Source organism: Monodelphis domestica, chromosome 3 (genome assembly GCF_027887165.1).
Source record: "Monodelphis domestica isolate mMonDom1 chromosome 3, mMonDom1.pri, whole genome shotgun sequence".
Classification (NCBI taxonomy): domain Eukaryota; kingdom Metazoa; phylum Chordata; class Mammalia; order Didelphimorphia; family Didelphidae; genus Monodelphis; species Monodelphis domestica.
Window position 1 is genome coordinate 143024216 of NC_077229.1, and position 288358 is coordinate 143312573.

General features: G+C 37.8%; 1 protein-coding gene across 7 annotated transcripts; it reads left to right on the forward strand.

The window, feature by feature from the left end:
- Positions 1-29915: 29915 nt before the first annotated feature.
- On the forward strand, positions 29916-229993 carry ENPP2 (ectonucleotide pyrophosphatase/phosphodiesterase 2). 7 transcript variants are annotated; one of them, XM_056823158.1, is made up of 26 exons: positions 30040-30482; positions 95145-95247; positions 109810-109965; positions 117275-117400; positions 122362-122422; positions 127731-127828; positions 128136-128215; positions 129275-129394; positions 150429-150484; positions 158892-158957; positions 159613-159685; positions 167186-167294; positions 176843-176968; positions 180386-180417; positions 182096-182223; positions 186735-186822; positions 186996-187083; positions 188182-188354; positions 189388-189439; positions 207953-208027; positions 213357-213493; positions 215766-215901; positions 216369-216446; positions 221579-221711; positions 224044-224200; positions 229388-229993. In XM_056823158.1, exons 1-26 carry the CDS (start codon positions 30462-30464, stop codon positions 229556-229558), a joined length of 2643 nt encoding a protein of 880 aa, XP_056679136.1. In that variant the 5' UTR covers positions 30040-30461; the 3' UTR covers positions 229559-229993. The 7 variants fall into 7 exon arrangements, with proteins under 7 accessions (XP_056679139.1, XP_056679136.1, XP_056679134.1 ...); XM_056823156.1 differs by lacking the exon at positions 30040-30482 and adding an exon at positions 32021-32333; XM_056823157.1 differs by lacking the exon at positions 30040-30482 and adding an exon at positions 94663-94884.
- The last annotated feature ends 58365 nt before the right edge of the window (positions 229994-288358 follow it).

The following is a 288358-nucleotide window of genomic DNA, read 5'->3' on the forward strand; positions in this document are numbered from 1 at the left end:
TTTCCCACACTGTCCTCCAATTTTCCCAGCAATTTTATGAAATAGTGGATTTTTGTCCCAAAAGCTGGGATCTTTGGGTTTGTCATATACTGTCTTGCTGAGGTTGCTTGCCCCCAGTCTATTCCACTGATCCTCCTTTCTGTCTCTTAGCCAGTACCGAATTGTTTTGATAACCTCTGCTTTATAATATAGTCTGAGATCTGGGACTGCAAGCCCCCTTCCTTTGTATTTTTTTTCATTATTTCCCTGGATATCCTTGATCTTTTGATCTTCCAAATGAACTTTGTTATGGTTTTTTCTAAATCAGTAAAAAAATTTTTTGGAAGTTCCATGGGTATGGCACTAAATAGATAGATGAGTTTGGAAAAAAAGTATTCACTTAAAATTCCATCTGTGAGGGTCTGTATTGGCTCATCCTACCCATGAGCAGTTAATGTTCTTCCAATTGTTCAAGTCTAGTTTTAGTTGTGTGGAAAGTGCTTTGTAGTTGTGTTCATATAGATCCTGTGTTTGTCTCGGGAGATAGATTCCTAAGTATTTTATTTTGTCTTAGGTAATTTTGAATGGGATTTTTCTTTCTAGTTTTTGCTGCTGAGCTATGTTGGAATTATATAGAAATGCTGATGACTTATGTGGGTTTATTTTGTATCCTTCAACTTTGCTAAAGTTGTTGATTATTTCGATTAGCTTTTTGGTTGAATCTCTAGGATTCTTTAAGTAGACCAGATGACCATCATGTCATCTGTAAAGAGTGATAATTTGGTCTCCTCCTTGCCTATTTTAATGCCTTCAATTTCTTTTTCTTCTCTAATTGCTACTGCTAGTGTTTCTAATACAATGTCAAATAATAGAGGTGATAATGGGCATCCTTGTTTCACTCCTGATCTTAATGGGAATGGATTTAGTTTCTCCCCATTGCAGATGATATTAGTTGATGGTTTTAGATATATACTGTTTATTATATTTAGGAACAACCCTTCTATTTCTATGCTTTCTAGTGTTTTTAGTAGGAGTGGGTGTTGTATTTTACCAAGGCTTTTTCTGCATCTATTGAGATAATCATGTGGTTCTTGTTGGTTTGCTTGTTGATGTGGTTAATTATGTGGATAGTTTTCCTAATGTTGAACCAGCCCTGCATCCCTGGTATAAATCCTACTTGATCATGGTGGATGACCCTTCTGATCACTTGCTGGAGTCTTTTTGCTAGTATCCTATTTAAGATTTTTGCATCTATATTCATTAGGGAGATTGGTCTATAATTTTCTTTCTCTGTTTTTGGCCTGCCTAGCTTTGGAATTAGTACCATGTTTGTGTCATAAAAGGAGTTTGGTAGAACTCCCTCTTTGCTTATTATGTCAAATAGTTTGTATAGTATTGGAATTAGCTGTTCTTTGAATGTTTGATAGAATTCACCGGTGAATCCATCAGGCCCTGGGGATTTTTTCTTAGGAAGTTCTTTGATGGCCTGTTGGATTTCTTTTTCTGATATGGGATTATTTTAAGAATTCTATTTCTTCTTCTGTTAGTCTAGGCAATTTATATTTTTGTAAATATTCATCCATATCACCTAGGTTGGTATATTTATTGCCATATAGTTGGGCAAAGTAGTTTTTAATGATTGCCTTAATTTACTCTTCATTGGAGGTGAGATCCCCCTTTTCATCCTTGATGCTGTTAATTTGCCTTTCTTCTTTCCTTTTTTAAATTAGACCAGTACTTTGTCTATTTTGTCTGTTTTTTCAAAGTACCAGCTTCTAGTCTTGTTTATTAGCTCAATAGTTCTGTCACTTTCGATTTTATTAATTTCTCCCTTAATTTTTAGGATCCCTAATTTGGTTTTCTTCTAGGGGTTTTTAATTTGTTCGTTCTCAAGTTTTTTGATTTGCATTTCTAATTCCTTGATCTCTGTCCTCCCTAATTTGTTAATATATGCACTCAGGGATATGAATTTTCCTCTAAGCAATGCCTTGGCTGCATCCCATAAGATTTGAAAGGATGTCTCGCCGTTGTCATTTTCTTCATTTTCTTCAACGAAATTATTAATTATTTCTATGATTTCTTCTATAACTATCCAATTTTGGAGTATCATATTATTTAATTTCCAATTAATTTTTGATTTGGCTCTCCATGTACCCTGTGAGATTTAAAATGGTTGAGGCCTTAAACTGTAGTGAGTTAAAATGGTGGAAGATATAAATTGTGATAGATATGAGAGGGAGAGTAAATTTGACCGCAGAAAATATGTTTCACTACAGTGTCTTGGTTTTTAAATCAAATATAAGGTGGTCCCCATGGAAATATTCCCAATTATTCAAATACCCAAGTCAACTGGGTTTTATAGAGATTTTTGATTAATAATATAATGAGGAATTAGAGAAAGAGAGAAAGAGTAGGAAAGGAATAATTATGATGGGCCTCAAGCCAATATGGCCTAGACCTGAGTCTTAGAAGAGAGAATCAGTCAGTCAGTCTTTTAACACTCACCACAAGGTCTGCCTAAACAAGGATTCTAGTGACACCAGGCCAGCTCCATCTCAGCTGACTTCACCAGAGAGCCTTTCAGCCAGAGACTGTTCCAAAGGGCCTTTCTCCAGAGCCTCTCTCAAGAGATTCTTCCCAAGCAATCCTCATCAGAGATCCTCCAAAAGGAATTCCTCCAAAAGGATATCCCCTCAAGAGATTCTGCTTTTTCTTATATAGAGGTTTTTCTCCCATGTCACCTCCCCTAAGTCCCTACATCTACCAATCACTGTAGATGCTTTCCAAAGGACTGCCCATCTGAATTCCTGCTAAGTCAACAAATCTCCTCAGTAAGTCTGAACCAGTGAAAACACAGCTGAGTTAACTAATCTCATTAAGACTAAACTTGGCCGACCCTTTTAGGTACCTAGCATCTCATTGTATCAATTCTAAAAACAGGCCTGGCTCAAAGAACTCCTTGACCCACCATAAGCATGGATCCAAGTACTTTCTTTGTTTAGCAAGGAGTTTTCTGCCCTAAAGCAGTCTTAAGTAAGCGTGGAATAGAGGTCCTTCCATTTCTAATCCCGGCGAGTTCTCACATCAAAATGGGGAATGTTTCTCAGTAGGGAATTTGTTCCAATTAAGAATTCCCCGATGGGAAAATTTTTAACATTCACAAGTCTGAGAGATTTCAAGATTTACAACCCTTACTGATCAATATTTTTATCGCCTTGTGATCAGAAAAGGCTGCATTTATTATTTCTGCTTTTCTGCATTTGAGTGCCATGTTTCTGTGACCTAGTGTATGATCTATTTTTGTGAATGTGCCATGCTGAAAAGAAGGTGTATTCCTTTTTGTCCCTATTTATTTTTCTCCATATGTCTATTAACTCTAATTTTTCTAAGATTTCATTCACCTCTTTTACCTCTTTCTTGTTTATTTTTTGGTTTGATTTATCTAAATTTGATAGTGGTTGGTTCAAGTCTCCCACTAATACGGTTTTACTTTCTATTTCCTCCTTCAATTCTCCTAGTTTCTCTATTAAAAATTTGGATGCTATACCATTTGGTGCATACACGTTGATTAGTGATATTTCCTCATTGTCTATATTCCCTTTTAACAGAATATATTTACCTTCCCTATCCCTTTTGATCAGGTCTATTTGTGCTTTGGCTTTGTCAGATATCATGATTGCAACTCCTGCCTTCTTTCTATCAGTTGAGGCCCAAAAGGTCTTACTCCAACCTTTAATTCTAACCTTGTGTCAACCCGCCTCATATGTGTTTCTTGAAGACAACATATGGTAGGGTTTTGGGTTGTAATCCAATCTGCTATTTGTCTACGTTTTATGGGTGAGTTCATCCCATTCACGTTCAAAGTTATGATTGTCATTTGTGGATTCGCTGGCATTTTGATATCTTCCCCTAGTTCTGACCTTTCTTCTTTAGCTATCTCCTTTTGAACCAGTGATTTACTTTAGGTCAGTCCCCCTAGTTCCCTCCCTTGAGATGCTTCCCTTTCTAGCCCCTCCCTTTTTATGCTCCCTTCCCCTCCCCCCTCTCCTTCCCTCCCTTTTTGTACTCCCTCTCCCCTCCCCCTCCTTAATTTTCCTTTTTTCTTGCCCTAATGGATAAGATAGAATTCAGGATCCCAATGGATCTAGATGTTCTTCCCTCTCAGATTTGATTTCACTGAGAGTAAGGTTTAAGTAATTCCACTTCACGCTCTCTTTGTCTCCTTCTCATATGAGAGTTCTTCCCCTCCCCTTCCCATGTGTATCTTTATATGGGAAAGATTATTCTATTGAGTCCCCCCCTATTTCTTGAAGTTAATCTTAGTATTATTGACGGTTCCCCCCTCCCTTTTCCTTTCTTTGCCCCCAGTTTCCCCACATCTTCTTAATGCCCCAATCTTTCCCTATGCATGTTTCTTCTAACTACTCTTATGATGCTACAATTTATGAGAGTTACACAAAACATTTTCCCCACATATTAATATATATAATTTGATGTAAATGTAGTCCTTTTAGAAGAGAGTTTGACTTAAAGAAAAAGATAAGATTTATCTCCTTTTCCCTTTCTTTCATATTTCCCTTTTCATGTTTCTCTTGCTTTCTGTGCTTGGATATCAAATTTTCCACTAAGTTCTGGTCTTTTCTTAGCAAATGCTTGGAAATCTTCTATTTTGTTGAATGCCCATACTTTCCCCTGGAAGTATATAGTCAGTTTTGCTGGGTAGTTGATTCTTGGTTGGAGACCCAGCTCTCTTGCCTTTCTAAATATCGTGTTCCATGCTTTGCGGTCTCTTAGTGTGTTAGCCGCTAAGTCGTGTGTGATCCTTATGGGAGCCCCTTATATCTGAAGCTCCTCTTCTTGGCTTCTTGTAGGATTTTCTCCTTTTCTTGGAAGCTCTTGAATTTGGCAATTACATTCCTAGGTGTTGTCTTTTGGGGATTTAGTATAGAGGGTGTTCTATGAACTCTTTCTATTTCTATTTTGCCCCCCTTGCTCCAGAACGTGTGGGCAATTTTCTTTTATAATCTCCTGTAGAATAATATCGAGTTTATTGTTTACCTCTGGTTTTTCTGGGGACTGATAATTTGGAGGTTGTCTCTTCTCCCTCTGTTTTCCATACCTGTGACCTTTTCAGTGAGATATTTTATGTTTTCTTCTAATTCATTAATTTTTTGGGTTTGCTTTATTGATTCTTGCTGTTTTATGATCTCACTTTCTTCGAGTTGCTTAATTCTGGTCGTTAGGGACTGGTTTTGCTTTTCAGCTTTGTCTACCCTTCTATTGGATGCTTCGAGCGCTTTTTCCAATTGAGCAGTCTTATCTGTCAGACTGCTGATCTCTTTCTCCCATTTTTCTTTCTATGTTTCCATCTTTTGGATAAGTTCCAGTTTGAGATCTTCCAGAGCTTGTTGATAGTTTCCATTTTGGGAGGCATGTTCTGATTTTTTTTGGATTTCCTCCTCATTCTCCTCTTTTCCTTGGGTACTTCCACCATAAAAGTTTTCAATAGTCACCTTTTTCCCTTTCTTCCTGGAGGCTTGATTTTGGGCCATGTGAGCCATCCCTTTGGTGGTTTTATTCCCCTTTCCTTTTTGGTCTGGGGTCTGGGTGATATGGGCGGGTTTTCTGTGAATTTAGGTTGCCTCAGACTAGTTCTTCCCATCCTTTGAAGTTTCTTAGAGCGCTGGGCCCCTGATCACAGCCAAACTGCCCAGGTGTTCAGCTCTGCCCAGATAATCAGCGAGTGGTCCACTCCTGGTGTTTAGCTCCACCCAGATGCTCAGTGCAACTGCCCGGTATGGCTCCACGGACCCCTGTGCTCAGAGCCGGGTTCTCCCGTGAAACCGCCCTGAGACTTTTTTCCTGGCAGTCCCCAGATCCCAAGGGCCCTGTAGTGCCCCCCCCCCCAGACAGAGACATTCCCCACTCACTCGCTGTCCCAGTGAGCGCTCCGGTAGCTCACTCTCGTTTGGTGGGGGAGTTTGGGAGGGGGGAAGCGCAGCTCAGTTCACATTTCTGTGCAAGCTTTTCCTCCTTCTTATTATAGTGTGGAAATGTTTAAACCCCATGTACCTTCGCCTCTGTGGTGTACTGGGGAGTACTGGGAAGTACTTGGGAGTCCTTCTGTTCCTCCAAAGGTGATTTTTATGCTCCTTTGATATATTCTATTTTGTTTGGTGCTGGGGAGAGGAAGCATGTGGCGTCTAGATTGCAGCCATGATTACCCGGAAGTCTGCATGTTGTTTCTTGTCTCCATTAGAATATGAGCTCTTTGAGGGCAGGGGTGGTAGTTTTGCTTTGCTTTAAGCTCCCAGTGAATAACATAGTGCCTGACTTATAGTAAATGTTCAATAAATGCTTCTTGACAGATGGAGTGGTGGAATAAGGTTATTTTGGAGGAGTTAGCTAGGTGATACAGTAGATAGAGCCAGGAGAGCCTGAGTTCAAATTCTACTTCAAATACTAGCTATGTAACCCTGTGCCAGTCACTTAACCCTGTTTTCCCCATCTGTAAAATGAGCTGGTGAATGAAATGGAAACCATTCTAGTATCTTTGCCAAGAAAACTCTAATAAGGTATAGAACCAATATACTTTCTATGCTGCCTCTCAAAATTGGTTTCAAGTTCTGAGGCATAGAAGGGAAACATTCAAGTGTCTTCAAAATGAAGAAAGAACTAAACTGGGGATAGCTATTCTTTGATGTTTACTTATAGCAGCTCTGGTGGCTGATGCGACTGTCTGGATTGTGGGAAGAGAAGATATACTTTGACTTGCTTAGACCACCATGGAAGTGTTCAATTCTGGGTGCCACAATTTAGGCAAGACTGATAAACTAAAGATTAATCAAGAAAGGGTAACTGCTTTGGCTAAGGATCTTGAGTTTATACCACAGGAAAATCCATTGAAGACCTGGGACTTATTTAGTCTAAAAAAGAGAGGACTTGAGAAGAACATGTGAGTCTTTTCCAAATATCAATCAGTCATTCAATAACCATTTATCAGACACTTGGGATTACAAAGTGAGCCACTGCCTTCACATTGTAAGCAATCTATTAGTAGTAGTAGTCTCTCGGTAACCGAGGATGACGCTTGTCTTTGTGCGCTTTCATCTGTGATGTAGATGAGTGTGCACAAAAACACTTGTGCGTGAAGGAGATTTAAGTGGAAAAGTCGATGCACAGAGACAGTCCCACTCTCTCGGCGTTGGAAGCCTGGGTCCAGTGGTACGAAAAGTCGTTACACCTGGAGACTTCCTCAGCTGCATTGGATGGCCGTGTTGTCTTTTGTGCTCCAACACACTCTAAGTACTCCACAGTGCCTTGCTACATCACCATCTCAGCCATTGAACCTTCTTGTTGGTTTCTTCTGCCTGTTCCGCCGAAGCAGTCTTCACATGCTGGGTGAGCAAAGCCCTATTTCACCAGGAGTCCACGATGACCCGATGGCTACCCTCACAAGTAATCTATTAAGAAGTATTTAAATGCTAGTAGTTTTGTTCTGGGGTCAGAAGTAGGAGCAATGCATAGAAGTTTCAGAGACATAGTGAAGTTTAAAGTAAAGATAAACTTTGTATTATTTATACAAAAATGGAATGGTCTGGCTGGGGAGGTAATGGATTCCTACTCACTGGAATTCTTCCATTAGAGGATGAGCAATCAGTCCCTTGCCTGGGATTCTGTGGAGAAGGTCCCTGCTCAGGTATGGGCTGGACTAGAAGATGTCCTGTGTTCTCTTCTAATTCTAAGAACCTAATATTCTAAGCTCCACTTTGATTCCCAGGGGGAGCATCTCCTTCTTTTTGATATTTGTCACCCTTTTCTGCTAAATGGGAACTCTCCAGCTTGGTGGACATGCTTCTAACCCAGGGCAGCCTGGGTTATTGTGTTTCTTGAAATATCATAGGGCAGATTATGATTAATACTTGGCAAAAGCCAGCCTGGGAAATGTGAAACACGTGGCTGATTTGGGGCTCCATTCACATGTTTCTAATCAACCAACCAGATTTCACTTGAATCTTTTACGGCTTCTCTGAAAATTTGTAATGAAATTGGAAGCAAAACATAGCCCTGGACCAATTTGTGGTTGTTATAATAACTACCCCCTCCCCTTTCCTGGCCCCCTCTACCACTTAGGGAAAATTATTATAGCAGTGAAATTTCTTAGTCATACTTTCCAGGGGGGAAATCACGATTTTTTGAAAATGTCATATGGATAAACATTATGTTACTTTGGAGCAACATGGCTCCATGAGATTTGTATAGACCTTTACAAAACATACACTGCAAAGAATAAAAATGTTCAGTTGGGGATTTAATAGCTAAACTGCACTGCTCACAGCTCTCATGCTAAGCTTTTCAACCCTTAGATATTCCATATGACAACCATTTGTCCTGGACCGTTTTGGCATCTACCTGGTTGAATCATCATGCTCTGATTAGGAAGTATACTGGACAGGGAACTAGAAAGATCTAAGTATTGTTCCCACTCCTGTCATTACCTAGCCATGTGACTTTGGATAATCCCCTTGCTGGGCCTCAGTTTCCTTTTCTGGAAAATGAAGGAATTATACTGATTTTAATTTCTTGGTGTCCCTTTCATCAATGATACCTTATGGCTTTATTCTGTGCTGGACTGGCAGAGACTAGACAATTAGCATCTTCTTTGCTCCTGTAACAATGTTATGCTGGGCTGTCTTGGAACTGGCTTATAAGAGCCGATCATTAAATTTTCATTGCTAGCATTTACACCTTGGAAAATGACAAATGCTACAAACAAAGCCTTGGTTTATTATTTTGTCGATTGTCTAGATTTAAGAAAGTGACAGAGAAAATGTTAATAATGAAGATTAAACTTCACGTTGTAGCATTAATACATTTTATTTTTCTAGAGATCTGTTTGTTACACATTTACCAGCATACTCCTGACCTATACTCTAAGGACCATAGGACTGTCCCATTTGACTCGCAGCTGAAACTTTCATTTGTATTGCCTTCCCTAGTGGAATGTGAGCTCCTTGAGAACAAAGACTATTTTACTTTTCTATTTGTTATCTCTTGTGGTTAATATTGTGCTTTGCCTATTATAAGTACTTAATAAATGCTTTATTCATTATTCATTTTCCCATGACTTATTTTTTATTAGATTCAATTTTATAAATTCCAATTCTGGAAGGTTTGAAAGTCATTGAAATTAACACTGAAAACAAAGCAGAAAATGCTAGTTTTTCTTAGTTCAAATAGTAATAATTGATTTTGATAATGATGCTATAAAGTTTACAAAGTGAAATTTTTCTCATTTAATCTGGTTTAATTCTCATATCAACCTTATGAAGAAGGCATTAGAGTTACTAGTAGTATTTAATAATAATAATAGCTAGCACTTACATAGTACTTTGTGATTTGCAAAGCACTTTACAATTATCTATTTCATCTCTACAACTCTGAGGTAGATGATATTATTACATCTATTTTATATATGAGTAAACTGAGGCAGACAGAGGTACATAGAGCTAGTAAGTATCCATGGCAGGATTTGAAGTCAGGTCTTCCTGACTCCAGTTTCAGTGTTCTACCTTCTGAACCACCTAGCTGCTTCATATTTTAGAGGTGAAGAAAATGACGCTCAGGGATGTTAAGTGACTTGTCCATGGTCACCCAGCTAGCAATTATAGTGGTAGAATTTGAATTCAATGCCTCCTGAGTTTAAGTCTGATATGCTATTCACTAAGCACAAGTGACTCCACATGTAATGTTCAACATCATAGTGTCCCATCTGTTAGTCTGGGCATTTGATCTAAAGGAAAAAAAACCATACATAATGGAATTGAAAGAGATGTTGGGAAAAGTAACTATAAAATGATCGAGAAGATATAGAAAAGATTGCTATCTTTTGAGTCAGAAAGAGACAGACAGAGACAGAGAAGGAGAGAGGGAGAGAGAAAAAAAGAGAAAAAATTTTTTTTCCTCTTTTTGTATTCAAAGATATTTTATTTTCCCAATTACATGTAGTAACATGTAATTTTAACATATATTTTCTGACATTATAAGATCCTTTAATAAAATTTCTAGCTCTAAGCTTATTATCCTATGAATGTCTTGGTTCTGTTCCCATTTAGCTATGTGACAGACACTAAATTACTCTTCCAGACATGTTTTGCATGTGTGTGTGTGTGTGTGTGTGTGTGTGTGTGTGTGTGTGTGTGTGTGTGTGTGTTTCCTGGACCCTTTGGCAAACTGGTAAAACCTGTGGACATTTTCTTAGAAGAATGTTTTTAAGGAAAAATAAAATAAAATACATAGGTTTACAAAAGATATCAATTGTCTTGAAAACCCTTTATTAAAATATTTTAAAATACAAGTTCCCAGATTCCAAATAAAGAACCTCTGTATCTAAAGTGACCTCAGTTTCCTCACCTGTAAAGTAAGAGGAGACAAGTTAAAATAGGTCATCTCTAAAGTCCCCTTCAGCTGTAAATCCTGTGACCTTGTTATCACAATGGGTAAAAAAAACTCTGAGGATGATATACGGGAAGATCACCGAGCCTTCCTGCTGAGCATTCTTGGGTACCCTTGTCAGGGATAGACTACTGGGCTGATAGTGTAGTAATTTGAATTTTCTTGAATTGGATTTTGAAGTAGGATTCTTGAGGAGAGATATCACTAAATCCTCTCTGTGTTCAAGCTCGATGATTAAATATCAGCTTTAACTTAGTCATGTGATAAACAAAGAGAGAATCAACTTAGAAAGCATTGTGGGGCCCAAGAGACTGTGTTCCTTGCCTACTCCCTTCTCCATTACTTCTGCTCTGTATTCTTGGAGGTAGAGAAGGCTTAGCTTCCTTTTCTCACATTCTTTGACATATTGTGCTCCCATTTCTGCACCCCAAAGGTTTGCTTATTACAGGCATTAGATCATATCTAGGGTTTCTCCAAGGAGAGGAATAGAATACTCAATATATAGTATGAATGAGGTATGGTACAAGTATTATTTTTACACACAATAAAGATGCTAAACACAAAACACGAAAGTGCATTGACAGAAAGATTTAAACAGGTTATAGAAACTTAAATCTACTATTATGCTATCAGAACATAAGACTGTTTGCAGAACTCTGTTCTGTTTAAATGACTCCCACTCCATCTCTTTTGACAACAAAGGCAAGGGCTGCTTCTGATTGTCAGTTTATCCAATGAAAAAACTCCCTTTGAGGCTGAACTGCTCCATATATTGGATTTCACTCTTCTCCAACTCATAAGGTCACTTTCAAGCCCAGATATATTTACCTTAAAGTCAGTTAGCCAGTCAGTAAACAAACATTTGTTAAGTACCTACTATGTGCCAAAGAAAGGTAAAACACTGTCCTTGCTTTCAAGGAGTTCAAAGTCTAGTAAGAGAGACAACACGCAAATAATTATACACAATCTCTCTCTCTCTCTCTCTCTCTCTCTCTCTCTCTCTCTCTCTCTCTCTCTCTCTCTCTCTCTCTCTCTCTCTCTCTCTCTTCTCCTGTCTGTCTATCCGCCTATCTATCCATCTATCTGCCTGTGATTTGTTTCTCTATCTATATATCTATCTACACAAGATAAATGAGACATAATTAACAAAGGGAAGATACTAATATTAAGGGGCATCAGTTAAGTTTTCCTGTAGAATGTAGGATTTTTGAAAACCCTTACCTTCCATCTTAGAGTCAATACTGTGTATTGGTTCCAAGACAAAAGAGTAGTAAAGGCTAGGCAATGGGAGTTAAATGACTTGCCCAGGGTCACACAGCTAGGAAGTATCTGAGGCCAGATTTTAATCCAGGACCTCCTGTCTCTAGACCTGACTCTCAATCCACTGAGTCACCCAGCTCCCCCACCTCCCAAGAGCATACAATTTTAGCTAGGATTTGAATGAAGCCAGGGAAGCAGTTGGAGATGAGGGAAAAAAAGAATTACAGGTATGGGGACAGCCAGAGAAAATGCCTGGAGCTGGGAGATAGCATGTCTTATTTGAGAAACAGCAAGAAAGCCAGTGTCACTGGATCACAGAATACATGAGGATAGGGAAGATATAAGAAGATTGGAAAGGTAGGTTATTTAAAATTTTTTTATTTGAAAATATTTTTCCATGTTTACATGATTCATTTTCTTTCCCTCCCCTCTTCCCTTCCCACCAGAGTAGAGAAGCTATTTCATTGGGTTGTACAAATGTTATCTTTTGATACCTGTTTCCATATTGTTCATTTTTGCTATAGAGTGATATTTTAAAGCCTAAATCCCAAATCACATACCCATATTTTCCCATATACAACATCATTCTTCTCCTAGAGGAGTCACAATATGCTGTCCCCAAAATACTCTAAAACTCTCATTTCACAAATGAGGAAACTAAGACCTCCAGAAAGAGCAGCTGGATGGCACATTGGATAGAGCACTGGGTTTAGAATCAAAAGACTCATTTTCCTGGATTCAAATGAGCTGGAGGAGGAAATGGAAAGCCACTCCAGTATCTTTACCAAGAAAACCCCAAATAGAGTCAGGGAGAGTTAGACATGATGGAAAAATGGTTTAACAAGAAGACTCCAAGAGATTAGGTGAATTGTCAAAGATCACCCAGTTTTCAATGGCAGAATCAATAGAGCTCAATTCCAGGTTTACTGATATCCTTACATGCCTTAAATTCACTAGCCATTGTTTCCTTCCTTTCTCCTTTCCTTTTTTTCTTCTTCCCTTCCTTTTTTCTTCCTCCCTTCCTTTTTCCTTCCTTGCGCCCTCCCTTCCTTCTTTTTTCCTTCTCTCTTTCTTTCTTTCCTCTTTTCCCTTCCTTCCTTCCTTCCTTCCTTCCTTCCTTCCTTCCTTCCTTCCTTCCTTCCTTCCCTCAGGGAATATTTTCATCAATTTAGATAATTCTCAAAGTGGAAATTTCATCTACCATGGCAGGGCAGTAACTTGTTTATAACTTTAAAAAAAAATTTCAACTCATATGACTCAATTTGGTAGTTTGACCACAGGAGAGAGGTAGTCTATCCCTTGTTCCTACAGGGTTTGGGGGCAGAGAGAAAAGTCAGCCCTGGGAAAGAATTGTCATGGTGGTGGTAGCCAGGGAGTTGATAACTTTTGGGAAGTTATATAGTATAATACAAAACAGTAAGTAAAAATAATGTAAGATGAGGTTCAGGAAAAGCAGCACACTCTTGAAAGAGGATATCTATCCCTTGAATATCAGCACCCCAGCACTACATTTATTTAGTATTAGTTACAGTTCTATGTACAGGCTAAATAACTAAATCCATTTAAGATGAAGTTAGTTAAATTTGTGTATATGAGCTCCATGATATCCTTTTTTTAGAAAAAAAAAACTAGGGTTGTTCAAGAGATATCTTTTGAAATTTCAGTTATAGAGATCAGTCACCTTTCTCACAAAATTCACTTTGGTTCTCCCATTAGTCATGGAATATTGCCTGGTTTAGATCACGGAAATGATCTCATATAATTTTTTCCCCTCCTTTTCTTTTCTACCCACTCCCTCTAAATCTCTTTTTTCTTCTCCCTTTCCCCTTTTCTCTTGTTATACCTCAGCATCCATAAATATTACCTCCTCCTTCCACACTCATCATCATCATCATCTTCACCCTCCTCCTACACAAATATACTTAAACCATGTGTCTCAAAAGTCTTAATGTGGTTTTAAGCTATTAGAGCTTAATACAGCATTTCATCCATATGATTTCATTTGAGCCTAAAATTTTATGTTCAGGGAAACAATTGCTACTCTCTCTTATTTTATAGATCAGAAAATTGAGGCTCAGAAAGGCTAAACAACTTATTATAATCCAGTACTCTGATCTTTCTGTTGAATGGAACCTTAGCTCATCTTTGATCTAATGTAAACAGCACAGGTCCCTTTGTCTTTCCAAACCTGGTCTTAGGATTTTTGAAGAAAGAAGGCTAAACTAATAGAACTACTGTTTATTCTGAAAGAGTCTTTTCTGAAAGGCTTCCTATCTATTCCATACCCTTCCTTGGGATTCTGCAATTCAATGGAGATTCTCTCATGTATGAATATAAGTTAATCTTTTTTTCTGTTTCAAATTATGGATAACCGGCAATGGATCATCTTTCCAAAATTATAGGGCTATTCTTCAATGTGCCCAGAGGCTTGGGGATCCTATCCAGTGAATTTAATAAGTAAATAATTTGCTTTTTGAGGAAGAAAATACTTCTTCAGTGTGCTGTGATTCTGGTTTTAGCAAAGCTAGTAGTTCATCCTCTGTCAAACATTGACTAGTTCTATTAACATTAATCTACTGCTCATTTTCTCAAGGAATCTTTAAATTTCTTAAAACTTTTTTTTAACAGTATAAACTGTGGCTAAGGGATCCACACCATTACCCTAGGTTTGCATATTTTGGGTCAGTTTGTGGGTTCTAAACCCCTCCTCCCAAAAAGCTCATTTCCTCCACTTGGAGTTGCTCCAGAAAAGTGTCTTCTTTATTCAAGGTACACTCATGCCAAGTATAACTCATGTCTAATTTTTCCTATTACAGGTCATATAATTTCTTGCTCCTATACAAGTTCTCCAGGCACTAAATATATATCAAGTATAGGACAGTCTTTATTTTGCCCCACAGAAAATGAATATATACAAAGGACTCAAAAGAAACTATAAAATGATTGGAAACACATTAAGTACTTAACTCATCAATCTTCCACACTCTCCACCCTTCTATCTGGAAGGGAACTGAATTTGGGATTATAACCAAATAATCATTCATTCTTGTGAATTCTTCTTTTTCCACAGAGTTTCATACAATCCTCCATGGCAATTAAATAATAAAGTGAATAGACTCAGGTAGAGTGTTGGACCTGGAATCAGGAGACATAAATTCAATTTGACCTAAGATACTGACTAGCTGTGTGACTACCTAGGCAAGTCATGTTACCTGTTTGCCTCAGTTTCCTCAACTATAAGATGGGGAAAATAAAAGCACCTACCACCAAGGGTTATTGTGAGGATCTAAGAAGATAATCATTGTAAAGCAGTTAGCACAGTGTCTAGCACACAGTAAGCAGCATATAAATGTTAGTTCTATCCTATATTTTAAAAGGTAAGCACAAATAAATACTTATTTTTTCTAAAAAAAAAGAATAGACTTTAGAAAGCAGACATATAGCATATATGACATATACAGACATATAAAGCCAGTTTCCCCAACTTGTCCTCAATTTCCAATTTTTTCTTCCTAGAGACTGGGGAATTTCCCCTTGGGAAAGATTGAGCCCTCTCTCTCTTGGTTGAACTGAAATATATAATTTTCAGGGGGACAACTCATTCATTCTATATTTTAATCTATATAACTTCTCTGATATGTTTGTTATCTTCTTGGATAGATGGATTTACTCACTAAAAAAATAGAGAAGAAAAAGAAGGAAAGTATATTTCAAGGGTTGCTAAATAAGCATTCTCTTCCCATCAGATCTATACTATCAGAATAACTCCTTAGCTTTCTTTGCTCTCTAAATTGATGCCAGAGATCTAATTCTCCCTTAGAACCGATCACAAACTCAAATCTGGGCCAAGTTAGCCTGCATATCTACCTCTCCCCTTTGCTTTTGTAAAAACTCTCTCATTCTCTTGGTGATTGCCATATCTTGGGCAGAGAAAGTTTGCTCTCCATCAATCTCCATCCCTGATTTATGGTCTGAAAAAGCTGATAGAAAAAAAAGTATAATAGAAGGTAATCTCTCATTTGGGACATTTTAGCAAAGACCAGATCATTAATATTTTTAATTATAGTTCTAATAGTCTGTCAATAAAATACATTTATTAAGCCCCTGTCATGTATCAGGCACTGTGTTAAGTACTGGGAATACAATGAAGGCAAAAGATAGTTCCTGCCCTCAAGAAGTTCATAATCTAATGGGGAGTGGGGGGACAACATTCCAAAAACCATGCACAAACAAGATAGCATGCAGAATGAATTAGAGAGTCAATAGAGAGATGCTACTAAAACAAAAAAGGATTGCGATGTGAATGTAAAAATGTTTTGTTAAAAATCTAGGTAAATGAAATTTACAGCATTCCCATGACCTACTAGCTGCATGTATGTGTGTGTGTGTGTGTGTGTGTGTGTGTGTATTTTTAAAAGTTAATTAATGTTAGTTTGGCAGCTAGGTGGTGGACTGGATAGGATGCCAGGCCTGAAGTCAAGAAGATCTGCGTTCAAATCTAGTCTCAGACACTTACTAGCTGTGTGACCCTGGACAAGTCATTTAATCCTGTTTGTCTCAGTTTCCTCATCTGTAAAATGACCTGGAGAAGGAAATGGCAAACTACTCCCATATTTTTGAGACAAAATAAGACAAAAATGACTGAAAAACAACAACATGGTTAAGTATAATGAAAAGTAAAGTAAGATAGAGGTCAACATAGGAAAAATGTTCCTTCATTTCCCACCTGCCTGCTCTGCTGACTTCATTGCTGTCTCCAGAATCTCAACTGCCTGCAAGATGGAATCCTCTTGGAAGCCCTCAGGACCTGCAACCCCTGGGGCATCTATCTTCCTTCCTCCAGTTGGAAAGCAGGGAGGGTGAACATGACAGTTCTTCATTTATCCTCTATTTAAGGAGGGACTCTGGGGGCAACTACCTCATCATTGAGATCTGTTGTGGTGGGTCTGCATTGTGCCCATGTGTGGATTTTCATCTTCTTTTTCTTTGTTTATTTTTTCCCTTATTAGGTTGTGAGTTCCTTGAGGACATGGATTAACTTTTGCTTTCCCTTGTACTGGCAAAGTTTAGCAACAATGCCTGGCATGGAGTAGATGTTTATTGACTGGCTGACTCACTAAAATGAAATAGAATGATGGGGGTGGTGGAAGAGATGGGGGGGGGGGGGGAGACAGACAGACAGACAGACAGAGACAGAGACAGAGACTTGAAGTCAGGAAAATGGAAGACCTTCATCCAAATCTTCCTCTAACACAAATGGACTCAATTTCATCTTTGGTAAAACGGAGATAACACCAGCAGGGTCTACTTTGTAAGATTATTGGGAGAATCTAATGAGACACATAGGGGCTCCCAGAAATCTTCATGCATTTTTAAGCTTTCATAGCTTAAATTTAGGGCAGCTTAAGTTGGATTTACACTTTTGAGATACCCTGTGTCTATACAATTCTTTACAAACCTTAAAATATTATATGGATAGTATCTATTGTTAAGAGAAAGGAGGTGGGGGGGACTAAGAAAATCTAAGGAGAGGAGAACAAAAACAACTTTTGAGTGGGAAGCCTTAAAGGAAGGATTCACATCAGAAGTGACCCCTGAGCTGAACCTTGAAAGAAGATAAGGTTTTTGAAAGCTTCTTCCATGAAGAAGAAAAGAGGGTGAAATTCAGGCAAGAAGTACAGGTTATATAAATTCATGGAGCCAGGAGACAGCAAGAAATAACTAGAAGTACAATTTGGCTGGAAAATAAGAATTTACAAAGGTAAAAAAAAATATGAAATAAATAAAGCTGGGAAAATAGATGTGGAGCCAAATTGTGGAGGGTTTTAATGTCAGGCTCCAGAGCTTGTTTGTTTTAATATCTAAAGCCACTGAAGATATAGATAGACACATATATATTATTTTTAAATTAATTTGTTTGTTGGTTACCCAGGTATCTCCCTCCCTCCCTTTACTAGGGAAGGAAAGCATCATTTAAATATACATATGCATGTATATATATATATATATATATATACCATGTCTTTCATGTTTCTTTTTATCAGTTCTTTCTTTCAAGGCACACATTCACAAATTATCCTTCAAACACTAATTCTGTAACTGTATAATGTTCTGTTGGTTCTATTTGTTTCACTTTTCATATTTTTGTGTGCTGCTTTCAATTTTTTTGGTTTTGTTTTGAAATTAATCTGCTCATTATTTCTTACAGTGCAGTACTATCCCATCACAATCATAAGCCACAACTTATTCTGCCATTCCCCAGTTGATGGGCAATCCCTCAGTTTCCAGCTCTTCACCACCACAAAGAGAGCTGCTATAAATATTTTAGAACATATAGGCTCTTTTCCTTTTTCCCTGCTCACCTCGGAAAATAGACCTAGTTTTGGAATTGTTGGGTATAAGTATACACAGTTTTATGACTGTTTAGGATAATTCCAGATGGCCACTAAGGAGTTTTTGAGGAATGGAGTGATATGGTCAAATTCAGACATCATATTAACATAAAATCAATTATTCAATCAAAAACTATCCACAAGAAAGTTTATTGAATTCCAGGAATATGCAGGTAAATGTTTAACAACCAGATTTCTGCAAACACAGAACATACTTTTAAGTCTAATCTGCATTATTAACACATTCTTCATCACTTTCTAAGTCTAATAATCAACAAAACAATAAATGAAGCCCTAATGTGTAGCATTTGCTGCCTTCTGAGACATTAAATATTTAATAATCACTTTGGGGAAATTGTTCCCAACTCCTCCCTGTGAATGCAAATATTCAATTCTCGTTCTCTTCACATGTCCCGACACACAAACTCACTCTCACACAGACTATTAAGAACTCAGTGATGCTATAAAACATTGAAAAAGTGAGTTGCTTATTTGAAGATGAAATTTTTCAGTTGTTATACAAGGAAATGCTTCCAATGGGGAAAAATACAGAAAACTGTGAAGTGAAACCAGAAGTTAAACAGAGTATGTGCAAAGCTGCCCTGCCTGAGTCCAACCAACCTCATATACCAATACAGCAAACAGGCATTTTGAGGATGATAAAGCCAAGGTTATTGACTATGCTGAGACTCACCACAAGACTCTGAACAAGAAGAGTCAGGGAATTAGTAGACCTTTAAAATGAACAATCTTGAACTTTCTCCCTTTGACTATTATAGCAAATTTCACTTGGTGAGAAGATAGGGGAATTTGGGGGTGCTTTTTCCTCTAACCTGACATCCTAATGATTGTGACAAATGATATTGATTTTACTTTCATGTATATGCTGCCCCCTTTCTCTCCTCTGATACCGCCACCACAGTGGTGCAGGCCCTCATCACCTCATGCCTGGACTAAGGCACTTTTGGCTTCTCTTCCTACCTTTCCCCATTGCAGCCAATCTTCCCTTCAAATGTCAAAGTGATTATTCTAAAGTATGGTCTGATGAGGGTTTGGGGGGCAACTGGGTGGCTCAGTGGATTGAGAGCCAGACCCAGAGACTGGGTGTCCTAGGTCCAAATCTGGCCTCAGGTACTTCCTAGCTGTGTGACCCTGGGCAAGTCACTTAACCCCCATTGCCTAGCCCTTACCACTCCTTTGTCTTAGAGCCAATACATAGTATTAATTCTAAGGCCAAAGATAAAGATTGCCAAAAAAAAGAAAAAAAAGTACTGATCTGATAATGCCACCCTTCTATTTAGCAAACCCCAATAGCCTCTAGGATAAAATATGAGATCCTTTTTTTTGAGTTAAAAGGCTATTATAACCTAACCTTCCCCCACATTGGAAAAAAAAAAGGAAAATGAATGATTGTCCCTCGATTGGGGAATGGCTGAACAAATTGTGGTTTATAATGGGGATAGGATATTGTGCTGTAAGGAATCATGATCTGGAGGATTTCTATATGAAGTGGAAGAACCTCAATGAACTGATGCAAAGTGAAATGAGTAGAACCAGGAGAACATTGTACACAGAAAGTGAAACATGGTGGAACAATACAATGTAATGAACTTTGCTACTAGAAGCAATGCAACAAGCCAGGACACTCCTGAAGGATTTATGCTATCCATATTGAGAGAAAGAACTATGGGAGTAGAAATGCAAAAGCAAAACATATGGCATCACTTATCACAAGTGACAAACAAATGACGAGTCTGTCTGTATCTGTGTCCCTTTACTAGCTTTAAGGGTGATTAGTGCTCAGCCCTGACCTTTTCTCTTCTCTAAACCCCAGGTCCAAGCTCAGAGACCTATGGAGGCCAAGGTGGGGGGTAGATGAGAGGTGGCAGTGGTGGAGGGGGTGGAGACCTGCTTTCCTTTGAACCTATTTCAGCTTCACTTCTACCCATCCTTGAGGCTGTTGTGATAAACTAATTTTATTTTCTTCTTTCCCTTTCTAGGCCCTTCCCAGCCTTCAAGGTGACAATTAACTAATCTGATGACCTAATTATACTAATAATCCTAGTGTGAGAAGGCTGCAGGGGCTCCTGAGGGGTGGAGACTTTCTTCCAGTTTAATTCAGTTCAGTTCATTTAACTAATTCAACAAGCATTCATTAAGAACACACTTTGTGTTAAGCCCTTTGCTAAGGGTCTGGGGATACAAAGGCAAAAATGGGGCACAGTTCAAGACTTCAAGAACCTGCAGGGTTAAGGAGCAGGCCTAGGAATAGGCCAGACAATTACATAAATACAAAGGGCATCAAGATTTTGTTTTGTTTTTGTAATTTCAAGAAGGGAAAGCTAATAACTTAGGTGAGCCATAGCAGACCCAGCATTCTGTGAAGTGGCACTTGACCTGTGTTTTGAAAGGGACTTGGGTCTAAGGAGCATCTTCTGTATCCACTTAACTAATAAGTATTTCATCTTTCAATTGTATGACCCACAAATAAAATAAAATAAATTTATAAGCCAAAGTCAAGGTAATTAGTATATATCCTCTGAGGCATCAATTTTGGGGAAAAAAAGTAATGGAATGGAACTCTTTAAGATGATATTCTAAGATATGCATATATGTATAAAATATATATAGACATACATATATAGATCTATTATGCATATGTATGTGCATTTGTATATTCAAAGAAAGGCTTTTTACAGTCTACGTGATAGCTAAAATCTCTGTCAGATCTAACATTTTGGGTTTCTCTTTTGGAGTAATTTATTACATATATTCAAATAGATCATAATAATTAACATTTATACAGCACCTAGTATGTGCCAGGGACTGTGCAAAGCACTTCAGAACAGTTATCTCATTTGATCCTCACAACAACCCTGGGAGATAGATGCTGTTTTTATCTTTGTTTTACAATTGTGGAAACTGAGGCAAATAGAGATTAAATGACTTGCTGAGGGTCACATAGCTTCTGAATGTCTGAAGCCCCCTTTGAATTTGGACTTGGAAGTCTTTCCACTGTGACTAGCTGGCTAAAAATGAAGTAATTTTCCCATTACTTAAATTAATATGGGAAAATTAATGGGCAGAATGGTAGATTTGAGAGTTAGGAAACCTGGTTTCATATTCCACATCTGACTATTTGTGACTCCAGTAAATCACTTCATCTGTGGACTTTGGGTGTACTCTAGGGAAGTCATAGCTGGGGGGTTGATCTGCATTAGTGGAGGGAATTTGAACACAAGGAGTTCTCTATAATAATCCGTCTATCTATCTATCTATCTATCTATCTATCTATCTATCTATCTATCTATCTATCTATCCGTCTATGTATATATGTATGTATGTATGTATGTATGTATGTATCCATCCATCTGTCTATCTATCTATGTCTATCTCTGTGTGTATAGTAATCCTTGTGAACATATATATGTGATATATGTATGCCTACCTCTTGCGTATATTAGGTCAGCAATATATTATGATAATCTTGTATTAAGTGCCTACTATGTGCCAGGCACACAAATAAGGAAAAGAAAGATAGTTCCCTGCCCTCTTCAAGCTTACAATTTAATAGAGAAGACAACAATAAACAGGAAGCTGAAAAGGGGGTGGTGGGAGGGTACCAGGTCTAGGGGAATGACTATGGTGGAATCAAAACCAAGCAGAACAGTTGGTTGGAAATGAAAAGTTGGCAGAGCATCTGGGCCTTCTTTAAAAGTAGAGATGGGGCACTGGGGAGCTTTTTACTCTGCCCTCCAACCCTGCGACCAGAGGGGCAGAGGCAATAGATGAGGTGTGAGTGCCAAGGCTGAAACAATCTCTTTAGGAGTTTCTGACTGTGGGGATGAGGGTGATGGAATCTAACCAAACAGAGAGACTGGTGGGAAGAAGCCACTCTCTAAGCATTATTAAGTGCTTACTAAGTGGCAGGCATTGTGCTTAGTGGGGGTGAAGGGGGGGGTAGGCAAAAAGCAGTCCCAAGTCTTAAGGAGCTCACAATCTACCTGAGGAGACAATTAGCAAACAATTATGCACAAACAAGATAAATGGAGGATAAATTGGAGATAAATATAGCCGGAAGGTAAGTAGCATTTAGGGGGATCTGGAAAGGCTTTTTTTGTTTGTTTGTTTGTTTGTTTGTTTTGTAGAAGTTGAGATATGAAAGAAGCCAGGAAAGTCAAGAGATTAGGGCAGGAGCCTTCCAGGTATGGAGGAGAGCTAGCGAAAATGGTCAGAGTTGGGAGATGGAGCATATTCAAGAATTAGTAAGAAGACCTATGTAACTGGATTTGCAGAGGATAGAGAGGGGAGTAAGGAGCCTTGTTATGAAGGGCTTTAAAAACTAAACAGGACAGAGAAAGGGTGGCAAGGTGGTTCATCAGAGTGCTAGACCTGGAGTTGGGAGGACTTGGGTTCAAATGTGACCACATACTCTTCTTAGTTGTGTGACCCTGGGCAAGTCATTTAACCCCAATTTCCTAGCCCTTACTATTCTTCTGCCCTGGAATCAATACTTAATAATGATTCTAAGATAAAAGTAAGGTTTTAAAAAAATCATAGGGAACCATAGGAGTTTATTGAGTCTTGCATGTTTTTGTGTGTGTGTGAGAGAGACATGACCACATCTTTGCTTTAGGAAAATCACTTTGACAGCTGACTGGAGAATGGGAGAGAGAGAGAGACAGAAAGACAGACAGACAGACAGACAGAGACAGACAGACAGACAGAGACAGACAGAGACAGAGAGACAGAGACAGAGGGAAAAGAGAGAGACAGAGAAAGAAAGAGACAGAGAGACAGAGAGACTTGTGGTAGACAGATCAGACAGCAGACTATGTAACATTCCAAGTGTGAGGTGATATGGTCTCACATCTGGGTGCTGGCAATGTCAGAGGAGACAAAGGGAACATATAAGAAAAATATTATGAAGGTAGAATTGACAAGGCTTGTCAACAAGGGGTGGGTATGTGTGTGTGAGAGAGAAAGATGCGAGGATGATACCTGGTTTGTGGACCTGAATGCCTGGAAAGGAGAAAGTAGTCAGAAGAGGATTGATGGCTTGCAAAAGAACTGAGGACATCAGGCATTGGAGGTTTCAGTGAAGGTAGAGAATAGAGTTAAGGGTTCCTAACTCTACTCCTAAGGTAGAAGGAGGGGTGGAATTATTATACCTTATGATAATATAAAAGAATTTTAGAGCTCATGGAAATGGAACACTTGTTGGTGATGACAAGGTAATAGCTAATAATACCTAGCATTTATATAATGATTTATGGTTTGTAAAATACTTCAAAAATGTTTATTCATTTTATTCTTATAACCACAATGAAAGGCAGATGCTATCAAAATCCCCATTTTAAAAATGAGGAAACTTTGTCTGAGAATTGTTAAGTCACTTGTCCAGGGTCACACAACTGGTGACTTGAGATAGAATTTGAACTCAGGTCTTCTGGACTCCAGGTCCATTGTTCTATTTACTGTATCATCTAGTTGTAATCTCTGTGTATAGTTGAAGTGCTTGAGGGAGTATAGATATGTAGGTTAAAGTGCCCCTTCAGGAGTTGGGGAAGAGACAAAAACTGTGAGCCAGGCACTGAAGTTATTGAGATATAAAATAATATTTCTCATTGTTGGCTAAAACAGCTTCTTTATAACTTTAAATCATACCTTTTTGGCTCTCTTAGAAATAGTAAGCTGAGATTCAGTAAAAATTTAGTAAAAATGTTATCTGTTCCTTCTAAATGTTATGGTCAGGAAAGATACCTTTGGGGTTCTGGAAGGATACCTTTTGCAAGCAGGCAAGACTCCAAAACTTGGCTTAAAAACAAAAAAGAGATTTATTAATTTAGAAAGTAATGTTGAGAGTGGCCAGGAGGATAGCAAGGTAGAAAAGCAAGATGGGGGGCAGTTCCCTGGGAGGACAGCATGAAAGGAAAGGCTGTTCCCCCATGGGGACAGCATGGATAGAGAGGCTGTCCCCCAGACGACATCAGTTCTGGGGATTTTATACATTCTTCTGTAAAAAATAGACTCGAATACAGGACTACAATCCCCATGAGCCTTTGCTCCACTTCCCCAGAATGCCTTGTAATCTCACCTGGGCCGAGATCGAGAAGATATTTAAGCAAAGGCTTTTGAAGGGCTCGCCCTTTTTTGGACTTCCGTTTTTGGAGCAGAGAGGTCTCTTCCATGATGTGAGGTTATTTTGTCTAGGCCTCTGGCCTAGGCACATGTTTCATACTTGTATATTCTTAATCTTTAACCTTTAATAAACCTCTAAAAAATATATATTCCTTGCAGAGAGAAACTAATTTCTACCTGCCTCAGTTGCCTCAGTCTCCCCCTCTCCCCTAAATTTTATTCATTACAGTTTTGGCTAACCACTACGGGAAAAAGAACTTTCAGTCTTCTGATTTCTTTTCTGATCTTAAATTCAGTTTTAATAGCTAGTACCTAGAAATTTTTTTTGAGCCATATCTCTCTGGCCAAGGTTTTCTACCCTCGCAAAGCTGCTACAGGCTCCGGACCTGCCCCGCCGCTTCCTGCCTCCAGCCTGCAGCCCTGATCGTCCTCACCTGGTACCTGGTCCCGGCCTTGCCCACCCCCGCAGCGGCTCCAGCTCCCAGCCCGACCCAGCCGGCTCATCACCCAGATCCTTGGAGCAGATCGCTCAGGACTCATTGCGACCATCTGGTAACAGTATTGGCCACGTGGGCGGAGGGGAGAGACCAGAGGGAAAGGAGATTTTCCCTTAGGCTAAGCCTCCACGTGGCTGGGGGTATTGGCCACTGCGGGATCAGAGAGGGGAAAGACAGAAAAGACTAAAGAGAAGAAACAGATCTTTTCAAACAGAAACTTAATAGCAATGGGCTGTTTAAAAGGATTTTTGACTCTTCTGACAGTTTCATTGATTTTACCTGCCCGTCTGGGAGCAGACTCAGCCCAAAGATTCAACTTTAACTTTGGGGAGGAAAATGGGTGGCCCAGCGAACTGGAAGCCAGGCCCAGAGACCGGAGGTCTCTAGCTAAAATCTGGCCTCCGATGCTTCCCAGCCATGGGGCCCTGGACGGAGCCCTTGAACCCCATAGCCTAGCCTTTACTACTCTACCTTCGGACAATAGACATTTAAATGGATAAATAAAAACAAACAAACAAGAAAAAACAACCCAAGGAACTTTGAAGAGACTAAAGGCTATATTCTAAGGCATTTCAGACTCCAATGGTTTATTAAAAAACCTCTGTATTCTATTGCATTTTTTGTTTAAGGTTTAACTTTGTGATTTTAAGTTCATATATTACTGGATTGAATATTATTCTGTGAACTGAAGGTTGATTGAATGTATTTTGAATGTACTGAGTTTTGAAATTCTGTTGTTTTTCCCCTATAACTGTTGAACAAATATTGTTGTGAATAAGCCCATATATGAAAAAACAGCTTTTTTCTATTTTGCTGAGGATAGATGGACTTCAGAACTGGTTATAATTGTATTAACAACCTTTGGAATTTTAATGTGCTAAATATCTCAAATGATTTGATTTTAAGGGTTTTTTAAATATGATTTTGGAATTTTTTTTTAACAGTCTGGTTATTTTTGCCTGCCCCTACCACGAGGTAAGGCCCATTCTAGTAGCTGAAGTGAAATGTATTTTATAACCCCCAACCTTCCCACATGCGAATGGAAGTTGGGCAGTTAATTTCAGGGCATTTGTACCCTTAAAAAGCCTCCAAAAGGAGCACCTCTTTATTTATGCTCTTTAGCTCACTATTTTACTTCTACCAGAATGATATATAGATTTCTTGATTATGTTCTAAACCCAAGATGAGTTTTACTTTGTTTAAAAAAATATATGTTTATTACCAAGGTTAAAGGATTGCTCTGTTTGTAAAAATTGTGACAAATGTCCATCAATTCATAGGTTTTAAAAATGTCATACAGCAACTTATGTGAAATATGAAAGTGTGTTTGTTTGCTATTGTAATTAATTGGGCTATTGAGAATTTTGGGGATTTTGATATCTACATATTTGTACTACTGTATTTTTAAAGATGAAAAAATTGTTACCTTGTTCAATTAATTTGCCTTCTACTCACAGTGATCATGGCCAGATACAAAGAGGAAATGGATCTCATTTTTTGTGAGAAAGCCTTGTATTTTCTGATGTCTTTTTAATATCTCTTGCCAATTGATTCATATACCTCATACCTCAGCCATGCATCCCTAACTGATTCTGAATCTTTCAATCACCCACAACACGGGGGAATGTAAAAAATATCATTATTCAAATTGCAAAGTTTAAATTCCTTTTGAGAAGAATTTTAGGTAAAGAAGATGCTACTTCCCTGAATTCAGAAACTGAACTGTTGGAGAAGCCATCCAGACCACAAGTTGCACAAAATTGAACTTTGGGTGTGGTTGATTGAACATTTATTTGTATGTATACTTTTATGCCAAAGGGGACTGCCCCCTAATGTGTTCAGAAATTATTGGTTTTATTCTTTTTTCTCTTATCCTCACACTATTGTAATCTTTTAAGTTTATTATGTTTTTATGATCCTTTTGGGGAAAAATTAATTTTTCCACAAATGATCACACGGGGGGATGTAAAAAATAGACTCGAATACAGGACTACAATCCCCATGAGCCTTTGCTCCACTTCCCCAGAATGCCTTGTAATCTCACCTGGGCCGAGATCGAGAAGATATTTAAGCAAAGGCTTTTGAAGGGCTCGCCCTTTTTTGGACTTCCGTTTTTGGAGCAGAGAGGTCTCTTCCATGATGTGAGGTTATTTTGTCTAGGCCTCTGGCCTAGGCACATGTTTCATACTTGTATATTCTTAATCTTTAACCTTTAATAAACCTCTAAAAAATATATATTCCTTGCAGAGAGAAACTAATTTCTACCTGCCTCAGTTGCCTCAGTCTCCCCCTCTCCCCTAAATTTTATTCATTACACTTCACAACAGTTAGTCACTCAGGCATGAGGTGGGGTGATCATACTGGGGTCTGCCTAGTGACATAAAGATTCCTTAGTTTTAGGGGACAAGCAGATGTCCTATAGGATCCAGGTGTGGTCTGAAGGTGCATCTTTCTGACCATCTAGAGGACGATCAAAGGAAGATAGTTATCTCAGGAGCCTAGGTGGGGTCATTGGGTGTTTCTAGGTTAAGAGTCACAAGGATGCAAAGCAAAGGAGTTTCCCTGATAATAGTTGGCCTGGGTTTCTGGGGTATAGTGCCCATGTCATAAGGATTAAAAATCTTTGAGTCTATATCCCTGTTCACTATTTACTTATATATTACTATCCCACTCTTTTCTATCTGAAGAATATTTTAAAAACAAGTTCTCTTTTATAGGTAATTCTTCATCTTGATATCATTTTAGCCTCAATTACAATTCTGTTAAATGTGCAGAGGGCATAGCCTGGGTTTTGAGTCACAGCATCTAGGTTTGAATCTTGGCCCTGTCATCACTGCATGTATTACTTTAGGTGACTCAGTTACCTTCTTTGGGCTTGTTTACTCATAGATAAAATGTGATAGTGGGTCAGATGACTTTTCAGGTACCTTCCGGCTCTGGATCTATAAACCTAGGATAACCCAACATTTTTTCATCTTCTGTGTGGCAAATAGAACTGCAAAGTCAGGCTTAGATGGAGAATGGCTTTGTAGAGAGGCTTCCTATGGCTTCCAATACTATTCCTGAAGATATTCAGCACCTTGTAGATTTGGGGGGGATTTAGCAGCACCTTAAGCTAGAGATAATTGTATTTGTTCAGTTGTCTCCATTTTGTCTGACATTTTGTGGTCCCATTTTGAGTTTTCCTGGCAAAGATACTGGAATGGTTTGCCATTTCCTTCTACAGCTCATTTTACAGATAATTTTATAATGGTGCTAAATTCCTTACTCATCCTAAATAACAACCTAGATCCTAATATTGTATAAATATGAGTATACTACTTTATTGTATTTGTCCACAATTAATTTAAATTTGCCTTTTAAAATTTCCTTCTTTGTTTCTTTCCTTTCTTTCTTTAGTTCTTCCCTTCCCCCTTCTCTTAAATCAACAAGCATTTACTGTATTTAGGCATTGTGTTAAATTCTGGGAATACAGAGAAGTGGAAAGACAGTCCTTGAGGGTCCTCAAGGATCTTATATTCTATTGGGGGAAGTCGACAAATTAGATTGAGCTAATGTGGGCAGGGAGTGGGCACAGTGCCAGGAGAAGGTACCCTTTCTGGGGGAGTCGTAGAAAAAATCTAGAGTCAGGAGTGGAGCTAGGAGAGGAATATATAGGCACCACGGGTCTGAGCTCTTTTCTTAAAATGGAGGTTCTGGGAGGAACCAACTAATCAGAGGAAGGGGCTGTGGGACATGTACTTCCAATGGGAGAAGAAAGACAAAGCCAGTTTCTACCTTCAAGAACCAATTCTCTTTATGGCAAAGACTATGTGTGGTAAAAGATTGAGGGACACTAGCAATTGTGTCATGCTTTCTACTGTCCAGGATGCAGTCTAGGAAGCATCTAGGGTGCATTGTCCAGAGCCATAGGATGGAATCCCAGCCTTCTATTTGTCTGTATGATTTGAAGCAATTACTTCCCTTCTATTGGCCTCAATTTCCTTATCCTAGAAAGAAAGGGGTGGGAATGGATGATCTGTAAAGTCCATTTTCCATTTCAGCCCTTGGTTGGCAGGAGCTTAGAGGGAAAGGAATGATGCATTTGAAAGATTGCTGATGGAGGGTCAAGAGAATCTGAATTTAAATCTCAGGCTGGCCACATGCCATCTGTGTGGTTATTCAAAGATGTTATTTAACATCAGTTTCCTATACTAGCTCAGGGGCTCTTTACCTGGAGTCCATTAACCTGTTTTAAAAATCCATTTATAGTAGTATTTTAATATACTTGGCTTCCTTTGAGGCCCTATGTATTTTATTTTATGCATTTAAACACACTATTCTGAGAAGGGGTCTATGGACCTCATCAGGCTACCAAAGGAATCTACAATGCAAAAAAAAATGGCTATGGAGTTCAAATGTGGTCCCAGATACTTACTACTATGTAACCCTGAGCAAGCCATTCAACCTCTGCTTGATAGTAGCACCTACCTCCCAGGGTTGTTTTGAGGATCCAATGAGATATTTGTAAAAAGTGCTTTGCATAGTGCCTGGCACAAAGTAAGTATATACTATAAAAATGATTAGTTTTTCTCTCTCCACTAAGGTTCCTTCTCTAGAATTCATTTTTATTTGAATGGTAGCAAGGATGCAAGGAAGTAATATCTGAATAAATATTATTTCTTCCCAACACCCATTTAACTGAACATGATTTAAAAAAAATTAAAACCCTTAACTTCTGTCTTGGTATGGGTTCTAAGATAGAAGAGGGCAAGGACTGGGCAATCAGGATTAAGTGACTTGTCCAGGGTCATGCACCTAGGAGATTAGCTTCTTACCCACATCTTTCTGATTCCAGGGCTGGTGCTCTATCCACTGTGTAACCTAGTTGCCCCTTGAATTGTCTTTAGCTGCTACTTCTTTGCATTTGGGAATTATTATAATGTGTTTGTATTTTCAGTTCTTCAGTACTACATTCCAGAAGGTGACATTGGGCACCTATGTAAAACCTAGGCACACTGAACTCAACTTAATAAACATTGATTAGACTCTTAGGGTGAGCCAAGCACTGAGCAGACATGGGAATACCCACGCATTTAAGGAGTTTACATTCCACAAGGGAAACAATGGGTACACAGATTAGCAAATGCAAAATATATACAAAGTAGATATCTCTGGTGAACCTGTGGTTAGCATGAATATCAGCGGGTGGAAGGACTGAATTAACAACACACTCCATCTATCCTCCAAAAAATACTCTGAGACCCTGGAAAATAATCTGAAAGTCAGGGTGGGGTGGGGGGTGGGGGGAGGGAAGTAGGGGAAATGGCAGAGATCACAGAGATCTTCCTTAAGAGATTATGTGGTGAAAAATTAACTTGACCCTGCTGGGGGGATGCAGATGATTTAGACGACAGGGCCGTCTTCGGGGATCTGACACTTTCCTTCCATCCAGCCCTTGTAGTCAAAGGTCATGTGTATGCCTGTAAAATCCTATCTGGTAAAAGCAGCTCCTTTGTTCAAAGGCCATCTTCCAATTGAATCATTGTCCCCAAGGACAGCTGCCCCCTGACTTCATCTGCATTGGAGAAATCTCAAAAGCAAACGACATAGTGCAAACAAGACCAGCCGGCTCTCTTCGCACTTGGGGCACAACTCCATCAGCAATCCCGGGCCCTCGGGGACAAGATCTCTCTCAGCTGCCCCCACTGACCCTCCTAAACTCCCCGGAAAAAAGGCAGAAGGCATCGGTGGCAACATGAGCGCTCAAGACCAACGGGTACGGTAGGAGACTGCCTCTCGCTCCCCCTCCTTCTGTTGGGCGAGCAGCATCTGCGAACCGCTCTTAGGTCAGGAAAGAAAGTTGGAGGGGAAGCGAAGGAGCGATTGCCCCCAAGACCCCTCCCTCTTAAGATGAAGCGGCTTTGAAGACGCGAATCTGGGAAGAGCAGCTCCTTCCTTGCAAGTTGTATTTGCCAAACAACCTTTTGGTTTGGAAATTGAGTGTTTCATTTCTTGAAAAGGAGAAGATAATCTATCCCGCGATTGTGTAATGTGCAGCTGAGTGGAGTGTTCTACTTTGGAAAGCTGCTTGCCTTTGAGTTAGTAGGAAAAGGGGAGAGCAAGCTAGTTTCTAGGCATTCACATCCTGAATTTTGTTATTCTTTGTGTCATTCAAGGGACAGGCTTCATTTTACATTTATTAACTGTTGAATCTATCATTTTGTGCAGATGGTGGGCAGTCTTGGAGCAATCTATTTCAGGGATGAGTTCTTGGAACACAAGTGTGTTAATTTCCTGTGCATTTCAGACAATCCATCTCCCTTTCCTTGCTTGGAGAGGGAGAGCAGTGATTAGCATTTAGAGGAGAGGATCTTCATCTTTTTTTTGAGACGTGATTCCCTTTGGTAGTCTGGATCCCTTTTCAGAAGAATAATGTTTTTAAATGCATAAAATCCATAGGTTTCCAAAGGAAACCACTTCAATGAAAATAAAGATGAATTTCTTTTTTGTCATTCAAGCTAATGGATTTCCCTGAAATCTATCTATGAATATAGGCCCAGTTTAAGAATACCTGATCTATAGATAAGGAGGAGCAAATCTCTAATTCTTGTGTATTTTGTTTTTTGGTTATGTCCTCATTTCTGCAACCCTGCCCCCTTGACTTGTGCTTTGAATAGATCATTGTAATAGTCCTTGAAAGAAAGAATCTCATTTGCCTCACTTGGTCTCTAAACAGATTATCTGTCCTTTTGTTCTTTAATTGCCCATTATTAGTACAAACAGGCTTATTTGGAAATAGGCAAAGAAAGGTGGCATTACCTTTGGTTTGGAAGCCTCCTGGTGGGGTCTTGCTGTTTCCCTAATTACCTTGCTTGGACAAGATATTCCTTTAAAGCAGAAAGCAGAATAGTTTCTAGTTTAAATAGACCAGGAGAGGAGGGGGAAAGAAAAACCTATATATTTATAGATAGGCAGGCCAGAGACTGGAAGGGCTAATCTATTCTATTTGTGCTCAACATGGCAGATTTTTGGTAGGGTAAAGCATGAAAAAATTTGCATTAAAAACAAGTAGAACTACCAGGAAATAGTCTGCACATAGAGTTCACCCTATTTGGGCATTTGAGATGATTAGGAAAAGATCCTTTTCAAGCCTGTAGGTTTCTTTCCCAGCCCATGCACAGCTTTTGACTAGCCAATTTCAGTCTCTTCTTTTTTGGGCTTCTGTGAGTTGTGGCATTTCCTTGTAGTCTTTGGGAAAGAGGAGAGGTTGTGAATTCTTTTGCCCTTCAGACTTTGTACACACTCAATTCCCATCATCCATGTAAAGTAACTCACTGATTCTCTAGCTCCCTCTTGCTATGCAAGTCCATACAAGAGGCTTCCTTGAAATCTCTGATCTTCAATGGCGTGAGGATAGTGGAGAAAGGGATTCCTCTTGTCTACTCAGAGAGGAAGGATGAAGGATGAAGAAGACAAATGGCAAGAGGTAGAGAGGCAGGCAGTTTGCCATGGATAAATGAGTCAGTGAATTGGGGAAGATAAATAGAAAAAAAAAGGAGGAAGAACAATGAATCAAGAGATTTTCAGTTTATTTAGTCCCCTTTTGCTCTGTCTTTGGGGAATTGTGGTGAGTCAACATATTGTTTTCATTTTCTTTCTGAAAGTTGGTGGATGTCCAACATTTTAAAAGAGAATGACTGCCCAAAGCTTTTATAATGGTTTATAATAGGATTAAAAAAATTTTTTTTTGGCTATTTGTATTTAGAAGGTGACTTTCAGTGAGTTAAGACATGTCTGAAAAGACAAGTGTATCCAATGTTGTAGAAATATAGAATGTTTGAATCAGAAGGAAACTTAGAAATGGTTTACTCCAGTCTAGTTTTGTTTGGTTCTAGAGGGCAGGACTAGGAACAATGGTTGCCCACAGGCAAAGTTGGGTTCCACATAGGGGAAAACTAGACATAGGATTTTTATCAAATTCAAAAACTACTGATGAGAAAATTCCTCTATCATTGCAAATAGGCACTTTCTCTGCCACTTATGGTTTTAGAAAGTTGACAGAGGCATCTGATAGTTTGCTCAAGGTCACAGAGTCAGTATGGGGCTATTTTGTGACTTGAACTCTAGTCTTCCTAAGCAAGCTCTCTGTCTGCCAAAGTTAAATCTGACTGAGAATTGAAGGATCAGCTTTTGGAAGTCAAAATTTCTCTTTCATTGGAGATCTTTGAACAGAAGTCAGATAACCATTTATCCAAGATTCTGTAGAAGAGTGCAGTAAAGAGCTAAGCTAGACTAAATAACCCTTTAAGTCTTTCTTAGCTCTGAAATGATGTGAATCCCTTTATTTTATGGATAAACTAAAAGACAGAGTCCCAGGGACCTTAGTTGACTTGCTCAAAGTCCTACATAATTAGCAAGAAGCCAAAGCAGAACTAGAATTCAGGTCCAAAAATCCCAGATTACATCATACAACATCCATATGAAACTTCCTTTCCTTGTGTGTGGTCCTTTAAGCACTGGGAATATAAATATAACACTGAGATACTTCCCACCCTCAAGTGTTTACATGCTAAAAGGGAGGGATAACACATCTAGGAGAATGAGTGGTACACATGAAAAAGAATTAGAAGTTGTGATTTTGGGAGTCACAGGCATGGGGGTGGGGTTGAAAATTAATTGTAGGGCAGATGACAGAATGGCTCTGGAGAAGATAGCTAGATGGGATATGAAACATGACTTGATTTGGGGCTAGAGAGCTATAGTGGGTTAGTTTTGGGTTAGTTTTTACTTACTCACCAGTCAAGACAATCCAGCCTTAGGATGAGTTCTAAAAGCTGGGGAACTAGGGACATGGTTTCTGGAGGTCCAGCCTAGAGAACCCAACCTGTTCCATATATGGAGAAGGGCAATAGTACTGGAAATGGCAAAATGGCTTGGGTGGTTGGCTGAATTGGGTGGAAAGCATTTTTAGAAGCTTCTTCTTCTGCCTCTTCCCCAGGCAAAAGTAACATCTTCTTTCTGGGCTGGTCAAAGCTTGCTCTTTAGCTTGTCTATCTCATTACTTGTTGTGAGAATTTATTTCCCTAGTCCTTCATCTCAAAGACTGGTTCAACCATGGGTTACCAGCGCTAGTGGCCAGTCTTTTGGAGATGGACATCACAGGTAAAGGGGAAGGGGGAGAGCTGTATGAAAAATTATTTACTTTTCTGAATTTGATTTCATATTAAGTTCAACATATTTAGTTCTTCCAAATGGTTGTGGTATGTGGGTCTGGTGACCTCTGTCCAGGTACATTTGGGGAAAGAAGGATGTGTTTTCAAGAACACAACCATTGTTGACCTTGTAAAAAGGGTCACCACTGCCCAGCCTTTGGTATTTGCCATGCTTCAAGAATTCCATTGGCATGAAGTATAATACACTGAAAAATTCTCTACAGGGGCATACAAAACACTGGGCAACACAACCGTACTGGGAAATCTAGCTTACTCCCCCACATATTCTATGATTCCGCAACACCAGCATTCTTGCTATTCTGGGCACGTGATATTCTAGCTCTCTTCCTTTTCACTGGTTATTCCCCATGCTTGGCAATATTCTCTTTCTTCACCTCCACTGCCTGGTTTTGCTGGCATTCTTCCAGATTCCACTCAAATCCCATCTCTTCAAGGGGCCTTTCCCATCCCCCCTTGCACCTTCTTCCCACCTCAATCCTAGTACCTTCTCTCTAAGATTACCCTGTTTACCCTGTATATCTCTTGTATGTACACAGTTATTTGCATATGGTCTCCTCCATTAAACTGTGAGCTGCTTAAGGGCAGGGCTTGTGTGTTGACCTTTCTTTTGTATCCTCAGTACCTTAGCACAGTGTCTGTCACCTAGGAAAGGTTTAATAAATGCTTGTTGACTGATTGAAGTAACCAACCTTCTCCACAGGTGCTCTACTCTGCTGCTGTCTCTTTTATGTTCCTTCCTGTAGATTTAGTCAGGGGTCCTGTTGGCATGAGGGCTAATTTAGAAACACTGATCCCAAGAGATGTATTACCTCAGTTTTTATAGGCTGGTTGCTATACAAAGAGAGGGAGAAACGGGTATCCTTCTTAATGGTTATTGGCAAGAGCTATTGCCTTATTGTTTCCTGTTTGGAGGAATCTATGGCTAACATTTTCGAGAAGGGTACACATTTTGCATCTCATGTTGTGGTGGAGAGCTGCAAATGTAAGGAGTGAGAGAGTCCAGATGCTCTTGGCTATCTTCCATTCTTCTAAGGCTAAGGCTTTGGATTCAGAAATGATGGGGAGGGGGGGAGGGAGGAAGGTAAATCATAGGATGCCCATGTAGCAAAGGGAACAATGACATATTCTTTTTCCTTTTTTCAATTACTTCTTCCCATTACTTTGAATCTTCCCATTTTTACATGATAAACTCCGAGAAGGTAAGAGATACTTTTTTAAGGACCGTAGGGGAGTTTCAGTTAAAGTAAATAAACATTTATTGAGTGTCTACTAGGTGCAAGGTACTGGGACTATAAAGGATAGGAGATAGAGATGAGTTAGACACTCGATTTCACTAGTAAAGGGAACTCCCAGGTATAGAAACTCTCTCTCTCTCCAATGCAGGTTGGCACTGTCTGTAATTTATCATCTTAGGAAATTGCTTAGAACACTGTGAAGGTTAAGTGGCTTGCCCAGTCACATATCTAGCATAAGTTAGAGGAAGACCTTGAATGCTATGTTTTCCTGGGTTTTGAGAGCAGCTTTGTATCCATTACACCAAATTACCTCTTCAATGATTCTATCTGCCTTGAGATGAAACCAAAGATTGAGGCAAAAGACAACATATGTAAGATACTTTGCAAATCTTAAATCACTATATTACATCTCAGCTTAAAAATTTTTTGTTTCAAAACTTTATTTTTTCATTATTCACTATTCAAAACTTTTTCTTTCTTTCTTTCTTTCTTTCTTTCTTTCTTTCTTTCTTTCTTTCTTTCTTTCTTTCTTTCTTTCTTTCTTTCTTTCTTTCTTTCTTTCTTTCTTTCTTTCTTTCTTTCTTTCTTTCTTTCTTTCTTTCTTTCTTTCTTTCTTTCTTTCTTTCTTTCTTTCTTTCTTTCTTTCTTTCTTTCTTTCTTTCTTTCTTTCTTTCTTTCTCTCTCTCTCTCTTTCTCTCTTTCTTTCTCCCTCCCTCCCTCCCTCCCTCCCTCCCTCCCTTCCTCCCTCCCTCCCTTCCTTCCTTCCTTCCTTCCTTCCTTCCTTCCTTCCTTCCTTCCTTCCTTCCTTCCTTCCTTCCTTCCTTCCTTCCTTCCTTCTTTCTTTCATAATTTTTGAGCCGTGGAATGTAGTCATTGGGAATTATAATAATCAGGAATAATGGTAATAAAGGTTGCTTTGTCAAATAAGCATTGCCAGTGTGCTTCTGAGAAGCACTGGGTGAAAGATTTTACTATTTCATCACCATGAAGATTAACCTAGGCCTGCCAATGGGACTAAGAGGCATGTGGGCAAACAAAAGACAACTCTTCTAAAGAGGCAGGAAATACAGCATCTAGCTGCTTGGCCTTAGCCAAATCACTGGACCTTTACATACATACATGGATTTAATTGAGATTTAATTTTAACCAAACTTTTGATAAAGTATCTCATACTATTTTTGTTGAGTATAAGGAGGGATATGCATGAGATGATAATGTTATTGGATCAATTCATGATTGGCTAGATGAGTGACATCAAAGAGAAATTGTTAATAGTTCCATATCAACATGGCAGGAGTTCTCCCATGAGTACTCTAGGAAATCTTCACTGTTTAACATTTTTATCAATGACATGGATAAAATCATGGATGGTGTGCTTTATCGAATTTTTAGACAATCCCAAGATAGAACAGAAGGCCATCGATGGTATGCTTATCACATTTTTGGACAATACCAAGATGGAACCAAAGCTCATCTATGGTGTGCTTATCAAATTTTTGGACAATACTAGGATAGAATGGAAGGTCATCAATGGTGCTTATCACATTTACAGACAATACCAAGATAGAACAAAAGACTATAGATGGTAGTTTATCACTTTTGCAGATGAAACCAGGATGGAACAGCTTCTCTACTTCCTCAAGTCTGTCCCTACTTTTTCAAATTTATATATTCTTTTCTGCCAGAATGATTTCTCTTAAGGGCAGATTTGGTCATATTACTCCTCTGGCCAATGAACTCCCCTGGCTTCCTGTCGCCTCTAGAATCAACTATAAACTAATCTGTTTAGTCTTTAAAGCTCTTATTATGGTCCCAACCTTTCTAGCTTTTTGTACTCTGCAATGCAGTTGAGTTGGGCTTCTTTCTGTTTTGCACACCAGAACACTCTATGTTTCATCTTTATTCTTTTAGAAGGGCCATTCTACATGCCTGGAACACCCTCCCTCATCATCCTCACCTAATAGAATCCTTTTCTCTGTTCAAATAGCTTAAACAACACTCTCTGCTCTCTATGAAGCCTTTCCTGATTCTTTCCCAAATATGAGTGCTTTTTCTCCCAAACCTCCTTATCTATAACTACTTTGTATTTATTCTCTTTATACTGATTCTGTATGTGCATACATATAAACCTTTATAGACATGTAGATACATAATACATAAATACATATTCTTAGAATATAGTTATTACATTTATTATATTTATTCCAGTGCTGGACAACTGATAGATGCTTAATAAATGCTTGTTGAAGGGCAGCTAGGCAGCTCAGTGGATAGAGAGCTAGGTTTGGAGATGGGTTCAAATCCAACCTCAGATACTTCTTAACTGTATCATCCTGGGCAAGTCACTTAACCCCAATTACCTAGCCCTTATCACTCTTCTGTCTTGGAACCAATACTCAGTATCGATTTTAGGACAGAACATGAGGTTGTTTTTTTTTTTTAATGCTTGTTGATAGAATTAGAATCCAAAAAAAGAAGCTGAGAGACTAGAGCAATGAGCTAAATCAAATAAGATAAAATTCAGTAAAGACAAATGCAAAATTGGGTTTAGGTACCCCCAAAATCAACTTCATAAGCATAATAAGATGGGATGGAGATAGTTCTGAAAAAAAATTTGACTGTTATAAGAATATAAATATATATATATATATATACATATATATATACATATATATTATGGATCGCTAGACCAATATGAATCAATAGCATAATGTCAAGCCAAGAGGTATCTGAGTGGCATAGTGAATAGAACTCTGGACCTGGAATCAGGACAACCAGAGTTCAAATCTAGCTTCAAATACTTATTAGCTCTGAGATTCTGGAAAAGTTGCTTAACTGTGGTTTGCCTCAGTTTTTTTATTTATAAAATGGGAATAACAAAAGCACTTACCTCTCAAAGTTATGGGGAGGACAAAATGAGATAATATTTGTGAAGTCTTTTCAAACCTTAAAGTGTTCTATAAATAACAACTATTATTAGGGTCAGCTAGATGGTGGTGCAGTGGGTAGATAGAGTGCTAGACCTAGAGTCAAGTAAGACCTGTATTTAAATCCAGCCTCAGATATTTACCAGCTTTGTGAGCCTGGGGAAGTCACTTAAATTTTGTTTGCCTCAGTTTTCTCAGATGTAAAATGGGAATAACAATGCCAGGATTGTTAGAAGAATAAAACGTGATAAATTTTGCAAATCTTAAAGTATTACATAAATACTGGAATTTTTTTATTATTATAAATCAAAGGTTTCTTTGAGGAGCAGAACTTCCAGGAATGGGGACAGGGTGTGGTAGCCGTATTATACTCTCCTAGTCACACTTCACCTGGAGTATTTTGTTCAATTCTGGGTGCCACTGCTTAAGAAGGATGCTGACAAGCTGGAAAGTGTCCAGAGGAGAGCAAGTGGAATGATAAAAGACTTAGACATAGAATTATCAGTTGAAGGAACTAGGAATATTTAACTTGTAGAAGAGAATTTGAGAGCTGCCTTGTAGTCCTTTAAGAGCTATCATGTGGAAAAGGGATTTGTTTTGTTATGTTTGGTTCTAGAAGTCATAGGTAGAAGTTGCAAGAGGCAAATTTAGATTTGATATCAGAAAAAAAACCTTCCATAGAACTGTTCAGAAATAGAATCGAGAGATGGTGGGTTTCCTTTTTCTTAGAAGTCTTCAGGGAGAGGCTAGATAACCATGTGTTAGGTATGTGATAGTGGAGATCCCTTTCATATGAGTCCATAAAATAAAATTCAGTCAAGACAAATGTGGCTTGAATTAGTGACTGTCGAATTCACTTCCAACTCTTCGATTCTGTGATACTGTGAGACTCATTTTCCTCATCTGTTAAATGAGAGTGTGCTTGGGTCTAATATTCTAGAATTGTCTGAACAGAGGTCCTGCTGTCTGATTCTGCCAGGTTTTTTCCTTCTCTGATTAGTATGGTGTTACTGCTTTCTTATATCTGATGGTTTAGGGAATGCTTAATACTGAGCTTAACACCACACAAACAACATTTTGTCCTTTGAAGGAAAACAGGCATTCTTATGGAATTACCCCCTGGGTTCAAAACTAATAACTCCCCTGGGTGAAAGCTTTCATGACAGTGTGAGAAGTGCCAGAGCTACTGCATATGGTAGGTGCCAAAAAACAAGCTTAGGTCACCCATGGGGGGGAAAAATGTGAGATAATCTTGTATTTGTTCACTTTGAATAATTCGAGTGAGCAGGATGGAAAAAAGGTTAGCGCCCCGCAATCTTCTGTGTAGCTATGATGCATTAATGTCTGGGAAGTATTAATGATGGAAAAACTCGATTGTGTCCAACATATCCAAAGTTTTGTAGCTGGATTTGTCAACAAGCAGATTGTGTATTGAGAAAGCCCATTTGGTCAGTAAACAAAGTGTTTCAGTAGAGAAAATAGTCTGCATTTATAAACATAACTAGATCAAGGGTTCTCTATAAACATTTGATAGTGATGTGGCTGGGGTTGTTGTTTTCATGTACCACATATTTTCTGGGGGGCCCCTTCCTTTAAGCACTCCCACAAATCAGTTTCAGGGGAAGCAGGAGAAATAACAAATGGCTTAAGGAAGTTCTGCTCTGCCATGATTCAAGTCTTTTTGAGTCTGTAAGGTAGAGAAGATGTGTGATAACAATTTGTTTCTTGGTAGTCATTGTTCCTCAAAGTGAAATCACAGGAGAAAACTTCAAAGAACATCTAGTCAGGATCAAGAAGTAGAAACTGAGACCCTGAGAATTTGAGGGACTTGCCCCAGGGTCACAAAGTTGTTGCATATCAGAGCTAGTAATCAGTTATTGATATTTTGGGCATAGGGCCTGCTGTGTCTTTTTTTAGTATCATTAAAGAGGGGGAGAGTCTTTGCTCAAATGGGACAACAGGAGGGTCATTGACAAAATGCAAAGGGACAGACTATGTCACAGACTGAAGAAGATTCTTTCAGAAGAGAAGACGGAGGATAGATACAAAAATGAATTTACTACTGGCTTTGGAACCTTATTTTACCCCTTTGGAAAGCCATTGGTGAAGCCTATGGTTTCTTCTCAGAATGATATTTTTATTTTTTTAGTAGTAATATTTTATATTCCCCAATTACATGTAAAAGTTATTTTTACCATTCATTAAAATTTGCTCCTTTCTTCCCACCCTTCCCCCTTCTTGAGATGTAAGCAATCTGATATAGATTTTACTTATGCAATCACTTAAAACTTTTTCCCATATGTAGTCACTTTGTGGAAGAAATCTCAAACAAAAAAAAAAGGAAAAAAGAAGAAGGAAAATAAGATATATTATGTTTTTGTTTGTATTCATACTCCATCAGTATTCAGATTCCATCATTTCTTTCTCTACTTTGAAATACATAATGCACAAAATGTGTAATTTTAATTTAATAATTTAAATGTAGAAAATAAAATACAAAGAAAAACAGTTATATTTAAATACAATTTCAAAAAATATATTTAAAAAACCATTGATAATCTATATCAGATTACTTATTGTCTTAGGAAGAGGAGAGAGGAGGGAGGGAGAGAAAGAATTTGGAATACAAAAATGTCAGAAAAAAGGTTAAAAATTGTTTCTACATGTAATTGAGAAAAATTAAAATTGGAAATTGGAAAAAAAAACACCAAATTAAGGGAAGCCAGGTTCAGAACCATTGTTGTAGAGTAAATTAGGGGCTAACTATCTTAGGCAGCCTAAAGACTAAAATCAGGAAAAAGATGCAATGGAAAGAGCATTCATTGGCTATGGTCATAGGACCTAGGTACAAATCCTGCCTCTGCTGCATATTATACATATGACTGTAGGTAAGTCATTTAATCATCTTGGATTTCAATTGCACTGTCTTTAAAATAAAGGAGTTGAACTACTTGGCTAAAGCCTCCCGCCAGTGAGAAGCTTTATGGTAGGAAGATAGAAATAGGATAGAAGTTTTGGATCCCATGACGGGCGTGAAGGAGCTAAGCTTTGAGATGTCAATAATGAGTCAGTAATCAATTATTATTAATATTTGGGAGCCACAGCCACGCTCCGATCAATGGACATTACTGTAAGGCTATTTTCTGCCCAGAGATCCCGTTTATCACTACACTGGTCAGAGGATGATATAGCTCAGCTGGGAGAATAAATAGAGACTAAAGAATTAGAGAATGCTAGGTATTAGCATAGGAAAAGAAAGAGAGACCCCTGGCCGAAGGCCAAGCCTCAGATGAAGATAGAGAGAAGAGAGAAAGGTGGAGATAGCAAACAGGTAGCTCATCCAAGAAGGAGGAGCTGGCCACGGCTTCCCAATTTATTCTCTTTGATATGCAAATGAACTCAATACATATTGATAAGTTACATAATGCCTCAATACATATAGATGAGTTACATAGTGTATTGCCATTGGATAATTGCAAATTACGACAAGGTGAAGGTGGAGTCTTTATCCTAAGGTGAGTGAAACAAAGGGAGGCAAGGTTTTGCACCCTAAGTTCAGCCACGCTGGGAACAGAGTTCATTGCCATGCGCAGAATGGCCATGTGCCCATTCACAATCCTTGTCTCTCCATAATACCCATGGGCTGGACTGCTACATTGGCCTTCAAGGATCTTTCCATTTCCAGTTCCATGATGTTGTTGTTCAGTGTTGATGTTCAGTAATTTCAACTGTGTCCAACTTTTCATGACACTATTTGGGAATTTCTCAGCAAAGATATGGGAGAGGTTTGCCATTTCCTTTTCCAGCTTATTTTGCAGATGAGGAAACTGAGGCAAACAGGATCAAGTGACTTGCCTGGGGTTGTACAACCAGTGTTTGAGGTCATATTTGAACTCAGGAGGCTGAATCTTCCTGACTCTAGGCTCAGCACTCTTATCAATTGTACCACTTAGCTGACCTAGGTGCACCCAGGGGGTATATCATTACTAACTGACTCTCATAGAAACAGCTAAGTGGCATGGTGGTTAAAGTACTAGACCTGGAGTCTAGAAGATCTAGGTTCAAATAAGATTTCAGAGATTCCCTAGTTAAAGGATTCTAGTAAAGTCACATAATCATTGTCTGCTTCACTTTCTTCCTTTGTAAAATGAGGAAAATAGGAGCACCTACCTTTCAGGGTGGTTGTGATGATAAAAAAAATAGATAATATTTTTAATGTACTTTGCAAACCTTCAAGTGTTATTTCTTGCTAGCCATTATTATTATTGTCATTATGGAACTCTAGAGCTGGAAGAGAGTACTGATAGGGAATTAAGGTGCAAAAAAGTTGAGTGACTTTCCCAAGGTTACATGGCCAGTTAGTGGTGTAGCTGGGATTAGAACCCAAGTCCCCAGATTGAAGACCAGTATGCATGTGTGTGCATATGTGATTCATGTAAGTACATACATGCATACACACAAACACACATATACATAGACATTTCTATATATGTGTTCATATATACATGTAACAACACACACAGATACATGTATATTATACATCCGTCCATCTTTTTTACACTGTTTCCCTTTTAAATAAATTGCTAAAATTAACTTAAAAATAACAAAATTATTTCTTCTCTCATATTAGTTGGAATTTAATATTCTATTTTTCTCAAACTTCCTTCTAGATAAAACAAAAGTTAATAAATTTACTTAATGACAGAACAATAATTTTTTTCTGAGTTGGCAACTGATTGGATTTCTACTACAACATGTCGTCAGAATTGTGACTCCCTTGCTCCCAGAAAGCTCTTCCAGATTTGACATTCTGAGTTCGTATCCTCTTAAAAAAAAAAAAATCCTGGCTTGAGGGCCCCTCCTTAAGCATTTCTTTTATCAATCCTACCAGAGGACACATTCATTAAAAGAAAAAGACATTTAATCAAACCACATAGCAACATAAGTGAGAAGAAAGATTCTTCCCTATCCCCAACCTTCTCCACCAAACACTTCCATCCACACAGCTGGAGTGTATTTGCTTTTAGATAGGTTACTATACCACCAGTGGTGGGACACACTCATTCTCTGTGGAAGGGACGTAGCTAATGCAGATACCTAGAGAACACACGTAGAGAAATGAATCTAGGGCACAAGTGTGAATGTGTGCACATGGGGCTAGGGTAGGTGACACTTCTGAAGTTGCCATTGTCCTCTTGAAATCCAATGAGCTACTTTCTTCACCTAGCTGGAGACTTTGCTTTTTTCTTTGTTCCCAGATTGTAGCATTGTGGCATCTTCTTCTCTGAGGAGAGGTCTGTCCTCTCATTTGATCATTCTGGGACAATCTTTAGGAACCCTTCAAATCATCCCAAGTCATAAAGGAACTGTAAGGAATTATAAAGGAACTGGGAGGAGCTGAGATGAGAAGATTCTTTCCAATTCCTTTAGAGCCCTTGTTGTTTTTAGGTCTGTAGGATTCTGCAGGACACTGACATGTAAATCAGCCTGGGAGTGAGAAGGAATTCAAATGAAAACAAGCATGTAAGTGCCTACCATGTGCCTAGTACTGTGCTGGGTGCCATGAATACAAAGACAAAATAGTTCCTGGTCTTAAGGATAGTGGTCACAACTCTGTGCAACTTACAGTCCACCAGGAGAAATGATATGTAGAGATAAAAGAATATTTTCTATTTAAATAACTAAATATAATTATTATTCTATTTCATATATTTTGTTATATATACATATAAAATAAGTATATTTAAAAGAATATATATATATATTTAACACACACATTTATATATACACACACACACACATATACAAAGCAATAACAACACTAACCACAGTGCTGCCTAGCTCTCCAACTCCCCTCCGACTCCATCTCCTGTCTAATCAAGGGTTTGTTTGACCCTAGAGGACATAACCAGGAGCAGTTGGTAGAAGGTGCAGAGGTATTATTTGTAGAAAGAAAAAAAAAGACCATGCAAACAGTTAGAGCTGTTGGAAATGGCAATGGGCTCTTTTGGACCATATCTTCTTAGGTCATCAAATGGAGTCCAAATGGCCACATTAGGTATGTTATAGTCAGGATTCACTTTGCTTCTGGCCATTGAGATCCTTTCTAACATTCAGATTCTGATTCTGTCATTCTACGAGGCAATATTTGTGATGCATTTAGCATAAAACCTATCACATAGTAGGCATTCAAGAAATACTTCTTCCTTTCCTCTTCTCCTTTCATGAACCCTGTAATGATTCTACTCATTGTTAGTGCTTTGAATATACACGCCTCTGCTTAGGTAGGAGGTAGATTTTGAGGGGAACTAGGGAGACAGGGTGACAATTGGTAGAATGTTGGTCTTGGAGTCAGGAAGATCGGGGTTCAAATTTGGACTCTGACACGTCCTAGCTGTGTGATTCTGGGCAAGTCACAACTTCTGTCTCAGTTTCCTCACCTGGAAAATGTGGAATAAATATCTACCTCTCCTATGTCAGGCCTGTTGTGAAGATCAAATGAAATGAGAATTATAAAGTGCTGAGCACAATTGCTGGCGGATGGTAAGCTCTATAAATATTAATTATACTTATTTAGAAGCAGAGGTGAAGAGGAAGAACATTCTAGACATTGTGGATAGCCTATGCAAAGACACTGGAGTGAGAGATGAAAAGTCTTATGCAGAGAACAGAAGGTAGGGATGTTTAGTTGGAATTCAGAGTGCATGATAGCATATAAAATCAGTTGAGATAATCTGGAGCCATGTTGTAAAGGGCTTTAAATGCCAAACAGAGGAGTTTGCCTTTTGGGCTAAAGTATCCTTGAAGCTTCATCGACAGGGAGTGACAGTTTGACTTACCTTTTGTTGTTGTCGTCCAGTCATTTTCAGTCGGCTCCTTTTCTTCCTGACCCCATTTGGAATTTTCTTGACAGAGTTACTAGAATGGCTTGCTATTTCCTTTTCCAGGTCATTTTATAGATAAAGAAAACGAGTCAAATAGAGTTAAATGGCTTACCCAGAGTCACACAACTAGCAAGCATCTGAGGCTAGATTTGAATTTAGGAAGATGAGCCTCCCTGATTCCAGATCTGGTACTTTATATTTTAGGAATATCAGTTTAGCAGCTGTGTGAAGGACAGATTGGAGAGGGGAGTGACTAGAGGCAGAAAGAATGACTAAGGAGTAGGCAGGGCTGGTAGGGCTGGTTCCATTTGCCTATTTACCAGTAGAAGCCAAAATGATCATGTTCTCTCTCTTCTCAATCTCATAGCCCTTGGAGCTTTTGCTAAGCATCCTTCACAACAATCTTAGGAGGTTGGAGTGCAAGCAACAGTATCCTTGTTTTATAGATAAGGAAACTAAGATTCGGAGAAGTTAAAAAAAATCTACCCATGGATATTTGTTGTTATTCAGTCTTTTTGCTCTTCATGACCCTATTTGAGGTTTTTTTTGGCAAAGATATTAGAATGGATATTTAGGACCAAGTGACTTTCCTAGGGTCATACAACTAGTAGGTGTCTGAGTCACATTTGAACTTAGATCTTCCTGACTACAGACCTAGTGCTTTCTTCACTGTACCACCTCGCTGCCCATCCATGGCTTTATAGCTAGTAATTTTCTGAAGTGAGCCTTAAACTCAGATTTATCTATTGCTCTATTCACTGCTTCTCAGTACTGTCTCCCATAGTGCTGTGAGCTTAAAGGACCTATTTTGAGAAAACTATGAAATTAATTGCCTGATAAAAGCTGTTATTTAATTCAGTACAACACCTTTCTGGTAAAATGAGCCTTTTTGTGGTCAAGTAGCAAGCATCTACCTCAAAAGGCTGTGTGTGTGTATGTATGTGCCCAAGTGTGTATCAGCATGTATATTCCTGTCTCTGATAGAGATCAGAAATTCAGTTCTGAGATTTGTCAACCAGCCATCATTAGTCACTGGCTGTCCTGATGTTGTTCTGACGTATGAAGCCATATTGAATGTCCTGCACACAGAAGGCATTCAATAAACATTTGTTGAATGAAAAAAATGCAAGACCTCTTGCTCTTACCTCTGCTTAAGCTCCTAAACTTTGCAAAATTTCAGCACAGGTTCTGGGTTTCCTTTCTTCTCTTTTTGTTTAATATTCTGTTACTGTTATTTTCTTTACTGTCTTCTATTTGCTCTGATGCTAATTTTCATCTGTGTCATTACAGGTCCTAGTTCCTCAGCCCAGCCTGAAATGCCCTCTGTTGAAAAAGTACTCTCAGTCCCTTTCATTTATCCTAATCTTTTCCATTTTTAATGTCCAGTTCAGCTCTTACCTTATATCCTATTCTAATTAAATCTGCTCTTCATCACGTACAGAAACCATTCAATCTATGTAGTTTGGTGCTAATTGCATGCTGCCTTGCATTGGTTCTCTGGTTGTTTTAAGTATATGAAGTTTTATTTTCTCATTGATATGGTGAATTCTTTCAGTGCACCAATGAGGATATAGACAGAGAGCTCTCTCTCTTTCCCTTTTTTCTCCAATGCCACCGGCTAGGCAGGTAGTCACTTAAACTTTGTTTGCTGTATTCTCTCCAACTGATCTGTTGAGAATGAGTACCTCAACCAATCAATGACTAGAGGCATCAGGACTTTGGAGGATGATGAGATCCATTCATTGCTCCATTGATTGATTCAGCAAAAAAAAGAAGGTTTATAGCTGAGTGGGTGAACTGATGGCATGTGATCCAGAATATGCAGGAGGGGGCTGCTCCCCTCCTTCTTCACAGGCACCTGAGGGCATTTCTCTCATGACCCACCCCTCTGCTCAGCAACTCAGTGGAAGTACTTCCTCTCTCCTCTGTCTGGGGTACGGTGGGGAGCTTGCATGCATCCCAAGGGTTACAGTTTGGACATTCAGTCTCTAAAAGGTTCACCATCATGGTCTAGAGCAAATTGATAGTACAAAGTATTTTCTGCTTTTAAAAAAATGACAGATCCAAAGAGCATGCCACACGTGTTTAGACTTAACTCTCTTGGCCTTAGTACCTCACAATATCTCTAGGTTCTTATTCTCTCTCCATTCTAGTTATGACCTTAGTTTAGTCCCTCATCATCTCTCATTTAGATTACTGTAATAGTCTTCTAATCCATCTCTCTAGTTCCATTCGCTTACCCTTTTAATTCATTCTTTATTTTTATATTTTATATAGTTTATTATATATAATATAAAGATATTATATATTTTATATATTTATTCACAGATGACAAAGCAATTTTCTGTAAGCACAGTCTAGACACAAGACTCCCCTGTTTCATGACTCTAGTGATTTCCTTTTTCTTCTAAGATCAATTACAGACTCCTCTGATTAGCTGTTAAAGACTTTCATAATCTATACCCAACCTCTTTCTAGGTTCATTGAGCACTATTTCCCTTCTTGTTATTTATAATAGAAATTGTTCTTTTCTCTGTTCCTCCCATAAGATACTCCATTTCTAATTTCTGTGTCTTTGTATTGGCTGTCTCCCATTCTGGGCATGAACTCTTTCTTTACTTTTTTTTCTTATGGAGCCATTCCCTTAAGGTGTTGCTCAAGCATGAAATTTTTTTTCTGATCCCCCTTACCTGTTAGTTATTTCCTCCCAAACTAACATATATGTATGTGCATATACATATGTATTAAATATTATTTATTTATATTATCACCATATATAATATGTAATATAGCTTTCCTCTTTTCCACTAACATGAAGTCATATGAATGCCTTATACATATTACATATATAAAATATATTATATATGTTTATTATATATTTTCTATATCATATTATTTGGTATTTATTTTGCATTTATACTTATATATAGTTGTCTCCCTCATTAGAATATAAGCTCATTGAAAATAAATCTAGTTTTATTCCTTAAACTTATATTCCTAGTGCCAATCACAATGCCTGGCACAAAGTAGGAGCTTAATAAATGTTTGTTTGATTATTGAGAAATTGATTTGTAAAATGAGAAAATGAAAAGGTTGATTGATTAGAGTCCTTTCTAGCTCAAAATCTATGTTTAGCCTTTCAGTTAGAAACATTTTTAAAGCACCTACTATGTGTGTTCCAGTTACTGTACTAAGCACTGGGGGATACAGAGCCAAAAGATAGTCCTTGCCCTAGAAGAGCTCAAAATTTAATGAGAAACTGAGTTTCTAGTGTCTTCCTTTCCTTCACAATGACTTCTGGAGACAGTGGGTAAGAACTTTTCTCTGGGGTCTTGGTGTTCCCTAAAGCCCAAGGAATCTTAGAAATCTGAAGTGATCCAACAGCAAAGAGTTTTGGACCACTCTCTTCAAAAAATCTACACTGAGCATTATTGGAAAACACCAAAGTAGCCATCTTTACCCTCAAAACATTAATAATCCATTTTAGAAGCCATCTTCTGGAAACACTCTGAGGATAGAGACCAAGTAGAAAACCAGTGCCTAGGGAGGCCTAAATGTATACATTGGTTGAGTAAAAGCAGGATCCGACTAGAGGTGGGTTAGAGCAGAATGAGCTGCCTCCTCATCCCCTCCTCTAACCATGGTCACAATGGATCCTTTTCTCTGTGGGCTCAGCCTCTTCATTGAAATTCAGTGCATGGGAATTCCTTTTGTTTGTTCTTGCCCTGCCCAGGCAAATACTGACACTAATAAATAAGCAAACCTGTCTAGTGAGGTCATAAGTCCAGTTTGCTGCTGGTCCCTGCACTTCGGTGAGGTGAGATTAGTCCTAGCCAGAATCTATTTCATCAGAAATTCCAAAAATTATGTGGAAATCTCTGCTCAAGGATGAAATTCCAACTGTAAAGATGGTTGCTCATTTTAATGTTCTAACAAAAAAAAATGACTGGGATCTTGAAAAATGGAATTAATAGCCACTATCTGTTTGGTTGGAATATTTGCTTCTTTCTAACAGAGGCAAGGGAATTGGACCAATTGGTCTCTTAGTGAGGTAAAAATACAGTGCATAGAGACCTGGCCTTGGAGTCAGGAAGACATATTCCTAAATTCAAATTTGGTTTCAGATACTCTGGGCAAGTCACTTAATTCTATTGGCCTCAGTTTCCTCATCAATAAAATGAGCTGAAGAAGGATATGGCAAACTACTCCAGTGTCTTTGCCAATAAAACCTAAATGGAGTCACAAAGATAGGACATTACTGAAAACAACTGAATAATAACAATGAAAGTGAGGCATATGGGAAAGAACACTGGGAAAAAGAATCGCAGAATTTTAAAATTTCAAGGAGTTGCAGAGGCCAGTGAGTCTAACCTGGACCTGAATAGGAATCAGTCAGTAAGTCTAAGCATTTAGTAAGCATTAGGAATACAAAGTAAGAAAAAGACAGTCCTTGAGCTCAAGTTGATAGTCTAAGGGTGAGGCAACCCTATGACGTTATACAAACAAGATATCAATATCTGTCTGTCTTTCTATCTATTTATGATAAATTGGAGATAAGCAGCTGAGGGAAAGTAAGGAGGATTAAATTAAGAAATGAAGGAGGAACAGGAGAGGTTTCTTGGAGAAGGTGGATTTTAGTTAGCTAGGAGGACTTAAAGGAAGCCAGTGAAGCCAGGAGGCAAAGATGAAGAAGTAAAAGAATTCCAGGCATGAAGGACACCTAAACAAATTGCCTTCAGCCAGGTGGTCTTCTTGAGAGCCAGGTCTGAAATTGGGAAGTCCTGGATTAAAATCTAATTTGAGGTATTTCCTAGCTTTGTGACCCTAATTGTGTTAATCCCAACTACCTAGTCCTTACTGTTCTTCTGATTTGGAATTGATACTTCACATAATTCTAAGACAGAAGATTAGGATCAGGAAAGGAAAGGAAAGGAAAGGAAAGGAAAGGAAAGGAAAGGAAAGGAAAGGAAAGGAAAGGAAAGGAAAGGAAAGGAAAGAAGGAAAGGAAAGGAAATTCCTAGGTCTGGAGCTGGAGTGTCTCCTCTGCTTAAAGACCTGCAGTGAAGGTCACTGTTTTCCACTTTGGGACTATTGCCACTTTAGCCTGGAAAAGGGAAGATTTAGGGGACAATCTGCCTTCAAGCATTTGAAGGGTTGTCTTCTTTGAAGAGGGATTATACTTGTTCTCCTTGATCCAGATGGCCAAAATCAGATCAAGGAGTAAAAGTTACAAAGTGGGAAATTTAGGATTAGTGTCAAGAAAAACTTCCCAACAATTAGAAAGGTCTAAAAAGGGAATGAGCTGCCTTAGGAGGGACTAAGTTTCCCATCAAGAAAAGACTGGATGATAATTGCCAGGTATGTACCAATAAGTGTTATTTTTAGTTATGAGTTGAATGGATAGCTTCTGAAGACCCAATTTTGTGATTCTGTTTTATTATAAATCTACTCCTTATAGTAGAGTAGCTAGGTGGTACAGTAAATAGTGCCAGGCTTAAAGTCAGGAAGATTCCTCTTCCTGAGTTCAAATCTAGCCTCAGACATTTGCTAGCTATATGACCCTGGGCAAACCACTGGGCAAATCCTTGCCTCAATTTCCTCATCTATAAAATGAGTTGGATAAGGAAAGGGCAAAATACTCTAATATCTCTGCCAAGAAAAACCTAAATGGAATCACAAAGAGATGGATGAGACTGAAAAAACTAAATAACAAAGCTTAAATTCAGCCCAAATCTCCCTCTTTTGTAACCTTGCCCCTAATTCTATGGCCAAGCAAATGGAATATCTCTTCCATGTGACAGCTCTACAAATCCTCGAAACAGCAGCCTTTTCTTCTCCAAGCTAAGCATTCTCAGTTCCTTCAACAGATTCTCAGATGGTATGATTTCCACTACAGGCTTAGTCATTTATTGGTTGTGTAACTTTCGGAAAGTCACTTTAAGCCACAGTTTCCTCATCTTACAGATGAGGATATCATTATTTGTACTACTTGTATTTCAGAGTGGTGTAAAAACTTTAGGAAATTTTAGAGTACTATAAAAACACAAACGGACAGTGTATTTGAACAGTGTTGAGTTGTTATTACATATTATGTGATAACATTATTCAAATATTGCATGCATGTGTCCCATCTCTGACACATACTGGCTTGGTTACCAACGGCAGGACACCTGACCTACCATATATTCTAGGCCCTTTTCCAAGACTGTAAGTGGCAGAGAAATGCTGATTTGCTTTGGCAGAGGGAATTTGGAGTTCCCTATAACAATGAAATCACAGGATCAGCTCCAGTCAGTCAGCCAATAAACATTAAGCACATACCTCATACCAGGCACTGTGCTAACTAAGCCTTGGAGGTTCAAAGGAAGGAAAAAGATAATTTCTGGACACAAAGAGCTCCTTGAGGGGAGGGATTTTTTTTTTGTCTCATTTTTTATCCCCAGAATTTAGCATTGTGACTGGCACAGAGTAAACACTTAATCAATATTTATTGATTGAAAGAGTTTGCAGTATAATGGAAGAAATAACATGTAAATTATGATGTAAGAACTGGTTATATACAGAATAAATTGTAGATAATAGAAGGAAGGCCATAGAATTAAGAGGGATCAGGAAAGGTTTCTTATAGAAGATGGAATTTTAGTTTGGATTTGATGGAAGCCAAGAGGTAGAGGTGGGAAGAAAAGAAATTGCAGGATTTGTGGGGCTGCCAGTGAAAATGTCCAGACTTGTTAAATGGAGTATCCTATCCCTAAATTATGCAGTACATGTAATTATTGTATTATTCTACTCTTTTTAGTTCTATGATTCTGTGGTTTTATTCTTAGTATTTGTGTATTGTGAATGAGGGACACAGTCAATAATCTTATGAATGAGTGACGTAAGTGGGCCATTGATTCATGAGATTAATTCTATCAGGAACAGTTTCATATTTCCAAATGATCATAAATCTCAAAGATGAGCCACAGAACCATAGACAGTTGGAACTGAGGAGAAACAGTTGTGAAAATGGAAGGAGTTTGATTATTATGTAAGATCCTTGACTTGGCCTTCTGAACCAGTTGTCAATCAGATGAGGTTGTTGGAAGTTGGAATAATGGGAAAGTTGGAATAATGATTCTTTTTTTTTTAAACCCTTACCTTCTGTCTTGAAATCAATACTATATATTGGTTCCAAGGCAGAAGAGTGGTAAGGGCTAGGCAATGGGGGTCAAGTGACTTGTCCTGGATCACAGAGCTTGAAAGTGTGTGAGGTCAAATTTGAACCTAGGACCTCCCATCTCTAGGCCTGACTCTCAGTCCACTGAGCCACCCAACTACCTCCTGGAATAATGATTCTTTCTGAAGCAGTGAAATAAGAAATTGCCACAAAGCAGAATCTGCCTCTTTTTTTTTTTTTTGAGAAGCCATAGCTTTTCATGACAGTTGGAGAACTGTTCTCAGTGCCCCTTTAAGGTTGAGACAATTTTGATGAATAATAATTATGAGTTGTCATTACTTCCTTCTATGTCCTCAAAAGAACAACCAATGTCTAGGTAAATTATCAAAGTTTACATTACTTCACTGATTAAGTCTTTTAAGCAACCAGTCTAGTTCAGAATCCCATTCTATTTTGCTTGCTGAAACCAGTTCTTGAGTCTGCTAATATTTCTCTCCTTCAATAAATCCAACTGATTTATTTATTTATTTTTTAACATTTCAAACATTATTTTATTTGGTCATTTTCACACATTAATTGGAAACAAAGATAATTTTCTTTTCCTCACCCCTCCCACCACTCCTCCCATCAACCGATTTATTTTTTTTCCATAGTACTTGTTTGTAAATATATCTCATTCTCATTCCCCACAAAGTAAGTCATCCCTTGGAGAAAAGAGAGCAGAAAGTATTTTGGAAAAAGCAACCAACACTGGGTTTGACAGTTATATACAATATCCATCTCCAGAGAATAATCAACTCTGCAAGGAAGGAAGAGATAGTTGCATTGTTTCATCTCTTCTCTTGGTTGAAATTTGATCATTATAAATACCCAGCACTCAATTTTATTTGATTATTTCTTCCATTTACACTATTGTGTTCATGTCTATTGCTTTCCTGGTTCTGCATCAGTTGCTGTATTTCTTTCCATCCTTCTCTTAATTCTTCATATTTGTTATTTCTTAGAGCATAGTAAAATTCAGTCACATTTCTGTGCCATACTTTCTTTGGCCTCTACAAATGGACATCATCTATTTGACATTTTGATATATATGGATCCTTTATTTTCTGTTTTTCATCTCCATGGAGTGTATGCCCAGCATTTGAACCTCTGGGTCAATGTGAATGAGAATCATAGTCACTTGAAAAAAATTTAAAATCTGAATTAAAAATAAACAGGAGGAAACATATATAAAAATGAAAAAAGGATTATATCTAAAAGCATGAATTTCTATTTTTGTAGTTTGCTTTTTTAAAAAGTAAGTGATAAATTCAAGATGTTACTTTTAAAGCCATCCTGTTTGTGTTTCATTCAGAGCTTTTTTTTCCTGTTCTTTTCTGTGCATTTAAGAAAGTTTTATTGAATTATTTTGTTTTTATAGTGCAAACATTTACAGATTATCAAAATTTTGTGGAAGGTCTCTGGTAGCAAAATAATATAGATAAATAAATCTATTAATACAGGTACCTTGTCTAGAAGTGCATACAATATTCTACATGTGTAGGATCTACCTCTTTATTTAAAAAATACCCACAGAAATCTATTTTTTCTAATTTTCCCTTGCTACCCAGTTAAAATAAAGAATAACAAATTTCTTATAACAAATATAGATGGTAAAAACAAAATCTCTTGATGTCTACAAACACAAATATCATATGACTCATTCTGTCTCCTTAATCCATTACCTCTCTGTCATGGATAGCATGTTTTATCATCAGTCTTCTGGAATCATGGATGGCCATTGTATTTATCATAGTTCTTGGAGTTTGCTTATATTTTTGCAGTGTTATTATTATGTAAATTGTTCTGGTTCTGATTATTTCATACTTCATCAGTTTATAAAAGTCCTTGAAATGGTTCCTTTTTATAATATTGATGTTATAAAATAATATAACTTGTTATTCAGATTATATTCTTTTTATTTTGTATCCATTCATTTAAAATTTTCCATGTCTATTTGAAATAATCTATTTCCTTGTTTCTTACAGAACAATAGTATACCTTCATATTCATATACTGCAACTTACTCATCCTTTCCTTAAATAGTGGGCATCTCCTTAGATTCCAGTGTTTTTTTCTTTTTTTGCCATCACTGAAAGATCTGCTCTAAATATTTTTGCTTATAAAGGACTTTTCCCTCTTTCTTTGATCTCTTTTGATTATAGGCTGTAAGAAATGAGAAATAAAGCTCCTTATCTTGATGTTATTTGTTAGCTAGGCTTGATGATGTATGAGCTTCGCTGGATTGTCTTTCTCACTGACCAGAGGGTCATTTACATCCATTCTTCCAAGGCTTAGCTGCTTTAGTATAGCTAGGTCAAGAGGACATTTAAAAAAATGCTTCAATGACTCTTTTTTCCTTTAATTAAGTTAAATGTTCTCATATTACCTACTGAATAATCTTAGTGTCTGCCAAACTGTCCTGCTAGCCCTAATCTGAAGAAATTGTATGGATTCTGAAATGATTGAGACAGTGTAAACCTTAAAGTACAAAATAAATGCTAACCATTATTATTACTATTATTGCTATTTTCCTGTCTCTATTTTGCTCCCATAATTTGCTGTCCCTGGAAAGTCTTTCTCTCATTCTCTACTCACATCATCTGACTTAAAATTTTTCACTGATAGCCTAAGATCTAGCACAGGTAATAAGCATTCTCTCTTTGCCATATCCCACTGCATCATAGTGATCTTTTTTTATCCATCAGCACTAATAACTCATTATACTCCTCTTGAGTCCTTATCACATTATAATTTGATTATATATCTTATAATTCCTACTAGAATGTAGTCCATTAGACTCCCTGTCTTTTTTGGCGCTCTCCCTTATTCCTGGAATGCTCTCACTCCTAAACTCTGCCTTCTGGCTTCCCTGGTTTCCTTCTCCCCTCAGCTCAGATCCCACTTTCTATAAGAAACCTTCCCCAGGCCACCCACAACCATCCGGTGCTGAGCCTCTGAGATTATCTTTAATTTATTACAGGAACACACAAATAAATGAAGAATTTAATGTGGTTTGACTCTGGCCTTACTCTCTGAGGGCCAGGTCTGTTACATTTTAATTCTCTGCCTAGGGCTTTCAAATCCAAAAGCTGGTGGGAGAGTCTCCGTTATGGACTCAAGCCCCTACCCATTGTATTTGTTGCATTTTAGGGAGGTCTGTGACTCAACATCTTAGTTCTTTTTTTAAAAGCATTTAATATTGCATTAGCTTTTATAAAGGAATATTTACTTCAAAGATAGAGTGAGAACAAACTTTAAGTATTTCTTCCAACACCTTTGGGTCATAATTCTTCCTACCCCATCATTATTTAACTCAATTTCTATATAACATTAGTACCACAAAGTTCAAGTTATTGTCCTCTGATTCTTTTTTCTTCAAGGTTTCCATGCTGGCTTTCCACAAGATTCAGCCTAGATTCCTTGTTTCTTAGATCTCTGTAGATCAAGTTCTTCTGGGATAAAGATTCTACTCTTATATCTAGAATTGAAAAGGATAAAGGGAAAAAATGACCAAAATTTTGAGCCCATTTCGGGGGCTACATTCCTTTTACCACATGGAGTTATTTATTCGAATCATTCAGTGATCATTCAGACAGTGATTTTTAAGACACAGCTAATAGAAAAAGGTTGCTCAGGGTTGGCCAATGCAGAATGTCCACATATGCACCATTTCTCCTGTTTCCCAGAAACAGGTCAGTATGGGTAATACCATTTTGGGTGGTCTAGACACATGCCAAATTCCCATTACACATCTGCTGAGCCACCAAACTGAGAAGGTAGTCAATGAAGAGAAACAAAGATAACTAAGACAAAAACTCTGCTTTCATCACTTCTCACCAGCATCACCATAAAGCTTTATTAAGTACCTGCTATGTGCCAGGCACTGTGCTAAGTCCTGGGATACATAGAAAGACAAAAGACAATCCCTGCCCTTAAGGAGCCCACATTCTAATGGCAGACAGCAGGCAAATAGCTCTGTATTAACAAGTGCAATAGGAGTCCCAGTTCTTTTGACTCTTAGGCCAATGCTTTATCTATTGCTGCCACTCCTTATTTAACTGATTTATTTATAATATTATCATATTATATATATATATATTATTTAACTGATGAAAATTTTGGCCAGCACAGGATCTGATATAGATCTGATACAGAGCCTTACAGAATAACACCACTTGGGGGCAGCTGGGTAGCTCAGTGGATTGAGTGACAGTTCTAGAGACAGGAGGTCCTAGGTTCAAATCTGACCTCAGACAGTTTCTAGCTGTGTGGCTCTGGGCAAGTCAATTAATCTCCATTGCCTGGCCCTTATCACTTTTCTGCCTTGGAACATTGCAATACATGGTATTGATTCTAAGTTGGAAGGTAATGATTAAAAAAAAAGAATGACACCACTTGAAATCTAGTCATTAATTCAAACTATTTGGGTAGATTTTTCTCATTTATGAATAATTTTTATTACCATTTTCATTCTTACATTACTTAGAATTCCCTATATATTCTTCTTTTCCTCCCTAGGTAAATTATTTAACCATCTATGACTGCCCAAATGAATGATCATCTAGTTCTCAATTCTTTCTTTTCTTTTTTTTTAATGAAGATGTCAGCAGAGGATCTGGCAAATGCCCTATTGAATTTCAGATGTATTAAGCTTGTGGCATTCCCCTGATCTGAGGTCAGTGGCATGGGTTAGCTTGGCATGACATTTATAATAAACCTATGCAAGTTCCTAATAATAAACATTTTTTATTCTAAGTGCTCATCTATGATATTTCAAATAACCCATTCTAGATTCCTTCTGCAATGTTAAACTTAGTCAACTGTTTCTATAATTCATTTTTTTCTTAAACTTGGGAAATTTAAGGATACTTTCAGTTTTCTAAAACCTCTAGTTCACCATTATTTCTTTTCTTTTCTTTAAAAACCCTTACTGTCTGTCTTATTATCAGTTCCAAGACAGAAGAGTGGCAAGGGCTACGTAATTGGGCTTAAGTGACTTACCAGCTAGGAAGTGTCTGAGGTCACATTTGAACCCAAATCCTCCCTATGGCAACCTGTCCACTGAGCTACTAAGATGCTTCCTTTATTATTCTCAAAGATTACCAGTGATGCCTCTGCAATCTTATTTTTTTTTTAGAATTAACATTTTTTTTATTTTATTTTTTTTAATATATTTTATTTGATCATTTCCAAGCATTATTCGTTAAAGACATAGATCATTTTCTTTTCCTCCCCCCCCCACCCCCCATAGCCGACGCGTAAGTCCACTGGGCATTAGATGTTTTCTTGATTTGAACCCATTGCTTTGTTGATAGTATTTGCACTAGAGTGTTCATTTAGAGTCTATCCTCTGTCATGTCCCCTCAACCTCTGTATTCAGGCAGTTGCTTTTTCTCGGTGTTTCCACTCCCATAGTTTATCCTTTGCTTATGAATGGTGTTTTTTTCTCCTGGGTCCCTGCAAGTTGTTCAGGGACATTACACCACCACCAATGGAGAAGTCCATTACGTTCGATGATACCACAGTGTGTTTGTCTCTGTGTACAATGTTCTCCTGGTTCTGCTCCTCTCGCTCTGCATCACTTCCTGGAGGTTGTTCCAGTCTCCATGGAACTTCTCCACTTTATTATTCCTTTTGGCACAATAGTACTCCATCACCAACATATACCACAGTTTGTTCAGCCATTCCCCAATTGATGGGCATCCCCTCGTTTTCCAGTTTTGGAACACCACAAAGAGCGCAGCTATGAATATTTTTGTACAAGTCTTTGTGTCCATTATCTCTTTGGGGTACAGACCCAGCAGTGCTATGGCTGGGTCAAAGGGTAGATATTCTTTTAGCACCCTTTGGGCATAGTTCCAAATTGCCCTCCAGAATGGTTGGATCAGTTCACAGCTCCACCAGCAATGAATTAATGTCCCTATTTTGCCACATCCCCTCCAGCATTCATTACTTTCCTTTGCTGTTATGTTAGCCAATCTGCTAGGTGTGAGGTGATACCTCAGAGTTGTTTTGATTTGCATCTCTCTGATTATAAGAGATGTAGAACACTTCTTCATGTGCTTGTTAATAGTTTTGATTTCTTTATCTGAGAACTGCCTATCCATTTCCCTTGCCCATTTATCAATTGGAGAATGGCTTGATTTTGTGTACAATTGATTTAGCTCTTTATAAATATGAGTAATTAAACCTTTGTCAGAGGTTTCTATGAAGATTTTTTCCCAATTTGTTGTTTCCCTTCTGATTTTAGTTATATTGGTTTTGTTTGTACAAAAGCTTTTTAGTTTGATGTAGTCAAAATTATTTATTTTACATTTTGTGATTCTTTCTATATCTTGCTTGGTTTTAAAGCCTTTCCCCTCCCAAAGGTCTGACATGTATACTATTCTGTGTTTACCCAATTTACTTATGGTTTCCTTCTTTATGTTTAAGTCACTCACCCATTTTGAATTTATCTTGGTTTAGGGTGTGAGGTGTTGATCTATTCCTAGTCTCTCCCACACTGTCTTCCAATTTTCCCAGCAGTTTTTATCGAATAGTGGATTTTTGTCCCAAAAGCTGGGATCTTTGGGTTTATCGTATACTGTCTTGCTGAGGTCGCTTTCCCCCAGTCTATTCCACTGATCTTCCTTTCTGTTTCTTAGCCAGTACCAAATTGTTTTGATGACTGCTGCTTTGTAATATAGTTTTAGGTCAGGGACTGCAAGGTCCCCATCATATGTGTTTTTTTTCATTATTTCCCTGGATATCCTTGATCTTTTGTTCTTCCAAATGAACTTTGTTATGGTTTTTTCTAAATCAGTGAAGAAGTATTTTGGTAGTTCAATGGGTATGGCACTAAATAGATAAATAAGTTTGGGTAGGATGGTCATTTTTATTATATTGGCTCGTCCTATCCATGAGCAGTTAATGTTTTTCCATTTGTTCAAGTCTAGTTTTAGTTGTGTGGCGAGTGTTTTGTAGTTGTGTTCATATAGTTCCTGTGTTTGTCTTGGGAGGTAGATTCCTAGGTATTTTATTTTGTCTAAGGTGATTTTGAATGGGATTTCTCTTTCTAGTTCTTGCTGCTGAGCTGTGTTGGAGATATATAGAAAAGCTGATGATTTATGTGGGTTTATTTTGTATCCTGCAACTTTGCTAAAGTTGTTGATTATTTCAATTAGCTTTTTGGTTGAATCTCTAGGATTCTTTAAGTAGACCATCATGTCATCCGCAAAGAGTGATAACTTGGTCTCCTCCTTGCCTATTTTGATGCCTTCAATTCCTTTATCTTCTCTAATTGCTACTGCTAGTGTTTCTAGTACAATGTCAAATAGTAGAGGTGATAATGGGCATCCTTGTTTCACTCCTGATCTTATTGGGAATGCATCTAGTTTATCCCCATTGCAGATGATATTAGCTGTTGGTTTTAGATATATACTGTTTATTATTTTTAGGAATGACCCTTCTATTCCTATGCTTTCTAGTGTTTTTAATAGGAATGGGTGTTGTATTTTATCAAAGGCTTTTTCTGCATCTATTGAGATAATCATGTGGTTCTTGCTAGTTTGCTTGTTGATGTGGTCAATTATGTGGATGGTTTTCCTAATGTTGAACCAGCCCTGCATCCCTGGTATGAATCCTACTTGATCATGGTGAATGATCCTTCTGATCACTTGCTGGAGTCTTTTTGCTAGTATCCTATTTAAGATTTTTGCATCTATATTCATTAGGGAGATTGGCCTATAGTTTTTTTTTCTCTGTTTTTGACCTGCCTGGTTTTGGAATCAGTACCATGTTTGTGTCGTAAAAGGAGTTTGGTAGAACTCCCTCTTTGCTTATTATGTCAAATAGTTTGTATAGTATTGGGATTAACTGTTCTCTGAATGTTTGATAGAATTCACAGGTGAATCCATCAGGCCCTGGGGACTTTTTCTTAGGAAGTTCTTTGATGGCTTGTTGGATTTCAATTTCTGATATGGGATTATTTAGGAATTTTATTTCCTCTTCTGTTAGTCTAGGCAGTTTGTATTTTTGTATATATTCATCCATTTCTCCTAAATTGGTGTATTTATTGCCATATAATTGGGCAAAGTAATTTCTAATGATTGCCTTAATTTCCTCCTCATTGGAGGTGCTGTCCCCCTTTTCATCTTTAATGCTGTGAATTTGCTTTTCTTTCTTCCTTTTTTTAACTAGATTGACCAGTACCTTGTCTATTTTGTTTGTTTTTTCAAAGTACCAGCTTCTTGTCTCATTTATTAAATCAATAGTTCTATCACTTTCGCTTTTATTAATTTCTCCCTTAATTTTTAGGATTTCTAATTTGGTTTTCTGCTGGGGGTTTTTAATTTGATCGCTTTCCAGTTTTTTCATTTGCATTTCCAATTGATTGATCTCTGCTCTCCCTTGTTTGTTAATATAAGCATTCAGGGATATGAATTTACCTCTGATTACCGCTTTGGCTGCATCCCAAAAGGTTTGAAAGGATGTTTCGCCATTGTCATTTTCCTCGATGAAATTATTAATTGTTTCTATGATTTCTTCTTTAACTAAAAGGTTTTGGAGTATCATATTGTTTAATTTCCAATTGGTTTTAGATTTGGTTTTCCATGTACCATTACTAATCATTATTTTTATTGCCTTGTGATCTGAGAAGGCTGCATTCATTATTTCTGCTTTTCTGCATTTGTGTGCTATGTTTCTGTGACCTAATGTATGGTCAATTTTTGTGAATGTGCCATGTGGTGCTGAGAAGAAGGTGTATTCCTTTTTATACCTATTTATTTTTCTCCATATGTCTATTAATTCTAATTTTTCTAAGATTTCATTCACTTCTTTTACCTCTTTCTTATTTATTTTTTGATTTGATTTATCTAAATTTGATAATGGTTGGTTTAAGTCTCCCACTAGTATGGTTTTATTGTCTATTTCTTCCTTCAATTCTCCTAGTTTCTCCATTAGAAATTTGGGTGCTATATTATTTGGTGCATACATATTGATTAATGATATTTCCTCATTGTCTATAGTCCCTTTTAACAAAATATAATTACCTTCCCTATCCCTTTTGATCAGGTCTATTTTTGCATTGGCTTTATCAGATATCATGATTACCACTCCTGCCTTCTTTCTATCAGTTGAAGCCCAGAAGGTCTTACTCCATCCTTTAATTCTGACCTTGTGGGTGTCAACCCGCCTCATGTGTGTTTCTTGAAGACAACATATGGTAGGGTTTTGGATTCTAATCCATTCTGCTATTCGTCTACGTTTTATGGGTGAGTTCATCCCATTCACGTTCAAAGTTATGATTGTCATTTGTGGACTCCCTGGCATTTTGATTGCCTTCCCTAATTCTAACCTTTTCTTCTTCGGCTCTACCTTTTAGTCCAGTGATTTACTTTGAAACAGTCCCCCTTGTACCCTCCCTTGATGCTTCCCTTTTTAGTCCCTCCCTTTTTGTTCCCTCCCCCTCCCCCCTCTCTTTCCCTCCCTTTTTGTTCTCCCTCTCCCCCTCCCCCCCTTGGTTTTCCCTTCTCCTTACCCTTGTTGGGTAAGATAGAATTCAAGATCCCAATGGATCTGGATGTTTTTCCCTCTCAGAGCTGATTTCCCTGAGATTGAGGTTTAAGTAACCCCCTCCCCCCTCTCTTCCTCTCCTTCTTATAGGAGTTTTCTTCCCCTCCCCTTCCCATGTGAATCTTTGTGTGAGAATGATTATTCTATTTGGTCTTTCTTTACCCCCTATTTATACATTATATTTTCCCCACATGTTAGTATACATAGGTTGATATAAATGTAGTCCTTATAGAAGAGAGTTTGAGTAAAAGAAGAAGATAACATTTTCCCCTTTCCTTAATATTTACCTTTTCAGGTATTCCTTGCTCTTTGATTTTCGGTATCAAACTTTCCACAGAGCTCTGGTCTTTTCTTTGCAAAAAGTTGGAAGTCTTCTATTTTGTTGAATGCCCATACTTTCCCTTGGAAGTATATAGTCAGTTTTGCTGGGTAGCTGATTCTTGGTTGGAGACCCAGCTCTCTTGCCTTTCTGAAGATCATGTTCCATGCCTTACGATCATTCAGAGTAGAACTTGCAAGGTCTTGGGTGACCCTGATTGGCATTCCTTTATATCTAAATTGTCTTTTTCTGGCTTCCTGTAGGATTTTTTCTTTTGTTTGATAGCTTTGGAATTTGGCAATTACATTCCTGGGAGTTGTCTTTTGGGGGTTTAGTGTAGAAGGTGTTCTGTGAGCTCTGTCAGTGGCTGTATTGCCCCCTTGTTCTAGAATCTCTGGGCAATTTTCTTTGATTATATCTTGTATCACCATGTCCAGTTTGGTGTTTATTTCTGGCTTTTCTGGGAGTCCAATTATTCTTAAATTATCCCTTCTCCCCCTATTTTCCAGATCTATCACCTTGTCGGTGAGATATTTTATGTTCTCTTCTAATTTCTTGGTATTTTGGCTTTGCTTTATTGATTCTTGCTCTTTTACACGATCGTTGTCTTCCAGCTGCCTGATTCTGGCCTTTAAAGCCTGGTTTTCTTTTACAGTTTGGTCAAACTGGTTTTGTAGATGCGTGAATTTCTTTTGCATTATTTCCAACTTTTCCTCCCAGAAGGCTTCCATCTTTTTGGTCATTTCTGATTCAAATTCTTCATAGGTTTGTGGAGAGTTTCCATTTCCTTTGGAAGGTTTTGGAGCATTTTCTTTTATATTATCTTCTGTCTGCTCTGTATTTTGTATTTTGGCTCCATAGAATGTGTCCAAAGTCGCCCCTTTCTTCTTATTTTTCTTGGTATTTTGGGGCTTCTGTGGTTCTGTGGAGTTTGCCATTTCTGAATGTGGAGGATTAGTTTTTCTTGTCTCTGTCTGGTGTTCAGACGCTTTAGTCCTGGGCAGATAGTTCTATGAGCTTTCCCTGGGTTAAACTGAATATGCCTCACTGGAACTGGAATGGAAGGGTCGGACCACGAGGCCACACTCTCCCCCGGCTCGCTTTCCGGAAGTTGCCTTCAGAATCGCTGGCCGTGAGGCTGTTTCGTCGGCCTGCGGGGGGGGGGGGGGGGGGGGGGATGGGCTGCAGCTTTCCCAAGCTCCGAGAGCAAGGACTTTCACTGAGACTTGGATAGCAGGATCCAGCCCGTGAGGCTGTCTTGCCCGCCCTGAGGGTTGCTGTTGTTTCGACCAGCTCTCTGCAGCGGAAGCCCCAGGCAGTAACTTTCACCGGGACTGTAGAAGGCCCTGAGGGTTCTGCTCTCTGAGCCCGGCCGGGCTGCGGCTTCCGGGAGCCTTGGACTCTGCGCTCCTACCCCTGAGGTCCGAGGGATCTCGGGTTCTGGCTTTTAAGGGGAGCCGTACCTTTTGATCCGGGTCCAGGTCCAGGAGGAGGGTTCCCAGGGTCTGTGCTGTTGATCGTTTTGAATTTCGGCGCCTTAGGAGCTTATCGTTTGAGATCGGTCGGGAAGGATTTTCAGGAGATCTGAGCTTTAGCTTTCTCTAAGCTGCCATCTTAACCGGAAGTTCTGCAATCTTATTTACAAGATCTTGTATCCTAGTATGAAAAGCATCTCTGGCTATCTTCTTTGCACTGGCTGCGCATTCACTCACACTGGTCTTAAAGGGGAAATTGAATCCTCCTACGTCACAGGCTCATTTCTGGATGCAAGGTCTGACTGGGGCTGCCTGGATGCAGGCTTAGGTATGGGCTGCTTGAATCCTGGGTCAGGTACAGCTGCTTGAATGCCAGTCTGACCCAGGATTCCACCTTCGATGGTGCCCTGGATCACCTCAAACTATGGGGCACATGAGCCTGTTTTCTGTCTCAGAGGCTGCCCCTAAGTCATCCCCCACTGGGTCTGCTGCTATCCTATGCTGTGGGTTTAGATTGCCTTGTTTTGGGTGCTGGTCTGGTCCTCTCTTTTGCTATGTTTTAGGTTTCTAGGTTGCCCTGTCCTCGGTGCTAGTCTGGCCTTCACTCCTAAAGGGTATTTGTAAAGTCCTAGTGCAGTTTTAGCTTATAAAAGGCTAGAGAAGAAGCTAGGTTGCACTGGACCTGGAGTCCAGAAGATCTGGGTTAAAATCTAGCCTCAAAGACTTACTATGTGGCTCTGGGAAAAGTCTTTGCCTGCCTCAATGTCTTCATTGTAAAATGGGAATAATAAGAGGAACTACCTTTCCCAGTTGTTGAAGGAGAAAAAAAGTTTCCTTGTCTGTCAAATGAGCTGGAGGAGGGAATGGCAAAATACTTTGGTATCTGTTTAGAGACCTGGACATAACTAAAACACCTGAAAAATAAAATAACATATATATGTATATATATATGGAAGACCCAAATTCAAATCTGACCTTAGACACTAGCTGTGTGACCCTGGGCAAATTATTTAATCATGCTTGCCTCTGTTTCCTCATCTGTAAAATGAGCTGAAGAAGGAAATCTCAAACTGCTTCAGCAGTTTTGCCTAGAAAACTCCAAATGGAGTCATGAAGTGTCCTACATGACTGAAAAATGCCTGAATAAAGACGAAACCTTCAAATAGTGTTTTAAGTTTTGTAAAGCATGTTCCATTTGGTTCTTGTGAAGGAAGACACAAAGATTTGTGAAATAGCTTATATTTTTTCACCATTTTACTAATGAAAAAACTGGGCCTGAGAAAGCTTGGTTGGAACATGCCAGGGTCACACTGTTGTGTCTCAGGGAGTATTTGGACCCAGGTCCTTTTGATTCTAGGTCTGGTGTTCCATCCATCATTCCATGCTGTGTAATGTTTAATGTATGATACCCTATAAAATGAAACACAAGATAATATAAATCAGATTATTATTATTATATGAGATAAGATGAAAGTCCCAAGAGAAGCATAAATAACTATTCATATGCAAAACAATAAAAAGAAAATAATAATAAAAGATGTGCTTGACAGAGGCAAATACATGATTTTTAATATAGTTTAAAATAACATGTGACATGTAGTCAAGGACTGATTTCTAGTCTCAGATGCAAATCTAGAAGAAATAATGCATCAAACATTTATTGAACAACTACTTTGTACAACACATTTTGGTAGACACTGGGGAATACAAAATATAGATAAGATTTGGATCATGGAGCTTCCAGTCTAATGGGGAGAAGGGGTGAAAACAGATTTCAGTAATAAATAATATTATACATAATATTATATAAGTCCATTAGAGAGTAATAAAATAAGGTGCTATGTGTAGTTTGATGGGGTGAAGGAAATGAAAAGGAAAAAGCATTTATATAATATTTACTATAATTTATCAGGGTTTTTTTTAACAAATATTATCTTACTTGATCTTCACAATAAACTTGAGGTGAGTGCTATTATTTATTTATTTTTTAAAAAACATTATTTTATTTGGTCGTTTCCATACATTATTCACTGGAAACAAAGATCATTTTTTTCCTCCCCTCCCCCTCAACCTTTCCCTCTCCCATAGCCTACGCACGATTCCACTGGTTATCACATGTGTTCTTGACTCGAACCCATTTCCCTGTTGTTGGAATTTGCATTAGAGTGTTTATTCAGAGTCTCTCCTCAGTCTTATCCCCTCCAACCCTGTAGTCAAGCAGTTGCTTTTCATTGGTGTTTTTACTCCCACAGTTTATCCTCTGCTTGTGAGTAGTATTTTTTAGATCCCTGCAGATTGTTCAGTGAAATTGCATTGATACTAATGGAGAAGTCCATCACCTTCGATTGTACCACAATGTATCAGTCTCTGTGTATAATGTTTTCCTGGTTCTGCTCCTCTCACTCTGCATCACTTCCTGGAGGTTGTTCCAGTCTCCATGGAATTCCTCCACTTTATTATTCCTTTTAGCACAATAGTATTCCATCACCAACATATACCACAATTTGTTCAGCCATTCCCCAATTGACGGGCATCCCCTCATTTTCCAGTTTTTGGCCACCACAAAGAGCGCAGCTATGAATATTTTTGTACAAGTCTTTTTGTCCATTATCTCTTTGGGGTACAGACCCAGCAGTGCTATGGCTGGATCAAAGGGCAGACATTCTTTTATCACCCTTTGGGCATAGTTCCAAATTGCCCTCCAGAATGGTTGGATCAATTCACAATTCCACCAGCAATGAATTAATGTCCCCACTTTGCCACATCCCCTCCAGCATTCATTACTTTCCATAGCTTTCATGTTAGCCAATCTGCTAGGTGTGAGGTGATACCTCAGAGTTGTTTTGATTTGCATTTCTCTGATTATAAGAGATGTAGAGCACTTTTTCATGTGCTTATTAATAGTTTTGATTTCTTTGGCTGCAAACTGCCTGTTCATGTCCCTTGCCCATTTGTCAATTGGAGAATGGCTTGATTTTTTGTACAATTGATTTAGTTCTTTATAAATTTGAGTAATTAAACCTTTGTCAGAGGTTTTTATGAAGATTGTTTCCCAATTTGTTGCTACTCTTCTGATTTTGGTTACATTGGTTTTGTTTGTACAAAAGCTTTTTAATTTGATGTAATCCATATTATTTATTTTGCATTTTGTAACTCTTTCTAATTCTTGCTTGGTTTTGAAGTTTTTCCCTTCCCAAAGGTCTGACATATATACTATTCTGTTTTTGCCTAATTTTCTTATAGTTTCCTTCTTTATGTTCAAGTCATTCACCCATTTTGAATTTATCTTGGTGTAGTGTGTGAGGTGTTGATCTAAACCTAATCTTTCCCACACTGTCCTCCAATTTTCCCAGCAGTTTTTATGAAATAGTGGATTTTTGTCCCAAAAGCTGGGATCTTTGGGTTTGTCATATACTGTCTTGCTGAGGTTGCTTGCCCCCAGTCTATTCCACTGATCTTCCTTTCTGTCTCTTAGCCAGTACCGAATTGTTTTGATGACCGCTGCTTTATAATATAGTCTGAGATCTGGGACTGCAAGACCCCCTTCCTTTGTATTTTTTTTTCATTGTTTCCCTGGATATCCTTGATCTTTTGTTCTTCCAAATGAACTTTGTTATGGTTTTTTCTAAATCAGTAAAAAAATTTTTTGGAAGTTCCATGGGTATGGCACTAAATAGATAGATGAGTTTGGGTAGGATGGTCATTTTTATTATATTGGCTCGTCCTACCCATGAGCAGTTAATGTTCTTCCAATTGTTCAAGTCTAGTTTTAGTTGTGTGGAAAGTGCTTTGTAGTTGTGTTCATATAGATCCTGTGTTTGTCTCGGGAGATAGATTCCTAAGTATTTTATTTTGTCTAAGGTAATTTTGAATGGGATTTCTCTTTCTAGTTCTTGCTGCTGAGCTGTGTTGGAATTATATAGAAATGCTGATGACTTATGTGGGTTTATTTTGTATCCTGCAACTTTGCTAAAGTTGTTGATTATTTTGATTAGCTTTTTGGTTGAATCTCTAGGATTCTTTAAGTAGACTATCATGTCTTCGGCAAAGAGTGATAATTTGGTCTCCTCCTTGCCTATTTTAATGCCTTCAATTTCTTTTTCTTCTCTAATTGCTACTGCTAGTGTTTCTAATACAATGTCAAATAATAGAGGTGATAATGGGCATCCTTGTTTCATTCCTGATCTTAATGGGAATGGATTTAGTTTATCCCCATTGCAGATGATATTAGCTGATGGTTTTAGATATATACTGTTTATTATTTTTAGGAATGACCCTTCTATTCCTATGCATTCTAGTGTTTTTAGTAGGAATGGGTGTTGAATTTTATCAAAGGCTTTTTCTGCATCTATTGAGATAATCATGTGGTTCTTGTTGGTTTGCTTGTTGATGTGGTCCATTATGTGGATAGTTTTCCTAATGTTGAACCAGCCCTGCATCCCTGGTATGAATCCTACTTGATCATGGTGGATGACCCTTCTGATCACTTGCTGGAGTCTTTTTGCTAGTATCCTATTTAAGATTTTTGCATCTATATTTATTAGGGAGATTGGTCTATAATTTTCTTTCTCTGTTTTTGGCCTGCCTGGCTTTGGAATTAGTACCATGTTTGTGTCATAAAAGGAGTTTGGTAGAACTCCCTCTTTGCTTATTATGTCAAATAGTTTGTATAGGATTGGAATTAGCTGTTCTTTGAATGTTTGATAGAATTCACCGGTGAATCCATCAGGCCCTGGGGATTTTTTCTTAGGAAGTTCTTTGATGGCCTGTTGGATTTCTTTTTCTGATATGGGATTATTTAAGAAAACAATTTCTTCTTCTGTTAGTCTAGGCAATTTATATTTTTGTAAATATTCATCCATATCACCTAGGTTGGTATATTTATTGCCATATAGTTGGGCAAAGTAGTTTTTAATGATTGCCTTAATTTACTCTTCATTGGAGGTAAGATCCCCCTTTTCATCCTTGATGCTATTAATTTGCCTTTCTTCTTTCCTTTTTTTAATTAGATTAACCAGTACTTTGTCTATTTTATCTGTTTTTTTCAAAGTACCAGCTTCTAGTCTTGTTTATTAGCTCAATAGTTCTGTCACTTTCGATTTTATTAATTTCTCCCTTAATTTTTAGGATCTCTAGTATGGTTTTCTTCTGGGGGTTTTTAATTTGTTTGTTCTCAAGTTTTTTGATTTGCATTTCCAATTCCTTGATCTCTGTCCTCCCTAATTTGTTAATATATGCACTCAGGGATATGAATTTTCCTCTAAGTACTGCCTTGGCTGCATCCCATAAGGTTTGAAAGGATGTTTCGCCGTTGTCATTTTCTTCAACGAAATTGTTAATTGTTTCTATGATTTCTTCTCTAACTATCCGATTTTGGAGTATCATGTTATTTAATTTCCAATTAATTTTTGATTTGGCTCTCCATGTACCCTTGCTGATCAATATTTTTATTGCCTTGTGATCTGAAAAGGCTGCAGTTATTATTTCTGCTTTTCTGCATTTGAGTGCCATGTTTCTATGACCTAGTGTATGATCTATTTTTGTGAATGTGCCATGTGGTGCTGAAAAGAAAGTGTATTCTTTTTAGTCCCTATTTATTTTTCTCCATATGTCTATTAACTCTAATTTGTCTAAGATTTCATTCACCTCTTTTACCTCTTTCTTGTTTATTTTTTGGTTTGATTTATCTAAATTTGATAGTGGTTGGTTCAAGTCTCCCACTAATATGGTTTTACTGTCTATTTCCTCCTTCAATTCTCCTAGTTTCTCTATTAAAAATTTGGATGCTATACCATTTGGTGCATACATGTTGATTAGTGATATTTCCTCATTGTCTATACTCCCTTTCAGCAGAATATATTTACCTTCCCTATCCCTTTTGATCAGGTCTATTTGTGCTTTGGTTTTGTCAGATATCATGATTGCAACTCCTGCCTTCTTTCTATCAGTTGAGGCCCAAAAGGTCTTACTCCAACCTTTAATTCTAACCTTATGAGTGTCAACCCGTCTCATATGTGTTTCTTGAAGACAACATATGGTAGGGTTTGGGGTTCTAATCCAATCTGCTATTTGTCTACGTTTTATGGGTGAGTTCATCCCATTCACGTTCAAAGTTATGATTGTCATTTGTGGATTTGCTGGCATTTTGATATCTTCCCCTAGTTCTGACCTTTCTTCTTTAGCATTCTCCTTTTGAACCAGTGATTTACTTTAGGTCAGTCTCCCTAGTCCCCTCCCTTGAGATGCTTCCCTTTCTAGCCCCTCCCTTTTTATGTTCCCTTCCTCTCCCCCCTCTCCTTCCCTCCCTTTTTATACTCCCTCCCCCCTCCCCCTCCTTAATTTTCCTTTCTTTCTTGCCCTAATAGATAAGATAGAATTCAGGATCCCACTGATGTTCTTCCCTCTCAGATTTGATTTCACTGAGAGTAAGGTTTAAGTAATTCCACTTCACTCTCTCTTTGTATCCTTCTCATATGAGAGTTCTTCCCCTCCCCTTCCCATGTGTATCTTTATATGGGAAAGATTATTCTATTGAGTCCCCCCCATTTCTTGAAGTTAATCTTAGTATTATCGATGGTTCCCCCCCTCCCTTTTCCTTTCTTTGCCCCCACTTTCCCCACATCTTCTTAATGCCCCAATCTTTCCCTATGCATGTTTCTTCTAACTACTCTTATGATGCTACAATTTATGAGAGTTACACAAAACATTTTCCCCACATATTAATATATATAATTTGATGTAAATGTAGTCCTTATAGAAGAGAGTTTGACTTAAAGAAAAAGATAAGATTTATCTCCTTTTCCCTTTCTTTCATATTTACCTTTTCATGTTTCTCTTGCTTTCTGTGCTTGGATATCAAACTTTCCACAGAGCTCTGGTCTTTTCTTAGCAAATGCTTGGAAATCTTCTATTTTGTTGAATACCCGTATTTTCCCCTGGAAGTATATAGTCAGTTTTGCTGGGTAGTTGATTCTTGGTTGGAGACCCAGCTCTCTTGCCTTTCTAAATATCGTGTTCCATGCTTTGCGGTCTCTTAGTGTGTTAGCCGCTAAGTCGTGTGTGATCCTTATGGGAGCCCCCTTATATCTGAAGCTCCTCTTCTTGGCTTCTTGTAGGATTTTCCCCTTTTCTTGGAAGCTCTTGAATTTGGCAATTACATTCCTAGGGGTTGTCTTTTGGGGATTTAGTATAGAAGATGTTCTATGAATCCTTTCTATTTCTATTTTGCCCCCTTGCTCCAGAACATGTGGGCAATTTTCTTTTATAATCTCCTGTAGAATAATATTGAGTTTATTGTTTATCTCTGGTTTTTCTGGGAGACCGGTAATTCGGAGGTTTTCTCTTCTCCCTCTGTTTTCGAGATCGGTGACCTTCTCAGTGAGATATTTTATGTCTTCTTCTAATTCATTAATTTTTTGGGTTTGCTTTATTGATTCTTGCTGTTTTATCATCTTGTTTTCTTTGAGTTGCTTAATTCTGGTCGTTAGGGATTGGTTTTGCTTTTCAGCTTTGTCTGCCCTTCTATTGGATGCTTCCAGCTCTTTTTCCAATTGAGCAGTCTTATCTATCAGACTGCTGATCTCTTTCTCCCATTTTTCTTTCTATGTTTCCATCTTTTGGATAAGTTTCTAGTTTGAGATCTTCCAGAGCTTGTTGATAGTTTCCATTTTGGGAGGCATGTTCTGATTTTTTTTTTGGATTTCCTCCTCATTCTCCTCTTTTCCTTGGGTACTTCCACCATAAAAGTTTTTAATAGTCACTTTTTTCTCTTTCTTCCTGGAGGCTTGATTTTGGGCCATGTGAGCCATCCCTTTGGTGGTTTTATTCCCCTTTCCTTTTTGGTCTGGGGTCTGGGTTATATGGGCGGTTTTTCTGTGAATTTAGGTTGCTTCAGACTAGTTCTTTCCAGCCTCCGAGGTTTCTTAGAGCGCTGGGTCCCTGATCACAGCCACACGGCCCAGGTGTTCAGCTCCGCCCAGATAACAAGCGCGTGGTCCGCCCCTGGTGTTTAGCTCCAACGAAATGTTCAGCGCAGCTGCCCCAAGTACAGCTCCACTGACCCCCGTAATCAGCGCCGGATTCTCCAGTGAAACTGCCCTGAGACGTTTTTTTCCTGGTAGTTCCCAGATCCCAAGGACCCTGGAGTGCCCCCCCCCCCCCCAGACAGAGACGTTCCCCACTCACTCACTGTCCCAGTGAGTGCTCAGGTAGCTCACTCTGGTTTGGTGGGGGAGGTGAGGTGGGGGAAGGGCGGCTCAGTTCACTTTTCTGTGCAAGCTTTTCCTCCTTATTATAGTGTGGAAATGTTCAAGCCCCACGTACCTTCGCCTCTGTGGAGTACTGGGTGTACTGGGGTGTCCTTCTATTCCTCCAAAGGTGATTATTATGCTCCTTTGATGTAGTCTATTTCGTTTGGTGCCGGGGAGAGGAAGCGTGTGGCGTCTAGATTGCAGCCATGATTACCCAGAAGTCCTCGGTGAGTGCTATTATTATCATGCTCATTTTAAAGCTGAGGAAACTGAGGCAAATGACAAGTAACTTGCTCAGAATCACAGAGCTGATAAGCATCTGAGATTAGTTCTGAACTCAGGTTCCAACCACTACATCACTAGCTGTGTGGGATAAGGTCATTCATTACTAACAGAGATTGTCAGGGTAAGCATTGTGTAGTAAGTGGCCTTTGAAAAAAGGAAAGGAGAAACTTGGTGAAATTCTAGGCAGAATTTTTAAATGTCTTTGAGCATATTATCAACAAAAGGCTGCTGCAAATTTCAGTGCTTTAAAGTTCAGCATATTTATAGGGTGCTTCAGAGATTCAGAGACTGGGAAGCTTATTGTTGTGGGTGCATATATAATAAAGGCAGGAGCACAGGGTAGGAAGAAGATAAAGTCCTTGCCCTTTAGCTCAATTTTTGTGCTTGCTCATGCTCATTTGCATGAGAGACCCAAAGGATACTGGAGAGCTGGAAAAACAAAACAAAACAAAACAAAACAACCAGTTTCTCAGATCCAAATAGTAATTTGTTATTTACTGGAAGGAAATTGACAGAACTTAAAGGGCACCTTTCTTTCTTTCTTTCTTTCTTTCTTTCTTTCTTTCTTTCTTTCTTTCTTTCTTTCTTTCTTTCTTTCTTTCTTTCTTTCTTTCTTTCTTTCTTTCTTTCTTTCTTTCTTTCTTTCTTTCTTTCTTTCTTTCTTTCTTTCTTTCTTTCTTTCTTTCTTTCTTTCTTTCTTTCTTTCTTTCTTTCTTTCTTTCTTTCTTTCTTCTCTCTCTTTCTCTCTCTCTTTCTCTCTCTCTTTCTCTCTCTCTCTCTCTCTCTTTCTCTCTCTCTTTCTCTCTCTTTCTCTCTCTCTTTCTTTCTTTCTTTCTTTCTTTCTTTCTTTCTTTCTTTCTTTCTTTCTTTCTTTCTTTCTTTCTTTCTTTCTTTCTTTCTTTCTTTCTTTCTTTCTTTCTTTCTTTCTCTCTTTCTCTCTTTCTTTCTCTCTCTCTCTCTCTCTCTTTCTCTCTTTCTCTCTTTCTCTCTCTTTCTCTCTCTCTCTCTCTTTCTTTCTTTCTTTCTTTCTTTCTTTCTTTCTTTCTTTCTTTCTTTCTTTCTTTCTTTCTTTCTCTCTTTCTCTCTTTCTTTCTCCCTCCCTCCCTCCCTCCCTCCCTCCCTCCCTCCCTTCCTTCCTTCCTTCCTTCCTTCCTTCCTTCCTTCCTTCCTTCCTTCCTTCCTTCCTTCCTTCCTTCCTTCCTTCCTTCCTTCCTTCCTTCCTTCCTTCCTTCTTTTTCTTTCTATACCTAGCTGTCCTTTATCATCTTCATGTATGTATGTATCCATCTATCATCACTTTAGAAAATGCGCTTTTTTGATCTGGGGTATTGAACAGGCTAGAATACGAAGATAAAGAAGGAAATATTTGCTGTGGCAATTAAACCAACTATAATGGCAGTTTCATTGGCAAAAGAAAGAATGAAGGTATTTGAGAATAGGTTCGACAGCTTTCCAAATCCAAAAATGCATAGAGGAATAGGGGCTTGGAGAGTTTAATAAGCTCAGTATTTTAGGTATTGGCTTAGAGATTGATTCTTGTTTAAGAAAATATTATAACCCTACCTTTGTTTTAGAATTGATACTAAGTGTTGGTTCTAAGGCCGAAGGGCTATTAGGGTTAAGCAATTGGGGTTAAGTGACTTGTCTAACTTCACATATCTAAGAAGTATTTGAACTCAGATTTGAACCCAGGTCCTCCCAACTCCAGGGTTTGTGCTCTACCCAATGTGCTACCTAGGTGCCTTTAAAGGGCACTTTCTAACTACAACGGTTGGTTAGAACAGGTATGTTCTCATCCTACCATCTGAGGTCTACCTAACAGAAAGGTCTGCTACATTTGAACCTTCCCCCAGAGTTCTCCAGTACCTTTAAAGGGAGGAGGGGATGAATTTTGGCTCTACCTTCAATTTTGGGAATCCAGTGAATAGCACCTCTAGTGACCTTTAGTCACTTTACATTAGATCAGCTTTGACAAAGTTTTGCTGCAAAGATATAGTCAATATAGCTATGCGTTTTCCTCCTATACTATGGGAGCATAACCCCCCTTTTATCACTTCAGTCTCTAAAGGAGAAAGATTAGGTTTCCATTTTAACTCAGTCCTGATATGGCATTAATTCCCCCAAGGTTGAGTTCAGAGGGTTTCCCAACTCCCACTCCAGGGTCCAGGAACCCCGACTTTCTCGGAATTTCTTTCCTTCTGTGTTGTTTGTAATATTCAGCCTGAAATCCTGGACTCCAAGATCTTGTAGCTCAAGCACCCAAGTCAGGGATCCCACTCTCCATACCCAGAACCGATAAGGACAAAGGTAAAAAGACTAAAACTCCAGCTCTCTTTCTTAGGGCCAAATGATCCATGGCAAGAGAGATGTGGTCCTCAGATCTTTCCTTAATACTGTTCTTTTTTTTTTTAATTTTTTTTTTAAACCCTTACCTTCCGTCTTGGAGTCAATACTGTGTATTGGCTCCAAGGCAGAAGAGTGGTAAAGGCTAGGCAATGGGGGTCAAGTGACTTGCCCAGGGTCACACAGCTGGGAAGTGTCTGAGGCCAGATTTGAACCTAGGACCTCCCGTCTCTAGGGCTGGTTCTCAATCCACTGAGCTACCCAGCTGCCCCCCTTAATACTGTTCTTAAGCAGATTTAAAGACATACTGATCCCACCACACAGTCAATGGAAAGAGGATGCTTCCAACAACATGGGAGGTCAATGCAGAATGACTTTTCATGTACCACATCTTCTTTCTTCCAGAAGCTCCTATACAAGTGCCTCCATCTTAGGTGATCTGGGCATATATCAAACCTGTTTTATATAATCAAATATTAGATGATTTTGTTAATAGGATAGTAATAGTCAATTCTGTTAATAGGATGGTGGAATTAAAAGATAATGTATATGCTTTTAGACTTTTCAGCTAGAAGGCTGTATTCAGAAAGAACATCTCTCTTAATGGAAAAGAGGGAGCTAAGGTTTTCTTCTTTTCTGATGCCTCTTATATGAGATCCCCACCTTTCTAAAAGCACTGATGATTATGAGACTACCATTTAAGGCACAAGGAGGTGGAGGATTCTAGTCATTAAGCTCAAAGAGATATAGTTGCATATACTTCTTTTTTGAAGAAGAAGTAGCATCCCAATTTAGGACTTGAGCTCAAACAGGAGGAGGGAGAAAGGAATAAAGAGAGAGAAGGAATGGCAGAGATAATATACTTATTGGGGAGATGATACCCACTGGATGGCAGCAATTTATTTATTTATTTAAAACATCCAGTAAAATCTTTTTGAGTTCCAAATTCTCTCCCTCCCTCCCCTCCCCACCCATTGAGAAGGCAAGCAATATGATTTTAATTATACATGGAAAACACTTATTTATTTTTAACATTGTACTGAGTCATTATCAAAAGACACTGGTGGCCCTATTGCATTGGAGTTGTAATTGTCTCCCACACATTTGTCCTGATCACCCACATCTAACTCTCCACACATGTTCTCAATGTGTGTACTCCCATGCATGTTCCCTATATATGTTCAGTCTTTCCACTTGAAAGTGTACCCCATGTCTATGGAAAATGCTATATTTTAACTTTGCATATCATGTTATTTAATTTAACGCCTTTAATTTTAAGTAACCTTGTCATTTGGCTGAGCGGTAAGCGCAAACCGCATCAATGAGTTACAATTCTTTAGGCTGATCCATAGAGTATTCTGATCTTGGGGTAGCTTTTCTGCAGGTCCCACCCCAAAGTATCTATATACATGTGTGTGTGTGTGTGTGTGTGTGTGTGTGTGTGTGTGTGTGTGTGTGTGTGTGTGGTATACCAGGTGCTACTTACTATATGAAGATTGATATAGTCACACCAAATGTGAAGGCATAGATGAGTTGAGAACTTCGTTGCTGGAGGCAGTGTCCTCCTGGGTGAGATTAAGGATCATCTGACATGTCGCCATGGATATTTTTCACATGAAATGTCCTAACTTGATAATAAACCGTCCCTTAGCGATTGCATGGAGTAACTGACTGTGTGGCCTGTCTTCTGAAATCTTGGCAGCTTTTCAGACCAAGAGGAAAACTGTGGTGATAAAGGAAGCAGTATATCTTTAAGCCCCAGACATATGAGTCTTAAATTTCCTTTTTGTTGATTTCAGATCCTCTACGATCCCATTCTTCTCCTCCACATCCTTGACAGTCCTTCCATGGTTACAAGGGGGAATCACACACATGCTCCTTGTGGCTTCCTCCCTAGTGGGAGTCCCATTGTTCTGGCAATTGTGACATTCCCATGGTAAAGTATAATAAGCACTTTCAGGCTAAAGCTCTGATCACCTCCTTTAGTTGAATCCCAACTTCCTGAGCTTGATCCATAACAATGGAAAAGATTTTAATCAGTGAAGCTCAAATGCACAGACACCCCCTTCCCCTTTCCCCACAGGGAATGTTGTTTTGCTTTGCTGAATCACCCCAAGACAAGACCACTGCTACCCATTCATAAGCTTTTAGTTACAGCATTGAGCTCAGATAGAATGTGTAAGGGGTGCCTCCGAACTTTTCTTTTTGTTCCCTTTTTTTTAAACCCTTCATTCCTTCTTAGAATCAATATTGTGTATTAGTTCTAAGGCAGAAGATCAGTAAGGGCTAGGCAATGGGGGTTAAGTGACTTGCCCAGGGTCATACAACTAGGAAGATTAGAATCTAGGACCTCTGGTCCTCCAGGCCACAGAATCACATAATAGCCCCTTTCTCATGACATTTCTAACAATTATCTCTGTTTTATGGAGTTCAGAAAAGTAAAGGATACTTTCCTCCCCCCAGAATTCAATTGGAGGGATGTAGTAGTCTAGGAACTAACTGTCAAACTTAATTCTAACCATGGCTCTGTCACTAACTAGTTGTATGATTTTGGAAAGGCATCTTAACTTTGGCTTGGAGGTCATAAAAAAACTGAGAAGGGGTAGCTAGGTAGCACAGTGTCAGCCCTAGAAGTGAGAGAACTTTAGTTCAAGTCTGGACTCAGACACTTCCTAGCTGTGTGGCCCTGGGTCAGTCACTTAACCCTGATTGCTCTTCTATTTTAGAACTGATTCTGAGACAGAAGTAAAAAAAATGATGAGAAATTTCTCAAAAGATATTTTATCCTGTGCAATTTTCATGTTACCTTTCTAAGATATGTGGAATAATAGAATTGCTCTTGAGAAATTGTCTGAATTGTCATGGTAGACAAATATTTCAGCCACACATTTGACAGTCTTATGATATCCTTGTGGAATTGTATTGTTAGGTGGATTTACAGCACTGGATGAATGAACAGACACCATGTTAATAACAGCTGACATTTATATAGTTCTTTGGGGTTTAAAGAGCACTTCACCTATATGTTGCATTAGATGACTCCATAACATATATCTAACTCTAAATGTATAATTCTATGACTTATCCAGCTTCACAAAACTAATAAATATCAGTGGCAGGATTTTAACCTAGATCCTCCTATATTTATTCCTCTTGGAGGGAGGTCTCTAGTTCAGTGCCTTGGGCATCTGTCCTTGGTCCTCTTTTTGTCAGTGTCTTAGATAGAGGTATAGAGGGCATGCTTAACAAATTTATAAATGAAACAAAGCAGGAAAGAATCACTAACACATTAGATAAATAATCAGAATTCAAAAGAGTTCTTGAAGGGTCAGTGCATCTGTTCTCAAAGTATAGATCTAGGTCCTCTGGAGATCCCTTAGACCCTTTAAGGGTATTTTTGTAATAATTATATGACATTATTTGTCTATTAAAATATTCCTTTTTCAACTACATCTCCAAGTGAAAATGGATTTTCTTCACATATTTCAACCAAAACAACATATCACAAAAGACTGAATGTAGAAGATATGAGAATCCAGCTGCCTTCTGTTAAACCAGCCATTAAAGAGATGTGAAAAAATATATAACAATGCTATTTTTCTCACTGATTTTTATTAAATGTTATTTATGTTAACATGTAATGAATTTTATTATAATTTTAAATGGAAAAATGAATAAATCTTAATTTTAAATCAGATTTAATTTCTAATGTGTTAAATATGCACTGCTATAGCCCCTCACACAAAAACTCATTGGCATGTGTAATAGTTTTTAAAAGTGCAAAGGGGTCCTGAGATCAAAAGTTTGAGGACCACTGGGCTTGACGTCTGCTTGGGTACCTTTGATATTATTATGAATGTGAAAGCCCTCTGGAATAAGGGCAGAAGATGGGGAGGAGAATAAGATAGTGGGCCAGATGCTAAACTCCTTGAGAAAGTAGAAGAATGATCTGGGGACCAGCTGATTCATAATATATTCCAAGCTCTAAATGCAGTAGAAAATTTTAATGGATGGGTTTCAGAGGAAGAGAGTAATAGTGGCAAAGGAAGAGGCTAAAAATGACTGTGGGCAACAATGAATGTTTTGTCTTTCCCTCTAGGGTTGTGTGTTGGGCTATAAATGAAGGGGATGGCCAAGGATGCAATGTCATCAGGGAAGAGAGATGTATTAGGTATCAGAAAGGACTAGTAGATGGAAGGAATGTGAGAGAAAGAGGTCCAGAAATGAAAGAAAGTTTGTTCATTATGGGATGAGAAGGCACAGTGTAAGGAGTTGGGGTTGAGGAGGATGAGGCTCAGAGAATAAGAGAGGAGAGATTGGGATTGTTTGCTCTGAAGTAGAGATAAGGAGAGAAATTGGGAAATAGTAAGCTTTAAGGCTACTAGTGGGTGGCAGACAAATAATAATAGTCTTGAAGGGATATTGTTGTCAGATAAGTGCCAGGGACCTTTCTGCTTGCCTAAGTCTGAGTCACAGACCAGGAAAGGAGGATAAAAAGGGCAGGTTGGTAAGAGGGTGATGGGTAGAGGCTGGATTACCTCTGGCCTGCTCCTTTTTTGCTTATTTTACAAATGAGGAAACTGAGACTATTTGGAGTTAAGGGATTTGCTCATGATCATAAAGCTAAGTATCAGAGGGAAAGTATGAATTAAATCTCCTGATAACAAGTACAGCAGTCTATTCATTATGCCTCACTGCCTCTTAGAAATCTGTCTGCTAAATTAAAAACTTTTATTTTATGCTGAATGTTGTCATTATTATCATCTTTACCTTTAGCTGTCATCTGTATAGCACTTTAAAGTTTGTAAAACACTTCAGACATGATTTCATTTGATCCTTATTGCACCCTTGTGAGGTAGGTGCTATGTCACTTCCATTTTCCAGTTAAGAACACTAAGATGAGGGGGCAGCTGGGTGGTTCAGTGGATGGAGCACCAGGCCCAGAGATGGGAGGTCCTGGGTTCAAATTTGACCCCAGTCACTTCCTAACCGTGTGACTTTGGGCAAATCAATTAACACCCCTTGCCTAGCCCTTACCACTCTTCTAGAAAAGTTAGAAGTTAAGGGCTTAAAAAATAAAACAAAACACAGACCAGCTGTGTTAGCTGATTTGCCCAAGTCATCTGATCAAATATCTAGTAAGTAAATAAATATTGGCAGTAAAAATGTTGGTTTGTAGGTAAATGATGGATGGATATTTGGATGGATGAATAGATAGATAGGACAGACATATAAATAAATAGATGATAGTTTAAATAATATACACATAGATGATAGATAAATAAAGCATTTATTAATTTTAAATTTAAATTATTTTAATTACTAAAAACTTAAAAAAACAAACCCCACAAATTTTAATTGATTAATTAAACTTAATTAAGTTACTATGTGCTAGGCCTTGGGGGTGTAAACATAATCAAGCAGGATGATTCCTGCTTTCAAGGAGCTGATAGTCTAACGGGCAAAGGCAACACATACCAGAGAAGAGGAAAGGTGGGTAGGTGGAAGTAGAGGTAGTAAGCGCCCAGGTGTGATGCAGAGATGCCCAGACCCAGATTTTTTCATTTGTAAAATGAGGAAATTGCACTAGAAGGCTTCTGATATCCCTTCCAGTTTCTAAACAATGGTCACATGATCCTGTAATTTTATGAATTCAGAGAATGGAGAGATCCTTGTCAGCTGGAGTCATTCCTGAAGACTCTATGGGGGAGGCAGAGCTTGGCACTGTGCCATGAAAAATGAGCAGGATTGTATAAGTAGGAGAAAGAAGAGAGCAGGAAGGTCCGGTTTGGGTCAAGAAAAAAAAGTGAAAGACCTCTTAGAGCCAGGCAAGCTAGAAGTGGAATCCAAATTTATGACAGGAAGGAGTTAGTATGATGGTTAGAACATAGTGAAGAGATGACTATGAAGCAATCATCAAATCCCAATGGTTTCCTGAGAATGATTTTCAAAACCTCAATTATGAACACATTTATTTTCAATATCCCAAAGCCTGTGCACTGTGGCATTATTTTAAATCAATGATTGACTTTTCAAAATTTTGACATTTTGACTTACCATTTGTTGTTGAGTCTTTTCAGTTGTGTCCAACTCTTTGTGCCCTCATTTGGAATTTTCTTGGCAAAGATATTGCAGTGGTTTGCCATTTCCTTCTCTAGCACATTTTATAGCTAAGGAACCCGAGGCAAATAAGGTAAAGTGACTTGTTCAGGGTCACACAGTATCAGAGGTCAGATTCGAACTTAGGTCCTCCTGATTCCAGATCTGGCACTGCATCTACTATGCCACCTAGCTGTCTATTTACATGTAGGTTAAAGCTGTTTATCTTCCATCATGTAGTTTTTGCTTTTTACTGAGGCAGTGAATTTACCAAAATCATAATTAACGTCATCAAATATTTATGAAATTCCCATAGCCTGCAGAATGGTGTCGTGGTCTGCTGCTCCTTTCCATTCTTCAGGGGGATGAGGAGGCTTGGCAGGAAGTGATCACAGGACTTCTGCCACTAAAAGGCATCATAGTGTCAATTTCCATCTTCACTGATGTAATAATAAACATTACAGAGGATGTTTGCATTTGGATTGGCTCATGCTATTCTTCACTTGGAGAACCTCCTGACACAGAGATTATTCATGTAAATTTGCTCCAGTAGTTTGGAATCTTGAGTACCTTGGTCTCCAAACCCACAGCTGCAAGCCTGAATTGCAGGAGCCACGGAGTTACATTTAGACAGTTCCTTTGGATGGTGTTCCTGGTGCCAGCTTCTAGTTTGAGCAATCACAATTTTCAGCTCCATTCAGATTGTAAAACCTTTTTTGCAGAGAATATGTCTTCCACTTTTTACACTACACTGAATTCACTGTGAGCTCTTCACCAAGACCAACCTAAAAATAAATGCCAATAAAAAGAGGCTTTAAAAAGGACTACGGAGAATATACACCAGCACTCTGTTCTATTTCAATGAGCATGAAATGGAACAGTCTCTAAATAGCCATTTATAGGAATGTTTAATTGTCACACTGTCAAGTCGTAGGACTATCTATCCTGTGAAAGATGCTAACAAGTAGAATCACGTTGATTTGCAAACTGAGAAATTAAGAAAGGGCAAGCAAAATAAAGTTCTTACTTGTATTCTAGGATTGACTTGCAACTATTTTTCATTTTAATGTCACTCTTAGGCCCTGTTCCTTCTTTTCTTAAAAAGAATTTAGGAATAGGACTTTGGAGAGTCTTTTCAGAAGGTGTGTGTGTGTGTGTGTGTGTGTGTGTGTGTGTGTGTTATATTTGTGGATATTATATATGTATATAATATATACCCACATATACATAATTGTGTGTATATATATATATATTCTTGCTGAGGTATAAATGCATCTATTGCTATCTAAGAATTCTCAGGGTTTTGTAGGAGAGAAAAAAGAAACAATTAAAAGAAACACTGAGAACATATAAGGAAGGACAAAACTTTTGGGGAACTTCTATAAGTGCAATTAGTAGAAAGAACTCTACCTCTGTAGTGAAATCCTGTTTGTTCTTGGATAAATCACTTTTAAAAAATTTCTGGGTTCTACATGTATCATCATGCAAAATATATTTCCATATTGTTCATTTTTATACATGAATAATCATATAAAACCCAAACCCCAAAAGATAAACTGAGATGTACAAGTGAAAAATGATATGCTTTGATCTATATTCTGACTCCAACAATTCTTTCTCTGGAGGTGGAGAACATTCTTTGTTCCACAGAACTGTCCTAGATCATTGTATTGATGAGAGTAGCTAAGCCTATCACAGCTGGTCATTTGGACAAGTCACTTAACCTCTCCAAGCCTCAGTTTCCTCATTTGTAAAATGACAGTGTTGGACTACATGGCATCTGACATTCCCTTCTAATTCTAGATCTATGATCCTGTGATTCTACAAATTCAGAGAATGGCGAAATCATGTTCATCTAGACATTCATAAAGTGCTTTTACTGAGGCAGTTTAGATGACATTCGTCCTCAAAAGATGAGTAGGATTTGTATAAGCAGATGGAAACAGAGAATATATTCCTGGCAAGAATCAGTCAGTCAACAAACCTTTATTAAGTATCTACTATGCCGATACAAAAGTCAATAAACATTTATTAAGTGCCTACTATGTTAGTACAAAAGGCAATCATTTTATTAAGTAAGTACTATGGATCAGGCACTGTGTTAAGTGCTAGAGATAAAATGAAAGGCAAAATACAGTCTCTGCTCTTGAGGAGTTTACAATCTAATGGGAGAGACAACATGCAAACAACTATGTATTGAGATGAGCTACAAATAGGCTAAATTGGGAAAAAAAAACCCAACAGAGGGAAAGCAGACAATGGCTCACCATAGGAGGAACACTAGATAGTCAGGATACCTGAATTTTACTCCTAATTCTACCACACCCTCACTGTATGACCTCAAGTTTCTCTGAGGCTCAAGTTTCCTCAACCGTAAAATAAGCAGACTGGACTAGATGACTTACAAGGTTCTATCCAACACAAACGTCCTAAGAACTAATCTATGGAACAAAGTGAATGAATTTCCTTTATTGGTGTGGATGTTGAGGAGAAGGAGAATTTTAGTTAGCTGGGTGACACATGGCAAAATCTGATTGTCTAAAGTTTTGATATCCAGGTGAAGAGTTTGGACTTGGTGTTGTTGGCAAGAAGAAGTCTGGAATTTTTCATTTCAGGGAGATGGATGATAAAATTCATATAATTGGAATGGGTGGAAGGAGAATGGACTACCTCAAAAGCTTTCTTTCTAGGATGTCTTCAAGTAAAGTAGTGTTCCCCTTGGGATGGCTGAATTGATAAACCACTCTGGAAATTCATTTCCTGCAACCTTCTCTTCCATGTTTCTGTTTACTGATTCAGCCACAGATGACCTTATATTGATGACCTCAAACACTACTGCAGATGACCTTTGTTCAATTTGTTTGAATTTGCTCTAGAGTATTTCGAAACATATCCCAGCTCATTTAGTTAGGTTTCCAGATCTCCTTTAATGATACTTTCTTTTCAAATAAAGTAAGAGTGCTGGTATTTATATTTCCATTAGCTTGCTGGTTTGTTTTCCCTACTTAAAATGACTAGATGGGATTGCATTTTGGCTTTCGCCTGGAAAAATTGGGGAGAGCTTTTTTGGCAATCTCCTGGTAAATAATTAATTCCATAAAAGATTTTGAGCATTTATTTACTAGATGCAAGGCACTATTGGGAAATGCAAAGATGAACCACATGGTTCCTACCTTCATGATGCTATTGGTCTAAGAGAGAAGGGGAATTTTATAAAAATAATTCAGAATTACAGAATCATAACATATAGATCTGGAAGAAATCGTCTACCCCAAAAGAATAGGTGCAAACCATATCTGAAGCAGTGATTTCCAAGATAACACCCTATACCAATGGTTATTCTCTCTGTCTCTCTCTGTCTCTCTGTCTCTGTCTCTCTTGCTCTTGCTCTCTTTCTCACCTATGTCTTCTGTCTCAGAATTGATATTAAGTATCTGTTCCAAGGCAGAAGAGTGGACTAGGCCATTAGGGTTAAGTGACTTGCACAGGTTCACATGGGTAGGAAGTATCTATGGCCAGATCTAAACCTAGGATCTCCCATTTCCAGACTTGTCTCTCTATTTATTGAGTCACATATTTGTCTTTATTAATTTTCTCTTCCAAGACCTCAACTGACAAAATATGTAATATCTTCTTTTAGAAAAAATATTTTTATTTAGTTAAATATTTCCCAATTACATGTGAAATTTTTTTCACATTCAGTTTTTAACATTTTGAATTCCCAAATCTCTCCCTCCTTGTCTCTCCCTCCCCTTGAGAAGGTAAGCAATTTGATATCAATTATACATTTGATATCATGTAAAACATATTTCCATATTAGCATTGTTGCAAAATAGAGCAGATAAAACAAAAGAAAAATGGAGAAAGTAAAAAAGTATGCTTCTATCTGCATGCAGAGTTCATCAGTTCTCTCTCTGTAGGTGGATAGGAATTGCCTTGGATGGATCATTGTCTTGATTAGAACACCTAAGTCATTTATTTACAGGTGATCAACTTTATAGTATTCTTGTTACAGTGTACAATGTTCTCCTAGTTCTGTTCACATTACTTTACATGAGATCATATGTCTTCCCAGATTCTTCTGCAACCATACTGCTTGTTATTTCTTCTAGCATAAGAGTATTCCATTACAACCATATACCACAATTTCCTCAGCCATTCCCCAGTTGATAGCTCTCTTCAATTTCCAATTCTTTGCCACCACAAAAAGAACTACAATAAATATTTTTGTACAAATAGGTCCTTTTCCATTTTCTTTGATATTTTTGCAATACAGACCTAGTAATGGTATTCCTGGATCAAAGGATTTGCATAGTTTTATAGCCCTTTGGACACAGTTCCAAGCTGTTCTCCAGAGCAGATGAATTATTTCACAACTCCATCAATAATACATTAGTGTCCCAGTTTTCCCACATCTACTCCAGCATTTGCCATGTTCCTTTTCTGTCAGGTTAGCTAATCTGTTAGGTATGAAGTGGTACCTCAGAATTTTACATTTGCATTTCTTTAAACAGTAGTGATTTAAAACCTTTTATATGACTATTGATAGCTTTGATTTCTTCTTCTGAAAACTTCCTTTCCATATCCTTTGACCATTTCTCAAAGAGGGAATGGCTCTTTTTATAATATTTGAGAAATAGACCTTCATCAGAGAAACTTGCTGCTAATATTTTCCCCCACTTTCCTGTTTTCCTTCTAATTTTGGCTGTTTTAGTTTTGTTTGTGCAAAAGTTTTTTTTTTTTTTAATTCATGTAATCAATTTATCCATTTTACTTCCTGTGATTCTCTCTGTTTCTTGGTTTGTCATAAACACTTCCCTTATCCATAGATATGACAGGTACATTTCCCCATGCTCTCCTAATTTACTGATGATACTGCCCTTTATGTCTAAATCATTGACCCATTTTGACCTTCTCTTGGGATATGGGGGTGACAATGTCTATTCCTAGTTTCTTCCAAACCTCTTTTCAATTTTCCAAGCAATTTTTGTCATATAATGAATTCTTACCCCCAAAGTTTGGATCTTTGGCTTTGTCAAACACTAGATTACTATGGGCATTTATTACCATGTATTATGTATCTAATCAACTGACCTACCAACTCTACTTTTTATCCAATACCAGATTGATTTCATGCTTACTGCTTTGAAAAAGAGTTTGAAATCTGGTACTAGTACGAACTATCTTCTGAGGCAGCCCATTCCACTTTGGAATAGTTCTAATTAATGGAGTGTTTTTCCTTATAATTAGCTCAAATCTGCTTTCCTCTTGGCTTTGGACATTGTTGTCTTTTGTATGAGAAGTGAACTGAAATGATTTTATTGGTGATGTCTTTTGACAAGAACATAAATTAGGTTTAAGTGAGGCAGAGTTGCACAAAAGTCAAAAGTCTCACTTTCTCTTCCAGAGTCATAGAAATCCAGTGGCAAGACAAAAGTCAGAACAACTGGTATGGTTTGGGATAAAGTAAATGACCTTGGCTTTTTCTCTATATGACCAAGTTCTTTAGTCTTCATGGCTGCTGGAACAAACTGTTGTCATCTATCCCTTCCACTGGGGGAAATCTTCACGTATTTGGGGTATACTCCCTCCTCCACTCACCTTTGGGTTTGAGACCCATTGGTTACCCATTGGCCCACCTACCAAAACAGTTAGTTTACTGGGTTGTGCCTGTGTACATGCTACAGCTTCTTGGTGCCACAGGTGTGTGCTAGGAGGCAAGTAGGCTTCAAAGGAGGAAAGCAGCCCTGAAAAAGGCTTGGAAAGTCCTCATACTAGGGGAGGGTGTATAGGGTATTCTTTTGGTCAATGTGAAGAAGGAGGAAGACTTCATGGAGAATGATAGGAAGACTTGGGAGTATGTTCCAGAAGAAGAAAAAGTGAGAAAACATCAGAAGGAGAATTTGAGTTTGTAAGCACACTGACTTGTTGAATGTAAACTCAATAAATACATTCTCTTTGAGGGTAGAGTCTATTTCATTTTTGTCTTTTCACTGCCAGTGATTGGTTCACGGCTTGGAACAGCTTAATAAATGATTATTTATTGATTGGGTTGAAAGGAAATATTAAAGACTCAAAAATGTTGAGAAACAAGCATTTTTGATAGTCTCTGAGTTACCTGGGAGCTTTCCTTTGTAATATCTTATAGGAAAGGTCTGCTTAGTTTTTGTATTAGGTGTGCAAATTAATTACATATGTACAATGAAATAATAGAAGGTAAGGATGAAAAGGTAGAAGGTAAGGTAAGGAACAGCCTTAGATCATGGAACACACAAAGATCTAGAGCTGAAAGTGGACTTTATTTCTTATGTGATCTAACTCCCTCATTTTATCTATAAGGAAAATCCAAGCCTTTATTTTTTCATTAAAAACTCCAACTTTATTAAACACCAGCTAGAATAAACACATATATACATATACAAACACACCTATAAATATTAGAACTGTAAATCTGTATATAGTTTGCTTTTCAAGTTTATAATAATAAATTAAACATGTTACTCAAAGCTACCTGCTTGGCTGGGCTTCCTTTTTTCTTCTGTATATTTAAAAAACATATTTCAATGACCCTCTTTTCTATCTTCCTTCCTTCCTTCCTTCCTTCCTTCCTTCCTTCCTTCCTTCCTTCCTTCCTTCCTTCCTTCCTTCCTTCCTTCCTTCCTTCCTTCCTTCCTTCCTTCCTTCCTTCCTCCCCCCAAAAAAAAACAAAAAAAAAAGAACAACAAATATTCAAGGCCAAGCAAAACAAATTCTCATATTGGCTGTGTCAGAAAATGTGTATCTCATTCTTCATCATGAGCCCATTACTTCTGTGAGGAGTTGCCAACCCTTTTAAAGATAAAGAGACCAAAGCCCAGAAAGACAAGGTGATTTTCCCTTGTCAAGAAGAAAAATAAACCATTAGATTTGGAGGCAGAGACTGTGAGCCAATCTGGCTTCTGTTGCTCACTACCTCTGGGACCTTGGGCAAGTCATTCAGCCTAGTGCCTGGCACAAAGTTAGTGTATAATAAATGCTTGTTGCCAGACTTCACTGTTAACTGACAGTTTTTCAGTTAGACTTCAAATTGACTTCAAGTCCATGGACAGATTTCTGGGGCTTGGTTTATTCATTTGTAAAATGAGGAGGCTGAATTCTGTGTCCTGTAAGGGCCTTTCCATCTCTAAATTTAGGATCACTAAGGTTGAAGTGGCAAAAACAAGATCAGAACCATGCGGTCTTACACCTACAACCCCCACCCCCCCATACACATATCCCATGGTTCCCCAGACACCAGGGTTCTATTAATTTTTAACAAGGTCCTTTGAGATTCCTTAAGTTAGGTGTATCTATAAGATTAAACTTCAACTAATATAAAAGATGAGAAATTGTAAAGGGAAGAGGAGTTCAGCTTCAGGTGGGGTTGGACTAGGTGACCTCAAGCTTCCTTTCAGCTCTGAGATCCTAAGGTCAACACTCTAATGTGTTCTTGTGTAATGGGGGTCTGGTGTGTGCACTGACCCCATCAACTTGCTTGATTGATGCAACCTTTCTACATAGAGGATGCTAAGGAGAATGGTAATTGTGTAGCTAGGTGGCACAGTGGAAAGAAAGCTTGGAGTCAGGAAGTCTTGAGTTCAACTAAGCCTCAGAAACTGCCTAGCTGCATTAACCTCAATTGTTACTTAATTTGTTTGTCTCAGTTTCTTGATCTGTAAAATGGGGATAATAATGGCACCAACTTCCCAGGATTGTTATGATGATAAAATAATAAATATAATAAAATAAAAATAAATAATAAAGTAAATAAATAAAACAAAAATAAATGAAATAAATAAAAATAAATAATAATAATTATAGTAAAATAATAAAATCCTTAGTACAGTGCCTGGCACATAGTAAGCTATATACATGTGATGATTGATTAAGATAATGATGATATGTAAGAAAGATGTTCTGGAGAGATTATGGGTCATGTGTAGATATTCTACATCTGGTAGAATATGGTCCACTAACTATGTGGTAAAGGGTAAGTACTTTGATTGGCTGCAAAGGCATTCCAAAATGCCTGTCAGCTTTAATCACCTCCAATTTTACCTCCATTATTCTAGTGGAATTTAGTGATGACTTCCTTGCTTCTCTGTACATCAGTGCTGCATTGGGATGCTGGAGGATACTCCTGTTGGCCTCCTAAACTCATTAGGTTGTGAAGGTCTATTTTCTTCACCAAGAAGACAAATGAACAAATGAAAAGGCCAAAGATTGAGAACTGTTTTTGGGGAAATGGGGAAGGGAGGCTGATATGGTCCAAAGTGGGAAGCGACCCTAAGGTCTTTCTCTTTATAGCATGATCTTTTGGTAGACACTGAGGGTGGAGGGACCACATGGTGAATTGACCAGAACCACTTGTAGAATATCTATACCTTCTACACAGCCTCTTTGAGGTACTGCTCTTTTCTGTCATGGAGATTGTCCTAGGAGTTCCCAAGAATCCCTCACCTTCTTGTGTGGGGAGGTTACATCAACCAAACAAGTTGATGGAGTCTGGGCATGCACTAGACTTCCAATGCATGGAAATTCTTTGTGATTATTGAGGACATGCAGAGCAATGGAGCACACATGGAGACAGATGATGTATGCTATCTATTGTTATTTTTATTGGTTTGTCTTGGTAGTCTCATCAGATCCAATGGTATTAATACTGATTTTGATATAGGTGATGCCAAGATCCACATAGCTCATAATAGCTCAGAGAGCCTCTTTCCCTTCTCCTTCAGTCTTGTCTGTTGAATGTTTTAAACATGATATCCAGGAGATATTTTAAACTCAAAATGCTATCTGAAATGGAATATTTCCCCTGAAAGCTTCTATTCTTCCAAACTCCCTGTTTCTGTTGAAGTCACTTTTATCATTCTAATATTTGTTTCAGAATCTTGGCTTTATCTTGGCTTCTCTTTAGTCATACCAAATGTCCCAACCAGTAGTCAAATCATTTTGTTTCTACCTTCATAACATCTCATATCTGATCCCTTCTTTCTACTTATATAACTTCTACTTTAGTTCAGACATTGATCTTCTTTCATTCAGATTATCGCAGTGTTCTCCTCACTGGCTTCCAGGCATCGTCTGACCCCACTCTAATCCATCCTATACAATGTTACCAAAGTAATTTTTCCAAAGTGTAGGTCTGATCATCTGAACCAATCTAGTGATGTCCTCTTGCCTCTAGGGTAAAGTACAGATTCTACTATATAGTTGTTAAAGCCCTACAAAACCTGACCTTGAACCATCTTTCCATCTCTCATCTCCATACCTTCACAGGGGCTATTCCCCATTCCTGGAATGTATTCCTTTCTTATCTCTGCTTCATAGAGATGTATCTGATATTAAGATGCAGCTCAGGCACCAGCTTCCTTTTTTAATAAATGGAAAATTATCTTTTATTTATGCAGATGTTAATATTAAAAAAAACTTTTAAAAAGCACTGGCACATTTAACATAAAATCATACTGAATAATATCCGTGTATGGAATGGGCTTGTTTTTGGTGTGAAGTGCCTAGTATTCATAATTCTTTTTTAGCTACTTATCTTTTTTTTGGTTTTCTTTCATAACAGATCTCTCCCAATGGCCTCCCTCTCCCATACTGAACAAATTAAAATAAAAAATTGAACCCTCTCTGTCTCTCTGTGTACACACACACACACACACACACACACACACACACACACACACACAGTCTGGCAAAATAAATTCCCACATTGGTCAGTCGATCATTGTGGAAATCATGTCTGTTTCTGCATAATTACTTCTCTTGCAGGAATTCAATGGTGTATTTCATCTTCATTCTTTTGGAATTGTGTTGGTCAATTTTGAAGTCATCCAAAGATGATTTCCACTATATTTTTTTTATCATTATGTAGATTGTTCTAGTTTTGTGTGTTTCATTCCATATCAATTCATGGTAGTCTCTCCAGTTTTCTTTATCATTCTTATGGTGCAAGAATATTCCATTATTTATATCTCCCAATGTTTTTTAGCTATTTCTTCATAAAGGACACTGCTTTAGTTTTAAATTTCTGGCTACCACAAAAAGAGTAGCTATGAATTTATTTTGTATATATTAAATTTGCTTTGTATATATGAATTTATTTTGTATATATATAATATGTATATAAAAGTTCTTTCCTTCTTCTTAGATTTCTTTGGGGGCATAGATCATGTATTTCCTTCTTTTTTTATAAAAAACAACAACAAAAAAAAAACCTTCTGTCTTATAATCAATACTGAGTATCAGTTCCAAGGCTGAAGAGTGTCAGGGGGTAGGCAACTGGGTTAAGGTGACTCACCCAAGGTCATACAGCTTGGAAGTGTCTGAGATCATATTTGAATCCATGACTTCTAATCTCTAGACCTGGATCTCTATCTATCTAGAGCGAATGTCTTCTTTCCTAAGATGCCTTGTATTTAACTACTTTGTATGTATTTGCATTCATTGACATTATATTAATGCTTTATGTATTTTACATATACTTGTTCTCTCTGCTATTAGAGAATAAGCTTTATGTGAGTCAGGATTATTTAATGATTTATCCTTATATTCTCAGCTCCTAGCACAGTCTGGCATAGTTGTTGTTCAGTATTGTTCAGCCATGCCCCGCTCTTCCTGACCCCTTTGTGGAGTTTTCTTGGCAAAAAAAATACTCATGTAGCTTGCCATTTTCCTTCTCCGGTCAATTAGGGCAAATAGAGATTAAGCTACTTGCCCAAGGTCACACAGTTAGTGAGCATCTGAGGCTGGATTTGAACTCAGGGCTCTCCAGGTTGGTCCTCTCTCCAATTAACTGTATAGCTGCCACTTGGCACAAAGGAGGTTCTTCATAAATATTTGTTGATTGATTGATTACAAAGAAGAGCTTATAGACCTGATATCTTTATGAGTTTATAAAACTCAAGGGTATATTAGTGAATTTGAGTTATCCTCTGTTGTTTCCAGTTATTGTTGACTGTGATGATAAATGATTAGATACCCCCTTATCTTGTGGATCATTAGTGACCTTGAAAAGTAAGAAGTCCTGGTAAATCACATAGGCTCTCAGTGCTGTAGGGATCAGACACCACAGCCCATACTTCAAGGGCCTGAAACACTCTTGAGTGCAAACCAGATCAAAACATAAGTAGGGAATATTTAGTAAAATAAAATAAAATAAAAATACAAGAAAACATAGAGATTACATTTTAAAACAAAGTCAATATGTAGCTCTCAGGGATCCTTCTGCCCAGATTTGCTGTTCAGTCATTTTTTGTTTGTTTGTTTGTTTATTTATTTATTTTTGGTTTTGATCTAATTTGGGGTTTCTTTGCAGAGATATTGGACTGGTTTGCTATTCCCTTCTCCAGCTAATTTTACAGATGAGAAAACTGAGGCAACTAGACTTAACTGACTTGCCCAGGGTCACACAGCTAGTAAGTGTCTGAGGCCAGATTTGAACTCTAGAGAATGAGTCTTTCTGAATCCAGTCTTAGCACTAGGTCCACTTCTCCACCCAGCTGTCGTACTTATGGATTAGTGGCCTGGGTTTTGGATGCCATTGTTCTAGGGAACTCTCCAAGACTATGGCTTACAGAGACAGTGCTGATTTCCATTAGAAAACAGTGCATTTTTACCAATGGAATCAAAGGTCCAGTTCTCTAGCTTATAGTGATACCCTAAGATTTTAAGTGCAGATAGAAGAAAAAGCTACATATTTCATAAGCTTTTCTAAACCTTAAGCATATTGCCTCATTTCAAAAAAGGCATACAATGAAGTCTTACTAGTTGTGTGACCTCAGGCAAGTCCCTTAACCCTTCTGAACCTCAGTTTTCTCAATTGTGAAATGAAAATGTTACTAGATAGAGTACCATCCTCATAGGATTGTTATGGAGATCAGTTGAAACCACTTCCTTAAAAGTCTATAAATTATTAACTATTATTCTTTCTTCTATCATTGCCTGTTTTAAATGAACTTGTAACCTACTACCTCTTTGTAATAATGTGAGTCAGGAAATGATTGGCAATGTATTTTCTTTTCCAATGAGCTATTACTTGATTCTCAAATACATAATGAAACTGTGGTTATTCAGATGGTTATCTCTCATCAACAGAATGGTGGTACCTTTGGGCTGTCCTATTCTATTTGAATATAACCTGAGTTTAGTGAGTCATTTGTTGTATGGCAGGCCTGAGATTTGTTTACACATAAAGGCATGCATTTTGTGCTGGAGTAATGATACTTTGGAAGATGCAATAAAAACAAACAACAAAAATCTCACAACAAAAAATCCTCACCCTCTCTGAACTTTTAAGGTAAGAGAATCGTTAGAGTTGAAAGAGATCTTAGACCCATTTTTGTGAACCTATGGCACCTGGGGGGGGCCTACTCCCTTCCTCCTCTCTACTATGCCTGACAACATTTTTAACATCATCCTATCCTTTGCCCAGCATCCCAATGCGAGTGCTTCTTCCCTTCCTTGTTGGGATAAGGGGTTGGCTCACATGTAATATGAGGGCACAGTTGGGGCATTTGGTCTCTAAAAGGTTCACCATCACTGCCTTAGGCATAAAGGTTTTAAAGTTGATAGGGACCTTAGAGGCCAACTTCCTCATTCTATAACTAGGGTAACTAATGTTCATAGAAATGAAACCAGGTCTACTCACTCCTCCATCCAGGAATTTTTCTATAATACTATGCCACATTATCTCTCTAGCTTCAATTTTGTTGTTGTGGTGGCTGTTGTTTAATCATTTCTGTTATGTCCAACTCTTAATGATTCCATTTGGGGTTTTCTTGGCAAAGATACAGGAGTAGTTTGCTGTTTCATTCTCCAGTTCATTTTATAGATGAGGAAACTGTGGCAAACAGGATTAAGTGACTTGCCCAGGATCACAAAACTAGTAAGTGTCTGAGGCCAAATTTGGACAGAGGTCTTCCTGACTCCAGATTTGGTCCTCTATCCACTGTGCCACCTAGCTCTTCTTTTACCTCAGTTCCTTCATCCACAAAATGTTGAGATTGGACTCCATGACAATTTAGATTCTCTAGAGCTCTGAGTCTTTGAATTTTAATATTTGAATACAACCTCCTCAAGGATAGGGAACATTTGATTTGTCTTTATAGCTACAGTTCCTAGATCTTCCCCTATCACTTAGTTCCAGGGCTTAATCAAAGCCTAATGACAACTGCTATGATTCTGTAATACCTTTCATCTGAGGCTCTGGATAAGCATTTGGGAAAATTTTAAGACTAAGCCCAAACACTGTTCCTTTAAGTCTACTTGTTGGTAAAGAGCTTAGTGAAAGAAACTTCTCTCTCCCTGAAGGGCTGGGTTGCTTTGCCTTGAATGATAATTTACCCCCACGAATAACTGGCAAACCAATACTTTGAATCATAATTCTATCCATCTCTAGTTTCCTTCCTAAATGAAACTGCTTATGAAGCTGTTTTTTTTTCCCCCAAGCTGGTAGTTTCTTCTAAAAAAAAAAAAGGAGCCAGAAACTGCCTGTCTTTATGTCCTTTCTGATAGGCAAGGAGGACTTGGTATTGCTTGGCTGGCATTCTTGGTAATTTGATAAAGCTCCTCCTTTGAACCATAACAACAAGATGAGAAAAAATAATGCTATCTCTGGGGTTGGTTACAGTCGCAGGAGATTTCATAGTGAGAAATTGTTGGAAAATCATGAGGAACAGAAAAAGAGATAACAGCTAGGACTTAGACATGAAAATTGAGCCCCGCTAATCAAATAAATGGTAAAAGCAGCAAGTTATTAGTTTCATAAATTAGAAAAACTTCCTTTAAAAAATAAAGTTGTAAGATTAATGGCATTGAATAAGTACATTGTAAATCTCCAAAGCCTGAAACTGGTACCAAACCTCTCTGCTTTCTCCAGCCCTGTTTCACTTTTATCGGATAAAATACATTTGGTTTCTTTTTTACCCGTGTTTTTGTGAGGAAAGTAAGATGAACATGAAATGTTATTGGCCACAGCAACATTAGAAAACCTCGTGTTGCCAGAGGAAACCACATAAAAGCGTGTGTGTCTGTGTGTGTGTGTCTGTGTGTGTGTGTATGTGTATGGGGGGGAAGGGCTAGGGGGAGGGGAAAAGAAGGATGATGCTGGGAGCCTCTTGTACTCAGAGCTGGGATTTGTGAGTGAACCATGATGAAATCAGGCCCTTGGCAAATCAAATGAGCCTGTCAACCTCCCCAGGTGGGATTAGTTGTAGCTAATAGACTGGACTCAGAGAGCAAAGAGCCCGGCATTCAGTGTAGAGAAAATAGAGAACAACACACAGCAAAAAGGCTTTCCAAGAATTCTCTACCATGGCAAAGAGAAACGCTTTCCAGTCACACCAGGTAGGGGGCAAGAGAATGAATTTCTGTGGGAAGGAGACCCTTCCACTGCCTCCTCAAGGACATGCTATCAACTGAAAGGCTTTTTGCTCAGTTGGCTTAATTAAACAATCCTTGCAGAGTTCTGAATGGATGAAACAGAATGGCATTTGAATGATGTGTTGTAGGACTGAGTTGTGACGGTGTGATCCTTTAATGGCACACGATCTCGACTTTTAACCAACTCTAAATGTGCTTGACAGTCTGGTCTTTTACTTCCCTAGGTATTCTCCCTGTTCATTTTTGCCATCGGAGTATATGCCTGTGTAGGATTTGCCACAAACCGAATTAAGAGAGCTGAAGAATGGGAGGAGGGCCCTCTCTCAGGTAAATGACCTATAATAGCATCTCTTCGAAATTCTCCATCTCTTTTGTGAGCGCTTTTGTTGGGGTGAAGCGATCCCTTTGGAAAGAAAATCTCCGGCTGTAAAATGTTCAGCTTTGACCTAGATTTCAGCATAGGATGAGATGGGGAAAGTAACAGGTTTACAGGTATTTAGTTATTGCTCGGTAACAGAATAACTAGAAAGAATAAATGAAATTTTGTCTGTAAAATTCCTGGGGATGGGAAATTTATAGCTAGAATGTTTTCCAATGTTATGGATGAATCAAAAGACAGCTGGCTGTCTTTTGCTACAAACTACCCACTGCCAGTGTAAAAATGGTGAGAGCAGGTGGTCCTTTTGGACTGGCGGTACCTGGTGCCCATAGGCTGTTAGGTAGCTGCCTGCCGGCTGACTCCCTCAGCCCCTTCCACTCTTTTCTTTAAGAGTTTGCTGATGTGGGGAGAAGAGAAAATCAATGATGAGTATTCAGGTGATCTCTCTTTACCAAACTTGAGGAATATAGTATTTTGTGAAATCAAGATTTGTTTAGGAGAGAAAAAGAACGTGAAACCCAGAAGGGATTTGAGCGAGGTTCTGGGGATAAACTTGTCTCCATTTTCTTTCTTTCCTGTGGCATAAGGAAGGTAGGCTATAAATGTGTCCCTTGGCTTAATTACTAGAACTGAAGAGAGAGGGGGAAAGTTTCCTTTTACAATATGCTAGTCCACAGACAGTTTGAGAACTCTGATAAAGGAGCTCCTTGTGCATGGCGAGGGGCTTAGCTGACCAGGTCTTAAGTAATGAGTTGGTTAATTTCCTGGAAATTGGAGCTGCTGATGGTTTTATAAATAAAAATTACATTTTAAGTAATGGGTACCCTAGGGGGCAATATTTTCTGGACTTAACCTGACTTTTCAGCATGTTTTTCTCTTTTTCTGGTAGCTCTGTGCATAACATACCCACGTTTCTTGACAGTTCTGACCTCCAAGACCACCACCTGTCTTGATTTGGCTGGCCCTAACTTTGATTATTAATCTGTTCATGGTGAATAGGATAAAGGAATACACAGCCTTCTTTTACATCAACGAAGTTTCTTCTGAGTCATGCCAGAGGGTTGAAAGAATAATATTAGGTTGGGAGTGGGGGGTGGAGAGGGTTAGGTAGGAAAGCTGAGATCATAAAAATTGTGTGGCCAGTGAGGCGAATGGACAAAATGAATTGTCTACTGTTAGAGAAAGCAGGGGAGGGCAGAGGAGCAGAAGGTACAATGTTGGGGTAGGGGACCTTGTTTTTATTGGTAACAAATGTTCCTTTTAAACATGTATGACTCCCATTAGCACTCACAGTAGGTATGGAGAAAAGGGAATCTTACCTCTCTAGAAGGCTGAAGGGTTCCACAGAAGCTGTTACATCTTCTTGAGAACTATTCTAGGGTGGGTTGGCTTGTTTTTGTTTGTTTGTTTGTTGTTATTTTTTGCTTTGATTATCTTTAGAGTATTCTATATATGCAAGTGGTGAGGTGAATATTAAAGGAAATCAATACAGTGCTTTCTTAACTAATGTGAAAAACCAATTTGTTTTGCTCATTTCAACATGACTGATCTTTGAGAAAGTACCATGAGAACTTGATGTAATGGAAGGCAAATTGGACTGGGGATCTTAGGCTCATAAATTTGGAGGATCTGAGAAGTCATCAAGTTCAGCTTCTATCATTTTACAAATGAGGAAACTGAGGCCCAGGGAGGTTATGTGACTTGACTAGCTGGTATTTGAAGTAGGATTCAAACCCAAATCTTGACTCAAAGATCAAAGTTCTGTGCACATGAGAAGGATTGAGACCCAGTCCCTCTTCTATGATTGTAGTCAAGTCACTGAACCCCTTCTGGCCCTTAGATCTCTCATGGGAGGGGGCTGATCTAAGTGAGATTTAAGGTCCTTCCTTGGTCTAAAGGTTATAAATTCTTATTTATGCTGTTCTATCCTGAATTGCTATGCACCATGCTATAGACTTTCTTGCCCTAGATTAATCTCAAAGACTTTTGTTATAAATTAATTGCGGACCATGGGCATGTCATTTAACTTCCTGTGGTCTCTGTTTTCTCACATGTGAAAAAAGGGTTAACTGGACTAAATGTCCCCATCTCTTGCATTTCTAAATCTATGACCTTATGAACAGCAATGAGCATTGTACTTTTTTTTTTTAAACCCTTACCTTCCGTCTTGGAGTCAATACTGTGTATTGGCTCCAAGGCAGAAGAGTGGTAAGGGCTAGGGTCACACAACTGGGAAGTGTCTGAGGCGAGATTTGAACCTAGGACCTCCCATCTCTAGGCCTGGCTCTCAATCTACTGAGCTACCCAGCTGCCCCTAGTATTGTACTTTTAAGGAACATCACTGAGGCTAGAGAACTGTTTTGTTTTTAGGTTTAATTTTCATTGCTTAAAAATACCACAGGGGCAGTTAGGTGGCACAGTGAATAGAGAGCCAGGTCTAGACTCTGGAGGATCTGAGTTCAAATTTGGCCTCAGATACTTTATAGCTGTGTTACCCTGGACAAGTCACTTAACCCTAATTGCCTACCCTTGCCACTCTTCTATCTTAGAATTAATACTAAGACAGAAAGTAAGGGTTAGAAAAAATGTATACCACAGAGTTTAGAAAAGATTCTCTTTTCTTTAAAATATAGACCAGCAGTAAGAATAAATATTTAGTTTTCAAGCAACTGTTTTTCTGTGTTACAAAGAAGCAGTTAATAGAATTAAGGAATTGATATTAATATTGGCAGTGCCATTTTTGGGAAAATCAACATCTGATGATGTGTTGTTATGGCAACCTTCAAGGAGGGGCTGAAACTTAGCCAGGAAAGCAGAGAAACCAAGATTTAAAAATTTTATTTAACAATTAAAAAAATTACTGATTCTCCTAGAGCAAGGGTTCTGATTTTTATTTATTGCATGGACCCTTTTGGCAATCTGGTAAAGCTTATGAATACTTTCTTGAAGTTATGTTATTAAATGCATAACATAAAATATATAGGACTACAAAGAAAAGCAATCATTTTGAATGTCATCCACATTTTTTTTTAAAGGAGCTCACACACCCCAGGTTAAGAATTCTCCTGGGGGCAGCTGGGTGGCTCAATGGATTGAGAGCCAGGTCTAGAGATGGGAGGTCCTAGGTTCAAATCTGGTCTCAGACACTTCCTACCTGGGTGACCCTGGACAAGTCACTTAGCCCCCATTGCCTAGCCCTTACCACTCTTCTGCCTTGGAACCAGTACCCAGTATTGATTCTAAGATTGAAGGTAAGGGTTAAAAACAAAAAAAGAATTCTCCTTTAACTTGTGTTCTTTACACCTAAGGAGTTTTTAAAAATTGCTTAACTACACAGAAGCAGAAAAATTGGACTTGATGATCCCTGAAAGATAACTTATTTTTGATTTCCATTTTTCAGACTTATCCACCTTTTTGCTCTCTGGAAGTGGCTTTTTTTTTCCTGTTTAAAAACCAGAGTTTATTACTCCACATTTTTCATCACTTTGGTAATTTAGTACAAGGATGGGATACTTAGAGCTTTGGGAGGCATGGAGACTTTTAGTGCCACAAGGTCTGGGAAGAGCCTTCTGTAAATAACCTCTCTAAATAAGAATATCTGAACCACTAGCAAAGGCTTTGCATCAGAAAACATGACTGTCTGAATAGTCCCAATAGATGTAGATCACTTGGGCAGAGAAGTCAATGTCCTTGCTTCCCTTTGCCATTTTCCACACAGATCAGTCTTGGAAGCCAAGAGCTTCTGAGACATCACAGTGAATATGAGAATGGAGGACGTTGGCCCCTTGTCAACTACAGACTGACTTAGTCAGGATGCTGTATTCAAAATTGTCCTGCCTGTCCATTAGCAAATAGGGGCAGATCCTTGCAAAAAACCTTTGCCAGTTGCTGAGAAGGTTTGGCACGTGTCAATACTCTTCGTGCTGTACTCTGAACCAGAGTATTAATTTCAAGGCTGAGGCAATGCAAACAAGCTCTGTTTATAATTAATTAACTAGCATATCTGTAGGCTAGATTTATTGTTACTACCCTGTGAGCTATTAGAAGTGGCCATAGAATGCGACTTTTGAAAGTGGTAGCGAGCAAAGAAGATGATGAAAAGTTTAGAAGAGTCACTCGAGTGAGCATAGATGGCTTGTCTTAATGTGACCGAGTCATTTCAGTTCATCTGAGGAGTGGGGAGACACGGAACAGAAGGCCTGTACAGAGGGTATCTCCTAGGGGAACTAGGACAGAGCCTCATCTGTATTAGGTGCTTAGTTTGTTGAATTGGCTCACATGGAGAATACAAATCACTTTTGTATCTTGGTTTATGACTCTTTTGACACTGATGGCAGCAAGACAGCATTTAAGCAGTGGGATTTCTGTCCCCGTCCACCCCCCCCCCCCGAAGTATGTGATTTGGTTCTTTTGCTCTTCAGGTTCAAGTTGGATATGTTGTTTAATAGATGGATTGTTAATTTTGAGGGCAAATAGTAATTTATGATCTGGTGGGTTAGGTGTTTAATAGAATTTTGAAAGTTTAGGATGACCCATTCATTATTTTTTTTAAACCCTTACTTTCTGTCTTGGAATCAATATGAAGATTCTTTTTAAGGCAGAAGAGTGGTAACAGCTAGGCAATTGGGGTTAAGTGACTTGTCCAGGGTCACAACTAAGAAGTGGCTGAGGTTAGATTTGAACCCAGGACATTAGTCTCCAGACCTGGCATTCTGTCCACTATTCATTATCTTTAATGATCTTGCAGAAGTATAGGTAGGTGGCACAGTAGATAGAGTGCCAAGCCTGGAGTTGGGAGGACTTGGATTCAAATTCATTCCCAGATACTTTCTAGCTGTGTGACCCTGGGCAAGTCACTTAACCTTATTTGTCTCAGTTTCCTGATCTGTAAAATGAGCTGGAGAAGGGAATGGCAAACCACCCCAACATTTTTGCCAAGAAAAACCCCAAAAGAGTTCATGGAGAGCCAGAAATGACTGATATAACTGTACCAAGAAAGTGTAAATGTGTCTATAAACGAAATTTGGGGGTATAATTAAAAACCATGTGTTGCAAACAACTTTATCAATGAAAAGGTGGATTGCATCTGGATTCAGAGAAAAAGGACATCGATCCAAATCCCAGATCAATGACTTTCCAATTAAAAAAGTTATATTAGATGACTCTTGAGGTGACCATCCAGTTAGAGCTAAGACCTTAGAGGCCATCTAGTCTGACTATTTCTTTGAATAGAAGAGGAAACTGAGGCCTTAGGAGGTTAAACAACTTATCTGGGGCCATAGATATGAAGCCACAGAGCTGGGATTCAAATTCAGGTCCCCTAACCACAAATCGATTCTGAGAATTTTTCTTTAAGGAATACAGGAAAGTGTGAGTGAAGAATGATCATATTCATTTTAATTTGGTGTCTTTTGAGGTAAAATTATTTAATGGAAAAACCAATATTTTCCCAAAAAGACAGTGGTGGGAAGGAGAGGCTAGCACTTAGATGACTGAAGAAGAGATTGTGTCTTGGTCATTATGGCATTGTTTCTAGTGTCTAGGAAAGTGCTCTAGACATACATAAAAGGCACTCAAAAATACTTATTGAGGGTCAGCTACATAGCACAGTGGATAGAATGCCAGGTGTTGGAGTTCCTGGGTTCAAATCAGGCCACAGATACTTTCTATCTCTGTGACTCTGGGCAAGTCACAACCTCAATCACCTAGCCCTTACCACTTTTTTGTCTTGGGATTTATACTAAGATGGAAAGGGTTCAAACAAAATTACTTATTGAATTTAATGGTGGAAATCCACCAGCTTTTCTAGGTACTCACTGAAGTTTTATATTAAATTGAGTGTGGAAGTTAAGAAAGAATTTAGATCAGGAGAATATGATCTTCCAAATTAAAATTCTCTTAGGATACTAAAGCAAATGGAAGGTAGGTGGTAAAATGGATAGAGGGCAAGATCTGAAGTCAGAAAGACCTAGGTTCAAATCCAGACTCAGAGATTATTAGCTATGGCCCTCTGGGAAAGTTACTATATCCTGTCTACCTCAGTTTCTTCATCTAACAGAATGAGCCTGAGAAGGAAATGGCAAACCTCTCCCATATTTCTGGACAGCACTGAACAACACTAGACCTAAAGTCTTTAAGAGATATAGTAATTACAAGTGTGTTGATTTTCATGATTTCAGTAAATAAGGATTTATTAAGTGCCTACTTTGTGTCAGGCACTGTGCTAAGAACCAGAAATAAAAAGAAAAGCAAGATAGTTTCTTCTCTCAAGTTGTTTATTGTCTAATGGGGGAGCTAACATATAAACAACTATGTACAAGCAAGTTAAATGCAGGATAGATTGGAAATACTCAACAGAGGGAAAGCATGAGAATTAAGAGAGATCTTGGAAGGTTTCCTGTAGAAGAAAGGATTTTAACTGGGTCTTGAAGGAATTCAGGGATGATCTAACCCTCCTGTATTGCTTTTCACATCTTCAGTGATGAATCTTTAGAACACTATTGGTATAGATCTGGATTTCAATCAACTGGGAAACATTTATTAAATAACTGGTTTGATATATATTCTAGGTGTGGAGATACTGAGGCAAATAGAATCAGTCCCCTTCTCCTCAAGGAGCTTACATCCTATGAGGGGAAACAATATGAACATATATAATTATCTGCAGAAAAATATAAATTATGAAAGGTAGTTTAGGGAGGGAGGGCAATGAAAGCTGGGGTCAGGGAAATGAAGGTGGCATTTGAACTAAAGCTTGAGAATTAGAGGCAAAAGTGAGGAGAAAGTGGGTTCTAGGTATGGGAAATAGGCAGAACAGAGACACAAGATGACAGATGACATGCTGTGTAGGAGGAATACTAAGAACAGTTTGGCTAGACTGTAGAGTGTTAGAAAGGGGAGTAATATATATTGAGGCTAGAAGAGGAGGTGGGGGTCAAGTTATGAAGACCTTTAAAAGCTAAAGTGAGAGGTTTAGATTTTTTAAAGCTAGAATTTTAGAAAATCAGCCAAAGGAATTCATTGATTTCAGGAGTAACGTAGTCAGAATTATATTTAAGGAAAATCTGTTTTGGCATCTGTGCGGAAAAAGGTCTGCAATGGGGAGAGCAATTGGTCATTGAAGTCTTTCAAATAGGAAGTGTGATAAGGACTTGAATGAAGGCAAAGTTGATGAAAAAATAAATGTCTATCCCAACCATAAAATTCCTTAAGGTGACATTCTTGGAAACGCAGTATGGTAGTAGAAAATCTTAGCCTGAGAATCAGATGACTGAATTATAGTGAAGGCTCTTCTATTTGACATGGGTCAAGCAACTTTTTTTCCTTATCTGTAAATTGATGTGCTTGGATGGAAAGTTCTTGGAAAAAAATGTGTGTTATTCAAAGTGTGATTCAAGGGAAAGAATACTGGATGGGTTCAACTCCCAGCTCTACTCTTTGTTTTGTATAATTATCCTCTGAGTCTCACTTTCCTCCTCTATAAAATGAGGGACATGAATTCGGCATCCTCTCAGGGCCTTTTCAGCTCTAAATCTGTAACACTGGGGAACAGGTAACTAGGTGCTATTGAGAATAGAGTGCCAGACTTGAAGTTTAGAAGACTTGAGTCCATATCTGTCCCCAGACACTTACTATTTGTGTGACCCTGGACAAATTACTTAACCCTATTTGCCTCAGTTTCTTCATCTATAAAATGAACTAGGGAAGTAAATGGCAAACTACACCAATATCTTTGTCAAGATGACTCCAAATGAGGTCATGAAGAGCTGGACAAGACTGACAACAACAACAATATGAAGAACACTTTTATTATTGATAATTAAGTCTTTGATCTTCCTTGAAAAGAGATTATCTGGCATCAGTAAAAAAAGAGGACTGGATCTGGGTTTGAATCCTTCTTTGTTTTCTTATTAGCAAAATGAATACTATAATATCAGTGGCATTAATTTTGTAAGTTTATTGTGAAAATTAAACCATGTATATAAAGCATTTGTAAATCATAATTGTTCATAAATTTATGTGATTATTTGCATAATTTCTAAAGTCCTATGAGATAACACCAAAACTTCAACTTGAAAACCACAAATAGATAATTTATAAGTGATTCAGTCCAACTTACCATCCTGCCATCTGGATGACTTGGAAGTAGAGTTTAAGAAATAATTTTAGGACTCCTATTTACATTTTCTAAATTATAGCTTTATAGTTTATGAGGGCAGTTAAGTGGCACAGTAGATTGAGTGCCAGGCCTGGAGTCAGGAAGATGAGTTTTTCTGAGTTCAAATCTGGCCTCAGAACTTACTAGCTCTGTAACACATGCAAGTCACTTAACTCTTTTTGCCTCAATTTCTTCATCTGTAAAATGAACTGGAGAAAGAAATAGAGAACCACATCAGTATCTTTGCCAAGAAAACCCCAAATGGAGTCATAAAGAGTTGGACACGTCTGAAGTGACTGAAAATGGAAAAACAAACAATTAAAGTTTATAAGGTCTTTTCTACAATGACTTTACTCATAGATTAATAGAAGATGCATATGACATCTTTCTGAGAAGCCCCTTTGTTTAATGACTTATTATTGTGGAGACAACAGAGTCTCCAAAATCTTGAATCAAAAAAATTTGGCATGGACTTACTCCAACTGCTGGTGGAGGGCAAAATGATGTGGTTCAAGTCTCTAAAGTTTAGAGAAGATAAAAAAATGTGTTCCAAAAGATGAATGGAGACTTGATAGACAACTCAAAACCTGAGCTGCATATAATATAATTTTGCTAAATGGAAGCTTGGAAGTAACAAGAGGAGAGGAGACTCCTTATCTTATTATAAGAAGGTATGCCTGGAATGAGACACTCATTAGAATCCCTTATTCTTATGGTTGGAGAGGATGTTGAAAGATTATCTACACCTTTTCCTTGTCTTTTTTCCAGATCACACTAAAACTAGCCCAAAATATGGTAATCTATCCTGTTTTTAAATTTCTCTAGAAAAAGATACCATACAACTTTAATCTATAACCCCATTGCAATCCTTACTTCTTATGGTCAGGAAATCCTTGGGCTGAGTACCAAGAAGAATGGGAGGAACAGGTTGGGAGTACTATCCCAAACACTGGAAATGGGACCTCCTAACAAAACTGGAAAGAAAGAACATTCCTGCATTAGGTTGGGCTGGATGGCATGCTGGGTGTTTTTAAGCTTCCCAGATCTACCATTGATCAAATCTGGAATTTTACTTCTTACAAGGATGACTTTGTTATGTAAGGGCAAAAATGATTGAGTATTCTAGTTGAAATATTGTTTAGATCATTCTCTTCCTCTTGCTTTAAGTCTCCCTAAAACTTCCTTTCTGTGACTAAAATGAATGACATTCAATTCCTATAAACTTTAGAGGGTCTGAATATAGATTTTGATCTGGGTATACAATCCAAGGGGTAGCTAGGTGGTGCAGTGGTGTGCCAATGCAGAGTGCCAGACCTGGAGTCAGAAGGATCTGTCTTCCTGAGTTCAAATCTGGCTGCAGACACTTAACTAGTTGTGTAGCACAGGGCAAGACACTTGTTGACCATTTAAAAAAATGGTCAACCCTTTAAAATTAATGGATATTGTACTTCCAAATTATACTGTACAACATAAGATGCCATGTAGTAATATACTGGTTTTGGCAAATTAACTTGAGATTGTGGTTTGCCTTAGTTTCCTCATCTGTAAAATGAACTGGAGAAGGAACTGGCAAACTGCTCCAATATCTTCACAAAGAAAACCCCAAATGGGGTCAGGATGAGTTGGAGAGACTGAAAATGATTGAAGAACAATAAAATCTATGGGAAAAGCTTGACCTGGTGGAAAGAGATCTACCTTGGATTCTAGGGAGACTTGGTAGGATTTGAAATCCTACCTCTGATGGGTACTATATGAATGACTCTGGGCAAGTCAATTAACTTCTCAGTGGCAACCCTCTAAGATTATAAATTGTAGAGAAAGGAATGAATGGAACTGTTGAGGAAGTTTTCACACCCGGGAGTTCCATGTGTCAAAGAAATCACAGAACTATACCTTGTTCCTTAAATTATCTTTAGTAAAACAAACAAGGACTATGGCAATAGGAATTACTTTAGAATTTTTTTAACCCTTACCTTCTGTAACAGAATCAATACTGAGTAATAGTTCCAAGGCAGAAGAGTAGTAAGGGCTAGGGGCAATCAGGTTAAGTGGCCTGCCTAGGGTTATACACTGAGGAAATGTCTGAGGCTAGGTTTGTGCCCAGGACCTCAGATCTCTAGGCTTGGCTCTCAATCCACTGGGTGACCTAGCTGCCCCCTAGAATTCTTAAAAAAAAATCAAATCACTTGTGATTGTGATTTCTCTGGTGTAGGACAGAGGCCAAACATGAAGTTCCTTTGCAGCTACCACACTCCCCAGTGCTTTCCGACAGGACACAGATTAAAATGTCTATGGAAACTGTTTAACAAAATAAATAAAAGTGTAATAGAACAGAGATAATGTTATTTTGTGATTTTCTAGGTCAATATGTGCCAGCAGAGATTTTTATTTGTTTATGGGCCCCTTTTCTATTTGAGTTTGACACCATTGACCTAGGGTACCCCTAATGAAGAAATTTCTTTACTAACGCTGATCCATAATTGCTTTACAACTTACAGTCTGAGAGAGACAACTGAGCCACTGAAAGTTTAAAGTCCTACCATTCCATATTGGAGGCAGGACTCTACCTCAGGCCTTTCTGACTTTTAAACCAACCCTTTATGGAGAATCCCCTTGCTGTCTCTCATTTGTGGAATAAAGCTCAATTTAGTCATTTTGGAGAGTATCTTTAATATAAATTACCTTTCCTAGTCAGAGACTGAGACCAAAACTAAGTCTTATAAGTTTTATCCAGGCATAATTTTTGTAACCAGCTAAATTATGACTCCATGGAAAAAACAGATCGTTGTAGAAACTGGAAAAGTTGTTTTTTTTATTGTTTTCTCAGACCTGTGTCAGAATGAGAATTGTAACATTTATTTTCGAGAACTCTCAAAATGACTTTTCTCTTGGTTGTTACATAGCTTGCCACTTAAAAAAAATACATGAAATCATTAAAATTTAAATGAGTGTATTTAATGAGAAGCCTTTTGATAGGTCCTCACGAACTATTCTATTATCCTAACACTCATTCTGACCTGTTTTCTTAACATTGTCTTTTGCCATATAATATTAGTCTAATGAGGAGTGTGAAAGGTGGCATAGGGGATAGAGTGCCAGGTCTGGAGTCAGGAAGATGTGTCTTCCCGAGTTCAAATTTGACCTCAGACATTCACTAGCTGCATGATCCTGGGCAAGTCACTTAACCCTATTTGTCCTAGTTTCTTCATCTGTAGAATGAACTGGAGAGAGAAATGGCAAACCACTCAAGTACTTTGCCAAGAAAACCGCAAATGGGGTCATGACATGACAGAAAAATGATTGAATAAAATGACGAAAGTCTTAGGAAGTGTCATAGTGGTTAAATAATGGAATTGATATGGTCCATCAATAGACAAAATAAAAATTATGAGTCTTCTATTCCTAAACATCTAGCACATCTTATTAGTTTATGGAACTTAAAGTCTGTGTGGGGAATGGATCTTTAAAGGATATAGGATCCAAGATGAAGATAGGCTTCCTGATTTCCCATAAAGAAAGGGGAATGGGATGAAAACTGGACCCCCATGCACTAGTTCCAGTCTGAGAGTAACTGCACCATACTAGAAGTAGGGTAGCCAAGATATTGTTAAAGATGCCCTAACTTAATGGGGATAAGCTACAGACTTTCCCAATAAGATCATGGGTGAAGTAAGGATTCTCATTATGAGCACTATTATTCAATATTGTTCTAGAAATGCTAGCTATAGCAATAAAAGAAGAAAAAAATTGAAATAATTGGAATGGGCAATGGAGAAACTTAACTATCAGAGAATCAATTAAAAATTAGTTAAAATAGTTAACAACTTTAGCAAAGTTGCAGTATATAAAGTAAACCTACTCAAATCTTTAGCATTTCTACATATTACCAACAAAGTGCAAGAGATAGAAAATGCCCTGACTTATTCCCATAGGTGAGGAGCAGGGCAAGAACTGGCCATTGGGAAGTGAGAAAGAGTATGAATGGAGCTCCTTTCTGCTATCACTTCGGTTATGCTTGAATAGGTAACTGCTCAGCTACTGAAGACTGGTAGAGATAGGAGGAAATAGTAGGAGGACTTGGAAAGAAGGCTACAAAGATGCTGGGCAGCCAGATTCATTTCTCTTCTCTTTTACTCTTCACCTAGCCAGGCATACGATAAGTTTCAGAGTAGCTTCATACAGAAGGAGACTTTGGAGCCTTACCAAGCCTCATCCTAATTTAATGATGTAGTTTATTTTTGTGAAATTTAGAATTCTTTTTTGAAGTTAAGTTGTACTGGTCATGCAATTTGGAGTAGAGGGAAATAGTTGAGGAAATAGTCAGTTATTTGAAAGTTCCAAAGTTGTTCTGAAGAATATGGTAAGGAAATACTGTCAAAAGAGAATGATAGGGCAGCCAGGTGGCTCAGTGGATTGAGACCCTGCTCTAGAGATGGGAACTCCTAGGTTCAAATCTGTCCTCAGAAACTTCTTAGCTGTGTGTCAAGGGTAAGTCACCAACCTCAGATACCTAGTCCTTACTGCTCTTCTACCTTCAAACCAATACACAGTATTGGTTCTAAAATGCAAGGAAAGGGTTTTAAAAAAAGAGAGAATCCTGGGATTTTTGGACATAGTGGTGCTGGAGAAGACCTTTGAGAGTCCTTTGGACAACAAGGAAATCACATTAGTAAATATTTACATTAATTCAGACTATTCACTGGAAGGTCAAATACTGAAGCTGAAGCTTAAATACTTGGGCTATATAATGAGAAGACAGGACTCATTGGAAAAGACCCTGATTTTAGGAAAGATTGAAGGTAAAAGGAGAAGCTGGGTACAAGAGGGTGAGATGGATAGATAGTATGTTAGAAACAATGAATATAAACTTGGACAGTCTTTGAGAAAGTGAAGGACAAAAGCAACTGGAATGTTACATATGTTACATGTAATATTATATTGTGTTTTTATATATGTTATACATCATTTTTGCTATATTGTTATTTATTATATTATGTTATATATACAAATAAATAGTAACTCAAAAGCAAAAACAAAACAAAAAACCCCAATCAAGGCTATGTAGGTCAGATATATTTTTGACACTGGAGATTTGACACTTTCCTGCTTAAATAATTGAGATTATGAACAGTTTAGCACTTCATGGCAAGTTATGCATGTCTTTTTGCCACCTTATCATTCAGTGAATGTTTATTTAATAAAACTGACTGTGGGTATTAGCAAGAGTCAGAGAGGGTGCCTCCAGGGCAGGGGCCTTCAGGGCTTGTGGACAAATTATTTGATAGAATCTAGAAATATCTCCTAGCCCAAGGATGGACAACTTTTTTTTTGTTGTTGGAAGATTGAGTAGTCTGATTAAAAAAAAAAAATCACCTGTTACAATCATGATTTCTCAAATTGGTGTTTTGTCTAACCATGTAGGTAGTTCTTCACTTAAATTTTTTTTTTTTTTGAGATATCAGTCAGCTCAAAAAGAAAGATTCCTGGTTTTTTTTTTTTTTGTCTAGCATATCTAAGACTTGTTCTTTGCCAAATTTAATCTCTAATAATTCAGGCTTTATCCACATTATACTGTAATAAAGAGTCTTTTATGGAAACTTTGGTTCCTGTTGTTGCTCTCACTATAAACATAAAATATTTGACATATTGGAATTGGAAGGAACCTCAGGTGGCTTCTAGTCCAACCCTCTTTATTCCAGATGTTTCCTGTTTCTCTAGTCTAATCTCTTCTTCCCCTCCTTCTGTTATATCAAATACTTGCGAATGAAATCATAAGTCCTTAACTGCCTCAAATTAGTATTCTTCATTTTGTAAGTTTGTTTGCTCTATTTCATTTATGAAGATAATGTCATTGACCATAATGTGTTTTCCTTTTGGCAAGAGGCACTTATTTAAGAGGGACCAGGGAACTAGGTGGCACAGTGGATAGAGTGCAGGGCCTGGAGTCATGAGTTCTGAGTTCAAATCTGATCTCAGACACTTCCTAGGTGTGTGACCCAAGGCAAGTCACCTAACCCTATTTGCCTCAGTTTCTTTATCTCTAAAATGAACTGGAGAGGGAACTGGCAAACCACTCCAGTATCTTTGGCAACACAACTGCTAAAGGGGTCATGAAGAGTCAGTCATGACTGAAAATAACTGATCAATAACACTCATTTAAGACTGCTAGCTGAGTTATGGGTTTTCTCTGTGGCAATGGAAAGGGATAAAGTAAATTGGTCCATTTGGGCACTGCAATAGTGGTCAACATCATGAGCATGGGGCATTGAGCAGCTATAAGTTCATTATGAATTAGTACGTGTTGTTCAGTGGTGGCAGGACACCAACAACTCTTCTCTTATTCCACACACAGTCCTTTCAGATGCTCCCAGGACCAATACTTCTAATTCCTGCAAGGGCAGATGCTTTGAACTCCAAGAGCGTGAGGACATGGACTGTCAATGTGACAACTTATGCAAGAGTTATGGTAGCTGCTGCCATGATTTTGATGAACACTGTTTGAAGACAGGTACAGTAGCCATTGTTTTCTCTTTCTGATACTGACTCTCACCAATAATGAATGGGTTCAAATTTATTGCTGTTCTCTTTTCCTCTGTTCTGTTTTGGTCTAGCTAAACTAGGTGGTTTCATTTATTATCGTCCTTTTAGTGATGCTCTGATGATGACAATTATCTGTATGTTCCAATTTGGCTAAAATAATTAGTCTGGTTAATAATTTGCTTTGCCATATGTGTAAATATTGCTGCCTTGGCTACCATTTGCTGGATTGAGGCTACTTGTGACTTGTCTTCTAGATTCAGTCTCCTTTAATGCCTTTGCTTAATGAGAGAATCACCAGTTTCTGATTGCTGGCATTTCCAGTTTTAGCATATAGCTAGGCCACATTGTTTAAACTATATTTTGTTTTTTTTCCCATCTCTCTAGCTTACTTTTGTTTGATTATTTCCATTAAAACACAATGTGGTTGTGAGTAGGCATTGTTTTGCTTCTGTCTTTGCATCTCTATCACTCAGCACAGGGTTTGGCACCTACTAGGTATTAATAAGTGCTTGATGATGGATTGATTCTAGCTTATCATGTATACAGCAATGGCATACTTATCTTTTGTTGACATTCAGTCTGTGTGGAGTTGACAATTACCCCATACTTCTATATGTGGGCAGCCTGATTTGTACTGTCAATGGATTTATTCAATTATGTGGGTAGTTTCTCCAGGACAGAAGGGAAGGAAGACTTTGATATTCTTCAGACCAATCATAATTCTAGATTATCATTCCAAAGCATTCCACTGTAAAACATTCCTAATCTTTAGTCTTTTTTTAAAAAAAAATTCCTTGCTTTTTAGAGCAGCAGCCAGAATTTAAAAGTTTCTGAATGACAGCCCTGAGAATGGAAAGGCAACCCTTTTGTGGATGGAGTTCCTCAGATTTCCACTGGTGCAGTTCCAATATGTTGATTTATTTTGTGGTTCTCCATTCCCCTGTCCTCATGTTTACCCTCCTATAATTGAGAGCCGGAAAGGGACTTTGGAGAGAGCATCTAGTCAGTATTCCCTGGCCCTAAGCAAGATTGTATTCTAAACATCCAAGAGAGGCAGTTAGCATCCTATTCTGAAACCCCTAGAAAAGGAGATTCCACAGTCTCTTGATAATTGGAATGGGTAATGGGACTCTGGAACAAATTAGAAAGTTCTCTCAAATACTTCATATTAAAATTCCTTCTGGGTCTATTATCACTAGAAACAGAAGAATTGCTCGCCATAAAAATTCATGTTTTTTGGATGACTATCATTGCTTCCCCTACCATCTCTGATTTCTTTTCCCCAACCTACAGCATTGTTATTTTATAGTTTTCTTAGAATTTTCTTACAGGTTAGATTTCTTCAACATTAAAAAAATACAACTATTGTCTTCCTGGGGCCTTCTCCCCAATTCTTTAGCTGTGGTACTACATAATGAATATGCTAAAAACTGAATGTAGCAATGTTGGACATCATTAGCATCTACCAACAGTCTATGCCTTCTGGGAATTGTAACTTTCCCTTTGTATTGGGCAGCTAGGTGGTACAGTAGCTTGGAGGCAGGAAGACTCATCTTCCTGGCTTCAAATTTGGCCTCAGACAGTCATTAGCTGGGTGACCTTGGGCAAGTCATTTAACTCTGACTCACATATATGATTGAAATGACTGAACAACAACAGAAACAACATTTCTTTGTATCTTTAGAATCCACTGATGTTCTTAACCCATAACTTTTCTGTTTTCCTATTGGAAGAAATTCCTTGCATGCTCAAATCTCTGTGGGGAAAAGAGAGCAAATAGTGATGTAAAAACAACCCATATACAAGGTAATTAGGCCTAATGAACAAAGGGAAATCACTGGAATTGAGAGCTTTTTGAAAGGCTCCCCATAGAAGGTGGGATTGTCGCTGGAACTTAAAGGAAGCTGGGAGGCAGAGATGAGGAGGGAGAGCATTCCAGCATGGAAGATAGCCAGAGAGAACATCTGGAGCCAAGAGACGGGATGTCTTGTTCATAGAACAGCAAAGAAGCCATTGCCAGAAGGTTGAAGAGCACAGGACAGAGCAGCAGTTATGGGAAGACTGCAAAGGTAGGAGAGGACTTTGAATCCCAAATGGAGTATTTGACCCTAGAGGTGATATGGAGTCACTGGATATTTTTACTATGGCAGTGACTTGGTAGGACTAGTGCTGTAGGACAATCAGTTTTGCAGTTGAATGGAAAATAGACTATAGTGGGAAGACTTATGGTTGGCATACCAAACTACCAGCTATTGCCACATGTAACAATATCACCTTTGAGTTGAAGAATGTATTTGCAAATGAATACCACTGAAGATCAAGGCCAGTGTTTGGATATACCCTGGAAGAAAGACTGTCATCCATTGGAGGTGGTTGGGAGGAGAAAGATTGAAGAAGGGGCATTATGAGTAGGAAAAATATATACATTGGATATTGGACCATGGGCGCTATAAAAAATTGGCCAAGTTTTCCTTATAGATAGATAATGGAGAATCTGATGGCTACATAAAAGAGAGAAGGATGTAATTTTCGAAGGAGGCTACTACTCTCTGAAATCATTGCTTCCATCTTGATGGTGTCTTATGTCCGAAATAAGTAAGGATATAGAATCATATACATTACAGGTGGCCTAAAGCCATTCTTCTTGTATAATCTGAATTAGTTTGATAATTTCCCTTCTATTTTTCTTTAGAAAATGTCAATTTGGGGGGCAGATGGGTAGCTCAGTGGATTGAGAGCTAGGTCTAGAGATGGGAGGTCCTAGGTTCAAATCTGGTCTCAGACACTTCCCAGCTGTGTGACCCTGGGCAAGTCACTTGACCCCCATTGCCTAGCCCTTACCACTCTTCTGCCTTGGAGCCAATACACAGTATTGACTCCAAGTAGGAAGGTAAGGGTTTAAAAAAAAAAAAGAAAATGTCAGTTTGCTGGTGAAATTGCATGTTGGCTGTGGGGGAGGGGGGGAGAGGAAGGAAAGAACATGAATCGTGTAACCATGGGAAAATATTCTAAATTAATTAAATAATTTTTTTTCCCATTAAAAAAAGAGAAAATGTGAATTTGGAGGACACAAAATTGATAGGCTGGAAGTTAAATCATACTCTAACATAACTTTCCCTGAGATGGGAACATTGTTCCTTATTTTTATTTTCTTGAACATGGCCTTTTGATAAAGTTGAGCTTGGGAATACTCAACCAACTATTCTTTTTTTTTTTTTAATTAAAAAAACCAAAACCCTTACCTTCTGTCTTAAAATCAATACTTAGTTTTAGTTTTAAGGCAGAAGGTCAGTAAGGGCTAGGCAATTGAGGTTGTGATGTGCCCCCAGTAAAACAGACAGAAAGTATCTAAGGTCAAATTTGAACCCAGGACCTCTCTCCCTAGACCTGTCTCCCAAATCACTTAGGGACTTGGCTGCCACACAATTAGCTGTTCTTATATAATTTGGCAACATACTTGTCATGCTGCTAGGAAATATAATCCTAGAATTATCATAGTAAATATAATAGAGTTTCAGTGAAATGAGCAGGGCGTTGGGGCCTTGCTAACCCTTTTGTATTTCTAAGAATAGTGGTAATAATATTATTAACTTGCATTAAATAGTAAGAAGAACAAGAAAGCAACTACTAGCATTTATCTGATGTTTTATAGGGGTAGTTAAGTGCCCCATTAGATAAGAGCTCTAGACCTGGAGTTAATGCAGACTCAAATGCTTATTAGTTGGGTGACCCTGGGTGAGTCACTTAACCTCTGTCTGCCTCAGTTTTTTAAGACCCTAAGGGCACCTATTTTGTAGGATTGTTGAAGGAAGAAAATGAGATAATGTTTTTAAACATTATCTCATTTTAAACCTGACCCATTGTCATTGTTCAATTGTTTCAGTCCTCTCAGATTCTTCATGACCCCATTTGGGGTTTTCTTAGCAGAGATACTGGAGTGGTTTGCCATTTCCTTCTTTAGCTCATTTTACAGATGGGGAAACTAAGGCAAACAGGAGTAACTGACTTGTCCAGAGTCACATAACTAGTGAGTGTCTGAGGACAGATTTGAACTCAGAAAGAAGAGTCTTCCTATCTCCAAGTTCAATACTTTAATCACTTTGCTTCCCAGATGCCCACCTGACACATAGTAGGTGCTTGAGGGCATAGTAGGTGCTTAATAAATACTACTTCTCTTCCTCTCTTCTCTCCTTTCTCTCCCTCCTTCCTTCTTTTCCTTTTCATCTTCCCTCTCTCCGTCTCTCCTGTTACAAAACAGTTTCACATATGTCTCTCATTTGGAGCAGTATAGAACAATGGAAAGAACATTGGATTTAGAGACAGATGGCCTAGTTTCAAATCTGAGCTCTTCTACTGACTACATTATACTCCCTGGGCATTTATTCAACCTTTATGGCCTTTAGTTTCCCCATCTCTAAAGCGAGAGGGTTGGAGTAGATGACCTATGATCCTTTCCAGCTCTGACTCAGTGATCTATCCCCATTTTACATATCGGGAAGCTGAATTTCAGAGAGGTTAATTGATTATACAGAATTATATTTATTGGTATGCTGCTAAATGTTTAACAACTGGGTCTCCTCTCCACCCCAAATGTATACAGGTTATACTTTTCAATTTATCCTGTATTATTAACATTCTCTCCATCATTTCCTTACTTATAGACAGGCAACAAAACCATAAATCACACTGATTTGTACCATTTGCAGATTTCTGGAGTGCTGATGCTTAACATTGAAAATTTAACAAGCAGCTCTTACCAGAGCTCTTTGGAGCTGGCTTGGACTGACTCTCTCTAGCATATCCTTTAAGTGGTGGAGCCTTGATTCAAATTTCTGCCTTTTGATTCCCAAGTCTTATGTTTTTTCTGTGATACCATCACTATTCACAGAATCTCCGTGGCCAAGACTAACACATAGCTGGACAAGAAAGAATCCCTTCTTCCCTATTGCCCATCAGTGGTCATTGAGCTTTTGCTTGAAAAATCTTCAGCAAGGGGCCTCACTATTTCTAGAGGTATCTCATTCCCTTTTTGGCTAGCTCTCATTGTTTAAAGTTTTTCCTCTTATTGAGCCAAAATCTGTGTGTCTGCAGGCTTTTATCCACTGCTCCTTATTTTGCCTTCTGGGGCAAATTGGAACAAGTCTGGTCTCTCTTTGCCATGATAACCCTTCAGAGACTTGAAAACAACTATCGTGTTCTTCCCTATGCTTTCTCTTCTCCAGACCAAACATTACCAGTTCATTCAGTTTGTCGTCAATGATAAACTGTACAGTCACTTGCCATGCTAGCTAGTCACCTTCTTCTGGATGATATTCAACTGCAGTTAAAAATTTAAAAATAGTATATAGTGAGATATCTAGGTAGCACAGTGGATAGAATGCCAGACCTGGAGTTGGGAAGATCTGGGTTCAAGCTGGTCTCAGACACTTAGTTATGTGATGCTGGCCTAATCATTTAACCCAAGTTGTCTACCTCTTACTGCACTTCTGCCTTAGAATGGATAAGTATTGGTTCTGAGGCAGAAAATGAGAGTTTAAAGGCCATTTTGGTGAACCTATGGCACCCATGCCAGAGGGGGCTGTTCTCTTCTCCCTCCCCATGCAGCCTGAAGACATTTCTCCAATTACCTGCCCCTCTATGCAGCAGCCTAATGGGAGCCCTTCCTCCCTCCCCTGTTTAGGGTAAGTGGGGTGAGAGGGGGGCTCATATGTGGGGTGAGGATTTCAGTTTGGGCACTTGGTCTCTAATGCCTCTAAAAGGTTCTCCATCACTAGTTTAAAGATAATGTAAGGTAAAGGTTATAAAGGAACAATAAAAGTTTAAAGCTAATATAAAGTAAGGATTTTAAAAAAATTATAAAGTGCAGACTGTGTAGTGGGTATGAATGATTTTGGAACCAGCTGGACTTAGAGTTCAAGTCCTCCCTATGGCTCAGGCTCTATGACCCTGGGAAAATCAGTCTTCTAGGATTTTTAAGCACCTACTGTGCTTACCTTTGGGGACACAAAGAAAGACAGTCCCTGCCCCCCCTGAGGGAATCATCATCTAATGAGGAGACAGACAGCATACAAAGCACTATGGATTATAAGACAGAGGCAGGATCCTTTCTAGTCTGTGAGGAGAGGGAAGACATTGTATTAAGAGGGATCAAGTAAGGCTTTCTGTAGAAGGTAGAATTTTAGCTGGGACCCAAAGGAAGCCAGGGAAGCCAGGAGGTGGGGATGAGGAGGAAGTGTTCCAGACATGGGGAATAGACAGTGAAAATGCTCAGTCTGGGGGTTGAGTGTCTTATCTGAGGAACAATAAGGAGACCAGGTAACTGGTTCCAGGCAAGATCCCCATTTTATTGGTTTCCTCATCAGGGGACTCCTTATACCAATGAAATTACAGGTTGAATCTCTATGCCAATCCCTTATGAGTTGCTTAAGACACTAGGTGTTAGTAACAGAGATAAAAACACAGCAGTATCCATCCTCTTGTAGTTTCTATTCTTTTAGGGACTCATAGGTTGGGGCAGCTGGGTAGGGCAGTGGACAGAGTGCTAAGCCTGGATTCAGAAAGACTCATCTTCCTGAGTTCAAATCTGGCCTTGTTTGCTTCAGTTTCTCCATTTGTAAAATGAACCGGAGAAGCCATTCTAGTGTCTTTGCCAAGAAAATCTCAAATAGGTCATAAAGAGTTGGACATGGCTGAAAGGACCGAACAACAACAATAACACAGAGAAGTTGATTTGAGGAGGGAGAGAGGATCTTGCCAGTGAACTTCCTAAAATGTAGGGGCTTAGTCTTTCTGTTCTTCTTAGAGATGGATGGTGTTGGGGCTGGCCCTATATTTTGTATGTAAATCAAACTGAATAAACTTGCACATGAAAATACATAAACTAAAATACAGATTCCATCTATGCCTTGATCCCATGACCTGATCACAAGGATTTGATATAATCACCTTTGCATTTGCTATTTTAGAGTCCATCAAGAAAGGTAAGATCACTCCTTGCTCACCAGCTGGAATTCCTCCTTTTCAAATGTGTCTCTCTTCATTCTCATGGGTTTTTCTTTTTTAAAAAATTAAATATAAATTTGGTAAAGAAGTTCTTTAAATAATCACTCAGGCCTTTGGCAAGTCCAAATTTCACAAGTGGGCAAAATATTGTGATGCTTTTATTGCTTGCTCTAAATATTTTAAGCTTCCTTGGCTCTGTCTGCACACCACTAGTGTTCTCTCTTCCTTTGATTTTTCATTAGCAGCCTTGAAAATCTCTTATTTTGACTTTTCAGCTCGTGGCTGGGAATGCACTAAGGACAGATGTGGAGAAGTAAGAAATGAAGACAATGCCTGTCATTGCTCTGAGGACTGCTTGGCCAGAGGAGACTGTTGTACCAATTACCAAGTTGTTTGTAAAGGTAAGGGTGTCCCCCTTCTCTGGGTTGTCTTCAGATTTGGAAGAACAAAAGCTGGACCCTGTCCCAGAGACAGTGAATTTACTGCCTTGGATACTAGTTTGGGAATTTGAGGAGAAATAACCACTTCCCTCTGTTTTGCCACTGCAAAATGAATGGGATATAAAATAGAATTTGATAATTACGTAGAACCACTCTAGCAAAAACACAAGGAAGGGCTATGTAGTGGAAAGAATTCTGGATTCAGAATCAACTAAAACTTGGATTTAATTCTGTCTCTAATAGTTACTAGCTGTGTGACTAAGGGCAAGTCTTTTAATCTCCCTGAACCTCAGTCTTTTTATCTGTAAAATAGAGATAATAATCATATTAATGTTATATACCTCACCAGTGTCACTATGTGGATCAAGTGAATTTGGAAAGCACTTTGCAAATTTTAAGGTGCCAGACACATACTAACTAATATTGTTGTTAGATGCTCTTTTGGCAATACATTGCAAAAGCAAGAGAGGAAGAAGGACAGGGGGGAAAGAGAGAGAGGAGGAGGAGGGAGAGAGGGAAGGAAGGAGGACATTTGTTTTCCCTTACCTTTCTCTTCCCTTCATCCCCCACGTAAACTAAATTTGTGATTTTCTTGGAGAGGATAATTGGTATATAAGACCTCTCTTGGTCCTGTCCTAGTTCTTTGCTCCATCTTTGCTTCCATAAATATTTTATTCTGATCATCCTTCTGAGTATGTGCTTGGTTATTAACTGGGAAGGCTTTGAGGATGGAGCTTTGGATGTGGTCACCTGGGGACCAGTCCAACTAAGCTCAGAGAGGCCCATCACCAGGATAAGCTGGCTACCATGTGATGATTCCTCCCTCCCTCCCTCCCTCCCTCCCTCCCTCCCTTCCTCTCTCTCTCTGTCTCTCTCTCTGTCTCTCTCTCTGTCTCTCTCTTTCTCTCTCTTTCTCTCTCTCCTCTCTCTCTCTCTCTCTCTCTCTCTCTCTCTCTCTCTCTCTCTCTCTCTCTCTCTCTCTCTCTCTCTCTCTCTCTCTCTCTCTCTCTCCCTCTCTCTCTCTCCCTCTCCTTCTCCCTCTCCCTCTCCCTCTCCCCCTCCCTCCCCTCTTTTACCCCTCCAGTCCATGAAAACTGTCTCCTGAAAGGATATAGGCTGTAGCAGAATCTGTACTCACGCCAACAGGATCAGATTTTCAGAATATCACATTGAGTGCTGTCTTTGAGGGCAGGAAGAGAGTGCCCCATTAATATTAGATGTGTTTTAAAGTTTCAAGGTACATAGTCTTCTGCCCTGCAGTCAATAGCTAAGTTCTCCCTGACCCTGGCAGGTTTACAAGGGAACTCTTTACATAGGAACAGTTTTTCTCAAGGGTTAGTCACAAACTTTTCCCTCAGCACTGGACATGTGATTTTTGTTTGCCCTAAGAAAATTGGTACAAGACAGACAGCTTTTGCTACATTTTGTTTTCTGCAGAGAAAAATCTCTTCATCTGAATCCTTCTCTAGATGGGGGTGGGGATGGGGTATGGAACTGAAGGGAAAAACTTTTCAGGTTTCTGTTCCCAGATTGAGGCAGGGAGCAGAGTATTAAGCATAGAAGGGAGAGCCCTGGACCAGAGGCCGAAGGCTATGTGATTTTGAATAAGACACTTAATCTTCCTGTCTCAATTCCCTCTTCTGTAAAGTGCATATGGTGATAATTACCCTCGATCCCTCACAGAATTGTGCAGTGAAAATCCAATGATAGCATGTATGTATATGCTTGGGCACTGCACTTGTAAAATACTGCGTAACAATACTCATTCTGTTTTCTGATCCAGACTATGCTTTCATTGCAGTGTAAAATTCCTGGTAAGAAATGGTGTTATCAGTGAATAATGGCACTGGCCCTGCAACTTTGAGTCTGAGGGAAACTGCTAGGGTGAAGGAGAGGTTAAGTGACTTGCCTAAGATCACACTACCAATATTGTCAGAGGTGGGACTTGAACTCAGGCCTTCCTGAATTTGAGGCCACCTCTCTATCTCCTATCTTATGCTGTTTCAATGCTAACAAATAATCACTCACATTTAAGTAGCATTTTAGAGAGTACAAATCATGTTGTTCATGACAACCTAATGAGATAGAGAGTGTGAGTAAGAGCTAGGGGTATGTGAAGCCTGGGAAGGTTTCCCTTGGTGGAATGGGCTGATGAGAATAGTTTTTCAGTATCCATTAATTGGGGAGCACTATGGAGTGCTTAGAGATCAAAAAGGTCCTGAAACATCACCAGTCCTCCTGACTTTTGTCTTGTTGCTGGATGTCACTGACTGGAATTGTAATTGTAATCTGTCTCATTTGAATCTAATTCCCATGGGGGTCAAGATATCATTCCATGATGTCATCGGTCCTCTTGAAAAACAAAGGACATACAACAAGCATCTCCATTTTTCAGATGAAGAAACTAAAGCTCAGTGACATTAAGAAATTCGGTGAAGGGGGCAGCTGGGTAGCTCAGTTGATTGAGAACAGGGCCTAGAAACGGGAGGTCCTAGGTTCAAATATGACCTCAGACACTTCCCAGCTGTGTGAGACCCTGGGCAAGTCACTTGACCCCCATTGCCTAGCCCTTACCACTCTTCTGCCTTGGAGCCAATACACAGTATTGACTCCAAGTAGGAAGGTAAGGTTTTAAAAAAAAAAGAAAAAAAGAAAAAGAAATTCAGTGAAGTCCACATAGCTCCTTGACATTTTCCCCACTAATTTGTGTATGGCTTTTTTCCTTTCATTAGACTGTTAGTTCCATATGAGTCTCATAAGTTAGATGGTTCAGTGGATAGAGTGCCAGACTTGAATTTAGCAAGATCTGAGTTCAAATCCAGCCTCATATACTTACTAGCTGTGTGACTCTGAGCATGTCACTTAACCCTACTTGTCTTATTTTTTTCATTTGTAAAATGAGCTGGAGAAGAAAGTGGCAGACCTCCCCAGTCTTTTTGCCAAGAAAACTCCCAAACAACCTAACAATAAAAAACAAAAACAAAAAGCTCTGTAGGAGCAGGATTTTGACCCTCTCAATCTTTCTATTCCCTCCTTCTAACATAGGGCTTTGCATGTGTAATAATACTACTCCAATACTATATTGCATATCATATTATATATAATCTGTTATATATAATATAATAATGCATATTCAGGTTATATAATAATGTATAAATATAATAAATAAGCTCCTTCAAGTCAAGGACTGGTTCTTTCATTTTTTGTCTCAATATCCTCTGCACCTAGGACAATACCTGGCATTTAGGAAGAGGTATCAATTGGTTGAGTGGACCAATTGAACTTGGAATAGCCAAGCCAGGATATTAAACTGAGGATTTTGGATTTCAGGTCTAATGTTCTTTCCAATATACTACACTGCTCCAGTGAACTATTTTTAGTGGTTTAAGAATTAATTCAAGACCTTAAGACCTCCAAAATCTAGAGAAACCATTTCTATAGTATTTTTTATCTAGCTCTCTGCCTTAAAAATAGTTTGCTCCTCTTGGTCTGTGAAATGGGAATTATAGCCTGAGTTACACAGGATCTCAAGGTTATAAATTTAGTCCTAGTGTATTTAGAGGTCATCTAATGTAATTTCTTCTTATTAAAATGAAGGAAACTGAGGCCAAGAGAGGTTAAGTCCCTAACATTCCACAGGTAGTAATAAGTAATAGGGCTGATTTTTGAATTGAGGTCTCCAGATTCCAAATGAAGGCAAAGGCAGTCTTGATTTTGTATTCATGTACTTGATACCTAACAAGGCCTTTAAAATTCTTGCTGATTGATCAATATACATTTTGTTATTGTTCAGTTGTTTTTGAGTTGTGTCTAACTCTTCACAAGTGCCTCTGGGGTTTTCTTGGCAAAGATTTTGGAGTGGTTTGCCATTTCCTTCTCTAGATCACTTGGCAGATGTGGAAATAGAGGCAAGCAGGGCTAAGTGACTTTTCCAGAGTTACCTAACTAGTAAGTGCCTGAGGCTGGATTCAAACTTAAGTCTTGACTCCAGTTCTGGCACTGTACCACCTAGTCATCCATATCAATGTGCCTAGTGGTGTAAAAAAGAGGAATCACAAGGGCAATAACAACAAAATATCTTTTTTTTTTTTCCTCCCCGAGAGAACAGGAAAATGTTTCTTCCTGGCTATTGTTAATTCCTTCATCTGTGATAGGTGACATGTTGTTGTAAGGGGCAGTCATGTAGCAGAGTACATAGAGTGTTGGGCTTGGAGTCAGGAAAACTCATCTTCATTAGTTCAGATTTGGCCTCACTTACCAGCTGTGTGACCCTGGACAAGTCACTGAACTCTGCCTCAGTTTCCTCATCTGTAAAATTAGCCAGAGGAGAAAGAAATGGCAAGCCACTCTTCTATCTTTGCTAAGAAAACCTCAAATGGGGTTGTGAAGAGTCAGTCACAACTTAAATGATTCCACAACAATAATGTTGCTATAAAAAGAGCTCCGGGTCTAAAATCAAAGGTGCTAAAAGTCATTAACTATGTGTGTGTCCTTGGACATTCTCTTTAAACCTTAGTTTCCTCATCTAAAAAAAACAAGTGGTTTGTGCTAGCTGAGCTTCCTTTCAGCTCTAAGCTTTATCTTGATTCCAAGCCCAATGCTGTATCTACTTTCCTACCTAGTTGTCCCTCATGACAACATGGCACCTATCACAGGTGAATAAACTAAATGCTTATGTATGTATCATTCAGAATCCTTAGAGAGCATCACTTAGCTATATATTTCCTGGAATTCTCTAGTATTTCTGTACTCTGACCCCCTAAGATCCAGATACTGGTGAGTATCCTAAACTTATTTTTAGACAAACCACAGCTTGCCAAGGTACAAAATAGATTTGGGGTCTTGGAACTGTGTAGTTTAGGCTCTGGATGATACATATGTCTGACTATGCTCACCATAAAGTTTCCCATTTCCCCTTGTAGGAGAGACCCATTGGGTGGACGATGATTGTGAGGAAATAAAGGCGCCAGAATGTCCTGCAGGGTAAGTACTCATATATATATATTTTAGTACCATTAGCTGTTAGAATATTGATGAAGGAAATGGATGCATAAATAGAGATGGCAAAGCTGGAAGATGAACACTTAGGGAGGCTGTACAAATATAGAACCCCCTACTTGTATAATCATGAAATTTGATTTTCAATCCTGACTTACTCTCTTGTGACCTTGGAGAAGTTCCTTTACCATTTTGGGTCTTAGTCCCCTCTTTGGTAAAATGAAGAGTTTGGACTGGATAACCTGTAATATCCTTTGAGTCAGGAGACCTGGGTATCAAATTCCAGTAGGACGATGGGGAACTCCTTGAATTCCTACTCTTAGTTTCCTCATCTGTAAAATGGGGATAAATAATGTGCGTATTATTAGTATTAACAGAAGAATTATTATACTTTCGAAGCATTTTGCAGATGTTAAATGTGCTAGATTACTGAGTAGTATTATTATTTTGTGTCTAGCTATGATTTCAGGAGTGTAGGGAGCTGCTCATGAGGAAATGCTCCCTCCCAATGTAAATCAGCAAATGTCCTGTAGCCTGTAGTCTTAGAGTGCCTGTGGATCACTAAGAGGTTATGTGACTTGCCCAAGGTCACACAATCAGTTCTATCCTCAAGGAAAGACTTGGCCCCAGGTTTCCCTGACTCCATAGTCGTCTCTCTCTCTCTACTGTGTCTCATTATTCTTAAGGATAACATTATTTGTTGATGGGTTAACTTTGGAAACTTGTGACAGTTTTTCTAAATGTATTTTAGGCCCCGAGCCCACAGTTGAGAAACTTAGTTGCTGTGTTTATTTTAACTATTTTTTTGAACATCAGGGAGTGACGTGAACCTCATTGTGGGATTTTGGGGGAAGTGTTTGACATATGATTGTGACCGTGGGTTCTTGAACATTAAGCCAGTAAAGCACAGACTCTGGCAGATGCTACGCAGGAATAATAGCTTTGTGTACTGGCCTAGAAGTGGCCTGTGTATTCTTGCTGTCCAAGAACCAGTCTAGCTTATTTTGGAGAGGGTCTTCACCTGTTTAGCCAAGGAGTTACTTTTTCATTCTTTTGCTTCATTTGCTTCAAAGTAACTCTTGAAGACCACGTAATAAATAACACAGGGAACTACTTTGTAAACCTTAGAGCACTATATAAATATTAGTTACTATCTTCTACTGACTCATGTTCTTCTGAATAGTTCAGTGATTTTGTTCTAACAGCTTTAAATTACAGTGTTTGTTGATTGATATAAATGTAGTCCTTATAGAAGAGAGTTTGAGTAAAAGAAGAAGATAACATTTTTCTCCTTTTCCCTTTCCTTCATATTTACCTTTTCAGGTATTCCCTGCTCTTAGTTTTTCGGTGTCGAACTTTCCACAGAGCTCTGGTATTTTCTTTGCAAAAACTTGGAAATCTTCTATTTTGTTGAATGCCCATACTTTCCCTTGGAAGTATATAGTCAGTTTTTATGGATAGCTGATTCTTGGTTGAAGACCCAGCTCTCTTGCCTTTCTGAAGATCATGTTCCATGCCTTGTGGTCATTCAGTGTGGAAGTTGCAAGGTCTTGTGTGACCCTGATTGGCATTCCTTTATATCTAAATTGTCTTTTTCTGGCTTCTTGTAGGATTTTTTCTTTTGTTTGAGAGCTTTGGAATTTGGCAATTACATTCCTGGTAGTTGTCTTTTGGGGGTTTAGTGTAGAGGGTGTTCTATGAGCTCTGTCAGTGGCTGTATTGCCCTCTTGTTCTAGAATCTCTGGACAATTTTCTTTGATTATCTCTTGTATTATGATGTCGAGTTTGCTGTTTATTTCTGGCTTTTCTGGAAGTCCAATTATTCTTAAATTATCTCTTCTCTCTCTATTTTCCAAATCTGTCACCTTGTCAGTGAGATATTTTATGTTCTCTTCTAATTTCTTGGTCTTTTGGCTTTGCTTTATTAGTTCTTGCTTTAAAGCCTGGTTTTCCTTTTCAGTTTGGTCAAACTGGTTTTGTAGATGCGTGGATTTCTTTTGCATTATTTCCCATTTTTCCTCCCAGAAGGCTTCCATCTTTTTGATCATTTCTGACTCATATTCTTCATGGGTTTGTGGAGAGTTTCCATTTCCTTTGGAAGGTATCGGAGCATTTGCTTGTGTTTCCTCTTTTATCTCCTCTGTGTTTTGTATTTTTGCTCCATAAAATGTGTCCAAAGTTGCCCCCTTCTTCTTGTTTTTTTTTTTTTTTTGAATTTTGGGTTTTTTGTGCTTCTGTAGAGTTTGCCATCTCTATCTGAGTGGGGAGGATTAGCTTTTCTTATCTCTGTCTGGTGTTCAGAGGTTTTAGCCCTAGGCAGATGGCAGATTGTCCCTTCTATGGCGTGGCCCTTGCTTTTGCCAGAAGAGCCAGCACTCTGAGGAGGGAGGGGCCGAGGCTTCCCAGAGCTCTGAGGGCTGGTGATAGGATTAACCTCAGACTGAGTATGCCCTCAGGCAGCGACCTTCAGTGAGACCCAGATGGAAGGTTCTGGTCAGGGGGCTACAGGACCCCCCCCTGCCTCCCTGCTGTCTGGGTGCCCCCGCGACTGGCTCAGGTCATTTTCAGGGGGCGGCCCTCAGAACAGCCGGCTCCCGAGGCCCCCCTGCCTGCCCTGAGGTTCCTGCTGCTGCCTCGGACTCCGCACTCTGGGTTGGGGGGATGGGTCCTGGGACCTTCCCTTTGCCTTCCCCTTAGATCTGAGTGATCTCAGGCTCAGACTCTTGGGGGGCCGTACCTTTTGATCCAGGTCCAGGAGGAGTGTTTCCGGGGTCTATTCTGCTGTTTGTTTTGAATTTCATTGCCCTAGGAGCATTCCGGGTAAGGAAGGTTTTCTGGAGCTCCGAATTTTAGCTTTCTCTAAGCTGCCATCTTGACCGGAAGTCTCAGTGTTTGTTTGTTGAAATGGAAACTGGAAATAAGTAAATAAAACAATTGATTACTAATTGTGTATCCAAAGCACTAAGAGTTTCCATAACATCAAACAAACCAGTCCTGAGTTTTTCCTGAGATAAAGGTTTTTTTCTTTTAAATTTAACTTTTAACTTCTGTTTTTGAGTGGATACGGAATATGAGTTCCAAGACAGAAGATTGGTAAGAGCTAGGCAGTTGGGAGTCACACAGCTAGGAAATGTTTGAGGGCAAATTTGAACCCAAGACCTCCCATCTCTAGCCCTAGCTCTCTATCCACTGAGCCACCCATATGCACCCCACCCCTCCTCCTGCCCCAGTCCATCTAAAGTTTTAATAGTTCCAGCTTCTCTAGTATTCATCAAAATACAAAAGGAAAAACAAAGATTTATTTTTTCAGATGGCAGATGTGATTCTTGTAGTATGAGAGGGAACTAAGAACATTTCACACATATGGAAAGAGTAGGATTGTTTCAGAATGGAACCGAATACTTCTAGAAGGGAATGACTCCCCAAGCTCTCATGGTCTTTTTGTTTTCTTTCAAAAACTAGACACCATGGAGAAATGCCTGGTGTTCTTCTTGTCTTTGAAGTATCTCCGACCAAGCTCTTGGGGCTAATGTCGGCTGTGCTTACTGTGGAGAGGTTTCTGGATCTGGGGAGGATCTCACACTGCTGAAATCACAGACTCTTGAAAGAGTGAAGAGAAAACAGTTTACATACATGGCAGAATTTTGTTCATCTAGTGCCTAGAGAGTCAACCTTGGGGTCAAAGATCAGCATCAAAATGAGGCTTCTGATAGTTCCTGCCTATGTGATCCTAGACAAGTCACTCAATCTCCCCATGGTCTAGGAATTTCTCTAAAACTAGATGTTTCAGAGATGCATTGGAAGGAGACAGATCCATCACCTTGGAGTTCTCTAGAGTTATAAAATCATAGATAGGTCTGTTCCCAATCTACATGCTCGCTTATAGGCATCTTCCCAGAGAACTAGACTGTTCACAGGTTGGACTTCATCCTTATATAGTAAAATCCTGATTGAATTTTGTTAATCAGAAGGAGTGTGTTTGTTAATCCTAACTCCTAATACCACTGTTCTAACGTAAGTTGCTAAGAACTCACAGAACTTATCTTAGCACAGTCTATTTGGCCTTTTCTAGGTTTGCTTGAGCCTGGAGTAAGAATATATACCATAGCACTTTGCTGCTTTACTCTATGAGTACCAACTACCATTTATTATCCTTGTCCCCAAGGGAGTCTAGGCTTTCACATTTTTTTTTACATGTTGATACAATTTTTAATAATTCTTTTGTCACTTTGTGATCTGTGTTCTCTCCTTCCATCCCCACTTCCTCCTTCACCAAGACAGAAGGCTGTATATATGTTATTAATACGTATTTCCACGTTCATCATGTTGTGAAAGAAGCTACATGTTGCTTACACTAAAGAAAAAATTCATAGAGCAAATAAAATGAAGAATGACATACTTTAATTTGCATTCAGACTCCTCTAGTTCCTTCTGTGGTGGTGAAAAGCTCCAGAGTCTAGTCATTAATGAAAATCCAAACTTTTCTGCCATGGACTTACTGGACATGTCACTTTATCTCCGAGCCTATGTCCTCATTTGATACGTATTCTGCCTACTTCCTGAGACCTTGCTTTTCTTATTTGTAAGATAAGGATAATACTTGTTCTACCTACTTCCCTGGGCCTCAGTTTCTTCATTTGTAAAATGAGGGGTTAGATGAAATGACTTTCCAAGTCCCTTCTAGCTCTAAATTTGTGACCCTCACTTTATAAATGTGGTAATCATGTCAAATAAGGAATAATTGCAAAGAGGGAGTTAATAGATATATAATTGCAAAATGCTACACAAATATAATTGATTATTATTTGAATCAATACCAAGTATTGATTCTAAGATGTTTAGAAGGGTCTTTTTCCTGAGCTAGGTATGAGAGAAAGAGCAGATCATTTTACTTTTCTGGGGTATAAATGTCTCATCTATAAAACCATAGGTTACTTATTTAGAATTGAAAGGAACCTTTGATGTCCTCTGATCCAACCCCTCATTTAACAGATGAGAAAAAACTAAGGCTCTGGGGAAGTGTGGATAGAATAAGTATTATTCTTATTTTACAAATGAGGAAACTGAGACCCAGAGCATTTGGGTATCTTGCCCAAAATCTCAAGGATAGAAAATAGCAGACACAAGACTGAAACCTCGTTCCTCTAAACATCCTGTCTTCAGGCAAGGAGCTAAGATCTCTTGAGTTCCTTCCAGCTTTACCATTTCAGCAGTCCTAAGTAATGCCAGATTCATGTATATAATGAAAACTTTAGAAATCATTTCTTTAAAGCAAATGTTTTGTTATTAAAAGGTTTGTTCGTCCTCCGTTAATCATCTTCTCTGTGGATGGGTTCCGTGCATCCTACATGAAGAAAGGCAGCAAGGTCATGCCTAACATTGAAAAACTAAGTAAGAAATTTTACTATGTCTTCCTACCCACCAGCTGTGGCTTACATATTAACTCTATTTCCAGTTGGTCCTTTTTGTCTATGGATGGATTTTTACAATAAAAGGACTCTGATATGTTGGATTTGAGGGACTGTAAAAGAATTGTAATCTCATGAATATCTGATAAAGTAGAAATAGTACCCACTAATTCTTGGTAGTTTTGTAAAGCAGTTCTTTTTAGAGTCATTTCGGAATAGGCAAATGCTAATTGTCCCCATTTTCTTATCTAATACCTTTCCATTTTTAACATCTACAATTGTATTTTCAGGATCTTGTGGCACCCATTCTCCTTACATGAGGCCTGTCTACCCTACAAAAACCTTCCCTAACTTATATACCTTGGCAACTGTAAGTTTTTAAAAAAAGATATCTTTAATATATTTAAAAGAAAGATTCACTCTGAGATAATCCAAAGAGAAAAATGTTTTTAAGAAATGCTGAGTTGTTTTGGAAGAGAAACTAGCATGTTTTCCTCACTTAACAAGTATGTTGTTTTCTTAGAAGAAAAAGGTTGTTAACGAAAAGCCATTTGTCTAGGATTAAGTGGGATATTCAGTTTTTTTAAACCCAATGGGCTCTCTTGCTTCTCCTTTGAGCTTAGGAATTTATTATATTTGGCTAAATATATAATTAGAAATTTAGGTATTCTTTGAGATTCAGTCACTTGACTTTTTTTGTTTCCTGGATGGTTCATGGGATAGGAGTACTGAGAAAGTAAGGAAAAAGAAAGTCAGAGGGCAGTTAGGTAGTGGAAGTGGATAAAGCCATGAGGGCACCGAGTCAGGAAGACCTGATTTCAAATCTGCCCTTTGAAGCTTACTAGCTGTGCAACTCTGGACAAGGCACTCAGTTCTGTTTGCTGAGAGAGAGAGAGAGAGAGAGAGAGAGAGAGAGAGAAACAGACAGACACAGAGACAGAGACATAGAGACAGACACAGAGACACAGAGAGACAGACAGAGAGATTTTTAAGGAAGTACCTGAATTGCTACCTAAACTCCAAAATTTAGGAACTAATTAAAAATGAAAAATGTTTATATTCTAGTCCACCCTTCTCACATTGCTTTTTAAATCATATTTATTACCCTCTTCAATAAAGAGTATGAGTTAATCATTATTACATTCTTAAATATATATTTTAAAATGACTATTCCATACATTTCTACAAATGAGAATGCCTGTTTCCATACATTTGAGACATCTGCATACATTTATATATGTGTATTATATAGATGTATCTGTGTACATACATAAGGATATTCAGTTTATATAAACACCTACATGTTTATATATATTATATTATATTATACACACATCTTTCCAAAGTGTAGCAACTCTTGGACTAGAATTGTTCTTGATTATTTTGTATATTGATGAAATTTTATTACCAAATCTCCCATTCAAAATAGGGACTTTACCCTGAATCACATGGAATTGTTGGCAATTCGATGTATGATCCTGTATTTGATGCCACTTTCCACCTTCGAGGACGAGAGAAATTTAATCACAGATGGTGGGGAGGCCAACCGGTAAGTTTGAGATTTTGTTATGCTTTGGAAATTTTATTTTTCTTTGGTTCACACAGAGAATTTGTTCAACTTTGGGGAATCCCAGCTTGGAAATACCCTCCAGCAGTTCACAATCCATCTGGGATTTGTGGTGTTAGAGGCACTGATAATAGAACACCGAGTGGTTAATCAGTCAGTCAATCAGTTAGCATTTATTAAGCTCCTTGGTGACACAGTAGATAGAGCACCAGACCTGAGCTCAAATCCAACCTTACACACTTAGAGATATACTAGCTGTGTGACCCTGGGAAAACCACTTAATCCAGTTTACCTCATTTTCCTCATCTATAAAGTGAGTTGAAGAAGAAAATGGCAAAAACTGCTCTAGTGTCTTTACCACGAAAAACCCCAAATGGAGTCACAAAGGGTTGGACACAGTTGAACAACAAGCTTCTACACAATGGCACTGAGCTAAATACTAGTGAAACAACCTACTCTTGGTCATGCCTAAGATTGTGTCAGAGGGAGGACTTGATTCTTCCCAGATCTTCCTCATTCCATCATTCTATGCTACTTTAGAGGAACATACCCAACAGATGGTCATTCTATGAGCACTTTTTTTCTTGTTTGGTTGGGCTTTTTGCCTCTTGTAAATCACTAAATTCTTACTTTTTAGAAAATGAAGTTAAATCAGAAAGCACAAAGCAATCACTAGAAAGTTAGACTGATATAAACAAATTCTGATTTTTAGTGACCATTCATTCAACAAATATTTATTGAACAGATATGTTTGATCAAATTATTACATATTTATTTAGAACTTAGAGTAAGAAAGAGGGAGATATAAAAACTGTGACAGATTTTTATTGTCAAGGGCTTATATAACTTAACCGTTAAATAGATGAATTCTCATAAATAGAATATGCACATTGTTCTAATAATTCAGGTCACAGATGACTTGAATTAGGGTGAAAGCTATGGGAATGACAAGATAAAGGAGGACAGCGATAGAGTTAATAGACATTTTGAAAACTTGAGGTAGACCTGGAAAGGACCTTAAATGTTCAGCTGTCTCATTTTATAGGAGAAAAGTGAGAATTGGAGAGGTTAAATAATTTGGGGGATATGAACCAAGGTCCTCTGATTCTAAATCTAGCTAAGTGGAGCAGTGGATAGAAAGCTGTGGCCTGAGAGTCAGGAAGACCTGAGTTCAAAGTCAGTCTGAGATTATGTGACCCCAGGCAATTAATTCACATGCTGCCTGCCTCAATTTACCCAACAACAAAATGGTGGTAACAATAGGGTTGTTGTCAGGATAAAATAAAATAATATGTGTAAGTCATTTAGCATAGTGCCTGCCACATGTTTTGCTGTTATTGAATTGTTTTCAGTTGCATCCATCTCTTCATGATCCCTTTGAGTGTTTTCTTGGCAAAGATACTAGAGTGGTTTGCTATTTCCTTTCTAGCTCATTTTACAAATGAAGAAACTGAGGCAAACAGGGTTAAGTGACTTGCCTTAGGGTCACACAACTAGTAAATCTCTAAGGCCAGATTTGAACTTGGAAAAATATTTTTATGACTTTCAGGTCTAGCACCCTTCACTGTACCATCTAGCTGCAAGAAATTAAAGTATAGTTGGGACAGACTCGCTTTTCAATAAAATCTTTCCTTATTGATTTGGGACTATTGTGTAAACCACTTGCCTTAATGGGACACAAATTAACATACCCATCTCCTTGACATCTCTTGTATTCATCCCCTTCTGTTCACTCACAGCCTCTACCTGACTTCAGGCCCTTATAATATCACACCCGGACTATTGATATATTCTCCTAAATGAGACTATCTTCCATTTTCAGCCTTCTCTAATCAGTCCTCCACATAGCTGCCAAAATAATGTTCCTAAAATAAAAATCTGACTATGTCCCTTCCTCACTCAAGACTTTATTGAGGATTATTATTTCTAGGATATCCTTCATAATTTGTCTCCAATCTTCCTTTCCAGAATTATTTTACATTAATCATTTTGAACACATATATTCTGGGCAAAACTTGCCTATTTAACTCTTCTTTGATGTCACTGTTTTGTTTCGCATGTCTAACTTTTTGTATGGATTTTACCCTGTCTCTAGAATGTACTTTAGTCCACCAGATTACATATTTTGAACTGAAAAGGTTCTTAATGGTCATTGAGTTCAACCCCAACATTTGACAGAGGAGAAAAATTGTCAGTGAAACTAAGGGAGTTTTTTAAGGCCAGTTCAGTCATTTTTCAGTTGTGTCTGACTCTTCATGACCCCATTTGGGGCTTTCTGGGCAAAGATACTGGAATGGTTTGCTTGAGTAAGGTCACAAGGGAGCAATTTGAGAGCTGGAATTTAAATTCTGGACCTCTGACTCCAAATCCAGTGTACACTCTGTTGTACCATTCTACACTCTACTCACCTCTGCCCCATAGAGTCCTTATCTCACTTTAAGGCTTAGATTAGTTTCCATTTCCCACAGGAATCATTTCCTGATCCCCTTGAGTTGTAGGTGCTTAATAAATATTTATTAGGAGGAAGCTAGGTGGCTCACTGAATAGAGAGGCAGGCCTGGAATCAGAAGGACTTGGTTTCAAACCTGGCCTCAGACACTTCCTGGCTGTGTGACCCTGGGAAAGTCACTTAACCCCAAATGCCTAGCCCTTTACTGCTCTTCTGCCTTGGAAATGACACTCAGGATCAATGCTAAGACAGAGGTAAGAGCTTAAAAATACCTATTTGATTAAATTAAGTGAATAAATATTATATTTCTAGTGAAGAGTAAAGTTCAAATGCTTGGCATTGGAGTCCAGAGAAGTGGTTGCCATAAGTGTGATGTGTTCAGTTAGAATCACTTGGAAGATGCATGTGGTCCAAGTATCCAGAACTGCCTAACCTCTTCACAGACATAGAAGAGAAAATAAAGGGCAAATAGAACATTCCTTTTAAAGCACCACTCTGAAAAAATGTCATTTGTACCTGAAATGGTGGGATTTCATAATAGATGATCAGTAGGAAAATGCAAATGTAAAATTTCAATGAAAAATGATGAAAAGCCCCCCTGTTCACTCACATTCAATGCTTCTTTTCAATAGATTTTCTGATTCTGCTGCCTTTACTAATGCTAGACTCTCATGGGACCATGCTGGCTCATGTCAGGATCATGGGGAAATATTGTTTATGGGTTGGATTTTTATAAACAAGGTTCATGAAAGAGTGACATATGAGTCAATTAAAAACTCCAAGTAATATTTTGTTTAAATTCAACTACCTAGTGTCTTCTCTGAATTCATTGTAGAATCCAAACTTATTGGGGGACATACCAAAACTAGAGATGAAGGGCAGTTATATCAAGGTGGGCTTGGTTGCCCCAGGGATTGATACTGTTTCCTTTGACTTAGCATGACTCAGGAAGAAGCCATACTAAGTGCTTCTTTAGATATGACTATTAGACAGGAGGTATAGTATTAACTGAGCAAACAAAATAAGATCATTGTTTCAACTTGGCTACTCACCATTTCATGTTTGTCCATCCTCCAAACATGTTTTAAGAAGACAACAACAGGCTTTAACAACACATATATCCCCAAAAGAATGAAGACCTATCCAAAATTTGATTTGTTGTTTATGTCACCATCTTGAAGCAAAATGGCAGCCAAATGTCATTTCCAAGTAGATTAAACTTTTTTCAATGCACAATTTTTCATAATAACAAAACAAATATTCATTGAGCATATTTAGGACACAAGTGCTGGGAGTACTGAGATGAAAAATAATAGCATCCCTGCACTTAGATTTCTTTCTGGCTAATAGATATGATATGTAATGAAATAAATAGATAGATAGAATTTGTTAAGGGAAAGGAGCAGTCAAGAACCAATTAATCAAGCACATACTATGTGTAAGTTTCTTTCTAGGAGGTGGTGATACAAAGACAAAAATGAAATGGGCCCTGCCCTCAAGTTGCTTACATTCTAGATCACTTTTAGGTGGTAGGTGTTACATGGAGATAAAAGTCAAATGCAAAAAAGTAATGTCCCTTGGAGGCATCTATGTGGCCCAGTGGATTGAGATCCAGGCCTAGAGATGGGAGTGCCTGGATTCAAATCTGGTCTCAGACATTTCCTAGCTGTGTGACTCTGGGCAAGTCACTTAACCCCCTTGCCTAACCCATAACATCTTCTATCTTGGAACCTATACACAGTATGGATTCTCAGATGTAAGGTAAGGATTAAAAAAAAAAGTAGCCTGCTACCTTAACACAAACTGGACTTATTCTTCATAACCATTTCCTATAGACATATTCTATTATTTTTATACTTATTGTTTGAGAACATAATAGTACCCACCTCTCATTCCTATTATTTATTTACCTATTATTTAGCTTATAGGTCCTGCCATTAGGAATTTTTCCAAAAACAACTTTAGATTTTGATTCAGCAATTATTAGCCCAAGTGCTTCTCTGATGGCCAGTCTTGACAGGTCTTATTGTTTTTCATTTGACCAGTTGCCAATGGCCTCTTTAGGTGACTGACCCCATTCTTCTGGCAGTCAGGGCTGGTAAAGCCATGGATTAGATTATATGAAGCTTCCTATCATGGCTCGACAGTTGGGAAAAAAATGTCCAAAGAGGCAAAATACTTAAGGAGGAGATAGAAAAGAAGAGTAGACAAAGGTTAAAGTAGATAATGCTTTAGGGAGAACTGATGTTAAACTGTCTTGGAACAGCAACTTTTCCTCTAGTTAAACCAAAATTATAACCATATGGGGTTAAGTGGATGAATCTCAGAGAGAGCTCTCCCAGGCACGCCACTTGAAGGGCTACCAGGCGGAATTGTTTCTTTTGTGTTCTCTACTAATGACATTTGCCCCTTTGCTAAAAAAGAATGATTTTCTGATGAATAATCCAAGTTTTTAGGAGTTTGGAGACCCTGAGAGATTTTCATTGGCGCTTGAGATGTCTTTTCTTTTGTATAGGGAAGTATTTTAAATTGAAAAAGAGAATGAAGATATTTAAAAGCTCTATGCCTCCATCCCTTTTTAAAAGTGAAAGACCAAATATCAGTGATTTCAAGTTACTATCAATTAAAAAAAAAGAAAAGGTACTTTTTTCTCAAGGAACTTGCAGTGTGATGGGAGCAACATCGTGCAGACAAATATGTGCAAAGCAAGCTGCATACAGGATAAATAGGAGATAATTTATAGGGGGAAGGCCCTGGAGTTGAGTGGTTGGGAGAGACTTCAGGTGGGATTTTAGTTGGGACATAAAAAAAAGCCAGAGAAATCAATGCTATTAAAATACTGATGTTATATTCAAAATTACCTAGACAAATTATGTTCCATGTGCTTATAGTTATGCCAGCAAGTGTTTATGTATTGGTGTGGAAAAATTATTAGTTCTGGAATCAAAATGACTTGGTATCAAATCCCATCTCTAAAAACCTTTTGCATGGGACCTTGGGCCTGGTTACAAATGAACAGTCATCTCTCTGGGCCTCAGTTTCCTTATCTGTATTAGTGAATTGGCCTTGGATGGATGGACTCTGAGGTGTCTTCCAGCTGAAGTTCTTTTTTTTTTTAATTTTAAACATTATTTTATTTGGTCATTTCCAAACATTATTCACTGGAAACAAAGATCATTTTGTTTTCCTCCCCGCCCCCCCTCCCACCACCTTTCCCTCTCCCATAGCCGATGCACGATTCCACTGGTTATCACATGTGTTCTTGACTCGAACCCATTTCCCTGTTGTTGGTATTTGCATTAGAGTGTTCATTTAGAGTCTCTCCTCAGTCATATCCCCTCAACCCCTGTAGTCAAGCAGTTGCTTTTCATTGGTGTTTTTACTCCCACAGTTTATCCTCTGTTTGTGGATAGTATTTTTTAGATCCCTGCAGATTGTTCAGGGACATTGCATTGACACTAATGGAGAAGCCCATCACCTTCAATTGTACCACAATGTATCAGTCTCTGTGTACAATGTTTTCCTGGTTCTGCTCCTTTCACTCTGCATCACTTCCTGGAGGTTGTTCCAGTCTCCATGGAATTCCTCCACTTTATTATTCCTTTTAGCACAATAGTATTCCATCACCAACATATACCATAATTTGTTCAGCCATTCCCCAATCGATGGGCATCCCCTCATTTTCCAACTTTTGGCCACCACAAAGAGTGCAGCTATGAATATTCTTGTACAAGTCTTTTTCCTTATTATCTCTTTGAGGTACAAACCCAGCAGTGCTATAGCTGGATCAAAGGGCAGACAGTCTTTTAATGCCCTTTGGGCATAGTTCCAAATTGCTCTCCAGAATGGTTGGATCAATTCACAACTCCACCAGCAATGAATTAGTGCCCCGCTTTGCCACATCCCCTCCAGCATTCACTACTTTCCATAGCTGTCATGTTAGCCAATCTGCTAGGTGTGAGGTGATACCTCAGAGTTGTTTTGATTTTCTCAGCTGAAGTTCTATGATCCTGTAATTGTATCACTTAGGGCTGTGGAGGTCCATGAAGGTAACAGAAGGTGTGATCCCTTCTTTTAAGGAGATATCCTTTAGCTGGGGTGATGAGATGTGCCCACAGGAAGGGATTCCAGAAAAAGGAAAAGGCTACATGTTAGCAAGTACTGAATAACATAGTCCTAAGCCTTTAGGGAATAATGAATGAGGATAATGGGTCTAAAGTAGAGAGGACTTCCTAGGTGTGTGACTTATTCATCACAAAATGCCTTTGAGGTTAGCTGTTCTAGCTATGTCTGATGCTTCATGACCTCATTTGGGATTTTCTTGGCAAAGATACTGAAGTGGTTTGCCATTCTTTCTCCAGATCATTTTACAAATGAGAAAACTGAGGCAAATGGGGTTAGGCCATTTTATTCATCCTGTGTTATATACAGATATAGATTTTGAGCACATAGCCAAAAGCCCTAACTTTGGAAAGGTAAGAAAGAGAAAAATCATGAGAATTAAAAGCAGGAAACAGAAGTTTGTGCTTGTCAGGTCTTAACACTTTGATTTTACTATTCCAGATGATCATATCTTTGCTCTGCTCCAAGTCAGAAATATTCATCCTCCTCACCATTGACTCTTCATTTCCTTTATTCTGTCAAGACTCAAATCCTGCTTTCTGAAGGCAGCCTTTACTGATTGTCTCCTTAGCTCCAGGGGATACAAAGAAGAGTAAACCATCCCTGTCATCAAGGAGCTTGCTTACAGCCTAGATACAAATTTGGGTCAGAATTAGAAAACGCACACACACATATCCATATTGCACATCCATACGTGTGTGTGTGTGTGTCCCAAAAGCTATTAAAGCTTGAAACTACACTAAAACTTTTGTACATCCTCTAATAGCACACAGATGTGTATGTATGTCCCAAAAGCTCAAAACAGCATTAACCCTTTCGGATCAGTATACATGTCCACCTATTTTCATGTTGATTGTGACAATGCATAAACATATATGAAAAGGCAAAACACAAGGAAGTATTACTTGTGGGTTGGGGATGGGGATTAAGGAAAGTTCCACTGAGGAAATATTGACCTAGACTTAAAAGAGAGGTGACTGGCATTATGAAAAGAGTCAAATTTTCTATATTCTACCTATATACTTGGATCACTTCCCAGCTCTGAAACTGAGTTATTTACTTTTCCTGATGAAGGCATCAAACTAGATGACTTCCAAGTTTCTTTCCTGTCCAAGGCAGCAAAGGGATAGTGTTGGACCTGGAGTTTAGAAGAATTGAGTTCAAATCCAGTTTCAAACACTTCCTCCCTGTGTGAATGAGGGCAAGTTATTTAATCCTGTCTGACTCAGTTTCTTCATCTATAAAAATTAATAAAATTAGCAGCTACTTCACAGCATTGTTTTAAGGATAAAATGAAATATTTATAAAACACTTGCCAAATCTTAAATCACTCTATAGATATTATTATTGTTGTTGTTGTTGTCATTATTGCTATTGTTCTAGTATTAACTCCTTTGATTCTGGAATGCCCCTAGGATTTAAACTATTTTAGAAAATATAGATCAGTAGCTGGGTGGCATAGTGGATGGAATTCCTGGCCTGGAGTCAGGAACATCTGAATTCACATCCCCACTCAGATGCTTACTTTGCTAGATGACCTGGGCAAGTGACTTGGTTTCTTCATCTGTAAAATGGTCTGAGGAAGGAAATGGCAAACCACTTCAGTATCCCTGCCAAGAAAACTCAAATGGGGTCATGAAGAGTCAGTCAGATGTGACTGAAAGGACTGAACAAAGAAATGAAGAAGGAACTTAAGAAGGAGCATGTTGTAGAGGATAGAGGACTGGCTTTGGCATCAGGATGGCCTGGGTTCAAATTCTGCCTCAGATGCATATTAGCTATGTGGCCCTGCCCAAATTCCTTAACCTTTCAGTGTCCCATGAAACTATCTAAAACTAAAATTTGTAGAAAAATTGCCTAATATGCATGATTAGAGGGAATTTCCCTACAGAGAGCTTTTTGCACCAATAAAGTCATAGGTCTAAGCAAAAAAGAAAACAATTATAAAAAGCTAATGCTATCAGTGGATAGAGCACTGGGCTGGGAATCGGGAAGACTCATCTTCATGGGTTTGAATCTAGCCTCAAACACTTCCTAACTGTGTGGCCCTGGGCAAGTCATTTAACCCTGTTTGCCTGGCCCTTACCACTTTTCTATCTTGGAAAATATGCTTAGTATTGATTCTAAGACAGAAGGTTTTAAAAAAAATTAACTGACAAAAATATAGTGCTTGAAAGTTTACAGAGCACTTTATATTTGGTATCTGATCCTATTTGATTTCACAGCTATACTGTGGAGTGGACACTAATTATGCTTATTATCTCAGTTTTACTGATGACAGAACTACAATTTGGAGAAGTTAAATGCCCACTGTGAGAGGCAGGATTTGAACCAATATCCTTCTGTCTCTCTGTCCAGTGCTTTTTTATTCCATTGCTTCACAGACTCAGACAATCATGATGTAGTGGTAAGAGCCCTGAATTTGGAGCCCTGTTAGCCTTGTTCCAAGTTAAATTATTTTGGTTTGACTGGAGCATAGCATATGTGAAAGGGTGTAGTATGAAATAAGTCTTAGAAATGGAGGAGGGAGCCAGCTTGTGGAAGGTCTTGTAAGAAGAATAGCCTTTTGGATTGATATTGGCAAAGCCTTGGATGGTCTGCTCTTGGCCTCTGAAGGCTGTTATGATTTTGCTTTGGTGTAATCTCCTGGAATGAAGCTTTCGATGCCCAATAGAACGTTTGATGTCTGTGATATATGACTTGCGTTTGTGGCCAAGTGGGCTCACCAGCATCAGGAGAATGAGGACATTTACTCTTATGGAAGTTGTCATATAGAATCAATTTAGAATTTCAGTGTTCAGTATTGGTTGGGACATCATTGAATCCCTGTGATGTCTATACTATTAGTAGTATTATATTATATTACCATATAGTATTATAAACAGAGCTTTAGGGTTTGGAAAGTGCATTACACATGTGTTCAGTCCTCAGGCAGCCCTGTGAGATAGCTGCTATTATTGTGCCCATTTTATAGCTGAGGAAACTGAGACCGACAGTGACTAAGGGACTGGTCAAAGGTCAGATAGTATGTTTCTGGGGCAGATTTCAAATGTCCAGACTTCAAGTTCAGTCCTTTGGCTACTATACTAACTGGTTTGCTCAACAGTATCATGGTATAGTGTGATAAGCATTACTATAGAGGCACAGGGAGATCCCCATTTAGTTTAAGCATTCACCAACTATAGGATGTTAAGTAATTTAACCGTCCCTCCCTCAGCCTCAGTTTTCTCAGTTATCAAATGGGTGTGGTAATAATACTTGCCACATTTACATCTTAGGGATCATATATCTAGAACTGGAAGGGATCTTCGAGGTCATCTAGTTCTACTTCCTCATTTTATAGAAAGGGAGCTTTGTGCAGTGGCAGTATAGCAGCCAATGATTTTTATCCGAGTTGTGATTATTGCTAATTGAAAACTCATTTTATAGAGGGGGAAACTGAGACCCAACTTCACATAATACATATCAGAGTCATTATTATATCCTTAGAGATGATGGCAAATTTGTTGTTCAGCTATTTTTTCAGTTGTATCCAACTGTTTGTGACCCAATTTGGGATTTTCCCAGCAGAGATGCTAGAGTGGTTTATATTTCCTTCTCCAGCTCATTTTATAGCTGAGGAAACTGAGGCAGAGTTAAGTGACTTGCCCAGGGTCACATAGCTAGTAAGTGTCTAAGGTCATATTTGAACTCATGGAAGATGAGTCTTCCTGTCTCCAGTGCTGGCACTCTATCTCCTATGCCACTTAGTTGCCCTGGTAGATTACTCCTACAAATAAATGCTTATATTTGACACAGAGTTATTGGGAATCAGCTCCTGGAATTGATGTAGGATACTACATTTAGGCTCATAAATAAAGAGATAGGAGGGAATCTCAAGATTTTGGGGATCATTTAATCCAACCCCTTCATTTTACAGATGAGGAAAGGCTGTGGTAAGCATTCTTTTAGGAGCTGGGTGTACTGATGCACTCCTGAAGTTCCTGCTACTGGAATGGCTGAAGTTGGTAGATCTTCTGAGCTTGGGATTTCTCACTCTTCATCAGGAAGAGAGCTGATTGGATATTCACACTTACTCTAGCATCAATATGGTGAGCCTCCAAGTGCCAGGGATTGCACCAGGCTGCCTACACTGGAGAAACCTGGTCCAAAAAGGCAATGGGGCAAGTCAAAGTTCTTTTGCCAGTCATGAGTAGTCTTTATACTTATTGCCCAGGTGAGATAGGGAGCCAGTCTTTAAAAGAAAGTGGAGGGGAATATATGTAAATATTTTTGCAAAGTATTTTTTGCAAGTATATTTGCAAAGATTCAATACATCAGTGAGCTGAGGTTTCACTGTTGAAACACAGAGAATTTCTATAGCTTAGAAGATGGTCTTCAAAAGTGATTGTGACCAAAATAAAAACATTCCCTTTTAGTTGACTTGACAAAGGGCCTTTACTGAGCATAGCTAGGTTGGTCCTCAGATGCTAATTTAATAATCATAATAAAACTGACAGTTATATCAGTAAGTTAGTCAATTCTGTTAAGTGCCTACTATGTTCTAGGACCTGTGCTAAGCTCTGGACATAGGTAAAACAGTCATTGACCTTAAGAAGCTCCTATTCAAAGGATTTCTACCACTTATGTACTATATTTATAATATATTTAATATATAACATATAAGTACACTATATATTTAAATTTAAAATATATAATAAATGTGTAGACATATAATGTTAAAATATATTGTATTATATATTTATATATTATTTAAATATATATTATGTAAATATAGAATATATTTATATATGTAAAATGTACTGTATGTTTACTATAGATTATATGTTAATAAGCTACATATAGGTTAAATGGGAAGTAATTCACAGAAGAAAGTACTCGAATGAAAGAGAATTGGGAAAAGCTTCCACAAAAGATGGGATTTAGTGGAGAACTGAAATGCTTTAAAGTTTACAAAACACATTGTATATATTATCTCATTTGAACCTTACAATAACCCTATGAAGTTTGAAGCTATGATAATTCTCTTTTATATTTGTGGAAACTGACACAGGAAGATATAGTGTCTTATTCAGATTATACCGCTATTAAGTACCTGAATCAGGATTTGAACCCAGTTCTTCCTGACCCTGGGCAAACCACTCAACTCCATTTACCTATCCCTTGCCTTTATCTTAGACTTGTTACTAGAATAAAAGGTAAAGGTTTTTTTTTTTTTTTTTTAAAGATATATTGTCTGTTGGGCCTCGAGTCAAAGACTTTCCAGGTGATAAAGACCTACCTGAGCTTGTACTCTGCTGGTATTGTCTTTGAGAACATGGGGTCATCTTCATGCCATACTAATGCGTGACTCTTAGTTATAACCAAAATGTATAAAACACTCTAGTGTACATAAAAGTGAGGTGGTCTGATAATGGTAAATGTGAAATTGCAGAGTTGGATAGCTTCCACCAAACGTGCTGGGTAAATTTCCATGATGCCAAGCCACTGGGCATGGCTCCAGGGGGAGCGACCACCCAGCCGCCTGCTGCTTTCTCCTCTCCCCCACTCACTCTACAAATGCATGATTGCCTTCTTGGCTTCTCCAAAGCCATGTGCCCCTGCCTCCCTCCTTTCTGATTCCCAAGCATCAGGCTTACTTTAGTCACAGACGTCTTTGCTTCAAGTCATCAGATATTTTAGTCATGGAAGGATGGATCGAAGACAAGCCTAGCTATTGTGCCTATTACCTGGAGAATTTGGAGTTTGAAGATCACTAGTTCCGGGTGCTAGCTAACTCTGAATCATCTAACTTGTTGAAATTGCTATACTTTAAGATAGAAAACTGATATGGCAGATGCCCACATAAGTTATTTTCTTTAGTGGGTGAGGGTATGCCTCTGTGTGTGTGTTTGTGTGCATGCATGGGTAGACTCTCATAATTCAATAAGTCTGAACTTTTGTTGATGTGGGAATTCCCAGATCACTGTACATTATGATCCATCTATGCCTTCTTATCCTATGAAGTTCTTGCCCATATCCTCCTGTCAGTCTTCCAAAAGGCATCTCCCCAAAGCACTGATGGTGGTCTGCTAGGTTTGGAAATGTTGGAGGCACTATTGTAGCCTATGACTTTTCTCTGTTGTTCCTTGTTCTTGCTACATGTTCATATTTAGCAAATAGGAGAGCAGGACTCAGTGTTCTCTCTCTCTCTGTCTCTCTCTCACACACACACCTCCTTATTCCCCCCCCTCCCCACTTCATCCCAGCACCACTTTTTTTGCATTTACTCTCCTTTTGTTTGTTCCTAATTTTTTAGTTGTAGTTGTTATTTTCCCCATTGAGATGTACATTCCTTGAGGAGGCAACACAGTCAGCTGGGTGGTATATCAGATAGAGCAAAGGACTTGGAGTTAGGAAGATTGGAGTTCAAATCCTCCCTTAGACTCTCCTTAGCTGAGGGACCCTAGGCAAGTTGCTTAACCGCTGCCTCAGTTTCCTCATCAATAAAATGGAGATAATAGCAACTATCTCAGAGGACTGGTGTGAGGATCAAATGAGTTAACATATGTAAAGATGTATTATGTCCTTAAATAATTTATTCATGTTATTATTATTTATTATTTTTATTAGAGGGACTTAAGGGCAGGGGCTTTTTTTGTGGAGGATGAAGGTTCTTCATATCCTTAACACTTAGGCTAATCACTGGTACATGGTGAAAACTTAATGCATGCTTATTTATTGACTGTCTAAGTGTGTGTTTGTGGAAATAAAATTCAGGATTTGTATTTATTATTGTAGCACATTTTCCTCTTCAGCAATCTCTTTCTAACTTAGTATAGATATCTTTATGAGTCTGTGAGCAAAAAGAGGAAAACCCTGTAGGCAATGGGATGCTAAGTCCTGAACTTAGCTAGTCTGTCACCAGGCATGCATGCTCACACACAACACTCTGACTTACACACTCACAAACACACACACACTTATAGTTTCACAAATATTCACATACTCACAAATATACTTATACACACATATGTGTATATACACACACACACATACTCACACTCACTTATCACACACATAGTTACACACAGGCTCCTGGGCTGGAGTCTGACTGCTTTTTGGTGTTTAATTAAGAATTACTTTACCTCTTTGAGTTTCAGTTTCTTCATTTGTAATTTGGAGATCAAAGTGCTTACACTGCCTTCTTTAGGATTGTAAGATATGCATTTTATAAACTGTGAAAACATGATATAAAAACTCTTTCTATAGCAGTGCATATAAATATATTTCATCTACCTCTGTATTTTATGTGAGTATACATATAAATATGTACACACACCTATATATTTATCCCTCTTTATTTCTTGGGCTATTATCCTTGAGAGACTTAAATTTTTTAAGTTTTTATAAAATATTTATTTTACCAATTACAGATAATGACAAATTTCTGCATAAGTTTTCCAAAGTTATATGATCCATGTTGTCTCCCTTCCTTCCTTCCCTCCTCCTCCCAGAGCTGGCAAACAATTTGATCTGTGTTACCCTTCGATTTGGAGTTAGGAAGATTGGAGTTCAAACTCTCCTTTAGCTGAGTGACCCTAGGCAAATTACTTGTATTATTGTGCAAAACATTTCCATATTGTTCATTTCTGTAAGTGAATACTCATATAAAACCAAAACCCCCATATAAAAAACTCAAAGTAAAGTGAAAAATAGTATACTCTGATCTGCATTCTGACTCTAACAGTTCTTTCTCTGGAGGTGGATAGTATTCTTTGTCATAAGCCCTTCAGGATTGTCCTGGATCATTGTATTGCTGATAGTAGCTATCACAATTTATCACTCCACAACATCGCTGCTACTATGTACAATGTTCTCCTGGTTCTGTGTATTTCATGCTGCATCAGTTCATGGAGGTCTTTCCAGTTCTTTCTGAAATCTTCTTCATCATTTCTTATAGCACAATACTATTCCATCACCATCATATACCACAATTTGTTCAGCCATTCCCCAATTGAGAGGCATCCTTTCAATTTCTAATTCTTTGCCACCACAAAAAGAGCAGCTAGAAATATTCTTGTACAAGTAAGTCCTATCCCTTTTTTTGACTCTTTGCGATACAGACCTAGTTGTTCAGACCCTTCTATTAAATTAAAATTTGTATGTGCATATATATACAGAGTGATCACAAATAAGACTATTACATGTGCATATGTGTATGGTCTCAATATCTTGACACAGTACAAAATCCTATGACTTTTGTTATATGCAGTATACATTTATGTCAAAGCTCAATGAATATTTGTTGATTAATGGGTTCCCATTAATGGCAAGGAGTAGATTATGAATGCTAAGACAAATACCAGAGGATTATTTCAATAAAAACCAAAACCCCAATAAGGATTGTTGGGTTAAAATCTGTATGGTGTTCCCCATTCATTTAATTTCAACTCAGGTATCATATAAGTGCCTACTATTAAAGACAAAAATAGAGCCACTACTGCACTCAAGGAGCTTATACTTTTCATATAGAATATTCACTCTAGAGATTCAGTTTACTGCAATATAATTTTGCAGATTCAGGCTTGATATTATATTTAAGTTCAGAAAAACAAGACCTAAACTAAGATGGTAACCATATGAATAGAGAGAAGGCGATGGATGAGACCTATAATGTGGAAGAAGAATTGATAAGACGTGGCAACTGATTAGATATTATATTTTAGATTATATGTAGGTTAAATGAGATCATATTTGTAAAACATTTTCTACAGTGTTTTACACATATGCTTAATAAATGCTTGTTAAAAATATGGGGATGAGTGATAGGGAAGTCAGTGATCATTCTGAGTTCATAAACTTTGATAGTGAAAAAGGATGGTGGTTCTCTCGAAAGATACAGCAAAGGGAGAAGCTAGGTGGTTTAGTGAATGGACAGCCAGGCCTAGAGATGGGAGGTCCTAGATTCAAATGTGGCCTCAGACATTTCCTAGCTGCGTGAACTTTGGGCAAGTCTTTTAAACTCTATTGCCTTGCCTTTATCATCTTTCTGCCTTGGAATCAATACACAGTATAGATTCCAAGACAGAAGGTAAAGGTTTAAAAAAAGATATAGGAAAACTCAGTAGAGGGGCAGATGTAAGTGGGAGATGGTAATGAGTTCTACTTTAAATAGGTTGAGTTTGAAGCATCATTGTGACAACCTAATGGAGATATTTATCAGAAAGTAATAATGGGTAAGTGGAACTCAGGTGAGAGAATGGGACTGAACATAAAGTCATATAAATTTGTGTAAGGAATATAATAGGTTCCCCACTTACTAAAGGAAGAAGCCCTGGAGAATCTAAAAAAAGCCCTTGAGTCAGAATAAGACCAGCAATAATGTCCCAAAGCCTACTTGTTGGAGGGGAGTTCAGCTATAAATAAGCTGTTATTGCCCAGGAGTCTTTTCTAGCTCTACCTAGCATGAATCAGCATTAGGCACCATTTTCACATTCCTAGATCCCTTACCCCAAAGTCTGGTCCTAGTATACCCAAATAAAAATCTTATAAAAACTTACCAGGTTTTATTGGTTTGGGATGATGTCCCATTTCTCTTAGTGTTCCATTGGGGTACATCCAATTCCACTTGAGTCCCCAGCAGACTGGTCTTGTTTCTACCATCTATCATGACTACCTTTTTTTTCTTAATCCTTACCTTCTGTCTTAGAATCAATACTAGGCATCTGTTCAAAGGCAGAACAGAAATGGCTAGGTGATAAGAGTTAAGTGACTTGCCCAGGGTCACAAAGGAAGTTTTGGGTCAAATTTGAACCCAGGACCTTTCATCTCTAGGTCTGGCTCTCAGTTCAGTTAGCCACCTCACTATCCCATCCTCCTTGATTACCTTTTTTCCCATATGTTCCCTCAGGAAGGCTGGCAGAAATTGGGAGGTAGCAAAGAGACCAATTTAAACCTGATGTCAGGAAAAACTTTCTAATAATTAGAGCTGTTGAAAGGCGAAACAGGCTGCCTTGAGAAGAGGTGGTGAGCCCCTCTCCTTGGAGCTATCTACATGGAATCTAGGAACCCCAAACTTATGGCCTAGTGGGATCTGGTGAACCCCAAGTTTCAGGACTAACAGGTTGGAGACCCCAAAGTTTATATTTGTTTCCTGTTCCCGTGGGAATCCACCCTCAAGGGAATCCCAGGCTAGCAGTTTCAGACTGAGTGGGGGACCCTTAGGTGAATAACAATCCACTTGAGGTGAAGTCTAAACCCAAGTCAAGTGACTTTTCTTGTCTCCAGAAGCCTCTCCTAGTCTATCACACCCTCCTTCCAAGGATTGAACTTGGGACCTTCAGCTTTGGAAATGGATGCACTGCCTACTGAGCTAGAGTTATATTATATATATATATATATATATATATATATATATATATATATATATATATATATATATATATATATATGTGTGTGTGTGTGTGTGTGTGTGTGTGTGTGTGTGTGTGTCAAAGATACTGGAGTAGTTTGCCATTTCCTTCTCCAGTTCATTTTACAGATGAGGAAACTGAGGCAAAGAATTAAGTAATTTGCTCAGGGTCACATTGGTATTAAGCATCTGAAGCCAGGATTTGAACTTGGGAAAATGAATTTTTCTGACTCCAGGCTCAGCTCTCTATCATCTGTGCCACCTAGATGCCCCAGGAAATGTTAGCTATCATTATTTTTGTTATTATTAGAGCTCTGTAAGGTTGTTCCTGCCCTAATCCCTACTTGTAATACTCTCCCATGGTCCTGCTACCTAAATCCAACTAGTCTTCAAGACCTAATGAATACCCAGCTTCTGCAAATGACCCTTAACAACAATTATAGCCCACGCTGAAGTTCTCTAACCTCCTGTTATACAGGGTGAGCCAAAAGTCTTATTGGATTTTTTAAGGCTTTCATGACTTTAACATCACAATAGGATTTTGGGAAATTATGCCTATAGACACTTTGGTTAATTGTTTTGGGTTTATTTCCTCTGCCATATAAAGCCCTTTAGAATATATATAAATTTTTATTATACATGTTAGGATCATACTTATAATTTATATGCGTCCATATTATATAACATATATATATACACACACATGTATGTATTATACCTTTTAGATTTTTGTGATTTCAAGAGCAACGAATATTTTGTTTCATTCTTTTATTCTTTAATAGGCATCTTTTACATTTATAACATCTGTCACTATGCTGGGTATATAACCAGTACTAATAAATCCTTTTGAAATCCTGGACAAGTTCTTTAACCACTGACCTCTGTTTTCTCACCTGTAAAATAAGGGCAGGCAGGCTAAGAAAGTTCCAAGTCCCCTTCCAGGTCTGAAATGCCATGATTTATCAATTCACTCAACCAACAAGCATATATTAAGCACCTACTGCTTGTCAGGTATTGTGCTAGAAGTTGGAGATGTACATAATTAAAAAAAAATTCTTACCTTCTGTTTTAGAATCAATAAGTACTGCTTTGTTCTAGGTCCTCCTGACTTCAAGTCTGATGCTCTATCCACTGAGCCACATAGCTGCCCTAGGCATATACACATAAATAATGAAACAATCCCTCCTGGTAAGGAGGTTACATTCTAATGGAGGAATTGATGGAAATGGAAGATTAAGGCAAGAAGGGGGGGGGATTTGGAGTTAGGGGACCTGGGTTTGAATCCTGATTCTTCTACTTACATGTGACTTGAGTTAGTCCACTTCATCTCTGTAGGCTTCAGTTTCCTTCTCTATAAAGTAAGTGAGTTGATGTAGATGACATCTAAAGTCCTGTAGACTGGCTCTAAATTCAGGATCTTGACCTCAGCACAATGTACAGGAGGCATTTAATAAATGTTTGGTGAATGATTTTTTTGATCCATGTCCATCGTAGTAGATGAGGCTTGGTGATAAAGTAAGGAGATTGATGTTTTCATGTAAAACAGTTATTTAATATATGGAATCAGTTTCATTTTGTCACCACGTTCCAAAACCCTCTGTATAGACAAGGAAATGAAGAATACCCTGAATTTAAGATGGTTTCAAGAAAAGATTAAAGAAGCCCCTATTGTAAGAATTGTTAGTATGTTCTAAGATAACTAGAACCTATGGCCTGGGGCTTCATATATTTCTTTTTTTTTTTAACCCTTAACTTCTGGTTTAGAATCGATACGATCAGCTCCAAGACATGAATTCTAAGTAGTAAGGGTTAGGTAGTTGAAATTATAGCTAGGAAGTGTCTGAGATCAAATTTGAACCCAGGACCTCACATCTCCAGGTCTAGCTCTCCATCCAGCTGCCCCTAGATCTCCTATACTTCTGAATCCACCTTCTTCCCAATGAAATTAAAAGTTCCTTCAAGGCTTACATTGCCTTTTAAAACAGTTTATCCCATGTAATAACTAGCTCAGTGATGTGTGTATAATAATTGGACTGGCGCAGAGCATAATAGAAAGCAGAAAACACTAATCAATAACAAACATATACATGCTAGTATGCAAAAAATAACAAAAAGAGTGTTGCATATGAAACTGAACTTATGGAACATTTATACTTTAAATATATCTATGTCTAGATTAAATTTAATGCAGTACTTAACGAAATGTCTCTTATCCTCTTTTGAATTTTTTTGGGGGTTTCTTCTGTTTATTAAAAGATTCACAACTCTCTCTGTCTCTGTCTTTCTGTCTCCCCATCCCTCTCTCCCCTCCACTCCCTCCGACACTCTCCCTCACTCTGTTTCTCACTCTTTGTCTCTGTCTTGGTGTCTCTGTTTCTGTCTCTTTCTTTCCCCTTCCTCCCTCTCCCACTCACTCTGTCCCTCACTCTGTCTCTGGCTCATTTTCTCTCTGTCTGTCTCTCCCCACATATACACACATATTCTCTCTCTTCTTCTATCCTCCACTTCACATTCTCTCTCTGTCATTTACAAATACATACACAATAGAGTATTGTTAATTATGGCAGGATGAGAAGATGTAGGTGGATTGTAGGCTGCCTCATTAGCAAGAGTTCACATGCCAGTGAGATCACAGATCCATCCAAGTATATCTAAACATATATTTGATTTAGCAGATATATACATATATATATATAGATAGATATGTGCATATATATATATCTGCAAAATCACAATTTGTAAGCAATAGTGATGCTGTGAGAATGTTTCCCAAACAGAAGTAGAAGTATTTATTGAGCTGTTTTTTTAGGAAAAACTAGATTGTAAATTTCAAACTGGAAGAAGGCTCAGGGGATCTCTCATTGAAACTGTTAGGTGGCACAGTGCCAGGCCTGGAGTTAGGAGGATCTGCATTCAAGTTCAGACTCAGACACTTCTTTGCTATGTGGCCATGGGCAAGTCACTTACCTTGTTTACCTCAGTTTCCTCATGTGAAAAATGAGCTGGAGAAATAATTGGCAAATCACTCCAATATCTTTGCCAAGAAAATCCTGAATGGGGTCACAAAGTGTCAGATGTGACTAAAAATAATTAAACAACAAGCAAAAACCATGGTTCCAAAGATTAAGTGGCTTGTCTAAAGAGATGAATTTGAACCCATGTTTTCTGTCTCCAGAGTTAGTGGCACACTGCATTTAGCAAGCATGAGTTATTGACTCGAATACTGTAAAAAAGTCTGACATGGGTACCAAATTATTGGTCTTTGAGCTTTTGAACAATAAGGAAAACCCATATTATGATTTTTTTAATCCTGAGGTAACATGAGTGGGACCTTGCCACCATGCAAAACACTTATTGAACAATATTGGCACAGAAGCTTTTTATTATGAAAAGAGATAGAAAATTAAATTCTACAAACGTTTAATAAACACCCACTATAAACAAAGGCCAGCAAGGTGGCAAAGTGGAGAGAGTGCTGGGTATTGGGAAGATCTGAATCCAAATCTGGCGTCATATACTAGATATATGATCCTGGCCAAATAATTTAACCTTGTTTGTCTCAATTTTCTCATCTGTAAAATGAGCTGGAAAAGAAAATGGCAAACTAATCCAGCATTTTTGCTAAGAAAACTCAAATGGGGTCACAGAGAGTCAGACACAATTGAAAAGACTGAAAGCAACATCAAAATACAAGGTATTGTGCTAGGAATTGTGAATACAAAGGCTGAAATGACAGAACACACTCTTGAGGTGTTTATATTCTAATAGCTAAAAGGAAATTGAACTCCAAAATATTCATTATATGGAAGCCTTTATTAATATTAATAAAAATCAACTATAATAAAATTATTACTAATTAACATTAACAATATATGGAAGTGAATCTTGAATTCATCTGCAATGACTGGAAATTAATGTTAAATTTATGGAGAGGGTATTGTGTGTGTGGGGGATGTAAGAGAGATGATACGATGCATCTTAATGCCGGTTTTTCTTTTGGGACCCAAATTCAGAATGTTTTATAGATAAGCCTCTTATATTTTCCTCATTAGATATGGATTACAGCCACCAAGCAAGGAGTGAAAGCTGGAACATTCTTCTGGTCTGTGTAAGTGACTTTTATTTTGTAGTTAACTGAAGAATTAAATTCTGAATTCTTTTTTTTATAATAATAAATAACATTTATATAACCTGTTAAAATATACCAAGTATTTTATCTATATTAATTTGCTGTATTCTCATGCCCACTACAATTCAGCTCCCCACTGTGGAAGTATCAGAAACATTTCAATCCTGGGTTTCTGATGAACCCCAAAGAGTTATTTAAGGATTTCTTTCATTTTTTTCATTTCATTCATTCTTTAAAAGTAAAGAAAGGCATAAGCAAGGAGATAGCTTTCTTTTTGCCATATCATTATCGGAGGGTTTTTTTTTATCACTATTTAACAGAGTTTTAGTAAGTTCCCACCTAGGGAATGTATATTTCTCTTCCTCTCTTTTTTTTTACTGTGGCTTGCATTATCATTTTCTAGAAATCTATTACAACATGCTCTATTTATTTTGGTCTGTGACTTCAAAACATTTGTGTGGTCTTGGGCTGCTGGGAATTCGATGTAGTGGTCTGGTGGTGGGGAAGGCAATACAGGAGACCAGGAAGACCTCTGTTCCAGCCCCATTTTGTCCACTGCACTCAGCTTGGGTTTCCCTAAGGAGAAAATGGAGCTAAGTCCCTTCCCCACAGAGGTGTTGGGGGGAGGATTAGTCGTTAATGTTTATGAAACGATGCTAAGATGAAACATACCTAATAAAAGTGTCAACATGTTGATTTTTTTTAAAAAAGGGCTCCTCAGTAAGAAAAGGAATCTGTTTCAGCTTGCATTGGGATTTTGTTTCCACTAAGATGTTCTTTCCATTTTTTTTATATAAACCACTTTTGCTGTTTCTGCCTTAACAAAAATCTGCCTATTCTGTAATAGTAATGTGCTGAAAGCAATCACAAGTTCAAGTTAATCCAGAGTGGCACCACCTATATTCTCTAACTGCAGGAATAAAAGTTGCTTTTTTAAGTTTTTAAGAGTCAAATTGAAATTGGGTTTGGTGATTTGAATCTAGGACAGAAGGTCCCTTTAAAGGTTTTTCCCAGCCCCCTTAAAGTGTTCCTGAATTGAGAAATGAGTGTGGGTGTATTGGAAATGACATTGCTTAACTTAAATGGCATGTTGGTCCTATTTTAATCTTATGAACTCTATATTTTTTTTAACCCTTGGCTGTAATGAATTCTTATAGGACTCCTTTCTCCCTCTATTCAGTGCATTTGGCCAGCAAAGTGGAGTGATGCCAGTAACATAATTAATACCGAGAGCTCTCCCCCTCTCCCCCACTCTGAAAAAGTGCAAGGGTTAGTTGAAAAGGCACACTGTTTGGGTTTTGAATCTTGATGTTCTCCACCCCCTTCTGGCACCTTTCAAGAAGGTTGCAGTTGTACTCCAAACATGCTTATGATTTTGTCGTTTTTACTTTCCATATTATTTTTCCTTTCCATTCTATATGCTGGAAACTCTTAGGAAGTTTTTTCTAAATCAAAGGATCATAGTTTAGTTTAGTACTGAACCAAAAGATAAGGAAACCTGGGTCCCAATCTTACTTCAGAGGATTTTTTTATTAACTGTATGACCTTGGGCAAGTCACTCAACTGTTACTGGAGCTATAGTTTCCTCCCCTGTAAACTGATTAACTCTAAAGTAATTTCTGGATCTCAGTCTATGATTCCAAGTCCCTATAATGTGTAGAGTATCACACAAAGACCTTGTAGTACCATTGTTTTATGTTTTATCCATTTCTGTACAAGTCACATCCCACATGCACCATTCCTTTTTTTTTCTGGTAAAGAGACATACAAAGTATAAAAAGATAAAGCAATAAAGACAACAGAAGAATATGTTACCTTCACTGAGCTGATAATATGGAGCTGAGTTTTTATAAGGTTGATTTAACATAGTTATATATTTTTCATATGGAAAACCCCATAGAAATTAAGCTTATACACACACTTCTGCACACACATTTAAGGGCTGTGAAGCTATAAAGATAAAACTTGCATGTATGTTCCTAATTTTATGATTTGGAAAGAATCCCATGAATATGTCTACACTAACTCTTACCTTTCAATAGAATTGTACTAAAATGACATTTCAAGAGTTGTTGTTGTTGTTGTTTTTTAATAGGGAAGGGAGGAGTGTCTCAAGTTGCGAAGTTTTGTTAGTTATTTGTTCATTCACCCATTCAGCAAGCATAAGCACACAGCCTATGAAATTAGCTATTTCTTCTTGTTTTCCATCAGTTCAGTTGGAGCACAGATGATCATCTTTCCTTATGATGATTTGATTGAAGACAAGTCATTAAGTTTTTAAAATCATTGTCAGCTGCAGCAGCAGCAGCAACATACCTCTGCTTTCCATTTATTATCTCATTAGTTCCTCACGAGTTCCCAGTAAATGTAGCTAGTACAAGTATTATTATGCCTTAAAACCATAGCTAGGTAGAGTGTTGGACTTGGAGTCAGAAAGACCTGAATTTGAATCTTGCCTTAGAAGTTTACTAGCTGTGTCACTCAGCAAATCAATTAACCTTTCTCTGACTCAGCCTTGTCTGAAACATGGGGATAATAATAGCATTTGCCTCACAAGGTTGTTGTGAGGATCAAATAAAATGAAATCATATAGTAAAACATCATCATAAATACTTTTAATCACATTAAACCTCGTTAAAACTAATACATTAATAATGCAGATAAGAAAACTGGGGATCAGTAACATGAAGTACTTATTCAAGGTCAGAAAACCAATGAATAGCAGAGCCAGGACTTTAATCCATGTTCTTTTGGCTCCAAACCCAGTGTTTTCTTCTTATTAAAACCATTCTTCAGTAGTTACTTCTCCAGGTCAATGAAAATCATGGAACTTTGGGCCTAAGAATAATTGCCTTGGAGCATATTTAGGTTAGCTTCTGCCATTTTTGACTGGTGGGAAACTGATACCAAGTTATTATGTCACTTGGCCAAGATCATCCAGCCAATGAACTGTAACCAAGGCTCTACCACTAAAGTCCTTACCTTTCCCACTATACTCTGCTCTAAGTTAGAGTCCAGGAGAAGTGGGTACTCACTATCAGCATAGAAGGAAGGCAAGAGAAGTTAAGTGCACCATGTACCAAAGACATGTACCAAAACTGACTCAATTTTGTCCTTGTAAGTATCAGCGCTAGTCTATACTCAAAATCCAAAAGTATTCTATTGGCTCAACTCTAGGAGATACTCTTCAGAGTTCATTTTGGGCAACAAAGCCCATATCAAAGTTTATGTGCTTCTATGAGAATTATGAGAATTTTTCTCAAGATCCTGGTTGGGATTCAACCTTTCTTTCCAGAGTGATCTCATATTACTCCCTATCATGCACTCCATACCCTCACCAAAATGGTATATTTGCTGTTCTCTGTATATGACATTACATGTCCTCATTCCCTAACTCCCTACCTTTTCTATGCCTGGAATTCTCTCCTTTCTTACCTCTCCCTCTGGGAATTCTTCCTTTCCTTCAAAGCTCAGCTCAAGTACCACTTCTTAAGTGAATCCTTTCTAGATTCTTCTCCTCCCTAAATTGTTAGTATCCTGCTCTCTATAAAATTTCTTTGTAAGTATTTTATATACATTTAGCAATAACTCATTTGTGCATGTAATTTCCTTTTAGTATAATGTACGCTCCCTCAGGGCAAAGATGATTTTGTTTTTGTCTTTGTTTCCCTGATGCCTAGACTATTGTAGGTGCTTTTTCAGTAGTTGTTGAATGAATGTTGAATAAACTTGGAAACACAATGTGGATTTCTGGCTCAGTTTTCAGTATAACCTTCAAGTGGTCTCTGAAACTGTCTAGAGATACCAGCCATGTGTTATCTACCATCAGGCTCTTTATAAGGCATTTTTGATTATAAATTCCTATCCCTAATTTGTAAACCAATGTCTTCTGTTCCGGAAAGGAACTCTTATGAAAAGTAGGAGAAATTTCTATAAGCACAATCACCTGTTGGCTGCTTTGAAATATAGTCAGTTGAGAAAGAAGGGGAAGAAAATGAAATTGTAAGGTAAAGTCAATACCATCATTTCTTGGATTCTCAAAATTATACTCTGTTTCCTTCTAAGAGTACAATTTGGCTTAACAATGCATTGCACTGACGAGGCATTTTTATACTCTTCTATATTTGTTGCATTTGTGATCACATTTTGTCTTCAGTGAGCCAAAGAGAAAGAAGTAGCACCCTTGCTCAGGAAGGGATTTGGATGCTATTATAGGGCTTATGACCAAAAACTAATGGAAGGGAATTTTTCACTTGAAGACAAAAGATCCCCTTAAATCAGAAGGAATGCTGAAGTTCTACTTAGAGTAGTATCTTATATATAATAGCTACTGAATGTTTTGTTTTAATTGAATGAAGTTTTTCATAAAAGCACTGGGCTCTCTGACTCTTTATTCTGCATTAGGGTGGAAGAGGGCATGCTTATCCCTAGATTGATCTAATTAGATGGGAGAACAAAAGTAAGCAGTCTTATTACTTGTAACATATGAACCAGCATGTTTCTTGGGCCTCTTCTCTCTAAACACTAAGGTGAAATTAGTTAGCATTTGTTGAGGCATGTGATATAATGGAAAGAGGATTGTTAATGGAGTGATAGGTCCTGAGTTCAAATTCCCTCTTTAACACTTCCTGGGTCATCTTAGGCAAGTCACTTAACCTCTCTGGGCTTTAGTTTCTTCAGCTATAAAATGAGATTAAATAGCTTGTGAAATCCATTACATCTATGGACCTTTGATCTAAGTATAGTTTTATCTCTTTAGAATCTTTATAAAAATTGTTGACACTCATCTATTTGTGAGTAATTCGTAGGCTTTTATTTCTTTTGAAGGGAGAAAATATTTGTCTTACCCACAAGTGCCTCTCTTCTACTCTAGTATGTAATTCTTAGACAAACAGACCACATGCATTTATTGAGAAGCAATGTGACATAGTGGAAAGAACATTGGTCTTGGAGTAAGGAGACTAAAGTTTATGCCCTGGCTCAGATGTTTGTTAGGTATGCTACCCAAAGCAAACCACTGAGCCCAAGTTTGCTTAGCTCTGGTACTATTCATTCACCTGGTGGTTGTGAGAAAAAAATGCTTCGTAAGTTCTTAAGTGTCATATGAATGAGTTGTTTGTATACATTAGCTATTCATTCTTTGTAACTCACAAGCATGAGTCATGTGTCCAAATGTTAAAGCCCCTTAGCCCACTAAGATAGGTTCTTGCAATCATTAAAATGATAACATCTTGATTTCTTTAACATCTGGGACTTCTCTACTATGAATTCTTAAGTTCTTTCGTGAAACTAGACATGATGATACTACAATAAATTCTTGGCCAATATCATACTCAATTTCTTGGATTCTATGTATTATTATTTGGTTCCTCCAAATGTTTAAGACTTTGAATACTTTATGTTTAATACTACTTTGTATAGTGTTGTATATTTTTAAAAGCTCCATCACATCCACACTCTTATTTGATTCTCAAAAAAACTACAACTCCATGAAGTTAGCCCAGTGGCTGGCATTCTTTATAAATACTTTATTGATGCCTGACAATTGACCATGTAGGGTAGGTATCTCAATCTCATTTTATATACAGTACAATCTACTACTTTCTTCTATTGAATTTGTGATTTCATGAGTGTAGGGAGTTCCTGTTAATATGCTTCCCTTACCAAAGAATATACTTTGCTTCTTCTAGTCTCAGAGAATTTCTTATAGACACTGAAAAAAATTAATAACTTTCTTAGAGTCATAAAGCTGGTGTGTTTCTGAGGCATAAGTAGAACCAAGGTTTCCCTGACTCCAAAGCTCTTTCTCTATCCACTACACCATACTGCCTCAGTCTGGCATGATTCTTGTCTTTTTAATTAGCTTTTTATGACTGACTTCTTTTTTTAATGGACAAAACAACTTTTGTGAACCCTAGAAAACAAATTTTAGTTCTTGACCTGGATTGCTAGTGAAAATCTTCAGAAATATAGTCTGTTATTTCCCATCATGGCAGCATATACAAAGAATATCCCAAAAGTCTTAGTGCAGTTTAAACTTATTGAAGCTTTAATGAACTTATAGCACACTAAGACTTTTGGGACAGTTTGTAGAGCATTACCCATTACATACTGAATATTTTGGATATATTGGCTTATCTATCCTTATTGAGGTTCATTCTTTAAATTTCAGATTCCATTTCTGAACTTTTAACTGAAGGAAATGTCTTTGTTCTTAAGCAGTGTGGAAGAATCATGGGAGATGAGTTTGTATCTTGACTCTTCTTTGTGACATTGTGAAAGTCTCTAAATGGCTCTCTTGACCTTGGTGTCCTCTTCTGTGAAATGAGGGGAGTATTCAAGATGACCTCAATGATCTGTGTTTGCTCAAGATTTATGATACCTTTAACCTTATTTCCAACTCCTAAGATTTCATCCTATTCTTTTCTCTTACTATTTCATTTATTTTTTGCCACTCCACTATATAGATTTTCTACCTTTCCCCTCTATTTGCAAATTCAGCATCAATACTATATGATATTAAAGGAAAGGAAAGCAGGAATATTAAAGTATGCTCATCCTTCTGTTTGGATAAGCAAAACTGTTTGGAGGTATCTTGTTTTTGTTAGACATTTCATTTTAAGTTTCTATTAGTTAGGAGCCATATTTTGGGGGCATTTCTGGGAAATAAGATGGCTTGTTTAAGATCATAAGGCTGGTTAGTCACAAAGCTAGGCATGGAACCTAAGCCTTCTATCTCTTTGTTCTGTGCTCTTTCCTCTACCCTCCAATATTTTACCCTATCAGTTGAGATTTGGAATAATTTTGTTTGTAAAATGATTCTTCTGCCATCATTTGTAAATTTCATAGTAACTTCATTAAACTGAGCACATTTTGAAGTTACAAAGAGACAGATTAAAGGGTGTATAACATTTGCCTTTCTAAGTTAGAAATTCAAAATACGTAGTGATGATCATGTTCAGACCAAGTGAATTTATTGTATTAAGATTAATCATCACTTTATTATCTTGATCTTAAATAAATCTAGCATATAGCACAGGAGGTCATACTCCAAAGAAGGGAGTTAAAGTGCATTTGGATTGGGGGGTTAAGTAACAACCAGTAAGAGCTGAAGGAATGAAATAATTAAAATTCAACTTTCAAACTACATTAGAGATCATTCAGTTCAATACTGTTGCTTAAAAGATAAAAAAAAGCTTGACACATAAAAGGATAAACTAATTTGCCCACAGTTTCTTTTGTCTTTTTAAAAGCAAATTCAGTTAAACCTCTTTTGGAATAGAACAACCAGAAGGAAATGTCATTTTCCAGCCCTTAATACATAAGAGTGGAGCCAGGGATCTTTTATTGTATTTCTTTCTAGAATAAGATACTGTCATAATAATGAGAATGATTTATCATCATCATTATTATTTATCATAATCATTCAATAATAATTGAATTGATCAACCTGTCTACTATGACCATGAATTTCTTGAGAGTAAGGACTATCTTTTACTTTTTTTTAATCACCAGAGCTTAGAACAGTATAGAAATATAGAAGGCAGTTAATAAATGCTTCTTGACTATATGCATAAACACTAGTGATACAAAGATAAAAATTGGATCATTCTTTGTCCTTCAGTTGTTTACATTTTACTACAAGCTTTTGTATAAGTTCAATACAAGAACCTAGTTTGAGCAAGGCAGTCACAGTGGAGGAAAATTACAATTTTTTCCCTGTCTCATAATGATAGATACCTTCCCTATATAGAAGGGAATATTCCTGAAGGCATTTTTTGAAACCATTTACCTTCTATCTTAGAATCAATAGTAAGTATTGGTTCCTAGGCAGAAGAGCTGTGAGAGTTGGTCACCCAGCTAATCTGGGGTCAGTACCTTCTCTCTCCTGACCTGACTTTCTGAGTTGCCCCCACCTTAAGACATCTTCAAGATCCTATAGTCAAACTCTCTTACTTTAGAGATGAGGAATCTAGGGCCCAGAGAAGTCAAATGTGTTGTCCAAGGACACATGGCTAATTAATGGCAGAGCTGAAATAAAGATCTCCTCACTCTACCCCACTATATTCTGTTTCTCTAATTACATATTGCCTCTCTAGAGTACAAGTTGATCAAGATGGTTCTTCACTTTGACCATGAATCACTTTTTCCAACCTTGGTGTTCTGTGGCAAGAGTTGAGCAATGTAGACTGTGGCAAATGGAAACATGAATTTAAACACTAATATGAAAGAGGATTTTTACTAAAGTCAAGTGAAAACAGATTGTGACAAATAAGATCAGCTTGGCCTACTGGCGGTATAAAACCTCTTCATATTTGAAGTTTTTTTTTCTTCTTCTGCAGTTCCAATATTAACTACATGTACTGTGTATGTTTTTGAACTCTAGTGTCATCCCTCATGAGCGAAGAATATTAACAATACTGCAGTGGCTTACCCTTCCAGACAATGAAAGGTAATTTTTCTTTTTCTACTTTTCTTTCTATTTCTTATAAATTTCCATTTTAGATTTGGATTACACAGAAACCTAAATGGAACATTAAACCAGGATTCCAGCCAATGTTTGGTGTTATTAACGTTGTGTGGTTCTTAGTCTTAATCATGCCACAGGTTCCTTAAGAGGGATAGAATGGGCTGTGATTATCAAGGAACATTTAATTTCATGGATTAACATCAAATATTTATCCCATTTATTGTAACCCAGCTTAAATAAATCAGGAGCTTTGGTAAATGTACAAGTAGAACCCTAAGACTTTAGAAAATGTCAAGACTTAATTGTTATTTTAATAAAAAATTCTTAAATGATACAGCTTCCATAGCCCATGTGAGTTTTCCTTGGGCCATGTACTCTCTTGGATGTTGCCTGGTGCCCTTTGCCACGTGTATTCTGATAACTTAATAAAGTTTTAGAGTGACTAATTGCTAAATTGTGTTGGGAGGGGTGGAGAGGGAACTAACTGATGGAAGAAAAACTCATGAATTTTCCATAATAGAAACAGTGGTTGGGAGGTTAATTAACTTCATTTGAGAGGATATTTTTCTGGGTCATGAAAGGACATTTGGTATATGTGGGGTTGAGGAGAGATTCTGATGCCCAATCTTTCTTGTAGGCCTTCTGTGTATGCCTTCTATTCTGAACAGCCAGATGCAGCTGGACACAAATATGGCCCATTTGGCCCTGAGGTTAGTATATTCATAACCTGCCTGAGGGACAGGTTTCATTGAGCTACTATCTGCTCTCCTTCTGGGATACTGGATTTAGTTCTTAGGCAAAGCAGACATGGTAGATTTGTAGGAGTAGTATATCTATGTTGTTGGTATATAACAAAAAAGTTTTTAAATTAAGGACACTTGGTTTGAGTTTTCAGATGTCTATCTTTCAGAAAAACTCTTGGGTCAGATTGTGTCAATGAAAAACAGGTCTTAAAATCGGTATTGTAAGAAATGGGGTAATAATCCAGTTCGGATGCCTTGTATGATGCATATATTTACATATAGAAAAGTTCTATGATTCTTTCATTGTGGAGGGACTCCCAATTCAGGAGCTCCCTCCACCTGCAACTCATCTATGAAAGTTGGACTTACCCAGGGTCACACAGATAGTGTCAGAGATGGAATTTGAACCAAAATCTTCTTGACTATGTTTTCAGATTTTATCCAATATACCATGTTGCCACTGAGTGATCCTGTACACAATTAGAAATGAGTGTTTTTATTCCTTATATTTAGAGTTAAAGGAAGTGAAGATGAAAAGGATTCCAAAATTCTTTCAGAGATTGAGTCTGATAATAAAACTATATTAACAGTTCACAATTACATAATTAGAGATATTTATAATATATTGAATGGAGAGCTGGTCTAGGAGCAAGGAAGACCTAGATTCAAGCTCAATCTCTGACATTTTCTTTATGACCTTGGCCAATTCACTTAATGTCTCAAAGATCAAAACAACTTTCTAATATTTTAAGTTGTAAAAGCTTCACTTGCATTGGCAGAAGGAGTTTCCTCACCATGGAGTTCCCTAAGCTAGTGAAATCATAGCTTTAGTACCTATTCCCTAATAATTAAAAAAATTCTTTATATACATAAACATACTTGATCTTTATAATAGCCATGTGAGGTAGATTGGGTACATGTTACCCTTGCTTTGTGATAGAAGAAATTGAAATAATTTGTTAATAGCCAAATAACTAGTTCATGGCAAAGCTGGGTCTCCATCTTGGTATTTCTGACTCAAAGTCTGGTATTTACAAAAAACAGTAGTTTACAATCCAACCCAATAAATATTTGTTAAATGCCTTCTATGTGCAAAACACTCAAATAATTGTTGAATTGTGGGATCAAACTTGGATTTGGTTGAGGGGTAAAAATACAGAAATGAGGCATAGATGAATAATGGTTATAGTTAAATATCCAAGACCAAAACTGTCTTTTAAAAGGAACAAAATACTCTTAAACTAAAGATGATTTTAAATAGGAATCAATTTTGGTTGTAGACTTTCTTTTTCACAGGGCCTATCAATATAATTTAGAATTCTAAGAAGAGACTGTGAGTGTTTGGGGTATTATTTTAGTGTCAAATAATACTCTATACTGACATTTCAGTATAGACATTTTCCAAATTCTGGATTTTGTACATTTTAATCATTTTGATGTATTAAAGTTTTTTAAACCCCTCTTTATTCATTTAGAGCTGTGAGATTTTCTTTTTTCTGAGAATGTAAAGTTTTTCTTCTGTGGTCAGTCTCTTTAAAAATGTCTGTTGTTGGGGACTGAAAGATTCCTTGATATTCCATGAAGATGACCTTCTCTAATATTCCATGAAAATACCACTAATAAAACCAAGTTCACAGAATAGGCATGTACTACTAGCAGTGCGTCCTGTGATGATAGGAGAATTAGAGTGTCATTATCATCATTTCATAGATGTAGAAAACAAATATCAGAGTGGTCACTTGAATTGTGCCAGATTGCAAAGTAAGTGGCACCCAAGCCTCATGAATGTAACCAGTCTGGGCTCTTTCCTGGAGAGTTGGCTGCCCCATTCTTATGAAGCATGAATAATATTGTCATCTACACACATATCGTAGGAGACTTATTTGACCTCCTAGTATCTAGCTGGGTCAAACAGTTCTTAGATGATTAGTACTATATTTTAAGGGATAGTTCAATAAATGAAGGTGGTGTTAAAGACTTTTATAAGATTTTACCTAAATCTCTCTTCTGTTGAATATATACTTTGGACTCAAAGTTATAACAAATGATTGTTGTCTTCTCATAATATATTTTTCAAAGTATTGTGTGGTTCATCTAAGGACCTGATTGATCTCAAGGATTTTTATCAGGTAAAGTATGATTTTGTGCTTTAAAATAGTAAGGCAGTGGAATGGAGAAGGAATTTGAAATTCTGCCCAGTAAAACACAGTGGAATGCAAATTGCTTATCAGAAATTCAAGTTGGCACTTTGTTTGACTACAGGTATCAAGCTCTTCATAAAAAAGATACTTAATTGTCCTATCAAACTTTGTACTCCTGCAAAAGAGTTTTTCTCCTGATTTCACAGTGTACTGGTGAATGTTCAGAAATGTGCTTGCTTTCGGATTTCTGCGATCTTTCTTTTTACCTTCTGTGCTTCCTCAGTGACACTCTGGTAGGTTGCCCTTCCAGGTCGAGAGGCAGAGCTTTGGCTGGCTAGTTACTACCTTCCTCAGATGGCCTAGCATACTTTTGAAAGCGGGGCCAATAGCCCTCCCTTGTCTACCCTCAATAACCTTAGGCTAATTCTTCTCAAGTCAGGCTAGAGAATGGCTGGTTAATGAGAACGTAGCTTTCTTCTCCCTCTAACTTTAGAAGGAGGAAACTTATGCAACATAATTATTGGACGAAAACCTGTTCCAACTAAAACCTATTCTTGCTGCTCCTCTAACATGCTGTCTTGGAATGACTCTTGGGAGTCTTCAGAATGTTTAGGTCTCTTGCAAATGGCCTGGAGTTTGATGGGCAGATTTGAGCTCTTGCTGAATGTGTTTGGGAACCATGAAATGAGAAACTCCTTTTTTCCTTCTTGCTACTCTTCTCATTGGGACTTGCCTGAAAGCTTAAAGCATTAAAAAAAAATCAGTCTGTGGGGCCGTGCCTTCCAAAATTTCCACCTGTGAGAGGGATAAGTGGCAAACAGAATCTCCTTTTGCAACTGCTTGTCCTGGAAATGATGAATTAGCATGGCAGATCTTCCCTGCCTCCCTGGATACACTAACATTATTCTTCCCCTTCTCCCTTCCTGCATTCAAATGATTCTGTGACTAGCCCAACCATGAAATATCAACTAGGCAGGCCTAAAATAAATGACATTTAAATCTCACCTTTGTAGCACCAACAAAGCAGGGTACCCATTTTGCGCCAGTGGTTAAGTCCCCAAAGAGTAGTTGTTATCATTGTTTTCTAGATGTTCAAAAACAGATTTCCACAGCTGCTCTCCACCCCTCCTGATTCCCCAAAGGAGGTAGTTTCTGGTAGAAAATATGTAAGTCAATTATTTCCTTCACAGGCCATCAAAAACTAAAAGTACTTAATGACTTTTTGTCTTAGAATTTTCCCAAATTGAAAAGAGAGATTTTAGTATATTAAAAATGTTTCACTGATAGCCTTAGTATTAGAACTCCTTCAGCAAAGGGCTGGATACAGAGGCCATAATGGCAGTGATCTGCCATTCTGAGGTGATGTAGAGAGCTTATCTCAAGGCTTCTTTAAGTCTAAAGATTTTTTTTTTGACTCTATGGTTAATTCCATACTTGGAGTTACTATTTTTTGTTGATATGTGCTAATAAAAGTCACCATTATTGTGACTGATGTCTATGAGGTCCTAGAGTGAATCCTACCCTATGTGACTCAGCCTATTGGATCACAGATTTAGTTAGAATGGATATTAGAGGTCATTTAATCCAACTCTTTTATTGTACAAAGGAGGAAAATGAGGCCAAGTGACTTGTCTAAGATGATTACTTTGATTCCAAATCTAGTACTCTTCCTATTGTGCCATAGTGCTTTTCATGTAGCAGTGGCCATGTCACACCTTTTCTAAAGGTAATGGTTTCTGGCAAGAAAAAAAAATTATATTATTTCCTCCAGGAGATATCAGAATTCAAAAGGGCTTAATGATTTTCTTAGATTTTCCCTAATTTCTTATTTTTAATCCTTGCCTTCCATCTCAGAATCAATACTGAAGAGCAGTAAGGGGTAGGAAATGGGGGTGAAGCGACTTTCCCAGAGTCACACAGCTGGGAAGTGTCTGAGGCCAATTTTTAACCTAGGACTTCCCATTTCTAAGCTTGGCTCTCAATTCACTGAAACACTTTGCTGCTCCCAAGCAACTGCATATAAAGATTGCATCGAGAAATGAACTGAGATGGCTGTATTCCAAGTCCAGAGTGCTAACCATTACACTATGGAACCAATACTCCCTAATTTCAAAAGAAAAATTTTAGAACTTAAAAAACCCACCCCTGAGATGAACAAGCCACCCAGAGATGGGAGATTCTCTAGAACCAAGGGAATCCTACATAGGCTGTGAAATGCCAACTCACTGATACATTCATTTGAGGAATTCTTTCTAACTTTCCCTAAGAGTTCCTCTGCAAGTTGGCCTCTTTTGCTAATATAAACCCATGTGGGTATTTATTCATAAAATAGGCTCCCTAACTTCATTTCAATTACAGATTTCTTTTATACTCATGCTATTAGTGCAAAAGCTGCTACCCTGCCAGCAAGAACAATTTAGGGAGTTTCTCTCTGCAGGAGATCCCTAAATTGTTCCTTCTACCAATTTCCTTGTCACCTAAGAAGCCTTTTTCTTTCTGGCCAAGAATCTACTGACACCAAATGGCAAAGGGTTAGCTGTTCTCTCTGCCCCTGATGGGTGGCAGGCTTCTTCTGAGTCCAGACATCTCTCTCCGCCAGTACAGGAGAGTAGTTATGGCCCCCCTCTTACTCCGGCTAAAAGACCTAAGAGGAAGCTAACTCCTAAGAGGAGACAGGAAAGACCAGTTGCTTCTCCAAAGAAACGAAGAAGAAAATTACATAGGATGACCCATTATGCTGCGGAAGCCCGTCGGGATAAAGTAAGTTGACCTATTATTTATGTCAGGAAGGCCAGAGTGAAGGCTCTCCTTGGTAACACCTTAGAATGTTAGAATTGTAGTGCTACTTCCTGCTTGGGAAGTCTGCCCAAAGTTTTACTTAATTTTCAGGGTCCGTTGACTTTCAGAGTCTAGCGAATACAAGGCAGTCTTCCTGCTTCAGATGGATACATGAAATGCTTTCTTGAAGGACTTTTAACATACTCAGCAAGTTAGAAAAACACAATTCTTCCCATCATCACCTCACTCTACCAAAAAGAATTCTCACATCTGATTTTTTTCAAGTATATGCAGAAAACTGTTGCTTTAAATTGAAGCATTTCCTGATTTGCCCTGACTTAGATCCTCTGACAAAAAGGGACTTTCTTAGCTTTCTTTCTAAAGAAAATTTTACTTGCTCAATCTTAGATAATGGTATCCTTCCAAAACGGAGAGAACGGGGAAGGCAGTAAGGATAGTGTGACCTCAAAAGGAGAGAATGCCTTAAAACAGTTGACTTACATCATTTGGAAGCTTTGTAACCAGATGTACTTTCAGGTTAGAACCTGAAGGATAGAGGTAGCAATAAAGAATAAACAAGAGAAAGTACTGTTGGTATAATCTTGTATTGATGGATAATGTCTACATTGCCAGAACATCTGAAATAGCCCAAAGGTTCATTTTTTTTGTTTGTCTATGAAACATCAAACTTCTTGTGAGTTTGTATGTCATAGAAAGTAAAGTTTAAACTTAGTCCTGTTTATCTACATCTGGATTCTTGGCACTCTTTGGAGGGAAGATGAGTTCTTCATTGCTACTGATAGTAGCAACAGGGGCTTGAGAAACTATATTTTGTTCCTTTATGTTCTTTATGTTTAGACAACAATTTCAAGCAGGGTTTTCTCTATCAGTTAGCACATCTGGGAGTATCTAGAGGTCTTTCCTTTGGTTTCAGGATGAAACTTTCTGTGACATTTGCTTTGGAACAATTTTAGACACTTAACCCTATCTTGAAGGATTAAATCATCCCATTGGAACTGAATTAGGAGAAGACTTAATTCTTCTCAGTTGATAATGATAGAATATAGTTTTAGGTAATATCAAATAAGCATATTATTTGAATGAAAGTATCTATGTGATGTCTTGTGACATTTCAAAAGTTGTAAGTTAACATGCTCTCGTATTCATTTTTGAGAACACAACTCAAAAACATTTTATTTAATAGTTAAAGTTGAGAGAAGTTAGACCAATGTGCTTTCAGATTAAAACTTTCAAAGATGGGGGAAGCTGGGTGGCTCAGTGGATTGTGAGCCAGGCCTAGAGATAAGAGGTCTTGGGTCCAAATCTGGCCTCAGACACTTCCCAGCTGTGTGACCCTGGGCAAGTCACTTAACCCCCATTTACTAGCCCTTACCACTCTCCTGCTTTCAAGCCAATACGCAGTATTAATTCTAAGAAGGTAAGGGTTATTTAAAAAAAAAAACTTTGAAGGAAAGTAATTGGGTAATGGATCAAGATGCGGTCTTTTCTTCTGAAAACATTCTTCAGACTCTTCTTTTCTCAATAGGATGAACAAAAATCCATATAAAAGAAACCAAATGCTTTATTTTTGTTCAAAACTACTCATAGTATCATAGATTTGGAGCTGGAAAGGACCTTAGAATTCACTGAGTCATATCTCTTCATTTTACAGTTATCTATGAATAGAAACCCAGATAGTTAAGTGTCCAATTCCAAGTTCGTCTCTTCCCGACTCTGAAGTCGAATGTGTTAGCCACTTCTCCATGATTCTTAAGGGACATTTATTTTCAAAATAAATCAAAGAATTTTCATGTCAAAATGATTATGCTATGAATTTTTAGAAAATCTTCCACTATTCATATTTGCTGAATTTCCTTTCCTTTTATGAAGATGATAGTAAAGATCTTTGGAAGGTTGTTTGGTAGCATTGCATCGACAATGTCCTGATTAATAAGTGATGAAAGCTCAGGTAACTAAGTCAACACTACCATGCTTGGAATACTTTCATTTCAAGAAGCATTAAGTCCATACTATGTGTTAGAGGCTTTCCTTGGTGCTGAAATTTCTTTCTGATAAACTTATTCTTCTGTTTTGTTGATCTTCTTGTTTTTCCCTTGTTCCTGTATCTCATGGTCCCTTGGAAGCCTCAAATGTTTAGCTATTCCTATTCACCCTTAAAAGATTATATTTTTAAAACTCTACTTTCAAAAATAATAGAAGCTGGGACATCTTTAAAAAACAAAAATTGCATCCTTATAAGTAATTCATGTATGTGTGTGTGTGCATTTTATACATACCTACATATATATATATGTATGTATATATATATATATATATATATATATATATATATATATATATATGAATTATAATGAAGTAGTTAGCTCTACTAGCTCTGATAATTGAAGGGAAAGTCTTCTAGCCAAAGCTCTACCTCTTCATACAGAAGGATACTCTCCAGAATTTTCTGAGGAAGATTGGTGAGAAAAAAGAAAAGGAAAGCAGAGAGACAAGAACTGACTTGGTTGTTCTTCAACATTTTTTGCAGATGACAAATCCTCTGAGGGAAATTGACAAAACTGTGGGACAGTTAATGGATGGACTGAAACAGCTGAAACTACATCGTTGTGTTAATGTCATCTTTGTTGGAGACCATGGTAAAGCCTTTTCTACCTATATAATAAAAATTTTAAAAGGACAGCTACTTAGTTGATGTTAACAGTGAGGGTAAAAGTAGATAATAATTTACTAACTAATAAGTAAGTAATTTTAAATATAGACTATATATTTAAAATAAGAGAGATATCATTGAAAGGGAAAACCCCCACAACATTCTCCAATATTGAAATCTGATTACAATAGATATTTTTTCTCATCTTCTCACCCTTATGTGCTGTCTCATCACATTCAGTTTCTTCCCTTTAAAAGAAAACAAATCCTTAACAGGGGCAAAAACCTATAATATTCTAGGATTTTCTCTGCTTCTTTTAATTTTTCATGGATACAAGGGCAGAACTCAAGCCTGATTTGCTCTCATACTCTCATTAAATAATTGTCCCACCTTCTTTTCTGGTCATATAGGTCCCCAGTAATGTCTTTTAACTACGTCTTGTGGTTATAAATTACAATGTTATACAAAATCACCATATTAAGACCAATTTACTATGTGAGGACTTTTTATATTTCTTCTTCCAGTTCAACAAAGATGTTTTATTTATTTTTACTTCTAGTCTCTGTCTTGGTTGTGTTTGTTTTCATTCTTTTACAAAGAGAGCAATTTTAGGCTACATTTAGGTTTTGCATGAGTCAGATTTGGGGAAATGATGTGTTGCCCTGACCTTACTCAATAGTGCTGAGCAGGGGATGTATCCTTTTGAGTCTAACACATAGTCTTTCTGTGACTTTATAAAATGCTGAGGACTATTCTAAAAATTGCAGTTCTTCCTTCTATAGGTACTATAGTTTACTAATTGTATCAATGGCTTTTGACAACAGTATATGTTTCTGCTAATTATTTTCAATAGAGAAGTTCTAGAACCTCTTAGGGACTAAAATTAAGCAGAAAGGGTATTTTCAGAGAAAGCAATAGGATGCTGAGAGAATACTTTCCTATTATTAAAAAATGTGCCAATGATGGGTCTTCATGTGGTGGTAGAGGAATTCATTGGTTAGATGATATTTAAGTTCCATCTGAGCTCCAAAGTTCTGCCATCTATGATATGATTTAATTCTTTGACCAAACTTTTGCAAGATGAGGAATCTGAGGTCTATAGAGGCTATATGACAAAATAACAAAGCAGACCAGTAGAAGATCCAGAATTAGGACTGAAGTGTTTTGATTTCACTTCCAGTATTCAAAAATATGAAGTAGACTGGGCATAGGTTACCATTGAAATGGTGTTATTTGCCTACTGGCAAAACTAATGTGGCTGTCATATACATTACTGATCTTCATATGTAAAGAGGCATAGATTGATTAAGATGTCTGAGGTTTGGGATTATCATATTTTAAAACACCTTATACAATATAGGTCTCTTGACTTTGAAAATGTTGTAGAACAAACTATATGGGGGTGGGACCAATGTATGGTCAAATGATGGAAATCATTTGTCTAATAAGGTAAACTGATGAATTTTTGTAAAGTCATATAAAACATGATATAAAGCAATATAATAATTACAATTAGAAAATGGGAAGTTCAGCCAAAGTGGAGGAATCAAAGATGAGTAGAATAATTGGAACACAAAGTTGTTACCTCTTCAGGAGATTTAAAATATATATATATAAAGGTATGTGCATATCTCTATCTATTCTTTATCTGAATGAGTTAAGTTTCCTACTCAAATTCAAGAGGTTAGATTGGGAGGTCTTTTGGTATTTCTTCTTCCTCATTTATCAGTTTTCCCATGAATTCATGATTTAATTGATGACGCTACTCCCTCAGTGAGTATAGATAGCAATCTGTCCTTAAATTGCTGTCCTGTGCAGCTTTGTCTATATTCCCCTGAAACTATTTTTATGGAAAAGGCGGCTAGAGCTGGATTCTTATAATGCAGTTAGATGGATTGAATAGCTAGGCTCAAATATTAGTTGTCAACAATTAATATCAAATTGCTAAGACATCTCCAGCATGGTATCGCAACATCTGTATTTGTTCTTGTGCTATTTAATAATTTTTTTCAATGACTTGGATAAAGACATCAATGGTATTTTGCTTATCAAATGTGCAAATAACACAATGTTGAGAGGGATGGCTAATACACTGGCTGATGGAATCAGGATATAAAAAGAACTTGACAAGTTAGAGCACTGGCTATTGTTTCTGAAGGACTTTCATGTAGAAGAAGGTTTAGGCTTGTTCTGTTGGGATCCAAAGAATGGAAGCACTGGGTAGAAATAACAAGGAGGAATATTTATGATTGATCTTTGGAAAATTACCTAATTATCAGAGCTGTACAAAACTGGAATGGGCTTCCTCAGGAGGTAGTGGGTTTCCCCTCAGTCGATATCTTCAAGCAGAGATTTACTGATCATGTATCAGGTAATCATATAGTGGGGATTGATTTTGTGGATGGTTTGTAGAAAATGACTCCTGAGGACTCTTCCAACTCTCAAATTCTAACTCTTGAAATCTACCCACTGTGTAGGAGGCCCTTAACATAGGACTCCTAATAAGGTACAGGTAGACATGTATTCCTCCAACTGCCCATCTATTGTCTCTAACTCTAAATACATGCCTGGCCTGTCTCCTTTTCTTGACACATGTTTCCTGGAGGATACAGCATTTAATTAAATAGAGAGTTATATTCAAATATAACACCATATAACAGAACTTCCATTCTCTCAGAATGTCATCTTTGAGTTGCATGGAGAAGGTATTAATGTTCATTTTCCTGAAGTACGTAGAGGTAAAATAAAAGTCTTGCCAGTTCTAATCAGCTTTTTTCCTCTCTGTCCACTGTAAAAAATATTCAAGACCAAGGACTCTAAATATTGATTTAGGGCCTGCCAGATTTTGGTTAATATGGTTTCTAGTTCTTTGTTTACAAAGAATAAAGTGGTACTTTATGGAGTTATTTAGAGGATATTCATGATATTGTGTTTTGTGCTAAAAAGCAAAGACAGTAAACCAGGTCTGATTGTTATGATTCTAGATCTCTTTCTTTCTCTCTTTCTTTCTCTCTTTCTTTCTTTCTTTCTTTCTTTCTTTCTTTCTTTCTTTCTTTCTTTCTTTCTTTCTTTCTTTCTTTCTTTCTTTCTTTCTTTCTTTCTTTCTTTCTTTCTTTCTTTCTTTCTTTCTTTCTTTCTTTCTTTCTTTCTTTCTTCCTTTCTTCCTTTCTTCCTTTCTTCCTTTCTTCCTTTCTTCCTTTCTTCCTTTCTTCCTTTCTTCCTTTCTTCCTTTCTTCCTTTCTTCCTTTCTTCCTTTCTTCCTTTCTTCCTTTCTTCCTTTCTTTCTTTCTTTCTTTCTTCCTTTCTTCCTTTCTTCCTTTCTTCCTTTCTTTCTTTCTTTCTTTCTTTCTTTCTTTCTTTCTTTCTTTCTTTCTTTCTTTCTTTCTTTCTTTCTTTCTTTCTTTCTTTCTTTCTTTCTTTCTCTCTTTCTCTCTTTCTTTCTCTCTTTCTCTCTTTCTCCCTTTCTCCCTTTCTCCCTTTCTCCCTTTCTCCCTTTCTCCCTTTCTCCCTTTCTCCCTTTCTCCCTTTCTCCCTTTCTCCCTTTCTCCCTTTCTCCCTTTCTCCCTTTCTCCCTTTCTCTCTCTCTCTCTCTCTCTCTCTCTCTCTCTTTCTTTCTCTCTCTCTCTCTCTCTTTCTCTCTCTCTCTCTCTCTTTCTCCTCTCTCTCTCTCTCTTTCTCCTCTCTCTCTCTCTTTCTCCTCTCTCTCTCTCTTTCTCTCTCTCTCTCTTTCTCCTTTCTCTCTCTCTCTCTCTCTCTTCTTTCTTTCTTTCTTTCTTTCTTTCTTTCTTTCTTTCTTTCTTTCTTTCTTTCTTTCTTTCTTTCTTTCTTTCTTTCTTTCTTTCTTTCTTTCTTTCTTTCTTTCTTTCTTTCTTTCTTTCTTTCTTTCTCTCATAAACACAGACTTTATTTAAAGTTTCAAATTCTCTTTATCTTTTGTTAAAAGAGAAGGTAAGAAAAAGAAAAGCTTTTACAAATATTTGTTATAGTTATGCAAAACAAATTTCTTCATTAGCCATGTTAAAAAAAAAAAGCAAGAACTAGTAGCAATGCAACAAGCCAGGCCACTCCTGAAGGATTTATAGGAAAGAATTCTATTCACATTATGAGAAATAACTATGGGAGTAGAAATGCAAAAGAAAAACATATGACATCACTTATCACATGAATGTGGGTACGTGATTTGGGATTTAGGCTTTAAAATATCGCTCTATAGCAAAAATGAATAATATGAAAATAGGTATCAAGTGATAACATTTGTACATCCCGGTGGAATTGCTAGTCAGCTCTGGGAATGGAAGGGAAAGAAAATGAATCATATAAACATAGAAAAATATTTAAAAATTAAAAATTAAAAAATAAAGAAAAAATAAAGAAAAAAGGCCAAATATTTCAATCTGCATTCTGGGTCCATCAGTTTTGTATTTGGAGATAGATATCACTTTTTATTGTGAGTCCTTTGGAAATGTGATGTACCATTGTGTTGATCAGAGTTACTAAGTCTTTAAAAGTTAATTATTTTTACAATGTTGCTATTATTGTGTAAATTGTTCTCCTGGTTCTGCTATCTTCACTTTGCATTAGTTCATACAGGTCTTCCCAAGTGTTTCTGAAACTATCCCTTCAACATATTCATATACCATCTCTTGCCCAGCCATTCTTCAAGTGATGGGCATTTTCTAGTTTCCAATTTTTTGCAATCACAAAAAAAGTTGCTATAAATATTTTTGAATTAAAAAAGATCTTTTTCTCTTTTCTGGGATCTTTTTGGAATGTAGCTCTAAAGCAGTATTGCTGGGTCGAAGAGTATACATACTTCAATGACTTTTTGCAAGTTGCCCTCCATCATCATTCGATTAGATCATAGCTCATTAGTTCATAGTGCATTAATTTACAATAATTGTTTTCCAATGTCTCCTGAAGCATTTGCCATTTTCTTTTTTTTGGGGGGGGGGTCATCTTAGCCCATCTGATGAGTGTGAAGTCCTTCAGACTTGTTTTGATTTGCATTTCTCTTATTGTTGTGATTTTCATGTGATAATTCATAGTTTTAATTTCTTTCTCTGAAAATTGCTTACTCCTATCCTTTGACCATTTATCATTTGCAGAATGACTGTTATTCTACTAAATTTGACTCATTCCTTTCTATATTTGAAAAATGCGATTTTTTATCAGAGAAAATTCAAAGATTTCCCCAGTTTTTATTTTTCCCTAATTTAGCTACATTAGTTTTGTTTATAAAAACTTAATTTTATATAATCAAAATTATCCATTTTATCTCCTATGAACCTCTATCTCTTGTTTGATCATGAATTCTTTCTCCCATCTATTGATATGAGAGGGAATTTCTTCCCTGTTTCACCAATTTGCTTATGATATCACTCTTAATGTCAAAACCTTCACTCATTTTGGGCTTATCTGAGTGTATGATATGAAATATTGGTCTATGCCTAGTTTGTGCCAGACTACTTTTGAATTTTCCCAACAATTTCTATCAAAAATTAAATTCTTGCCCCAATAGCTTATATTTTTGGGTTTACCATACATTAGGTTATTGTATTGAGTTTCTTCTGTGTATTGGGCACTTATTTGATCAACTAGTTTCTTATCCAGTATCACATTGTTTTGAAGACTATAGGTTTATAACATATTTTGAGACCTGGTATTGCTAGGCCCCCTTCCTTCGCATTTTCCCTATTGATTCACTTATTATTTTTGGATTTTTGTTCTTACAGATACATTTTTTTATTATTTTTTCCAATTCTCTAAAGATACTTTTTGGTAATTTGATTTGTATGGCTCTGATTAAGTCAATTAATTTGGGTAGCAACATTTTATTATATTGGCTGGTATTACACATGAATAAATAATATTTCTCCAATTATTTAGGTGTTGTTTTTTTTGACATCAAGGGCATTTTATAATTGTATTCATTTGGTTTATATGTATGCCTTGTAGGTAGACCCCCAAGTCATATTGTCTGTAGTTACATTAAATGGACTTTCTCTTTTTATCTCTTTCTCCTGGATTTGTTGGTAATATACAGAAATGATTTGTTTGGGTTTATTTTATCTACAGAAACTTTGCAAAAAATTGTTGATTATTTAAATTAGGTTCTTTAGTTGACTCTCTAGAGTTTTTTAGTTAAATTATTATATCATCTGCAAAAATTGATTGTTTTATTTCCTCATTTCCAATGCTTATTCTTTCCATTTCTTTTTCTTGTCATATTGGTCATGCTACAGATAGCATTTTTAGCACAATATATTTTTAAAATTTTTACCTTTGGTCTTAGAATCAAAACTGTGTATTGGTTCCAAAGTAGAAGAGTGGTAAGGGCTAGGCAATGGGGAGTTAATTTGCTTGGCCAGGTTGGCACTGCTGGGAAGTGCAAGAGGTCAAATTTGAACCCAGAACCTCCACTCCCTAGGCCTGGTTCTTTATCCAAGGGAACCATGGAGCTTCCTCTTCTAGTACAACATTGAATAACAATGGTTCTAATTAAACATCCATGTTTGACAGCTGATTTTATTGGAAAGTCTTACAGCTTATCCTCATTACAGACAATGCTTTCTTTTGGTTTGAAAGATATGCTCTTATCATTAAAAAAAAAAAGCAAGCTCTGTTTGATTCTCTGCTTTCTAGTATTTTTTATTTATTTTTAACAGGAATAGGTACATTCCTAGTATAAATTCAAACTGGTCCTAGTGTATAATTTTTGTGACATATTGCTATAATTTTATTGCTAGTATTTTGGTTATAATTTTTGTATCAATATTCATTAGGTGATTCTCTTTGGTTTTGGTATCAAGACCATATTTGTGTCATAGAATGAATTTTGAAGGACTCTTTACCTTTTCTCCCCAAACACTTTATGTAATATTGTAGTTAAATGCTTTTTAAGTGTTTTGGTAGAATTGGTAGAATTTACTTGTAAATCCATGTCACCCTGAGTCTTATTTTTCTTAAAGAGCTCCTTTTCTATCTTTCCAAGTTGCCCTGGCCAGCAAAAATTACTCACCCTGATTTTTTCTTGGCTTTCCAGATCAGAATTCAGTCTGGCATGTTTCCTAGGTGGTTGTGGAGAAAACCTGCTGGGTGAAGGGCAAAAATTCTGCCTCTTTTATTCCACCATCTTGACTGTCTCCCCACATAGATTCTCTTAACAATCACATATGTAATATAACTTTACAGTAATCATTATTGTGTAGTTTCTATTAGGTCATTGAGAATGGGAAAGTGGATACAGGATTGGAGAAGAAGAAATGTTCCAGTTTTCAAAAAGGGAAAAAGAAAATAGTCTCTACGATGTATAAGTCAATGATACTGACTTCGGTTTGCCAAATTTTTATTTTTAAAAGGGATGACTTGTGAACATCTTAAAAAAGAGGCAATAGTACACAAAGATAACTGCATCAAAACATAATGCTAGACTAGTCTTTTTTTCTTTCACAGGGAACTATTGAATTGGATGGCTATATCAGGGGATTGTAGAGATAGTTTAGACTTTACTGAAGCATCTAAACTAGTCTTTCATGCTACCCTTATGGAAAATACCATGATAGAGACAAGACAGTTGTAATGTTATGTGGGTTTGGAATTATTTAAGTGGTTGGACCACTATATGACTGTGCCAGTTTGGAAAGAAATCTCCAGTAGAGTTACCTGACGGCATGTAGTAGGTCCTGAGTTATTTACCATTTTTAACTAATGATTCAGACTAAGGCATAAATAACATACTTGTTAAATCTGCAAATGATACAAGACTGAAGGGATAGCTAGCATATTCGAATTTTTGGCCAAATAAAAAATAAATTATATAAAAATATAATATATAAATTATATCATATAAAATCAAATAAATATAAAATTAGATTGGCAGCTGGGTGGCATAGTGAATAGAGTGTTAGGCCTTGAGACAGAAATACCTGAGTCCAAATCCATCACTCAGACACTTACCGGCTGTATGACCCTGGGCAAGTCATGTAACTCTTTTTGCCTCAGTTTCCTTATCCTCAAAATGAGCTAGAGAAGGAAATGGTAAACTACTCTAATAACTTTGTCAAGAAAAACCCAAATGGGATCACCAAGAATCAGACATGACTGAACAACTTAACAATAACAACAACCAAATGAATATGAAGTATTATACATGGGTTCAGTACATGCCTTGGTTCATTAGTCACACATCTGTCACTTCTCTGAATGGAGTTTTTTTTCAATCTTAATGTCTTGAACAGATCAAAGTAAACTAGATGTTCTTTTATTATATCCTTACTTTAGTCTTAGTTTTATACTTGTGGCGTCTGGAAAATAGTATGAGAATTAGAGTGAAAAGGGACCTTCGAAATTAGCTAGTCCAACCTTTACACCAATAAGAATTCCTTCAACAACCCCCAAAAGATGTGACCAGACTATTTGTCTGGTTGCCCTCTATTGGTCACACCTAACTGTGCATTTCAGTGTCATTTTCTGTATCTAAACAATATATGTGCACTGGCCTCAAGTTGTGACCTCCAAGGAGGATTCTCTTGATTATTATATTTATATATACACATACATGTATAGGCATGGACATATGTGTGCAATGAGCATGTACACATCTATATGTGTATATACATGTGTGTTTGATGACAATAGTCAAGATAATTCTCCATGGAGGACAGAACATGATACTGGTGCTAAAAGTATTGTCTCACCTCCTTTCAGTGACTTTACCTCCTCTCTGATCTACAGTCACCAGAGTTCTGTTTTTATTACACCATTTACAACCTTGCTGGAAAAGTTACTCTGTTCTACAATTAGGGCCATGGCTCTCAGCTCATTTGTTCTGGAGTAGACTTTTTTTTCCTTCTGTTTTGTTCTGCCAACATTATTTTGTCAGTAATATCCAAGGCCACCTACTGAGACACTTAGTTGTTTGGTGATTATATATACTCAAAGCAGGAGTTATGTTTGAGAGATAATTTGAAAGAGACATTTTGTAAAAAACATACTGAACTATGTCTTCTAGTTATGTCCCCCTGCTCCCCCCACCTCTTCCTCCCCTTGCTGCCGCAGTACTGGGAAATCTTTATGGAAATTTGAATTAGAAAAAAAAAAAGAATAGATCTTTCTTAGACTACAGAAGTAGTATCAGTGTCAGCTGCTTTTGATCATGAAGTTGGAATAATTATTTCTTTTAATTTCTTTTTCTTTTGGACTTGGCTCTTTGACCTGAAATGATGAATGAATGAATGAAGGTTCTTTTTAAACATGGCAAAGCTTCTGTTGCTTAAGAAAATTTGAATTTTTAAGAATTCTATGGAGTAGCATTCAGTATTTTAAAATTTAGAATTTTATGTCAAAAGCCTCCCATTTCCCTCTTTCAAGACTTCCCAATAAGTGGTTTTTTGAAAGAACTAATAAAATTCTTGAAGTTATATAGTGTTACTGTTATGTAAATTATATACACAATTATGTTATATGATATCCATACTACAACTTAAATGTATACATACTCGTTCCCTTAAAATGTTTTTTTTTTTATTCCCACAGGAATGGAGGATGTCACATGTGAAAGGACAGAGTTCTTGAGCTCTTATCTGACCAACGTAGATGATATTATCTTGGTGCCTGGAGCCTTGGGACGAATTCGTCCTAAGTCTAGTAATAATGCTAAATGTAAGTTGGCACTTAAGACTGTTATCTTGTGACTAATATACCATTTTGAAGAACTCTTTTCTTCTGAGCCTTGCAACTAATTGCAATTTGAAAATTAATATCCTTTGTTTTACACTACCTTCATTTCCCAATACAGTGTATCTTCTTTAGGTAGCTTGTGGATAGATGCTGAGCTAGAATTCAGGAAGACCTGAATTCTAATACTTCCTCAGACACTTAATAACTGTGTGGTCACAGGCAAGTCATTTAACTGCCTCAGTTTCCTTATCTGTAAAAGAAGAGGGTTTGATTTAGTTGCTCCTAAGTTTTTGTCTAGCTTTTCTTCTATAGTCCTATACCCCTCTCCCACATCTTCTCCAGACAACCATTCCCCAGAGCAAAGGATTTAATTAATTATTGATAAGCCTTTTCCTTGTTATCTCATTCCCTCCTTTTCCCAAGTCAGTCCATATATGCTTAGGAGACCCTTCTGCTGAAACTTCAGATTCCTCAAGAGTCTGGTCAGAAATCAGCTTCTGATCCATGTAAAATTGGTTGGCAAAGGCCAGAAGGAAAACCCATTAATGCCTGGGGAAGTGGCAGCTGTTTTGAAGATGACAAGTAACTGGAAAATGATCATGACTCACCATGCCACTTAAGTTACAGTTTTCAGGATGGGAAATGTTGCAGTCACACGAAACTTTTAAACTTGTAGACTCCAGGGGATTTTGGATGATTCCTACCTAACTGAAGACTTTTAAGTTGGCATTTTGTTTATTTGTAGAAATCATTCATTTTGAAAAGGTAGACATTGAGGTCTTTATAAACTTCAGCTTAAAGAAGATCCATTCCATCCCACCCGAACAACAACAAACACATCTATCAAGAAATAGCAAATGAAGGGGAGTAAGAATTGGAGGTAGGAAATCCTGGCAAGCAGGGAGAGATGCATTGGAAAGAACATTTGATTTAGAGTCAGAGGGCCTGAGTTCAAGTTCTGACCCAAGTACATCACTATTTGTACCTCCTTGGCCTGGTCACTTAACCTTTTTGGACCTTCATTTTGTCTTCTTTAAGATAAGGGAAATTAGACTAAGTGACCTTCTAAAGTTCTTTGCAATTCTTGATCTGTGATTGTGAAAAGTGAGTTTATCATGTTGCAAAGGAACAGTGGCCAGGACTGAGTCCTAATAAAATTGTTCAGTAGGTCAACTTCATCCTCTACTTTTTGTAACTTTCCCTAGCTTCCCTAGCAATCTTTTAGGCGTCCAGTATTCTCTTCTCTCTCAAACCATAGTTTGAAAGTAAACTCTTCTCTAGTGTCTCTTAGAGACATTTTTGGTAATTCATTCATATGTTCATACATAATCTTATCTGGCATGAAAGGACTTCCTCTACAGTAGGGGGATGTTAAGCATTGGTGACTAGCTGGGGAGAGCTGTTTTCAGTGAATAAAGATCCTTTATTGATGTCTCAGAGATCACACTAGTATAGGTGGTGGCTTACTATCCATGTATAAAATCAACCACTCTGAAGTTTAAGGACTGTCCTAAAAGGAGACCTTGAACTTTTGATTTCCTAGAAGTTCATGAGCCCGGATTCTGAGCTTAACTTGGCAATTGCACTACCCTTGGTTTTAGGTCTCCTTTAGCTATCAGAGAATAGGACCTGACATGTACCAAGGTCAATGCAAAAAGCTCAATTAAAGCTTTACTTTTTATCTCTTTTTAAAAGATTATAATAATTCCCCCAAAGAGAAGCTGAGAGTGAAGGAAATGCTTCCCTTCAGAATCCAATATAATTTAAAATGACATGAATACCACCATGCAAAATTTGTTTTTTAGCATCTCATAGCTATGAGATTTAAGGCCTATAAAGTTAGTCTGGATTTGTATAAATTGGCAAATAGTAGGCACCCTCACTTAAAAACAACAACAACAAAAACCCCTTTACCTTCTGTCTTAGGTTCAATATAAGTATTGGTTCCAAGGAAGAAGAGTGGAAGGGCTAGGCAATTAGGGTTAAGTGACTTGTCCAGGGTCACATAGCTTTGAAGTATAGCTACCCAGTTGCTCTAACATCTCCACTTTTGACCCCATTTCCAATCAGCACAGTCTTCTTGTATTAATAGTGTGGTTTAGAGGATTGGGCACTGAACTTAAAGTTGGGAATGCTTCAGTCCAGATTTTGCCTGAGACTTTCTAACTGTGTGACCCTGGGTAAGTCTTTTAACTAAGCCTGTGCCTTAGTTTTCTTGTTTATAAAATAAAGAGGTTGGACTCTGACCACTAAGGTACCTTCTAGCTTAATATGTAGGGTCCTATGGCCCTGAGTTATTTTGAAAGAAAAAAGTCAAAACATAAAAGGCAATTCTAAAGCCCCAAACTCTTTCTTCAATTTATAAACAACCTTTATTACATCATTAAATGTTTTCTGGGACAAGTTTATGGTCTTGGCAAAAAATCATCCTTCGTTTTCTAGTAGTAAAAATAAAGGAAGATAAGTGGTGTGTGTGTATGAAATCTATAATTAGGCTTAGTGTTATTGAGAAAACTGAGCTTTGTTTAAAAATTAACTTAATGGGTTTTTTAAAACCTTCCTTTAAGAGGAATAATATGTAGTATGTTAAAAAGAAATGCAAATCATTAGGAAAATTGTATTTTAAAAATTCTGACAGTTAGATTTACTTTTTTTTTTTAACCCTTACCTTCTGACTTAGAATCTTTACTGTGCATTGTAAGGGCTAGGCAATGGGGTTTAAGTGACTTGCCTAGGGTCACACAACTAGGAAGTGTCTGAGGGCAGATCAGAACCTAAGACCTCCCATCTCTGCTCCTGGCTCTCAATCCACCAAGTCACCTAGCTGCCCTCTAGACTTTCTAAAATGAAGTGAGTTATCCATGCTCTTGGGCAGCCCCCTTAATGCACAGAACTCCTTTTGGAAGGTACTTTATAGTTTACAAAGTTCTTTCCTCTCTGTGACATGGATAATACAAAGTATCAATGCTCTATTGCTAGATAATGATAATTTCTAGATAAGATTCAGAGAGGTTGTGATTTGTCCAGTATCTCAGTACTTGAAAGTGGCAGGTCAAAGTCTCTTTTCGAGGTAGAGTCTGGTTCTGTTTCCACTCCATTTTGCTATTGTGTTTCACAATGCCGTGAAGGTGGTCTTTTATATACAAAGAATGATGTTTGCCTCTAGAGGAAAATTTTTGCTTACTTTTGGATTCGCATCATTCATTCTTCTTAACTTACTCTGTACTTCCTTAAACAGAAGCAGTTATTTCCTTGAAGAGGTTAACAAATACATATGATATTTTAGATCTATTTTAATGTATCAAAGGAAAAACTTCTGGAGAAAAGGGGAAGTTACCCCCACCCCAGGAGTAATTATGTTATATTTTAAAGACACTGTTTTCTTTTTCTTTTAAACAGATGATCCCCGAACGATTATTGCCAATCTCACTGTGAGTACCAATGATTTGCAGGCTTCTGCTCGCAGGGTGAATTTCTCATGCTCATTTCACGTGTCAGGACAGACATTTCTCATAGCTTTCATGCCATTCAGTGTTTGTTGATTTGAAAGGTTTTACGACCTTCTGGACTATGGGCAGCTGGAGGCTCCACAAGAGTCTTGGCAACAGCCTGAGATGAGCATATTTATTTGCTCCTTCCATTAGAAATGCAAAATAATCATTTACAATTAAACTAATATTTACTCCTCCTTCAAAACATATCCTTATCTATCTCTTCCCAATATAGCAGATGAGTTAAAAATATACATACAAATACAAATGGGTAGTATATGCATATATACTCTAAGGCAGAGGTGTCAAACTTGCAGACAGTGGCCCACAACACCTCCAAGTGTGGCCCAAACAAAATTAAACTATAATTGGAAGGGGAAGCTAAGTGGCTCAGGGGACAGAGAACACAGCTAGGAGATGGGAGGTAGTGGGTTCAAATGTGGTATCAGGAACTTTTTAGCTGTGTGACCCTGGGCAAACTACTTAACCCCAATTGCCTACTTTTACCACTCTTCTGCCTTGGAATCATAGTATTGATTATAAGACAGAAGGTAAGGTTCTTTAAAACATATATACATAATTGGGAAATATTTAAGAAAAAAAGACAAATATAGAGAAAATGACATTTTAAAACTAAATCAATGTGTGGCCTGCAGGGATTCTTATGTACAGATTAATGGCCTTCCATTACTAATCGAGTTTGACAACACTGCTCTAAAGTATTTGACTTGCAAAAAATTTCCACTTTCCTTGTGAAACAATTCTTTTAATTAATATTTTTTTCTTTTGGAAGTATTATTGTTTTGTCTAAAAATGGAAAGCCTTTGGCTTTCCTGAAGTCCTGACAAACTTGCATCTGTGTTATACAAATTGTATAGAGAAGGGAAAAAAAAAATGAAAGTGGCCATTTTGCCTCTCTTGTGATCCTAATTTTTATAGTAAGAACATGGATATCCTTTTGTCTTTTTTTTCCCCAAAAGGTATTTAACTGGGCTAATGGTCAAAGAAATTACCAATTTAACTTTAATATAGGTATCAGTAGCTAACTGAGTTTCTTTTTATGCCAATAATATCTGGCTCATAATGGAAAGATATAACCTATAGGAGTCTCAGTTGTAGCACCATGGATATACAGAACTAGGCCTTGGAGCCAAGATATGCTGGATGTGTGATCCCTGATGAGCCAACCTCAGTGTCCTCCTCACTAGCTTCAGCTCTATCCCACATCTGTGCTCTGCAGGAACTGGTGTTTTCTAGAGAAGGCAGTCAAAGATAAAGACACTCCCTGCCTCTATGGGAGGAGCTCAAGGTGTATGTTACAACTTCGGCTTCATCTTGTGGCTTACATTCACTCTGATACATTACTCTGATCCTTGCACTCACCTCCTGAGCGACCAGTGTCCTTGATGAGGCACATCTGTATTAATGGGCTCCATTGAAGCTTTTTAGCCTCATAGTGTTCCAGGGTCAGAATCATTTGAGAAATAATCTTGGAAAGCTTTGTGAAGTTCCTTTCAGAGTGGGTGATAAATAGATCCATAGATTTCTTATCTGCAGATCTAGAAATCCTTGTACAACTTACATCATGAAATCTACATCTTCCTCACTTGTATTTCAGTGTAAAAAACCAGATCAGCACTTTAAACCTTACTTGAAACAGAACCTTCCCAAACGTCTGCACTATGCTAATAACAGAAGAATTGAGGACATCCATCTGCTGGTGGATAGAAGATGGCATGTAGCAAGGTAACTTAGTTATTATCTCTCATCCTCTCTGGTAGACTTTTGGACAGTATAAGTTCTTTAAGGTTATTAACGAGAGAAAGGAGCTAGATTAGGAAAACAAAATTTTACCAAAAGGAATTCTGTTCCAAATATGCTAGACTGGCAGACAGTACTGAAATGTTCTCCCTTTTCTCCTTTCTCATACTTTCTCTTCCCTCTTTCCTCCTTTTCTCTGCTTCCTTTCTCCCTCTCTCTTCTCCTCTTACCTATTCTCTATTCCTTCCTCCTCTCTTCCCCTCCTCACCTTTCCATCTCCTTTTCTTTGTCTCTCTACTCAATATCTCTTCCTCTCTCCATCTGCATTCTTCCTCTCTCTCTCCTTTTATACTTCTCTGTTTTCTTCTCTCACCCTTACTCCACCTCTCCTCCTACTCTCTCTTCTCCTTTTTTTCTTCCTTTCCATCTCTTACTTTGTGTCTCTCTGAGACTTTTTTAATTTAAAAAATTTTATTTAATTAATTGACTTGGAATATTATTACATGGTTACATGATTCATGTTCTTTCCTCCCCTCTCTGACCCCCTCCCATAGCCAATGAGCAGTTCCACTGGGTTTTACATGTGCCATTGATCAAGACCCATTTCCATATTATTGATATTTGCACTAGGGTGATCCTTTAGAGTCTATGTCCCCAATCATATCCTCATCAATCCATGTGATCAAGCAGTTGTTTTTCTTCTGTGTTTCTATTCCCATAGTTCTTCCTCTGAAAGTGGATAGCATTATTTCTCATAGGTCCTTCCCTCTGAGACTTTTTTTTTTAATCAGAGGAAGTAATAGGACTATGTTCAAGCAAACTTGGTTCATATGGTCTTGGTTAAAAGCAAGACCAAACTTTGCCCCATGATAGTATTTGTAGAAGACCTCAGAAATATTTGTTAATGCTTAAAGTCTTTCCTTAGGTGACCATTTTAACAAAATGGGTCTAAGATAGTTTATATGCTGACATTCTTTGGAACAAGGGAAGAATAGGAAATATAGGAATAGGAAAAGGAGAGTCTGAAGGTTTTCTCCTTGGAGGCTGTTACTAGTTGATCACTATTGGTGTTTGATATTGAACAAATTGTTCATTGCTTTTGGCTCTAATGGCTTCCAAAGGGTTAATCATTGAGAGGGTTATCCATCTACTCTCAAACCTGCCAGCAGCATCTTCTGCCGAGACAGATATGGATTTTTCCATTCCTCCTAGTTCCAACTTTCTATGGTATTTTAAAACATCTGTTGCTGTTTTCCCAGAGCTTTGGCCTCTTAAAAAAAAAAGAAATACCCACAATGCTTCAATGAATCAGTTGACATTTATTGAATACTCACTGTGTGTGCAGAGCCCCTACACCATAACTACTTGCCATTGGTGAATTCCCCGCCTTATAGAAGCTTACAATCTTATGGGTTAGAGTGGAATACAAATGGTAGAATCATATAACTATATAGCTATAGCTGTGCAGACATGTACTTAAGTGTTAAGTGTGTAGAGGTTATGGGGGGGATGGATGAAGGCCAGGCATGATGAGAGGGATGAAGGTTCATTAAAAATACTCAGGGGATTTTTTTTTTTGTGGAAAAGTTACCAAAGATTTGAGGAACAAGGGTTGGCTGGGAGGCTTTGGGAGAATGTTCTTGGGGAGGGTGGGGAGAGGAAATATTATGTTGTAAATGACAGTTTGGAGGGGAGAGAAAAGACCAGATGTTTGGGACAGCAATTAGGGTTGCTTAAATATAAATATGAGAACAGAAGTGAAGAGGGAAGATGCTGAACAACTTTACTAGTTGCACTCAGAATTTTTAATTTGATGGTGAAATCATTATTGCTATTTAACTCTCATTTCTCCAGCTAAAATTAAGTTTCTTGAAGACTGAGATAGTGTATCCATTGTCTTTTCTGAAGCACTGTGTAATTAGGATCTGCTCTCTAAATCCCAGCTTCCCATGTTCCCTCTCACATTACGTGCTAACAAAGAGAGGATATAAGTTTTGTGTAGCTCTGCCCTTTGCTCTCTTTTTTTTCCCGCTTGTGACTGGGAAAGTGGGCTTTATGCCAGCCAGGAGAATATACACACATGGGTTTACTTTTTGTTAGATCATTACTTTTGAACTTCTATTTCTTTTAGTTTTATTTTCTTTCTACTTCAAGTAATTATTAATCAACTTTATAAAATATAATGCTTGGAGTTATTGGATATTAATTTAAATTTTATAGCACCTAACACAATGTTGCACCTATAGGGGACTGGCTTTGAGATTTTATTGTCAGAGGGATCTCCCTGGTGGAGAAATTCCCATTACCACTCTAGATTGGCACTTTATGGTCTTAGAGAGTTACCTAGAGCACTAGGGGTTAATTTTTTTTTTTTCAGAGTTGCATAGTCAGTGTGTGGCAGAAGCAAGACTTGAAACCAGGTCTTCCTGGTTATGAAACTGGCTCTCAAGCCATCATGCTATCTCTAGTTGCCTCTGAGATTGTGCAAGAAATATTTGTTAGGCTAATAAATAAAAACATTTGAAGAATTATTGTCACAGGAAAGGTAGATTATAGGACGGTGTTGGACACAGGACATACCTCCTATCTTTTATGTAGAAGTAGGGATTTTATTTCCTTGACAGTGAAGCCCTTGTTTCATTTGCTGGGTTATCATTATTCCTTAGCATCATCTTTGGTCTCCTATGAGCTGTCATGAGGGATCAGATGATACCTGCCAGCATACCTCATAAGATATGCTGGAGGGTGTCATAGAATTAAAAATTGCATGTATTGACTGCTCAGTAAATGTCACACCTATGGTACTGAGATGATAAGTTAAACATATCTACCTGGAAATGGGGAGGGGGGAATATACTCCAAAAAAAAGGTGACATGCTGACTGTTTAGTTTTCTCCTTCTCTTTCCCTTTCTTGATCTCTTCCTACTCATACTCATTTCTTCCCTGAATAATAGGTTCCCATCCTGGGCCTCTACAGATATTAGTGGTTTGTGACTAAGGAGCAAGCCTCTTTAGAATGACTCTCACAGTTCTCTGTCTCCTCCTGAAGCCTATCCCATCCACATTTTGACATCTGGATTGACTTTAAGCTCCTTTGATTTCTCATTCCTTTTTGGGAGAAAGCCACAGTAGAAATTTGACAGTGGTGGGTGTTGAATCTTAGATGATGGCATTAGCTCTACCATTAGGCAATTCTGTGTAGGGGGTCTCATGTTAAATGTTGTAATAGTGTCTTCTTGGAATCTCACAGGCCACTGAGACATCTATTGGAAGAGTCAAGCCATTTACTATATAAGCATTTTTAAGGACCTACTATGTGCAAGGCATGATGTTAGATGTTAAGATTATAAAAATGAAGCAAAACAAACAAACAAAAAGCAACAGCTGCTGCTGTTCTAGGTCTTTAGATTCTATTGTGAGATACAAAATATAGACACATAAGCAAATACAGTATTAGATATTTGGAGTAGCAAGAATACACTAAGGGGAATAGGGTGGGATTTGCCTAAAAAGGACTACATGAATTGGATTTTGAGTGAATCTAAATGGACCTAAAAGGATGAGGTAAGGAAGGAGACCTTGGAGGCAAAATTTGCTAAATCTTCTAAATGAAAATTCTTAACCCAAGGCCACAGACTCCATAGGGTCCATGTACTTAGATGGGAAAAAATTACATTGCTTTTTTCAATACAATTGAGTTCTTTTGTAATCCTATATATATTTAAAATCATTGCCCTGAGAATGGGTCTCTTGGTTTTATTAGCTTGCCAAAGGGGTGCATGACACAAAAAAATGTATATGAACCCTTGTCTAGAGTTTAGGCAGAATGATCTCTTGGGTGAAACACTGGATGGAAAGAAAAATACATCTTAGATTTTATTTTCTTCTCTGCATTTGATGCGTAGTATAATAAGGTCAACACTATATTTCTTCATCTGTAAACTTGGGATAAAACTTTGTTTTGAAATCAAAGCTCGAGGTTTTCTGGAAAAGTTGATATCCTGGAGAAGTACCAGTGGCAATATAATTTAAGATATTCCAAAGCACAAATGGTCAGAGAATCTCCCATGTCACTGTTTAAAAATCTAAATGTGTGCATTTAGTATTTATTAAATATCCAAATAGAAAAAAAGCAAAACAAAAGCCCTACCCTCAAGGCGCTTACATTCTGCTTGGAGTGGGGCGGTGGGAACAATTTATAAACAGATGTCACCTGTGGTCCCAAATGAACAACTGGCTTACAGCTGATGCTTTCTTCTATTCTTGTCTTAAGTGAAATTTTTTATTCAGTTGCTGGTTCACATTTTAGAGGAAAGTATGGGTATTTAGCAAAGCCTGTTGGGATTTTCAGTAGTTGATAGTGACGTGGTAATAGTGAATGATTTACTTTTTCTTTTAAAAAAAATCAATTTCCCCCAATATCCTTTAGTATGCTAAGCTTGTGTTTTGAGGAATGCCACAAGAATCCCTGACTGATGATATTGTTTTAATGTAGGAAATCGGTTGATGTCTATAAGAAACCATCAGGAAAATGCTTTTTCCAGGGAGATCATGGATTTGACAACAAGGTCAATAGCATGCAGGTATGAGCCAGAACCATTGCTATTCAATGGTGCTTTACTTCTTTCCTTGGGCAAAAGTGAAATTGCTAGGGCCATGGTGAGAATGGTAGGAAAAGATGAACCAAACCTGTAGACTTTTCACTTCCCAATAGCAACAATTATTAATTGTTTTCCCTCCCCTTTTCTTTTGCAAGACTGTTTTTGTAGGTTATGGTCCAACATTTAAGTACAAGACCAAAGTGCCTCCATTTGAAAACATTGAACTTTACAATGTCATGTGTGGTAAGTTGCTCATAGACTTCTCCCTTTGATAATTTACTTCCCCAACCAGCAGTGCCATTTCTTTTCCTCTTCTCCATGCCACGAATGCCACAGACCTTCTCATTGGCTTGAAGTGCTAAATACTCATCTTCCTCTAAGACTTCTTTGTTTCTTCCCAGCAGTTGACTAATGGTGAGCATTCATAGTGTTACTCTTGGCAGCCTCCTGGGGATAAAATATAGCATTACAGTTCGACACACCCAGTCTCTCTGACCTTGTGAAGCAAGGGTTCCACATGGAGATGGTTCTCCCCCTACACCCCCCTGTAGCTCAGTTATAATCTTGCCCCCTCCCTGAGCCAGTCTGGCTATTTATGTGTTCCTTTTCCATCCCCACTGAGCTTTTAGTCACTGCCCAAGGACAACTTTTCTGTCCTGGGGGGGAGGTAGGGAGAAGGGAGTGCCAGTCTAGTGGTTAGAGGAGGAGCCCTCAAGTCGGGACTCCTGGGTACTCTTCCCAGCTCTGCCTCTCACCTTAGACGAGTCACTGTATGCCCGCTTGGCAAAGATTCCCTCACGATGAAATTGGGCTTGTTTATCATGCTTGTAGGCGTAAGGCCAGCTCCCCTGCATAGTTGATCAGAGGACAGAACTCCCAGGGACTCCACAGTTATTTATTAATTGTAGATCTCTTTTAAGAGCTTAGGATGAAAGGCCCCATACATGTGCAGAATGTTCATAAACTGACAGTTCAGTTGCCTTTTTGAATTTTCAATTTGATAGCAATAGGTAGGGACTGAATTAAGTCCTGGTTAGCACCAGGCTCTGTCCTTTACAATACTATCTCTTGCAGCTATGCTAATAAGCTTGGCTATTCCAAGGAGCTCACCTTATTTTCACAGTTAGCTATGCTGGTGAGGAAACTCAATTAAATTCTTGTTCCATCAAATTCAGAAGATTTGGAGCCATAGAGACTTCTGATTGAGACTCAGTTGATTATTTCCTTTAAATAGAAGGGGCTTTTTTAAAAAATAGGATAAAAATCTTTTAGTATAGACTAGCATCCATATTACTTCAATGCAGTTGTTAAACAACAGATCTATTCTCCTTGTCTCCTCAGATCTCCTGGGATTGAGGCCAGCTCCTAATAATGGGACCCATGGAAGTTTGAATCATCTCTTACGGACTAATACACACAGGCCAACCATGCCTGATGAAGTTTCAAGACCCCTCTACCCTGGGGCTCTGTACCTTCACTCTGATTTTGACTTGGGATGTACATGTGATGATAAGGTAGTGTCCAAGGGAGAATGAATAATTATGCTAATTCTGAGTGAGTGGAAAGGCATTTACTAAGGGATTACTAGGTATGAAGCCCTATGCTAAGTTCAAGGGATACAAATAGAAAAATAAGGTAGTACTTGTTCTCCAAGAGCTCACATTCCTAAAAGGGAGAGGCCATACAAATAGAAACCATTCGGCAAAATTTTACTTCACACAAAGCATGTGGAAAATCTCAATCCTCATTATAACATCATTTGTTAAAGAGAGAAATTCAGTAGGTAGGTCGATCTCAGACTTTGCCCTAGATAGAACATTTATTAAATGCTTATAGTGGACCAAAGATTGTGCTAAGTGAATGAATACAAATATAAGAAATAAGATGGTTCCTATATTTAGGGGCTTATATTAGAATAGAAAAAAACAAAACATAAAGAGGAATTAGAAATCAGGATGGAGGGAGAAGGCTAATTAATCACTGAAGTACAAGACATCATTATAAGGTAGTTTCATGATGTCAACCCTCTCATCTCTCCCCTTCTCCTCCTCCACAAAAAGTGTTTCAAAGCTTTCATTTATTGAAAATTTTCTTGGTTTCCCGGGTTAACTCTATGCCCCTTCCAGAAGCAGAGAACTATTTCTTGTTTCTGATCCAAAAACCATTGACTAAATGTGTTGAAACAGATAGATCACTCTGAAAGACAGCATTATAATTATTATTTTTTGATGATCAAAAAAGTAACCCTTCTCCATCGATTCCTGTGAAAATCACTTTATAATCATTAGGATGAAAATGGACATTAAAATGTAAGTGTGCATTTTAAAGGGAAGAAAGACCTATTCTTAGTTTTTGTTTTTATTTGGAAATTTAGTGCCTCTTTTGAATTTGAACTATAATGGATGCCTTTTCAAAAGTGGGAGGTTGGTGGGGTTTTTCCTATCCCTTCTTTTCTTGAGCCTAGGACCCAAATGTGGGAGTGGTACATAAGAAAGAGTGCTTCTAACTGTTATTTTGTTTCCATTTTTCTGGGTTTTGCCTTTGAAGAATAAACTGGAAGAACTCAATAAACGCCTTCATCTGAAAGGGACAACAGAAGGTAAGGGTTACACTGGGTAAACCAATCAAATAAATGTGTTCTATTTTCTTGCTTTAGGATCTAAGTATAAATGAGAGAGAGTGAGAGGTAGGGAGAGAGAGAAAGAGACAGAGACACAGAGACAGAAACAGAAACAGAGAGAGAGAGAGACAGACAGAGAGACAGAGACAGAGAGAGAGAAGGAAATGAAATAACCGATTGATTTTCACCAATCTGGCAAATGGCACAGTTTTCTTACATGTTTACAAGATGCATTTGTGTAATTTTACCACTGTAAAAATACCACTCACTGTTAATCTTTTTTGAAGAACAGTCAGTCCATTCTGTACATATCAGCTCATGAATTGAAGTGAGGGAGGGTGCTCCAGTAAGAAGTTTTAGAGACATATTTGTGTACAATGACACCTCCCCAAATGGGATGTCAGTCCTTCTGCACTCTCACCTAGTCAGAATTTTGCAGAGGAAGAGAAAGCTGAGACTGTGTAAGTAAGGGAAAAAGACCTCTCTATAGCTAAAACAGATGTTGTAAAGTCCATGCATTAAAGATCATGTTCTTCACTCAAAGGAGAGCCCCTCAGGCCCTTACTCAGAACCTATTTCTTTTTCTTTATATCCAGTTCTAATAAGCCTGGTTATTTGGTTTCTAATTCCACTAAAGATTAAAAGCAGCAGGTTGGGTAAAAAAAAAATGAGCATCGGGGCTACTGCATGTAGGCACACGCTGAAAGCAGTAAGAAATGGGAGCTGAAAGTTCATTGGTAAGAGAGATTAAAAAATACTATAAAAACAGACATGAATTGAAAAGTAAAGCTAATACTATCTCAGTCTAGTCTAGGGGCAGACAGCCATGTAACATTATTTAGCCTTAGATATCATAAGTCATACAACAGCAGAATAATTGATATGCAGATCATAGACTCAGGGTTGGGAGACCATCCTAATCCAATGTGCTTAGAAAATCCTCTTTATGATGGTACCTGACAAATGATTAATTAGCCTTTGCTTGAAGACTAAGTGATGGGAAATACCACACCTCCAGAGGAATCCAAATCTGCTTTTGTATAACTCTTATTGTGTTGGGGTTTTTTTTTAACCCTTATATCAATATAAATTTGCCTTTTTGCTTTCTTTCCTCTCTTCAAGCATTTCATGGCATCCATCTCCCCATCTCTAATCTGAGGACTTTGTCTTATACTTCACTGAACAAATTGAGGCTATTTGCTTAGAGGTCACTCTTTCCCTATATTCATCTTCTGTCACTCAGTCATCTTTTTCCTTCATCTCCTCCTTGACTCCTCTTCCCCCTTAAAGAGATAAATCTTCTTGCCATTTGCAGATATCTCTACATGTAGCCTTGATCCCATTATGATTGTCCCCACTATCACTTTCATTCTCTTGTCTTCAGGGTCTTCATATCTGTTGCATTCTTCCCTGATATTTAATGTCCATTTCTACCTCTTCCTTAAAAATCCTTATTTCACTCAATCATTCTTACTAGAAATCATCCTAAATTTTTATTCTCCTCAGCTGAACTGACTACACTAGGCCCTTCCATTCCTTCTCTTCTTAATTCCCTATATTTGTACTCCTAAAAGCTTCACTTAACTGAAACTTAACTTCAAAGTTAACAATGAGCTGCCAGATCCAAATTTTCTTTTTCCAATATTCATCCTTCTTAACCTCTTCCCTCTTGGGTGCTCTATTTTCTCTAGGGTTCCATGGAAACTGCTCTCAACTAGTTCTCCTCCTACCTGCCTGTTTAATTTCTAGTGTTTGTGGGATATATATATATATATATATATATATATATATATATATATATAATCTGTGTAATGTTTAATAATTATGGCTGCCCTCCCCCACCCAAGGTTCAGCCTTGAGTCCTGTTCTCTTTACTCTCTCATCAGCTTCAGTGGGTTCAATTATTATTTCTATAAGATAATTCCCAAATCTCTTTCACTCCCTCCTTCTTTCTCTTTCTCTTCTTCCCTCCCTCTCTCCCTCTTTCCCTTTCTTTCTCTCCCTCTCCCCTTCCACTCATCTATCCCTCCATTTATCTATCTATCCTGCCATCTCTCTGTCTATTTATCTGTTTGTCTATCTCCCCTGACTTTTGGATACCTCGAACTTGATCCCCTGAAGGTATCTTTAGCTCAGCAGATGTCCAAGAGAGAGCTCATTTTCTTTCCCTGAAATCTTTTCTTTTAACCTTTCTTATTATTATTAAGAGCACTGCCATCATCTCAGTTACACAGACTTTCAATGTCAGTCTTATCCTTAACTCTTTCCTTGATTTCCTTGAACATATTACATGTCTTGCCAAATGTTGCTTTTCCTGCTTTCACAGTGTCTCTGCAATATGTACCTTTCAGTCCACCTATAAAGTCACTATCCTTTTGCAGGTGTCTATCACTGGTCACCTGGATTATGGTGATAGCATTCTGTTCAGTCACTCTGCCTCAACTCTCTCCCTACTCCATTCTATCCTCCACTCAACTACCAAAGTGAATTTCCTAAAGTATTGGCCTTACCATGTCACTTCCTTACTTAATAAATTCCAGCGATTTCTTCTTACCTCTAGGATCAAATATAAAGGTTTTTGTTTCTGTTTAAAGCTCTTCACCACATGATCCCTTCTTACCTTTCCAGTTGTCTTATACTTTATTCCACTCCATGCACTCTAACATCCAGCACTGCTGGTTATCCTTTGTACATGACACTCCATATTCCATTTCTATGCCTTTGGATAGGCTGTTTCCCATGCCTAGAATGTGCTTTCTCCACACCTTTGTCTTTTAGTTTTGCTGGCTTCCTTTAAGATCAGATTCTACTTTTTTCCCATGAATTTTCACATATATATTGCATATATATATTTAAATATATGTAAACACACACATGAGTGTGCATGCATGCACATGTATATTTTGTATTTACCTTGCTATTTGCATGTTGTCCTCATATTAGACCGTGAAGGTAGGGTTTATTTTTGTCTTTCTTTGCATCCATAGCACTTAACAGTCTCTGGCACACTGGTGCATGCTAAATAAATTCTATATTCTAGGGCCATGTAGAACAGTTCCATTCCTTCTTCCATATGACTGTTTTTCTGCCAGTAAGGATAGCTCTTATTCCCCACAGTTGTCCTTCTCCAGGTGAAACATCATCCTTTCTTTCTATTGACCCTTCTATAACATGAACCTGAGGACCTTCACCATCCTGGTTTCCCTTCTCTGGACATTCTCATTAATTATTAATTGATTGCTATCAGTAATTATTAACATCCTTCTTTAAAAATGGTGCCCTGAATGACTACAATGCTCTGGAAGTTGTGAAAAAAGTTAGATTATGCTTAATATCTTTGTTTAAGAGGGCAGAGAAGAGTATAATTCATTTTAGAAAGATTTCTATCCAAAATTATTAAGCTAAAAAAGTTTTGCTAATGTTTAATTAGAATGTTGTACCCTAAAGACTTCATTTCCCAGAATTCCTTGAATTCCATCCCCACTTTGTGTCCTTACATTTTGTAAATAAGTTTGCTGGAACCCTACCTTTTTTCTCTCTCTTCCCACTTTTTGTGGTCCAGGAAACTCTCTCTTTGCTAAGGCTATCATTTTCCTTTACTTCAAGTTATTATTAATAAATCTTATAAAATTATAATACTTGGAGTATTATATGTTAATTTTTAATCTTACACTATTTAAATAGGCTAACCTCTGAACTAAATAGAGACCTGAATGACTTATTTTCTGAATGTTCCAGATAGCCTAGATATAGTCTGTATTACTTATATTTGCCTCATTTCTATAAGAATTATAGTTTTCTTTAAATTTGGCTTCAGTCTGTCACCACCCCTCCCCCTTAGTTTCAGAAACCAATAACAGGGTGTGTTGGGTATGTGTATTTTTCCTTTTTACTGTTCCATTGCTAAATCTATTAGCTTGCATATGATTCTGATTAGCCTATGCGTGGCTTCCCATCTGATTAGGGGAAGCTGAAGAAATTAGTTCAAGGGTTTTGTTTTTCTTTGACTTCTTTGATTTTCTCCTTTTAAAAAGATCTTCATCTCTCCCCCACCTCATTTTTCTGAGCTCCTCTTTGATCATGGGATATACAGGATATTTGGGAGCTTCTTGGATGGAGAAAGCTTGGATATTAGTCTAAAGTTATTGGGCAGCCAAATAAAAAGTTGACAAACTGTACCAGGAACATGGAGTGCTTGAGCCTGACCCTTCACTGAGGCTCCAGTGAGCATCTTTATCATGTGAAGATTTGGATCTCTGCTTGGAAAAATATTGGATGGTTTGATTTCCCCAGATATGGAATCACCAGGGCACAAAGAGAAGCTTGAGCCTGGTCTTCTTAGGCGATAGCTAGGAAATAGTTTACAGTCTAGCTGTTAATGCACTAGTGTCTTTTTTTGTAGGTTTAGGTCAGGTCCAGTGATGCCAGGAAACCACTTTGACTAAGAATAAATGAGTGCATTTGGTAGCTAGTGGTAATGCATTCATGTGATGGTGATGGTACCCATCCTCACTTACTAAATTCCATAGAAACTGTAGTTTTGCCCTAGGGACAATGGAATTTAAGGTAATCTTGCCTGCAGTGAACCACCCCAACTAGTTTGACTCAAAGAGAATTAGTATAGCAACAGGTTTGGGGAATTCTCAAGAGGCCCACTGAATTCCATTCTAGCCCCTACCTCCTTCAGTCTCTCTTGAAAGAACCAGCTAAAGAGTTATCCTTTAGGGTATTATCCTTAGAGAAACTAAACACTTATATTCTGATTTAGAACCTCAGAGGAGATTTTCCTCAAGTTGAATGTACCAGAAGTTCATAGATCTTGATATAATCTTCTATGTTATTCTTTTAAAATGTTTGTCGGGACAACTATGTGGCTCAGTGAATAAAGAGGTAATCCTGGAGACAGGAGATCCTGAGTTCAAATGTGACCTCAGACACTTCCTAGCAGTGTGACCACGGACAAGTCACTTAACCTCCATTGTCTAAACCTTACTACTTTTCTGCCTTGGAACCAATGTACAGTATTGATTCTAAGTCAGAAGGTAAAAGTTAAAAAATTGTTTATTAAGTTTACAATAAAAATAGGGACTTAAAAGAAGTAAACAATGAAGAACAACCAAAATAAAATCAAAAGTGAATCTCAGAGTTAACTTATACTGGGATTCTTTTTTTTTTTTTTGACCCTCAAGAGAGGACAGAAGTTATAGTAATATATTTTTAGCCAAAAGAGATTCTAGGACTGATTAAGCCTCAGTCCTAAGGAAGTGTCCTTACTTAAGTAAAGGGCTATGACTTAACAAATAATATCCTATGATGATCATTATCAAGTCATTTAATATATCAGTGCTTTAAGCAATTCTCTAAGAATAATAATTAATAGAGAAGGTAAAAACCTGAATTAGTAGAGGGAGGTTCCTTACCTGTGAATTACCTATTGCAATGAAATCACAGGTTCAGTCCCTACTCCTGTCCATGTGTAGTTTCCTTCCTCTGAAAAGAATTGGGGAAATAAAATGGAGTGGCTGGTTATATTCTCATATTTCTTCTTTGGGTAAAAACTTGGTCATTATAATTTCACAGCATTGCTTTAGATAATTTTGTTGTTCTATTTACATTGTGGTAGTTATTGTGTGCATTGCTTTCCTAGTTCTGTTTCCTTCACTTTACATGGGTTCATGTAGATCTTTCAATGCTTCATCAAAAGTTAAGTACAACTCACATTTGAAAAGAAGCCTTCTTACTTGGGACAACCTTACAAATAGTTGTCTAACTTGTGCTTGAAGGACTTCAGTGAAGAAGAATTTGCTATCTCCTAAGGCAACCCATCCCCCTTTTGGACAGCTCTAATGATTAGGTATTTTTCTTTAATATAAAATTTAAATCACTCACTTTCAACTTTTACCTATTGCTATTCATTCTAATCTCTGGGGCCCAAAAGAACTTCCTCAAAATAAAATAAACATTTTATATTTGAAGGTCCAAGAGTCTCAAATGTCCAAAATATCGACTGTCCCATCATAATTGATCCTATTCATATACACGTGTACATATTAACACTCTCTGTTTAGAGAAATCTCATTCCTTTCAATGGAATTCCTGTATTTTAGGTATTCTTTTTATTGCAAATTATCTAAATAAGGACCTTTATTTTCCGGGATAATCAATATGAGCAAGATACATTTGTAAGAACTGTTCATTTAATGCAGCTAGACAATCCTGGCATACTTTGGTAGTAATGAGTTGATTATATATAAAGATAAAACTCAATGGATATTTTATCATACATTTTAATTTCTAATTCAGTTCTTCATCAAAAGTAGTAGAGAAAAACATAAGCAGATGAAATATGATGATTACTCTCCTCAAAATGCTTATAAATAATGGATGTGTGGTGATAAATCTGCAATAAGGCTGAAGAAGCTATATCTTGGCCAATCACTACACTGGGCATTTTTCATCAAATGCCTATAGTAAATTCCTACAGAAAACATTAAACACAAGTTTTCTGGAATGAGTAATTTAACCATATATTGGAATCTGGGGGCTGAATTGTTTTACTGTGTTTTAATGAAGACCATGAGGTGTTATATACATTTACATGTAATTAATATACACACATATATTTGTATAGATATTATGTATATAGATGTGTGTGTGAACGATCTATTAGGAATAAAATGAGAACAATTTTACTCCATAATTTCAGTACCCGTCAGATCAGAATGATTTTGCTCCCATAGTCCCAAAGGGCTTGAATTACTTACTCTTTTTGGAAACATCTAGGTTAAAATCCTCCTCAAAAAGGATAACAACATCATCATCATCAATATTATTTTGAATCAAAAGATTAAATGCAATAAAAACAAATGAATAGCTCAGAAAAGTTACTCTAGAAAAAAATGTTATAGAGAAAATTCTTTTTTTTTAAATAATATTTTATTTGATCATTTCCAAGCATTATTCATTAAAGACAAAGATCATTTTCTTTTCCTTCCCCCCACCCCCCATAGCTGACGCGTGATTCCACTGGGTGTCACATGTGTTCTTGATTCAAACCCATTGTCATGTTGTTAGTATTTGCATTAGAGTGTTCATTTAGAGTCTCTCCTCTGTCATGTCCCCTCAACCGCTGTATTCAGGCAGTTGCTTTTCCTCGGTGTTTCTATTCCCATAGTTTATCCTTTGCTTATGCATAGTGTTTTTTCTCCTAGATCCCTGCAGATTGTTCAGGGACATTACACCACTACTAATGGAGAAGTCCATTACGTTCGATTATACCACAGTGTATTAGTCTCTGTGTACAATGTTCTCCTGGTTCTGCTCCTCTCTCTCTGCATCACTTCCTGGAGGTTGTTCCAGTCTCCATGAAATTCCTCCACTTTATTATTCCTTTTAGCACAATAGTATTCCATCACCAACATATACCACAATTTGCTCAGCCATTCCCTAATTGATGGGCATCCCCTCGTTTTCCAGTTTTGGGCCACCACAAAGAGCGCAGCTATGAATATTTTTGTACAAGTCTTTTTGTCCATTATCTCTTTGGGGTACATACCCAGCAGTGCTATGGCTGGATCAAAGGGTAGACATTCTTTTGTCGCCCTTTGGGCATAGATCCAAATTGCCCTCCAGAATGGTTGGATCAGTTCACAACTCCACCAGCAATGAATTAATGTCCCTACTTTGCCACATCCCCTCCAGCATTCATTACTTTCCTTTGCTATCATGCTGGCCAATCTGCTAGGTGTGAGGTGATACCTTAGAGTTGTTTTGTTTTGCATCTCTCTGATTATAAGAGATTTAGAACACTTCTTCATGTGCTTATTAATAGTTTTGATTTCTTTATCTGAGAACTGCCTATCCGTGTCCCATGCCCATTTATCAATTAGAGAATGGCTTGATTTTTTGTACAATTGATTTAGCTCTTTATAAATTTGAGTAATTAAACCTTTGTCAGAGGTTTCTATGAAGATTTTTCCCAATTTGTTGTTTCCCTTCTGATTTTAGTTACATTGGTTTTGTTTGTGCAAAAGCTTTTTAATTTGATGTAGTCAAAATTATTTATTTTACATTTTGTGATTCTTTCTATGTCTTGCTTGGTTTTAAAGTCTTTCCCCTCCCAAAGGTCTGACATGTATACTATTCTGTGTTTACCCAATTTACTTATGGTTTCCTTCTTTATGTTTAAGTCATTTACCCATTTTGAATTTATCTTGGTGTAGGGTGTGAGGTGTTGATCTATTCCTAATCTCTCCCATACTGTCTTCCAATTTTCCCAGCAGTTTTTATTGAATAGTGGATTTTTGTCCCAAAAGCTGGGATCTTTGGGTTTATCGTATACTGTCTTGCTGAGGTCGCTTTCCCCCAGTCTATTCCACTGATCTTCCTTTCTGTTTCTTAGCCAGTACCAAATTGTTTTGATGACTGCTGCTTTGTAATATAGTTTAAGGTCTGGGACAGCAAGGCCGCCATCATATGTGTTTTTTTTCATTATTTCCCTGGATATCCTTGATCTTTTGTTATTCCAAATGAATTTTGTTATGGTTTTTTCTAAATCAGTAAAGAAATATTTTGGGAGTTCAATGGGTATGGCACTAAACAGATAAATAAGTTTGGGTAGGATGGTCATTTTTATTATATTGGCTCATCCTATCCATGAGCAGTTAATGTTTTTCCAATTGTTCAAGTCTAGTTTTAGTTGTGTGGAGAGTGTTTTGTAGTTGTGTTCATATAGTTCCTGTGTTTGTCTCGGGAGATAGATTCCTAGGTATTTTATTTTGTCTAAGGTGATTTTGAATGGGATTTCTCTTTCTAGTTTTTGCTGCTGAGCTGTGTTGGAGATATATAGAAAAGCTGATGACTTATGTGGGTTTATTTTGTATCCTGCAACTTTGCTAAAGCTGTTGATTATTTCGATTAGCTTTTTGGTTGAATCTCTAGGATTCTTTAAGTAGACCATCATGTCATCTGCAAAGAGTGATAACTTGGTCTCCTCCTTGCCTATTTTGATGCCTTCAATTTCTTTTTCTTCTCTAATTGCTACTGCTAGTGTTTCTAGTACAATGTCAAATAGTAGAGGTGATAATGGGCATCCTTGTTTCACTCCTGATCTTATTGGGAATGCATCTAATTTATCCCCATTGCAGATGATATTAGCTGATGGTTTTAGATATATACTGTTTATTATTTTTAGGAATGACCCTTCTATTCCTATGCTTTCTAGTGTTTTTAATAGGAATGGGTGTTGTATTTTATCATAGGCTTTTTCTGTGTCTATTGAGATAATCATATGATTCTTGTTGGTTTGTTTGTTGATGTGGTCAATTATGTGGATGGTTTTCCTAATGTTGAACCAGCCCTGTATCCCTGGTATGAATCCTACTTGATCATGGTGAATGATCCTTCTGATCACTTGCTGGAGTCTTTTTGCTAGTATCCTATTTAAGATTTTTGCATCTATATTCATTAGGGAGATTGGTCTATAGTTTTCTTTCTCTGTTTTTGACCTGCCTGGTTTTGGAATCAGTACCATGTTTGTGTCATAAAAGGAGTTTGGTAGAACTCCCTCTTTGCTTATTATGTCAAATAATTTGTATAGTATTGGGATTAACTGTTCTCTGAATGTTTGATAGAATTCACTGGTGAATCCATCAGGCCCTGGGGATTTTTTCTTAGGAAGTTCTTTGATGGCCTGTTGGATTTCATTTTCTGATATGGGATTATTTAAGAATTCTATTTCTTCTTCTGTTAGTCTAGGCAGTTTGTATTTTTGTATATATTCATCCATATCACCTAAGTTGGTGTATTTATTGCCATATAATCGGGCAAAGTAATTTCTAATGATTGCCTTAATTTCCTCTTCATCGTAGGTGCTGTCCCCCTTTTCATCTTTGATGCTGTTAATTTGCTTTTCTTCCTTCCTTTTTTAAATTAGATTGACCAGTACTTTGTCTATTTTGTTTGTTTTTTCAAAGTACCAGCTTCTTGTCTTATTTATTAAATCAATAGTTCTATCACTTTCAATTTTATTAATTTCTCCCTTAATTTTAGGATTTCTAGTTTGGTTTTCTGCTGGGGGGGGGGTTAATTTGATTGCTTTCGAGTTTTTTTATTTGCATTTCCAATTGATTGATCTCTGCTCTCCCTAGTTTGTTGATATATGCACTGAGGGATATGAATTTACCTCTGATTACCGCTTTGGCTGCATCCCAAAAGGTTTGAAAGGATGTCTCGCCATTGTCATTTTCCTCGATAAAATTATTAATTGTTTCTATGATTTCTTCTCTAACTAAATGATTTTGGAGTATCATATTGTTTAATTTCCAATTAGTTTTTGATTTGGTTTTCCATGTATCTTTACTGATCATTATTTTTATTGCCCTGTGATCTGAGAAGGCTGCATTTATTATTTCTGCTTTTCTGCATTTGTGTGCTATATTTCTGTGACCTAATGTATGTTCAATTTTTGTGAATGTGCCATGTGGTGCTGAGAAGAAGGTGTATTCCTTTTTATCCTTATTTATTTTTCTCCATATGTCTATTACTTCTAATTTTTCTAAGATTTCATTCACTTCTTTCACCTCTTTCTTATTTATTTTTTGGTTTGATTTATCTAAATTTGATAATGGTTGGTTTAAGTCTCCCACTAATATGGTTTTACTGTCTATTTCTCCCTTCAATTCTCCTAGTTTCTCCATTAGAAATTTGGGTGCTATATTATTTGGTGCATACATGTTGATTAGTGGTATTTCCTCATTATCTAAAGTCCCTTTTAACAAAATATAATTACCTTCCCTATCCCTTTTGATCAGGTCTATTTTTGCTTTGGCTTTATCAGATATCATGATTACCACTCCTGCCTTCTTTCTGTCAGTTGATGCCCAAAAGGTCTTACTCCATCCTTTAATTCTGACCTTGTGGGTGTCAACCCGCCTCATGTATGTTTCTTGAAGACAACATATGGTAGGGTTTTGGATTCTAATCCATTCTGCTATTCGTCTACGTTTTATGGGTGAGTTCATCCCATTCACTTTCAAAATTATGACTGTCATTTGTGGACTCCCTGGCATTTTGATATCCTTCCCTAGTTCTAACCTTTTCTTCTTCGGCTCTACCTTTTAGTCTAGTGATTTACTTTAAATTGGTCCCCCTTGTCCCCTCCCTTGATATGTTTCCCTTTTTAGTCCCTCCCTTTTTGTTCCCTCCCCTTCCCCCCCTCTCTTTCCCTCCCCTTTTGTTTTCCCTCTCCCCCTCCCCCCCTTGGTTTTCCCTTCTCCCTACCCTTGTTGGGTAAGATAGAATTCAAGATCCCAATGGATCTGGATGTTTTTCCCTCTCAGAGTTGATTTCCCTGAGAGTAAGGTTTAAGTAAAAATTCTCTTCCTCTCCTTCTTATAGGAGTTTTCTTCCCCTCCCCTTCCCATGTGAATCTTTGTATGAGAAAGATTATTCTATTTGGTCTTTCTTTTCCCCCTATTTACACATTACATTTTCCCCACGTGTTAGTATACATAGATTGATATAAATGTAGTTCTTATAGAAGAGAGTTTGAGTAAAAGAAAAAGATAACATTTTTTCCTTTTCCCTTTCCTTCATATTTACCTTTTCAGGTATTCCATGCTCTTTGATTTTTGATATCGAACTTTCCACAGATCTTTGGTCTTTTCATTGCAAAAAGTTGGAAATCTTCTATTTTGTTGAATGCTCATACTTTCCCTTGGAAGTATATAGTCAGTTTTGCTGGATAGCTGATTCTTGGTTGAAGAACCAGCTCTCTTGCCTTTCTGAAGATCATGTTCCATGCCTTATGATCATTTAGAGTAGAACTTGCAAGGTCTTGTGTGACCCTGATTGGCATTCCTTTATATCTAAATTGTCTTTTTCTGGCTTCTTGTAGGATTTTTTTCTTTTGTTTGAGAGTTTTGGAATTTGGCAATTACGTTCCTGAGAGTTGTCTTTTGGGGGTTTAGTGTAGAGGGTGTTCTGTGAGCTCTGTCAGTGGCTGTATTGCCCCCTTGTTCTAGAATCTCTGGGCAATTTTCTTTGATTATCTCTTGTATTACGATGTCAAGTTTGCTGTTTATTTCTGGCTTTTCTGGAAGTCCAATTATTCTTAAATTATCTCTTCTCCCTCTATTTTCCAAATCTGTCACTTTGTCAGTGAGATATTTTATGTTCTCTTCTAATTTCTTGGTCTTTTGGCTTTGCTTTATTAGTTCTTGCTTTAAAGCCTGGTTTTCTTTTACAGTTTGGTCAAACTGGTTTTGTAGATGTGTGAATTTCTTTTGCATTATTTCCCACTTTTCCTCCCAGAAGGCTTCCATCTTTTTGCTCATTTCAGATTCAAATTATTCATGGGTTTGTGGAGAGTTTCCATTTCCTTTGGAAGGTATCGGAGCATTTGCTTGTGTTTCCTCTTCTATCTCCTCTGTGTTTTGTATTTTTGCTCCATAAAACGTTTCCAAAGCCGCCCCCTTCTTCTTGTTTCTTTTGGAATTTTGGGGCTTTTGTGCTTCTGTGTAGTTTGCTCTTTTTATCTGAGTGGGGAGTATTAACTTTTCTTATCTCTGTCTGGCGTTCAGAGGTTTTAGCCCTAGGCAGATTGTCCGTTCTATATAGTTGTTATTCTGTCTTACAGGGGAGCCAGGAATTGTTGGTGTGTCCCTGTTACTACCCTCCTGATGCTTCTCCGTTGCCTTACTTCCATGTTCTGTGCCAGCTTGGCCCTTGTTCCTGTGCCTTAGCCGGTCAGCTGCAGCACTCTACGGGGGGAGGGGCCACGGCTTCCTGGAGCTCAGAGGGCTCCTAATGAGATTAGCTTTCCCTGGGTTGAATTAATGTGACTTGAGGCAGGGACTTTTTTCGTGAGACTCCAATGGAAGGATCCAGCCAGGGGGTTACAAGCTCCCTGTCCCTCTCTGTTTCCCTGCTGTCTGGGTGCCCCCTCGACTGGGTCAGGTTGTTTTCAGGATGTGGCCTTCAGAATAGCCGGCTCCCAAGGCCCTTTTGCCAGCCCTGAGGTTTGCTATTCTTCCAGAAGACCCTGCTCTCTGAGGGGCAGGGGCCGCGGCTTCCCAGAGCTCCGACGGCTCTTCCAAGGGGGTTACGAGCTCCCCCATCTCTCTCTGTTTCCCTGCTGTCTGGGTGCCCCCTCGACTGTGTTAGGTTGTTTTCAGGATGTGGCCTTCAGAATAGCCGGCCATGGGGCTCTGAGGCTGCCTCTGCTGCCTCGGACTTGGCGCTCTGGGTTGGGGGGGATGGGTCCTAGGACCTTCCTTCTGCCTACCCCTTAGGTCCGAGTGGTCTCGGGTTCTGGCTTTTGGGGGGGGGGCTGTACCTTTTAATTCAGGTCTAGGTCCAGGAGGAGGACTCCCGGGGTCTATGTTGTTGATCGTTTTGAATTTCAGTGCCCTAGGAGCATTCGGTCTGAGATTGGTAAGGAAGGGTTTCAGGAGATCTGGACTTTAGCTTTCTCTAAGCCACCATCTTGACCGGAAGTCTATAGAGAAAATTCTTATTAAATTACTCATTGGTTTCTAGGGTCCCTTGAAATGCTGACATTCCATGATTCTTAGTAGGTAGAAAGAAGCAGGATGGGGATGGGGTTGATATATGTCATGGATGGCTTCCTTCCCCAACTTTCTCAAGTCTGTCATTATTTTCTGTTGCTCTGGATGTAGAAGTAGTGTTAGATGTGTTTGTGAAATAAGTGGAGATACATATGTAAATTTCAGGGAAGAGAGACATGCTTAAATAGGTCAGAAACTTATCAGGAACCTAGAATCTTATATTTGGAAGAATCCTCTAATTAAAATTCTCTACAATATCTCCCTAAAGTAGTCGCTTTATTTCCAATGAAGGGAACTTCCTGTTAGCACACTAACTTTTGGTACCTACTTATTTCATTTTCAGTTTTAGTTTCCAAATAATAGTGAGGCATCAATAAAACATTGCTTTGTCTCTCTACTAGAATAGAAAACAAAAAGTATTAGCCTATATCTCTGTACTCTCTGACTTATCAGGAAGAATAAAATATTCCATAGAATAGAAAAAGTGTTTTCTAAGAAAAATATGAAGGAGAAGTCAAGGGATAATCCTAACCTCTTATGACCAACAAGATGGAGGACTGTACAATTTCTCTGATCTTTAGGATCTCTCAGGCTTTTCCAAAATAGGAATTATGTGCAAGAAATAAAGCAATTTCAGTTATCTACATGGTGTAGGAAACCAAAAACCCAAACATGGTAAAAAACCTTTAGAAGAAATCCTAAACCATAAGGTGCTCATTTAACATCCTCTTTTCTCTCAATAACCCACCATGCTTCTAGTACTAAGCTTTCACAAACCAACCCAGTGGTTTGCAACAATATTCAGATCTGTACCCTGATTGTATCCCTTCCCCTTTACTTCTCCTTTGTGACTTAGAAATTCAAATGGCAGAATTTTCTCAGGCTTGTATTAGCAGCATGGTAGCACTTTATGCCAAAATAAATTTTGGCCAGAGAATGTAGGAATGGAAGGAAAGGAGGGGGCAAGACAATCTTTGTGTGTAACTGTATGATAGTCCACTAAGCCTGAGAAAAATTGCTTAGCCTCTAGCTAGGAATAGTCTGTCCCTTCAGAATTTATTTACAGTAGGTACTGAGGCTGGTGACATATGAATTACCCTATGTGGAAAGAAGCCCAGATGCTTTGAGTTCCATCCCCCAGGGAAACCACTCATCAAAGGGAGAGAGTCAGAAAGTGAACAAAAGGGAAAAAATAATGAAAAAAAAAGTCTGAAAAATTATCAGAGACTTCAGAAGGAAGAAACCCAATTAAAAATTTTGAGGGTAAGTAGATATGCCAATAGGGAGGATATTAATAGTGGAAAGGAATATGGCCTCCAGATCAAAAAGTTCAGGAATCTATGAATAAACATTGTAAGATAAAGGAAAATAAATCAGCACTGGATGTGACAATGCATAGTGTGGATTCACAAGAGATAATGGAACAGAATGTTCCTGAAAACTTGAAAAGCGAAATATAAATTGATCAATCAGAATGTGTGGCCTTTATGGCAAAAATATTTGGCAATAGGAATAAAAACCATGAATTTATAATGTCACATACTTTCAATGGAATATCTTGATTTCAATCCCTGCAACAAAAGTGAGGAAGAATATGATAAAAAGAGGCAAGTGAATAAAAAGGACCACTGGATATTTGAAACAATATGATGGTTGTTGAGGCAATATGTCATAATAGATAGAACACTTGTCTTGGAGACAGAAGGAAGTAGAAGGAAAATTCAATAAACATTACGAATCTAGCAGAGGCCATAATATATAGGACTAACTTTCCCTCTGTCTCCCTCTCTCCTCTTTTTCTCTTCCTTTCTCCTGTTCTCTTCTCTTTCCTTCAAAAGCAAAACACCAGAAAAATTCTTGTCTTGCCTTTGAATTCCTTCTTCAAAAAGTGGAGAAAGGGATACAGAAAATAGCTTACTCTGGACCTGATTCTGGTCTCTAAGGAGAATTTGTTGCTAAAGGAGAACTGATGGGATTGAAGATAGATAGAAGGAGATACTTCATCATATAATTTATGATAAATAAAGGGAAAACTATAAAGATTTGTAAACCTTACATTTTTGAGTAAGAGATTTCCAAGAGTTCAGAAAACTGGGTCTCATAACCTAATATACACACATATACAAAAAGATAAACTGTGGTGTATGTAGCAGAGGACAGTCAGAATAGTTAAAGGCATGGAAACCATGCTACAAAGGAATATGCTGAAAGACATAGAGATGCTTAGGTTTGGCAAAGAGAAGAATTAGGTATAGATAAGTTCAGCATATTAGAAGTAGTTTTCTTCTAGGAATTAAAGGTTTACCATGCAGAAAGAGATTAAACATCCTTCTCTGCAATAGCTACAAGCAATGAGTGGACACTGGAGAAAAGCAAATTAGACTTGATGTAAGGAAAAACATTCTAACAATTTGAGCTGTCCAAAAGTGGAATGGAATTTGTTTGCAAAGGTAGTGGTGAGTCCCCTGGTACTTGAGGTTTTCAGACAAAGGCTGTATTATCACTTGTCCAGCATGTTGTGAAGAAGATTCTTGTTAAGGTACCAGCAGGACTAGATTGTCTTTAAGGCCTCTGCCAAGTCTCAAATTCTGTGAGGAGTAAAGAATTACAAATAGAAGGTATTTTTTTTAACTGTATGAAAGTTTGACTTGCCTGAAAGAAAGTGGACCAAAAAAAAATCAGTATATAAATGAGGAAAGCACTCATGCCGGAGAGCCAGAGAAATCTAGTTTATAATACAGTGGGTTCCCCAATTGAGATCCTGTTCAGAATTTTCAAGGACATCTTATTGTGAGAGCAAAAACTTAAAGAACAGAGAAAGAGGAAAGACTTTCTTGCGGTTGAAAAGTCGGCCAGCTAATCCGTGGGAATATGAATCAGGAAACTGAGGAGGGAAGAGAAATAGAAACTCAAGTTTGGATGACCAAACTTTGGAAGCCTTTTAAAAAAGAATTGGACCACAACACTTAAAAAGACTTGGCTATGAATGTCCTGCCAAGTGTGGCATATGGAGGAGAACCCTGGCTTGCACCAGAAAGTCAAAGAAACCATTGTAAACACTAACCTGGGAAGTGGAGGAAATCCTCTGTCTGGTATTCTAAGGGGTGGTAATTTAGCCTGGGAAGAAAAGAAAAGGATAATTTGAAGAAGAAACAAGCCTGTAACATAGTGAAAAGGTAGTGACGCTCATCAGCTCTAGCAATTACCATTGTAAGACACAAACTTCTGTGGAACAAGTACCTTGACCTACAAAACATATGCTTCTGTGACTTCATTAGGGCAGAGCACAATGTTTTCCACCCAGAAATAAAATTGTGTGACTTTTCTGCATCTTCATGAGAAGTAATTTGGGCTGAGATTCTGAAAATTCTGAACCTTGCTTCTGTTTCAATCCAAATCTTCCTATCTAAGCTTTGACTCCAGCTGAGATGATTTCTATCAGGAGAAATGAGCCATTGCCTCTGGTGGGTGCAGTAAATTGTTGGGTTTCAGGTGGATGGATCTATCCTAGACCCTTTGGATTAAGTGTATCAAAGTGGAAACTTTGAGAATCTGAATATTTTGTCTTTCCCTGTTGGAGACTTAGTGCCCTTCCTTGATGAGTGGATTCAATTTAACAGACATTAAGGTACTACAATGTGAGAGGCATTGTGGTAGATGGTAGAAATACTAAGTTAAAAATTGAAGAATTGAAGAAATCTCTATTCAGGTAGCTTCTAGCCTAATGAGAGAGAGACAGAGACAGACAGAGGCAGAGACACAGAGACAGAGACAGAGACAGAGAGAGAGTATAAGTTTGATACAGTGGAATAAGCATTGGGTTTGGAGTCAGAAAACCTAGGTTTAAATACAGCATCTATCATTTGCTAACAACATGATGGGGGAAAGTCACAGCCTCTCTGGGCCTCTCTCCCCTCATCTGAAAAACGAAGGGTTTAGTTAAAAGGGCTTTTAAAGCTCCTTCCAACTCTACTGTTACCTTGGAGGATCAGGGAAAATTTTGTGGAGTTGACAGTACTTGATGGAAGATATAGATTTTGAGGGGTTGAGAGGAGGAAGAATTCCACTCAGATCTGGGGGATGGATTGTGCGGATGCATGTAGGTGGGAAATGGAATGTAGATCACAATTTCAATAGGACGGACCAAGTTTTTGTGTCTCTTCCTCCCCCCAACTCCTGCCCCATGTCCTGAATACTCCACAGACAGATACAAAACACCATAAAATAGGAGTCTGAGGCTTTGCCTTCGAAGAGTGTCTTGAGTACACAATTTACTAGATAGTAAACTTCAGGAGAGCAGGGTCCAGGTCATGAGTATTTCCCACAGACTAGCACAATGCCTTGCATTTACAGGTGCTCAAACAAATACTTGCTAAACAAATATTACTTGAAAAAAAAGTTAAACCTTAAAATAAGCAGAAATGAGCAGAGAAAGGTGGAGTTAATCTGGGGAGGCTGCCTAAGGGAGGAGAATCTTGAGCAGGATTGTGAAAGGGGGGAGCTTCATGATGAAGAGGATGGGGTGGGGCAAGTGATCCATTGGGTAGTAGGGAGTAACATAAAGACATAGAGGTTGGAACAAACCATTAATGAACTTGGGAAAGCCATGAGATTTCCCTGGCTTGAAGTGAAAGAAGGTTGACACTTAGGAATAGCCAGAAATGAGATGGAGATGGGGGCAAGAGAGTCTCAACTGGTGCAGTCAATAAACACTCTAAATTGCCAGTTAAATGCCTGCTGTGAGGAGAGCAGGATTAGGAGTTACAATGAGAAGCAGCTGCTAATCCTTTGCTTCCCCAGTGGAATAGATCCAGAATATTGGGTTTGTATTCAAATTTCTGAGGAATGTGTTTGGTAAGCACTTAAAATTGAACAAATAAAATGAGAATAGCCTCTTATAGAATTTTGATGCTTCTGCTTCCAGCTGAAACCAGAAAATTCAGAGGCAGCAAAAATGAAAACAAGGAAAACGTTAATGGAATTTTTGAGCCTAGAAAAGGTTTGGTTTGAGTTTTGAAGGAAGGTCTGGGTTGGCTCGCCTCTTCCCCCAAGTATGACAGCGCTGATTTGGTGGTTTTTCATCCCCAAAGATATCACCTTTGGCTACAATTCTTACTATGGTCCCCCAAGTATAGTTCACGGAATGAGGTTTATGCCTCTTATGACTCAGATGAGTCCCCAAAAATCTATGGGAAACTTGTGATAGCAGGGTGGGCCCTTTTGCCTCAAATCAACAGTTCTACTTGGGGGGACCTTCCAAAGAATACTCCAAAGGGTTTTCTTGGTTATTTGTATAGAATGGTAACACTCCAATTAAAACAACATGTATAAAAAATCAAATAAGTGTTTGCCAGGAATTGCTTTCCTAAACGAAATAAGGATAATTTGATTATCATTCGAGAGACCTTTAATCATGCAAGCCTTGGGCACAAAATATTTTGCCTTCAGCTTACCAAGGCTTATTTTCTAGGACAGATAGCTCAACTTTTGACCTTTCCATAATAGATCAATTATGGTTCCTGCCACTTCTGATAACTGTCTGAGGACATTTTAAGATTTTTTCTACTTTTATTCATTGAGAAAGATCTTGAGCTTCTTCCTATGAGAAGAGTTTTTCCCATGAGAATGGTTTCCCCATATTTGTCTGACTCAACATTTGCTACCTTGATGAAGGTTCTTGAAAATCAAAATTAAAACCATCTTTCTTCCCTTCCTGCTCTCATCAAGGGAATTAGTGATACTCTAAAAATTACACTTATTTTGTTTATACATGTTTGTTTAATGTCCTCCCTGAGGAGATTTCCTTTCTTTATGTGACAAAACTGCTTACTTTAAATGCTCATCACTACTTTCTTTAATGCTCAAATAATGCATATTTGAATTGCAATTTGCAAATAATGATCAACAGAGAGCCTTCCACTTGATTAAATCATTGGTTCATTTGATCACTTCATTTGTTGAATCTCTCCTGGGGCCAAATTTAATTAATTGGATAGCTTAAAAGGAAGATGTATCCATTAAGCACCTTTTTGTGTGTGTAAGGTTTTAGGATAGGTGACTGAGATACAGAGATGAGGAATGGCCAGTGCTTGCCCCTAATGAGCTTGTACTTTAAAAGGGGGAGAAAATGATATAATACTAATAACAAGAAAAGAATGAGCTATTTTTTACAGCTCTTTAAGCCCTGAAAAGTGCTTTACATATTTTATTTGATAGGTAACAAAATATGCTAGCTGGCACTTATGTGTTATATCTTAAAACTTACAAAGTACTGTTCCCAGTATTTTTACATTTTAAATCCATGGGGCATAAGATAGAATCTGAGAGTGCAGGAGAGGTTCAGATAAAGTACAAGAAAGAAATTCAAAAAAAGGAGAGATTGCCTTCAGAGAGGGGAAGCTGAGAGGTCTTCATGGAGAAATTAAGATCTTATCTGAGCCTTGAAGGACCAGAGAGCATTCAAGAGGCAGAAAGGTGGAGGAAAGTCTTGAAGAGAAGATGAATGAGCAAAGGCCAGACCTGAAGAAGCACTCAGGGATCATCTAGTTATTAAACTGAATAGGGAGTGGCAAAGTAGGCTGGAAAGGTAGGTTAATAGGAGCTGTTCTACTAATATTGGAGGAGCCTGACCAAAAGATAAGGGATTCAGTTTTTCTTACAGGTAATAGGGAGCCAGTACAAGTTTTGAGCAGGGAGAACCACAATTAGATCTTTGCTTTGATACATTATTTTGTTAACTGTATGAAATAAAAATGAGACAAGGTAAATAATGAGCTCAGTAAGAGCCAGGAGTATAGTATTACAATAATCTAAGTAAATGGTAATGTGTTGGTGGGTTTTTGAGTAAGAGGAAGAGGAATATTTGGGAGAAATTGTTCAGGTGGCATTAGTAGGATTTTAGCATCTGGTTGAATGTGGAAAGTAAAGGAGATGTAAGACTAAGGATGACTTATTTATTTAGAGTCTGATTGACTGGGAAGATATTCATATTAGCCACAAAAAGAGTTAAGGAGGAAGGCATAGACTTTTTGAGGTTAGGAGTGGGGTTGGGAATGACTTCAGTTTTAGACATGTTGAGACAAATTAAATACTGGTGGGACATCCAGAAGAACATGTCCAAAAGGCAGTTGGAGAAGCAAGATTGGAGTTCTGGAAAGAAGATGAACATGAAAATAGAAATCTGAAATAATTTTCATAAAGGTGATAATGAAAACCTTGGGAGTGGGTAAGTTCTTCAAGGGGAGAATGAAAAAGGCTTGGGAAGACCCAGGTTATGTCAGGAGAGGAGAAAGAGGCAGTGATGGAGATCAAAAGGGAACTATTAAATAGTAAGAATAGTAAGCACAGTGTTAGGGAAGAACACTTCCAGAAGGTGTGGGCAATCAAAACCCATCAAATTGATTCAGAAAGGTCAAGCAGAATGACTGAAAAAAGACCATTGGATTTGGCATTCTAGATTGACTTTAGAATAGTTTCATTGTTGTGAAAGTGACAGAAGCCAGATTGAAAATATTTAAGGATTAAGGGTTGGGAGGAGGTGGGCACAGCTATTTTAATTTTCAAATATTTTAAAATTTGTCAAGAGGCTACTCTTTCTAAAAATTTAGAAATGAAAGGGACCAGAAATATAGGCTAAAACTTGGGACAATAGATACAATAAAGAAGCTTTTTTTTTTCATTTTATTTAGTCAATTTAGAACATAATTCCTTAATTACAATAATCACATTATTTCCCTTCTTCCCCTCCACCCACTCTTCCTGCAGCCAACACGCAATTTCATTGGCTATTACTTGTGTCCTTGATCAGATCCCATTTCCATGTTGTTGTTTACACTAGGATGTTCTTTTAGAATCTACATCCCCAACTATATCCCCACAATCCATGTAATCAAGCAATTGTTTTATAAAGAAGTTTTTTTAAAGCAACCATTCAACAGATATTAATTACTTAATATATGCTAGGCTCCATGTTATGCACAGGGAATACAAAGATAAAAGTAAAGCAATCCTTGCCCTTAGAAGTTTACATTCTAATGGAGATAATAACATTTATACAAATGTCTATAAGTGATATAAAGAAAATGAACACAAATTGGTCATAGGAAGGAGGCTGCTAACTGGGGGAAAGCTGGGGGAAATGAGGAAAAGCTCCTATAGAAAAGGAGTATCAATTCGTGAAGACTGCATTGCAGTCATAGCTCCAAGCAGAATAAAATATAATTGGCAAATATTTAACAATGTAAATTAAAAATATAATATGAAATAGAGAATGTTAATATATGGTTTTCTAAATCAACATGTCCCCGGGGTTCCTTATGGAGGGTTTAGTGACCCCAATTTTTATGTTGGCTTAATGTCACTAATGTAGAAAATGGCACTTGAGTGAGTCTTGAAGGAAACTAGAGATTCAAAGAGATGGCGGTAAGATGGCAGAAAGGAAGGCACTTGTTAAGAGGTAGATGAGAAGAAAAGAAAAGGAATGATTGATGAAGCAAGGTTCATGGGAGGGATTAGAGTAGCCTTAATAAGATAGGTGGCCATTTTATACTTTGAGGCTAGAGATTTTTTTCCCCTGGTAGCTAGTTGACACACTGAGACTAGAAATATGAAGTGCTGAGTTCAAATTTGACCTCAGATACTACTTAACTTCTATTTGCCTCAGTTTCTTCATGTGTAAAAATGGGGATATAGTAGCACTGACTTTCTCTTAGGGTTGTTATGACCACCAAAAGAGATAATTACTTAGCATAGTGCTTGGCACATAGTAAATGTTATATAAATAATAGTTATTATTAAAGAGGATGAGGGGTGGACATAAGGAGGTTTTGAGGTCTGGAGGAGTGTAGCTAAAGGAATGCCCAGTAGATGTTTCTAATATCCTCAACAGAGTAGAGAAAAAAGTTATTTTCTGATAGATCAGGAGAAGGAGTTAGTTTCAGGGCTTAAAGACCAAGAAGAAAGTTTGGAACAACTACTAGGAAGTAGGAGAGGGAGTCTATCAGAGGTGATTAAAGGAATTATTGCATAACCATGAGTGCCTAGTTGAGGTTTAGTGGAATCAGTTAGCTTGATGATTTCTTTAGAACTGCCGAGTCTGGTAAGAATAGTAGAAAAACTATATATTGGAAGTAAACTAGAGTTAGGGATTATTATCAGGGGATAAAGAGGCATACATGTATGTGTTGGCTCCTCCATTAGAAATGAAGTTCCTTGAGGGTAGGTGCTGTTTCACTATTGTCTCTTTCCTCTTGGCACAAGGCTTGGCATTTAAGTAAGCACTTAATAAACGTGACTGAGAGACTGCTTTAAAAAAAAAAAGAAAAACAAAACCTAAACCTTTCCCTTTCCTTACCATCCCTTTAAAGTTAAGAGAACTCTTTTTTTTTGAGGGCGGAAGGTTATGTCTTAGATTACAGGACACAGGAAAAGGAAGTGTGAGTAGGTGAAAGTGAGGTCAGATTAGAGGAGATAGATTGGGAGAAGCAGATTGTACTATGAAGACCTTGAGCAGGTTGAGCAGGAAGGGGAGAAGCAGAAAGATGGGATATTGTGGCCAGGGAAGGGAGAACTCAAAATTCATAATCCTGGAGATAGAATAATTTAATGTATTGGTAAGGATTTAACATATGATTACCCTTATAGAGTGGAGACATCTCAGAAATTAAAGTTGTCCAGAGTGTATGAAGAATCATTATTGTGAATATTGAAGGGATTTAGGATAGGATCAGGGGTTAGGGTGAATGGAAGAATGTATGTGGTTCTGGTACCATAATTACTGAGGAAGTGGTCTGAGTGTCTTAGGTCAGTAGATGGCAGTGATGGGGGTCTGAACAGAGTGACATCTAAATAGGACTATTATTTATCTCTTCTCTATCCTTCCAGAAGTAGCTAGCTATAGAAATTCCCTGCCCCTACTGCCAATACTGGCTTTTAAATAAAAAATTAAAAGATCTACAATTTTAATACATTTTTGTGTTGTTATTTTGGGAAATAACAACAAAAATTGTTAAAATTATAAAAACAATTATTTTGGTTTGTTTGGAGATGCCAAATAAGACAATGTATGTGAAAAAGCTTTGCAAGTGAAGAAGTTTGATATTATTGTAACATCTTGTTTCAAAAGAAAAAACACTATTATGTCAAAGTGATCAGATAAACCACAAAGAGGGTTAGGTACTAACTTGATTAAATGAAGGGGAAGGCGCTATATTATTACTAAAGTGAGCAAATTTTGAGCAACTTGGCTCTCTTCCAATATCTTTTCGATATCATAAGTACAACCTAAACTGTCTTTAATGAAGTCCATTCTTTTTTTTTCCCCTTCCTAGAGAGACATCTCCTTTATGGTCGACCTGCAGTACTTTATCGGACTAGATACAATATCTTGTATCACCATGATTTTGAAAGCGGTTATAGTGAAACTCTCCAAATGCCACTGTGGACATCCTACACTGTTTCCAAACAGGTCATTGAAAAAATTGGGTTTTCCAGTATTTTATATTACAGCATGTTCCTTGTAGTAATACGAAGATAAATACTGTGGCTTACTTAAATCATATTTAGCCAAGGCTTTAACTTAGTGAGAAAAATCCCAGAAACTGAACTCATTTAATGACCACATTTCTCTTAGTTTCCAAATTTCTCCTGGAAGTAAATTGGGGATAGAGGGAACAGGGCCATAGCAGGACCAATTGTACTATTAATAGGATTTTGTTTCTTTATTGAACATTAGTTTTTCTCATTTGTAGAGATAATAACAGCACCTACCTCACAGGGTAGTGAGACTGAATTGAGATTATGTATACAATAAACAGGCTTTGAAAAGCTTAAGGTGCAATGTAAATGTCAACCCTTATTCCTGAAATTGTTAAGGAGTATATCAAAATGCAAATTACCTGATGATGAGGGGCAGGCTCCCAGATGGGCTCTGAGCATCTCTTAAGTGGGGCAAATCTCCATAATGCCTGAGTATAGTTTCAGTTTTTGGAGAAAGGTAAAGTGACTTATTCAGACTCTTAGGCAACTGTTAAATAGATTGAAATTCTTAACTTGCTGCCTAGGAGGAACTTAGGTTCTGTGAAGGAAAGAAAAAATCTGAAGGTTTTTCTTTAGATTACGTTTTTAAAAGCCTTAATCAGTGTGTTGTTTTTTTTTTTTGAAAGAAGAGTAGACATCTTAGGATCATAGAATTTGGAAAGGATATTCCCACTAATCTTAATCACTCTTAGATGAGTGTCCTCTAAACCATCCTTAGCCAGGTGATATCTAGTAGAGCATCTCTAGAGATCAAAGAAAGAGAATGGACACCTGCTAAGGGTAGAATATTGATGTTATTTTGAAGTTTCCACATGCATTATCTCCTCCAAACCTTACAACAACCCCATGAAATAGACAGTGCAAACATCACTGTCTTAAATGTGTAGAGAAGTTTCCAGAGGACCAGAGAGGAGAATAGGAGCATAAATATAGGGCTAGAAAGACCTTAGAGATGATCTGGTCCAATTTTACAAATGGAGAAACAGAGGATCAGGAAGAAGTAACACAGATAATATGTATCAAAGGTGAGATGTGAAACCATGTCCTCTAATTCTAGAACTAGTTATTTACCTCCTAGAGTGTATTGGTTGCCTTCATTCACAAGATTTAGAATTGAAAGATCACTGACTGAAGTCAGAGGGTCTTGATTTGAATTTTGTACCTCTGATGTTTGACTTTATGACTTTGAGTAAAACACTTAGTTACCCTAGGTCTCAGTTGCTTTATTTGTAAAATGAGTGTTTGGATAATTCTGAAGTCCTTTCCAGCTCCAGATCTATAATAATAATTAATGATAGTAATAATAGCTAACTTTATATGTAATTGAGGGGGGGAATAAAATAAGATAAAATTTTTTAAATTGCCATCTAATAATAGTTGGTATTTATATTGTGTTTTAATTTTTGCAAAGTGTATCATTTGGTCCTTTCAACAACAGTATGAAATAGGTGTTATTATTCCTATTTTAAGATAACAAAAACTGAGTCTTAGAGAGTTTAAGGGATTAGCTCAGGATTACATAGCCAAGTAAGTGTCTGAGGTTTGAAGTGCTTGAAACCAGGTATTTCTGACACTTAAGTTCAGCACTCTATCCACCTTGATATCCTGCCCAACCTGCCTCCCCCACTCCCTTTTTAACATATGAGGAAACTAAGACCCAAGGATACTAAGAGTCATTTTAGTTAGGATCAGTTGTTTATTCTTGAGATGACCCAAAAAGACCACTGTTAGAAACTTAGCCTTTGGGGACAGCTGGGTAGCTTGGTAGATTGAGAGTCAGGTCTAGAGATGGGAGGTCCTGGGTTCAAATCTGGCCTCAGACACTTCCCAGCTGTGTGACCCTAGGCAACTCACTTAACCCTCCAGTGCCTAGCCCTTATCACTCTTCTACCTTGGAAGCAATACATAGTATTGATTTCAAGACAGAAGGTAAGGGTTTTATTAAAAAAAAAAACAACAGCTTTTAAGTTCTCCTGTGGTGCATATGTACCATATGTACATATGCATATATATATGTAGTATATATGTTACAATTGTCAGAATCATGTTCTTTTTAGGAAACCAGGTAAGCTAAGGTAAAAGCTCTTCTCCCTCCTTTCTTTTCTTTGGCTCTGCACTGAGCCAAACCTAGCCTCCTTTTCATGCTGATTTCAGTGTCCTTCTTGACTTGGCATCATGATGTTCATTTACCTTTCATGCAGGCTGAGGTCTCTAGCATTCCTGAGCATTTGATCAATTGTGTACGACCAGATGTTCGTGTTTCTCCAAGTTACAGTCAGAACTGTTTGGCTTACAAAAATGATAAACAGATCTCCTACGGATTCCTCTTTCCTCCCTGTAAGTTGTTTGGTACCTGTGTTGGTCATCAGGTGACCAGATGATGCATGATTGCTAGGTGCTGGGTTTTCATTCTGTCAAGTCTAACAGGCTGCTGATTAGGTGTAATTATGGATCCCCCAAAATAGGATCCAGTTTAGAGTCAGAGCCTTTTGAGCTAGAAGGGACTTTAGAGATCCGCTAGTCCAACTTCCTCATGGGAATGATGAGGAAACTGAATCCCAAAGTGGTCAAGTGGCTTACTTAGGTTACCCAGGTAGTAAATAGCTCTTCAGATTCCAAATCCAGGCTGGCAAAAGAGGGAATGCCATGGGCATGAGGGATTTGCAGCACTCTTGACAAAGTACTTTGTGATATCTCTGTGGGTGAGATGGAGAAATGTGATTACCTGTTGGAGAATCTGACCCAATTCATATTGGTGATGCCTAAGTCATTAATGCTACATTGTTTCCATTCATGATTTTTAGATCTGAGCTCTTCTGCAGAATCTAAATATGATGCTTTCCTTGTCACTAACATGATTCCAATGTATCCTGCCTTCCAAAGTAAGTACATTTAGCCTAAGCAGCCGTGAAGATAAACTCAAGCAATTATTATTTGCCTTTTTACCTACCTGTGAATTTAGATAATATTGGAAAAGCGCATTTATATAGCGCTTTATAGATTACAAAATTGCTCAAAATTATCTTCTTATCTCACTCAATTTTCATTACAATTTAACAAAGTAGGTAAATAACAATTTTACAAAAGAACAAATCCATCAAGCATTTACTAAACATTGTTTTCAGAGTGCGGTCTAAAATACCATAGACTCATAAACTGTCTTCTGAATCTCCAAAGGGTGATTAATTTACTTTCAGTGATGTTTTAGTGGCATAGGTGTGATTGTTTACTGATAATTTCAAAATTGGTGATCCATGTAGGATACAGTTCCATTATGAAATAGAACACTCTGTTCCCTGACTGTGCCACATCCATTTGTTAATTGATTCATTTAACAAATATTTATTGAGTCCCTGTGATGCGAAGGCACTGTGCTAATGTCCTGGGGTGAGCTTGAGGTGGCTAGAACAGTGTCAGATTTCAGTGGCTTTACAATTTAGTGACTGGGATAAAGGAATTAGGATCAAGTTGTGCTTTCTATTAGAGTTAAATGCCCTAAGAGGGACACAAACAAAATATTTATGGAGCTTAGATGAGGGAGAATTTTACAATTCATTTCAGACCTTGGAAAAGACTTTGTAAGGGTAAGTAGCATTTGAGCTAAGATGGGGAGATTTTTAATAGGCAGTGAGGATGATGATGAGGAGGAGGAGGAGGAGGAGGAGGGCATTCTAGTTGGAAGGACTGATTGACTGAATAAGCTCTGTAGCATTCAGCATGTATTTCCAGAATATGTTAATTTGACTTGAATACAATTATATATAAAAGAGAGTAATGTGAAAAATATTTAGAAAGTGACATAAAATCATACATAGACCTAGAGCTGGAAAGATGTTAGATTTCATCATGGACCATCACCTTCATGTTAGAGATGAGAAACTGAGTCCCATTTTGGCAAAGAGAAAAGCCTTGGCCACCCTGACACTGGAAGAATGATATTCTTCAGAAGAAATTGTAGTGTGGTTACTTAATTTTGAAACAAAAAACATAGTCTGGATTATAGATAGACTTAGAGCTAAAGGGATCTTACAGGCCATACAGCTACTCACCTCATTTTATGAATGAGGAAAATCGAGACTGAGAAAAATTAAATAACTTGCCTGAAATGATTGTACAGATAATCAGTGTCAGAGGTAGGATTTGAACCCAAGTCCTCTGACTCCTGCACTCATGCCCTTCTACTGTCTCCTAAATAACTTAATTAAAAAGCAGAAGAGTTTCATGTATAGAAAATTCAAGATATTTCTATACATGTATAAGGCAAGGTTATACACACATGTGTATGTATACATATATAATGCATATACACACATATGTCTATATATTAATATTTAAAAAGGCTAGATTTCTTGTTCATTCTCGAGTCTAGTCTGAGCATTTCAGAATCCTATGTCAATATATTCTTGCAAATGTTATTTTGGAATGTGGCTTCATTTAATTTCCTCAAGTCAGAGTTTGCTAGAGGCCTTTGTTCCTTACTGACACATTTTTGTCTAAGCGGTAATAAAGGAAACACACAGTACCATCCTGATGTTGGCATTGCAACAGGCCTTGGACAGAGGACTCACTGTGTCCTCCCACAGCAGCAGGATGGTCTGTTCACATGCCACATTGCTGTGGTCTTTGGCCTTTTGAGTGTTCTCATTGTGTTGGTTTTCTTCCCTCCCCCATTTAGTGCCTTCTGCTTAGATTAGCATTTGGTCTTCCTCTGCCCATCTTCTTTTTCTTTCCATGAGGACCACATTCTCACAAATGATAGAAAGTAGGTAGGAAATCTGACCTTAGGCTGATTTCCTCTGGTCTCCAGGGGGATGATTTTCTGGTTACTGCTGTTATAACTCAGAGAATATTTTCTCCTTTGGTGGGCTGCTGTGTTTAATGCATTTGAAGTAGAGTCTTTGAAGGTATAAAGAGCAGATGGAGAGGCCTGAACAGTGGTTAACTAGCTAATTGGGTTTTCAAAGGACTGTGAGTGTGAGATAATAAGCTGATAACCATTGAATAGGAGAGTATGAACCATAGTTATGTACTTTAGAACCTGTTGATTCCCCCCTTCTTGGTGTATACTTCTGCCTTTTTTTCTCCCCTTCTTCCTTTTTCTCTTTTTTGACCTTCTTTTGATGGGAGAATTATAGTATGTTGTCATTATTAAATAAATGTTTTTCTCCTCTTTCCTTATTTTTTAAATCAACAATTTAAACTTCTTTTTATGATTCTGTCTCTCCAAACCCCGCTCCCCCAATGAAAAAAAATCCCCAAGTTTTTGTTAGTGCTTTGTTAGGAAAAAAGGAGATCCATGGGCATTCAGCTTTGTGGTAAATACAGTATAAATTTTGATAAATATGTTGTGAATAATCCTTGAGCAAAATTATGTGCTCAGTATCCTTGGACCCTCTCAGGTACCACTTGGACATTTATTGAGTGACTTTTGTTTTAAAATCAGTAACATATCACAGTTGGAGCTGTGACAAGTATGGGTACAGTGTTACCATTTACATCCATGCTACTTTCTGTTGCTGGTTAATTGCATCCCATTCGGAATGATGTCCTTGACCATATAACTGGGAGGTAGAAGTTTGTGAGTGCAATTGGGCATGCAGAGCAGTCTAGTCTCATCAGTACTCACAGAGCCAGCACTCTGTTGTTTACTTGGAGGGCTTGTCTTTATTGCCATCTTTCTGAATAATAATGGCAGGATAAAGGAACAAACACTTAAATTGTCTACTGTGGGCCTGCCAATCAATCCATAAACATAATGTGCCTGCTGTAGGCAAGACACTATGCTAAGTGCTATGAAAAAGTTGTCTCATTTGATCCCCATAATAACTTTGGAAGGTAGGTGCTATTATCCCTATTTTGAATTTGAGGAAACTGAGGAAAGAAGAGGTTAAGTGACTTGCTCAGGGTCACACAGTATCTAGAATTGAACTCTAGTCTTTTTGACTTTGAGCCCACCACTCTATTGATTGTACTACCTAGCTGCCAGGCAACAGTTGGAAGCAATCCACCCATGTCTGAAGCTTCACTGAGCACAGCACTGGGTGTTATTAAAAAGCAATCATTCATTTAGAAAATATTTGAGTCACCTGTGGGCATAATACCATGCTAAGTACCATAGGGGAGAGAAGAGTCCATATTTACCCCACAGCCTAGTACAATAAAATATTAACTAAGATATTTTCCCAAGGAAGTTCTCCAATATATGTATATATTTCTATGTGTATCCTTAAAATTAATTTCTTTGAATAAAAGTAAAGCAATAGAATAGTAATAGTAGGTAGGTAAGGTCCTTGAGATGGAAGTCTTATACAACCGATATGTGCCAGATATAAGGTATATCTGGGGGAGCTCTGAGATCAGCTTTCTATCCACTTGTTCCTTGCCATCTCATATTAAGTAGGTGGCACAGTGGGTAGAGTGTTAAAGGTAAGGCAGACATGAGTTTAAATTCTGCCTCAGGCACTTACTAACTGTGTGACATTAGCCAAATCATTTCCTCTCAGTCTCAATTTCCTCATCTATAAGATGGGTATAATCATAATACCTACTTCCTAGGGGTCAAATTAATAAGATTTGGGAATATCTTTGGAAACTTGAAAATGTTATATAAATGCTATTATTGTTGTCGTAGTAGACATTTAATCAACATTTACTGGATTGGAAATAAGGAAATTAGTAACAGTATTAGATTTGGAGTTAAAAGACATGGGTTTGAGTTAAGACTGACCCTCACTAGCTGTGAAATCTTAGCCATGACACTTAACTATTAGTTTTATCATCTATGAAATAATAAAATATTTATATTTTGCTATTAGAATAAGATAAGAAAACTATATGTTATAAACTCTTTGAAGGTTTTGACTTCCCCTTTGCATCTATACTATTTGAGATTTGTGTGTCTCATATAGTTGATATTTGGCAAACACTAGTTGCTGACCTCATAGTGCTTTATGCACTATATTATTATCATCTCATGAATTCCTCCTAATGTGATGAGACCAAAAAGGTTGTTGCTATTTCTCTCATGACCTGGAGTCAAAATAATGTAGTTGATTTTTTCCTCCCTTTGTAGAAACATTGGTACAAAAATAGGAATATTGATAAAATTTCAGGATCTCTAAATCTAATTCCATTTATTATGCATGGGCACTGGGGACGTAATGGTTAAAAAAAAATAAAAGTTTTGTAGTCCCTGACCTTTTTAATGCAAAATGGAATATACACAGATAAAGAAACACAAAGCATATATAATCTGGGGCTCATTATCCCAAGCTTATATATCTTGGCTTCAATCTTGCTAGTCCCAGAAAAATCCTATTTCTTTGACTTATTTTGGGCAACCTCCCTTACTTCTCAGAGTTTCCTCTAAAATTTGAAATATAACTCATGTCTTGGTCTCTACATAATTGGGCAAAAAAGAATTCCTAGACCATCCTATACAAGCACTCAGATTTACTGTGCATATAGGATCCAGGACAACCATTATACATTGCACCCCACAGAAAATACATTTAAAAAATGGGATTAGTAGTCCATAAACAATTAATATAAAGCTCTTCCTCCAGTGAGTGCTACCAGTCCTCTGTTCTCAGAGCTCCACCCTGTGGTTTTGACTTCTGTCAGAAGTAAATAAATGAGGTTGAGAAGGAGGTAAGCCTCTTCCCATAGGACTTGCTTCCTCTGTATAGTTCATAAGGATAATGGAGAGTAAAGACCAGGTTATCTGCTCCCCCATAGCTCAGTGACTTATTTCTCTAACCATTGGGTCACCAAGAAGATGGAGAAAATGAATAACTGAATAGGAAGTCAGGAAAAAATCTCATGTAGAAGTTGCCTGAGCTCTTATTTGAATGAGAGGAAATGAATTCCAGATATGGCAAATTCAAAGATGGTAAAGGAAGATGAATTTATACTATAATTTTAAGTCAGTGGTCTTTGGCTTAGTAAAGTATATTCCCCATCATTCATTTAAAGTCAAAATATTTTGCTCACTCAGGATTGTGTCTTTGTACAGGAATCTGGAATTACTTCCAAAGGATTTTGGTGAAAAGATATGCAACTGAGAGGAATGGAGTCAATGTCATCAGTGGACCCATCTTTGACTATGACTATGATGGTTTACATGATACACAAGACAAAATCAAACAGTAAGACTCAAATTTTCTTTTTAAAATTTTATTTATTTAAATTTAATGTGCACTTCAAATGTATTAATAAATCAAATGGTTGTAATCATTTGGCTAATCTTAATAATTATTTGAATTAATTTACATTTAGTTACCTAAATTAATTAATGATCATATATAGACTCAATTATTAGAATTGATTTACATTTACTTATTTAATTTTATTTACATGAAATTTCTGTATACATTTATTAAAGGTTGCATCTCAAATTTTGGCAATAAAAAGAAACTATACTTTTGAAATCTTTCCCTCTGGATTTCTCTTCATTTTTTCTCTGGCTTTGAAGTTCCTTTGACTCAAATTGATTCAATAAGCATATAAAGAAAGAGCAGCTAAATAGCAGAGTGGATAGAGGGCCAGGCCTGGACTGAAGGGGAATCTGGGTTCAAATATAGCCTCAGATATTTCCCAGCTGTGTGACCCTGGGCAAGTCACTTAACCCCAGTTGCTTAGATCTTCCTGTTCTTTTGTCTTAGAATTGATACTAAGGGAGAAGGTAAGAGTTGTTTTTTTTTTTTAGAAAAAAAATCTAAAGATCTGCTATTTGTAGTATAGTGGACCTGGTTCTAGAGAAATGTGACAAAATCCTGCTGTGAAGAAGTTGATGATCTAGTAGGAGAAATTAGATACAAACAGAAGCAAATGTGATACAAATTAAAATATAAATACATGTGATATGTTATTAGTAATAGATTAATTATACTAGTTATAATTAATAAGTGGTATTAGAGTAGATCAGAGAGATTAGAGTAGATCAGCTAGAGGATTGAGGAGGGAAGCTCCATAGAAAAGGTAACAGGGGACTGGGTTTTTGAAGGATAGGTGGCAAGATGAGATGTCAATAGGCAAAGATCATCAGGACAGGTATCCCAGGTGGTAGGGAATAATATGAACAAAGGCACAGAGAATGATGCTGTATTCCATTGTTAATACAGCCTAGTTGGGTACTCAAAGAGCTTGAGTAATGTTCAAATAGAAATGGAATACTAATAGCCCAGAGAAGGAAAGACTTCAATGTTTGGACCTGGCCTGCCTTTTATGGAAGACTGAAGATGAGTTAGAGACAAGAATTTTTCAGTATGAGAAAGCAGGTCAGGGTTATAGTTTGCTTTGGTAGAAGAATCATCCAGAGCTGTGAGAGTAACTGCTGAAGCACAAGCTTGGCCCAAAGAGTAGGACTTAGAGGAATGGGTTGATTGAATTTATACAAAAGAAGCCTCATGTAAGACTGGATCTATGGAAAAACTCACCTAACAGATGTGCCTAAAAATGAAATGGAAAGCCTTGGGAGAGGTAGTAGTTTTCCACTAATATGAAGCCTTAGCAAAAGATGGTGACCTGTCATTAAAGTATATTTTGGAGCAGAGTCCCTCCCAACTTTGAAGTTCCAGAATTCTACTGATATTAGATTTTGAGCTAAAATTAAAATGATGACAGGGTGGTGTTATGGAAGGAGCACTGGATTTGGAGTCAGAGGACCTTGATTCCAAGTTCTCACACAGCTATTTGTTAGCTATGTGAACCTTGGGTGAATTTATTCAAGCGCTCTTGGCTTCAGAACCATAGCTTGAGGGATCAGAGAAGACTACTTGGAAGAGGTGGTTCCTGAGCAAAACCTTCAAAGATGATAAGGGTTCTAGGAGGTGGAGATGAGGAAGGGGTGCATCCTAATTATAGGGAACAGCTTTGACAAGCATACAGAGTAAGGAAATGGAATGGTGAGTTTGGAGAACAGATTATTGTTTGGTTGTCGAGAATGTAAAGTATGGGGCAGGAGTGGAGGTCATGGGAAATAAGGCTAGAGAGACAGATTACTGCCAAATGGTGGAAAGTCTTAAATCAGTCAATCATCTGGTCAGCTAACATTTATTAAGCACTTACAATGTGTAGACACCGTACCAAGTGCTATAGATAGAAAGAAGACAAATGACAGTCCCTGTTCAAAAGGAATGTACAGTCTGATAGGGGAGATCATATGCAAGTGACTTATGTACAATCAAGTTATAGATCAAATAAATTGGAGATAATCAGCAGAGGCAAGGTACTAGTATTAAGGGGAATTGGGAAAAACTTCTTGTAGAAGGCAGGACTTTAGCTGAGAGTTGAATCTAGAAGATGGAGATGAGGAGATACAGAGTTCTAGGCATGAGGGACAATCAGGTTGAGCTCTGTGTATTTTAACTAACCCTCTTGCCTGCAAATGAGAAATGATCTTACCATGTGTGGGAGTTAATCTGGTTATTGTTAGAGAAGGAAGATTATATTACATTAACATTTTTTTTCTTCTGCCAGACATGTTGAAGGAAGCTCCATTCCAATCCCCACTCATTACTACAGCATCATTACGAGTTGCCTTGATTTCACGCAACCTGCTGACAAGTGTGACGGCCCCCTCTCAGTCTTTTCTTTCATCCTTCCTCACCGGCCAGACAATGAGGAGAGCTGCAATGTGAGTACAAAGGGATGCTGGACCTTTGACCAACATAAACAGCACCTCATGACTTTGCAAGAGGCAACTTAAACAGCCTGGAAAGATTATATAGCTTTTAATAATTTTCAGATGGTTTTTGCCTATGCTACCTCTTTTAATCATCCCTGTGAGCCAAGTTATATGAATATTATCTATAGTGGATAGGGTGCAAGGCTTGAAGTCAGAAAGGCTCATTTTCCCTGAGTTCAAATCTGGCCCCAGAAACTTTCTAGTTGTATGAGCAAGTCACTTAATTCTGTTTGCCTCAGTTTCCTCATCATGAGCTGAAGAGGGAGAGGGCAAAGCCATTCCAGTGTCTTTGCCAAGAAAAACCCAAATGGGATTGCAGAGTTGAACACAACTGAAAAATGAGTGAACATCAGCAGGAGAGGAAATGGAGGCGTTCTTCCATGTACTCTGTATAGATCTCTTAAGTACCTACTTATTTTTGCATGGTCTCCATTAAACTGGGAGCTCTTTGAGGACAGGATCTGTTTTTGCCTCTTCCTTTCCTATTTTATGCTTGGCACTTAGAAGTGCCTGTCTTATAGTAAACATTTAATAAATTACTGTTGACTGGCTGACCCCAGAGTCCCAGAACTAACTAGTGGCAAGCTTCAGTCCAGATCTTTCGGATCCCAGTCCAATCTTTTAGGGTTTGCCTCTCCAGATAGTGTTAATGCTTTTGATCATGATGGTGATGGTGGTGGTGTCAGTATCATTTCTTTAGTGCTTTGAAATTTGGGGATCATTTTATACATTGTATCTCAATTGATCACACAATGCAGGTTCTTATTCCCACTTTGCAGATAAAGAGACTAAGGCTCAATGAAATTAAGTTATTTGTCTATGATCATATAAGTATTTTCTAATGCAGTATTAGAACCTCAATCTTCCTAATGCCAAGTCCAACATTCTATCCACTATGCCACAATAGCTCCCTAAATTAGGGAATCTTGACTGAATTACAGCTAATGTCCACAGTAGAAAAAGCAGTCAGCAAATTCTTAGATTGTGCTTGTTTCATGAAAGTGTTTACTGAGTATGGTTCTTGGATATACAATGCACAACTTGGGAAAACTCACTGTCTGGGGAAGCTAAGTGCTCTCCCCTCCCCCTGTTCCTATCATCATCCTACAATTTTGAGATTTATGGGGAAGGACAAACATATTTAAGTTTTCCCAAGTTGTGCATTGTATATCCAAGAACCAGACTCAGTAAACACTTTCATGAACTTGCAGCCTTAGTCAAGGTAGGAAGCTGGTCTTCAGTTGTAAAGCTTCCAGGATCAGCTGAATAGCTATTCTGAACCCAGAGCTTAGGTTAGAGAACTCAAAGGAAAACCATCGAAATGAAGCTGACCTGTCATCTCTCAACTCTTCTAAAGAGGAAAAAAAAAATGTGAAACTAGAAAAACATCTTGAGAAAATGAATTAGATTTGTCCTGAACTGCCATGATCTCAAATGGCAGTTGAATGAGTCAGGAAATGCCTTTTTACCTTCCTTCAGATGTTTACATTTACAAAAATGAACACTGGTGAAAATGCATATCCAAGGCCTGGATGGAGAAACTCTCCCAGCTGAGAGGACCTTTAAAGGGGAAGGGGAATCTAAGGGGAATCTAGGCTAGCTTGAGACATTCTTTTTTGAAAATGGCGCCATTGCCTTGAGCACCTGATGTAACCTTCCTAGGAGAACTATATTTAGATTTGTCTTTCCCCATGAACTTCAAGACTAGAAGGAAGATAGGAGCAGGGATAGGGTGAGCCCTTAATTTCCCCAGACTGCAAAAATATTCTGCATATTTATGCTTTTTGGCCTGGCACTTCCCAAGACCAGCTTCCTGAATCAACAGCCTCATGCTACATATTTAGCATTGGCACCATGAGCCCACATTCCCAATCCAGGTCTGTGTGGGCTGAAGCTTTCCGAGAAATTCAAATTCCCAGGCTTCAGTTCAGAGTTCAATAAAGCCACTGAGGAGGAAAAAATATGAGTATTTGAAGTTTTAAGCCCTGGGAATTGTAGGATTTCATCTCTTTTGAGCTATTGGCCAGCTTTTAAGAAGCTTTTGTGGGTTTTCTTCTATAATAATCTAGGAACTTCACTGTGTGTGTGTGTGTGTGTGTGTGTGTGTGTGAGTGAGTGAGAGAGAGAGAGAGAGAGAGAGAGAGAGATCCTGTTCTACAAAAGGCCATTGTCTCTCTGGTTTTACTTCTATTTTCTAATTTTTCTAATTAGTAATGATGTTGATTGTCCACTTTGGGACATCTGAATCCCTTCTGACAGGAAAACTTGTGCCAAACCTCAGTAATTGTGAAGCAGCTAAAACAGAAGAGAATTCATGGCTTTCTTTGACTATTTCTGACCAAACCTTCTCAAGCAGTACATTGAGGGCCAAGTTCTCCAGAGAATGTGCTTTAAATAGGAGCCATGCAAATAAGCACTATCCTACAAAGCTGAGGCTGAGGAAGAAGCAGATGGAGAGTGGTAGTGCTTAGAAAATTCATCTTGTCTGCCAAAAAAGATGAATTATTAATAACAAAATATGAATTATATAATTAAATCTAAACAGGGACCTATTAAATACTTAATTCCATTGGGAAATTTTCTTAAGAATTAACTTCTTGGTTGTTCCTGCCTTTTAACATTTGTATTTCTTGGTTATAGGGAATCAGCCAGACAATAAGCATTTATTAAACATCTGTTGTATGCCAGACATTGTGCTAAGTTCTAGGTATATAAAGCGGAGCAAAAGACAGTCCCTTCTCTCAAAGAGCTCACAGTCTAATGGAGGAAGCAACATGTGAACAATTATATACAGAGCCTTATTCAGGGCAATTAGGAAATAATCAACAGAGGAATAATAATAATAGTAATAATGATGATTAGATGCAATTATACACCCTGGCTTTGGAGCTAAGAAGACCAGAGCTCAAGTCCTGCTTCTGATAGCTATGGATTTGTGACCCTGGGCCACTGCTGAAGACAGCAAAGACTAGAAGTTATAAAGAAGGTGTCCAGCAATGTTCATTGGTAAAGGGGAAAAGGGGCTTCCTCACTGGCAACTATTTCCCAGTCTGCTGAAATCAGAGATCTGGCCAAAAATAAGAGTAACTGAACACTTACATTAATATGTCATTTAGTCCACCAAAAAAGGTAAACTAAATGCTCAGGATACAAAGAATGACCAAAATAGACTCTGCTCATAAGCATTTTAGTTTCTAGTGGAGGAGACAGTGGATTAATAATTAGCACTGAGCATCTTAGTGTTTTCAGAGCCCATAATGAGTAAAGTACCATATTAAGGACCAAAATAGATTGAAGGTCAAAAATCCTTAATGTTTCCAGAGCACTTAATGAATAAAACACTCTATTAAGGGCCAAAATAGATTGAAGCCCTATGCTTTCCCACTTGTGTGATTGATAACAATTCTCTAAACCTCTTTCTACCATACTTCTCCATCCATAAAATGGGTGAGTTATTTCATGTCCTTGTTCCCTTGTGAAGTTATTGGGAGGAACAGATTTTGTAAATCTTTAAGTGTTAATGTGAACCATCATTACTACATTTGATGATGGACTAGAAAAACAATTTAACCCCAGCGTTCAGCCCCACCACTGGAGAATTTTATGGGAGCTAAAAATATTCCAAGTCTTAGAGGACTTACTGCAATTAATCTAGAAATTCAGTTCTTTTTACTTAGTGTGTCATACTTTTGTGATTTGCATCATGTTAATTATTCCAGAACAACAGTTACTTCATCTGTCTCCACAAAAAATTGTTTGCATGTATGTGTGTGTGTGTGTGAAAAGGGAGCAGGGAATAAGAGTTCTATGAACATATTCCTTCTCATTTGTAGTAAGCCATGAGCACACCCCAAGGCAGATAGCCACAAAATACAAGCTATACTTACACTAGATGTAAATAGTGTTTAGTGTGTTTGTTTTTCAAATAAAATTGACAAGAAAGTGAGTTTGATTCATATCTTGTAATAGTGATATGAGTTATTATTGTATTGAAGAGTTTTCCCCTAGGTCATGCCCACTAATCTTGGGTATCTTCCAAGTTTCTGCCCTTGATTCTTTTCTTTTTCCTTCAATTTTTAACTTGGCAATTTATTAATTTCCATGGATTCAGCAATCACCTTAGATCCATACTCAATTTTGTAAAAATTAGGCTATGAAAAATGGAACATGTTGCCTTAAGATTCAATGGTTTCCTCCTCGTAAGAACCAAGAGACCATTTCTTGAGTATATTGTAGAAAGGGTGTTTGTTCAGATATAGGTTGGATTAGATGACTTGATTTCATTTACTCTTTATCAGTAATTCCTAAGCACTCAATCAATAAATATTTATTAGGCATTCACTGTGTGCTACGCATTGTGCTAAATTTTGGGGACATACCAAAAAAAATAAAAGGCAAAAACATCAAAACATGGTTCTTGACCCTCAAGTTGCTCACATTCACATTCAAGGAGAGACAACATACTCAAAATATTTATATACAAGATAAATCAAGTATTAGATATTCCAATATAAATGACTTCAGATGCTACTTCCAACTCAGTGATTCTTGAGAGGAACCCATGCATATATGAATTCATTTTGTTTTTGATATTATCAAAATATTAATGTGGAATCAACCATTCTGAAAGACATAGAATACATCCTCGTATTTTCATGTGTTGGCCCAGTGCCCCTCTTAATTCTTCTTGTGAAATGAAAGAACTTTTTAGATTACTTATATTGTATCTGTTCTGTTCTAATTTAACAGTCCTGGAGGGGGGAAATGCAGAATTCATCAGGGGCATTTGGGTTTTCTAATTTTGATTTATGTCCTGAGCATTCATTAAGTTGAATTCCCCCACACACCACATGTCTCATTTATTTGGTCAAACTAACTGCTGTTGAAAATGTTTACAGTTAAAAGTTGGTATTTGTGGGGCCTTTCTGACAGGACTGTGGTAGAGAGAGAGGGGGCAGTGCTTGTGTGTGCATATGTGTATATGTATGTGTCATAAGAGAGAACGAGGGAGTTCATTGGCTTCATGCCCAGAAGCGTGTAGAGGTCATTTGTGGAGGACCATCGAGGAGCATTTCCTTTGGAAAATTCTAACTTCAGAATATGGATGGCTCAAGCAGAGTTGCATTTCTCTTGTAGAGCTCAGAAGAGGAATCTCGGTGGGTTGAAGATCTCTTGAAGATGCACACTGCCCGTGTGAGGGACATCGAGCAACTCACCAGTCTGGACTTCTTCCGAAAGACCAGTCGGAGCTACCCTGAAATATTGTCCCTAAAGACATACCTGCATACATTCGAGAGCGAGATTTAACTTTCTGATCTTTCTCAGTGTAGCCCTTTATCAACTGGTGTATATTTTTATATTGTTTTATATTTATTAATTTGAAACCAGGACATTAAAAAAGTTAGTTATTTTGCTCCTATACCAAATCTGACATATTAAGCCCAAGTGTCACCACTGTTTTTCTCTAATGCTTAATTTAGATAGGCTTACATTTTGAGTAGAGCTTGTGATACTGCAGTTTGAGTTTTTAGTGGAAGCTTCTGAATGGTCCTGCAGGAGTGATATTTGCATTGAGGAAATATTAATCTTCTAGTGCACAGTTGCTACATTTATAGTCCTGTACTGTATCGAAATACTGAACTTGTAAAGTTACATTCATTTACTGTTAACGATGACAGACATATTTAAGCCTTATAGACCAATCTTAAATATAATAAATCACACATTCAGTTTTGTAATGTTTTACATGACTTTGATTTCACTCTTGAACCACGTTATAAATTAGCAGATACTTTAAATGGTCATACACACATAAAAGTCAATTCTAATTTGTGAGCCTCACTTGGGCGCAGTCCAGATGGCCATTTGTATGTTTCTTCCATCCAAACACAGTTATCTGCATGGGGTAATTTCAATATAAATCTTCTAGAAAGCAATCTACCGAAATAGAAGACCTTAAGAGATCTCTCCTAATATATGTTACTTATTTAAAAAATCTTTAAAAAATTAAACAATACTTTTAAGCACTTGTTTTGTACCAGGCACTGTGCTAAACCCTTGTTAGGATTAAAATTCTCTGAGGACAATATATTAATTTGTAATTCTTTATTAGATAGTGAAAATGAGTTGGAGAGAGAAAAAGCACATAATGTCATGACTTGTTGCTTCGCTAATGCTAAATTTGCATGAGGTAAATTTTACCTCATGTCTCCATTTGCTAGCAAAGAGCCTGTGCTCTTTCTAACTCATGTAACCCCTTGATGTCACTCTTTCTGGGTCTGCCTGGTTGGAGAGACTTGACCTCAGTCTGAATTGGAGGCCAGTCTTCTGGACGCCAGGGGTCATGTGGCATGAGAGGCATGTGTCTTCTGGGATGCCAGGGAGCCATGAAGCCTGTGGGGTCCTGCCATATACACATGCATGTCCAATCAAAGATATGGGGCTTAGACCAAAATGGATTTTCAAAACTCTTTATAAAAGGAAAGAGAGGCACACATTTCTAGTAAATTCACATAATCTCCCCTCTCTTTGGGGGACTCAATGTCTCCCCAGTGAATCATCCCATATATAATATCTATACATCTCAGGATTGTCTTACCAGGGTGCATAGGACCCTGAGATATACATTTCATGGAAGGTCTTACTACATTTGGATGTTTCTTTTTTTTAACCCTTGCCTTCCATCTTAGAATCAATACTGTGTATTGGCTCCAAGTCAGAAGAGTGGTAAGGGCTAGGCAATGGGGGTTAAATGACTTGCCCAGGGTCACACAGCTGGGAAGTGTCTGAGGCCAGATTTGAACCTAGGACTTCCCATCTCTAGGCCTGGCTCTCAATCCAGTGGGTCACCCAGCTGCCCTCTAGGGTGTTTCTTAACATATTAAAAAATGATTGATAGGTACCTTATCAAGGAGCTGTGAGGGAACATTCCCCTTTTTAGGCACAAGGGTTTTACAATCAAGAAGAAATAATGGTGAATGGTAAGAACAAAAGCCCAATTCCCCACAGTTCAGTTCATTATATCCAAAGGCTCACTCAGAGTCTCATAATGTAGTATTTGACTTCTGGGGACATCCTCTAATGCTGTCATATTTTTAGTCTGGAATCATGATGGTCCTCATAGTATCTTTTCTAGGAGATCTGCTTTCCTGGCCCAGATTATTGGTGATATCTTTCCACAAAATTGCTTTTAAAAAGTTCTTAGTCAATGGACCTTCAGAATACCTTCACAATCCCCCCTCAGGAAGATGAGATACTGTCCACAATCTGATCTTACATGCAAGCACCTACATAACCTGATGGTAATACAAAATAATATTCCAATATGTTGAATATTTTTAACAACAAAAGACTTGGTAAGGGATGTATGGCTAGGTTATTAATTTAAGAATATACTTAATATATGAATCACTTTTTCCAAAAATAATATAGATATTCCAAAAATATATATATAGATAAAAATGATAATGTCTCTGATATATATTCAAGTTCTAATGGGCATAGTTTATATTCTGCAAGTATGTAGGTTAATTGCAGCAATATTGCAGTTACCCCCATCTGCCAAGAAAGTTGCCATGCCAAAGAAAAAGTTGGGCAGAAGTCTGATAAATAGGAGAATATAGACTGATTACTCTATACAATAGTCATTGAGATAGCAAATTGCAGTCAGAATCAAATCAAGATATTCTTATGTCTTGCAGGCTCATGTCTTATAGACTAAGTCAGAAGATGCTTACATCAGAACTTTGCTGAACAGTCATTTTTCCCACTCTCCCATGAGACAAGTCCCTTGGCACTGACATTTATCACCCCTACAAGGGCTGTTGAAATCCATAATCATCTGCTTATTAGCACTGATCAGTGACTTGTTAGCTGTCCCTCTGTAGTTTTCCTGGAATCAGGCTCAAACATCAGTTATAGTCCTGTAAGATTTAATACTAAATGGCAGCTTTTAATAGTCTAAGTTTTGGGGTGTTCTTGTGTCAGGGTTGTTAGACATTGTAAATTGATTTATCAGGTTTAATTCCCTAAACTCTCAAGTTAAAAAAAAGCATACTTAAAATTAACAAAAGAAAAGAGAAAAAATGAAAAAGATATTTTTTCAAATACCATTAAACAATTTGAAAGTTAAACACATGTATTTTTTTTAATTCAGATTGATTACTTAAAATTTAAATCTATTATATCTCTAACATGATCATGATTCTGAGTACACATATACACAAGTTTTTCCCTTGGTAATAAAAGAGGAAAATGTAATATTACTTAATGCTGAGAACAAAATAACAAATGAGAGTAGCATTTTTTCAAAACATAGTAAACTAATAGGTTTACCTATAAGATCCCTAATCACAAAAAGATAAAAATAAAAGCAAAATAGACAAATAGACAATAAAGTACAATGAAAGTGACAGTATACAGTTAATCAGTGTCAGTAAATGATATTGCTTTTACATGAGAGCAATGAATTTAAAAGGCCTTTACTCTAATTTTAATGGCAGTTGGAGTTGTTAGCAATACTTGGAAGGGATCTTCCCAAGCAGGCTGAGTCCTTCCAGTTCTCTGAAGGTTCTTTATATATACCTTATCTCCTGGTTGTAGATCATGGAGTGAAAAGTTCAAGAGTCCTGCCTATACCACTGCCCAAGAGTTATGAAGATCATGTAATTTAACCTATAATACCTATATATATATATATATATAAGAAGCAACAGAAATCCCCCTGCCCCAGAAGCATTTGAAATGGTAAGATATGTAGATCTCCCATAGATCTGCTGTGCAGGTTAAGTAGGGCTAAGGGGAAAATCTCAGACCACTTCAAGTGAGTCTCAGTACATATTTGTCAGTCATGTTTTTAAATTCTCTATTCATATGTTCAACTTGATCTGAGCTCTGGAGTTGGTAGAGCTATATGGAACTGCAAAGTAATTCCCAAATAAGAATAAATCTGTGATGAAACAGAATCAGTAAAATGAGTTCCCCATCTGAATCAAAGTCTGCAGGTGAACCAAATTGGGGAATAATCTCCCTTAATATTATTTTAGCAACAAAGGCTGCTTTGGCATGAGTAACAGGGAAGGCTTCTATCCATCCAGTGAGTTGGTCCACTATAACAAGATAAACTTTTTAATATCTGGCCTTAGGCATATGGATGAAATCAATTTGCAAATGTTCAAAAAGTTTGTAAGTCACCAAAGGCCTTGGAACAGAAAGCATGTTGATTATATGCCTGACAGGGTAAGAAGAGCATGCGTGTGCACACACACATGCATATACATGACTATAGGTAATACCTGGGGCCTCTCAAATTCTTTTAATGGAGTCCATGATTCCCTGAGTACCAAAGTGGCCACTCCTGTGAATAGATAAACATATTTGATGATAGAAAGCTTCTGGGAAGTAGGGATCTTCTTTCTGAAGACTTTCAAACCCTGTTAATCTGCCTTCTTTAAACATGTGCTTCTACTTCTCCACTTTCTGTTCATTATAAGAGAGAAAAACTTGGTTCATTATTCAATGTCAGAGTTAAAATTAATTCATGTCCTTCTAAGGCTGCAAGCTTAGCTACAGAGTTTGCCCTCTGGTTCCCTTAAACACAGTCAGTCCTTCCTTTTGTGACAAGGAAATCACTTTAAAAGACTGATATATATTAATTTAAGGTCGCCAAGGAATTCAGCTATGTAATTCCTAAATGAAAACTCAAGTCAGCAGTCAACCTTTTATAGAGTTTAATTACAAACAGGAGGAAGGAAGGAATTAGAGATAGAGAGAGAGAGGGAGAGAGAAAGGGGAGAGAAGGGAATAGGGCTTAAATACCCCTTCTGTTTAGGCTGGGCCAAAAGGCCCAAGCCCTTAGATAGCTGAGGCAAAGAAAAGAGATCAGTCCCTATATCACTCACGTGACCAAAATGGAGAAACAGTCTCAGGGGCCTCCACCTCCAGCTTCCTTCAGAGCCAACTCTCAAAGCACCACCTCTCAGAGCCAAAACCTCTCCAACCAACTACCCTAGTCCTCAGACCCCTCTATCTTTAAGGAAACCATCCAAGTTCCCTCCCCTCAGTTCTCACATCTACCAATCACTGTCCATGTCTTCCCTGTGCCAATGGTGGCTCTACCTTAACCCAGGACCTCCCAGAGGTCTGTGGCTTTGCACATGTCTGTTGAAGGCCATATTCTCAAATAATTAAATCTTGATCCTTTGCTGCAGCCCTTCCTAAATCATGTTACCCTGAGTAGGGTGAAGATTGGAATAATTAAATTTTGATCTATGCTACAGCCCTTTCCATTGTTCAGCAAAAGGTTTCTGTCCTAAAGTAATCTTAAGAAGGGAGGAGGAGGAACCTCCCATGCCAATGGGGTTCACATTCCAATAGAGTTCCCACTATCAATAGGGAATTTTTCAAGTATGAAATTTCCCAATGGTGAAATTTCCAACATTTATAAGTCTAAGAAATTTTAAGGTTTACACTATATAGGCAGAACAATAAATAGCCAAGGCTATGGGCAGCTGAAGAGCAGAAAGAAGTCTTTAATGATCTCTACATTTGCAACTGTATTGCCAGCAGAAGTAAGAAAACTCTTCTGTATCCAGAATATTCCCACAGCATGACTGATCCCAAAAGAATATCTAGAGGCTGTGTAAATTGTTGATTTCTTTCCTTTTACTATCCCACATGCCATTTTCAGTGTAAGCAATTCTGCTCTCTGAGTGCTAAAATTTGAAAATAATAAAGCTGCCCAGATGAGATCATGATCTGATACAACCATGGCATCAGTGTGGCATATAGCATCCCTTGTAAAAGAGGATCCATCAAAGTAGAAGACTAAATCAGGTTTACCAAAGGTGTGTCAAAGGTGTGAGAGATCACTATGGGCCTTCTCAGTCTAGTCCACTGAAGATGCACAATCCTGTAGTGGTTCCCTAAAGACTGGCAAAGCAGGAAGCAGTGTTGCAGGATTAAGAACTATACAGCATTTAAGGGTGATATTTTCATTCTCTAATAGGTATCTCATATCTAACAAGCCTTGGATCTGAAAATACCTGTGTTCTATGTTGAAGCAATAATGCCTTGACCTCATGGAAGCAGAGAACAGTTAAATGAGAAGCCAGGATTATTTATGTCTGTAGCCTTTTCCACTAGAAGCACTGTGGCAGCTACAGCCCATATATTAAATTCATACATCCTTAAGGAACTTGCAGTCTAATGGAAAAGACAAATCATAAAAAAAGGTGGAAACTAAGCAAGGAGAAGGAGAGGAAGCTATCTGCACGTCAGTGAGGTAGGAAAGTATATTCTAAAATGTAAAAACATAGGTTCACTCCCTTTTCTCATCCTTCTTTCCTATTTAGCCATGAGCTAGCACTCCTAGCCACTAATCTAATCCTGTTCAACAGGAAGGATAACAGTCATCTGAGCTCATGTAGTATATATGTAATGTTACTCTCAGAGCTGCTCCTGCCCCTGAATCTTCACATTATAAACCAATGCATGTCTGGATCAGCCATAGAAGTTTAAGGGATGTGAGATTGTCAGTAAAATAAACTCTTTATCAAAGTGAATGAATTATTTCAGATTCAGGCACAAGCCATTCGCAGCTGAAATAGGCAAACGAGAGGGGCACAAAGACCATACATTCCCTACATACCCCACAACATATCTCCTTTTTATTTTTTTTTTTTTACTGAGTGAGCCCAATAATAAGTCATCTTCTACCTTGCTGATTGCCCTTTATTTTTCACTTTTTCCTGTGAGATTGGGGTTATAAAACAGTAGTAGGCTGCTAGGGGAAAGCTTCTTCTTTCTTCCCTTAGATTTCCTCCCCCACCCTTTTCTGACAATTGTTCCAAGCTCCATCTCATCCCCAAAGCCTCTTCTTGGGAAATGAGCAAAAACTCAAAATCACAGGTGAGGCCAGCCTACTTCTCCTTGAAGAAGAGACATTAATTTCCCTCAAGGTTTGGAATTTTGCAGTCTTTTGCCAACTCAGCTACATTTGAATCAACATTTATAAGTATATAACAGAAGATCAAATCCCCATTGGTACATAAGAGAATTAAGGTGATTAAGCCTATATCCAAAAAACCACCTTGAAAAACAGCAAATAAACAGAACAAGATATGCAAAAAACCATAGCACTATGCCAGGCATCATTTGATGTGAAGTACATCCCATATATTCTACGTGCAGAATTCATAGTAATACATGCATATCCACAAAACAGAAATAAGCATGACAATAATAGCCCAATGAACAACAAAACAGATCAAACGACAAAAGTATGAGCATAGAGTTGATAGTGAACTAAGTTAATAAACAAATGATGCTATAGAAATGGCATTATATTCTGTGAAGGTTTTTTTTTTATCAGTTTATTAACTTATGGGTCCCGTGAACTCCAAAATGGTTTTTAAAAATTGTCACCTTCTTGAAGGTCTGAATATTGAAAATGAGCATTATATCATCATTTGTCTCAACATTCTTCTGGGTTGAAGATATAGCTAGGTGGTCAACTTCTTTTGGCTTCTCTTTCAACCAAGAGAAACATTGTTAGTGTCTCAGCATCCTCAGAGACTCTCCAACACAAGTCATGAAATAGATGTGGCTTCAGCTCAAACATCAGCCCAGAGAATTGGCTGAATATACAAGGGAAGCCACATGCTGTCTCCAATGAGATTTTTATTGTGGTCTCAGCATCCCTAACATGTTCATCAAAATGTGGTTGTAGCATTCAGGTTAAAGCAATACTAGCCAAAGCTAACATTACTTTGATAAGTGTGCTTTCCAGTTCTCTGACTTGGTCTGAATGGGTCCAGGCAGGAAGTCTACTGTGAAACCAAATCTCTCTTCCCTTTTGCAAAAGAGGCATTTTATAAGGTGAACATCAGAGTAGGAAGGAACTAGAAGCTAAGGGATCAAGGACAGTCTCACAATGAAGTCAATTACTTGAGTCTTACAGGAAATGAGAGATGTATTGGGGATAGAGGGTAAAATATGTGTAAGGAATAGCAAAAAAGCCAGTTTGACTAGACCGTAGAGTACATGAATGGGATATGTGAGAATGATCAAGGTTTTGTGTAAGAAGATTAGAAAGGTAAGGTGGGGACATTTAACAAAGGAATTTACATGTTATCTTAGAAGTAGAAGGTAGCCACTTGAATTTCTAGTGTAGGTGGTTGGTTGGCTTGGGCAGTACTTTGGAAAAAATACTTTGATAGCTGGGTACACTAGAACACATGATCCTTATGGTCTCCACTGTCAATTCAACTCAAGCCAATATATATGACATTCTGACTGTAGCGAATTATTCTACATTGCCCTGGAAATCTAAAAAAGGAATCAGTCCCTACTTCTAAGGAGCTATATTCTACTAGTGTGTGGCACGGGACAACATGTACATAGATAAGTAAAAATATAAAGTAACTTAAGGAAAGACAAAGCACCAACAAGTGAGGGGGAAGAAAATCAGCAAAGATCTCAACTGCTAAGAAACACCTGAGTGATGTGAGGAGAAGGGAGTGAGGAATTTTAAGTAGCAGAGGGGAGGAGGAAGTGCAATCCAAAAATGGAGGACTAACATGAAGTATATCATAGATGAAAGCATGGAGAGAGAAGATGAAATGTCATATATAGGAGATGAAGAGACAGGATACATATGTAAAAAAAGCCAACGGTCCTAAGATATGTAGGGCAAGTGTCTATTGACTCATGTAGGTAATATATATAGTATGTTTGGCCATGTAGGTTATACATGTCCCCCAAGGTGTGTTGAGATGTGGCTCTTGGGGAGGCATGAATAGATAGTCTTTAGAGTCTCCTTCACCTGCTTCTCCAAGGGGGACTTGGATTCTTGTTAAGGTGAGTAGGAGGTTTGGACTCCAAATATTGCTAATCTAGAGAAATGATTTTTAGTGTTTCCTATTCCTTAATGGGAAGGAGAAGCCCAAGTTTTATTTTGACTTGCTTTCCACTAATGCCAGTTCCATGATGAACACACATAATAAGTAGCAAATAAACCCATTTATCCAAGTCAATAGCACATATAAAACAGAATAACTATACAGATGAGAATGTATAAGAGACAATGCACAGAAGAGATAAGCTCTTCCATTGAGACTAAGAAATCTCAATTCAATCAAGGGTTTCTGACTTCATCCAATGGGAAATTTCCCAAAGTGGCAGAGAGAGAGAGAGACAGACAGACAGACAGACAGAGACAGAGAGACAGACACAGAGATAGAGACACTGAGATTTGACTGTGTGTATCTGAGCAGCAGGGGTCAAGGAAGGAGCTCTAGAAGGGATAGGGCTTGATTTGTATTTTGAAGACTATTGACTTACCACAGATTAAGAGCTGGAAACATGTTTAGAGGTCAACAAGTCTGACTTTTCTCATTTTACATATAAGAACACTGAACCCCAGGAAAGTTAAATGCTTTACCTTAGAAACTGAATTAAAATCCAGTTTCTTTGACTGTAGAATCAATGCTCCAATGTGATATAATTAAAAGAAGTGTGGATTCTTATTATAAAATAGCTTGTTATCCAATTGGTTCAGATATACCACAGGTCAAACCATACACCAAAATATAATCTTCATGACTGGTCTATCAGAGGTCATGTCCTATAGCTCAAAGGATATGTTAGTTCTATTTCTCTAACGTAGCATTCTAAAGGGGGCTCACTATGCTTTTACCCTTTGTTGACAGAAGTGGCTCTCAACCACTGCCAACTTTAACTTCTCAAACCCCTCAGACTGAACCCCGAGACAGGCTATAATTAGGGCTATAGGGTAAATTTAGTTGAAGAGTACTTGCTTATGTTTATTCTTGGATTCAGTTGCTCTTTAATACATTTCTCCCAGTTGAAGATATTTGCTTACAACAAAGCCACTCACCCTTGTGATACCCTGAGAACAGAGGTCATACTGAATTTGCAATGACTCCATTAACAATGAGGTCTTGCATACTATTTAAAAATTTTTTTTAAATGGAGAGGTTGGTCCATTTATTGAGCAAGTTGCAAACCACTTGTTAGGTTGGTGGTCCTTTGCCAGTGGATGAATTTACTGACTCTGTAAAACAGGCTTACTATGATGGGGTAAACCAGAGATGCAACCACATTGGTTAATAAAGACCATGGCATTCTGAACTTTTTTATAAAGAGGTTGATCTCATTTCTTCCTGAACAAAAATAGCATTTAATGCCAAGACCTTTTTCATCAGTCACCACTGGACCCAGAGCGCCATTTTCCCCCGTCGTGGTATGTGTCCCCACCCTTGTACTCTCTGTTATTTGACTTGGTGGTTATAAGTGGAAGGGAGCAACTCAAAGGCAGCCCAAAAGCTTCTCTTCTCTTTCCTCTTCCTACTTCAACTCTTCCATTATCCTTGTATAAGGAGGACTAGGTCCATGCTGGGGGATGGAAGCAATGGGAAGCAATGGGCTATGAAGTGCAGTAACTAGAGTCAGAGGCACTAGATTAAAATATTTTATTTTTTAAAATACTGCCTGTTTAACTCTGAGAATGTCACTTAAAGTCCCTGGTCTTCAGTTTCCTTATCTGTAATATTGGAGGGGTACAAAAGTATAATAATTGGCCCTGGAAATGTATGATCCTATGATCTGGATTGAAATCCCAGCTCTGCCACCTGCTATCTTTGTAGTAAGTGAGTCATTGACACTGTCCAGAGCTCTATCATCTGCAATGTGCTTACTTTTTGAATCTAAACAGGATTCAGCTAGAATTAAGTCCAGTCAAAAAGCATTTACTTAGTATTGACTGTTCCAGGCACTATAGATTAATACTGGAAAGGGATACCACCTGAGATTACAAAGCACGATAGGCTTTTCCTTTGGAAGGCAGTGTTAGATGGAAAGAGAACTGGATTCAGAGTCAAAGGACCTGGATTCAAATCTTGGATCTGATACTTGTGTTGTTATAATTATTATTGTTCATCCTTCATTTTTGAAGCAGACCAATGATATTATGTGGTGATACCTTGACTTGTGGATGAGCTAGATTTAAGTGAGGCAGAGCTGCATAAAGTCATCAGCTTCACTTTTTTCAAGTCATCTTAGTCCAGTGGAAGGACAAAAGTCAGGACAAGTGGACATGGTGCAAGAGGCAGGAGATGATCTTGGGATCTTCAATGTCTGACCAGACTCTAAGTGCTCTACAGCATCTGCTTCAGTCATCTTCGTGTCCTTTGGAACAAATTGTTCTCATCTATCTATTCATCCAGGGGTAGTCTTTATATACTTGGGGTATTCATCATCCTAAATCACTCATGAGTTTGAGCCTGTGGGTTACCCTCAACATGGTGTAGCTTGTCTGCCAAGCACGTTTTTCCGAAGTGTGGCCACTACTCATACTTCAGCTTTTTGAAACCACAGGTGAGAATTGGGTGAAAAGTAGACGCTGAAGGTGAATTATAAGCCCCTTAACTTCCCTGTGCCTCAGTTCCTCATCTGTAGGATGTGGGTCTTAAACTAGATGACCTCTCAGGACACTCCCCATCTAAATCTATGACCTTATAACTTCACATTTTCCTTTTGTCTCTAAGACCATAATTTTATGAACCCACGAATAAAGGACAAGAAAGAGCAATGAAGATGGTCAGGGATTGAGGGGAGGAGAACAAGAAAGGAAAAAAATTAAAATGATTGCTTATTAGAGAGGATGGAAAAAAGGAAAACACCTGCTAGGGGCAAGACGGGGACATTCATCCCTGGTCAGATCATATTCTGATGGAGACTTCTCTGCCATTCTACTATTTTGTGCCATAGACTATTAAATGATTTTCCCCAAATCTTCATTGTTGGAATTCTTTGAAGATAAAATAACAGTGCCCATTATATTTTGAGAAAAAGGCTGGAAAATACAATTATCTTTATATGTGTGCCATGAAATGATCCAAAGCTAACTGGAATAATATTTATAAGTATGCCATTAGCATTTACTGGAAAATATTTATAGAACACATAGATACATATGATTAATTTATGTATATTTTCAAAGCACAACTAACCAAATTAATAGTTTAAGATCTCAGTGGTCTTCCGAAACATACATTAAACTCTCATCTCTGCATTCATTCCTACTCCAGGTGATAAGGACTGGATCCAGTGGCCTGGCAATGGAGGCAGAGTGATGAGATAGTTTAAAAAAAAAAACCCAACAATCTGAGGGTGGAAGAAGTAGGAGGAATTTGGATCAGCTTAGAATATGAAAATTAAAGGATAGGGAGTGGTCAAATAGCTGAGGTTCCTTAGAGGAAGTGTGGGTCAGCCAGTCATTAAATCAAATTATGAACTTCCACTGTATACTGGTCACTGTGCCAAGGATTTAATATTTCAGGACTTCAATAACTGCAATAATGTGGGCACTGCTTTCAGTAGTGCCAATCCAAATCCATTTATATCTTTCCATTAATTAGAATCAGTGGATAGAGAACTGGGCTTGCAGTAAGGAAGATCTGAATTCAAATCCAGTTTTAGACATTTGATAGATATGTGAGCCTGGTCAAAGCAGTTAACCTCTTTTATCTCTATTTCTACAACTCTACTACCTCCCAGGGTTGTTGTGAAGATCAAACAAGATAATAGTTGTAAAGAACTAAGCCTGACACATATTATAAAGGAAAAACCTAGCCTGAAAAAAAGATCTTGCCAACTAGGTAAGGCAATATTATTCACACACAATCCACGCACCCCTGCAAGGTACAATACTATTCAAGTATAAGTATCCTTTCTACATTGCAATTTTCCTCATTGTCGCTTTAATATATCATGATCTGGCATAAGAAATTAAATGGGAATTTGAGGGAGTCTTGTGGAAGTCACAGATAAGATGAGAAGGCCAGCAGATGACCCAGAAAAAAGCTTAGAGACTCAGAAAGGCATAAAATGTATGTATTAGTATTAAATGTCAACATATTTTATATTTTAGTACCATAAATATACATGATTTCTTTTAAATGTGAACACTCCATGAAAGAAAAAGAAAAAATTCAGGGCTTCTCTGTTATGAAGGGAAAGTAAAAATTTTTTATGCTGGTAGGGTACTGTGGCCCTAATCTCCATCCCCTCCCCATCATGTGGAAGGGACAGCTTTATAGCATCCATTGAAGTAGGTAGTGCAAGTACCAAGTAGGTGAACTAGGCAACTAAGCCATTGTTTTTTGATTGGTTTTCACAGTTGTTTAAACAAAAAGGGCACTTTCAGTGTGGGAAATTCTTCCACCAAGTTAGTGGCTCATCTATAATTTAGAAGCCTTTGAGAGCTGTTTAAGTCATTGAAAAATTAAATGAACCAAAGAATTCAAAGAGAAAATGGGTAAGTGCTATTATTTTCCAGGAGAAGCTGATTCAAGAGCAAGGGGGAACTCTCAAGAACAAATTTCTAAAAATTCAACTGAAAGAATTTCAACAAGGGAAGAGTTTTCCAAAGTGACCGATATGACAAGGCTGTGATTGACCAACTTGGATTTTGAAAAAAATCCTGGACAAGAATTGAGGGCAAAGAAAACTTAAAGAAGTCTGTCAGTCCATGAGTATGTGCACATCGCTTACTTTACATTAGGTGCATTGCTGAGAATATCTTTTTTAAAGAAAGAAAAAAAAGTCCTACCCTCAAAGAGCTTCTATTTGAAAGAGAGAGACATAAATATAACTAGATATATTTAAGTATATAGATGAAGTGGAAATTATCCTCAGAGGAAAGACATCAGAAGTTAGTAGGACTGAGAAAGGACTTCTACTGAGGTTGAGATTTGAACTGAATCCTGAAAATAGGGGGGGAAGCACAATGGAAATATCAACTAATTTTATTATTGAAAATAGTAAGGTGGCAGATAGTGTAATAGAAAGAGAGATTGTTGTGGACTCAGGAAACCTTGTCTCAAAGCCCCATTCTTTTTTTTTTTAAACTCCTACCTTCTGGTTTAGAATCAATATAGGTTCTAAGGCAGAAGAACAGTAAGGGATAGGCAGTGGGGGTTAAATAACTTGCCCAGGGTCACACAGGTAGGAAGTGTCTGAGGTGAGACTTGAACCCAGTACCTTTCCCCTCCAGACTAAGCTCTCTGTCCACTGAGCAACCCAGCTGCTTCATGTAGATGTCTTGATATCAAATCAAATATAGAAAATAGAGGGCATCCCAACAGTTTTGGTGTAGTAAGTAAGCTATTAAAAGTATTAAAGTTTAATTTTAATATTTAAGTTCTTAAATATTAATAGTCTAATATTTAAGCTATTAGTTTTAATAGCTTACAACTATGCTAATACTTTTGGGACACCTGCTATCTATAAAGTGCTTTGCAAACCTCCAAAGGCTATAGAAATATTAGCTATCATTATGAATACTTTTCCAGAAATATTTTATCTGAATTCCATAGATGAGAAGAATGGTTTTTCTATCCTATTAATATTTTAATCTGAGTCCCAGCACAGTGATGGGAAGGATGAGATCAAGATAAGAATGACAAGCAGAGTTGTCTTATAGCTGCTTTCCATAAGGATTTCAAAACTTGCTGAATTACACAAAGCTGTTATATCGCCCACCTTTTGGAACATGGCTTCCTCAGATCATTAAATACTAAAGAATGAAAGCAGCTGAGGCGATGAGGCAGAACAGTGGACAAAGCACCATGCCTGGAGCTGGGAGGACCTGGGTTGAACTATGGCCTCAGAGAATTCCTAGCTGTGTGACCCTGGGCAAATCACTTAAGCCCAATTGCCTAGCCCTCACCATTCTTCTGTTCACTAGCATCAATTTCCAAGATAGAAGGTAATTTTTTTTTCTTTTTTAAAAAATCACAGCAGAAAAATGACGAAATTTATATCACTATAACATCAAAAAAGATAACAAAAATTAGATTTTTAGATGTCAGTCAACTAACATTCAATGCCTACTAAGTGCCAAGCATTACACTAAGTCATGAAGAAATAAAGAAAGGCAAAAGACAACCCCTATTCTCAGGGATCTTCACCGTTCAAAGAGGGGAAACAGCATGCAAACAACTATCTAAAATCAAACTATAGACATGACAAATTGGCAATCATCTCATAGGAAGGGCATAAAGATTAAGGAAGACTTGAGATGGCTCATTCTAGAAGGTGGGTCTTAGCTGAGACTAGAAGTAAATCAGGGAAGCAGAGGCAGAGATGAGGAGAGAGAGTGCTCCAGGCATGGGGGACATCAAGTGAAAATGTTTGGAGTCAGGAGATGGAGTGTTTTAGGAAAGGAGTGACAAGAAGGCCAGCCATTAAAATAGAGTGTATGGAAGCAATTAAGGTATAAAAAGACCTGAAAGGTAGAAGAGTTCAGACAGTGAAGGGTTTTAAAAGCCAAACAAGTTTTTATATTGGAAATTAATATTATCTCCATTTTACAGAGAAGAAAATTCAAACCCAGAGAGAAGGAAGACTAATTCTTCTACTTTAAGCCCTTAGGCCACCCTAAACTGTAGTCATATTTATATATTTCATGGTACCCATTTTTAGAATGTCTTCAGGATTCCAAAGGCTGCCTCACAACAGCCCTGGAAGGTAAGTCTACAAGTACTTATTAAGTATGCCAAGAAGGGAGGAAATACAAATATTATCAAAAGAAGAAAGAGAAAATCATTAGTTTGGGGCTGTTTTTACTACTTCTTGTCTACCCTCTTTTACTGAATAGTCAACAAGCATTAATAATTGTTTGTAGTGCCATTTTAAGTGGCAGAGGATGGACTTCAAAAAAAAAAGGAAATAGAAGATGTCAATTTTCTGGAAATTGACCTCTGGTTTCCTATATCTCAACCTGTGTCACTGACAAGAGCAGGTTGCTTCACTCAAAGGAAGGACAAGGATGGGACAAAGCTTACCCACTCAAAAGTCCCTTCAGGAATTTAGAAAGGAGGGGACAGGATGGCTTAGGAGAGAAAACCATGGACTCCAATGTTGGAGGAACTGTGGATATTTAACCCTTGGCAAGACTAGACTTAGGGGGAAAATGATACCTATCTTTGAGTATTTGAAAGACTGCTATGTTATGTCATTGGCCATGTAGATGTCTCTACACTGATGAAATTATAATTTGGTGCTATATAATTTGGTGCTCCCCCGTGGAACATAATGCAATCTATTTTCCATTCAGTGACCACAGGGATTGATTCTTTTTAGGAGTAGGTCACACATTCCTCCCTCCCTTCCCCCTATTGACTCAATAAATTCCAATGGTTTTCTATCATATCACCTTCAGGATCAAAGTCCTTTCCAACCTGGCCCCTTCCTATCTTTTTAGTCTTCTCAAAATCTACTATCATCTCTCAGCTATACAATGATCCAGGACAATTCCATGGGCTTACAATAAAGAATGCTATCTGCCTCCAAAAGAACTGTTGGAATCAGATACAGATCTTTTTCACATTAGTTTATTTATGGTTTTGTTTTGGAGTTTGGGTTTCATGGGATTATTCTCTTACAACAATGACCAATATGGAAGTCTGTTTTGCATAACACATGTATAATCCAGATAAAAATGCTTGCCATCTTTGAGAAGGGGGAGGGAAGGAATAGAGGGAGACAATTTGTATCTTATAATTTCAGAAAACATGTTAAAATTGTTATTACATGTAATTGGGAAAATAAAATAACTTTGAATAAAAAATATACTATCACTTGAATACTTCATAAAATATTTACATATTTTTTTGCATGTTGTCTCCCCCATTGGAAGTCAGGGCTTTGTTTCTCCATTGCTCATCATAGTACCTGGCACAAATGAATGTTTGTTGACTGACAGACTGATTTTGGGTCTGGGTTTCTTTCCATTAAGCCACATTTTTTATCTTCATCAAATGTAAATAAATATTATGTAAATATTATATATAAGTGAAGAAACAAACACAGAGAGATTAAATACCTTGTCCAGGGACTTACACCTACTACTGATCAAAACTTTATTACAAATCCAGATCTGCTGACACTAAATTGAATACTTTTAGCACTGTGAACACTTTTCAGAAGAATTTAAGCTACCAAATAAAATGTGTGGCTCAATTCTTAAGCTTTGGTCTCCTAAATAGACAAGGTCCAATTTTGATGACTTTATTTTAAAATCTCTTTAAAATCTCAGCTCATTCGCCACCCATATTTTTTGGAAATGCAAAAATGTGGCTCAATTTTTCCATGACAAAGGGAAAATAAAAACATCAGAATTTAGTTCAGGCTTCTAAGGGCTTAGAATAGTTCCTAAGCAAGAGTGTCTAGGACAGGATTCAGCTAGGTGCCTTAGTCAATACAGAGCCATGTCTGGACATGGGAGGTCCTTGGTTCAAATCTTACCTCAGATACTTCCTAGCTGGGAAACCTTGGGCAAGTCATTTAACCCCCATTGCCTAACCCTTAGCACTCTTCTGTCTTGAAACCAATACTCAGTATTGATATTAAGATGGAAGGTAAAGATTATTTTTTAAAAAAAGAATATAGGACAAATGTTATATAACTTGATAAAAAATACAAAAAATTCTGATCTAAGCCCATTCTATTCTCCTTTAATCTCTACTAGGTCTTGGCCTTCTCTAGGAAGAGAGGAAGGAAACAAGCAATTATTAAGTGCTTACTATGGGTCATTTCCTTTTCTCAATGAGTTTACATTCTAATTTGGGAAGATAACTCACAAAAGAGAATGAAAAGTTGGTGAGGAGTAGAGGAGGAATCATGCCCTATGTAGAGGAATGGTTTTAAAGTCCATAAAGTAAGGAGCAGGGCCAAGAAGAGGAAGAAGGCAGGTCATCCTGGAATTTTCTACAAAATAGAGGCTTAAGGAGGAATTCACCAATGGGAGACATGTGGAGAAGATCCGGCATGATCAGGATATAGCCGTGGCAGACTTTTTTAGGGCAATGAGGGACCTAGATAGTCTTTTAGAAGCATATTATTATGATGATATAGTTGCTAGAAAGTCATGTAATTCTTCTTTATGTTGAGCTGTTTCACTCTCCGCTCATATAATCTTTAAACTAATCATCCTGGGACCCCACCGCACAACCTCACTCCATGAGGATGGGGGGAAACTGGGATTTTCTGAGTTCAGCAACTCTTTCTTTTGTTAAGTCCCACTTCCTCTCAGGACCTACTTAAGTCAAATAACTCAGTATCCTTACAGGAAGAAATCTGAATTGCTTTTATAGCATGGTATAGTGGATAGAATATTGGACTTGGAGTCAGTAAGATAGGCTCAAATCCATCAGCAACTGTCACCAAGGGCAAGTCATTAATCTCTCTGAGTCTCAGTTTATTCATCTCTAAAATAGGAATATTGTAACAGGATTGCATGAAATAATATATGTGAAACACATTGCAGCCTTTCAAGGCTACTATAAATGAAAACGATTATTATTACTATTATCCATCCTTACAATGTTAATACTTTCCCCTTTTTACATCCCCATTGCTAGACAGTTCCTTATCTTCTTGGGGAGGGAGGTCTACTAGTCTTATAGTCAGTCTATTCTTCAGATGCTGGGAAGTTTACTTGTCTGAGTCTCTGTTGATCAAAGTCCCCATCTAACACATGGATCCTTAACACACATGGCTCTTTGAAGAAGTTGGTTCAATGATGTTTCCTCTCTCAACAGGGTCCTATGTCTCATTCCTGCACCCAGTTTCTATACTATGCTCTTTTACCAGCATTTTGTTTTAAATGCCAACCTTGAGGGGATAGTTCAGAGATCTTCCTCAGTTCTTGCTATATCAAGAAACAAATTGGAGATGTTAGTCAATGATTGGACTTTAGTCAATGATTGAACAAGCATTCTTGCCAAGGGGTAGCCTGGTAGCTTGGTGAATGAAGAACCTAGAAGTGGGATGTCCTGGGTTCAAACACGGCCTCACACACTTTCCAGCTGTGTGACTCCATGCAAGGCACAAAAGCCCAAATTGCCTATCCCTTACTGCTCTTCTGCCTTAGAACTGATAAAACTGAAGGCAGGGATTAAAAAAAAAGTTCATGTCAATGGGGAAACAAAGATCTAGCTAGGATAAGTTGGTTTATATCTTATCAAAGAGTTCATACCTTATCAAGGAGCTGGAAGGATGAAAGTTTACCTGGCTCCTCCTAGGACCATGTTGGTGAAGACGTGACACTCATGCAGAGCCAGCACTCTGGGAGTTGCTCCTTTCCCCCTCTTCCTAGCACCCAAGGACATTTTTTGCATACTCTGCCCCTCTGTCCAGCAGCCCAAAGCAAGCACTTTCTCCCTCAGCTCTATCCAGTAAGGTGGGGGCTCACAGACAGCTTGAATACCTTCTGGACACTGGAACTCATGAAAGGTTCACCAACACTGTAGGACATGCTTGGGCATGATGTTACAGAAATACCTACCTATTACCAAAGCCCCATACTAGGTGCTGGATGAAATGCAAATTTGGAAAATATAGTTCTTTCCATCATGGGAATTAGGGCATGTAGTGAGTTGGGTGGGGTGAGAAAGGACATTGATCAGTCCAGATGTGGACTTTGGCTTTGGGTACCACATTAGAGGAAGTAAATTGATGAGCTAAAAAGCATCAAGAAGTCATCTACTTGACTATCTAAGATAGCAAAGACTTTCAGTATGAAGATCTTTTATAGGAACTATGGATGTTTAACTTGGAGAATAGGAGATTCAGAAGGGATTTTATGTTTGTTGTTCACTTATTTTCAGTCATGCCTGACTCTTCATGACCCCATTTGGGATTTCCTTGGCAATGATACTGGAATGGCTTGCCCTTTTCTTCCCCAGCTCATTTTACAGATGTGGAAACTGAGGCAAACAAGGTTAAGTTTCTTATCCAGAATTACATAGTTAGTAAGTGACTGAGGCCAGATTTGACCATGGAGTCTTGGAATCAGGAAGATTCTTCCTGATTCCAAGATTAGTGCTCTATCCACTATGCTATTTAGCTGTCCTGGGGACTTCATGACTATACCAAATGAAAGAGAGATTAGATTTTTTTCTTCTTGATTCTAGAGTCAGGACTGATATAAATAAGTGGAAATTGTAGAGTCAAGTTCAAAGGGGATAAAACAAAACAAAACAAACAAAAAAGGCCCAACAACAGACATAATAATTAGGGTTATCTAAATGTGGAATGGGTTGCCTTGGAAGATAATGCATTCCCCCTCACTGGAAGTCTTTCAGCAAAAACTGGATAACTACTCCTTAGGTATGTTGCAGAGGGGATTCAGGTTCAGCTAAAGACTGACCAATGGGCTGCTGAAATCCTTTCAACAGTGAAATTTTGTGCACCTGTGAATGAAAACATTGGCCAAGTGAGAGAGTATATGAGTCAAGGACAAAACATTGTTTGTAAGGAGGATAGAGAGAAAAGGAGGCAGAGAAAGAGTAGCTAAAGATGTAGGAAGAGAATGAGGAGAGTGTCATTTCTGAAACCAAGAAAAGAGAGAGAATATTTAGAAAGAAGAAAGCAAGTGTTAAGTCCTAGAAAGATATTAAGGAGCATGAGGATGAAAAAAGCATCAGTGGTATATAAAGGGACTTGGGAGTTCCAGGAAGGTAGACTTATAGCCAGATGGAAGCAATCAAAGAAGACTGCTTGCAGGAGTTGAATCTTGAGTTATTGAAGGCCATGAATTAATGTCCTCTTGTACAACTTCTAAGACTTTCTGACATTCTTACCTTTTTTTGTAGCTAATGAAGGGGCCTGTCCCATTTCCTAGGAAATTGGAGAAGTTATATCTTCTAGGGGTTCAACAAACTCTTAAAATTTCAGTCTGCCAAAAAACATAGATGTCTTACCAATTTCAGGTTGGATTAGGAAAACTTCCCCTGTCAAACCTAAATGATCTTCTTTGCAATTTCTACTAATAATTTCTGGTTCTTTCTTCTGGGCCCAAATGAAAGCATTATGTTCTTGGCAAATAGCAAATACTTAATAAGTGCCATTGACTGACTGATTTCCTCTAAGTCAAACAAACAAACAAACAAACAAACAAGGCTCTAGGCTAAATATCCCTAGTTACTTCAGCTTATCTTCATGGCATGGATCCCCTTCTCTGTACACTCTCCAATTTATCATCATCCTTATTAAACTCTGGTGTCCAGAACTGAACACAGTATAACAGATGTGGTCTGAGTAGGGCAGAGAACAGTGGAACTATAGCTTTATTCATTTGCTCATTCATTCCTTCATTTTTTTCAGCAGGTATTTATTAAGCTTTGGTATATGCCAGCCATAGTGCTAGGCAGTAGGGATACAAAAACAAAAATTAAACAGTGCTTGCCCTCAAGGAGCTTACATTTTACTAAGAGGAGAGTTGTATTCAGAAAAGGGCAAAATAGGAACAAAATAAATTAATTGAGTAATGTCAGGGTGGAAGTCACTAACTCCTGGGGGAATCAGGAATGATCTCTGGTATAGGAGGTGGCCCTGGAGTGGAATCTTGAAGAAAGCAAGGGATTCTAAGAAGTGAACATGAGGAGGGAGTGTCTTCCAAATCTGGGAAATGATCAGTAAAATGATCCAGAAATGGGATCATTTTGTACAAAGTAATGTACAAAGATTAGCAAAGACCAGAATGAGTGGAACATAGAAAGTGTGAAGAGGAATAATGTTTATTATCCTGGAAAGGCACAATCTGCTGCTAGATGATGAGATTTTGAATGCTGAATGGAATTTTATTGTAGAAGCAAAAGGAAGTCATTGAAGTTTGGTGGGGCAGGGTTAGTGACATAATGATTTAAACTGTATGAGGAGAAGACTGGAAGAGGATAGACAATTGGGAGACTATTGCAGTAATCCAGATGAGAAGTAATGTAGGCTGCAACAAGATTGGCAGCTGTGAGTGGAAAAAATATGGGGACACATTATAAATATTGTGGATGTAGAATCAATATGTTCCTGGAAGTTATTCCACTCTTAAAGGAATAGATCACATGAACTAATATCACATTAGCTTTTGTGTCAGCCATAACACACTTTTGACTCATGTTGTGCTTTTGATTCATGAAAATCCCAGATTTTTTCAACCAAATGTCTGTCTAATTAAGTCTTCCCCCATTTTGTACTTGTAAATTTTATTTCAGACTTTATGTTCAGTCCCATTAAATTTATTTTTATTCAAGTCAGTTTGATGTTCTTGTTTGTCTTGATCTTTTTGGAACCTTATTGACTGTCATTCTCATTTGTGTAATTGGCAAATTTGCTGAGTATGTCAGCTAGACTTTTATTGAAGTGAGGGGTAATCTGTTAAACAGTCTAAGTCATATCACATATATCCTTGTGACATTCCACTGATGACCTTCTAAGATAATGTCAATTCTAGTCATTCAACCAAGTCTCAGGCTACCAAACCATATTATTATTCCAACTTGAATATCTCAGTCTTTTACACAGTGTCCAATAAGTGCTTTCCTAAAATCTATGCAAATTATATCCAAGGCATTTTCCAGTTTAGTCACACCATCAAAAAAGAAAATAAGATTTGTCTGTCATGTTGTAATCTTACTACAGTCATGCTGATTCTTTGTGTTCATTTCCTTTTCTAGATACTCCCTGACCATCTCTTTAATTATACATTCTTGGATTTTGCCAGAAATTGAGTTGAGCTCAATATTCTATAATTTGCTGATGCTATTCTCTTCCCTGTTTTGAAAAGCCAGACATTTGTCCTTTTCTGGTCCTGTGGAACCTCTCATGTTCTCCACAGTCTTTCAATTATCACTGATAGTGGCTCAGCAATCATACTAGAGTGTTATTCAGTACCTGAGTATACAATTCATCTGAGTCAAAGGAATTGAATTCATCAAGGGCAGTTAGGTGCTCCACAATCTCCTGATTTTTATTGCTATCAAGTTACTCTACTAGATATTTTTGTTTTATCCTTCCCAAAACAAAGGTCAGCAATCTCCTTGACAGAGAAAACAGAAGCAAAAAAAGATTTGAGCAACTCTATCTTTTCCCTGTTATCATTTATTCTTGTTTCATCTATCCCAAGCTCCTGTCTTCTTTTCTTTGATCTTCCTTTTTAACTTTTAGTTTTAACATAACCATAAACCTCCCTTTTTGTTTTCTTTGCTTTCTTTACCAGATCTAGCTTATCTTGAGCTTTAGCATTCCTAATACTTTTCTTACAGCACTATGACACGAATTTGCCTTCATCCTCTTATCTGCCCTAGCTTCTATCTTTTGTATGCAAAAAAGAAGAGAAAAGAAAAAGAAAGGAAAAGAAAGCAAAAACATCCTTTCTGTTTCTCTTTCCTTTGATCTTCACCTGAGTGCCTTGCACCACACTTTCTCCCTTAAGCTCCTGAAATTCTTCCATGAGAATACCCTCAATGACATGCAATGCTATCATTCTTTCTTTCTCCCCCTTTCTGTATCCTCTCTTTTGAATAGTATATGCTCATCCAGGGACATATTAAATCATGAGTCTCATTCCACCAGGTTTCAGTACTACTCACAATGCCAAATTTTCCTTCTTAGTCTTTTAATTAATCTTGCTTACTGTCTAAACTTTGTGTACTTGTGAATAGCATATGGATGTTTAAGGCCATGGACCTATTAATATACCTTTCTTGGATTTTATATGCAGTAGGTTTTTGTTACAATTGATAGTCTTTTTCTTTTTTTAAACCCTTACCTTCTACCTTAGAAGCAATAGTAAGTATTGATTCCAAGATGGAAGAACAGTAGTAACTGGGCAGTTTGAGGTTAAGTGACTTGCCCAACATCACAGGTAGGAAGTGTCTAAGGAAAGTTTTGAACCTGTCTTCCCAGCTTCAGACCTTGATTTCTATCCAATGAACCATTTAGCTGCTGTCCCAATCTTCTGTCATTATAGCTATTTTCTCTAGTCTTTTCTTCCTCTTCCTCCTTCCACCACTACCACCACCATTTATATAGCACTTTAAGATTTACAAAGCACTTTTTATATATTATCTCATTTGATCCTGTGAGGGGTCAGTGCTTTATTATGCCCATTTTACAGGTGAGTAAATAGCTGAGAGAGGTTAAGGGATTTGCTCAGGGTCATAGAGCTATGGTGACCCAGACAAGATTTGAATTCAGGTCTTCCTGACTGAGTCTAGCACATCAGCTATTGTACCATCTAGCTGCTTGATAGATAGCTTAGGGGACACTAGGCAGTGTTCTCCCTATTGCTTGATTGAAGAGCAGTGGAATTCATCAAGAGGAATAACTATTAAATTGGTAATATGTTTGAAGCTGGGTACACTTGGGGATAAATCCCAGAAGAACTATGATCATATTGGGCCAGGGCCTTGGAGTCTACTGCCAATGGCAGTGATGCCCTTGGGTCAGATTAATGTGAACAAAACCCACAAGGCTTCCCTGGAACTCAATCAACCAGCCTCAAACACTTGGCTCCATCACCCTACTATTTAGAAAATGAAGCCTGCTCTTCTGTTCTAAGCTAGAGTGCAGTCCTCATGACCCAGCAGCATATGACCAAAGTTGTTTCAAGGGTTCAGTATGTATTGAGAAAAAAAAAAAAACCCAACCAAGGTCATATGTTGGGTGTGGCTGGTGTGGCCATAGATATTGGAAATATGCTAAAGTCTACTTCTGGGATGTTTTAAATATGTGGATGTAGATTTATTTTGTGTCCTTGATTGTTCAATTAAACAAAACACCAACATTTTAAAGCACTCAGTATTTCCCTGATATGTCACAGTGTATTGGAAAGAACATAAGATTTGGGTTTGAATCCCATTGTTTCTCCTAACTACCTGCCTGCCTTTCAGCAAGAAACATTATCTCTGGGGGCTGAAAAATGAAGAGATTGGAATAGTTGATCTTTAGGATCCTTCTGCCTATAAGTCCTTCTGCATTTCTACTCCCACAGTTCTTTCTCTCAATGTGGATAGCATTCTTTCTTGTAAGTCCCTCAGGGTTGTTTTGGATCAAATTGTATTGCTATTAGTAGCAAAGTTGATTACATTTGATCTTTCCATAATGTTTTGGCTTTGGTGTACAATGTTCTTCTGGTTCTGCTCATTTCACTCCACATCAGTTCATGGAGGCCTTTCTAGTTCATATAGAAATCATTTCCTCATAGCACAATAGTATTCCATCACTATCATATACCATAATTTGTTCACTGACTGTAAATCTAATGATAAGAAATGTCAGGGATGAAGAAGATAAAGTATGTCTGGAATTAGATGTTTAAAGATGCTTAAAAACTTACAGTCTAGGTCTAACCTGTGGTCCCAAGTTATATTTCCATATTCTGTAATCCTATTTAACTGATCTTTTCTTGATTCCTTCTACAGTGTTCCATTTCCCAACTCTAGAACTTTTTACTAGCTCTCCCTCATGCCAGGAATATGTTTTCTTATTTGGTTTCTTTAGAATCTCTAGTTCTTTTATGATTTGGCTCAAGAACCACCTTTTACACGGAATTTATCCTTAACTCCCCAGATATTAGTGACCTGCCCCCTATCCACTAATCACTTTGTATCTATTTTGGATTTATTTGGCTTAACCCAATATGTGGACATGTTGTCTTTTCCTAGAATCAAAGCTCCTTGAGGGCAGGGGAGGTTTCATATTTTTGTCTTTATATCCCTAGCACCTAGTACTGTGATGGGCACATAGGAAATGGCTAATAAATGCTTGTTGATCAGTTCGAGTAAGAGGAAGAAGATAGATGTCAGTAACCACTTGAATAGTATTAGTAGGCATTTAGGTGGCACAGTAGATAGAGCCCTGGGACTAGAGACAGGAAGACCTTAGTTCAAATCTGGCTTTGGATACTTCTTAGCCGGGCAAGTGACTTACCCTGTTTGTCTCAGTTTCTCATCTGAAAAATGAGCTGGAGAAGAGAATGGCAAACCACTCCAGTCCAAACAGGGTCATGAAGAGTCAGACATGACTGAAAAACGACTAAACACCAAACATGAATAGTAATATAGGGTTCTCTGTCTCTTCCTCGCAGTACCTAATATGGTGTTTTACTCATAGTAAGTACCTGATAAGTGAATTAATTTAATTGAATTGTTTAGGAACTACGCTTAGTGATAGAAAAAGTAATACAGTCCCTTGGAACCAAGACCTACTATTAATTCTAAGACAGAAGGTAAGGGTTAAAAAAAGTATTGTGGGTCTTCAGAGAAGGGAAGAGATCACTGACAGCCTTACTGATTAAGACAGACTCCAGAGAGGAGGTAGCATTTGAGCTGGGTCCTGACAAGGAATAGAATTTGACTAAGTGGACAGGAGGGCACAAGGTATTCCAAGCTAGACTCGAACAAAAGCAGAGAGCAGGTATATGGCATATGGTACAGCACTGGGACAGCAAATTAACAAATGGAGCTGTAATTGGATTCATAGTATACAATAGAGTTTAGTGTAAAAGGTACTGAAATGGGATCCAGAAGGCTACAATTCCAATCTTGGCTTTTGCTAACTAGATATGGCACTTATATATAGCATTGCATTTTTCTAGGAATCAGTTTCTTCATAATAATTTCTTATTATGATAAATTATTATATTATGACACATAATATAATAATACAAGATAATTATATTAATATTATATATATTATTATAATAAATTCTTCATTTATTCAACAAGTATTTATTAGCTGCCTATTATAAACTTAGGCATGGAGATGCCTAGACTGAGCAGGTCTCATAGTCAGGACTCGTGCATTTAAATGTTGCCCCTGACATAGGTGACCCTGGAGAAGTCAATTAACCCCTTAGTGACCCAGATGATGCTCTCTGATGACATCATAGAATAAATGTAGATCTGACTGGAGAGAGGGGTTTTCCTCACTGGAGAGCTCCCTACAGAAATGAAACCATAGTTCCAAACCTCTTCTCTCTTTCTAAAATGTGTCAAGCACTATGTTAGCATCTGGAGTTATAATTTGAAAACAAAACAGTCCCCACTTATTAAGGAAGTCATATTCTACTAGGCTGAACTTAATGAGCTCTAATTTCCTTTCTAAGCTCTTTTCCAGTGTCAAAATTCTGTAGAATATTTTGCCTTTGGGAGTTCAGACAGGTAAGTAGGAAAGGAGGAAAAGAGGGGATGTGAGAAGACCTCGACTGCCAGGCATTGTTGGAGTTTTTTAGTAGGGGATGCCTTAATAAATGCAGAAGATTAATTTGGAGGGGACATCCAGGATAAGTTAGAGAAGAAACTCTGATGTGGGCTTTTATTTGGTCCCAGTGAATGCTATTAGGCAAATTGAGGTGACTAGATCTCTGTTAGGGAGCTAGAGGGCTCAATGGATAGAGTGCTGTGCTTGGAATCTGAAAGATCTGAGTTCAAATACAGCCTTGAATGCTTCCTGGTGGTGTGACCCTGAGAAAATTGCCTGATAAATGAATCCACTGGATTCACTGGAGAAGGAAATGGCAAAACACTTTAGTATCCTTGCCATGGATACTTCATGGATAACTATGGTCCATGGAGTCATCAAGAGTGAGATACGACTGAACAACAACATGGAGAGAGAAGCCAGTTTCATCTCATGGGCATAATGGCAGACCTGATAGAGTTGTAGGGTAGCAAAAGTAACATGTAAGACCCTTGAGGGCAGGGGCAAGTTGTGTTTTTGTCCTTGTACTCCTGGTATCTGGCAAACAATAGGCACTTGCTAAATGATGGATTAAAATGGATGGAATCTGCCACCACCAATTTGGCTCCCAATTTTGCCATCTTCCATGGGTATAAGTGTGAGTCAGAGAATATCTTATTCCTCCCTTTCCACCCCATCCCATGGCAGAAACTGACTGACTTGGCAAGAATAGTTTCAGTTCTCTGATGCCCCCTTCCCCTGATGCATGGTTATGAATGGACTCCTGTGCTTTGCCCATTCTGAATAATTGCCCCTGCTTTTTGGACATCTAGATAGGAGGGAAATCCCTTGGTAAGAATTCGAGCTTCTCCACAGGCCCTCACAAGCTTCTTTCAGAGGGCCTTGGGCTCCTGCCATTTTACTGCTCTGAGGACGGGTAGAAGGAATCTACACCCCCTTCAAGGCTAGAGGAACCCCTGGGGTGCCCAGTGTAAAAGTGGCCTGGTTTTGCTGGGTGTGTTTAAAGTTCATTCTTTATTTAAGACAGGAAGAGAAGTATTTTAAACATTGGAAAGAAAACTAGAGACTCTTTTCTTCTTTGCACTTCTTGTGTAAATACAAGATAAGCCCTTTCATCTCAAGGTTACTGTAAACAGCTCATCCACAGCTCAGTACAAATGCACATTCTATAAATCTGTTGACATAAAAAGTTCTGTTGCCCTGAATTGAGGTAAATAAAGCAACCCCTTTCTCTGCATTTTCAAGTCAAGAGGTTTAGCCAGTGAGATGTAAACTGTTTAAATATTCTACTGGATCTGAATATAAAGGGACAGGTTTCTCTTTGAGGACCTGAGTACACAGTCCTTGCACCCACAGAAACAGGAGTCTGAGTCTTCTGAACCCCCAAATTAACTCTCTACCCAGTCCAGCATTTGCCTCTTGGTGCCTGAGCAAGTCTGTAAAAAGGCTGCATTCATAGCCAGATGAATAGAGGCTCTCCATGGATGGGTAATTTTGCGGGATACCCACATGGAAATCTGGCTTTCAGTTGTGTTTTGGGCCAGAGACAGTCCTGTGGCTGGGCACAAACAAATGTGACCTGTTCTTTCCTTTGGGGGCAATCTCAGAAGGCCCACAACATTCTGAGGGGGAGCCAGGGAGAATATGGGACCTTTCTCTCATTTCCTCATTGGTCCCTCCACGACCCAAGGTCAGTTTAATTTGCTAAAGGATTTGGCTTCTCTGAACCACAGGCCACTATGAATAGCACTCCTTCTTCTCCCTGGAGAGCCTTCTGCCTGGTCCCTGTCACTGACATCATTCATTCATTCGACAGACCTTTAGTTTCAGTTTCCAATTAAAAGCCAATCAGTTAGCAAGCATTTATTAAGTTATGGATTTAGGTACCAGATATTGTGCTAAGGCCAGAGTGATACAAAGAAAGGACAAAAAGAAAAACTCATCCCAGCCTTTATGGAACTTACAATCTAATGGAGGAGACAATTTGTGAATAAATACATACACGATATGTTCAGGGTAGATCGAAGTCACTAATAGTCACTAATAGAATATGATGCTTTTCTCCTTTTTCTTCTGTGGTCTTGTGGAAAGCAGGGGATAACAGACAGATGCTGTGGGTGTCCATGAAATATTAAAAGTAACAGAGGAAGACCTCCAATTTTGGGTGGATCCATCTCTCTTCAGACAGATGTGGATGAGAATGGTACAGAAAGAAAATGCAGGCAGGGGTTACCCACTGGAGAAAATATGACAATGGGATGGATGGTTGTTCCCCATTATGACAGAAAGGCAAGATCACTGTAACCCCAGAGGTACAAGATATTTTATAGAATGTGTAGAAAAACGCAACCCTCCTCTTTAAAACACTTTGATCCATAAGGATAGGGTCTGGACTTGAGATTTTATGGGCACAGGGAATTCTCAGATGAGGAAACCCCTCCAGTGATGCAGGTCAGCCCTTTATCAGAATTTTTTAGTTAGAGTTGCCTATGGCACTGAGAAATTATAGTGATCTATTTGTCCAGGGACAAATAGCATGTGTTAGAGGCAGAACTTGAACCCAAGTCTCTAGAGGACTGCTTTGAAGTTGAATCTCTTCCATTTCATCAGAGGTATTAAACTCATAACCAGCCCCATGGCTACTCAGTCTGAACCAGATTAAAATATCATTGAGAAATATTTAGCAAAATAAATAAAAGTATAACACAGGTAATGTTAATTTGTTGTTTTCCAAGTCAAAATGTGGCCAGTTGGAATCCTCATCCATTTGGGTTTGACACCACTCCACCACATCATGGTGCTTTTGAGGAAACTGATGCAATAGAGGTTCCATTTATAAGTGTAAAAGTTAAATTTTAGTCTCTTGTAATAAAATATTATATTTTATGAGGTTTATTAATGATTATTAGAAATCAAGGATACAAAATAATAAGCCACTTGCCTAGGGCTGATTATCCCATTCACAGCTTAATTACAACATGTTGCAATGTTTCAAGTTGAGGAAGAAAGAGAAGTAGGCATTACAGCCAGTTTAAATACAAATTGTGATCTCATCCAGGTGGGGATCTCTGTTGAGATTATAGGGAATTCTGGGAAGTACCAAGGACTTCTGGGGATTGAAATCTGGGGTTCAAATCTCCATTTTTACATAAGAGAAGAAAATAGGACCATACTGGAAATCAGTGTGTGTGTTTTATTCTTTAATTCAATAAGAACTCTTGTAAAGGCTTCCTTTATGGTCTCCTTGCTTCAATTGTCTCCAAACTAGAATAAATCTACCCAGCTGCCAGAGTAATATTATAATAATAATGTAGCTAACAGTGATAGAACCCCTTAGGATTTACAAAGCAATTCCCATACGTTATCTTGTTGGGTTCTTACAACAACCCTGGGATTTAGAGGTTTTCCCTATTTTATAAATGAGGAAATTTAGTCACTGATATTAGGGGATTTAGTAAATATCTGAGACAGGATTTGGACTCAGGTCTTGCTGTTTCCAAGTCAAACACTATCCAGTCCATGAGTTTGTGATCTTTGAAGGGTCGGGAGAATGAAGATACTAGAGATGCCAAGTTTAGGAGCTGCGCCATTTGTTCTTGTTGCTCCCAAGAAATGGTCTTTGGGACTCAGCCCAGAGGCAGCTGGGATACAGAATTATCCAAGTTCTATGCTGGACTTGGAAGTGAACTTCATGAGTCAAATGCTAGGTAGGAAATTAATTATGTCGGAGCTGATTTGCTCTAGAGGCTAATGCAGTACAAGGGAGAGTGTGCCCCTCCAGGTGGTGGAAGCAAGGAATTTTTCTATTTCTAATTTTCTATCCCTTCCAAGTAATATACGGGCAGTAAGGCGGAATAGAGAATAGAGCACCAGGCCTAGCATCAGGAAGACTCATCTTCCTAAATTTGAATGTAGCCTCAGACATTCACTAACTGAGCTATCCTGGACAAATCATTTAATTTTGTTTGCCTCAGTTTCTTCATCTGTAAAATGATCTGGAGAAGGAAATTGCAATCACTCTAGTATCTTTGCCAAGAAAACCCCAAATGGGGTCACAGAGAGGCCTATATAACTGAAAAGACTGAACAATAATGCTAATTGGTCCAATGGAACAGAAAGTTAATTACTGATAGCTCACAATGGGGGTAGGACACAACAGAATGGGTTTGAGTTGAAGGTATTAGATAAAGCTACTCCAGACCTCTTTAGGCTATCAAATAGCCTGGAGGAAGAATCTCCAGTTTAATTCCAGAAGAGTAAAGCTCAGAGTAATTGTATTCCTTAGAATTCTTTACTCCCTACACTACAATCATCCTTACTTGATATCTCCCCATATAATGCTCCAACTCCCAAATCTGCACCTTCACACTGAGGGACATTGGCTGTCCTCCTTCATTCATTCCTTGCTTGATCACTTCACTTCTTCCTAGAATTTCTGGTTTATTTAAAGGCTAGTCTCTAGCATCACCCCATCCACTGCAGTGATTTTTTCCTGTTCTCTACAGATACTATTCCTTCTTCAAAGTTACCTTATATTTGGTTCAATTACGAATCACCTGTAATATAAACTTCCTGAAGGTAGGAACTTTGTTCTTTGTATTCTCAGCACTTAGCCCAGTGACTGACACATAGTAGGCACATGCCTCTATCACAGTTTATGAATGAAGTAATCAAATTAGTGATTTTTAATTGATTAATACTATGCACCAACTACTGAGCTGGAAATGTAGAGACAAGGAAAGACAATTCTTTTTCTTCAGTGGCTCACCTATTACATGGTTTAGGGGGGGAGAAATAATATGAACACATAATAAACACAATAAATATTTAAATGAAAGGAATGTAAACTTTTCTGGGACCCTTGTACTCATAGGACAGCAATGTGCAAGTCCAGGGACTGAAGGCTTCCTTCTCTTCTGCAGTCAATGGAAGGAGCATTCAGAATTTTAGCTAAGGATCTTTGGATTTGTAACCCAGGGCGTAAAGAGATGTCTCCCAGTCTGGTCTTTCTATGACTAGGACTGAGCTGGGTGAGATTATTCCGGTCTTCATAAAACATTTAAATTCTACTGGGGGAGACATGAGAAGGTAAGGTAGAGCACAGAGGGACAATTATGACCATCAGGTTCCTTCAGAAGCTTTCTAGGGGCAGTTGGGTAGCTCAGTAGATTGAGAGCCAGGCCCAGAGATGGGAGGTCCTAGGTTCAAATCTGGCCTCATACACTTCCCAGCTGTGTGACCCTGGGCAAGTCACTTGACCCCCATTGCCTAGCCCTTACCACTCTTCTGCCTTGGAGCCAATACATAGTATTGACTCCAAGATGGAATGTAAGGGTTTAAAAATTAAAAAAAAAATTAAAAAAGGGAAGCTTTCTAGTATGTGTCCTGTGTTTGTAGGAGAGTGCGAAGGGTTTATAAAGCCTTCAAATATATATATAACCAATATATTAAGCATGGCAAAACAGCCTTGGAGCCACTCTCCACTTTATGGGACAAAGAATTCAGAATGACCTTTTTGTGCGATTGTCACTTTAAGGACTAAAAAAGGGTGTCTTAAAAGGGTGTCTTTTTCCAGCTTCTCCTCTGACACGAATGGTTGCTGCCTGAAGACCATTTTCAATCTGTGTTCTCACTAGGCTTTAAATTGTTCCTGTGGTCTGATTTTCTTTCCCTTCACATATAAATCTATGATTGACCATGAAAGTTGTATGTTTATACATTGGTGGAGGACCGAAGGGGAAAATAGAATGTGTCAATGACCAGCTGAAATTTACACAGGACTTTAAGATGGAGCAGAGATTCCAGTCTCTGGCCAATAATTTGAATTTCTTTCTAATTTAGCCATTTAGGAATTGCATAATTATTTTTATACATTTTTAAATAAATCTTTTAAAAAGCAGACTCCGTATGGAACCTACACTTTTTTTTCTCTCCTTGGGTCTAAGTGAGTCTTAGCAAATGTATCCCAAGAGCAGATCGTTTTGAACTTGATTTTCTCTACCTTCTCATCTCTAAAGAGTCAAAAGGGCCAGAAGAAGAGTGTGACCAGAATGACTGAAAGCTGAGCCCCAAGGCCAGAGACAGACATGGTCTGCGTGGTCTGCTCCGGCCCTACCAGAAGAGTGAGAGTTACAGAAATGAGATTGCACCAGGGAGCCAAACTTCCTCTCTGTGGAGCCATTGGGTGGTTTTTTAAATACAAACACATGTGCAAGGAAGAACACTAGTCAATGGGGAGATCAAGATAGGCCTTTGTTAAGAGGTAACACTTGAGTTGAATTGAAGGAAGGAATGGCTTCTAACCCATTAATCAATTAATATAGTAGTCACCTCTCACTCTATCGCAGTTCACTTATCACGGCTTCACTGTATCATGGATTAAAAAAAAAATCTAATTCTGCATTGCGGTGTTTTTGCTATAGTGGGACCAACCCCAGCTGTGTTCTGTATCCTGGGTGCTGATTGACTCAGTGTTTATAAGAGTGGGGGAAAGATGAATAAGAGTGTGGAAAAGGTTTATAGGAGAGTGGGAAGGGTTTATAAAGCCTTCAAATATATATATATAATAAAATAAATATAACACCACTATTTCATGGATTTTCACCTATCACGGTAGTCTCTGGAACTTAATTGTATTATTTATTTTATTTATTCATTATTTATTTATTTTAATATATATTATTATATATAATATGCCATATTATATATAATAATATATATTATTATTTATTATTATAATTACCTACGTTTTGCCAAGCATTGTGTTAGTTGTTTACAAGTACAAAGAATGGAATAATCCTTACTCATAAGGATTTTACATTCCAATGGGAGAGAAAACAAGCATATATAGAAAAGGCACAAACAACAAATATAAAATGAATCCATACAAATATATGCAGAGTCATTAAAAATAAGGTAGCTTGAGAGTCAGAAAGCTAAAATTTGGAGGGGTCAGGAAAAGATTCAGGCCGAAGGTAGTTCCTGAGTCTTTTTTTTAAAGAAAGAAAAGAACTCCATAAAGTGGACAGAGGAAATGTAGTCCAGGAATGGTTGTTGTTGTTCAGATGACCCTATGGACCATAACACATTAATACAGTCCATGAAGTTTACTTGGCAAAGATACTGCAGAGGTTTGCCATTTCCTTCTCTAGTGAGTTGAAGCAAACAGAGATTAAGTGATTTGCCCAGTATAATAGAACTAAGAAGTGTTTGAAGATGGATTTGAACTTAGGTTTTCCTGACTTTAGGCCCAGCATTCTATCAGCTAAGCCATCTTGTTGCCTTCAGGCATTAGGAAAAAGCCTATACAAAATTTTGGGAAATAAGATATAGTTCACATGGAATGACATACAACCTCATTTGGCTGGAATATAATGCATATGAAAGAGAGTGATTTGCAATAAGCTTGAAAAAAGTAGACTGAGATCTATCTCCATTTGTGGAGGGCTTTCAATGCCACATGAGTTTGCATTATATCGTAGAATAAAGAGAACTTCTTAGGCTGGGGAATGTTATAGTCAAACATAGCTTAGAAATATCAATTTAGGGGGAAGCTAGGTAACTCAATAGATTGAGAGCCAGGTCTAGAGACTGAAGGTCCTGGATTCAAATCTGACCTCAGACATTTCCCAGCTGTGTGATCTTGGGCAAGTCACTTAACCCCCATTGCCTAGCCCTTACCACTCTTCTGCCTTGGAGCCAATACACAGTATTGATTCCAAGATTGGAGGTAAGGATTAAAAAAAAAAAAGAAATATTAATTTAGCATATATGTAGTAGTAGGGAGATTGGAGAAGAAAGAAATGGAATTTGAAGATACCATATGGACATCTATTGTAGTAGTAGAGTAGTAGTGGTAGTAGTGGTAGTAGTAGTAGTAGTAGTAGTAGTAGTAGTAGTAGTAGTAGTAGTAGTAGGTTAGAGTTGATAAGAGGTTGGATGAGTCTAGAGAAAGGGATAGATACTTGAGATGATGTAGAGGAAGAATTGATAGTACTTGGCAAATTATTGGATAGAGAAGAAGAATGAAGGAGAGAAAAGAGGAGAGAATGACTGAGGTTTTAAACCCAGGTAATAGAGAAGCTGGGAAGAAGGTAGGGATTTGTATGGGGGAAAAAAAAGACATATTCTGCTGTGGACAATCTGATTTTAAGAGCCTAAGTGACCTCAAGTTAAAAATGTCCATCAGGTGATTGGTGATGAGTGACAAATTCAAGGGAAAGAGACTAAGTCTGAACACATATACATCTGAGAATTATTTGCATGGCATCCATAGTGGGACCTATGGCAGCAAATTATATAACCAAAAAGCAAAGTGGAGAAAGAAGAGCAGAGGGTCCAGGAGGAAGTCTTGAGACAGCCCCCCACATATAATGGGATATTGAACCCTGACCCAGAAAGTGAAAGCTAGAAGGAATAAACAGAGAGGAGGAGAACCAGGAAAAAGAAACATCAGTCATGAAGATCTGCAGAGAAGGCATCTGGGTAAAGGGAGATGACCAATAGCATCAGATACTGTCAAAAAGTCAAGAAAGGAAAGGACTAAGAAGAGAAATCTATGAACCTATGATTTAGCAGTTACATGTAATATTCCTCTCATTGTTTTCCCTGCCTCCATTCTGTTGTGCAAATCAACTAGGATTTGGCCAGAGATGGCCACAGGAAGTGAGGCGAGAGACACAGCTGCAGCAGAGAGGAACTATGCTTAAAGTTTCATTCAAACTATACATTTTTTAGAACTTCTGGCTCCAGACTCATCCTGTTTTTTGGAGGACTTCCAGGGTGGAGAGTAGAGAGCTCTTAATCATTTGGTAGCCATTTATTATTTTATTAGATATAGGATTGCAGTCTCTATGCTTATCTATTCTATGCTAAGAATAAATGTTGCATGAGCTGTCCAAATATGGGTGTGAGATTCTGTGGAGATCCAAGTCCTTCCTGCCAAAGGTGTGGATTAGGACTCACTGAAATAGAGCAAGATTAGAGAAGGATAGAATGAATAGGCACTCAATGATAAATTCTAACTGGATAGATCCACAAATACACAAACCGCTTGACAATGACTTTACTCTGCCCATTTGAGAGATATAGAACCAAGCAATTTAAAAGTCACTGACCATCTGCCATCACTGCCATCACTGACCACTGCCATCAAGAATATTTAGATATTAAAGGCTTTTGTCCAGCTGAGGATGCACATGTGAGAAGCCTCGATCCAGATGGTAGCCATCAATGCCACCTGGTGGTTAACCTGGGACTTCACCCAGCACTTTTTAGGGAGTGGATTTTGTTTTTCAAATTTTGAAAGTAGTTTGAGAAAAACATAGATCTGTAACTTTGTAGACTAACCTTAAATTTTGATTTCATGTGAATTTTTAAAGAGCCCTTATTTTTTCTATTTAGTTGTGTTTTTCTTACTGGAAAACTATGAATTAAAATCTTAGACTTCACTTTAACTTGTTTTTTTCTAATTTCCTAATATTAGACTACATACGTGCAAGTTTTCCTATGCTGTATTTCATGGCACTTGACATTTTACAGGAATCTTTTCAGAAACTCTCTTTATTCTAGTACCTTCCCACTGTTTATTGTTTCCTATTTAACTTAAAAATAGCTTGTTCATAAGTTATCTTCCCCAATTTGATTGCAAGCCCTTTGAGGGCTAAAACTATCTTTTTAAAATTTTCTTGTTATCCCAGACACAAGTAGACCAAAATTCCTTAATAGGAAGGAAGAAAACAAACATTTTAACTTCAGACCACAAATGTTCATACACAAATCCCTAAAACTTAGGCAAAAAAACAAATGGTCTTGAAGGTCTTAACAGAAAGATAAATTTTTTTCCTTATAAGTATTACTTGATAGTTTGAACCCTATGACTGGACAATGGATTTAAATGAGTATAGTTTATTCAATAGAAACAGAATAGACCAAAAGGGGCTGAGGGATGCTGGGTATATTAAAGAAGGTATATTCATTTGAGGAAATTCAGGTGTAAAGAGTGAATCAAACTTTCTTTGTTTTTCAATCAGAAACTTTTAAATTAATCAATCAAGAACTTAAGGTACCTTTACTAGTCACTGAATAGGAGAGTTCATAAGTCACTTGCCAGAGTGACTTCAGAGGCCACTGACCACCCCTTGGGCAATACTAGGCAAACTGAAAGACTGCAATTGGTTCCCATAAAGTGGAGGAAGGGACAGGAAGGGATGTGGAAAAGGACTATAAAAAGTCCTGAACTTCCTGTCCATAGGAGCTTTGGCTTGGATCTTGGGCTTGGATCTTCTCCTTTGGACTGATTCTTTGGATGAGGACTTTCTCCTTGGGACTTCTCCTTAGGACTTCTCCTTGGGATACTCTGTGCCAGTGAGCTGGGTGAGTAGCTGGCCTTCTTTTCTGGGCTTCTGGAGAGATTGGTTCCAGAGAGGCCTACCTTTCCTGGAGGAGGTTATGTTGGTAGAACCCTTGTTGAAGACACCACTGGACTTCTGGCTGAGGATTCTCAGAAAATCCATGTGGGGACAAGGGACATAATGATGCCCTACTGGGGCTGAGTCTATATATAGTCTACTACTATATATACCTACTATAAGTCATTTTGACTTAAGTTATAATATATATTTTTAAATCAGTGACCACAATATTACTAGAGAATTCTCATATTTAACATAAAACCTAAAATTTTAAATTCTTAGACAGGAAACAGAGTGGGGAAGCATAATGTAGACTGATAGCTTCCAAGTAGATACTCTCACCTATGCATGGTTTCCTCATTCATGAAATACATCAATATTTATCAGTGACTTACAATCTAGTAGTAGCAAGGTATAAGCTGTCAGGGTAGATGGTAAAAAAGAGAAGCAACTGCTTTCATTTACTCTAATCTTTCTCACCTCTTAAAGAATTTCCTTCCCCCTCCCCTTCAGATTCCAAGAAGATGCCAATGATTCATCTATTAGTTGTTTATTAGTTTTGGAAAAGGATAAGGAACTCACTCTTTAGATACTTCAGCAATGGACTCATATTAAGCAAGTTCCTAATTCTTGATCATCAAGTTACTCAGAAAGCCACAGGATGATATCCCATCATATGCATCCCAAAATTAGACTCTCAATTTCATTTTTCCTGATCCACTTCTGTAGGACTTGGTTTATTGATCATGAATAGAAAGCCAAAATAAACTCCGTGCTATAAATATATATCCTTCCAGTAACTAATAGGGCTTCCCCAAATAACACACACAAAAGAAGAGTACCGATAAGGTTTATGACATTTCCCAGCAAGCACATTCCATCGCACCATCCATATTCTGGTATACTGTCCAAGATAGCTTCCTGGTCATATAATTTTTTCCCTCCTAGCCAGTCAAGGTGTGTGAATGTGTGCATATGCGTGAGGGGTATAAAGGAACACATTCCAACTCCCTATCCCTATCCCCACTCTTACTCTTCCACAAAGGGCAATTTCCTGGACTATCACTGACAGTGTTGCTGGATTCTCCTGCTATATTGCTTATTAATGAGCATGTTAAGTTTTGCAAAGTGGTTTATTAATACATTATTTTATCCTCAAAACAACCTTGGGAATTAGGAGCTATTGTGATTCCCTTTTTCCAGCTGAAAAAAACTGAAGCAGACAGAAGTTAAGTGACAAGCCCAGAGTCATACTAGATTTGAATTCAGTATTTCCCTGACTCCAAATTCAGAACTCTATTCATTGTAATATCTAGGTGCCTACAGAACTGGCCTGCTACCCCTTTTGCCTCTCTAGTACAATTCAACAAATATTTTTTTAACACTCTGCTTTGTTCAAATCGTTGTTGGAGAGATATATAGTTTAACTAAGTCTATTCCTTTCTGGAGTATGCACCTGTAATAGAGAAGCAAGACATGCTTTTTCAATTCTTTGATTCTTCAAGGATATGTGACTTTAACTCTATCCACTGGTGCAAGGCACCATCCCTCCATAGTTTGGAAGACGGTTGTGAGATTTCATCACCCTATCTCTATCATCAGACCCATGTCCTTTTTATAAACCATCCAGCATCAACACAGACATATAATTGGTCACTGGATCTATGTGGTAGAAGCTGTTAGAGCTTGGACTCTGTAGACATGGCCTTAGAGACCTCAGAGCTACCTTCATGCCAGGATAAGACTTTAGTGGAAGGAGACATGAACAATGATGGCTAAATATATGAAATATATTCTAAGTGCTCCAGAGAGGGTGTTATTCTGTCATTTTGCAGTTGTGTCTGACTCTTTGTGACCTCATTTGGGGTTTTCTTGACAAAGATATTGGAATAGTTTGCTTTTTCCTTCTCCAGATCATTTGACAGATGAGGAAACCGAGGCAAAAAGAATTACATGACTTACCCAGTGTCACATAGCTAGTAAGTGTCTGAGGCCAGATTTGAACTTAGGAACTTTGACTCTAGGCCCAGCACACCATCTAGCTGCCCCAGAAAAAATGTACCCATTTATCAGATTATAGAATAATAGTCTATTGATAGATATAATATAGTCTAGCTATATAGACAGCTAGAATGCTATGGCAGAGAGTACACTAAATCTTGAGTTACTCTATCATTTGCTTTCTGAATAATATTTTGCAGATGACTTTACTTTTCTGAATCCCTAGTTCCCTTATCTATAAAATAAAGGTATTAGAATCAATGTCATTCAAAGTCCCTTTCAATTATAAATCTGTGATCCTACGATAGAGTTATCATTAGCTGTTACCTTTCTTCCTTCCATCGGGGAAATAAAACCCCACAATTTCCTTTTTTAAAAGCTACTTAAGTTTATTTTATTAAATTGTTCAGATCTGAATTCTTTCCCTCCCTCTAGCCCTTCCCCCACTCATTGAGATTGAAAGAAATATGATATTTATTATACATATGAAGTTATACAAGGCATATTTCTATAATAGCCACATTATTAAAAGTAAAAAAAGTCAGAAAAACAAAGTAAAAGAAAATATATTTCAGTTTGCACTAAAAGTCTGTCACTTCTCCCTCTAGCAATGGAAGTGGATTGTTATTTTTTTATCACAAGACTTTGGGATTGTTGGGCATCATTGTTTTGATCAGCGTAGCTTAGTCTTTCACATTTGATTATTGTTATAATCCTACTGTTACTGTGTACCAACTCCCTCCCACCCCCCTGCCCCATCATTTCCTAAAACAGAGATCAGGAAAGGAACATGCTCAATTTTCCTTAGACCCATGTGGGAGGGATTCTTTTTGACTTTTGGTCAGAGAACATTTAACATCTAGCTTCAAACACTGACCAGCCAGGGTAATCTAATGGTTAGTGAGCTGGCCTTGAAACCAGGAGACCTAGTCAGATTCAAGTAATGCTTCTGATGCCTCCTGGCAGTGTGACTGAACTATTCGCTTAACCTCTTGACTTTTAAAAACTATAATTTCCAGAGAATGTACTGACTTTCAATGGTAGAGATGTCCTCATCCCTAAACCAGTGAAATAAACAGGTTTGTTTCCAAGGCTGAGCCTTTCAAAGGCTAATTCTGCCCTTCCAGCCAAGGATTGATGGCATGATACCAGAAGAGCTGCCATTCACACTAGTGTCAAGGGAGGAAGTTCTATGCCCCAAGAGGAAGTAGGGTGGGAGGTGGGGAGCATTGATCTAGTTATACTCAACACATATCACCTACAGAAGGGAAGCTGTCTTGAAATAAACTCTTTAAAATATATTTCTTCCAGATTTCATATAGATATAATTTTTAATAAACATTTTCTGACATTTTGTGTTCTTCTCCTCTCTCTTCTAGATGGCAGGCAATATGATATAGGTTAAATGTGTACTATCATACAATATAAATTTCCATATTTGTCATGTTATTAAATAAAACATGTATTATTTATATTAGAAAAAAACTTGTGAATGAAATGAAGTGAAAAATTATTGCTTCAATATGCAGTCAGGTGACATGAGTTTTTTTTCTATGGTGGTAGATAGCCTTTTTTTTGGCATGAGTTCCTTGGAGTTGTCTTGGATTCTTTCATTGTTAATAATAGTTGCTACATTCACAGTTGATCATTATACCTTATTGGTGTTACTGTGTACAATATTCTCTTGGTTCTTCTCACTTCACTTTGCATCATTTCATATAAGTCATTCCATATTATTTGTGATTGCCCTGTTTGTCATTTCATTTAGCACAATACTATTCTATTATGTAATGGTTAAAAAGGGGTTGTCAAATTGTAATAAATAAAATCATGAGGCTGTTAGTAGCTTTAGTAGCTTTATTACAGCTAAGTAGAGATAGTAAAGACAGGGAAATGTAGGAAGGAGATAGAGGGTTGCCTAGCCTAACACCACAAATGCCAATCTGATGAAATACAGCTCACCATCCCCCTTCCCCCATAGGGATTCAATCTCCAGCTAGAAGAGCAGAAGAGTCTCAGCCTTCAGAGCAAGAGTGTCTCTTCAGCAAGAGTGTGTTGAGCAAGAATCTCCAGCAAGAGTCATGAACACAAGAATGAATCTTCAGTCAGAGTCACCAGAGCCAGAGTCACTTCAGCCTGAGCCACCAATGCAGGAACCTGAATCCAATTCTCTACCAGAATTTGAATGGGAATCCTGGTGTCTTACTTTCTGCTGGGTCTCCCCTTATTAGCATTTTTCTCCATCCACTAGTTCTCCTTCTTCACATCTCAGGCACCAATCATAGTTCCTTAATTTGTCAAGCACTGCCCAGGGGAGTAGTGCTTGTGGGATCAATTTCCTGTCTCATTGATTTCAACTTCCTTTCTCTGAGGGTGTGTCTGTACTTGCACATCTCAAATGACCTTAAGGGCCCTGATTGATTAAATTAAAACAAAGGTAGATGAATTAGTTATTCACAATTACAACCATGCACCACAACTTGTTCAGTCTTTCCTCAATTGATGGATATCCCTTCAGTTTCCATTTCTTTGCTACCACAGAAAAGAACTACTATAAATATTTTGCTTTAAGTAGTTCACTTTTCCACTGTCTTGATCTTTGGCTGAAATAAATTCTTGCCATATTCTTCCATAACAATTTCTTATCTCTTCCCCTCTGACCAAGATTGAACTACAAGGAAATAGAAACTTATGGAACTAGATGCACAAGATGGAGAAGAAGAAAATGTGAACAACATCATATAATAGTGATCAATTAAACAGTGATACCAAATGATCAGGCAATTTTATTGATTATTAATCTTATTGATTCTCCTAGTTAAGAAATATTTACAATATAGATGAAGAAAATCCCTTGGACCTTAGAGAGAAAGCAAATGGGAGGTAATTTTAAATGACCATGAAATAATCTTCTTAGTTATCAGTTTTTATTGCCTTTTTATTTTTAGGTGCCCAAAGTAACAGACACCTTTAAAGACATGATCAAATTTCCAAAATTAAGAAAGAACCTCAGGCATACACTTAGAAAAGAGATTTAAAATAGTCTTGTAGTACTGTTATAACAATTAGATTAGGGCATTTATAGTGCTTCCTGTGGTCCATAGGTTTCCCTCTGGTTTTAAGGAGTTTATTTTAGATGAATAATAACATGTACAATTAGAACTACGTTGAGCCATCTCTCCCACTCCATATTATGGAAATTCCAAACACATTTAGGCAGAGATTTGGTTCTCTTCCTTAATTTACATTTATAGCTAACACCTTTATAGCTAACATCCTTGGCCTCTTTGTAGTTGAGGCAAGATTCAGGTTACCAGAAACATTTGGGCAATGAAGTAGTAGATAAAGTGTGTGGATAGATAGACATGGGAAGAAAAGTTGGCAAAAGAACACATTTCTATTCTGTGATGCCTATGGGACTCGTGACCCATTTCAATATATTTCTCTTTTCTTTCATATTTCAATCCTACCTTCTCTATTTCTTTTTGCAGGGTGTCCCTGGGCTGCCAATTCTTTCTGACTCATGTCTATGACCTAACTTCTTTCTCCCAAATTACTCAGGGAATGTTTAATCTCCCACACAATGTTGTTTGTTCCTGTTCTTGTTCAGTCATACAGTTCTGTCCTATTCTATGTGACCCTGTGATCCATAGAAGATCAGGTCCTTCCATCCTCTTCCATTTCTAGACATCTAATGTCCAAGTTCATGCTCATTATTCTCATGACACTATCCATCTCATTCTCTGTTGACCCCCTCTTTTTGCCTTCAATCTTTTACAACATTGAGGTCTTTTCCAATGTATGCTGTGTTCTCATTATGTGGCCAAAGTATTTAAGCTTTGGCTTCAGTATTTGACCTTCCAGTGAAGAGTATGAATTTAAGTATTGGCTGATTTGATCTTTTTACCATACAAGGTACTTTCATAATTTTCTCCATCACCACAAAAATATTGATTATGTTATGCTCAGCTACCTTATAATCTTATAGCCATATTGGAAAACTATAATTTTGACTATATGGACTTGTCAACAAGGGGATTTCTTTGCCTTTTAGTATGCTGTTCAGATTTGCAATAGCTTTCCTTCTAAGAAGCAAGCATCTTTTAATTTCAGGCTGCAGTTGTTGTCTGTTGTGATCTTTGAGCCTAAGAATGTAAAATCTGATACTGTTCCCATTTTTTCTCTCATTATTTGCTGGGAAGTGATGGGACCAGTTGTCAAGCTCTAGTAGTATTGATTGATTGATTTAAAAAGGTGTCCATGCCTTGTTCAACTCTTACAGATTTGATCAAGAAGCATTCTTTTTTTTTTAAACATGGAAATGGGTTTTTAAAATTATTTATTTATTTTTTAAGGTTTAAAAAATTTTTTAAATTTATTTAATTGATTAATTTAGAACATTTCCCCAGGATTACAAAAATCATATTCCTTTCCTCCCCTCCCAAACCCCTCCCATATCTGACGCACAACTCTACTGGGATTTTCATGTGTCTTTGGTCAAGACTTATTTCCATATTATTGATATTTGCACTAGGATGATCATTTATGGTTTATAACCCCAATCATGTCCCCATTGACACATGTGATCAAGCAGTTGTTTTTCTGTGTTTCTACTCCCACTGATCAAGAGGCATTCTTTTTTTTTTTTAACCCTTACCTTCCTTCTTGGAGTCAGTACTGTGTATTGGCTCCAAGGCAGAAGAGTGGTAAGGGCTAGACAATGGGGGTCAAGTGACTTGCTCAGGGTCACACAGCTAGGAAGTGTCTGAGGCCACATTTGAACCTAGGACCTCCCATCTCTAGGCTTGGCTCTCAATCCACTGAACCACCCAGTTTCCCCCTTCAAGAGGCATTCTTAACTAACAAAGTTACTTTTAAGTGGAATGTATTAATCCATGAAGCACCACCCTCCCAGTTTCATTTTGCCTCATATTTGTCTTTAATAGGAAAGTGGGTAGTTGCTGGCATCAAAATTAGTTTTAATATTTTAATCACTTTTATTTTAGCTTTATAGATGAAAAATGGACACATGGAAGTAAGGGACTCATGCAAGTTTACACAGTGAAACAAGATAGAATATGGAATAAGACTTGATTAGTTTATTACTTCTGTTTAATAAATGTGCCCTCAGTTTAAATGGTTTGATTCAACTGTCAAAGGCTCCTAATAGAAAACTGGGAAAATTTTAGGCTTTGGGAGGCTGACTTATATGATCAATATGAATCTGGAAAAAAGCCTCAGAGATCATCTAGTCCAACCATTTCATTTTACAGTTGAAGAAACAGAGGACAAGAGAAGTGAGCTGACTTGTTGAAAGATATATAGATAGCAAGAACTACAACCAAGATTCAAAACCATATTGTCTGGTTTTCAACCCAGCATTCCTTCTACTTACCATATCTACTTACCCCCTTCCCCCCCCCCAGTCCCATCTATCTGTCTGTCTGCCTGTCTATCTATCTGCATATTTGTTTAGATTAATAATTTCACTGGTTTTTCAAAGTTGGGCAAGGTAAGGAAATTCCCCCTGCCACAGCAGACTGGCAAGAGTTTTGAGACTCAGTTTTATTAAAGAGTTTTATGAAGAGGATACTTGCTCAGGGTCATAAAACCAGTATGTATTGATGACTGCATTTGAAACCTTATCTTCTTAAGTATGAAGCTAATTTTCTATCCATTATACCACATAGTCTCTCACTTAAATAAATGATTATACAATCTACTTTCATTGCATTCTGAGAGCTTTCAAAGTGCTTAGCTATATTTTGATCCAAGAGATAGGCTGCAGATTCAAGGAAAATAGAAGTCTGATTTTTTCCTGGACCTTTTTTGCTCACCTATATTTTCTCCAAAACAAAGGATATTTACTTTTAAACTTAATTTGTAGGTCAACCCAATTATGTGACTCTATGCCACATGTTCTGATTCTACCTTGGCAGATTGGTTTGGTTAAGAATGAATTTACAGTATGATTATGTCCCCATAAGACTTCTCCTAAGCTAATGACATTTTGATGAAAGATTTGGATGCCTTTAATGATTTGCTGTTCCATCTGTAGATGCTTTGCTGGCATTTGCTGAGAGCCAACCAGACATAGGAGATGACAGCTAAATAGGCTGTTTGAACCCAGGCTATGGCACAGGGGCTTAGTCTTGTGCCCAAATCTCTGAAAAACCTACTAAAAGGGGAGGATCTAAAGTCCCCAAGCCCCAGTTTGAAATTTATCCCAAACAGGTACTCACTGAGTCTAACTTTGTGAGTTAAAACTTAAGGTTAAATAACATATGTGGTCATTTTCTCCACCAAAACAATCTTTTAGGGCATGGTCATGACAACTTAAATATTTTAAAAAATGTACCAGATGCTATCCACATCACTGAATCAGGTGAGAAGACAGAGCAGAAAAAACTGGAGGAGGTTCTGAGGAAAGTAACAAAAATGATCCAAGGGTCAGAGGGACTATTGCATGGGAACAGATTGAAAAGATTAGAAAGATGGGATGAAGGGCTTTCATCCAAGTCTATAAAAATCATAGGGGAAATGGATAGGGTGATGTTATAGACATCTGACATATGGACAATGGTAAATATATATGTGAGACTGTGAGATGTAGTGAATGGGAAGTATGGGACCTCAAAAGTCTGTTTAATCTATAATAAAACTGAATTTATTCCTTTTCTCAAATGGGTTTATGATTTTGGGATCAGATAGAGCTCAACCCACTATTCACACCTTCTCCTCCTGATCTTTATGTAAACCCTCCATATTTTACTGATTTTGTTAATGCAATATTTCTTGACTTTACTTCTGAAAAGGTGGAAAGGAGAATCTTTGGAGGAAGTGGTGAAAGTAATTAAAAATATTCTTCTCTAGGATATGTCCTGAACCCTTGTTTCAGACTGACTGAATTTTGTCTTTTAGAATATTATAAATTGTAACTTGAAAATGACTTGTCAAGAAGAGATCAAGGATGTAAAACATTCATTCACTCTGTAAACAATGATTAAGAACCTACTATGTGTCAGGGGCCATGCTAAGTGATGAGGAAAGAAAAGAGGCAAAAACCAATCCCTGTTCTCAAGGGGCTCACAATCTAATGGGGTAGTCGACATGCCTACAAATGTAGCCAAACCAAGAGTTATGCAGGATATATAGGAAATAATTCACAGAGGAAAGGCACTCGAATTAAGAGGGGTTGGAAAAGGCTTCTTGGAGAAGACAGGATTTTAGGGAAGTCAGAAGAAGAACTGAGAAAGAAGAGAGAGTCCTAGGTATGTCTTTCTTTATATCCCCAGATGCTTAGCATAGTGTCCAATACAGTAGGTGTTAATAATTCTTGTTGATTGTCTGATTCAAAATGAGTCACTAGTGTAATGTGGCAGAAAATTTGAAAGTGAATGTCATATTAAGCTACCATCAAGAGAGGCAAAATGCCTAGGAACAATGATGATATTTATGCTATATTCTGCCTTTTTTAGGTTACAGATATATAGTATTGGGCTCATTTCTGGCCACTACACTTGAAAAGAGGGATGACAAGCTGGAGAATATACAGAGAACAGCAACGGGCCTCAATACTAAGAAAAGATTGGTGGAAGGAAGCCTGGCAATATCTAGCTTGAAGGACAAAATAGGAAGAGCATGAGATGCCTCCAAGTTTTGAAATGCTCTCTCTTGGAAGAAGGATTAGGCTTGTTTTGTATGGCTTCAGAGGAAAGGAGGAGAAGCTAGAAGCATAGGTACAAAGAAGCAGAATTGGTCTTGATTTTAGGAAAATTTTTTCCCAAAGTAGAATGAACTGCCTGATCTCTTTCATTAGAGATCTTCAATGAAGGTTAATCAATCGTCCTCATTGTTGAAGAAGGGATTCTGTTTCAGTTATGGATGAGACTAGATGGACAAGTGGTTCTAAGACCTGGGATTCTAGATGAAGATAGATTTATAGTCTATCACCCTGAGTTGCCTAAGCATTTAATTTACCCCTTTTATAAAACTAGGGTAAATATCACCTCACTGTTCCCAAGAATATATTTGTCATATATTTTACCTGGGGAGTGACTGTGTATCACATCATCCTCTGAGAGAAACCAAACAACCAAACCATTGCAATCAGGAGAAGTTTTGAAGAGATTAAACATATGGTTTGAATTATTTCTGTTCCATAGATTAAGAGAAGTGTCTGTAAGAGGTGAAAATGACCTGTTTGGCCATCTTACACTTCCCCCAGCAGTGCAGGACTGTTCCTTGTAAAATATAGAGTGCTAATCCTGTCTGGTTTAAGAAGCTAGTGGCAGGGGAGTCTACATTCCCCTTGATAGATATAGTCTTTGGTCTAATAGCACTCATTCAGAAAATTTTCCTGATTGTTAGCCAAAGCTTTCCTTTGCTCAATTTCATCCTATTACTTATACTTATGTGTTCTGGGGTCTCCATATCATTATATTTCTCTGAATTGTTTCCATCAGCCTGGACTTTAAAACAGCCTAGTGTAGCCTACTGTAAACACTGCTAGATCCTTTGGTTTCTTAGTATGGACTAGTGATCACTTTCTCAGAATGTCCTTAATATGGTCCAGGTCTGAGATCTGATACAGCTCCTTTGATCTGGGACTGAATGGCAGGCAAGGATCTTGCCGAGAAGTCAAGACTTCCTGGGTTGTCTGACTCATTTGGGCCACATGGCATCTAAGTGATCTCTTAGTGACCAAGACAACTTTCTAATTCTCTAAGAAGTCAAACAATTTATGAACTGCACTAGAAGAGAGATTTTACTCACTGGGGTAGAAGTATCTTAGAAGATGTTAACTTATTGTACTCTCTCCTGATCAGATCAAATCTGGAAATGGTACGCTATTTTGCATGATAAAGTTTAGGACAGACATTGATAAAGAGAGAATTTCTGGACAAGGCAATCAGATTGGTGAAGGGTCTCAAGTTCATGCCTGGTGGGGATCTTTTCCAGGAACTAGAGGCTTACAGACTAGAAAAGAGAAGACTGGGCAATAGGGCTTGGTGTTTGTAGTTTTGAAAGTAATTGACCAGACATGACTGAACAAGGAGGAGAAGCAGGGGTGTCCTGGTCCATTTTAATCAGGAGCTTTCTGACACTTTGAAGTTAATTTGTATTATTAACATTTTCTCTATTGCTTTCTTAAATCTAGACAATCAACAAAACAATGAGAGTCAAGCTCTGATCTGCAGCTGATTTCTGAGGTGTAAATGCTCATGATGAAAATGTGCAGTCTCCTAAGAGCTGAATCTAGCACACTTCTGGGGATAGAAGTTAGAGAGATAGGCTTGATATCTGAAATCACTTCCCAGCAATTAGGGCTATCCAAAAGTAAAGCGAATTGTCTTAAAAGGTAGCAGATTATCTCTCCTTGAAAGATTTCAGGCAGAAGTTTGAAGTCCACTGGACAAACAGATCATATCTTTTGAAGCATGAATTGGTCTAGATAACATTTACATTCTGACCACAGCACTTATGCATATGAAAAGGGCTTACCTTCTGTCTTAGTTCCAATTCTCAGGTAGGAGAGCAACAAGGGTTAGGCAATCCAGTGTAAGTGACCCAGCCAAGGTCACATAGCTAGGATGTGTCTGAGGGAAGATTTGAACCCGATCCTCCTGTATCCAGGCCTGGAGCTCTATGTACTGTGCTACCTAAATGCTCCCACTGATAATTCTTTTTTTTTTTGTTTGTGAAAGTTTCTTTTTTTATTGTGAATTTGACAAACATCAACAGACAGGAACTTTTCCATAGACAAAGAACAGAAAGAGGATTGTATGGGACACCGTGAAACTCTATTATGTACGGCTTTTTTTCCTTTTTTCTTTTTTTTTTCTTTTTTTTTCGATTTTTTTAAAAATATATTTTATTTGATCATTTCCAAGCATTATTCCTTAAAGATATAGATCATTTTCTTTTCCTCCCCCCCACCCCCCCATAGCCGACGCGTAAGTCCACTGGGCATTAGATGTTTTCTTGATTTGAACCCATTGCTTTGTTGATAGTATTTGCATTAGAGTGTTCATTTGGAGTCTATCCTCTGTCATGTCCCCTCAACCTCTGTATTCTGGCAGTTGCTTTTCCTCAGTGTTTCCACTCCCACAGTTTATCCTTTGCTTATGAATGGTGTTTTTTTCTCCTGGATCCCTGCAAGTTGTTCAGGGACATTACACCGCCACTAATGGAGAAGTCCATCACCTTCGATTGTACCACAATGTATCAGTCTCTGTGTACAATGTTCTCCTGGTTCTGCTCCTTTCGCTCTGCATCACTTCCTGGAGGTTGTTCCAGTCTCCATGGAACTCCTCCACTTTATTATTCCTTTTAGCACAATAGTATTCCATCACCAACATATACCACAGTTTGTTCAGCCATTCCCCAATTGATGGGCATCCCCTCGTTTTCCAGTTTTGGGCCACCACAAAGAGCGCAGCTATGAATATTTTTGTACAAGTCTTTGTGTCCATTATCTCTTTGGGGTACAGACCCAGCATTGCTATGGCTGGGTCAAAGGGTAGATATTCTTTTGTCGCCCTTTGGGCATAGTTCCAAATTGCCCTCCAGAATGGTTGGATCAGTTCACAGCTCCACCAGCAATGAATTAATGTCCCTACTTTGCCACATCCCCTCCAGCATTCATTACTTTCCTTTGCTGTTATGTTTGCCAATCTGCTAGGTGTGAGGTGATACCTCAGAGTTGTTTTGATTTGCATCTCTCTGATTATAAGAGATGTAGAACACTTCTTCATGTGCTTGTTAATAGTTTTGATTTCTTTATCTGAGAACTGCCTATCCATTTCCCTTGCCCATTTATCAATTGGAGAATGGCTTGATTTTTTGTACAATTGATTTAGCTCATTATAAATATGAGTAATTAAACCTTTGTCAGAGGTTTCTATGAAGATTTTTTCCCAATTTGTTGTTTCCCTTCTGATTTTAGTTATATTGGTTTTGTTTGTACAAAAGCTTTTTAGTTTGATGTAGTCAAAATTATTTATTTTACATTTTGTGATTCTTTCTATATCTTGCTTGGTTTTAAAGCCTTTCCCCTCCCAAAGGTCTGACATGTATACTATTCTGTGTTTACCCAATTTACTTATGGTTTCCTTCTTTATGTTTAAGTCACTCACCCATTTTGAATTTATCTTGGTGTAGGGTGTGAGGTGTTGATCTATTCCTAGTCTCTCCCACACTGTCTTCCAATTTTCCCAGCAGTTTTTATCGAATAGTGGATTTTTGTCCCAAAAGCTGGGATCTTTGGGTTTATCGTATACTGTCTTGCTGAGGTCGCTTTCCCCCAGTCTATTCCACTGATCTTCCTTTCTGTTTCTTAGCCAGTACCAAATTGTTTTGATGACTGCTGCTTTGTAATATAGTTTTAGGTCAGGGACTGCAAGGCCCCCATCATATGTGTTTTTTTTCATTATTTCCCTGGATATCCTTGATCTTTTGTTCTTCCAAATGAACTTTGTTATGGTTTTTTCTAAATCAGTGAAGAAGTATTTTGGTAGTTCAATGGGTATGGCACTAAATAGATAAATAAGTTTGGGTAGGATGGTCATTTTTATTATATTGGCTCGTCCTATCCATGAGCAGTTAATGTTTTTCCATTTGTTCAAGTCTAGTTTTAGTTGTGTGGCGAGTGCTTTGTAGTTGTGTTCATATAGTTCCTGTGTTTGTCTTGGGAGGTAGATTCCTAGGTATTTTATTTTGTCTAAGGTGATTTTGAATGGGATTTCTCTTTCTAGTTCTTGCTGCTGAGCTGTGTTGGAGATATATAGAAAAGTTGATGATTTATGTGGGTTTATTTTGTATCCTGCAACTTTGCTAAAGTTGTTGATTATTTCAATTAGCTTTTTGGTTGAATCTCTAGGATTCTTTAAGTAGACCATCATGTCATCCGCAAAGAGTGATAACTTGGTCTCCTCCTTGCCTATTTTGATGCCTTCAATTTCTTTATCTTCTCTAATTGCTACTGCTAGTGTTTCTAGTACAATGTCAAATAGTAGCGGTGATAATGGGCATCCTTGTTTCACTCCTGATCTTATTGGGAATGCATCTAGTTTATCCCCATTGCAGATGATATTAGCTGTTGGTTTTAGATATATACCGTTTATTTTTTTTAGGAATGACCCTTCTATTCCTATGCTTTCTAGTGTTTTTAATAGGAATGGGTGTTGTATTTTATCAAAGGCTTTTTCTGCATCTATTGAGATAATCATGTGATTCTTGCTAGTTTGCTTGTTGATGTGGTCAATTATGTGGATGGTTTTCCTAATGTTGAACCAGCCCTGCATCCCTGGTATGAATCCTACTTGATCATGGTGAATGATCCTTCTGATCACTTGCTGGAGTCTTTTTGCTAGTATCCTATTTAAGATTTTTGCATCTATATTCATTAAGGAGATTGGCCTATAGTTTTCTTTCTCTGTTTTTGACCTGCCTGGTTTTGGAATCAGTACCATGTTTGTGTCGTAAAAGGAGTTTGGTAGAACTCCCTCTTTGCTTATTATGTCAAATAGTTTGTATAGTATTGGGATTAACTGTTCTCTGAATGTTTGATAGAATTCACAGGTGAATCCATCAGGCCCTGGGGATTTTTTCTTAGGAAGTTCTTTGATGGCTTGTTGGATTTCAATTTCTGATATGGGATTATTTAAGAATTCTATTTCCTCTTCTGTTAGTCTAGGCAGTTTGTATTTTTGTATATGTTCATCCATTTCTCCTAAATTGGTGTATTTATTGCCATATAATTGGGCAAAGTAATTTCTAATGATTGCCTTAATTTCATCTTCATCGGAGGTGCTGTCCCCCTTTTCATCTTTAATGCTGTGAATTTGCTTTTCTTCCTTCCTTTTTTAAATTAGATTGACCAGTACTTTGTCTATTTTGTTTGTTTTTTCAAAGTACCAGCTTCTTGTCTTATTTATTAAATCAATAGTTCTATCACTTTCGATTTTATTAATTTCTCCCTTAATTTTTAGGATTTCTAATTTGGTTTTCTGCTGGGGGTTTTTAATTTGATCGCTTTTCAGTTTTTTCATTTGCATTTCCAATTGATTGATCTCTGCTCTCCCTTGTTTGTTAATATAAGCATTCAGGGATATGAATTTACCTCTGATTACCACTTTGGCTGCATCCCAAAAGGTTTGAAAGGATGTTTCGCCATTGTCATTTTCCTAGATGAAATTATTAATTGGTTCTATGATTTCTTCTTTAACTAAACGGTTTTGGAGTATCATATTGTTTAATTTCCAATTGGTTTTAGATTTGGTTTTCCATGTACCATTACTAATCATTATTTTTATTGCCTTGTGATCTGAGAAGGCTGCATTCATTATTTCTGCTTTTTTGCATTTGTGTGCTATGTTTCTGTGACCTAATGTATGGTCAATTTTTGTGAATGTGCCATGTGATGCTGAGAAGAAGGTGTATTCCTTTTTATCCCTATTTATTTTTCTCCATATGTCTATTAATTCTAATTTTTCTAAGATTTCATTCACTTCTTTTACCTCTTTCTTATTTATTTTTTGATTTGATTTATCTAAATTTGATAATGGTTGGTTTAAGTCTCCCACTAGTATGGTTTTATTGTCTATTTCTTCCTTCAATTCTCCTAGTTTCTCCATTAGAAATTTGGGTGCTATATTATTCGGTGCATACATGTTGATTAATGATATTTCCTCATTGTCTAGAGTCCCTTTTAACAAAATATAATTACCTTCCCTATCCCTTTTTGATCAGGTCTATTTTTGCATTGGCTTTATCAGATATCATGATTACCACTCCTGCCTTCTTTCTATCAGTTGAGGCCCAGAAGGTCTTACTCCATCCTTTAATTCTGACCTTGTGGGTATCAACCCGCCTCATGTGTGTTTCTTGAAGACAACATATGGTAGGGTTTTGGATTCTAATCCATTCTGCTATTCGTCTACGTTTTATGGGTGAGTTCATCCCATTCATGTTCAAAGTTATGATTGTCATTTGTGGACTCCCTGGCATTTTGATTGCCTTCCCTAATTCTAACCTTTTCTTCTTTGGCTCTACCTTTTAGTCCAGTGATTTACTTTGAATCAGTCCCCCTTGTCCCCTCCCTTGATGTTTCCCTTTTTAGTCCCTCCCTTTTTCTTCCCTCCCCCTCCCCCCTCTCTTTCCCTCCCTTTTTGTTCTCCCTCTCCCCCTCCCCCCCTTGGTTTTCCCTTCTCCTTACCCTTGTTGGGTAAACTAGAATTCAAGATCCCAATGGATCTGGATGTTTTTCCTTCTCAGAGTTGATTTCCCTGAGATTGAGGTTTAAGTAAACCCCCACCCCCTCTCTTCCTCTCCTTCTTTTAGGAGTTTTCTTCCCCTCCCCTTCCCATGTGAATCTTTATGTGAGAACCATTATTCTATTTGGTCTTTCTTTACCCCCTATTTATACATTACATTTTCCCCACATGTTAGTATACATAGATTGATATAAATGTAGTCCTTATAGAAGAGAGTTTGAGTAAAAGAAGAAGATAACATTTTCCCCTTTCCTTAATATTTACCTTTTCAGGTATTCCTTGCTCTTTGATTTTCGGTATCAAACTTTCCACAGAGCTCTCTCTGGTCTTTTCTTTGCAAAAAGTTGGAAGTCTTCTATTTTGTTGAATGCCCATACTTTCCCTTGGAAGTATATAGTCAGTTTTGCTGGGTAGCTGATTCTTGGTTGGAGACCCAGCTCTCTTGCCTTTCTGAAGATCATGTTCCATGCCTTATGATCATTCAGAGTAGAACTTGCAAGGTCTTGTGTGACCCTGATTGGCATTCCTTTATATCTAAATTGTCTTTTTCTGGCTTCCTGTAGGATTTTTTCTTTTGTTTGATAGCTTTGGAATTTGGCAATTACATTCCTGGGAGTTGTCTTTTGGGGGTTTAATGTAGAAGGTGTTCTGTGAGCTCTGTCAGTGGCTGTATTGCCCCCTTGTTCTAGAATCTCTGGGCAATTTTCTTTGATTATATCTTGTATCACCATGTCCAGTTTGGTGTTTATTTCTGGCTTTTCTGGGAGTCCAATTATTCTTAAATTATCTCTTCTCCCTCTATTTTCCAGATCTATCACCTTGTCGGTGAGATATTTTATGTTCTCTTCTAATTTCTTGGTGTTTTGGCTTTGCTTTATTAGTTCTTGCTTTAAAGCCTGGTTTTCTTTTACAGTTTGGTCAAACTGGTTTTGTAGATGCGTGAATTTCTTTTGCATTATTTCCCACTTTTCCTCCCAGAAGGCTTCCATCTTTTTGGTCATTTCTGATTCAAATTCTTCATGGGTTTGTGGAGAGTTTCCATTTCCTTTGGAAGATTTTGGAGCATTTTCTTTTATATCTTCTTCTATCTGCTCTGTATTTTGTATTTTGGCTCCATAGAATGTGTCCAAAGTCGCCCCTTTCTTCTTATTTTTCTTGGTATTTTGGGGCTTCTGTGGAGTTTGCCATCTCTGAATGGGGAGGATTAGCTTTTCTTATCTCTGTCTGGTGTTCAGAGGCTTTAGTCCTGGGCAGATTGTTGGTTCTATGAGCTTTCCCTGGGTTAAACTGAATATGCCTCACTGGAACTGGAATGGAAGGGTCGGACCACGAGGCCACACTCTCCCCCCGGCTCTCTGGGTCGGGTTGCTTTCCGGAAGTTGCCTTCAGAATCGCTGGCCGTGAGGCTGTTTCGTCGGCCTGCAGGGGGATGGGCTGCAGCTTCCCCAAGCTCCGAGGGCAGGGACTTTCACTGAGACTTGGATAGCAGGATCCAGCCCGTGAGGCTGTCTTGCCCGCCCTGAGGGTTGCTGTTGTTTCGACCTTGCTCTCTTCAGCGCGAGCTCCAGGCAGTGACTTTCACTGGGACTCGGATAGAAGGCCCTGAGGGTTGTTGTTCCGAGGACCCTGCTCTCTGAGCCGGACCGGGCTGCGGCTTCCCGGAGCCTTGGACTCTGCGCTCCTACCCCTTAGGTCCGAGTGATCTCGGGTTCTGGCTTTTGAGGGGAGCCGTACCTTTTGATCCGGGTCCAGGTCCAGGAGGAGGGTTCCCAGGGTCTGTGCTGTTGATCGTTTTGAATTTCGGCGCCTTAGGAGCTTATAGTTTGAGATCGGTGGGGAAGGGTTTTCCGGAGATCTGAACTTTAGCTTTCTCTAAGCCGCCATCTTAACCGGAAGTCCCCACTGATAATTCTTAAAGATTCTCTTAGCCTCAATAGACCCCTTCCTTTTACTGGAAAAGTACACTCAAGCAAAACAAATCCACATGGCCATGATTGAAAACATATACTTCTTTCTGCACCTGTAGTCCATCACCTCTGTGCTGAGATGGGAGCGATTGACAAGTGTTCTGAAGTCTTTCAATGTTATTTTATTTTATGTTTTGGTGATCATTGTGTAAATGTTCCTACTATTCCACTTATTTTACTCTATATCAGTTGATGGAAACCTTCTCATTGGTCCTTTATATGATCAACTTCATTAAAGATCCACTGGGGAGCAGCAAAGAGGCTCAGTGGCTAGATTGACAGACCTGGAGTCAGGAGGACTTGGGTTCAAATGTGGCTTCAGAGACTTCCTAGTGGTGTGACCTTGGGCAAATCATTTAGCAACTAGTTGCCTAGCCCTTACAGTACTTTTAGTTTGGAACCAATACTTAGTAATCTAAAGCAGAAGGAAAGGGTTTAAAAATAAATAAATAAAATATTGTTGTTGCTCAGTAGTATCTGACTCTGTGGCTGCATTTGGAGTTTTCTTGGCAAAGATATGGGAGTAGTTTGCCATTTCCCTTTTCAGTTCACTTTATAGATGAGGAAACTGAGGCAAACCAAGTTAAATTATTTACCAGGGTCACACAGCTAGTGTCTCTCTGAGACCAGGTTTGAACTCATGAAGATTCTAAGTCCAGTGCTCTTATCCACTTAAAATAAGATGTTCTATTTTCTAGAAAACCCCTCCCTCCAAACTTCTCCATTTTCTGTTGAGTTTGTCACCATCTTTCCAGTCATTCATCTTTGGAACTTTAAAGTCATTATAAGTTTTTTCTCACATTTTCTCACAACCTCCATATGAAAAGTTGCCAATTCTTGTCTTTTCTGCCTTTCCAACATGTCTTGCATTTAGACTATTTTCTTGACAAGTAGTCACAATTATCGTTCAGGTCCTTGCTGACTCTACCATTTCAATTAAGCACTGATTGGTGTCTGCCTAATGCATCCTCCCCAGAGTATCTTGGTCTGCACTGTTTGCTGCTGGACACTGCTTGGCTGTAGCTCCCCTTCCCTCTTCCTCTTTAGCTCAATTGGAATCTTGGGCAAGGGTGCTAAAAGGCTCTTTTAGAAAGAACCAAAAGTCTTATTCTAGGACCATTAAGAACTCTCTCTAGCTCTTTTCTATTCTGTTTTGACATGTAATCAACAGTCAATCAGTAAACATTTATTAAATGATTACTCTGTTCTAAGAGCTGGTAATGCAAATATAAGCCAAAAGAAACACAATCCTAGTTGTCAATGGGCTGACACTCTAATAGGGGAAGACAACACACAAAAAAAGGAAGCTGGAAAGGGGATGGGTGGGTGGGAGAGGGGAAGATGAAGGTACTCATATGGGGCATAGTAGAATGGTAGACAAAGTCATGATGGCAGCTTGGAGAGAAATGAGACATAGTTGGTCTGGGCACACTCCTTAAATGGAGATTCTGGGAGGAGCCACCCAACCAAAGGAGAAACTTCAGGAGTTGGAGTATTTCCAATCTATGAATTCCAAGGCTATCATGGGGCTTTGGGAGGAAGAGCTGGGGCATGGTAGAGGGAGTCTGAAGTGCATCCTAGAGAGGAATGAGGAGTTCCTAGGGCTATGATGATGAACCTATGGAACATGTGCCAAAAAGGGCACACAGAGCCCTTTCTGTGGGTATGTGAGCTGTTGCCCACAAGAGTTCATTACTAGAAAGGCAGAGGGACTCAGGGGAGCTACTCTCTCCCCCTCTCCACCATGCTGAGGACGTTTTTTCACTTCATCCTCCCCTCTGCCCAGAAGCCCAAAGGGAGTGCTTCCTCCCCTGTTTGGAGTAAGGGAGGACCCAGCACTGGGTCTTTGGGGGTGGGGCTGGGCACAGCACACAGTCTCTGAAAGATTCACCATCACTGTCCAACTGTATCAACTCTGTGGATTGTTTTTTTCTAAGCTGTAGAATCTTATCTCTAGATGTCAAGTTTCCCCCCTTAGAATTTCTGTATCAAAGTTAGTTTCTCCCATTTTAAAGGTCTAAACCCCACAATGGGTTTAGAAAAAGCACTCAGGTAATCCATGCCAAAGGAGCAAGTCTTTTCCAAAGCTCACCTTAGTCTCCTAACCCTTTAATATGCAAACATGGCTACTACAAATGTGACATGCTTTTTTATTTTTTAAATTTTATTTGGTCAATTTCAAACTTTATTCCTTGGTTACAAAAATCATATTCTATTCCTCCCTCCCCTTCCCCCACCCTTCCTGTTGCCAACACACAATTCCACTGGGTATTACATGTGTCCTTGATCAGAACACATTTACATGCTGTTGATGTTTGCACTAGGATGTTCCTTTAGGGTTTATATCCCCAATCATATCCCCCTTGACCCATATGATCAAGTAGTTTTCCCCCTGAATGTGGATAGTGTTCCCTTTCATAGATCCCTCTAGGTTGTTCAGGATCACTACATTGCCACTAATGGAGAAGTCCATTCCATTCCATTGCACCACAGTGTATGAGTCTCTATGTACAATGTTCTCCTTGTTCTGCTCCTTTCACTCTGCATCACTTCCTGGGGGTTGTTCCAGTCCCCATGGAATTCCTCCACTTTATTATTCCTTTGAGCACAATAATATTCCATCACCAACATATATGACAATTTGTTCAGTGATTCCCCAATTGAAGGGCATCCCCTCATTTTCCAGTTTTTTGCCACCACAAAGAGTGCAACTATGAATATTCTTTTACATGTCATTTCCTTATTATCTCTTTGGGGTACAAATCCAGCAGTGCTATGGCTGGATTACAGGACAGACAGTATTTTAGCACCCTTTGGGCATAGTTCCAAATTGCTCCCCAGAATGGTTGGATCAATTTACAACTCCACCAGCAATTAATTAATGTCCTGACTTTGCCACATCCCCTCAAGCATTAATTACTTTCAGTTCCTATCATGTTAGCCAATCTGTTAGGTGTGAGGTGATACCTAAGAGTTGTTTTGATTTGCATCTATCTGATTATAAGAGATTTAGAACACTTTTAAATGTGCTTATTAATAGTTTTTATTTCTTTGAATATTGCCCATTTATGTCCCTTGCCCATTTATCAGTTGGAGAATGGATTGATTTTTTGTACAATTGATTTAGCTCTTTATAAATTTGAGTAATTAGACCTTTGTCAGAGGTTTTTGTTATGAAGATTGTTTCCCAATTTGTTACTTCCCTTCTAATTTTGGTTGCATTGGTTTAGTTTGTACTTTTAAATTTGATGTAATCAAAATTATTTATTTTATATTTTGTGGCCTTTTCTAAGTCTTGCTTGGTTTTAAAATCTTTCCTTTCCCAAAGGTCTGACATGTATACTATTCTGTGTTCACCTAATTGGCTTATAGTTTCCTTCTTTATAT

Bases quoted from the DNA above. Each gene is read 5' to 3' on its own strand.
- ENPP2 (XM_056823162.1), top strand. From the start codon at position 94,852: ATGGCAAAGAGAAACGCTTTCCAGTCACACCAG. The intron at 128,216-129,274 runs GTAAGTTTTTAA...CATTCAAAATAG, and splicing joins ACTTATATACCTTGGCAACT to GGACTTTACCCTGAATCACA. The intron at 158,958-159,612 runs GTAATTTTTCTT...TCTTTCTTGTAG, and splicing joins ACCCTTCCAGACAATGAAAG to GCCTTCTGTGTATGCCTTCT.